This window comes from Spermophilus citellus, assembly GCF_964194105.1.
Source record: "Spermophilus citellus genome assembly, chromosome: 3".
Taxonomy (NCBI): Eukaryota; Metazoa; Chordata; class Mammalia; order Rodentia; family Sciuridae; genus Spermophilus; species Spermophilus citellus.
In genome coordinates this window covers 134,813,960-135,057,752 of record NC_138184.1, presented here as the reverse complement: position 1 = coordinate 135,057,752, position 243,793 = coordinate 134,813,960, and the positions used below count along the sequence as shown (strand labels likewise).

General features: G+C 36.8%; 3 protein-coding genes and 1 pseudogene across 4 annotated transcripts; 3 read left to right on the top strand and 1 right to left on the bottom strand.

The window, feature by feature from the left end:
• Positions 1 to 14,787: 14,787 nt before the first annotated feature.
• On the top strand, positions 14,788 to 82,505 carry NME8 (NME/NM23 family member 8; the record flags this gene model as incomplete). The annotated part of the gene is made up of 15 exons (XM_081283281.1): positions 14,788 to 14,820; positions 14,904 to 14,961; positions 15,142 to 15,248; positions 18,731 to 18,802; positions 24,207 to 24,323; positions 24,692 to 24,758; positions 25,844 to 25,917; positions 28,624 to 28,716; positions 29,956 to 30,197; positions 40,763 to 40,938; positions 66,178 to 66,322; positions 67,346 to 67,453; positions 71,955 to 72,106; positions 80,748 to 80,892; positions 82,274 to 82,505. 15 exons carry the CDS (start codon positions 14,788 to 14,790, stop codon positions 82,503 to 82,505), a joined length of 1,821 nt encoding a protein of 606 aa, XP_081139407.1.
• A 14,099-nt stretch (positions 82,506 to 96,604) lies between these two features.
• Positions 96,605 to 108,009, bottom strand: SFRP4 (secreted frizzled related protein 4). Its single transcript, XM_081287119.1, has 6 exons — positions 105,636 to 108,009; positions 104,282 to 104,362; positions 104,122 to 104,187; positions 102,132 to 102,330; positions 99,220 to 99,283; positions 96,605 to 97,339 (listed from the first exon to the last, which is right to left on the bottom strand). Exons 1-6 carry the CDS (start codon positions 106,078 to 106,080, stop codon positions 97,154 to 97,156), a joined length of 1,041 nt encoding a protein of 346 aa, XP_081143245.1. The 5' UTR covers positions 106,081 to 108,009; the 3' UTR covers positions 96,605 to 97,153.
• Positions 108,010 to 109,299: 1,290 nt separating this feature from the next.
• On the top strand, positions 109,300 to 135,927 carry EPDR1 (ependymin related 1). Its single transcript, XM_081287120.1, has 3 exons — positions 109,300 to 110,153; positions 133,659 to 133,867; positions 134,931 to 135,927. The coding sequence occupies exons 1-3, from the start codon at positions 109,879 to 109,881 to the stop codon at positions 135,125 to 135,127; spliced, it is 681 nt and encodes a 226-aa protein (XP_081143246.1). The 5' UTR covers positions 109,300 to 109,878; the 3' UTR covers positions 135,128 to 135,927.
• Positions 135,928 to 234,595: 98,668 nt separating this feature from the next.
• Positions 234,596 to 235,529, top strand: LOC308644967 (nucleophosmin-like; annotated as a pseudogene). The gene has a single exon. The product of its transcript is annotated as a nucleophosmin-like (transcript).
• The last annotated feature ends 8,264 nt before the right edge of the window (positions 235,530 to 243,793 follow it).

Below are 243,793 nucleotides of genomic sequence, written 5' to 3'. Positions count from 1 at the left end.
GTTTTCATTGTATAAATCTTTCACCTCTTTTGTTAGGTTGATTCCCAAGTATCTTATTTTCTTTGAGGATATTGTGAATGGAGTGGTTTTCCTTATTTCCATTTCAGAGGTTTTGTTGCTGATATACAGGAATGCCTTTGATTTATGCGTGTTGATTTTATAACCTGCCACTTTGCTGAATTCATTTATTAACTCTAGCAGCTTCTTTGTAGACTCTTTTGGGTCTGTTAAGTATATTATCATGTCATCCGCAAATAGCGATAGTTTAATTTCTTCTTTTCCTATTTTTATGCCTTTAATTTCTTTTGTCTGTCTAATTGCTCTGGCTAGTACTTCGAGAACTAAATTGAATAGAAGTGGTTATAGAGGGCATCCCTGTCTTATTCCAGATTTTAGAGGAAATGCCTTCAGTTTTTCTCTGTTTAGGATGATGCTAGCCTGAGGTTTAGCATATATAGCTTTTACAATGTTGAGGTAAGTTCCTGTTATCCCTAGTTTTTCTAGTGTTTTGAACATAAAGGATGCTGTACTTTGTCAAATGCTTTTTCTGCATCCATCGAGATGATCATGTGGTTCTTGTCTTTAAGTCTATTGATGTGGTGAATAGCATTTATTGATTTCCATATATTGAACCATCCTTGCATCCCAGGAATGAATCTTACTTGATCATGGTGCACATGTTTTCTGATATGTTTTTGTATTTGATTCGCCAGAATTTTATTGAGAATTTTTGCATCCAAGTTCATTAGAGATATTGGTCTGTAGTTTTCTTCCTTTGAAGTATCTTTGTCTGGTTTTGGGATCAAAGTGATGTTGGCCTCATAGAATGAATTTGGAAGAGCTCCTTCTTTTTCTATTTCTTGAAATAGCTTGAAAAGTATTGGTATTAATTCTTCTTTGAAGGTTTTGTAGAACTCCGCTGTATACTCATCCGGTCCAGGGCTTTTCTTGGTTGGTAGTCTTTTGATGGCTTCTTCTATTTCTTCTTTTGTTATTGGTCTGTTTAAATTGTGTGTGTCTTCCTGTCTCAATCTGGGCAAATCATATGCCTTAAGAAATTTATCGATATCTTCATTATCTTCTATTTTATTGGAATATAGGGTTTCAAAATACTTTCTAATTATCTTCTGTATTTCTGTAGTGTCTGTTGTGATATTGCCTTTTTCATCCCGTATGTTAGTAATTTGAGTTCTCTCTCTTCTTCTTTTCGTTAGCATGGCTAAGGGCTTGTCTATCTTATTTATTTTTTCAAAGAACCAACTTTTAGTTTTATCAATTTTTTCAATGGTTTCTTTTGTTTCAATTTCATTGATTTCTGCTCTAATTTTAATTATTTCTTGTCTTCTACTACATTTGCTGTTGTTTTGCTCTTCCTTTTCTAGGTTTTTGAGGTGTTGCGTGAGTTCATTTATTTGTTGGTTTTTTCTTTTTTTGAGGTAAGAACTCCAAGAAATGAATTTCCCTCTTAAAACTGCTTTCATTGTGTCCCATAGATTCCGGTATGTTGTGTCTGTGTTATCATTTGATTCTAAGAATTTTTTCATCTCCTCCTTTATGTCTTCTATAACCCATTGATCATTCAATAACATATTGTTCATTTTCCATGTGATGTAGGATTTTTCCTTCCTTCTTTTATCATTGATTTCCAATTTCATTCCATTATGATCAGATATGGTGCATGGTATTATCTCCACGCCTTTATATTTACTAAGAGTTGCCTTATGGCATAATATATGGTCTATCTTTGAGTAGGATCCATGTGCTGCTGAGAAGAACGTGTATCCACTTGATGATGGTTGATATATTCTATATATGTCGGTTAAGTCTAGGTTATTGATTGTGCTGTTGAGTTCTATAGTTTCTTTATTCAGCTTTTGTCTAGAGGATCTGTCTAATGGCGAGAGCGGTGTGTTGAAGTCACCCATAATTATTGTGTTGTGGTCTATTTGACTCTTGAACTTGAGGAGAGTTTGTTTTATGAATGTTGCAGCTCCATTGTTTGGTGCATACAAATTGATGATTGTTATGTCTTGTTGGTGGATGGTTCCTTTTAACAGTATATAGTGACCTTATTTATCCTTCTTGATTAACTTAGGTTTGAAGTTGATTTTATTCGATATGAGTATGGCCACTCCTGCTTGCTTCCGAGGGCCATGTGAGTGGTATGATTTTTCCCAACCTTTTACCTTCAGCCTGTGTATGTCTTTTCCTATCATATGAGTCTCCTGAAGGCAGCATATTGTTGGATTTGTTTTTTTGATCCAGGTTACTAGCCTATGTCTCTTGATTGGTGAGTTTAGGCCATTAACATTTAAGGTTACAATTGAGATATGATTTGTACTTCCAGTCATGCTTCTTTATTTATTTATTTTAGTTTGGCTAGTTTTGCTTTTTGGTTATTTTCCTCCCCCTTTACTGAGATACCTCCTGCTGTTAGTTTTGGGCACTATTTTTCAATTCCTCTTCTTGTAGTGTTTTGTTCAAAATGCTTTGCAGAGCTGGTTTTCTTGCTGCAAATTCTTTTAGCTTTTGTTTATCGTGGAAGATTTTAATTTCATTGTCAAATTTGAAGCTCAGTTTTGCTGTATATAGTATTCTTGGTTGGAATCCATTATTTTTCAGTGTTTGAAATACATTATTCCAGGATCTTCTCGCTTTCAAAGTTTGTGATAAGAAATCGGTCGTTAACCTAATTGGTTTACCCCTGAATGTAATCTGCCTCTTTTCTCTCGTAGCTTTTAATATTCTCTCCTTGTTCTGTACGTTGGCTATCTTCATAATTATATGTCTTGGAGTTGGTTTATTATGGTTTTGAATGTTTGGGGTCCTGTAGGCTTCCAGGATTTGGCAATCCATTCCATCTTTCATCTCTGGGAAGTTTTCTAGGATTATTTCATTTAATATGCTGTCCATTCCTTTGGTTTGAATCTCTGTGCCTTCTTCTATCCCTATGACTCTCATATTTGGTTTTTTTATGACATCCCATATCTCTTGAATAGATTGCTCGTGGGATTTAAGCATCTTTTCTGTGTTGACTATATTCTTTTCAAGATGATAAACCTTGTCTTCATTATCTGATGTTCTGACTTCTACTTGATCAAGTCTATTTGTAATATTCTCGTTTGAGTTTTTAATTTGGTTTATAGTTTCCTGCAATTCTAGGATTATTGTTTGATTTTTTTTAAGATCTCTATCTCCTGGTAGAGCTCGTTTTTTGCCATTTGAATTTGTTTGTTTAATTCATTTTCAAAATATACTTTTATTTCGTGGACTTGCTGTCTCATGTCTTCTCTAATATTCCTTTCCATTCGAGTTAGGTATGCCTTGAGTTCTTTCCCTATCCCTGTTTCTGATGTTTCTATGTCCTCCTGTAGAATTGAGTTGTCTTGCATTGTTTGTAATCATTTTTTCCCTTGTTTTCTCATGTTGTCCACGTTACTTTCCAGCTCTTTTTGATTGTCGTGTTTCTGCTCTCTTCTATAGATTTGTTTTGTTTCTGTATTACTCTGATGTCTCTCCTTTGTGTTGTTAAACTATGCCTGCTAACGTGGATTCCGCTGGGAAGGAATTCCGACGTCCGAGCTCCAGTGACGACACTACTCTGCTATGACGGGCCCCAGTCTCCTTGCCGGGGTGCCCTAAGGGGGGGGTGTGACTGGACTGTCTCTGTTTGGTTTCAGCTCCCGGTCGCGGCAGGCGGGCAGTCTCCAGCCGCCCAGTATCACAGGCCGCGGGCAGGTGATCAGTCGCCAGCGGGTGGGCGTTCTCCTACCGCCCAGTTACGCGGGCAGTGGGTGAACTGTCGCCGGCGGGCCTGCAGTTTACAGCTGCCCAGTCGCGAGGGCCTTGCCTCTAGTCTCCTGGGTTCTCCTGCTAGTCTTGGTTTCTCCTGTTTTGTTGTTGCAATCTGTCGGAGAGTGGCGGTGGATACTTCAGCTCTCCAAGATGGTGGCCGCTGGTTGCCTTAGTGGAGTGTCCCTTGTGGGGGATGGGACTGTACCGCTTCCTTCCCCATCTGCAATCCCAAACTCAGCCCGGGGGTCAGTGCGGGCTTGGCTGGTGGGATACCACCGTGTCGCAGCCACTTATCTCCCTGCTTACTAGTTAATCCCTTCTCTGTGGTGCCACGCCTTCTGTAGCTGCGGGGCAGGCTGCGGGCATCAGACAGCCTGGATCTCCGGGGTCACACCGTTGGCTTTTGGGATCCCCGGCACTCTATGGTTTTGATTTTTTCTGCTTGCCCCTCCCCCAGCGCTGGCTAGACAGGTTTTGTTTTGGCTGCTGATGGGAGGGGGGGGTTGAAGGTCAGGTGCCTCTATTTTCCCCTTAGTCTTTATGCAGGCTCACTCTGATACTCCCTCCCCCAGAAAGTCTAGGAGAGATTTTATGCGAAATCCCCCTATGTATGGGGGCTGAACTGAGTGACACACACCTGTTTTGTTGTTGCAATCTGTCGGAGAGTGGCGGTGGATACTTCAGCTCTCCAAGATGGTGGCCGCTGGTTGCCTTAGTGGAGTGTCCCTTGTGGGGAATGGGGCTGTACCGCTTCCTTCCCCGTTTGCAATCCTGAACTCAGCCCGGGGGTCAGTGCGGGCTTGGCTGTTCCAAAATAAATTTTTAAATCAGATTTTTAGTTATTTGATCCTCTTTTAATGATCCTAATGTATTTAATGATATGAATTTATAGGGAAAATACAACTATTGAGTCTTCATACCTACTATGAGCATGGTAGATTTTCTTTTTATTCAAGTTTTTGATGGTGTCTGCTAATAAAATTTTATTATTTTAACTATGGAGATCCTAACTCTTTCTTGTTAGTTTATTCTTATACACCTTCCAGCTTGCAAATATTTTATGTTATTGTGTTTTCTAGAAGTATATAAGGATATTATATCCTTGGTTCTAAGGAGAAGAAAAAAAAGTTTATTTATTTATTTAGTTTGGTACCAGGGATTGAACTCGGGGGCACTTGGTCACTGATCCACATCCCCAGCTCTATTTTGTATTTTATTTAGAGACAGGGTCTCACAGAGTTGCTTAGCACCTCGTGTTTGCTAAGGCTGGCTTTGCACTTGAGATCCTCCTGCCTCAGCCTCCTGAAGGCTGGATTAGAAGAAGCCTCATAGCATCAGCTTGAAAGACTGTGTGTGTGTGGGGGGGGGTGGTGTGTTTAAATGTACTTTCTTTAAAAGTGTACATTCAATAGTTTATTTTAAAAAAAATTGCAGTGAGAGCACTACCATTTAACACACTTTTAAGAGTACAGCACAGTATCATTGACTATAGGTACAATTTTGAATAGGGGGGTCTCTAGACCTTATTCACCTTGCTTTGCTTAAATGAGCATTCCTCCCGTTGCATAGCAGCTCTCATTTCCCCCTCCTCTCCACCTCTAAAGAACCACTCTTCCTCTCTTTGCTTCTGTGAGTTTATTATTTTAGATCCCTCATATAAGAGGAACCATGTAGGATTTGTATTTCTGTGATGGCTAATTTCATCTAGCATCATGTTCTCCAGGTTCTTCCATGTTGTCACATACAGCAGAATTTTCTCCTTTCCAGCTGTATGGTATTCAGCTCTATGTATGTACCATATTTTCTCTAGGCTTTCGTCCACCTATGGACAGTTAGGTTGTTTCCACATCTTCGGTAATGTAGATAATGCTGCAAAGAACACAAGAGTTCAAATAACTATTCAGGATAATAATTTTATTTCTTTTGAATAAAGGCTAAGAAATGGGATTGCTGGTAGTTTGTTTTTTAAGATATTGAACTTTTTTTTATATATTTGTTGACCATTTGTATTTCTTCTTCTGTGAATTATCTGTTCACTTCCTTTGCCCATTTATTGATTGGGTTATTTGTTTTGTTTTGGTTTGGTTTTTTTTGGTGTTAAGTTTTTGAGTTCTATGTATATCCTAGAGGTGCAGGTGGCAAAGGTTTTCGCCCATTTTGTAGATTCCCTTTTCACATTCTTGATAGTTTCCTTTGCTATGAAGAAGCTTTTTAGTTTGATACCAACCCATTTGTTGATTCTTGACTTTATTTCTTGCACTTGAATGGTCTTGTTAAGGCAGTCAGTTCCTAAGATTACATGATGGAGAGTTGGGTCTACATTTTCTTCTAGTAGGTGCAGGGTCACTGGTCTAATGTGTAGGTCCTTGATCCACTTTGAGTTTTGTTTAGGGCGAGAGATAGGGGTTGAATTTCATTCTACTACATATGAATTTCCTGTTTTCCCAGCACCATTTGTTGTAGAGACTATATGTATGTGGGTGTGTCTCTGTGTCTTCTATTCCATTGGTCTTCATGACTGTTTTTGTTTAATACCATGTTTTTGTTATTATAGCTCTGTAGTATAATTTAAGGTTCAGTATTGTGATGCCTCCTGCTTCACTTTTCTCACTAAGGATTGCTTTGGCTATTCTGGCCTCTTATTTTTCCAAATGAATTTTATGTCTACTTTTCCTATTTCTATGAAGAATGTCATTGGAATTTTAATAGGAATTGCATTAAATTGGTATAGCAAAACCTTCCTAGTAGTGTTCATAAAGAGTGTACCATATTAAATTCTTACCAATAATGTGCAAAACTCCCCAAATATTCACATTCTTGGCAATATTTCTTTTTATCATTATTTACTTAATTTTTGATAATAGCTATCCTAACAGGAGTAAGGTGATACCTTGCTGTGGTTTTGACTTGCTTCTTCCTGATAATCAATTATATTGAACATATTTCCACTTACACATTGACCATTCACTTGCCTTCTTTGGAGAAAATTCAATTTCTTTGTTCATTTAAAACATCTGGCTTTTGTTGTAGCTTTTTGATGTAAGATTTCTTAATATACTATAGGGCTTGATCTCTTATCAGATATATAGTTGGTAAATAGTTTCTTCCATTCCGTAGTCTGCCTGTCCATTCTGTGGATATTTTTTCCTTTGCTTTGCCGAAGATTTCTAGTTTTATGCAGTTTTGCATTTTCATTTTTGCTTTTCTTGCCTCTGCTTTTGGTATCATGTTCAAGAAATCATTGCCAAGACCAATGTCATAAGACTTTCCCCCTTTAATTTCTCCTTGGAGTTTTACAGTTTGAGGTCTTCCATTTAAGTTTTTGTCTATTTTCTGTTGATTTTTTGTGTAAGGATCAAATTTCATTCTTTTATAAGCGACAATTTCATTTTCCAAAACTTATTTGTTGAAGAGATTACTGAGTATTCAAGGTATACTTCTTGAAGATATATTTGTGGTTATTTCTGGGCTTCCTCGTTTGTTCCTTGGGTTCATATGTCTGTCTTTATGATAGTGCCATTCTATTTTAATTATTGTACCTGTATCATATAGTCTAAAACCAGTAAGTATGATGCCTCCGGCTTTTTCTTTTCCCTCCAGATTGTTTTGGTTATTTTTGATCTATAGTGGTTCCATACGAATTTTAGGATTTTTAAAAAAATTCTGTACAATGTCAATGGGGGTCACCACTTTAAGAGTCTTGTTACGTCTCAGTGATAGAACATTTGCCTAGCATATATGAGATCCAGGGTTCAATCTCCAGCACCACCCCCCCCAAAAAAAATCACTGATATTTTGAAAGAAATTGCCTTTAATCTGTAGATTTGTTTGGACAGTATGAAGTGTTTTAACAATATAGTCTTCCAGCTCATGAGCATGGAAAGTAATGAACATTCTTGATTTGTTTCAGCCCTGTTGAGAATATTTCTAACTTAAAATATCATAGTCACCAAGTTTTACATGTAATTATTTCTTGATTCTTAGTTTGATCAGTTTCTTTAAAAAATATGAATGAAAGTGAATAAGGTTGTGCATATATATAGTTTTAAATTTTAATGAAGTCCAATTTATTAATTTTTATTTTATGGTCACCCTTTCTGTTCTTCCTAAAAATGATTCCAAGATTTAAAAAAAATTTTCTATATTTTTTGAAGCATTCAAGTTTGAACTTTTATGTAAATCTATTATCCATCTTAAACTAATATGCATTTTAAAAGCAGGGCAATCAATGGTCAGTGTACATTTTTTAATACATGAGTTTTAAATTTTTCAATATCATATTTAAAAATACTTGTTTTTCTTGTTGAAAATGCATTGAAGTCTTTGCGAAAGTAAATTGAATTATGCTTGTGCCTCTTATTATTGCATGCTCTTTCTCTTTCTGTCTCCATGAAGGACTTGGTGTGAGATTATTATACCATGATATCTTGGAACTAGGTTATTCCAGCTCAAGAAAACCTACTGTTCATATTTTTTCACGAATTATGTGAGCTAGTTGTTAATATCAGCCATTATAAATTGAATAAACTAACAAATTATATTAAAGTAAATGTAAAAAATACCCCAAAATAATCAGTCCCTCGCTACTTTATCACATTTAGTATTTTTAATGATACATGTATATTTATATATTGGAAATATCTATATTTAGGTTTATATGTTTACATATATTTATACAGCCTATATTTAGGTGAATATACCATATAATTATGTGCTAGTGCACATCTTTTTTGTTCATGTTAGTAACTTGAAATTGGCCATCATGGAAGTACTTAGACTATGAAAGTCAGCAAATGATACAAACTAGGGGCTTGATTTATTGTTTTATTAATTGTTATTGCAGATAATAAGAAAAAAATGTTGTATATGTTTGGTTGCATTCTAAATAGCACCCACCACCATCAAAAAATAAATAGCACCCCAAAATTGAGAAATATTCTTCCTGTATTTGTAAATTGTTAGTTGATTCAGCAAGAAGTCACTAATGTCATAAATGTATGTGTGAAATTCTAACATATGTCTTTATCACTTTGCTAAGCTTATTAACATAAATGAAATTATCAACCAATATTTCTATTGGAGCTATACACATTCATGATGACACAAGCAATTTGTTTGCTGAACAAGATCATAAGCAAGCATTTATTCATATGCTAAATCTGGCAAGTTTTAATTGAATTGCACCTATAACTTGGCTATGGATGGAAGAGTTAGGCAAAAATAATGAAAACATTCTGTAAAAATCAATTGGCTATATGGAATTTTCTATAAAGAGTATTGTATATTCTATGGGTGTTACTTTTGTGTGACATTATTTAGATCAATTAAATTTATACATTTTCTCAGGAGCGTTGGCTGTTAACATTTATCAGCACATCACTGATTCTGACTCTAAGGATGTCTCAAGCTAGTTCTTCTATTCTCCCATACCTGCCTTTCTTATTTTGCAAGAATTGTGATGTTCAATAAATACATCAAGCAAAATAGTGATGGGAGGAAAACAATACTCCAACTGTCTCACAAGTCAATACATTGTCTACAGAGAGATGGCCACTATTTTGTTTTATTGCAAGTCTCTATGAATCTCTCAGACAGGAGGCAGACAAGAATGTTCAAAGCCTCTTCCCGATTAATTGCAAGTCAGCAGGTTTGCTCAGGTTTAGGAACTGTCCAGAATTATTTCCCAACCCAGACCCATTAGTTTTTCAGTGCCCAATAAGATGCAGTAGTAATAGTTTCTTTCTGTCAGAGATTTTAATATTGTGACTTTTCATTATTATTAGCATCTTCATTTTTTATTTGATGGAAAAAGATAGTATATAGTTTAGTATTACTATCTATGTGATTTTGAGTATTAGACTCAGAATATGGCATATTTATGTACAGGATAGGAGAAATTAACAAAAAGTTGTATACACTTCTTCCAGACAGCAATTGTTTTGCTTCTATCTCTTGCAGAATTAATAAACTTTAAGTCTCTATTCTGAATCACTTATTTTCATTGCAATCTACTTAATTCCTTGGACAAGATTGCTTGACTTTAAAATAGAAGTTTTGTTTATTCTAATTAAAGAGTTCAAAAGTGTGTCAAGGATATCTGCTAATTCCAAATGCACTAATATGCTAACTAATTTTTTAGTGTTTATTTACAATGGTGATGGTAAGTGCCAGAGAGTAGAATGAGGTAAACATTTCTGCAGGCCACTTCCTCTTGTATGGGACTTCACATATATTTAGAGGTCCTGAGAAAATGCAAATGTCAGTAGACAGAGGAAGATAAAAAGGATTTTTTTTTTTGGTGAAGTGATTGCATATCTGTTGGCAATGGCAGGGAGTGAATGACAGAGCAAACTACTTACCTCATAGGCAGAAAGCAAAAGAGAAAGAGGTAGAAGCTGGGACCCCACAATCCTTCAAAGGAAAAAGGTAGTATATAGTTTAATATTATTATCTATGTGATTTTGAAAATTGGACTCAGAATATGGCACCTCCCAACAATACCACTCTGGAGATCAGGCTTTAACACATGGACCTTTGAGGAGTCATGCACTATTCAACCAATAGCAATTAATATTTGTTCTTGTTTTATAATAGATTGAAATATTTTTGTGTGTGTCAGTGCAGTTTTCCCTTAAAATTGAAAAGAATCATGTGAAAAATTTGCCTGGAATAATTGCATGAATCTTTGTGGCATTGGCCAAACTCTTCTTATAAGTGCCTATAATCTTTGTGGATTAACAAGAAAAAATTTATTAAAAACATTTTCAGATACTGCACATGAGTTAAGATACAGAAAACAAGCCAGGCACAGTGGTGTACTCTGCAATCCCAGTGGATTAGGAGGCTGAGATAAGAGTATCACAAGTTCAAAGCCAGCCTCAGCAATTTAGTGAGGCCCCGAACAACTTGGTGAGACTCTGTCTCAAAATAATAAATACAAAAGGGCTGAGGGTGTGACTCACTCAGTTGTTAAGTGCTCCTGGGTTCAATACCTGGTACAAAAAAAAAAAAAAAAAGAAAAGAAAAAGAAAAAGAAACAGGAAATGACCATAAGTGCTGAGAGCCATTGCCAAGTAGGAATGACGCATGGCAATTTCCTTGTCAGCCTACCCCATGTTGCTTAGAGGAAGGACTCTCCAGTGTGGAAATGGGCTTGTCTTAGACTCAGGTCATTTGCAGTGACATTGCATGTAAGGTGACCTTGCTCAAGGACCAGGGTGGATCCAGGTTTAGGGTGTATCCTGCTGGGATTAGGGAGTATCCTGCTCCTTAGGTTTAGGGAGGTTCCAGGTTTAAGGTGTACCCTGCTGGGAATAGGGCATATCCTGCTGCCTCAGGCGCCTTGAATTCCCGTTGAGTTCTCCTGGGATCCATAGAGTATTTGGAATTCAGAGCCTGGTGGAATACGTGGTTTTTGCCCAGAATGTGGATTTCCCAAGAACGTGGGTAGAGTGCCGGTGTGAGTTCGGGAATAAAGAATTGCTGTTTGAATCTACAAGGCTGTGAGTGGCTCGTGATTTTGTGCCCAGCCAGACTGCGGCACATAAGGTAAAGGAACACAACAAACCTTTATAGACAAGATCCCCATCTTTAGAGTGAGCAGAATTACCTTTAAAAGGATATTTGATGAGAGTCTCATCATATCAATAAAGTGTATGCATTACCTCTTCACTTTGCCATCTGTTGTTTTATTTTACTTATCATAATTATTATTTCATATTAATTGTACAAAGTAATATGATTCATTGTGATAATTTCACATATGAATATAACGTACTTGATGGTATCCATCCTTCCTAATCCCCTTTCCTTTCCTTAGTTGACCCCTTTATATTTCCCTCCCCTAGATTCCAAATAAGAGAACATATGATAATTATCTTTCTGGGTCTAACTAATTTCACTTAATATGATGATCTCCAGTTCCATGGTCTTGTTCTTTATAGCTGAATTTTGTGTGTGTGTGTGTGTGTGTGTGTGAGAGAGAGAGAGAGAGACATTTTCTGACTTTGTATATATCCAACAATGGTATATGGGTAGTTCTATTTTTAGGTTTTTGAGGAATCTCCATACTTATTCCCATAGTGGTTGCACTAATTCATATACCCACCAGCAGTGTGCAAGTGTTCATTTCTTCCTGCTTCTTTTCCAGTATTTGCTATGTTTTATTTTCTTGGTGATAGCCATTCTGACAGGGGGTGAGATGGAATCTTAATGTAGTTTTGATTTGCTTTTCCATGATGGCTAAAGATACTGAGCAGCTTTTCATGTATTTATTGGCCATTTGTACTCTCTTTGAGAAGTGTCTGCTGAGCTCTTTTGCCCAGTTATTAATTGAAATATTTGGGATTTTGTTGTTGAACTTTTTGAGTTCTTTATGAATTCTGGATATTAATGCTCCATCCAATGAATAGAGGCCAAAAATTTCTCCCTTTATCCTTTCTGTTAATTTAAACTTTCTCTCCTGTATGTTGTTATTGTCAGATCTTTTGGTCATACTGACAAAAACTCTGACTAAAACAGCATTTATGTACCAGGAGCATGACACACCCAAATTCCACAGGAACAGAAGCTCCCGTCCTAGGGATTTTTCATTTTTATCCTTTATCATATCTAAGTGGTCCGGCACCCTAACATTGATGGAGCCAGGCAAATGTACAGAACATAGATAGGTCTCCACAGACCTGTTGCAGGAACTCACACAAAAACAAACCCTGCTATAGAGTAGCTCATAGTTCAAATTTACCAACATCCAAAGGGAAAGTAATAGCCATGAAGGAGAGTCTGCTGACACAGTAAATGCAAGGACTTGCATCCCAGGAATGAGAGAAAATAGAGCAAGTGGAATGACATGTCCATGTCAGTGTAAAGGGTAGAATTCATATGGCATGTTACTTCATAGAAAATGAAGGTCTATTGGTGATTGCCAGGGTCCAGGTACAGGAGAAATAGGGACCTGTGTTTTAATAAGTACAGTTTCAATCAGGGGAGAGGAAAACATTATGGAGATTGTTAGCATGACAATACGAACATACTTAACACTAATAAACTGTACACTTAGAAATGGTTAAAATTGTTAATGTTTTGTTGTGCGTGTGTGTGTTTTAGCACAACTAAAACATGCTTTAACAGTTGCCTTAAAAATATTCTTGGCAGGAGGATCTCAAGTTCAAAGCAGCCTCAGCAAAAGCGAGGTGTTAAGCAACTCGGTGAGACCCTGTCTCTAAATAAAATACAAAATAGGGCTACGGATGTGGCTCTGTGATCATGTGCCTCTCTGAGTTCAATTCCTGGTACCAAAAAAAAAAAACAAAAAACAAAAAACTTGGTGCAAATTCTACAAATGACATAATGATTGAACTTTAAAATAACAACAACAACAACAGCAACAAAACATTCCTGTGAAAATTACAAAAACAAAGACTGACTTAGCTCCTTGGAACTAAATGCAAGGAGGACTTGACAGGATCCTGGACCAGCTAAGGTTATTGGTGGGAAAACTGCAAATTTGTATAAGATCTGTAGAGTAGTTAAGTGTGTACCAATTTATCTTGGTTTCCATGATGATTGTATTACGGTTAGGAAGTATGCTAACGTTAGGGGAAACAGAGGGAAGGGCACATGTACCATTTTGCAACATATTTGAAAGTCTAAAACTCTAAAGTTAAAAAGGAAGAGGTACTGGAGTCCATCTCCTAGGGGAGAGGAGAGTGGGCTGGGGGGGGGGGGGGTTGGGAAGCACCACTACCAGGGTAGATGCAGTCAGGCTCCAGAGTCAGGCCAAGGCTGGAATTCAGAGTACCTTCTGTTCTGGTCTGAGGAGTATGTATTCTATTTACTGTAAAGCTTGGGTAGTTCGGAGAGCTTCAAAGCCAAGGTGAGATCATCCATCTGCATTTGGGAAGTATATACTAGAAGCCAGAATAGCTGAAGGAAGGAACCAACTGGTGGGTAGTGTTAGGAGGTCGCAGTTGAAGGAGGGGCGAGCTTTGTGAAAGTGCTAACACTCCATTGTCGCTTCAGTAGCCACAGAAAAGGTGGAAGAATTTAGGGGCCAGCTGTTCTTGGACAGCGACCCAGGTATACCAATGGGGTAGCAGTTGGGGAAGAGGCGGAGCCTCGAGACACTGCCCACGGGAAGGGCGGGCCTGACCTCGAGGGCGGAAACGTTGGCGCCCTTGGCAGTGGGGGTCTAAACCTTCATCCATGTCCATGTTCTTTAACTGGACCAGACTGGGAAGAAAACGCAGCAGGTAGCCTGGCCACCTTAAGAGCCCCCGCTCTGCCCAGCATCCCAGGTACTTGGACTTTGTCTAGCTTGCTCTAAAAATGGTCACAGTACTCAGCAAGGGAGCTGATTTAAATACTTTCTTTTCTTTGATTATCCTGGTCTGTCTTAAAGGAGGATCCATTTTGTCAGAGCATCTAACACTTTTGTTCAGAAGTTTTCTTGTTTGTGGCCATTCCAAACCACCCTAATAATGTTGAATAGGGAATTTTTGCTCCATTGATTTAACACCCTTGAAATGTTATGCTATGGATCAGAGAGCACTAGTGATTTTGCTCTAAAAATTAAATATCCTTGGAGTGGGAAGAGCTGGAGAAGGACCCATGAAAATGTTCATAGAAAACTTGCATGCAAATAAAAACATAGAAAATCTTCCATAATACTTCAAAACAAAGCAAAACAAAACCCTGTGAAAACTAATTTCAAGTAATTCATTACTGCTAACCTCATTCTTATTTTGTTTCAGAATTTGGGGAAGGATAAGATAGTATGGCAGCTTTAAGTATGTCTCATAGAGTCCAGACTGTAGTAGTCCATCTGTGAGATTAGCTCCTTTCTCTCGAAACAGATATCTCGATAATCTGATATCGGGTATAGGGAACATTGTATGTATGCTAAGATGCTGTATGAATGTATATAGAGCACAGTATTTAAATTTTCCCTTAATGTTTTGTATTTTTCTTCCTTTGCCATGTGAAAGTAGATCAATGGCCAGCAAAAAGCGAGAAGTCCAGTTACAGGTGGGTATGATGCGTCAGCAGCCCATTTCCCTGATGCCCTGACAGTCATTCAGAGACTTTTGACAGTGCCTTGCTTTTTGCAGACAGTCATCAATAGTCAAAGCCAGTGGGATGAGATGTTGCAGAACAAAGGCTTAACAGGTACAGGGTTACCCGGTTCTCTGGCCATCAGGGTTTGTCCCAGTGCACTTCATAGCAGGGTGCAGAGTCCTTTCTCCACTGAAGTTCTGCCATCTTTGCCCTGGCGGGGGATCCAGCATGGGGATATGCTAATTCTAGTTTCTTTGACTCTGTTCTTTCATAACTATTATCATCTTCTAGTAATTGATGTTTACCAAGCCTGGTGTGGACCTTGCAAAGCAGTGCAAGCTTTATTCAGGAAACTGAAAAATGAGCTCAACGAAGACGAAATTCTGCATTTTGTTGTTGTAAGGACTTCTTGTTCACTGAACTATTGTTCTCTTGTTATCGTGAGTGTTTTAAGTACCCTCTAATCGTTTAAATGTAGTCTTAATTTAAAAACCTGTCCATTTTTCAAAATAGACAATGTTTACTTTGCAGTTTTCCAATTTGGTTCTACCATATCTGAAAATGAATGTGGTTTTTATCTGATTCCTATAATGTTGAGGTTACATGCCATGACTGTAAACACTGGAAAAGTGCAACAATGGATACCTCATGTTCAGTGTGTGCCCTTAGAACAAGGCCTACAAAAGCTGTTTGTTGGGTATCATGGAATAGTATGATAATTGTCATTTTTTCTTTCATTAAAACAATTTAAATTTATTATTTTGCAGCAGTTTTTGGTTCACAGAAAAATTGGCAGAAAGTACACACTTCCCTTATTTCTACACACCCACAGCCTCCCCCACTATCAAAATCTGGTACCAGAGTGGTACATTTATTACAATCAGCAAACCTACCTTAAAACAACATTATCTGCCAAAGTCCATGGTTTGCATTAGGGTTCCCTCTTGGTGTTGATTCATCTGTGGGACTTAGCAGATGGATCATGACAGGTGTCCATCATTACAGTATCATACAGAACAGCTTCACTGGTCCAACAGTACTCAGGCTCTAACTATTCAGTCCTCTTTTTCACCAAGTCCCTGGAAACCCCTGATTTCTCTTTTCCAGAATATCATATAGTTGCAATCATGCAGTTAGGAGGCCTTTTCAGATGGGCATTCTTCACTTTGTAATATGCAGTGAATCTTTTTCCATGTCTTCCTGATTTGATATCATTTCTTCCTAGTATTGGAAAACCTTCCATTGACTGGATATACTTTAGTTTATCTATTCACCTTCAGAAGAATGTCTTGGCTTTTTCCAAGTTTTGGCCTTTTTGAATTAAGTTGCTATAAACTTCATGTTTTTTGTGTTGACATGTTTTTAACCTAATTTGGGTAAATCCCAAAGAGAGTGATTGCTGGACAATATGATAAAACTATATTTCGTTTTATAAGAAACTACCAAACTGTCCTCCCGAGGGACTGAATTGTTTATATTCCCACCAGCAATGAGCAGTGGGTCTTCCTGCTCCACATCCTCGTCAGCATTTGGTGATATCAGGGTTCCAGATTTGGGGCATTCTAATAAGTATGTGGTGATCTAGCTCTCTGTGTCTCTCTGTCTCCCTGTCTGTCTGTCTCTCTCTCATACTGGGATTAAACCCAGGAGTGCTTTGTCCACTGACTAAATCCCAGCCCTTTTATTTATTTATTTATTTTGAGACAGAGTCCCACTAAGCTGTCAACGCTTGCCTGGAACTTGAAATCCTCCTGTTTCAGCCTGCTGAATCCCTGGTATTATTGGCATATGACACCCTGCCTGGCTCCTTGTTGTTTTAACTCTCACTTCTCTGAAGACATGATTTGGAACATCTTTTCATATGCTTATTTGACACCTGCATATTCTTTTTTCTTAAAACAGGTGTCTGATAATGTCTTTGGCTCATTTTTTTCTTCATCCATTTTTTTTGTTTGTTTTCTTACTATTAACATTTAAACTTCCTTTGTGCATTTTGATGAACAGTCCTTTGTTAAACATGTCTCTTGCAAATATTTTCTTATAGGCTGTGGCTTGTGTTTTCATTCTCTGGGCTTTGCAGGTTTTTTTAAAAGGCAAGCTTTTTTAACAACCTGCTTCACTCTTCACTCAAAAATCAGGCCACGTTCTTTTAAAAAGCTAGGATGTGATTTGTTTAGGTTTGAAATCTAAATCTAGATTTGACTCAAATCTAGATCTGATTCTTGGCAAAGAGGAGAAACAAAGTTCAGAGAGCAGAAAACAGAGACTGAAGTGGATTTTACATGTGATTCAGCAGGGTGGGCATAAATTAAGGTCAATATTGGAAGAGTCCAGCAGTTGGCAGATGGAATCACAGAGAACTGAGGAGCAGAAAATTCTTTAGGGCGCCTAACATTCCCATGTCTTTATTATGTAATAAATATTCTGTGTTTTCCCCCCTGTCTTTAAAATAAAAAACTCTTGGGCATCCTGGGGGTTGGAATGAGGGATGTCTGTCTGAAAGAAGTAGGAGTGTAAGTTCACAGGCTAAAAGTTGAGGGAAACTTCAGTGTCCAGGGGGAAATTGAGTGCAATGGGGAGAGGCTGACAACAGGCAGGTTCCCTGCTCCCCTGCCAGTCCATCTGGAAGCCCACCTGTTAAAAGTTATCTGGAAAGAAACCTTGAGCATAAAAATTTAGGAATCTTTAGATAAGCAGGAAGCAGAATTTGATGCTGTGGTCAAAGAGGTTAGAGTTATTAAATTCCTGCTGTTTATAGAGTCTGAATAGGAACAGAGCAGGGGTGTGTAGGTACACTGCACACTATGTGAAGGCTGAGGTGGTATGTGTGGAAGAACAGTTAGACCATTTAGGCTTCCATTTCAGCACAGTTCAACATCTTCAGGAGAGGAGGGCTGATAATAGAGATCATAATAGAGACAGTGCTTCCTGAAGGCCTCAGGCTGTGTCTACCCATTAGCACCTGGGAACACAGACTCCCTCAGCTTGCTCCATAGAAGTCAATATATCCATTAACATAGCTACCCAAGTGTAGACCTTCCTAGAATAAAGTCCTTCACCAGAAATCTGACCATCTGGCACTCTGGTCTTGGATTTCCAGCTTCTAGAACTGTGAGAAATACTTGCTTGTTTTTAAGCCATTTAGTCCACGGCAGTTTGATATAGCAGTCTGAAATGTCTAACATGCCCTCACTGTGGTGGCTGGACCAGCAGGTGCTGTTAGTATGGAGGAAGACAGTTACTTAATATAGAGTTGTACAGCTTAGGACAACTTGAAGTTTGCGAGAAAATTGCAAACATAAAAATGAAAGACTTCACAATTTGACTGCCAGTTCATTCAAGATGCATTTGGTGAGTTCCTTGTGGTATGGTCCTGCGACTGATAGCAGGGGAGAGCTGAGATAACATTGTGGATATGGAATACGCTCTATCCACACACAGGGCTTTCCTTACTCAGTGGGTGAGAGAGGACTGCATCCATAGTACACCATGGAAAAGGACAATAGGTGCCCAGCAGAGGGGAATCAAGTGCAGTGTGGAGTGAGAAGTGATTTGTAGCAGGAAGAGTAAGACAGACCCATTGGAGGAAGTAAACTTGAACTGGGTTGAAAATTAAGGAGGAAGGAAAAGACCAAGAAATGAGTTTGACTGAAGGCTGGGTACCATAAAGGGGAACAGTGAGAGTGACTTTGATAACAAATGATGCAGGGTTTGAATTGCTAGTATATGCAATTTGATCCTTAATGCAACTATAACATACCCAGAAAATGTCACAGTAAACATAAAAATTGTAAGTATCTCTACATTGTTTTACCAGAGTGTAGCAAATGACTTGGATATAGTTTTTCATTATGTAAAACATTTACTTTTTTTTTTCCAGGCAGAAGCTGACAGCATTGTAACTTTGCATTCGTTTAAGGATAAATGTGAACCTGTTTTTCTCTTTAGTCTTGTGAGTATAACATTTATTTTCTCAATTTTCCAGTTTGCAGTGTAGGAGCAACAGGCGTAGTGAAATTGCCCTGGAAATATTTGCTGATGATAGTAATTGCACCATGTTTGCCTTATCTCTGCTTGTCTAGTAATACATTTTATAATTTGACCTCTGGGAGCTGTAATGGATTGAAGAGCTTAGACAATGCCACACTGATCAGAGAAAAGAAAAACAAAATGATGTTAACCTTCACTAAATAAATCATCAGATTTGTATGATGAAGTATTTACAGAAATGAAAACTAGAAATTACTCAGATAACCTAGTAGGAGAAAATTGGCTATAAATATTCATGCGTACCCATCCTAGAAAGTATTGTATAATACTATTTTGTAACACATATTACTTTTATCTCTGTATTTACAAATACATAGAAAGGAGACAGGAGAAAATGTCATAGTAATTTTCTATGTTTGGAGAGAGAATGAATATTTTTCCTTCTTTAATTTTTTTCTGCATTTTCCAAATATTCTGTGATGAACACACATCTTTTACCATCAGAAAAACATAATCACTATTTTATAAAAGTGGAATCTGTAGGTGCTAAGTTGTGTATCATTGGTACAGTCAAAGAACCCATATTGTTGTCTTCTAAAGGAGATGGATGGGATCTGGGATAGTGTGGGATAGTTACTTTCCATATTAAAATAATTATTAAAAATATTTCTCAGATGTACTTTTTGATTTTTTTAAACAATGCTTTTGCAACTTTCTAGGAAGGGAATTACTAGGTTGATTGAATGAAAAAAAAATGTAACTGAGCTATCTGCCCAGACCCTTCTAAGTTGAATATGTAGGAGATGACTTAGATAACAAATCAATCACCTTTCCTGTAAAAGACTGTATTTCAGAAATATAGTCTTTGTTCTGAGTCATAGTTTGCAGGCCCCTGGCCTAGATGTAGTTGAGGGGCCTGCAAACAGAATGAGTGACTACACAAAGAAAGGGATGAACTTGGTGGCTCCTGGTTACATGAGGAGACTCTAGCAGCAGGTAGCAGTTAGAAGCCTGGTACCAAGCAAGAAAAACAGGGAAGGTAGGTCCCAAGTAGAGTTTAGAGCTCTGGGGTGACCATCACTTGGCCATCTGAATCAGGTCTGATCAGTACACCCTATACCCTCTCCCGAAATAGATGGTCGGGCCATATTCTCTACTGCCTGTAATCAGTGCCCAAAGTGTAAGCATGTGTTCTCTCTCAGCCACATGTAGCTCACCCTCCCCACACTCATGCTTCTCCTGACCAAGGTCTCCAGTTCTACCCCTGAGATAAAACGGTTCCACTGCAGGGCATCTGGAATCGATTTATGCAATTAGCAAACTTCCCAAGATCTTTGTCTCCAACCTTTTGTTTTGATTCCTTGAATTACCTTAAACTTAGCTCCTTCCTTAGGACATGTTACCTGAAGCTCACAGGCTGTCAAATATAGTAGTGAAATGTTTCTGTTGCTTCCACTCACTTCTTCAATTACTTTCTTTTCTTTCTTATTATGTTTAACTAGTTCTCCTTTCTCTCCATCTGACTCCTTTCAGTTTCTGACCTTCAATCATTTTTTATTTTTGGTACCAGGGACTGAACCCACCGGTGCTTAACCCTTGAGCCACATCTCCAGCCATTTATTTATTTATTTATTTATTTATTTATTTATTTATTTATTTATTTATGAGAGAGAGAGAGAATTTTTTAATATTTATTTATTTTTTTTTTTAAAGTTTTCGGCGGACACAACATCTTGGTTTGTATGTGGTGCTGAGGATCAAACCCCGGGCTGCACGCATGCCAGGCGAGCGCGCTACCGCTTGAGCCACATCCCCAGCCCCTATTTATTTATTTTTATTTTGAGACAAGGTCTTGCTAAGTTGCTTAGAGCCTCACTAAGGTGCTGAGGCTGGCTTTGAACTCACAATCTTTCTGCCTCGGCCTCCTGAGTAGCTGGGATTATAGGTGTGCACCTCTGCCGTGACTTTTTCCTACATTTTCATTGGTACATTATAGTTGTACTTGTTGATGGGATTTGTTGCTGTATATTTGTAAATGCATGCAATGTAATGATATAATTTGGCCAATATCACTCCACCTTTCTTCCTTCCTCCTACCCCTTGGTCCCTTTCCTTTACTGATCAATCTTTGGTTTTTAGGAGATCCACCCCTGCCTTTGTTTTCCCTTTTCCTCTCCAGCTTCCGCATATGAGAAAACATACAACTCTTAACCTTCTAAGTTTGACTTATTTCACTTAACATGATGGTCTCTACTTACATCCATTTTCTTGCAGATGCCGTAATTTCATTTTTTTTCCTTTGGAACCTGCTACTTTGCAAAATTTGTTTATTAGCCCCAGCAGCCTTCTGGTGAGTTTTTGGATCTTCTGTAAATAGGATCATATCATCATCTGTGTACAGTAATAATTTGACTTCTTTCTTTCCTATTTTCATCCCTTTTATTTCCTTTTCTTGCCTAATTATTCTGGCTAGAATTTCTAGCACTATATTAAGTAGGAGTAGTGAGAATGGACATCTTTGTCTTCTTCCAGATTCAAACAATTTTTGCTGTTGATGGAAGACTTCGGCATGTGGCTCCGAGTCTTATTCTCAAACCCAAATCCTTTCAGCATCCTGGTGACCTCAGTGTCTGCACTGGCAACCCAAGCTTACACCCTGGCCTTTCCATTCTTGACCTCCTTTCTACCCATGGACATTCCTCCTGAAAGTTCATTTTCATGTACTCATTTCTGTATTCATTTCTCTGACATCTTTATCACTCTTCTTCCACATCCATAGCCACTAATCTAAAAATCTCATTTTCTGGTCACAAAACTGTCATCAGGCATATTGCTTGTTTATTCAAATATTCTCACAAGGACCCTTAATATTGGTCAGCTTTCCTAGCTGACAGTAAATTCACTCCAGCAAGTTGGAGCAGGAAAAGTTTTTCCCAACAGAACTGTTGAAAGGTGTCTTTTAATGGGGCATGGTAATTAGAGTTTCAGCTTGCCTTTAAGCATTTCTCAACTGGATCTTTCTCACTGACTTTTCAGTATGATTGCATCTTTTCAGTTGAAGATAATAGCCCTTTTGGATGCCATGCCATACATTTTTCCACCTACCACCCATTTTATGCCGTACCTAAATTTCTCCCAAAATTTAAATGTTTATATTTAATTTATTTCTTCTGTCCCCATTAAATCTTCAGTTCATTCATTCTGACTTCTGTCTGGTTATTCCACCAAATGACTGTTGCTGATGGATCCAGTCACTGGCCTGTGGCTAAATAAAATGGGCACACTTAGGTGTTCCTCACTGTACCTCTCAAATGTCTTTCCATGGTGATCATGCCCTCCTTTTTAATACAAGTACTTCTTTTTTTATTTATTTGTTTTAATTAGTTACACATGACAGTACAATGACCTTGACGTATCATACATTTGAATCAGATGGGATATAATATCTCATTTTTCTGAGTGTACAGGTTGCAGAATCACATTGGTCATGCATTCACATATATACACCCAGTAATAATAATGTCTGTTTCAGTCTACTATCCTTCCTATCTCTCCAACACCTCCCCTCCCCTCCCATCACTTCTCTCTACCTAATCTAGGGTAACCCTATTCTTTTTTTTTCTCACATCTTCATACATGTATTTTGTATAACAATGAGGGTCTCCTCCCACCATCCATGCAATTCCCTTTCTCCCTCCCTTTCCCTCCCATCCCTCTTCCCTATGTAGAGATAATCTTCTTCCCATGCTCTTCCTCTCTTCCCCATTTTGAGTCACCCCCCTAATATCAGAGAAGACATTCGGCATTTGTTGTTTTTTTTTTTTTTTTGGTGGGGGGATTGGCTAATTCACTCAGCAAAATCTGCTTTAATGCCATCCATTTTCCTGCAAATGCCATAGGTACTTCTTTTTATTGGTGTGACTTGATTTTTCTTTCACTTTCCTGGATGCTGTTCTCCTCCTTCTCTTTTGCAGGTTTACCCTTCCTTATTCAGCTATTAGATATTGATACTCAGAAAAATTCCCTCTGTACACACTTGCAGTTATCATTATCTATCAATAACTCAAGTTTTCATCCTCAGATAAATGCTGTACTGTGAATTCTTGACTTGAGGACCCAACCAGTGCCTTGACATCTCTTCTTGGCTTTCTCAAAGTCATCTTACAATGAAATTATCTAACACCAGGTCTTCATCCCTGCAAATGTGTTCTTCTCCCAGGCTCTCCTCACTTGGAAAATGACATTATAATTCATAATTTATCAATTTTTAAAAGATTCTCTTTATATTCCACCCAATCCAAACTATACCTTGGACCTGTCCATTTCACTGATCAAGTCTCCCACACCCATTTACCTCTTTCCACTGTTTGCATCTCCACCACTCTGCCATAAGCTGAGCAATCTCTAGAGTAGTTCCTAAAATGTATACACACATCTTCTCTTGCTCTGCTTCTTCCCTTTCTCCATACGATGGATAACATAATCTTTACAAAAAACAATTCTACTTGTGGTCACAGTCTGCTTAAATACATGCTCCAGTAGTTTCCACCTGTATTTAGGATGAAGGCTGCAGCCTTCTGAGGATCCAAGGCTCTTCATGTCTGGCTCCTCATAAGTGCTGGGCTTCACCTTTGGCAGGTCTTTCCTTCAAGCTTACATCCTTGCATCTGCTATTTCTTCTTCATATCATGCTATTCCTTCTTCTTTTTTACCTTGTTGTCTCTTACCTGTCATATTTTAAACCAAGAATCACTTCTTGAGATTGAGAGGTACTTTTCCAGATCTGCTTGACCCGGACATATTCTGGTAGGTGCTCTGAAGTGCTTTGCAACCCTCAGTGGCACCCATCATGGTTGCTATTCCACATGTTGTGGTTTTATGGGTTGCATTTGTTTTGTTTTGCAATTAATTTATGAGGCCTCTTATTCCATGCCATCATGCCTGCTACCATGCCAGGAAATAGATGTTTAGTATCTATGAGTTGAAAGACAGACAAAAGGGGAAATAACTTGGGAGGGTAATGTTGGGAGGCTTGTCCAGGATCTTTCATATTTAAAGCAAGGGTTCCCCAGGAGAGAGTGCAAGTGAGTTCTCCTCTTGAGTGATGGCACAGTGCAGGAGGGTACTGGCATGCCCTGGGTGGTGGAAGGACAGGCAAATTGGAGGCAGAACCCAAAGAGTTTTGTTTGTCAAATTAATAAAGCCTTCACATCATTGATATCTTACTCTAAAAAATGGCTGATTATGATCACTGAAAGATTAATGAGGATGAGGGGCAGGGAGGGGTGACCTGGTTCAGATTATAAGTTAATTCTTGATGTATTTTGAAAATGAGAGTGTCTTCCATGTTTTCTTTTCCCTTATAGAATGGAAAAATCATTGCAAAAATTGAGGGTGCAAATGCACCTCTTATTAATAGAAAGGTAACTAACTTGATCAATGAAGAGAGGAAGATTATAGCAGGGGAAATGGAACGCCCTGAGGTAACACTATGAATGAATGTCTAATTTAATTTTTAAAATGCATTACCTTTCTCTTGTTTTCCTAACTTCATGTGTTAGTTAACTGCCCATCACCAACTTTTAAAGGACAAGGGCTGGGGACCAAGCCCTGAACACATGGGCCTTTGGGAGTCACTATCCAAACTGTAGTGCTTTATAACTATCTAGGTGCCTAAATGTTACAGCCTTTCTGGGAAGCATTTGGGCAATGTGAATCAAGGCATCTTTTCACTCTACCTTTTTCTCATTAGCAAAATATTTGTTAGAAACAACAACAAAAAATAATTTCTAAACACTCTTTCACCCTCAGATCAAAAGAACTGTGTCTTACTTGCATTTCTCCTTCACAGTATAATGAAATTTTGCTCATGGATTTAGATTCAGAAGAGAATGAGGAAGCACATGGTGATAATGTAGGTAAGTAAATTTACTTTAAATAATGGGAAGGGTTTTCCGTACCGGGGTGCTTATTTTGTAGCAACGATATTTGGTACCAACATCAATGTTACTCAGTAAGGGCAGATAAATAATGATGAATGCCTTGAAAGACTTAGTTGTTAAAAGTCACCCTCTTCTGTTTCACTTGCCTCAAAGGTTCTGCAGGACAATTAGATTCTATCTCCTTTAACTAATGTGGACAGCAGTGTACTATTTCTTTTTTTTTTTTTTAATTGTTATTTTGAGACAGGGTCTCATTCAGTTTCTGAGATAGGGTCTCATTCAGTTTCTGAGGGCCTTGCTAAGTTGCTGAGACTAGCCTCAAACTTAGCGACCCTGATCCTCCTGTCTCAGCCTTCCTAGTTGCCGGGATTACAGGTGTGTGTCACTACATCTGGCTCTATACTTCATCCTTCATCATCTTCCAAAAACTTGCAGAAATAACTTATTCCTTGATGACAATGCCTTGGTTTCCTTTGCATTTAACCATTCTATGCCTTCCCTGAATTCCATGCATATGTGTGTGTGTGTGTGTGTGTGTGTGTGTGTGTGTGTGTGTATCCATTCTCTGGAGGCAGCAAGAGCAAATTGCTACCCTCATTGAGTGGGTTTGCAGTAAAAGTCATAAGAATACAGATAAATTCATGGGTGGTGATTCTGTCCACTTTCTACTGCATAGTGCATGGTTGAATCTTTACTCACTGGTGATACTGAACTAGATAGATTGTAGATGTGTTTTTAATACATGTGAATTACATTAAAACCACTAGATTCCACTCAATCGATTTTTGCCTCCTTCTTGAGAACTCTCATGAATGTTTTCCTTGCATGTAAAGATAAGATCTGTGCTTAGATTCCAAGTGTCCCTCAATAAGATATCAACTATCTTATTAGTTGAAGCACCATCAAAATTACTGATGGGAGTTGAAGTGCCAAAATAAGATGCAAAGCTATCAATGGTCAGAAATTCACAGGGCATTAGGAATTTGCATTTCTAATTGCCCGATGCTTCATTATCCTGATTTGGTGCCAAGAAAATTAAATTCTATTTTTTTCATTTCTAGAGGAACATTACTCTATTATTCTTATCAGACCTGATGCTGTGGTTAATAATAAACCTTTGGAAATTAAAAAAAAAGTAAGTGCTATTTGGAAAAGTAAGTAGTATTTACCAACAACCATTTAAATTAATTGCACAATAATAATATATTAGTTGTCAATTTGGAGAGAAGCTTGTCATTTAGAATAAAACCCAATGAACTGCTTCCTGGTATTAGTTTCCTCTAAAGGTTTTGAGCATTCTGTCATAACAAAGTCTCCATTTAATCATGCATCCTCCTTTTAAAAAGGCTACTCTATTATTAAATTGTAAAAATTGTCTTTCTTATATTGGATTGTAACAAATACTCTTGTTATTTAATTATCAGCAGTGCAGTTCTGTTATAAATTTGCATTAACTTGCTTTATTCCTTGTAGGTTGTTACCAATATATGATTCTTTTCAATAAACAATAACTTAAGAAATGATTAATGTTTTGTTTTAGAGCCAAAATAAATCTTTCATAAAATATATAAATAGCTGGACACAGTGACACATACCTATAATCCCAGGAGCTTGGGAGGCTGAGGCAGGATTGCAAGTTAAGACCTAGCCTAAGCATCTTAGTAAGGCACTAAAGAACTCATTGAGACCTTGTCTCAAAAAGTATAAAAAAGGGCTTGGGATGTGGCTCGGTGGTTAGGCACCCCTAGTTTAATCCCTGGTCCTCATTAATGACAATGCCTTGGTTTCCTTTGCATTTAATCATTCTATGCCTTCCCTGAATTCCATGCATATATATAAAATATATATATATATATATAAAATATATGTACACATATTAATATGTAAATACAATTATGCAAATAATTATATTAATATATAATATCATATAATGTAATAATATATATGAATGTATACCCATATGTTATATGTGTGTATGTATATGTGTATATATATGAAAATTATACTATAATTCTGAGGTCAGCAAACTGTTTCTATAATGGATCAAATAGTAACTATTTTCATTTTGGGCTGCATAATGTCTCCAATAACAGCAATAAATAATATGTAAGTGAATGGGTATGGCTATGTTGTAAACTATATTTACAAAAAAGGGCAATGGGCTATATTTTGACAGCAGCCTGTGGTTTCCTGAGCCCTGAATAAGGACATGGTGTCGAGACAACAAAATTATATTGCAATTTGAAGGAAAGTTGCATGTGCAATAGAAGAGGTCACATGGGGAGTTATGTAAGGTGGGATTGGACATTTATTGATGAACTTCCTATCATGCAGGTGACAGGACATATACTATTTGTTCCATTTTTATATCAATTTAATTAATAGCACTCTCTAAGGTGAGCACTTTTTCTCCAGATTTTGGTATGTATGTGGGGGACTGGAGTGGCACCTAATTACCCTATTTCTTTATACATTAGCTGTTCTTCATCAAGTGTTTCAAAAATAGTATCTCACATCAATGGTTTACTGTTCCTTATGTTTTAATAGCCACAATTGTGAAGATTTCCAAAACTGCCTGGTTCTTTCAGTTAAGGCAGTCTTATTAGTCATTATTATATCTGAATTTTTTGTTTCTGGCATGATGAACATATTTCAGAGATGTAATAAATGTCTGCTAAAAACCCCTCCTCTCTTCAGTACAGTGAAAGCTATGTAACAGGACAGAAAAAAATGTAAGGAATATTGTGAATAAAAGCAAATGAACATGCAACAGTTTAAAACTGTAGTAAGGGACGTTTTATCAAGCCTAAATGTTGCTTGGATTCAATTTTCTGTTGTCAGTTACTATGTGACTTGACAAAACATTATTTCAGTTTTTAAATGGAGGTCAACGAAGAGGGGGTCACTAAGATGTAAGTAACGTTCTACAGTGTCAACTAAGATAATGGAACCAGTAGAATTTTTATGTCCATAACTGAAGCAGGATGCACCTGGTCCTGGATGTTCCCAAATAAAATTGAGGTGACATTATTGGTAACAATTAATGCAATTTTATTTGATCACATAGGACTCATTGGGCTTGTCATATTTGCCTCGAAGCTTTTCTTTGTTACATTTTATCACATGTGAATGACAATGAAAACCGAATTTTGTCATCAAATAAAATTTTTACTCAAACAAGTAAAACATGGTAATTCTTAATTCCTAATATCATAGATATTTTTTTGCCAAAGAGTATGTTGTCTAAAAACAGATTAGGAGTTATGACCTTCAAAAATTAAGATATAAAGTTCAAACAACTTTGAATATGCTCAAGAAGTGCTTGTAAGTATGTTTTTATGAGTGATCCAGAAAGCTGTAATGTTGTCACTTGAAATTAAGTCGTTTTTTGTTTTTTTGTTTTTTTTGCATTTTGAGGCAGTTCTCTCCCTCCCCTCCCCCATTTTCATACTAGAGATTGAACTCAGGGGTACTTAACCAACATCCCCAGCATCCTTCCCCTTTTTTAAATTTATTAAGAGACATAGTCTTACTAAATTGCTTAGAACCTCACTAAATTGATGAGGCTGGCTTTGAACTCATGATCCTTTGAGCCAGTTTCATTTTAATGGAAATATTTTGCAGCCCTGGTTCAGGCTTTGAAAACTTAGATATCTAGGAGGCAAAAAGAACCTTCTCACATATTTCAGAGCCACTTCAAACCTAGAGCCCTATGGATGTTGCTAAGGTCTTTACATGAAATGCATTAAAATCTGGGTGCTTCAAACCCAGGAAGTAAATGTCCTTAACTTGATTTACCTTTAATCTGCATCATGCCTTGTTCTTCTCTATTTCATTGAAGATTATCAAGGAGGGATATGTCATAGAAGTAGAGGAAGCAATGATGCTCACTGAAGGACAAGTGAGGGACTTCTACGGTCAAATAGAAGACGAGGTAAGAAATTTTTAAAAAGCCACTGTGTATTTAAATACATTCAAATACAGTGATTCCTATGAACTTCATTACAGAAAAGCAAATGGGTAGGTCTAGTCAACTAAGCTGCAGGTGTCCTTGATAGTGTCCATATCTTGGTCAGGCCAAAGACAGTGGGGAAATCTCTCCAAAGATAGAAATAGTTATACTCCAGCAAAGCAGAATGGTCTGGTTGTTTCCTTGGAATGAATATCTCTTTTTTATTATTTCCTCTAGACATGTACCTCCAGTGAAGTCTCTCCTTATCTTCAGCTCCACAGGAATGGTTTTAAACCATTCTTTACATAAAGTTCTTTCTTGCAGGTTGTGTTCATTTAGATTATATTTTGCCTAGACAAATATGATGAAAACTGTGCTGGAAAATATTGGAAAGTGCACTGGCTTAAAAGTCAGGAGACCTATCTTCTAGAAACCCACTGTCCAATATGGTGGGTGCTAGACAACTGTGGTCATTTGAATTTAAATTCATTAAAAGTAAATAATGTTAAAAATTCAGAGACTCAGTTGCACTAATCACATGTCAAGTGCTCAGTAGCCACATGCAGCTACTCTGTTGGAGAGTGCAGAAGAACATGTTCCTCATCACAGAAAGTTCCATCTGATAGCAACTTGCAGAACTGGCTGCAATTTGAAGAACCACCCCTCCTGGTTCCACATGTATAAAGATTTATAAAATGAAAGGGTTGAAGCAGCTGTATCAGTAGCAACTGTGAACTACTGAGTAAATTCAATTCATGAATTTCACCAGCAGGCTACTGAATCAAAACCAATGGGATTGAGTTCCAGAATGTTGTGCTTTAATAATCCCTGCACATGACATGGAAACATCCTAAAGTTTGAAAATAAATGTTAGACAGCCTTTATAGTCAATTCCTGCTAGCTGTGGATTTTTATCCTTCAAAAATGTCTTTACATTTTTAATCCCAAGAACTCGGGAGACTGAGGCAGGAGAATGGAAAGTTTGAGATCAACCTGGGAAATTTAATGAGACCCTACCTCAAAACAAAATATAGCTTAGTGGAAATTACCTCTGGGCTTAATTTCCTGTGTTGGAAAAAAAAAAGTCATTGCAAACAGGAGGTTTAATTCCCATGCTCAGTGATCATGAAGGAGAAGATTCCATTGGTCTTCATGGCTGCCATTTTACTCTACCTATTTCAGGAGGCTGAATTATTTTATTTTTATCATTTTATTTTGTAGCCTGACTTTGAAGATTTTGTGTCTTTAATGACAACTGGATTAAGCTATGTGCTAGTTGTATCTCCAGGAAATGAAAAACCAGATTCCCTAGAAGAAGCTCAGCTGGATATAGAATCTAACGAACCACCTGAAGATCTACCCGAGGCTGAAGTTAATGACACATTAGCCACAATGAAGAAGCTACCTGAGGCTGAAGTTAATAACACATTGGACACATTGACCACAATGAAGAAGCAGGACAGGTAGCAAAGACAATTAAATTATCATTTATTTTTGTCATTAAATAATAAAAGTGTAATGTCCAAAATCTCAAAACTTAAGGGCAAATGTTTTTATTTTGAAGCCACAGGCTTTCTTCCAGTCAGCCTAAAATGTTTAATGTTTACGCCAAGAACATTAGAAAAGGAAGAATTATTCCAGCTTGTTTTTCTAAACCTGGGAAACATCAGCCTGACGTCGTGTATAATCCTTCCCAACCCAGTATTCTTTCCATCTCTCCACATTCTGCTTCCACCTTCCCTGAGCCCTGAAGACATCAGGCATGCTGTTTTATTTAAGGCTGGTTATAAATTGCTGACAACAAAATGGTTGTACATTTTTGTCAGTGAATTTAAAAATTTTTGAAAGTGAATATAAAAGGTTTTCAGAATACTGGTTTTATATGCTGTATGTGTACCTTTTGCTCTTGTGAAGACTCAAGAGAATCTAGCATTTAACAGTTGTGAAAGCTATGCCTAAAAGAAAGTGGGGTGAACAGGAATGTATATAGAGTATCTGATTCTTGAAGCTTCATGGGGTGTGTCTCCCTGCTGCTCAGCAGCCCACTTAATTGCATTTTCTGCTCGAGAATCTCCAGATTGTTGTCTTGTTGTCTTAATAGTGATCTGTGGTGGCTTTTCTTGAGTAGCTACATCAGCTGGTTCCCATCAATGTTATACTTTTTAGATAGGGGACAATTCTAATATCATTACTTCTAAGTTTTTAGCAGGATAGAGGAGCTGATAAGATAAATCAACAGCTGACAAAGGACTTTGTAAATGGTAGTGGTTATTTTCTATTTTTTTTTTATTTTTCAGGGTAAATAAGGGAAGATTTTGGTTGGGAGTAATAGGCTTAAAAATACACCAGATTTTATACCAGAATTTTTGAGCCATTCAAAAACTAGCGTCTTGAAAAATGCTCCATGCACTTGGTACAAGTCCACATTCCATTGGTACTCTTCCCCTGTAATAAGTTTCCATTACATCAAACTTGGAGAAACAATTGTCTCCAATTGTTCAACCCCCACATAATAGCACAAAGTCAGCATTTTAATTGGCAGGATGGGAGTGGAATGAGGTTTGTATAACCTTGCTTCAGAAAAGTCTGCAGTATTTTCTTACTAAACTTAGGGATCCTATTTGCCTTTGAATAATCGCCACAAGTAGGGAGCATGGGATGGTGTGGAGCATGCTTGTCTCGTACTTATTCTGGTTTCCATAGCTTATTCTGGAGGAAGGGCCTAATAGGTGCTGTCACTTCCTTCTTATACCACTTTTTTTTTTTTTTTAATACTTGAGCCCAGGAGCACTTTACCACTGAAATACATCACCAGCCCTTTTTATTTTTTATGGTGAGACAGACTCTTGATAAGTTGCTGAGGAGACCCCCAACTTGCTATCCCCCTGCCTCAGCCCTCCTGAGTCAAAGGAATTACAGGTGTGGTCACTTTGCCAAGCTCCCATCTGACATCTTTTAAATAGACCCAGAATCTAAAAGATTAAGGACAAATACCTCTCATGAGTAATTTGCACATTTGTTCATTTTTACTTTTTACTGCTCTTTTCCCCATCTAAGAGCCTCCTCATGCTCCTCTTTGAATAGTGGGGGTGCAGGGGGAGGCAGAAGGGAAGTTAGAAGCAGCACAATCAGACTGGGAATGATTGATGATCCCCTCCATGAACATGAGCTATGTCCAGGACAGCCAGGGCAGCAGAGGCCAAGGGCTATGCCAGGTTGGTTATTCCTGCATAGACAAACACAGCTTGTGACACCATATGTTATGGGAAAACATCCTCCATGCCAGTGATGTAGTGCCTGCTATAATGGCTGGCTGAAAGGGGAGGGAAGGAGAACGGGAAGCACACAGCATGGGCACCCACATTTCAGATTCCCACTGGAGGGCTTTTTATACATGATTTACACTACCTATGTACATGTCTGTCTCCTTAATCTGCCATGTATTAAGAAGTCAGAGGACAATGTCATTTACTTGTTTTCCAGTCTTCCTATAGGTGAGGAAGATGTGGTTCTGTTAGTCACACTTCCCGGAGTCACTCAAGTAGTTACTGGCAGAGTTTTCACGCATCCATTCATTTATCTGATATTTATTAACATCCTACTATATGTTATGTCCTGGAGGTAAAAAATGGAGAATAATTAGATGACCCCTGAGGTCCCTTTCATCTTTAAATCTTTAAATCGAGTGTAGGTGACATTTCCTATCTATGATAATATGAAGATGTTCTTTGATGTACTGTCCAGTTGTATCCCAATAAACTCATCATCAGTTGAAAGTATCATAAGTAGAAATGCATTTAACACACCTAAGCTACTCATAGTCACAGGATAAGCCATGCAGCCCACTGTAGAGGATCAGTATTTCTTGGTGATCTTAGAGCTCACTGCTGCTGCTCAGCTTCAAGAGCGATCCTACTACACATTGCTAGCTGGGAAAAGATCACAATTCAAAATGAAAAATGTTGTTTCTATGAAATGTATATCAGTTTCTTTTATAAAGTCAGAAAAAAATCATAAATTGAATCATCCTTTGTCAGGAACCAACTCCATTATATTTCTCTCTCCATAGAAGGTGTCTCTTCTATTCTTGGTGAGTTCTCTATTTGTTATTATACATGTTATAGCTATAGAGAGCTTGATTTTTTTTCTTTAGTGAAATTCTCATTTTAATTAAGGTAATAGACACCTTTCCTAAAACAATCTCTAACATGTTTCTGGGATGAGGGCATTCCACACTCTGTACCCTGACTCTCCACTCCCATTGCCACAACTTTCTTCAGTCTCTGGAATCAAATGGAATTGCACTAATGAGCAGCTGGCTGCTGGTGAGGCCTGGAATTCTGCTTAGGCTCTCAATTAGAGAGAAAGTGAGGATGGTGTGGTGGTCTCCAGTGAGGGCTTGCGCAATGCCTGAGCTAAGACTCAGGAAGCAGGAACCTGGAGACAGCATCAGGCCTTGAGAAAAATAAACAGACTCAAGGAAGGGTGATATTGGACTTCACAGGCTCTTCCTGAGCCCCGAAAGGACACATGATGGAGCTGTTAGAATTATTGAATTCCCTGCCCTTGAAATCCAAGGGGATTCTCTTCTCTAATTGTTTTTACAGGAGCATGACAGCCTTCTGGCTTCTATAGCACAGGCTTGTGGCCTAGAGACTCCTTTGCTGTAAATCCTCCACCACTCTAACACACCACAAACCAGACCTATGTCGCAGTGATCCAATCAAGAAAAACGACAGCAACCTACGGAAGCCCAGCAGCCAGAGAAAGGAAGAGCTACATACAACTCATACCTGAAACTCAGGGAAAGGACCTACTAGAGGCAGAAAAGTCATTAAAAAATATAGAATAATAATAATAGTGCTTGAGATCTAAAAAAGACTTCACATTTGAATGATAAAAATCCTGAGTTTAACTATAAATTCAGTGGAGAATCAGAAGGTGTGATAGTTATCTGAGACTTGAATTCATGACATGGGAGTCAGATACAAGAAATAGCTCAAAGTACAAAGAGAAAGAAGAAATACTAAACTGAAAACATGAGAGCAGAAATAAGCAATCTGGAGAATATCCTGAGGAACCAATATGCTAATAAGAGAAATTTTATGCAGAGAAGAAAGAGCAGATGGACACAAATAATAGAAAAAATAATAGAAAAAAACATGCCCTGCAATGAATAAACACAAATACCGGAATATCCTGGGAAGAAACTGTGCATGCTATTTTGAGACAGAATAAAGCACCCGGTAGTATATTTTATGTTTAAAATCGGGAGCAGGTCATTTTCTTCACATTCCCCTCCTATGTATGATAAAAATACTTTTAACTACTAATTATTGAATAAGTCATCAGCAATGCTAGAAAATAAACATAGACATTAAAATGGCTTTTTATGGAATATGTATAGATGAGCATATAAATAAAAAATAAAAATCAATATTACAGTGTCTAAAGTGAAAAAAGTGATGGATTAATGCTGCTTAGATTTATTTAATGATGTTTTTAAAATAAAATACATATATATCTACCACAGGAATGAGTTTTTGTTTTTAAAAAGCATCACATCAGTTTTTGAAGATGTGTTAATGATATTATCAATATTGAACTTTGTCCTGTAGTCATATTTAATAGAAAGAGACATATAAAAGTCCCACTTTGGAATAATTCCAGAAATGGAAATACGGCCCACAGGTTTGTTGCTGAAGTTGATATTTCCATGTGGAATACAATGTACAAGATTTTATTTTTTTCAGTGCTGCCTTCTAACCCAGGGCCTCATGCATGAGATAACTGCTGAGTTATAACTCCTGGCCCCATTAGAGGACCTGTTTTTAATTAAAAGATAGTCATAAAAAAGTGCAAACTTGAAGGGTAAATATATATTATTAAAATTCAACACAAACTATAGGAATTATTGAGGATACAGATAAAGAAAAGATTTTTCTTTTGTTTGGAGTATTTTATCACTAACATGGTTAGAATTAAGGTGCATGGTGTGATAAAAGAAGCCTGGTTTTTAGCCTGTTTTATTATTGGCTTGCATTTTCCCTTGGACTTTCAGAGGCTTCCTTCCACCAATTCCACATTTGGCAGCAACTGAGAAGAAGCTACTTATAAGGGAGAAATATCTGACTGACATGGAACCTTTCATCAGAATACTAAGAGAAAGACTATAACCTCTTCATTCAACAAGTTGCCTGTACAGCAAAGTTACATACTGCTCTCATGGAAGATATTTGGAGACTTAGTCAAACAAAAACTATAGGGAAAAAGAAGCAAAACAGTTGTTAGTAAACCCTGGAATCTATATGCACACACACTGTATACACACATTGCATAACTCTCAATTATATAAGCGCTAATAAAGGACTCTTGAGGTAGATGTGTGCTGACAGATTCTAAATTATCTCAACAAAACCTAGAAAGTTGCTGGGTGGCCAGATGGTTCAAAGGTCTCAGAGGGCAGAGGAAGGAGGAGATAAAGAAGGCAGCTGAGCATGTTGTAAGGGCATGTTGCAGAAATGGGCATGAATGGAGTGTGAAAGGTGGGAAATGGTGTGCCAGAGGCAAGACATATTCAGAATGTGTGTATCTGATGTTGGGAACAGGAAAAAAATGGCTGGCATTAGTGCTTTGGATAACTACACAACTTCCATGTTAACAAGGGAAAGACTTGAATAGCAGAATGAATAGCAGCTTGATCAGACCAGCAAAATAAGGGAAAGAAAAACAAACCAATATTCAAAATTAACAGTGCATATAAAGTAATATGGAAGGAGTGAAGTCCAGACTAGAGCTATTATACTAAATATGAAAAGGTTAATTCTTCCATTTAGTACAGAGATAACCAGGCTAAGGTAAATAGACAAGAGATAAATTAAAAACCACCCTGATAATGATATAGATAAGAATCATCAGTGGGTATTAAGCAGTTGTAAAAAACTATATGCATAGTTTCATATATTATCCTCATAGATTACTTATTAATTAAAAGAGGAAATTGTAGCTTGGGTTGGTGGAACCATATTAACCATGCAAATATCACCAATGATGGTAAAAACTAACATCATGTAATACCTATTGTGATGCACAAGGAAGGTCACAGGATCACTTGGGTTGCACCCCTGCCAGATACTCATAACCTGAATATAATTGCAAACTACTGGGTCATCCTATAGTTTGAAGCCATACAAAAGGAAGGACAGGCCTGGACTCTTCAAAATGTCAATATCATGAAACAAAAAAAGGCTGAGGCATTGTTCAAGATTAAAGGAGAAGAAGGAGATAGGATAGCTACATACAATGCATGATTCTGGAATAGAAAAGCCATTATTATCATTAAGGCAGTAAATTAGGGAATTAATGAAACTTGAATATGGACTGTTTTTGAGATAATGGATTTATATCAGTGATAAATTCCCTGAAGTATTTGGTTAGAGACCCTGCAGCTTGCTCTCAAAGGCTCTGCAAACCTCACAGTCACAACCATTCCCTGGCCTGCAGATACACACAGCTGGCTGGGATGGGGGAAGGAAAGAGAGAACAGATGTGGCAAAGGTTAACAGTTGGTGAATAAGACACTGAGTATAAATGCAAGTTCATTGTTCTATACTTGCAACTTTTTGGTCAATTTGATTTTTTTCAAAATTAAAAATGTAAACAACCTCACTCATCTATCTATGTTCTATTTAGAAGAAACATACAAAGGAAAATGAACATAAAAGGATGTAATAAAATAGCCAGGAATAATTTTAAAGTTGATCATTAAAAGTGCTTCAACTTGTTTAAAAAAATAACATGATGGAGAAGACAACATTGGTGAAGATATAGTAATCAAAACAATTTAGCTCAGCCAACATAAATACTAAGTATATAAGAAAAAAAGTAGCAGAAAAGTAAGGAGAACTTGATAAAAACACCTGCTAGTAGCTGGAAAGAGGTAATGACAGAGAAGAACAAATAACACACATTCTACAAACAATATACAATAGAGGATCTTTAGTATATGGAATGTGAAATAGAATAACCTTACCTACCTCAAATAAATTTTCTCTGTTCACAAAGAAAATTTTAAGAAAAAAAAACTTATTTTTAATTTCTACCACACATTCTTACTGATCATAACCTATTGAAATTGGAAATAAACAATGGGAAAATGAGAAAAAATGTCTATTTGAAAGTATAAATCTTGTTTCTAAATAACCCTTGTTTGGGGGCTGGGGTTGTGGTTCAGTGGTAGAGTGCTTGCCTAGCATGCAGGAGGCACTGGGTTCTATCCTTAGCACCACATAAATGTAAAATAAAGATATTAGGTCCACCTAAAACTTAAGAATAAATATTTTTTAAAAACCCCTGTTTCAAAGACAAACTTAAAAGGAAAAGTAGAAACTATCTGGAAAGCTCTTCATAAAAAATAATTTTTAAATGTTTTTTATATAATTTTTTTCTTAACATTTTATCTTGGGCCATGCTTATCATCTCATAAAGTCAAAGACAGACAATGTTGTTATAACTGCTTTTTGGAGTAATTCAATCCAAAGTTGAAAAAATACCATATTTTTGGATATAGGGAAAGACAACTTATCTTGACCGAAATTCAATTTTTGTTTTATTTAATTTCGTTTAGTTTTGGCAAAGTTTTTGAACTTTAATTTTTTAAGTTTAAAAGTAATTTCTAACCAATAGTTTTAAATGGTTTGATTAGGGCATTAGAGTTATAAATAATAGTGGGGCTCATTTTGACATATTCATGGAATATAATTTGCTCCACATCAGTCCCTAGTACTTCCTTTTCCCCTCTCCTGCTCTACTTCCTCTATTCTACTGGTTTTCCCTCTATTTATTTATTTTTAAATTGGTGCTTTATAGATAAATATAAATACAGATTTGCTGTGGTATACTCATATATGTACATAGCATTATTTGGGCATTTTCATTCCACAGTTCTTCCCTTTTCCTGTCAACAGTTTCACTCAATTTGAGCTTGCTACTATGTCTGGTCTCTAATACCACATTGAGAAAAGATTAATCCCAGTAATTACAGCCACTTCAGAACAATGCCTTATACTAATAAATATTTTTTTTCAAAAGCTCATTAACAATGTTCTTCAGTAGTCCACTAATCTGAGGTCAATTGGAGTGATTTTCTTGAATTGGTTAAGCAATTCGATAATATGGAAAGGAAAAAAAATTGTTTTTAAACTATATTTGGTTCTTTGGTCAGCTCATTTCCCACTTCTTCCATTCTGGGCTGTGGAACAGTGCGGACTATTTTTTCCCCCCACCATTTTCTGGGAGTTGATTTATGTATGTATGAATGTACGTTTCTTGGTCAGGTTCTTAAAATGAGGTGTTTTATTTTGGGGGTGTCAATTACTATGCCATTTGTTTATTCATAGATCTGACCTTAAGCAGTCAAAATTGTTGGAGAAGTGTAAGCAGAGTTTCACTGAAGGGTTTCATTCCCTTCTTGGCTGGAGGGCTCTGATGCCCTCCTGTTTCTGGGAGTCACAAAGCAAGTTCGGAGGAGAGGAGACTGGAATGGACTGGAAGGTGTCAGCCTAGCCTCCAGTGCTTTTTAGACTTGTAAGAGATGACTCAGGGCTCAGAAAAGTTGGTCTGCTTTTAATTGGTCTCAGTTCTTATCCCCCAACCTGAAGGATATGGAAAATTACAACCTTGGGACAGGGAAATGACACCCCCCCCCCAAAAAAAAAAAAAAAACAACAAAACTGTTTGTCCTGGAAGAAGAGGGAGGAAGAAGTCAATCCCAGTAAATCCTTTCCCAGTAACAATGCCCCCCACTAGGGTGGGAGGTGGGAGGTGAAGCAAACATTCATCCCTTCCTGAGCATCTCTACCAAAAGCAAACATTCATCCTTTCCCAACCACAATGGGTCCTGAAGGGAGGAGGGGGATACTGAAATGCCCTTTCTCATGGCTGATGAGTTCTGGAAGGAGAAAAGCAAATAGTGAAGCTCTGGGTAACAGTGGGTCCCAGAGGAAGAAGATAAACAGTTCAGAGCTTTCATCCATTTCCAGTAACAATACGTTTTGGACTTTTTACAGTTTTTTTTCCCCTGATTATCCAAACTAACATATTCTGCTTCAATCTTCAATGATTAATTCACTCTCATTGTAACCTATAAAATTCAGAGCCCCTGTATAACTGGCTGTCATTTTCTATCTAGAAAGTGTATCTCTCCAGAACGTGACTGATTGACTCCCACTGTGGAATAAAGGAAAGCTTGCTGATCCATGTGAGGTCTGCTTCCAACCCCAATATCTGTGCTTCCATAATGGTGCTGAAACCATTTTAGTTATTTTTGCTTATACAACCTGCATCTCCCAAGGGTCAACCAGGAGACAGGCTCCTCATCCCAGAACTTAGATCACAGGTTTCGAGTGAAAGAGTTCTTTGCTCTTCTCCGCTTTGTGGATTCAATTTGCTGGTTCTGTTTTTATTCACTCTTGGGAAGCTGCTGTGATAGGAAAAAAACATGTGGCTTCCTCTGAAGATGTTATTCCATTTTCCAAAGGGATAAATCATATGGATTTAAAGGATGTTTGCTTTAGTCATCTTTTTTGCTGCTGTGACTAAAAGACCTGACAAGAAAATTTTAGTTTATTTTGGGACTCACGGTTTCAAAGTTCCCAGTCCATAGACGGCTGGCTCCATTCCTTGGGGCTTATGGTGAGGTAGAACATCATTCATGGTGGAAGAGTGTGGCAGAGGGGAGCAGCTCACATGATAATTAGGAAGCAGAGAGTCTAAGCTCAGCTCACCAAATGCATATCCCAAAGGCATGCTTCCAGTGACCCACCTCCTCCAGCCACAACCCTACCTGCCTTTGGTTACTACTCAGTTATTCCCATATGGAGATCAAATCACTGATTGGGGTAAGGCTCTTACAACCCAATCATTTCACCTCTGAACATTCCTACATTGTCTCACACATTAGTGTAGGGAATACTTGACACCCAAACCATAACAATGTTAAAAATATAGTTCACTAGGAATAAAGAAGTTGGGAAATGAAGTCAACTAGAAGGTTGAAATATTCAAAGGGTGGGAGGAAAGGAAGTGGAAGCAAGGGAGTGCCTGAGGCCATAAAAGGGAAGAAGTGAGAAATAGTAGAGAGAGAAGTTATATTGCTATTAGAGGGAGAGGTGAGGAGAAGAGGCATAATAAAGCAAAGAAACGAGAAGAGCAGAAGAACGTCATTGCCCCCCCCCCATTTCAACCCAAATTACCTCAAAACAAAACACCAAATATAATGAAATAGCAAAAGATTAATAAAAGGAAAAGAAATGATAAAATAGAAAAAGGGAAAATAAAAAAGTATACACATGTATATTGTATATACTTGAATCTATCAGCAAATACAGTCAGAACAATCAAAATATTAATAATGATAATTAATAATAAAAGGAAAAGATTAAAGAAAAATTCTTAATTAAAAATGTGTAAACTTTTCCGCTAAAGTAGCTGAAGTTGAGTATCTACATCCTATTCCAGACTGTCTGTCTTCCAGTCCTTTATTTCTTGGGCTGTGTGCCTCTTTGTGAGAGCCAATACTGGATGATGTTAAACCCAACCTCTTTTTTTGATCTTAGTCTCTCCTCTTGCTGGAGAAGTTTGGAAGTATAGCTGGTTGAGATGGCTCTCAGCTTCTCTGTTCTCCAGGGCAGGGGGATGGAACTGGAACCTTTTATTGGGATTTTGGCTAGACATCTCAGATCACTGCTCTTCCTGGTTGGAAGTGGTGCAAGGATCTATTTGGGAAGTTCTGGGTGCTGGGTTCGAGCTCTAAATGGAACTTTGGACTTTTATTTGGAGTAGGTATTTTCGAGTGATTAAATCCTTGCACATTTAGGGCTGGGTTGATATTGATCTCAGCTGGGAATCTGGGTTTCTATAATACCCAAAGAGTTCTACTTTTAGGGTGGGGTGACAGACCTTTCTATATTCTACCATCTTCCTTCGTTTAGTTTATAATAATCTTAAATAATGTTTTGTATTTCAACAGTTTACAAGCACTTCTGGATCGACAACACATATCTCAGTATTGTGATATTGAAGATGATGCAACTAATGTTGCGAGGCTCCTTGATGTTTTCTTTCCTGATTTTAAATTAATGAAAAGCAGGAAGGAAGGAAAGACAATGGCACTGCTGCGACCAGATCTTGTTCATGAAAGGAAAGGTAGGAAATAAAGCATAAACTGTTTAAGTACTTTTTAGAGGGATGGATATTAACTTGCTAATTTCTTAGTGATAATGAATAAAACATTTTTAAAAGAGTTTATGAACAATTTTTTTAAACTATGACTTGTCGGTTGATGTTACCATTGCAGTAATTATTATATAGGTGAGATAAGAAGCTTTCATGTTTGAAATGCCTCAATTCAGTTTGGGTCAACCCTAATTAAGTGTGACTGGAGGGCTGGGAATGTAGCTCAGTGGGAGAATGCTCTCCAAGCATGTGGGAAGCTTAGGATTCCATCCCTAGTGCACGCTCACATGTACACACACACACCCCAAAGTTTGAACAGCATGACTTGAAGAAAATGTTTCACCAAGTCTTTTTCTTTATTTGTAAAATTCAGAAGATTAAAGTGCAAACGCATAAATGAAGTACCCAGCATTTTAAGTACAAGTTATTTTTAACCACATTTTACAATCCCATAGCAGAGTAAATACCACAGGATAAGAAGAGGAAGTATAAATTAAAAATTCATTTGTAACTTTTTTCTTTTTTATTCTAATTTGTTACATATGACTGCAGAACGCATTACAATTTATATTACACATGTAGAGCATGATTTTTCATATCTCTGGTTGTATACAAAGTATGTAACTAGTGTACAGAAACACCATTGATATTGATCTTTTATTCCCTGACTTGCTGAATTCAGTTCTAGGAGCTTTGATGGTGTCGTCTTTATGCAGAATGGGATTTCTTCCCCTCAGGTCCACTTACATTTTTGAGTATTTCTGGTGGGGTGGGAACTGAAACATGGGTACTGTGAAGTGCTCCCTGGCATCCTTAGCCTCCTGATATCAGATGCCAGGAACAGTCCTCAAAGCCCCAGATATGACAACAAAATGTCTCCAGACAATGTCGAATGCTCTTTGGGGGACAGATCCTCTCTGACGGAGAACCATTGCTGTGGACAGCTGTGTCAGTGGCAATTCCATATACTTCTCCCCTTGCTGTTCTGTAGGGCTTTTATTCCCTCTGCTTGCCTCACTGGCCTTGCCTCAACTTGCCTCAACTTCCTGTGTGCTGCTGGATGGAAGCCACCTGGTCCTTAAGGAGTCAGCTCTTACATTATGCATCAACTGCCCTCATCAGACTATGGAAATTTCAACCTTTCCCTCCTTTGGGGAGAAATTTTTTTTTTTTTAAATCTTGAATGGATGTTGTATTTGCTCAAGTATTTTTTTTCTGTTTATTGATGTAATTGTGTGCTTTTTCTTAGGTTTAACACATTAATTTTTGAGTGTTGAACAGCCTTACATTCTCCAGATAAATGCCACTTGGTTGTTGGGTAGAGTCAGTTTTACATATGCTAATCATATCCCTAACTGAGGGCTTTAGTGTCCCCATTCATAAGATAGATATGTGGTTCTCTTTAATGTCTTTATCTGGTTTTGGTGTCAGAGTAATGCAAGCCTCATAAAATGAGATAAGAAGTAGTCACGCCTCTTCACTTACTGGAAGAAATAGTGTGGCATCAGCATTTTAATCTTCCTTAAATGTTTATTAAAATATACCAGTAAAATTATCTGGGCCTGGAGTTGTCTTTGTTTTGAAGGCTTGGTTTTGTTTTCATTTTTGCCTTTCTGCCCTTTTAAATTTTTTTTTTAATTATGTGTATATTATTTTTAGTAGACTTTATTTTTTAGAACAGTTTTAGATTTGTAGGAAAATTAACATCATGCAGTTCCCATAAGTGTGCCCATCCCCAGTGTCTCCTGTTAACAACTTATATTCTTGTTATACATTGTTACATTGAATCAACCCATGTGGTTACAATTTATTAACTTAAGTTTCAAAATTTACATTAAGCTTCCCTTTTTGTTGTGTACTTTTTAAGGTGACACAAGGTCATGTGTCCCCACTACAGACTCATACAGAAGAAATTACTGCCTTAGAACTCATATGTTCACCTACTGATCCCTTCTCCCTCTCAACCCCTGGCAACCACTGATCTATTTTCTATCTCAACAGTTTGTACTTTCCAGAATGTGAATACCTTTGGAATCATACAGTGTGTAGGCTCTTCAGATGGATTTCTTTCACTTAGCAACGTGTAGTTAGAGTTCCTTCAGGTCTTTTTGACAGCTTGATAGCCCGCTTATTTATTTATTTATTTATTGATTGATTGATTGATTGATTGATTGTGTGTGTGTTGTATCTACCATTTCTTTGTATGTCTGTAACAAAGTGTGTTTATAAAATTACTTATTAAGGGACAACTTGCCTGTTTCCACTTTTTGATGATCGTGAACAAAAGTGCCTTAGACATTCCTGTGTGGGTTTTTGTGTAGAATAAGCTTTCAACTTCATTGGGTAAATAGCTAGGAGCATGATTATTGCATCATATATAAAACTATGTTTAGCTTTGTAAGAAACTGCCAGAATGTGTTTTGCAGTAATTGTTCCATTTCCTTCCCCCTCATCAATGAGCAAAAGTTCCTATTGTTCTGCATCTTTGTCAGCATTTGATTTTGTCAGTTTTTGGAGTTTATCTATATCATTAGGAACATAATAATATCTTATTGTTGTTTTTATTTACAATTCCCTAATATGAGGGAGCATCTTGACATATGAGGCCAAGCATCTTTTCATATGCTTACTGGTCATATCTGTATCTTCGACAAAGAAGATAAAGATCTTTTTTTCTTTTTTTGATCAGGGCTTGAATAAAGGAACACTTATCCACCGAGCCATATTCCCAGCCCTTTTTTGTGTTATATTTAGAGACAGGGTCTCACTGAGTTGCTTAGTGTCTTGCTAAGTTTCTGAGGCTGGCTTTGAACTTGTGATCCTGCCTCAGCCTCCCAAGCTGCTGGGATTATGAAATACCTAGAAAAGAGGACATTGAGTGTTTGACCACAAAGAAATGATGAATGTGATGGACATGATAATTACCATATTTATTTTACAGGACCTTTTGTCCATATCCTAATTGTGATGTTTGTTTTGTTACTGAGTGGTAACTTTATTTTTATATTTTGAATACTAGTTCTTTATTATATATGTGGTTTACAAATATGTTCTGTGTTTTTGATTTTGTGACTTTTTGCTGTCTTGGCAGTTTTTATCTTCTAAAATGTCATATCATTGGAATCCTACAGTGTCTTTCACAGGAAAGTTTGTGTTTTTAATATAGTCCAACTTACTCTTTTTGGAACTTTGTGTGTGTGTGTGTGTGTGTGTGTGTGTGTGTGTGTGTGTGGGTGTTGTATCTAAAAACTCATCGCCAAATCCAAAATCCCCTAGATTTTCTTCTATGCTGTCTTCAACAAAATCCATAACTTTTGTTTACCTTTCAGTCTGTCATTCTTTTTGAGTTAATTTTTGAATAGAGTAAGATCTACCTCCAGGTTGGATGTCTTAAATGTGGATATCGAATAGTCCCAGCTCTATTTATAGACAGACTACCCTTTTTACATTTTTCACCTTTGGTCCTTTGTCACAAGTCAGGTAAGTATATAGTGTGGGTCTTTTTTCTGTACTTTCTATTCTGTTTCATTGATCTATGATTTCCATTTTAATTAATCTGTGGACTAAAAATGTACTTTGTATACTTTCTAGTCCTAAATTGTTAAGTGTATTTTATCACCAAGTATGCAGGGTATCTTGGTGAGTGTGTCATGTGAACTTAAGAAGAACATGTAGTTTTGCTGTTGTAGGATGAAGTGTTTTATAAATGTCAGTTGCATCAAGTTGACTGATGACTATCTCCTCACACATTTTTTCCCTTGTTCTATGATCATTTACTGATAGAGGAGCATTGAAGTCTCCAATCATAATATTGGGTTTATCTATTAATCTTGTAGTTTATCAGTTTGGGCCTCTTATGCTGTTTTGTGAGGTATATATACATTATGGATGGTTATGCCTTAGGTAATTGACCCTTTTATTATCTCTAATAATTTTCTTTCGTCTGATTCATATAGCTGCTCAGCTTTTTAGAAAATTAGTGTTAGTATGTATATATTGTTCTTTATCCCTTTACTTTTAAAATTATCTTTATATCTTTAAAATTATCTTTATATTTAAAGAGTTTCTTGTGAACCCATTTAAATATATATTTATTACCTTATTACCTTCTGAAAATCTCCTGTAAGTGACATATTAAGACCATTCACACTTAAAGTGAATATAAATAGAGTTGTATTAATATATGCCATGTTTTTAGTTGTTTTCTATTCACTGCAATTATTTTTTGTTTCTTTCTCTTCTAAAAATCTTCTATTTCTCTGCCTTCTCTGATTTTAATTGAGCATTTTAAAATTCTGGTTCTCTCTTCTCTCAGCATGTTGCTGTGAACTGAATTGGGCATCCCTAATACCAAGTTCACATGTTTAAGTCTTGATCCCTTCTCCATGTGATGTATTTGAATTGATTAATTGAGGCTGTAAAAAAAAGGGTCTTTATAGAAAAGGAATAGATCAGCACTGTCTCCATAGCAAATTTTGTCATTTTAAGGAGAGACATTGGAATTCTTGTATTTTTTACTGCTCACCCTCACTCCCTGCAAAATACCAGGATGCAGGTAAGAGGTAGCTCTCTCCATGCCAGGGAGGGAGGCCTCACCAGAAACCTGATTTTCTGATACCGTTATCTTGGATTCCAGGTTCTAGAACTGTTCAAAAACAAATTTCTATTGTGGAATTAACCCAGGCTGTGGTATTTTATTAGAAAAACCCAAGCTGAATAATATACATATCAAATATACTTAATTAAAAATCTTGGTTGCCTTGTAGTTTTCAATATATATTTACAATTAGTCTAAGTCCACTTTCAAATTACATGTACTTTCTGGATAATGCGGTTGCCTTATCACAGACAATTATCATAGAGTGTTCCCAATTCTTTCATACTGTCCCTTTGATCCTGGAGATGATTCATTTCATATATCCATAAGCCATTATTGCCCGATATAGGACATTAATGCTAATATTACTTTCAGCAAGTAGCTATCTATTAACTAAGAGTGTGAAACACAAAATCTGTAATTTTCCCTTTACCTTTTCTTTCTTTGAAACTCATCCTTTCTAGTTTTTTTAAGGAAATTTTTATTTTTTTTTTAATTTATATATGACAGCGAAATGCATTACAATTCTTATTATTCATATAGAGCACAATTTTTCATCTTTAATTTATTTATTTATTCTAATTTGTTATACATGACAGCAGAATGCATATCAATTAATAGTAAACATTTACAGCACAATTTTTCATTTCTCTAGTTGTACACAAAGTAGAGCCACACTATTCCATTCGTGTCTTCATACATGTATTTAATGATGTCCATCTCATTCTACCATCTTTCCTACTCCCATCCCCCTTCCCTTTCATGACCTTCCCTTTGCCCTATCTAAAATTCCTCCATTCCTCCCATGCTCCCCACCCCATCCCCATTATGGATCCGCATCCACATATCAAAGAAAACATTTGGTCTTTGTTTTTTTGGGATTGGCTTACTTCAAGTAGCATAATATTCTCCAACTCCATCCATTTACCTGCAATTGCCATGTTTTTATTCTCTTTTAATGCTGAGTAATATTTCATTGTGTATATATACCACAGATTCTTTATCCATTCATCTACTGAAGGGCATCTAGGTTGGTTTCACAATTTAGCTATTGTGAATTGAGCTGCTATAAACATTGATGTTACTGTTTCCCTGTAGTATGCTGTTTTAAGTCCTTTGGGTATAAACCAAGGAGTGAGATAGCTGGATCAAATGGTGTTTCCATTCTAAGTTTTCCAAGGAATCTCCATACTGCTTTCCATATTGGTTGCACCAATTTGTAGTCCCACCAGCAATGTATTAGTATGCCTTTTCCCTGACATTCTCGCCAACACTTATTGTTGTATTCTTTAAAAAAAAAAAAAAAAAAAATATATATATATATTTAGTTGTCATTGGACCTTTATTTTATTTATTTACATGTGGTTTTGATAATCAAACCCAGTGCCTCACACATGTTAATCAAGTGGTCTACCACTGAGCTACAACCCCAACCCTTGTTTGTATTCTTAATAGCTGCCATTCTAACTGGAGTAAGATGAAATCATAGTGTAGTTTTGAGTTGCATTTCTCTAATTGCTAGAGATGTTGAACATTTTTTCATATATTTGATGATTGATTGTATATCATCTTCTGAAAAGTGTCTGTTCAGTTCCTTGCCCCATTTCTTGATTGGGTCATTTTTTGGGGGGTGTTAAAATTTTTGAATTCTTTATATATCCTAGAGATTAGTACTCAATATGATGTGCATGTGGTAAAATTTGCTCCCATTCTGTAGGCTTTCTATTTACCTCACTGATTGTTTCTTTTGCTGAGAAGAAGCTTTTTAGTTTGAATCCATTCCATTTATTGATTCTTGATTTTATTTCTTGTGCTATAGGAGTCTGGTTTAAGAAGTTGAGGCCTAATATGACATGATGAAGACTTGGGCCTATTTTCTTTTTTTATTAGGCACGGGGTCTTTGGTTTAATCACTAGGTCCTTGATCCACTTTGAGTTGAGTTTTGTGCATGGTGAAAGATAGGGGCTTAATTTCATTTTGCTGCATGTGGATTTCCAGTTTTCCCAGCACCATTTGTTGAAGAGACTATCTATTCTCCAATATGTTTTTGGCACCTTTATCTAATATGAGATAACTGTATTTATGTGGGTTTGTCTCTGTGTCTTCTATTCTTTACCATTGGTCTACATATCTATTTTGGTGCCAATACCATACCATTTTTGTTACTTGAGCTCTGTCGTATAATTTAAGGTCTGTTATTGTGATGCCTCCTGCTTCACTTTTCTTGCTAAGGATTGCTTTTGCTATTCTGAGTCTCTTATTTTCCCAAATGAATTTCATGACTGCTTTTTTGTTTCTATGAAAGATGTCATTGGAACCTCAATAAGAATTGCATAAAATGTATATAGTGCTTTTGGTAGTATGGCCATTTTGACAATATTATATCTGCCTATCCTAGAACATGGGAGAAGATCTTTATCTTTCCATCTTCTAAGGTCTTTTTTTTTTTTTTTTAGTGTTCTGTAGTTTTCACTGTAGAGGTCTTTCACCTCTTTTGTTTTGTTGATTCCTAAATATTTTATTTTCTTTAAGGCTATTGTAAATGGAGCAGTTTTCCTAATTTCTCTTTCAGTTGATTCATCACTGGTGTACACTGGAACACAATTGATACATGTGTGTTAATTTTGTATCTTGCTACTACTTTGCTGAATTCATGTATGAGTTCTAGGAGTTTTCTGGTGAAATTTTTGGGTCTTCTAAATATAGAATCATGTTGTCAGCAAATAGAGATGGTTTGATTATTTTCTTATTTGTATACCTTTCATTGTTTCTTCTTAGTTTTGAAAGATACTTTCATGGGATAAAGAATTCTAGGTTGGTGGATTTTGGGTTTCAGGACTTTAAATACCTCATTCCACTGTGCTCTTACTTGTATTATCTCTGATGTGAAGTTCAGTGTAATTATTACTCTGCTTTACTTACCTAACCTACGAGTAAGGTTTTTTTTTTTTTAATGTTTCCTTCAGGATTTTCTTTTTCTTTTTCTTAAGTTTGAAAAAATTGTTCATAAATACAAATGTTTTGATTTTTTTTATCATGCTCAGTGTTCTATGAGCTCCCTGAATATATGGTTTGGTGTCTTTCATTCATTTTGAAAAATTCTCAGTCATTATAATTTCAACGATTTCTTCTGTTTTTTTCTTCTTTTTCCTGGAATTGCCATTATGTGTTTGCTACATCTTCAGAATTGCCCTTAGATAGTCTTCTCTTCTTTTTTTGTTTTATTTTTCCCCCATTCTTTTTTTCTCTTTTGCATTTCTGTTTGGCAAGTTTTCATTAATATATCCTCATTCTCACTGATTTATTTCCTTGGTTGTATCAGAAATTACTGGTGAGTCCTATAAAAACATTCTTCATTTCTATTATAGTGTTCTTTGTTTTATAGCATTTCCTTTTGATTCTTAGGGTTTCCATCTCTTTGCTTACATTGCTCATCTATGTGCATGTTTGCTTTTTCTTCTATAGTCCTAAACATACAAATCAGTAATTTTGAATTCTCTGTCTGGCATTTCCAAAGTCTCTATTGCATCAGAGTTTGTTTTTTTCTCTTCATACTAAGCTTTTTAACAAATTTTTCTTTCTTTCCTTCTTTTCTTTTCCTTTTTTGTTGCATATTTTGAATTTTTGTTGTTGTTTTTGAAAGTCAGACATGATGGAACAGATAATGGGAACTGAGGCAATTAGGTTTTTATCGTGAGGTTTTCTGTTAATCTGTTTAGGAGCTGGCCTGTGTTTAATGTTTTCTGTTGCTGTAGTTGCCAGAGGCTTCAGCTTCTTTTAGTTTAATATCTATTTTTTTTGACAGTACATGTACTTGCACTTTTTTGCTTTTTATTTTTATTTATTTATTTTTTATTCATATATGACAGTGGAATGCATTACAATTCTTATTACACATAGAGAGCACAATTTTTCATATCTCTGGTGGTATACAAAGTATATCCACACCAATTCATATCTTTATACATGTACTTTGGATAATAATGTTTATTACATTCCATCATCATTTATAACCCCATGCCCCCTCCTTTCCCTACCTACCCCTGTGCCCTATCTAAAGTTCGTCTATTCCTCCCATGCTCCCTCTCCCTATCCCACTATGAATCAGCCTCCTTATATCAAATAAAACATTCAGCATTTGGTTTTTTGGTTTGGCTAACTTCACTTCGCATTATCTTCTCTAACTCCATCCATTTACCTGCAAATGCCATGATTTTATTCTCTTTTGTTGCTGAGTAATATTCCGTTGTGTGTATATATGCCACATTTTTTTATCCATTCATTTACTGACCGGCATCTAGGTTGATTCCATAGTTTAGCTATTGTGAATTGTGCTGCTATAAACATGGAAGTGGCTGTTAGTTTAATATCTTGTCCCCAAACTCCATGTCATGTTTGGGTTTCTTGAAAGGACTCTTCTTTAGATAGAGTTTGTTTCTTATAACCCTCTCCATTGCAATACACGTTATTTTACTGGTTTCCTGTTGATGTTCTGGTAAGGTGTTAGATGGAGAAGCACAGTATAATCTTATGATTAAATCTAAGGTGGTGGCAGGCCTGAATACCTGGGCTGAGAAATTCAGAAGCAATACTTAGCCCTTGTAATTTTCCCCCTCATGTGACACAGGAAGCCTGGAGAGGGCTGCAGTAGTCTGGTTACCCTTTCCTTAGATCACATCAGGCTTTGGCTAAGTAATTTTCTGTAAAAACTTATTCTGAAGAAGTCTATGAATGTATTTCATAGTCGTTATCCTTCCCCTGGGCATGTTTTAAGATGTTTACTTTTTCCTTTGTCCAGAGTACCTACATGTACTACTCACCAGTTAGTCACTTTGCAGCCATTTCAGCTATCAGATCAACATTGTAGTGAGTACAGCACAGTAAGATACTTTACTAGTATATTTACTAGGATTGCTGTATGTATATACGTGGCTGTATAACCAATGTGATCCTGCGATCTGTACACGTGGAAAAATGAGAATTCATACCCCATTTGAATCAAATGTATGATATGTCAAGATCATCGTATTGTCATGAGCAACTAATAAAAAATAAATAAAAAATATTACAGAAACAAAAAAAGAGCAAAATAGTCAACATTCACATAACTTTTATAATTATATATTGTTATAATCATACAATTTTCATTAGTTATTGTTTATCTCTCACTGTGCCTAGTTTATTAATTAAGCTTTATCATATGTATTGAAAACAACATGGTACATATATGATTCAGTCCTATACAAGATTTCAGGCATCCACTGAGAGTGTCAAAACCTATCTTCCAAGGATAAATGGGGACTAGTGTATTAACAAAAATATAAAAATCCCCATGTCTTTGTCATTGTTTTTATCTCCTCTGGGACTACAGAAGCGCTTCTCTCCATTTTGAGCCTAGCTTTTCAGGATAATTGCCATTATAATTTAAAATCTCTTTTCTTCTAGTCAAAGAACCTAGAATGTAGCCTTTAAAAATATATTGCAACAATCTCTTAAATGCCGTGTTTTATGCCACTTACATAAATGTCATTTTTGATAACTTTTGTTATTTTATTCTGTTTTTTTTCTGACTTCTTTAGGAATTTAATTACATTTTTTAGCAACCCATTGTAATCTACCTATTGGCTTTTTATAAATATCTACACTTTGAATATTTGTTTTAGTGATTGTTCTATGGATTACATATAATACAACTTTAAAACTACTTGGGGATAATATCTTACCACTTCAAATGAAATGTAGTAAATTTAAAACCATATATGTCATTTGACCTTTTTCCATCTATGGTAGTTGCCATGAGTATCACATCTACATATATTGAATATTCTACCAAACTATGTTGCAATTTTTGCTTTTTTAGCAGTGGAAATATTTTATAGAACTTAACACAGGGACATTTTTTATGTTCACCCAGATACTTACCTTTTCTTTCTTTCCCTCCTTTTCTCCTTCCTTGTTTTGTATTGCTTGATGTCATTTCTCTTCTACCTGAAGAACTTGAGCATTTCTTTTCAAGAAGATCTGCTGACAACAGTTCTCTTTCACCTAAGAATGTCTTTATTTTACCTTCCCTCCTTAAGGATATTTGTACTGACATAGCATTCTAGGTTGACAATTTCTTCTCTCCCAGCATGCTAAAAATTCTGTGCTATTGCCTCTGATCTCACTGGTTCTACTGAGAAATCCACAATTATTCGAAGCATGTAATGTGCTCCATCTTTTTGTTGTTTTTTTAAGTTGGCCAAGATTGGCTGCTTTTAAGATCTTTTTCTTTGTTTCTGCTTTTCAGTAACTATACTACCATGCATCTGAGCATACTTTGCTTTGAGTTTGGGGTTCACTGAGCTTCTTGAATCTATAAATTATGTCTTTTGCAAAATTTGTTTTTTCCTCCTGCCATTGCTTATTCAAAAATTTTTTTTCTGTTTCAAACTTTTCTTCACTCCATCTATGTTTCAAAAGATACATAACTTAGATATTTTTTTTTGATGTCTCATAAGTTCCTGAGGCTTTGGTCACTTTTAATGTTTTTTTTCTACATAGTTCTAATTGGATAATTCTTATTTAAAGTTCAAGTTCCATCATCTCCTTTTAGACATTTAGACCATACAGTGAAATTCTTATTTAGTTGTTTTATGTTTAGTTTTCTTCATTTTGTTTGGCTCATTTCTACAGCTTTGATTTCTCTGCTGAGAACTTATATTTCAATCACTTTGAACTCACTTCATGGAACATGGCTGTAAGGGCTGCTTGAAGTTCTTAATCTGTGAATTCCAGCACATGTGTTCCCTGGGAACTGCTGTCTGTTGATTGAATTTTCACTGTAGAGTTGTTAAGATTTGTTTAATTCTTTATAGATGGCTTAATTTTGAATTGTATCCTGGTCCCTAGACATTTTGGATGTTATGTAATTTGGACTGAGCCTTGCTAAGATCTTCTGGAGAATTTCGATTTCTTGTTTGTGTGGGTGTTTGTTTTGGCACTAAACTAGCCAGGTTAGGTTCATAACTGCATATTCCAGCCTATTCTCTGTGGACTGTTGGCAGTGTCAGTTCTGTTCTCAAGTTTTTGCAATGCTTTATGGATCACTACAGTTATTGTGCAAACTGTAGTGATCAGGACCCACCTCCCCCCCCCCCCCCACATGGGAGTCTACTCTGCAGTTCACTTCTCAAGTTTTATTATGCACAGCTCAGAGATGGACCCACTACCTCAATAACAGATTTCTGGAATGATTTCCTCCAGCCCTGTTTTTTTTCTGGATCTTTATTGTGGGTCCCCTGGCTGGAAATCTGGGCTTCAGTCTCCCTGTGCTGCTGTCTCATTTGGGCCAGTGTCCAGCAAAGTGGACAGAATAAGATTTCTCCCATACTCTTAGGCCTTTTAGTATGGGACCTCTGGAGCAGGGTTCTGGCTGAGGTCTGCCTCGGGGCAGGGCCAAGAGAGTAAAAAATAAGACCACCCTCAAAGTCTCCAATGCAGGCCCCACTTTCTGGTCTTTAGTCAAAAGAAAGGACTTTTGCATCTTCTTTTGTCCATAGCCTCTGCATAGATTTAGAATTTGATCTTCCCTAGGTGTAGTCTCGGAAATATGGGAGAAAAGATCCCAGAAAACTCACCTTGCATTGAATTTTCTTTGCTTTTTATTTCTCTCCCCAGTCTACCTGCAATTATTCAATTTTCAGTGATCTTAGATAGTTTCTATATGCATTCAGTTCATATTTTTTAGTTATAATTAGTAGGACACATTTATTATCTTAGATGGACTTTCTATACACTCTTGTTTGAAATAATAAAGATTGGGGCTTGTTTTCTGATTTGAACAGTAAATAGTATGCGAAAAATCACAAGTGCTGACAAGGACATGGAGAAAAAGGAACCCTGGCAGACTGTTGTTGGGAATGTATATTAGTATAACTGTTACTGAAAACAGTATGGAAATTCCTCAGAAACTGAAATCCCACTTCTGGGTATATATTCAGAGGAAGTGAAATCAGTATATGACAAAGACATCTGTAACTCCAAGTTTTTTTGTAGCACTATTCACAATAACCACGAAATGGAAACAATGTAAATGCCCATCAGTTGATGAATGGCTAAATAAAATGTGGTACATAACAGAATGGAATACTGTTCAAACATAAAAAATAATTAAATCCTATCATTTGCAACAGCATGAATGGAACTGATGATGATTATGTAAAGTGTTAACAGGCCAGGCATGCAAAGACAAGTACTGCAGGATCTCACTCATATATGGAATCAGAAAAAGATAATCTCATAAGAATTGAAAGAAGAATGGTAGTTTCCAAAGATTAGGGAGAATTGGGCAGAGGGGTTGGATGAGGAAAGGTTGATTTATGGATACGAAGTAAGTTATGGTTGAATAGAAATAAGAAGTTTTAGTGTGTGATTGCACAGTAAACTGTGGATAGATGTTATGTATTGTACATTTCAAAAGCTAGAAGAGAGAATTTTGATTGTTTGCACCATAAAGAAGTGATAAATGGAAGAGTTAGACAGGTTTGATATGAGGACACAATGTATACACATATTGAAATATCACATGGTACCCCAGAAATATGTACAATTTTTGTGTTTTTATGTATATGCTAAAATATTTAAGATGGATATTATTAATAAAGTGAATTAATTGAATTAAAAAAGAAAAATAAAAAAGTCTCATTACAGTTTTTATACACCTCCCAGAAAATAATATATATAAAAATAAAATATAAATAGTAATATTTTATGTACTTTAAACATAAATGTTTAAATGTTACATATAATATGATTATTATAGTCTTAATAGATTAGAAAAACTTTGCTTATACAATTTGCATCATGCTTTAGTCACTTAATAAAATTAAAAGGACATTTTCTGTATTATTAAGAAACCTTTATAGACTTTTTTTGAGAACTCATTTAAATGACCTTTTATTAACAATACTAAAATATCATATTGAATAATGTTGGAAAAATAAATTTAAGAACAACCACAGTTTTCATTCTGCTTCCCTGCCATTTTGACATTTCATTATTTCCTTTTAGGTTTTACATATTTTTATAGATACAGAGTTTAATATACTGCTTTTCTCAGTCTAGCATATCTTTAACATTTATTCATGTCTTTATTCTTTTAAAATAAGATCTAATCTTTGCATTGTTATAAGATTCTATGTATTTCAAGTTCTTTAATAACCATTTCCTATTACTTGCCATTTAAGTTTTGTTTTCACATTTTTACTTTTAGAATTAATTCTACAATGACTGTATCTGCAAATGTTTTTGCACTATTATGGTTTGGATATGAGGTGTCCCCAAAGGCTCCCATGTTCATGCAGAATGCTCAGAGGTGAAATGATTAGATTGTTAGAGCTGTTACCTAAACATTCCATCCCAGTTTGAATGGACTGGGTGGTACCTGTAGGCCAGTGGGGGTTGGGGGGAGGAAGTAAGTCACTGGGAGTATGCCTGGGAGGGTACATCTCACTGTGGTCCCCTCTATTCCCCCCGCCACCCTCTCTGCTTTCTGGCTATCATGAGCACAGCAGCTTCTCTCCTCCTTGCTATTCTACCATGATGTTCTGCCTCATCTTGGGCCCAGAGCAATAGACTTGGCCAAGTATGGACTGAACCTCTGAAACCATGAGCTAAAATATACTCATCTTTTTCTAAGTTGTTCTTGCCAGGTATTTTGGACACAGGAACACTGTCTCTAATCTACTCCCAGAGGGAGATTTCTGGGTGAATACAACCATTTATGAAAGCCTTTATATATTATATTACCTTACTTTCTGAAAGTGTGTTGCTCGTTTACTATTCTTTCCTCAAAGATACTGAGAGTATCTATCTTATCATGATCTTGTTAACATTATGCAATTTTATTTTCAAAATTATTAAAAATTTAATTAGAAAATTGAATTGCCTTGCTTAAATATGTGTGTCTTGATTAAAAATGAAATCAGACATCTTTCCATGCAATTTAAAATCATTTTTATGTGTTTGCTAATAATGTCCTACTATTCACAATATGTTTCTCATAGTTTTGAACAAGTTTTTTTTAAAAAATATATATATTTTAAGTGTACTTATCTTGCTATTTTTAGTATGTTTAATATTTCACTAGGTGAAAGACCTATACAATGGAAACTACAGAACCCTAAAGAAAGAAATTGAAGAGGAGCTTAGAAGATGGAAAAATATACCCTGTTCATGGATAGGCAGAACTAACATCATCAAAATGGCGATATTACCAAAAGGTCTCTATAGGTTCAATGCAATGCCAATCAAAATCCCAATGGCATTTCTTGTAGAAATAGATAAAGCAATCATGAAATTCATATGGAAAAATAAAAGACCCAGAATAGCAAAAACAATTCTAAGCAGGAAGCGTGAATCAGGTGGTATAGCGATACCAGATTTCAAACTATATTACAGAGCAATAGTAATAAAAACAGCATGGTACTGGTACCAGAACAGGTGGGTGGACCAATGGTACAGAATAGAGGACACAGAGACTAAACCACAAAGCTACAACTATCTTATATTTGATAAAGGAGCTAAAAACATGCAATGGAGAAAGGATAGCATCTTCAACAAATGGTGTTGGGAAAACTGGAAATCCATATGCAACAAAATGAAACTGAATTCCCTCCTCTCGCCATGCACAAAAGTCAACTCAAAGTGGATAAAGGAGCTAGATATCAAATCAGAGACTCTCCGTCTGATAGAAGAAAAAGTTGGCTCCGATCTACAGATTGTGGGGATGGGCTCAAAATTCCTTAATAGGACACCCATAGCACAAGAGTTAATAACAAGAATCAACAAATGGGACTTTCTTAAACTGAAAAGTTTTTTCTCAGCAAGAGAAACAATAAGAGAGGTAAATAGGGAGCCTACATCCTGGGAACAAATTTTTACTCCTCACACTTCAGATAGAGCCCTAATATCCAGAGTATACAAAGAACTCAAAAAATTAGACAACAAGAAAACAAATAACCCAATTAACAAATGGGCCAAGGACCTGAACAGACACTTCTCAGAGGAGGACATACAATCAATCAACAAGTACATGAAAAAATGCTCACCATCGCTAGCAGTCAGAGAAATGCAAATCAAAACCACCCTAAGATACCACCTCAGCCCAGTAAGATTGGCAGCCATGATGAAGTCAAACAACAACAAGTGCTGGCGAGGATGTGGGGAAAAGGGTACTCTTGTACACTGCTGGTGGGACTGCAAACGGGTGCGGCCAATTTGGAAAGCAGTATGGAGATTCCTGGGAAAGCTGGGAATGGAACCACCATTTGACCCAGCTATTGCCCTTCTTGGACTATTTCCTGAAGACCTTAAAAGAGCACACTACAGGGATACTGCCACATCGATGTTCATAGCAGCACAATTCACAATTGCTAGACTGTGGAATCAACCCAGATGCCCTTCAATAGATGAATGGATAAAAAAAATGTGGCATTTATACACCATGGAGTATTACGCAGCACTAAAAAATGACAAAATCACGGAATTTGCAGGGAAATGGATGGCACTAGAGCAGATTATGCTTAGTGAAGCTAGCCAATCCCTAAAAAACAAATACCAAATGTCTTCCTTGATATAATGAGAGCAACTAAGAACAGAACAGGGAGGATGAGCAGGAAGAAAAGATTAGCATTAAACAGAGACATGAGGCGGGAGGGAAAGGGAGAAAAAAAAGGGAAATCACATGGAAATGGAGGGAGACCCTCATTGTTATACAAAATTACATTTAAGAGTTTACGAGGGGAATGGGATAACAAACATGGAGGGAAATGAATTACAGTAGATTGGGTAGAGAGAGAAGATGGGAGGGGAGGGGAGGGGGGATAGTAGAGGATAGGAAAAGTAGCAGAATACAACGGTCACTAATATGGCAGTATGTAAAAATGTGATGTGTAACCGATGTGATTCTGCAATCTGTATTTGGGAAAAAATGGGAGTTCATAACCCAATTGATTCTAATTTATGAAATATGATTTGTCATGAGCTTTGTAAAGTTGTGAACATCCAATAAAAAAAATATTTCACTTTAATTTTTCATTTAAATTTAAAATTTATTTCCTTAAATTTGTCTAGTCTTCATTGTTCTATTTTTATAATTATTTTTATAATATATGTTTTGAAATACAATTTACATTTCACACAGTTCATCCATTTCAAAATCTAATTATTTTTGTTTGCTTGCTTAATTTTTATTTAGGCAGCATCTTACTGTATTGTTTAGGCTGGGACCTCAAGCTCTCTATCCTTTCACTTAGTACTCCCATGTAGTGGAGATCACAGGTGTGTGATCTACACCCAGTTCCTAAAGTTCTAATTTTTTATGCTTACAAAATCTTTGCTCATTCATTTGTTAATATATGTCAAATATAGTTGTCTGTTGTTATCTTGAGGGGATTGACTTCAGGACTTCCCGTAGATATCAACACCCATGGGTACTTGAGTTCATTATATAAAATGGTATATTTGCACATAACCTAAGCACACCCTCTCCTATACTTTAAAATATCTGTAGATGACTTCTAATACCTAACACAACATAAATGCTAGGTAAATAGTTGTTATATTGTATTGTTTAAGGAATAATGACAAGAAAAAAATGTGTATACGTATTCAGTACAGACTCAGCCATCATAGACCTAGATACTTTTTGGACTTGTGGTTGGTTAAATCCACAGATATGAAATCTGTGGCGATGGGGCCAACTATACTTGCCATTTGGCCAAAAGTGCTGACTTAGGTATTAGAAATATGCTAATAAGGGGCTGGGGATGTGGCTCAAGTGGTAGCGTGCTAGCCTGGCATGCGTGAGGCACTGGGTTCAATCCTCAGCACCACATACAAATAAAATAAAGATATGTCAAGGAACCCAGCATTAAAAAAAGAAAGAAATGTGCTAATAAAAGTTGCTATACATGGTGAGATCATTGCTGTGGTAGTCATTACCAGTATTCTCCCCACCCCACCTCCTGCAGTCTGGGGAAATGGAAGATTGCATTCTTCAGTCCTTTACATTTGAATAGTGACACGTGATTAGTTTTAGCCAATTAACTATAAGAGGAAGTGCTAATTGTCACTTGTGGGCTAAGGCTATAAAACATCTATATTACAAGTAATATTGCATCTCTCTCTCTGGTGGTTACCAAGAAAGACTTGCATTCCCATTGATGACAGTGTAAATGATGAGTAAATGATGAGCACAGCCCCTCTGCAGCATTAATATGGATGTGGAACATAGGGAGTAAGTATTGTATTACATCATTAGGATTTTAGGTTTAATTTGCATAAAGTTTATCCTAACTAATACAAAAGTCTGCTATAAAAGACCCTAGGTAAACAGGCTGTCACAGAAGAATGTGGCAAGGACTATAAGACATGGCACTTAGTGTGAGTATAGGATGAGTATGGCTTAGCCAAGGAAAGTAAAGGGGTCATGCAGCTTTTTAGAGGAAGCATTGCTCATGCTAAGATTGAAAAGCCCAATCAGAGTTAGGTAGAAAGAGGAAAACCTAGAGCAGTTTCAATGGGGTACTTGCAAAAGAAGTTAGACTACAGACTGAGGTGAGAGATTATAGTCAATGAAATAAGAACAGTCTGTAGATAAAGAAGTGATATTTGACAGATTCAGTGTACTTTATTTGATGTTGGAAAGATCTGATCATAGACAAAAGCTTATAGGAAAGAACCAACTAGTAGAAATGGGACAGTTAAAGATATAAGAAACAAAGGGAAAGCAAGGACAGACCTAGACCAATGAGAGCCAGGCAGAAGCATTTTTTATAGCTGACATGCAGGGTTGACCTTAGAGAGGAAAGACACTGACCTTTTATATAGCAAGAGGAAAGGAGGGCCAGAGAGACACAGATTTGATTTGTGCGTTTGGTGTCAGGAATATGGAGTTTTAATCTACCTATACCTTGTTTCTCTATAAAGGAAGAAGCACTGTGATTGAGGGAGGGGAAGACACCCGTTATATATATTATCTACTAAAGGCCAGGCCCATTGTCTTGTTCTATCTGTGATTCCCACTTTGCCAAGGACTCTACACCAGCAAATGCCCCTCTTTCTATTGCAACATTGCTTTCACCTTCAAGTCTGAGTTTTTCCTCTTAGTACATTGACATGCTCTGATATGTTAATAAACAAGTTAAATGAAATAAAAATAAAACCAGAAAACTTCATCATATTCCAATGCACCCTAGATGATATCTTGTTTCTCTGCCCCCCCCCCCAAGGGTCAGCTTTTCAAGGGATTATCTAAACTCATGGAATTGACTCATGCTCTTCTGTACCTCCTCCAATTTTGCTTATGCTACACTAGCCTAGTCAAGCTCACCAGTGACCTCCAGATTGCCAAATCCAAGTTTCAAATGGTCCTTTATTCTCTGCTCTCCAGGGTATAGAGCAGTTTCTGTGCCCAATGTGGTCTCCTGGGTTTGTATGGCCATAGACCTCCTGAGGCCTGTTCTGGACAACAAACACATCTTTCCATCCTCCTAAACAAATGAATTCACCCTCTGCCAAGTACATCAAATCTCGCCTTATGCTCTTAATAGTTTTCCAAAGAATTTTTGCTCAAACAAATAGAATTTTCTTTTATGAAGAAGTTTGATGACCTAATATTAATAACATCGTAACCATGATACACAAATCTTACTGACGCTTAAAGATATTGTGAAGATAAGAAAGAGGGGGGAACAAAACTTAAAACTGATTATTAGATATCAATCTCCCACTGATCCATTGCTTGATTGTAGCCCCCATTTTTATAATTTCTGGTTTACATATGTTTCCCATTTGGTAATAAGAGACAATTCATTATTCTTTTTCAATAATGTTTTAGTTATTATTGATAATTTATGGTTTTGATTCACTTCAAGAAATTCCAAAACCAAGTCCATGTGGATTATTTAACTTAGGCAAAACAAATATTTTCATCATATTCTTATTTTAAAAAATGTAATATACTTCTATTTGGTTCACTCAGTATATTTTTATTTGAATACGATAGTTTTCTTTTTATAGTTCTTATCTTCTTTTTATTGGAATACAGTACTAAATTAGATGCAAATTACTTTGCTTCAAAATATGTGGTCAGTCATTTGTAGTTTTTTATGCACAGATATTTTTTTAAGGGTCATTCCTCATTTTTTTCCTGACATTAAGAATTAAGCCTGAGACCAAGGCCAAAAAAAAAGTGCATCCTGACATATGTTACTCCTTCCTGCTAGACTGAAAATAAAGTTTAAAGAAAAATCCTAGAACTAACCAAACAATTGTAAGAAAAGAGTAAAACAGGCAAAGTACCAGGCACATTAAAGTAGTTTAAGTCATAATTTGCTTCAGAACTATAGATAAGAAAAATATGAATGTTTATATAATTCTTAAAATTCGAAAAGATGGAATTATATTAATTCTTGGAGGAGATTGTTGTGTTTTTTTCCATTACTGTGTTTTAAAAAAGATTTCTCATGTGAGGGTACCCCATGTCAACTGTTTAAAATGTGACAACTAATCTGCAAGCAGTTAGTATATTGTGGCTTCTTATAATGACTTGTGATAAAGGCTAAGGGAAAGCATTTAAGGAAGGTAAATCTTTTTTAAAAATTTTATTTTGTTATATATATATATATATATATACGCAAGAGTATATTTTGACACATACTTGGAGTATAACTTATTCTAATTAGAATTCTATTTTTGTGGTTTTACATGATGTGGAGCTTCATGGGTCATATATTCAGATATGAACATAGAGAAGTTATGTCCAATTCATTCTGATCCAGGAAGGTAAATCCTGATAAGGCTAATGAAACTAGAGAATGGCAGAGCCAGTGGATTGACTGTCCTTCAGATGCTTTCCCTACTTTATACTCTCTGAACTGGATGATCCTAAAACAATTACAAGCCAGGCACCATGCTTTCTGGGCTCTGAGTCCACCTTTGTACTTTCTACATCTTTGCTGCAAGAAGGTCTCCATAGTTCCAAGCATCACGTCCTCAAATATAGAAAAGCAGGCAGCAGAAGGTAGAGTAAGGCAGAGAGGTTTCCCCTGGGTGCCCTCTCAGAAGCATCCCAGCACATTCTCTGATATGTGATTGATCATGTATGGATCACATTGCCATAGGGAAATGAATATTTTAGTGGAAGCAGGCAAGAGAGGAGTTTGATAAATCCATTTGGCTATTTAGCAAACTTGTTTATCCTCAAGTGAACAAATAAAAGTAAGAGCTACTCAATACAAAAATTTTAAAAAAACTAAAAACAAAACTATTTAACTGTTTAGAAAATTGAGTTGGTTTGAGTATTTGGGTAGTAACCCAAATACTGTACACACACATACACACACACACACACACACACACACACACAAATGTGCATGTACAGCATAAGAAAATAGGAAGATACCTCTGTGTATGTGTGTATATATATAAATCCTATGTGGTGAAGAAGTTGGAAACAATATTATAATTTGGAATGTTAAGAAGTATCATTCAGGAGCCCAGGCAGGCCCAGGTTAGCCATGTATCTTTGCAGAGCCCAGACAGGCCCATTACAGACTTGTTTTTTATGCACAGATATGTTTTTAAGGGTCATTCCTCATTTCTTTCCTGACATTAAGAATTAAGCCTGAGACCAAGGCCAAAAAAAAAAGTGCATCCTGACATATGTTACTCCTTCCTGCTAGACTGAAAATAAGGCAAAGGACTTCAGGCAAAGGACTTCCCACCATGCCAAGGACCATGCCCACACACCACAGCGCTACATCTCCAAACAGGCCACCTAAAGCCATCGTTTGGTCTCCCATTTCAGCCCCATCTTTAAAAGTGTTCATTGACATCTTGGGACACCTTCTACACCATCTCCGGTTACCCCCACTGCTGCAACCACCATCTTTAGTTGTAGCAGCTCCTATCTTCAGACACTGGCAGGGGACTGGAAGCCCAACACCAAGGGACTCACAGGTTTGATGCTACCCTGCCACCAAGAACGAGAATGGCCGCTTCCATCTAGGGACAACAGCCAGGACCCAGAAGATCATCATCAAGGTCGCTGCAGGCTTGATTATACTAGAGATATCCCTGCTAGGTGTGCTAATAGCCACCATCTTGTTACAGAGGCAGGAGAGAACCTTGCAGTGGGTCACTTTTTTCTCACTTTTCTCCTGTTAACAGCTAACTTCTTTCGATTCATTTTTACTCTTCCTATGATCTAATACCTCTATATTTTTACCTTCTACTTTCATAAACTATCCACACTATTACAAACATCATATCCTACACCCACCCCTGTTTCTCTCTTTGTCCACCATTGGAATCTGTAGATGCTTTTTTTAAACCTACTGTTTATATTGCATATAAAAATTGAACGCATTCCTGTTTATTGTGACAAAAATATAATTGTCTAAATAGGAACTCTTTGGTTTAAGGCTGTATATTGTTTGCATTGGGTGCTGTTAATATGGATCTCACTCTTAGTGGTGAAACATTGCTAACCTGCAGGGACACTATAAGATTATAGGGTAGAAACTATAATACCTAGGATCTGCACTGCTAGAAGGGAAGACTCACAGAAAGAATGAAAAGACAAAAGAAGAAAGTTCCTCAAACAAACCAAGATGATACAATAATAGAATCCATTAACAGTACAGTAGATGAAATGTCAGAGTCAGAGAAGGAATTCAGAATGTACATAATTAAAATAATCTGCAAATCAAACAATGACATAAGAGAGCAAATATAGGCAACAATTGATCACTCAAACAAAGGGATAAAAGAGAACATACAGGTAGCAAAAGATTACTTCAAGAAAGAGACAGAGATTCTGAAAAATTAAAATTAAAATAAAAAAACAGAAATAATTGAAACAAAGGAAACAAACAAAAAACTCAATAGAAAACATCAAGAACTGGGCTGGGGTTGTGGCTCAGTGGTAGAGCGCTTGCCTAGCACACGTGAGGCATTGGGTTCCATCCCCAGCACCACATAAAAGTAAATAAAAGTATAAAAAATATTAAAAAAAAGAAAACATCAACAACAGACTAGATCACTTGGAAGATAGAACCTCAGACAATGAAGATAAAATATACACTCTTGAAAATATAGTTGACCACACAGTGAAGATGGTAAGAAACCATGAACAGAATCTCCAAGAACTATGGGATAACACCAAAATACCAAATCTAAGATTTTTCAGGAAAGAGGAATGCAAAGATATACAAATGAAAGGAATGCACAATCTCTTCAATGAAATAATATCAGAAAGTTTCCCAAATATGAAGAATGATTGGAAACCCAAAGACAAGAGACCTACAGGACACCAAATGTATAAAATTACAACAGCTCTACACCAATGCACATTATAATGAAAATGCCTAGCATACAGAATAAGGATAGAATTTTAAATACTGCAAGAGAAAAGTTTCAGATTACATATAGGGGGAGGGGAAATCAATCCAGGTCTCAGGAGATTTCTCAATCTAGACCCTCAAACCTAGGAGATCCTGGAACAACACATACCAAGCTCTAAAAGAAAATGGATGCCAACCAAGAATCTTATATACAGCAAAATTAAGCTTCAGATTTGATGACTAATAGAAACCTTCCATAATAAACAAATTTCAAATGCATCAGTGATGAACCCTCAGAAAGAGAAATTAGAAAAACTACCCCATTCACAATAGCCTAAAAAAAAAATAAAGTACTTGAGAATCAATCTAACAAAAGAGGTAAGAGACTTACACAATGAAAACCACAGAACTCTAAAAAAGATGGAAAGTTCTCCCATGTTCTTGGATAGGCAGAATTAATATTGTCAAAATGGCCATACTACCAAAAACATTATACAGATTTAATGCAATTCCAATTAAAATTCCAACAAAATTCCTCATAGAAATAGAAAAAGCAATTATGAAATTCATTTGAGAAAATAAGAAGCCCAGAATAGCCAAAACAATCCTTAGCAAGAAGAGTAAAGCAGGAGGCATCACAATACTAGAACTTAAACTGTCGTACAGAGCTATGGTAACAAAAATGGCATGGTATTGGCACCAAAATAGACATGAAGATCCACGATACAGAATAGAACACACTGAGACAAACTCACATAAATACAGTTATATTATACTAGACAAAGACACCAAAAACACACAGTGGCAAATGGTGCTGGGAAAACTGGAAATTCATATGCAGCAGAATGAAATTGAACCCCTATATCTCACCTTGCACAAAACTCCACTCAAAGTGGATCCAGGACCTAGGAATTAGACCAGACACCCTCTTCATCATGTTGAATTAGGTTCTGACTTCCTTAGCCAGACTCCTAAAGTGCAAGAAATAAAATCAAGAATTAATAAATGTGGTGGATTCAAACTAAATAGCTTCTTCTCAGCAAAAGAAACAATTAATGAAGTGAAGAGAGAGCCTAAAGAATGGGAGCACATTTTTACCACACACACATCAGATAGATCACTAATCTCAGGATATATAAAGAACTCAAAAACTTAACACCAAAAAAAAAAAAAACCCAACCAATAAATGGGCTAAGGAATTGAACAGATACTTCTCAGAAGAAGATATACAATCATTCAACAAATATATGAAAAAAGTTCAACTTCTCTAATAATTAGAGAAATGCAAATCAAAACTAAGATTTCATCTCACTCCAGTAAGAACGTCAATTATCAAGAATAATTGGTGAGGATGTGAAGAAAAAGGTACATTCATACATTGCTGGTGGGACTGCTAATTGGTGTAACCTATATGGAAAAAGAGTATGGAGATTCCTTGGAAAACTTAAAATATAACCACCTTTTGACCCAGCTATCCCACTCCTAGGTCTGTACTCAAAGGACTTAAAATCAGCATACTATACTGACATAATCACATCAATGTTCAATAGAAGCTCAGTTCATAATAGCTAAAATGTGGAACCAACCTCAATGTCCTTCAACAGATGAATGGATAAAGAAACCATATACACAATGGAATATTACTCAGCATTAAAAGAGAATAAAATTATGGCATTTGCAGGTAAATGGATGGATTTGGAGAATATCATTCTAAGCTAAGTAAGCCAATTCCAAAAAACCAAAGGCCAAATATTCTCTCTGATAAGTGAATGCTAATCTATAATGGAGTGTGTGTGTGTGTGTGTGTGTGTGTGTGTGTGTGTGGAGAATGAAGGAACTTTGATTACACAAAGATGAGGGAGGGAAAGGGAGGGGGAATGGGGGCAGGAAAGATGGTGGAATGAGATGAACATCATTGCCCTTGGTACATGTATGACTGCACGTGTGGTGCGACTCTACATCATGTACAACCAGAGAAATGAAAAGTTGTGTTCCATTTGTGTACAATGAATCAAAATGCTACCATGTATAACTAATTAGAACAAATAAAATTCTTTTAGAAAAGAAGCATCATTCACCTGAAATTGAAACCTAAGAAGTTATTTTTGTGAACTTTTATATTTCCTTTGAGAAAGAAATGCATTATTTGCCCTCATGATATTCTATTATGTGTTGTTCCTACGACGCAGGTTGAAACTTATTATGTGATTACTTTTATTTAGATGAGGTCTTGGATGTTATTGAAGCTGAAGGCTTTAAAATACTGTTTCAAAGACAAACAGAATTGTCCAAAGAAGAAGCTCAAATGCTGTGTGAGGAATATGAAAATGAAGACTACTATGACAAACTTATAGAAAATATGATGAGGTAAAGTAGAATCCATGTTTATAAAAATATGTGACTTGTTTTTAAGTCATTTAAGCCTTCTCTTAACCCTGCTTTCTATTCTTTTTGCAAACATGCTCTGAGTCTACTTTTTTTGAAAATACTTACACTATCCCAGTTTTCTGCTCAGCTCCTTGTCTTCTCTGGTTTTCCTGGGATTTTACTAGAGCATTGAGATGTTACTGGCATCTAGTTGAACTGACGCCAGAAATTCAGGTACAAACAAAGCACTGGCTCTTGGGTTAGTCTGAATGGACTGTTGATCTGGGCTTTCTTAGTCCTACAGATCAGCAGTCCTAGGAAATGAATTGTATGCTATAAAATTTTGAGATACCTAGAAGAGTAACTGAAATAGCATCAGAAGCAGATATACAGCAAGGGTACATAAGCCAGCAGGAGCACAGGAGCCTCAAAAGAACTGCTCCCAAAGAACCAAAGGTCTTCTCTTCATTTTCTTTCTCTGCTTACCTTTTAAAAAAATACTCTTGAAAGGCTATCAATAGGGCTGGGGTTGTGGCTCAGCAGCAGAGCGCTTGCTTTGCATGTGCTGGGTTCTATCCTCAGCACCACATAAAAAAAAAATAAACAAAATAAAGGTATTGTGTCCAACTACAACTAAAAAAAAATAAATATTTGGGAAAAAAAGAAAGGCTATCAATAGAAATTCAGACACTTCAAGATGGGAGGCGAGGGGAGGGAGGATAGTAGAGGATAGGAAAGGTAGCAGAATACAACAGTTACTAATAGGGCATTATGTAAAAATGTGGATGTGTAACTGATGTGATTCTGCAATCTGTATTTGGGGTAAAAATGGGAGTTCATAACCCACTTGAATCTAATGTATGAAATATGATATGTCAAGAGCTTTGTAATGTTTTGAACAACCAATAAAAAAAGAATTATTTTGACTTGTTTTTAGTCTGTTTAACAACATATATTTGTATTATGTACATGTCATTGGACACTGAACCACACTTTATTTAATTGTTGTTTCTTTTCTAACAGTGGTCCATCTCTTCTCCTTGTTTTATTGAGAGAAAATGGTTTACAATACTGGAAAAAGCTACTGGGACCAACAAATGTTAATGCAGTCAATGAAGATTTTCCAGAGAGGTAGGATTCATATCATGGGTTCCTTAGATTTTTTTTTCATGGGTCCATTTGATTTCACTTTAGTGTAGGGTAAAGGAACAGATTTGGTGAAAAGAAGCTTCTCAGAAAACCTTCGATTCCTTAAGAAGTAGTAAACAGATTATGATGAATGTCCTGTCCAAAACCAGCTCTGTTTTTGACAGCTGTTTTAGCTGCTGTGACCCAAAGACCTGACAAGAACAATTAGAGGAATAAAAGTTTATTTTGGGGGTGACAGTTTCAGACATCTTAGTTCATAGATGGCTGACTCAATTTTTCAGGGCTTGAGGAAGTGAGGTAGAGCATCATGGCCGAAGGGTGTGGAGGAGAAAAGTCCCTGGGAACATGGCACCAGGAAAAAGGGGCGGGGTGAGTTCTCCTCAAGAGGACAAAATATAAACCCCAAACGCATGTCCCCAGTGACCTACCTCCAGTCACACCCTACCTGCCTACAGTGACCAGTCAGTTAATTCCTATCATGAGATTAATGTACTGATTAGACTGAAGATCTCATAATCCAAGTATTTTGCCTCTAAACCTCCTTGAATTGTCATACGCATGAGCTTTTGTGGAACACCTAATATCAAAATAATAACATATTATCCCTGACTCCTCAAAGCTCATGATCATCACACAATGCAAAATTTATTTAGTCAATTTTCAAGGTTCCCCATATTCTCAACTGTTCCAGGATCACTCAAAAGTACAAGTCCAGAGTCTTCTCTGAGACGCAAACTCTTAGCATGAGCCCCTGTAAAAATTAAAAACAAGTTATATCTATATCCGATATATAAAGGCACAGAGTCAATATTTCCATTACAAAATGGAGAAATATGTGCATTGAAAGAAGAGATGGGACCAAAGCAATGCCAAAATCTAACTGGGCAAACAAGTCCTGAAGCTCCATGCCCAGCACCTAGGGCACATGGCATCCTAATGTTTTCTGCAAAGGGTATTTGTAGCTCTGCCCCTTTTGAGAAAACATTAGGCTTTGCTGGTTGCAGTCCACATGGCCTCTCTGTTGGCTTGTCTCTGTTCAATTTCTGCACCTTTGCTAGGACAATGTCCCCTGTTAGAGGCATATCTTAATCATAGGGATATCTACTGCAGCTTCAGCTTCCTCCTCACAACTTGTTAGCCTCAATTTGACTCCAAATTTTCTGGCCAAACTGCAAGCTTTTCAAATCTTTCTGCTTTTGATTATCATGGTAAACTTCACTAAGCACTGCCAACAACATCCATAACAGCCCCCACACCAAAGGCTGTGCTGCCTAGAAATTTCCTTCATCAGCCCATCATCTTTAAATGAAGCCTCACAGAAAGTCTTAGGACACAGCCAAAACATAGGCGACTTCTTAGCCAGAACTTAACATGAATAACTTTGGTCCAACTTCCAATAGATTCCTCCTCTGAAACCTCATGAGCCCCATCTTTATTGTCCACACTCCTGTTGGCATTATGGTCTTCTGAATTTCCATCATAATCACCATCACCCATTAATCTCCACTAGCAACATTCTAAAGCTTTTTCATTTTGCATCATTAAACTTTCCAAAAATCCTCTCACAAATTTAAAAAAGCTCCAAAATCCTCTAAACTATATGGTCAGGTTAATCATAGCAGCAGCTATGACTTCTTGGTACCAATGTCTGTTTTAGTCAGTTTTTTTTTTTTCTCTTCTGACCAAAGGACCTGACAAGAAAAATTTTAGAGGAGGAAAATTTCATTTTGAGGCTCATGGTTTCACAAATCTAAATTCATAGATGGCTGATTTATTCCTTGGGGCCCAAGATGAGGAAAAACACAGAGGACATACATGGCAGAGAAAAGCAGGTGGGGACATGGCACCAGAAAGCAGAAAGAGTCAACTCTCCTCACCAGGACAAATGCAAACTTCAAGGCACACCCCCAATGACCCACCTCTTTCAGCCTACAATTACTACCTGCCTACAATTACTACTCAGTTAATTCCTATCAGGGTATTAATGCACTGATTAAGTTAAGGCTTTCACAACCCAAACATTTCACTTCCAGACCTTCTTGCATTGTCTCACACATGAACTTTTGGGGGACACCTAAAATCTATACCACAAGAAGCTTGAAGTTGGACAATGTTTTGCAAGAGAAGGTTGTGAGATGCTTGACTTGAGACTGGGAACTAATAGGTGAAAACCTAACCAACAGGTCATCTTTTAGAAGAAATATCCATCTCACTTGCTATTTAGAATAAAGTTCTTCTGAGAAAGGGATATGATGGCAACTGCAGCCTCTTTACATGATCACAGAGTTTCAAGATAATGATGACTAACTGAATATGTACTCTAATTTACTGAGTTAGTTTACTGATGAATCTTAGAAATCAACTAAACTCTGTTATCAGGTTGACATATGGCATGGTATCTGGCACAGAGCAGCAAGCAGTATTTCAATATTAATTGATCGTAGCTATTGGGCTTGGTAAAATCTGGAAGATAGGAATAGTATCTCTTGCCACTTCATACTTGGTGTATAATTTGGGGAAACAAAGAGAATTACAATTCACTTGAATTTTTCATGCTGATTTCAAGCTAGGATTTAACTGAGGAGAAGAAAGGCTCTTCTTTCCAGTGTACATGAGAAAGGATGCTTCATAAGGCACAGCAAACTTGACCTATGTGCTGACATATTAAATAAAGGTACATATGAAGCATCACTTAAAAGTGAAATGATTTATATGGGGTAAGATATAATTGAATCTTACTTTTCCTACACGACACATTTTTTACCACCCTCAGTGCCAGTTACTGCAAAGATAATACAGATTGATCTCTCTGCAAATGGTGTGAGCTGAGGGCCATAGAACCTCTCAATCACCTGTACCATAGAATGCAAGGCATGGTGCCACAGAGAAACTCCTGTTGTCACAGGCTTATGCCCACAGGCAAACTGGTCTAGACATGTGGTTCTAAAGATGGAGGTTGCACATCAATACAGAGACCTTTATGCTAAGCACAGATGCTCAGTGACTGCCCCCTCTCAAGGTTTTGACTAATATTATGTGAGAATACCCTAAGTTCATGGCCATTATTTTTCTTTGATATCTCCATTTCCAGTTTCCTTGGCTCTATTTAGCTCTCATGGACTACTTTAGAAATAACTCTTTGAGAGAGCTCTGCCCCTTTCCTTCACTTGGTCATCAGATTCTTTTCTGTGTACTGATTTATCTGAAAGATGTCACTTGCAACCACTCATTCTCAACCTTTCTTCCCTGTAGCCTATCCTTCAGTAACTTTTACCTCTACGGACTCTTTTGCCAGCGATCATGGTTAATGGCTGAACAGTGGGGCTGGTTGTGGAATGGCTTACAGTGTTTTTGTCATTCACTGTGAAAAATTCCCCATTCCCATCAATCACAGGCTTCAGAGGACTTGGAAAATAATTATCTTCAAACCAGAGGTGTGGGAATAGCCAAGGGCCACGTGGAATGGTCAAGTGGATATGGCAAAAAGGAAATATGACTGGGTTACTGAAACAAAAAAGACAAAAAGTTCTTAAAGAAAGCCAATTTTCATCAATATAAAGAAGACATACATCATTCTGAGCAGGAAAGGATATTATTCAGCAGAGTTGGATTTTGTTGAGTTGGCTGCTCAGGACTGATTTTTTAAGGGCAGAAATTTAGATGGGCAGAAAGAGTCTCCTTTGCTGAACTAAGCATCAATAGAGAGACAGATAACGAAGACAACTGACAGAACTCAGGAACAATAATTGATTTCTGAGACCCATAATCTTGCTTAGGAATGGAAGCAAAAGCAGAATAAATGCTGCAACCCAACATGGATTCTCCAGTGTAGTTGACATCACTCAGCCTCTTTCTACAAAGCTGTACCATATGCTCCTCTTTTAATGCTGTGCTTACTTACCTGGAGGATTCTATTGTAGTATCTCCTGGATTCAATGTTAATAATTTGTTATCCTTTGGCATAAAGTCAGATGCCATCTAATTCTTAATAATATTTCCTGGAGAGCAGGGGAAGAAATATTAAGAATTCACGCACCATATGCATGAATGTATGCACCATATGTTTCAAATCACCATTTGACTGCATCCCCAAAACCACCTTCTAAAAGTTTTGAGACAATGAAGCACAGAGTAGTTTACTCACTGCCCAGTATCACACAGTTAAAAAATAATGCAACCAGGATTCTATAGGATCTGGGCTTTTTCACTAGGCAGAGTATCCATTCCTTCTTTCATATTTATCTAGCAATATCCATTACCATGATGATTTAAATGATTACCTCCTTTATTCCTAATGATTGTTCTATATTTGAAAGGAAATAGCATGGCCCATGCCACTATATAATGACTTCCTGTGTCAGAGTACCTAGATCCAGATGTGTTGCAGTTTCTTGATAGCTTTTGAACAACTTACATAAATGGTGTTAAATCATGTGGCACTATTATATTAGTTTTTTTTTTAACTTGACTTCTTTTTTCAAAGTTTATGTGCTCGGTTTGCAATGGATGGACTGCCTTTCAACCAGTTGTATGGAAGCAATTCCAGCGAAATTGCTCAAAGGGATATAGAGTATTTCTTTCCTCTTCAGAGCACTTTAGCATTGATTAAGCCTCATGTAACACATGAACAAAGAGGTAAGCATTTTAAAATAAAAGTGAATGCATGAATTTTTCTTCCAAAATTTGTGAAAATTTTGTAACTATAGAAAAGTTATAAGAATAATGCAATTACTATACAAATCCCTCCATCTAGGTTCAGCAATTGACTTTGTCATGTTTGCATGTGCACTTTATCATAACCTCAGCTCTGTATTTCTCTCATTTTCTGTTTTTCTTTGTCTCTTCTGCCCCCCCCACCCCATTCTTCTATGTCTCTCTTGTAGTCAAAAATTACACTGGACTGGAGGTATAGTTCAGTGGTAGAGCATGTGTTTAGAATATGTGAGATCCTGGATTTGATTCTCAGCACCAAAAGAACAAACGAACAAACAAAAACAACAAGAAATTTTTTTGAATTTCATTGCAGAGTTGACCTAAATGATGATATTCCTCTCCATATGTATATTCACACTGAAGATGATAGCAAGGGTATTCCTAATATTGAGCTATCTTTTCATTCCTTATAAATCTCACCTAAGTCATGATGCATTTTCAGATATGCTTTTCTGTTATATTTGCTTACAATTCATTTGGTATTTTTTTTTGCACTAAAACTTAAAAGTGAGCTTGGTATTTCTTTTAAATTTTTTTGTGCAAGTTTTATCAAATTTAGGTAATAGTGGAATACTTCATAAAATGAACATATTTTCAGTATTCTGAAAGAGTTTAAGCAGCACTGGAATTGACATTTGAAGGGTTGTTAGAATTTTCCTGTGGACATTTTGACCTGTTGTTTTTCTCCATTTTATGGAAATTGATCTATTTAAACTTTCTATCTCCCCTGGAATTAATTTCACAAAATTAAATTTTCCTAGGAAATTATCTATTCCATCCTTATCAAGTTTGCTGAGTAATTTCTTCTTCTCCTATTTCCTCTGTTTAAAAGACTGTTACCTTGCCATTTCTTACTTTGTTGTCTTTCAAACAAGAATTTGATTTATTTATGAGTTCTCTTTTTATCTTATCTTCATTATTTCCTTTCTTTTATTTCTTAGTATTATTTAAAATTTTATGTTCTTCTAGTTTTTTAAAGTTAAATATATAATTCATTCACTTTTATCCCTTTATTTTTATTGATTTTTTAAATAATTTTTTAAGAGAGAGAATTTTTTAATGTTTATTTTTTAGTTTTGAGTGGACACAACATCTTTATTTTATTTTTATGTGGTGCTGAGGATTGAACCCAGTGCCCCGTGCCTGCCAGGTGAGCCCGCTACCGCTTGAGCCACATCCCCAGCCCAATATAAGTTTTTAAGGTTATACATTTTCCTGTTACTTTTACTGAATCAAAGCCACAGTTTCTGTTGCATAGTATTTTCATTATTATTAGATTTTAGAAATTTTTCAATTTTGGCTTGAGTTTTCCTTTGGATCTTCAAGTCATTCAATAAATCAGTTTACTTTTTGAAAATAGATGTTTTTAACCAAATTATTCTAATGAAAGAGAAATTCTATCTTTTATTGATGTCTTACTTCAGTGTGTTGTGATTAGAGAATTTTCCCCCTTATTTCTTTACTGAAATTGTTGTGGTTTCATTTAATTGCCATCTGGTAAATGCTTGTGAATCTTCTGTATGTGTGAGAGGGGATGTTCTCTATTTTCATGGTGCAAAGTTTGAATATAATCCCTACTTTACTGGTTGTTTGATTCATGCTTGATACCCTTACTTTATTTTTCCTCACCTTTATCTCTCTAGATCTGTTGGCAATACATTAATTACTTATTTTTTAATATTTATTTTTAGTTGTAGTTGGACACAATACCTTTATTTTATTTGTTCATTTATTTATTTATTTTATGTGATGCTGAGGATAGAACCCAGGACCTTGCACTTGCTAGCTGTATGCTCTACCACTGAGCCACTACCCCAGCCCCTAGTTACCTATTTTTAGTATGTTTTTATTTCTCTTGTAGTTCTGATTCATAATGGTGACTGCTAATATTGAGCATTTTTATATATATTTATTGGCCATTTGTATTTCTTCTTTTGAATGTTTAATTTTTTGTCCATTTTTTAAATTGAGATACTTGATATAACATTTTTTTTAGTTCCTTATGTATTCTACATATTAACCCTCTGTCAGAAGAGTAGCTAGCAAAGATTTTCTCCCATTCTGTAGGTTCTCTCTTTACATTTCTAATAATTTCTTTTGCTCTGCAGAAGCTTTTAAATTTGATGCCATCCCATTTTTAACTCTAGGCATTATTTCCTGAGCTTTGGGGGTCCTATTGAGAAATCATTGCCTGTGCCATTATGTTGGAGTGTTGACCTTATGTTTTCTTCTAGGAGTTGCAAAGTTCATGTCTAAAAACTAGGTCTTTTCTTCATTTTAAGTTTATTTTTGTGCAGGATGAGAAATGAGAGTCTAGTTTCATTATTCTACATATGGATAACCAGTTTTCTCAGTACCATTTGTCATTTCTCCAATGTATGTTTGGGGCACTTTTTTCAAGGATCAGATGAGTGTAGATGTGTGGGTTTGTCTCTATGTCTGTTTTTATACCAGTATCATGAACTTTTTGATATTATAGCTTTGTAGTATGGTGTGAAGACAGGTATTGTGATGCTTCCAGCATTGCCTTTTGGGTTTAGAATTGCTTTGGCTATTCTGAGTCTTTTATTCTTCCAAATGAATTTTAGGACTATATTTTCTAGTTCTGTGAATAATTTCATTGGTATTTTGATGGGAATTGTATTTGAACCTGTATATTGCTTTTTTGTTTTATGGACATTTTAATAATTTAATTCTGCCTATCAATGAACATGGGAGGTCTTTCCATCTTCTGAGGTCTTTTTAAATTTCTTTCTTCAATTTTCTATAGTTTTTTATTGTAGAGATCTTTCAGCTTCTTGGTTATATTTCTTCCTGTGTAATTTTTTGAGGCTATTGTGAATGGAATTGTATTATTTATCTGATCTCTTTCTCAAAAGATTTGTTCTTGGTATATAGGAATGCTACTGATTTTTGTATGCTGATTTTGTAACCTGCTACTTTGCCAAATGGTTTATTAGCTCTATGTAGTCTTTTGATGGAGTCTTTTTTTTTATCATCAAGGTATAGGATTATATCACCTGTAATCGTGATAATTTGACTTTTTCCTTTCATATTTGTATCCTTTTTATTGCCTTTTCATGCCTAATTCTTCTGGCTAGAATTTCTAGTGTAATATTAAATGGAAGTATTTAATATGGACATCTTTGTCTTGTCCCAGATTTTAAAGGAAATGCTTTTGAGTTTTTACCCATTTGCTATGAGGCTGGCTTTAGGTTTTTCATATATGTCCTTTATGATATTGAGGTTAAGTTCCTTTTTTCCATCATTTCTTCAGTATTTTATCATGAATAGGTGCTGAATTTGGTCAAAGACCTTTTTTTTTGCATCTACCAAAATAACTAATTGCTTTTTGTCCTAGTTCTATTTATGTGATGAATTACATTTCTTGATTTGTGTATGTTAAACCATCCTTGCATCTCAGGAATAAAACCAACATGGTCATAGCACACAATCTTCTTAACATTTTGTTGAACATAACTTGCTAATATTTTATTATCTATTTTTTTGCATGTAAGTTAATAAGGGATATTCTTCTGTAGTTTTTTTTTCCTTAATGTGTTCTTATGTAGTTTTGGTATGAGTGTGATATTGGCTTCATAGAATGAATTTGGAAGTGTTTCATCCCTTTCAGTTTTATGGAATAATTTGAGGTGCATTGGCATTCATTCTTCTTTAAAGATTTGATAGAATGTATCCATTTCCTCTAGGTTTTCCAATTTTTGAAGTATAATTTTTCAAAATTGTCCCTCATACTCCTCTTGATTTCTGTGATGTCTGTGGTGATGTCTCCATTTTCATCTCTAACTTTATTACTTTGGACTTTCTCTCTTTTTCTGTTGACTAGTTTGGTTAAGGGCTTATCAATCTTATTTATATTTTCAAAGAATCAACTCTGTTTCATTTTGATCCTTCATATTGTTTTTTTATTCTCAATTTCATTGATTTCAGCTCAGATCTTAATTATTTCCTTCTTTCTACGGCTTTTGGAATTGGTTTGTTCTTTCCTTTTGAGGGTCTTGAGATGTATCATTAGGTTTTTTATATGGAATCTTTCTGATTTTCTATGTAGGAACTCATAGCTATAAACTTTCCTCTTAGAACTGCCTTTTTATTGTTTCAATGATTCTGATATATTGTATCATTATTCTTATTAGAGTCTAAGAATTTTTAAACTTCTCCCTTGATTTATGCTTCCATCTATTCATCATTCCAAAGTGTTCAATCTCCATGTGTTTACATAGTTTCTGCAGGGTATTGTTTTGATTTCTAATTTTATTCCATTATGATCTGATAATATACAAGGAATTATATCAGTTTTTCTTGTATTTGCTCAGAGTTCTTTGAGACTTGAAATATGATCTATTTTGAAGAAGGTTTCATGAGTTTCTGAGAAAAAAACGTATTCATTTGTTGTTGGATGAAAAAATCTACAGATATTTGTTCAGTCCATTTGAGTTATAATATTTTTCATGTCCAAAGAGTCTTTACTGAGGTTTACATCAGGATGATCTATCTAATGTGAGAGAGGTATGTTGAAATCACCAGTATTATTGTACTGGAGTCTCTGTGGGGCTTCAGTTTGAGTAATGTCTGCTGTGTAATTAGCTACATATTTTTTGATTTCTCCATTCACCTGTCTGAAGTGACTTTCTTTATCTCTTCTGATTAATTTTGGTTTGTAGTCTGCTTTGTCAGATTTGAGAGTTGCTACTTCTGTTTTTTTGTTGTTGTTGTTTGTTTGTTTGTTTTTTAGGTTCTACTCCCCTTGTATATCCATTTCCACCTTTTCACTTTTAGCCTGTGATTGTATTTGCCCCTAAAGTGTATCTCTTTAAAATAGCATACAGTTGGGTCTTGTTTCTTTAATCCATTCTGATAGCCTGTGTCTTTCAATTGGAGAGTTGAGACTATTTATGTTCAATGTTATTACAGAGCTATTCATTAATTACTGCCATTTTGATTTATTTGTAATGTTTAATTTGGTCTTATTTCTCATTTGCTTTGCTACTCCTCAATATGATTTCTTCATTTTTACACTCTGGGGTTTGTTTTTGATTTCTTCTGTGTGAAGCATTTTGTTATATAAGTTTGGTAGTGCAAGTTTAGGTGTCATAAATTCTAGTTTCTGCTTATCTTGGAAGGTTTTTATTTCCATTTTGATCTTGAAGGATAGCTTTGCTAGATGTGGCAGTCTTGGTTGACAGTTATTTTCTTTCAGGAGTTGGAGCATATCATTTCAAGCCCTTCTGGCTTCTAGAGTTTGTGCAGAGAAATTGGAAGTGATACTGATAGGCTTGCCTCTAAATGTAACCTGACATTTTTGTCTTGGGGATTTAAAAATTCTATCCTTGTTTTGTATGCTAGGCATTTTAATTACAATATGTTGTGGAGAGGTTCTTTAGTGATCTTGCCTATTTGGGATTCTGAATGCCTCCAGTATCTGGATTTCCATCTCATTCTCAAGTTTTTGGAGAATTCTCTGTCATTATTTACCTGAAGAGGTTATCAGTTCCCTTAGTTTGAATCTCAGAACACTTCTCAAGTCCAGTGGCTCTTAAATTTGATCTCTCAATGTAGACTCAAAGTTCTTGTAAATTCTGATCATGATTACTCATTTTCTTTAATAGTATCTGAATATTCAAGGCTGATTACTTTTTCTTACAGCTCTGAGATTCTGCCTTCAGCATGGTCTACTCAATTAGAGAGATTTTCAGCCGAACTTTTTATTTATAGTGTGTTTCATTTCCAGGATTTCTGACCTTTTTCAATATTTCTATCTCCCGATAGGATTTCTCCTTCATGTTCTGTATTGACTTCTTAATTCATTCAGTTGTTTTTCAATATTCTCTTGGAATTCATTGGTCATCTTTGTAATGATTCTTTTGAATTCCTTATTTGATGTTTCATCTACTTCAATCAATATCTTTGGGGTCAGTTACTGGTGAAATATGAGCTTTACTGGATGTTGTGTTAGCTTGCTTTTCCATATTTCTTGTATTCCTATGTTGGGTTTTATGCATCTGTTGTGAGGTATTTGTCTTCTGCTCTTATGTGTAGGCTTTTTTAGGGCACAATCTGCCCTTGCCAAAGTCCTACAGTGATCTAGGGTTAGAACCCTTGATATCCATAGTCTTTGCATTAATTCTCTGTTTTTGTTGTAGCAGTAGATGTCCATAGTGGGACCTGGGGGCCCACCCCTGTCTGCCTCCACTTGGGGCCTGGTCATTTGTTTATGTTTTTATCTCTTCTATTTGTATTAACACATAGCTGAGGATTGAGTATCATTAATTTGTGTATGAAAATTGGTTTAGTTCAACAGCAGAGTCTCTACCTGGTGAATTTGTAGTGTCCCTGTAGGTTCCCAGTACCTAGAAAAGGGCAAGACAAACTATATGGTGCAAACACCATATAGCATTAAAATAAATATCCAGATTCTACCATGACATCTACAACACTAATTACCACACACACAAAAAAAAAAAGAAAGAAAAAAAAACAGGAATGATGGGATTAACTATTTTTCAATAGTTAAAAAAAAAACTAGATCTGGCTTTAAAGCAACCAGCAGGTATCAAGTAGGTCATCCACCACAGTAATAATTTCATTAATATTAATAGTAGAGGCAGGAGTTATATAAACCAATTCTAAAAGATGATAAAATACAGCTAATTAGAAGAAGAGAAAATGTGGTAGGAAGGTAGAAAAGAGTTTAGATTTTCAAAAAAGTGAACAGAGAATTCAGAGGAGATATAGAAGGTGATAGTTATAAGGAAGGAAGAGAAAAAAATAGGAAGAACAAGGTAAAGCAAGAGAGAAAGAGATAATGATAGAATTTGGTTGTTAGAAGGAGAAGAAAGAGTCTGAGTCTGAGTCTCTAAGACATTCTGACTGTCTAATATAGATTTTAATAAAATCCATCTTTACCCACCTCACTGAGGAGTAGTACTTCTGATGGTTGAATTGTTATCAATGGAGCAACTAGGAATTCAGCCTTCCTCTAAACTGCTGTCCTAAATCTACCATGACTTACAGTTTCAAATGTCAACTTTCTTTCTTTCTTCTGATTTTTTTTTCCTTAAGGACTTCACTGGAAATAACAGGAGATTCCCTGTCATAACTTGCATTTTCTTTTCTTTTGGTATGACAAGATAAAATTTTAAAAATAAATACATAATATTTAATTTTGTACACACACATACACATACATGCACATATGTACACACACACACACACACACACACACACACACACAAGTATATAAGCTTATTTTTGCCTAACCTCTAACCTCTATATCCATTACTTTCCCTTTTATCATCTTTTCATTCTTTATTCGATTTTCCCTCTTTTAACTAATTTTATTCCTGTTCTCTCTGTCACATATTCACTAGCCCTCATTTAATTTGGTCTCTATTTCCATGATGTTTTTATCTTTTCCTTTGATTTCTTTCTTGAATGCAGTTAGCTTTTATTTTACATCTACTTTTTGATTAACTGTTTCAAATTTTTGATTCATGGTGTTTTCATGTGCAAACGTCTCGATTCACATTAGAGTGTTGTGTTATGATGTCTTTTGTTTTGTTGACCTTTCGCTGCTACCTGCTATCTACTGGTACTTCCTTCTTCCTTCCTTTGCTGGGGGAAGAAAAATACTGTTAATCACAAAATTGATTTTAATTTGATCTCTTTGGGGAGTTTAGGTAGCATTTATTATTGCATGTTGGACCTGCCTGCACAATCTCCTTTATGTGGTTCACTAAGAGTTAAAGAGACTTTGGGTTTACCTTTCTCAGCTTCTCAGTTCAGAATGTTCTGTCAGATTTGTATGATGAGTAGTTTTTGTATCAGGTAGGCCTTGGCAGAGGGTGGATCTATGTCTCTTTCAATATTCCCTTCTATCTAGGACCTCAGCCACTTTCTTCCTTTCTGCTTATTACCAAGTATAGAAATCAACTTTTATTTTCCAACATGCTGCTTTTTTTTTTTCAGAGAACGGATGCCTTGAACACACAAGGCCACATCCACCTCTGCCACCCTAATTCATCCTCCATACTGCAAAGAAAATTGACTTCCTGGAGAATAAATCAGAACTTAGTCCTGCTTAGAATACTTTAACTGTGCCTTTCTGTCCTTTGTCTCCAGAATGCAGTCCTCAATATTAAGGCCATTGTGAAATTTTAATAAGATTCACTTTACTTCCTACACTGACCACCTAACTTTTCAGGAGACATCACTTCAACACAATTCCAGGAAGAAATTCATGGGCATTTATACCACGGAGATGAAAACACATCTTTATTCTTAGCAGTCTGGCAGGGTTCCTTCTTCTCCTTTTTGTTAGTTCTCTAGGGCCCCAGGTGGTTTCTGGATTAAACATATACATTCATGTCTTAACACTCTCCTGAGTAACAATTTGGTGACTTTAAAATCTAATTTAATTTGGCTCAGATTTGACTTCTTAAACCACAATATGCAAGTGAAACTATTATTTTCCTCTATTATTTCGATCTATGGAGCAATAGTGGAACAATCTGCAATATAACCAAATATTTGCTTCCCCTAGAGATCATCCTGAAGATCATCAAGGATTCAGGATTTGAACTGACTCAGTTGAAGGAAATAGTCCTAACTCCAGAAGAGGCAAAAAAAGTTTATTTCCGAATAGAAAAAAAAGAGTTTTATAAAGATGTGTTGGCAACATTAGCTGAGTAAGTTTATGATATGTAGTGTGTGTGTGTGTATATATATATATATATATATATATATATATAATTATATGTAATATTATATATAATATTATATAATTAATAATGTTATATATATGTAAATATTATAAGAATAAATATGTTGCTTTGTAATATCCTTCTTCCACGTGGTGGATCTGTTTCTGGCAACACACAGCTTCATTAGGCATTCCACAAGAATTAAAGGTTAACATTTTTTGAATGTTCACTTAATTCCAGGCCTACTTCTAACCTACTTATACTTAATATCTCATTAGATTCTATGACAACTCTATGTCATAATTTTACTAGAATTTCAACTTTGATTATGAGAGAACAGAGGCCCAGGGCTGGGTTTGTTCACAATCACAAAACTAGAGTTTGGATAGGCCCCAGGGAATCTCTACTCCAGAATGATGTTCCACAGAATTCCCTTTTACACAGAGCTCATAATTATCCGAAAAACCATGTCCATTCACCTTGAGTTAAAAAAAAATTGGAGAAACACCTACACACATGCACACATATGCACATACTTATTAGGCTTCAAAGTTCAGAATGCTTTCTCAGTTTTAAATGAGTTATCTCCCCTTTGCAGTCCCTGAACATTTGTCAGTGACTGTCATTTTGTTGATAGAGAAAGACAAAATTTACAGAGTTCCAACAAAATGTTGGCCAATATGTAAGTTGTCATTAGATACAAATAATAAAAAGAAACCTAGAGACTTTGAGTACCTATACCATCACAGTTTAGAAAACAAAACTAACTTTGAATTCTGTTGCAGGTTCTATTCCCTGGAAGCATCAGAGTTCAGGTTGTTTATTAAGGGCACCGTGTAGGTGGGGCTAGAAAGAAACAGGATGCAAAAGAAAGAAAAGTCAAGGTACAGTGCAGACTGACACAGCCTCTGTTGACAGGATAGAGGCCCAGCTGTTCTGTGTTGTGAAGGAGATGACCAGGCCTTTGTACTCTCACATTGACTGAGTCACTGGATATAGTCTACTCTGGGAATGAGGGTACCTGAGCAATGTGGCTTTCTGGAGTATTAGCAATCCTTGGAAGAGCTAAAAGCTTAAGGACAACCACAAAGCAACAAATTCTGGGTCAGTGAGAGTGTCTCTAGAGTAGCAAAAATAATGAATCTATTGACAGGTATTCTCTAGAATTAAAGTACAACACTCATCTAGCACAAAAACCTGTTGGATGAGGGAAACATGAAAAAAGGAAAACCCAAAGTCATACTTATTAGGGCAAAGGATAAAGAATAGCTCTGTGGATGGGCCTGTGACATTTAGACTTTAGCCATGTATGTCATCTGCTCTGTTGCAAGCAGCACATATCTTCCTAAAGTGTTGTTATTTGCAGGGGCCCATCTTTGATCATGGTTCTGACAAGGTGGAATGCTATTGCAGAATGGAGAAGATTGATAGGTACAGTTGACCCAGAGGAAGCAAGATTACTGTCCCCAGAATCCATCCGAGCCAGATTTGGAATAAATATTTTGAAAAATGCTGTCCATGGAGCATCAAATACCCTCGAGGCATCAGAGGCCATTAGTAGAGTGTTTGGAGAAGATGAGAATCCAGAGAACAATTAAAGTAAGTACTATGAAGTATATACCACTTTAATTTTGATTTTCTTCCCTCTGCTGCTGGGACTAAGTCTAAGACAAGACTGTCCTAGGAAGATCAGAACCATTCCCATATTTCTGAAACAAAGTATATTTACTACCAGACATACTAGGCTGTTTCACAGCAGCCTCACAGTTCCAAGCTTCATAATGCCAGTGACTTGGGAAGTTCAGTTGCATGTAGCCAGGCTGGGGCATCTACAGTCAAGGGACAAGATGGAGACAGTGGGATGAGACACCCCTGAGTTTGCAAGCCTTGGGAGTCTCATGAAGTCCCTGTACTTCACTTTCCTTTACTTTGACTATCCTGAGTCTCATTCAGCAGCCGGAGCTCTGTTCTCTTAAGTATTTTGAAATGCAGAACCTACTAACTAACTGTGGGTGACATATGATGATGTAACAGAAGAGTAAAATCATAAGTACTTGTTGGGTGGAGGTAGCTACCTAATAGGTATGTGCATTAAGTCCCCTTCTTTACTAAGCAGCGTAGGCCACATGGGAGATAGAGTGTGAGATGGATGACTTCTTTCATCAAAGCTTCTTTATTTTTAGAGGCCAAGTTCATAAGTTTCCACCATAATGGCTCTGGCTGCTGACTCATATGTGGCTGGCAGCCTTTTCTTGAGTGTAGTGCTCCCCTGCATGGGCCAAACTGAGGTGAATCCAAAGCAAAACAAGAAGCACTATTGTTTGAGTCAGCTTTTTCATTGCTGTGAACAAAAGACCCCAATCCTTAGAAGGCGAGCTCCATTGCTCTGGGCCCAAGGTGAGGAAAGACATCCTGACAGAGGGGTGTGGTAGAGGGAAACAGCTCAGGATATCCCACCAAGAAGCAGATATAAACCCCAAAGGCACATTCCCAATGAGCCACCTCCTCCAGCCACACCCTACCTACCTTACAGTTACCACCCAATTAATCCCTCTCAGGGGATTAATGCAATGATTAAGCTAAAACTCTCATAACCCAATCATTTCGCTCTAAAATTTCATGCATTTTTTCACATATGAGCTTTTGGAAGATACCTTATCTCTAAACTGTAACAACTATGAAATGGAGAAACCCTTTCATATTCAACAAGATTCCTCGGGAGAGAAGAGCCTATTGTTTCCTTAGTATTGTAATTTAAGCTATGATTTATCCAGATATTAGAATAGTGAAACAAAGTATTTTTATATAAAATATATATAACATAACAAGGTATAGCTTCTTCCATAACTATCACTCTAATAAAGACCAAGGCATGATCACACCATCAGTGAACATTAAAATTGATAAGATATGTGCCCTATTATCTGGCTTGAACTGTGTGTTCAGTTAATATACAAAATCAGTTGAGTAAAGGTTGTTTCCTCCATGGAAATGCAAACTTGATGGGATGACAAGTGACAAATGATTGACAGCTGTGGGAGCTTTCGGTAGAGCTGCATTTTGTTTATAGCTTCTGTTAGCAGTGTCTTTCGGCTAACATCTTTATTTTTTTTTTGATGCTTTGTGTGTGTGTGTGTGTGTGTGTGTGTGTATCTTGATGCTGGTTTGTCTTAATATGCATCCTCTACTCTGTCATATCACTCAGAGGGTTAGGATTTTGGTCAGTGTTCAGTGTTGCTGTCTGCAGGATACAGTTGCAGGACTGAATATACACAGTCCTTTTGCTAAACAAGCTAGGATATTCAAGAGCAAGAGATAGAAAATAAGTGTGTGTTCTAGGGCTGCTAGGGATAAGCATGAGTGCTTGGTTCAGATGCATATAAGATACAGAAAGGAGAATGAGATCACACTAAGCAAGCAGGATGCATGGCAATGTCAATGGGAAAGATTACAGAAGATTGAATCAATATAGAAACAAGAGAGGTGGGCTGATCAGATAATTCTTAGAAACCTGCACTGTAGAGAGGACTTGAACTGGGGGAAAAAAGGATGAAGCTTCCCAATTTAAGTAACTGAGAAAATAATCTAATCCATCCCAGAGAAAGGATTCAGAAGAGAGGGTCAGATTAGAAGGGACTACCTTGAGTTGTGATTTGGTCATGTTTGGTAGAGGATATCTGAATTGATCTGTTGGAGTGGTTGACACCAAAATGGTAGAAAGGCAGCTCCAAGCTTCCCTCCTTCTAGGAACACTGAAGAAATAAAAAGCTTTTAGAAACAACTTTTTTTTCAGGACTCCAGATACTAAAGATCTCCAGAAACCAAGAGAGTGGGTAGTCAATGTAAAGGCAACTTAAAATGACACGAATGCTCTGTGGCCTTTGTACTTGACCTGTCTCACCGTGTCACCAGCTGACAGTCCTAAAGATGGCGGCCTGAATTCCCAGGGAAACCCTCTACTTTCTGGTTCCAAAGAGAAGATCTCACTCACCAACAATTGTGGCATTTCTGTACCCTTTCCAGAAACTGTGTGAACAAGGCACTCCTCTTGACTTCAATCAGAAATCAGTTCACTGGAAAATCACTCAGGTGGAAAAGCAAGTGGGCACTGCCTGAAAACACTGTCGAGACTGAAAACCCCACAACTACCTAGGGCCAAAGATGACTGAGGCATTAAGTGACCACCTACCTTCAGGGAAGAAAAGCTGGGGAGAGAGTATTCTTGGGAATAGGGCATTCAGGAATACTAGGGCACACTGAAGAATTTGGAAGGCTATGCTCATACCCCAAACTAGATGTGTGCTCCGAAGAAGACCCTAAGTTTTCACTGCTGGTCCATGGACAGACTCTGTACAGGCAGGAAGTGAAGATGGAATTAGAATTGTCAATGGCCTAAGCATTAAAGAAGTGGGCCAGCAGAGGGACAGTCACAGAGACTCAGAGAGGTATTTGATGGTGGTGCTTTTCTAAGCTGGCTTTTAAGGAACTTTATCAAAGTTTGTTGAACACAAACTCAGTCTTCACACTTCAGCAAGAGCAAACCCTGATAAAGGGGAGGGGGATCTAATTTTGAAATTAAGTTGGTATTATTCAAACTAGATTAATATAGACTTAGGAATATGAGTGGTAATTCCCAAGGTGACCATGAAGAAAATAACTTTAAAATTTTACATAAAAGAGAAATAAAATGTTGTATGACAAAAATAAATCAACTAAACCCCAAATTGAGGCATTAAGAGAGGAATGGAGGAAGAAAAACCTTGTAGGACCCACAGAAAACAGAAATAAATCACTTTGATCAGGAGTTACTTCAAAGATAAGAGCAATGCATTCTCCACCTTAAAGGCAGAGATTTGAAGAATTAATTAAAGTTTATGATCCCTGTTTATGTTGCTACAGAAGAGTCACTTCAGGTACAAAGACAAACACAAAAATACCAGGAACAAGTGACATTTATCTCCATAATGCAAAGATGGTTCAACACTTGATAGTTATCTAGTGAAATATACCACATTCATAGAATGAAGACAGATATCACTTCAATTATGCAGAAAAAGGCACTCAACAAAAATCTAGCAACCAAAAACGAGAATGACCAATCAACTAGAAATAGAAAGAAATTCCTCAATATATGATTAATGCCATGTATGAAAATTATGCAGCTCATGTTACATTCAGATCTAAGAGGCTAAAATATTTTTCTTTAAGATAATGAACACAAGGATTTTCACTTTTGTTACTTCTATTTAACATAGTATTGGAAACTCTAAGGAGGACAATTAGACAAAAATAAAATAAAAAAATACATACAATAAATTGGAAAAGAAAAGCAAAATGGCAGAAAAATAAAATTGGCAGATAACAAGACCTTTTGTCTAGAAAATCTAAAATATCATGTATATTAATATATGAATGAAATGAAACAAAAAGAGAGAAACAGCAACTGTAGTGATAATGTGGATGAATGGGTGCCTTGGAACACAGCTGGCAGAAGTGTAAACCAGGTAGTTGCTGTGGAAAATAGTTGGCAGTTCCTCAAAAAATTAAGCATAATTATCATTTGACCTAGCAGTTCCACTAGTAGATGCCTACACAAGATTACTGAAAACAGGATTCAAATGTGTATTTATATGACAGTGTTCATAGAAAAATTATTCACAATAGCAAAAAGGCAGTAACAACCATGTCCATGAACAGGTGAATGAGTAAACAAAATGTGATACATCCATACAAGGAAACATTCAGCCACAAAAGAGAACGAACTGTTGATGCATAACATGAGGTGGATGAACCTTGAAAACATTTTTCTTGTATGTACATTCCTCAGAAAACTTGGAATGGAACCACCATTTGATTCAGTTATCCCCCTCCCTGACATATACCCAAAGGTCTTAAAATCAGCATACTACACTGATATAGATACATCCATGTTTATAGTAGCTAAATTCACAATAGCTAAGCTTTGGAACCAACCTAGGTACCCTTCAACAGATGAATGGATAAAGAAAATATGGTATATATATTCACAATGGAATATTATTCAGCCATAAAGAAGATTGAAAGTACAGTAAATGAACAGAGCTGGAGACTATCATGCTAAATGAAATAAGCCAATCCCAAAAAACCAAAGGCCAAATGTTCTCTCTGATATGTGGATGCTAACACACAACGGAGTGTGTGTGGGTGAGGAATAGAAGTTCACTAGATTAGACAAAAGGGAATAAAGAGAAGGGGTTGGGATTAGAAATTCATTAGGATGAATTGGACATAATTTTCCTATGTTCATATATGAATAAGTGACATGTGAAACTCCACATCATGTATAACCTAATTAGAATAAGTCATGTACTCCATGTGTGTATAATATGCCAAAATGCACTCTACTTTTATGTATATTTAAAAAGAACAAGTAAAAAATTTTTTAAAATGCAGATTACAAAAAAGAAAACATTTTGCTATATGAAATAAGCCATACACAAAAGGACAGAAACTGAATGATTTCAGCCTGTGAGTTACTTAGAAAAGGCAACCAGAGAGATAGGAAGTAGATTGTAGGTTACTTCCTGGAGCGAAGGAAAAAGAAATTTCTTGGTGAAAAGCAAAGTTTCTTTTTTGGGTGATGAAAAATTTTGGAAATAGATTATGGTAATAGTTACAAAAAATGTGAATGTAATTAACACCACTTATTTATACATATAAGTGGTTGCAATGGCAAACTTATTTCATACATAATGTACATACATGCATATATGTATATGATTAAAATAGTAAAAAATAAAGTAAAATAAAGAAGAATGGTGCCTTAGAGAAACACAAGAATCCCTTGCAATAGCACCTAAAAATGCTTCCCCAAATGATGGAAAATTAGGCTATTCTTATGATGGTTTTTAAAGAAAGATGCATGTGATTCCTATTTCATGACTCTTTTTTATTATGTGTTTTAATTAGTTACACATGACAGTACAATGATCTTGAAATATCATACATTTGAATCAGATGGGGTATAATTTCTTATTTTCTGCGTGTACAGGTTGCAGAATCATATTGGTCATGCAGTCATGTATATACATACAGCAATAATTATGTCTATTTTATTCTGCTGTCCTTCCCTTCCCCCCCTTCCCCTCCCCTCCCATCACTTCTCTCTTTCTAATGTAAGTTAACATTATTCTTTTTTTTTCCTCACACCTTCATACATGTATTTTGTTTAATGATGAGGGTCTCCTTCCACCATCCATGCAATTGCCCTTTTCTCTCCCTTTCCCTCCCACCTCTCTTCCCTATCTAGAGGTTATCTTCTTCTCACGCTCTTCCTCCCTACACCATTTTGAGTCACCCCCTTATATCAGAGAAGACATTTGGCATTTGTTTTTTAGGGATTGGCTAACTTCACGTAGCCATGACACTTAAGAGTAAGTTTTCAATAATGTTGTTCAAGAGATAAAAATAGAGCAAATTTTTCTTTCATATAAAATATAGCGACACTAACAATAAATCTGTCAGACTCTTCATGGGCTTCTTTGTTCTCAGAGTCCTTTGGACCCCCTGGAACTGGAGCTGCTTCCCCAGTCCATGCCCAATCCTTCCCACTCCAGCCTCTCCATGTGTCCAGTGAAGAGCCACATGGTCAGTGCTGTTGTCTTCCTCAGCTCCTTCCAATTCACTGCTGGACCTGTGGGTCAACCTCGAGTCCTTGAATTGATGGGGGTAGAATGCTGTGCTTACTGACAAGTTTATATTTTTTTAACCCTATTGCAGAAATTTGTTTACTACCTTACTACTTTCTATTTGTTTATTTTTCATATGGTAGCAGCTTTATTATGAACTTGACTTCACATACAAAGTTGCGATGGTAATGCCACTTCCAGTTAACTCATTTAAAATGTTTAAACATCCCATTTTAGAGATGTAGACTATCCAAAACTTCCAGAAGGGTTATTTTAAAAGAGAGCACATATTGGTACTCATCTTGGGAAGACAGAACAACAGTAATACCAAAACTGAATCCCAGATGAGGGTGCACCACTTGCTCCTAGAACTCAGGGAAGAAAGGAAGTCATTACACAGGCACTATTGGTCCAGGGATTCATGAATACTCGAACCTTATTGTAACTGCTAAAATTAGGTTAACATGCTTTGCTTGTCAAGGGGGCTGACAATGGTTGCCCTTCTTTTGTCACTTCAAAGCTATTACCCAACATATTTGGCATCATACCCATTCATTCCAAAAGGCATCAGAGATGAGAATTGAAGCCTATTCACAAAGCACAGCACCTGAAATGTATAGGTGATATTCAGTGTTGATCTGTGATTGACCTTAAATGATCTGAAGACATCATTCCCTTGGAACACAAATTTATTGATCCCACAGTAAATGATAGGATAAGAAAACTCAAAGTTGAATGAGAGCATCCTTGTTACTGGACAATCATCTTCCAGGCTAATGTCACCCATTTTAACTTCTGTGTCATTATGAAAGGGCCTTCTTTTCATTCTGTCAGTCAATCATCAGAACAGATCCAGGTCCCTGCTCGTTTGAGTCCAGAAGAATTCTAAAATATCAGAGAAAGGAGGAAGGACCCGCCTAAGAGCACAGAGGTCTTCATCATGGCAGATTCCAAGACACAGCAGCCAGGGGGAGCAGGAAATGGCCACTATTTGCTTTTTAAATCCTTGATGATGAACGGAATGATGTATAGGTTTAAAACAAAAAACAGCATGTTATGGGCACCAAAACAGACTGGTAGACCAATGGTACAGAATAGAGGACACAGAGACCAACCCACAAAATTACAATTGTCTTATATTAGACAAAGGTGCCAAAAACATGCACTGGAAAAAAGATAGCATCTTTTCTGGGAAAACTAGAAATCTATGTGCAACAAAATGAAATTAAACTTCTATCTCTCATCATGCACAAAACTTAACTCAAAATGGATCAAGGGCCTAGGTATTAAATCAGAGACTCTGCGTCTAATAGAGGAAAAAGTAGGCCCTAATCTTCATCATGTGGAATTAGGCCCCAACTTCCTTAATAAGACTCCTATAGCACAAGAATTAAAACCAAGAATCAATAAATGGGATGAAATCAAATTAAAAGTTTTTTTCTCAGAAAAAAAAAATCTGTGAGGTGAACAGAGAGCCTACATCCTGGGAGCAAATGTTTGCCCCTCACACATCAGATAGAGCACTAATCTCTATATAAAGAACTAAAAAAGCTAAGCACCAAAAAAACCAAATAACCCAATCAACAAATGGGCCAAGGACCTAAACAGACACTTCAGAGAAGAGGATATACAACCAATCAACAAATATATGAGAAAATGCTCATCATCTCTAGCAATTGGAGAAATGCAAATCAAAACTACTGTATCATCTCACTCCAGTCAGAATGGCAACTATTATGAAGACAACAATAAGTGTTGGTGAGGATGTGGGGGAAAAAGACACTCATACACTGCTGATGGTACTGCAAATTGGTGCAGCCAATATGGAAAGCAGTATGGAGATTCCTTGGAAATCTGAGAATGGTACCACCATTTGACCCAGCTAGCCCTCTCCTCAGACTATATCCAAAAAAACTTAAAAACAGCATACTACAGGGACACAGCCACATCAATGTTTATAGCAGCACAATTCACAATAGCTAAACTGTGGAGCCAACCTAGATGCCCTTCAGTGGATGAATGGATAAAAAAATGTAGCATATATACATAATGGAATATTACACAGCAATAAAAGAGAATAAAATCATGGCATTTGCAGGTAAATGGACGGCATTGGAGAAGGTAATGTTAAGTGAAGTTGGACAATACCAAAAAAACAAATGCCGAATGTTTTCTCTGATATAAGGAGGCTGACTCATAGTGGAGTAGGGAGGGGGAGTATGGGAGGAATAGATGAATTCTAGATAGGGCAGAGGGGTAGGATGGAAAGGGAAGAGGCAGGGGATTAGTAAGGATGGTGGAATGTGATGGATATCATTATCCAAAGTACATGTATGAAGATGCAAATTGGGTGTCAACATACTTTATATACAGAGGTATGAAAAATTGTGATATATATGTAATAAGAATTGTAATACATTCTGCTGTAATTTTTTAAATCAATAAATAAAATAAAAGGACCCACTTCCTAAGTTCTGTGATTATACCACATGTCAGGGAATTTTTGTTCAAGACTTCAGTATGGAAACTCTAGCTGCTTTACAATTATCATAAAGCGTTGACATTGACTTTATTAAATGTATTCTTTCTTTTTGTAGAACTGTAAGAAGATAATGCCTAGGTTCACATCATCATATAATTGTGTGTCACAGCTTCCTGGGAGGAATAATAAGAAAGCCCTTGTTTGGAGGAAATCCTCATCTCAAGATGAAAAAATGCATGGTTATGAACAATAAAACTTTAGCCTCCCCAAACAAATCTGGATGTTTATTTTTATCTTATCTTCCAGAATGGATAAGGTAGCTTATAATATATAAATGCTCATGACATAATATCTTGAGAGGAGTATGGAATACGGGGTAAAAGAGTATAGCATAGATAAAATGAAGGCTAGGGAGGAATAACATGCAAAATGCATAACACAAAGCCCTAGGATAGATTTAGCAGTTGGTCAGAATTTGGCTCTAGACTTTCCAGCATGAAATTCTGAGAAGATGACTTATAGATAGAGATTTACGTAATTTGTGATCTCACTACAGGGTCGTGATGGTAAGATGATGAAAATATCTACAGGAATAGAAAATATTAAAAAATCAAAGTTTTTATTAATCTTGATTTTCCCCCATCTGGGGATGTAGTCTGGATGTTTGCTGCAGTGGTCCACTCTTAAGCTTATGTACAGTGTTGTGTGCACTTCCCAGTATGCTAGCTAGGACTGCTGGGACAGCCTCCTTTTCATTCCACTCAAGAGAGCATAGTGGACATCAAGTGAATTAAGGTCACATTGTATGATTAACATTCCATCCTACCTTCTAAATCCTAATATTAACAAAATCTAAATACAATCTTTGACCATCTAATATTAGTTATAGATTACGCACTTCATGCATTTTTTTAAAAAGTCAAATCAATCATTGGCTTCCTTTAAATTATGCAGAGAAATAAGCATAGTAAGAAATCTCTACCACATGGGCTGGAGATGTGGCTCAAGTGGTAGCACGCTTGCCTGGCATGCGCAGGGCTCTGGGTTCAATCCTCAGCACCACATAAAAATAAAAAAAATAAAGATGTTGTGTCCACCAAAAACTAAAAAAAATAAATATTAAAAATTCTCTCTCTTAGAGAACTGTGTCATAGTAGATTGGGTAGAGAGAGGTGATGGGAGGGGAGGGGAGGGGAAGGGAGGATAGGGAGGGCAGCAGAATACAACAGACACTAGTATGGCTGTATGTATATACCTGGCTGTATAACCAATGTGATCCTGCAACCTGTACACGTGAAAAAATGATAATTCATACCCCATTTGAATCAAATGTATGATATGTCAAGATCATTGTATTGCCTCGAGCAACTAATAAAAAATAAAAATTAAAAAAAAAATTCTCTCTCTCAAAAAAAAAAAGAAATCTCCACCTTCTTAATTTTCTTCACCTCTCTGCCTCCTTCAAATTGAGTACTGTCATCTGCTGTTTCACATGGCCTGACACTGTTACTTCATCAAGGATGGTGCAGAATTCTGAAAACTTCTATAACAGTAATATTAAACTTCACCAGCAGATGGCACTCTACACTCAGTTGTGTACATGGGTGACTCCTTCAGAATGAAGATTTTATATACAAGACAGAGAAAGGTCACTTCTTTTGGATAGAGGTGAATAATCAGAAATCCAATAATGCCCAAAGAGACTTGTTCAATTCAGCCTTAACTCGTGTTATTCTGAATCTTGAGGGGATTGAATTTAGTGAGTGGGATATGGTGCTGTGAGGCAGACCTATGGGGATGGGATTTGCAGTACTTGTAAATATCTTCTGTTTGCAATGCCTATAAATATGCCCCTATGAGAAAAATGTTAGAAAAGGCTGAAAAGTTCTCAGAGCCACCACTCAGCAGCCTGGTCTTGAATTTTAGCTGGTCTTTAGGCAGAAAATGCAACAAAGAAGTTGTTGTGGCTGAAGAAGTGAGGACTGCAAAATAGGTGGGAACATGTGGGAGCTCTGAACTGACACTTGTCAGCATGAGGAAGTACACAGGATAGTGAGGATCGGAAGTGGATTCAAATGCAGGGACAGACTGAGAAAGGAAAGGGGGTGCCTATGCAGGAAGTACCTCTATCCCAACTGCCAAACATAGTTGGGTTCTGGAATCTTATAAATTCCTTTAGGTAAAATGATCCCCATCCTTGAGTCTTTGCTTAGCCATGTACCTTGATACTGAATCCAAAGTCCCTTTGATGACTGTACTAAATCCCTGGGGTAGTCAGATTTCTATTACTATAACAAAATACTAAAGATAATCAACTTTAAAAGAGAAAAGGTTTATTTTGGTTCAGGGTTTCAGAGGTATCAGTCCTTGATCTATTGGCCCCATTGCTTAAGCTTGTGGCAAGGGAGCAAATTATGATGGGGAGCACATGGAGGAACAAGGCTGCTTAAATAAATAAATAAACAAACAGGTGGGAATCCTAACACACACTTAGAGGGAACATTCCCAACAATCTAAGTTTATTCCAGTAGGCCCCACCTCCTGAAGACTCCACCACTTCCCAATAACACCATGGACTAGAGACCAGGGACCGGGCCTTTAACACATGGGCCCTTGAGGGACATTTAAGATCCCCCAAAATTGTAGTCTCTCCAACCCCTTTCCAAGACAGAATACATGAAGCATTCTTGGTTGGAACTTAACTCTGGACTTCCTTGGATCCAGTTCCCTGTAAGGAGGCACCCTGCATAAAATCGACATATTTGTAAAATATACTATCCTAAATTTGAAGGCACTTAGGCTGGGTCTCCTGGTGCCTTTTCTGCCCACTGGGTTGGATTCGCTGACACTGATGCCTGCCTGAACTGTTTAAACTTGCTCATTCATTAGAAGTGTATTGTTTAATGAATATGTGTTCAGATTTTTATGCTTTTAGAGGCTGAGGTTATAGCTTGCACAAGGCCTTGGGTTCAATTCCCCACCCAGTACCACCAAAAAAAAAAAAAAAAATTATGCTTTTAGTAAAGGCAGAAAATTGACTCAGCAATTATCCATGTGATTTTCAGCTGCGGAGATACTTCAATGACATAATAAATATTCAAAATTATTAGAAGCTTAAGTATATTAATGAATTTTTAAAATCCACCAGTTTGCTTCATCAATGGTATTTTACATTTCCTTTGGAACCACGATGGGATTTTATTAATAATTCCATTTCTTGTTTAACCTCAGTTCTTTACACCTCGTTATGTTATTCAAGTTCTTAACTGTTTTGTAAGATTTGGTAACTGCCCTCTGGGTTTGAGGCTTTTCTTTTAGCTAAATTTAATTGCTAATATAATATGAGCTTTTCTCTTTTCAAAGTGTGTCACCAAAGAGACCTGAGATTGCTGTTATAAAATAATTTTCATCTACGTGTCACTGTAGTGTATTTTAGAATTATCTAATTGTAAAACTGTTCTCTCGTGTAAATATCACCACTAAAGATATTAGGCTCACGCTTGTGCTGTCTGAATCTATAAAGGCAAAACTGCACATTTCATGGACTTTGTTACTGCCTTTAGTTGCCTCTTAAAAATATTTCCTTACATTCCAGTAGAAAGAGAAATCTCTTAGGTAGAAGAGCAAATAAGTACTGGGAGCTCCATAGTTTTGATCAGTCTGTTCACTCTTCAAAAAACTTGAACCAAAAATACATTAAAAAGCTTAAAGACATGCATCTTTAACATCTAAGGTTTCAAATAGTGTAGAAGTCAATTACTCACATCAACAGGGACATTTTGTTGACACCACTGCTTTATACATTATGATGGAAAACATGGTGGTAAACTTTTAAGATTTTTATGATTATCATATTGTGATGATCATGAGAATCGGAATCACAGGACCATCCACATGGGCCATAGCCCAAGTGTCCAACTGCAGCATTCTGAAATCCTGGATTGTAGTACTATACTTTGTTCCCTCAATGATGACATAACAGGAGGCTGCCTAGGAAGAGCTGTCCCAGGAAGATGAGGGACTCCTTAATGGGTGACTTTGATTCAAGAATAGCCTTGCCAAACTGTCCTTGGAGACGACTGCAATCTGGAATGTTTCCACCCAAAGTTTCCCATCTCATTTAGTCAAGGTGGCCATGCATTGTGCTCCCAGCCCTATCTGGTTCCCTTCCCTTTCTCTGCCTCAGGCATTTCCTCTACTAGAATTCTTTTGCATTTAATTCTGTTTTGGCACCTGCTTCTCCAAGGACCCAGACTAACACACATGATCAATATAATAGTTTTCAGGTTTGCATGTCTGCGTGACTTTAAACCATACTACATTCTGCATCTTTGATGTTATTTTTGAGGCATCCTGTAATTATAAAATTAACACATGGTCAGACACAGCGGTGCATTCCTGTAATCCCAGTGGCTCTTGAGGCTGAGATAGGAAGATTGCAATTTAGTGAGGCCCTAGGCAACTTAGCAAGACCTTGTCTCAAAATAAAATGTAAAATGGGCTGGGGATGTGGCTCAGTGGTTAAGTGCTCCAGGGTTCAAAAAAAAATTTAAAAAGTAACACATGTTCATTAAACAATACACTTATTTTAGACCATTTTGAACAATCAATGTGTATAGCCTTGAAATATGCTTTCTTAGAATATATTTCATTATCAACAATGTACTGTTAATATATTAATAAAAGTATGGATAGTAGAATAGTTGAATTAAAGTGAAACCGTATTATGAATAGAGCTGATGATATTCCTTCAAGTGGTCAGAGGTCAGGACTGACTCTGTAGTAGGCATTAGTCTGGTGAATAATTAAGTACTATCATGTAGGTCAAGGATATTTAGAAGTGTGAAGTCACCCTCAGTGAGTGCTATGCTTATGTTCAACCTTTTCATAAAAACCACACAGTGGTCTGGTTAATCTTTAGGGGTTAATCAAACACACAGAGTAGAGAGATTAAGTCATCTCATTAAAGATCTTGTAAAAACTCATTTAATTACCCCTCTCCTAAGAAGTAAGGACCATGGCCAATCTAAAGGAGAAATCAGTCTTAAGATTTCAGATGTTTTCCACTAATTCCATACATAGTAGAACAAGTGGGCAAGTGGCCTCTGTCCTCTTCCCCAAACACAGAGCTGTGGTGGCCATGCCATAGCAGGCTGAGAATCAGCAGGTTGAGAACCCACAGGCCCTGCAGTGAGCACCAGCAATTGCAGGGAGAACATTTTCCCTGGTTTGGCAATCCTGATCCATGGATGTATTGGGAAGGGGGATGAGCATTATATCTCTGGTGGGTGTAAAATATTTGAGGGTTGACCCACTCATTGGGACCTAAATCGTAATGGGACAAACCAACTCACTGTTTCTGGTGCTGCTTGGAGAGTACTGACAAGAAGTATCATGACTCTGAGATCAGAGCATCTTCAACACAGCAGGTAACCAGAAAACAAGAATCCAGGCATTGTCTCTCTGCTTCTCCTTTTTATTTATTTGTTTGTTATTATTTTAGATTTTTTAAAGAGCTTTTACCTAAAAAACAAAGCTGGAAGTCTTCCTTCTCTAGGTATTTCAAAAATCTGCCTTCATCACAAAAATCTTTGTGCAGACATTAAACACATAAAGATCTTTTAAACATCCATTTCTCTTGCTTTCCTCAGAAGCATTGTGTTTTCCATCACATTTTCAAATATTGTTAACATTTTAGCAGAAACCAAATATTTTGTCCAAAAAATCAGCACTTCATTTGAAATACGGCATTAGTTTTACAACACTCATATTAGGTCAGATTCTAAGAACAAAAGCATATTTCCTCCACATGGAAATCACATAGAATATGCACACAGACTACTCTGAATGCAAAACGCTTTCAACCAACTTTATTTATTACACCTTCCATACCAAAGGGCAAACCTATCAGTATGGCTTGTGGTGCCTTAGAAATAGAAATTGAAGCCTATCATTAAGAAAAAAATGCTGCAAGATGTGTCTATGTAGAGCACTGCAGTGAGTCGTTAAGGCAAGGGGCACGTGGCCTTACACAGGCTGTCCCAGGCAAGGCCTGGCCTCATCAGTAAGGAAGTCTCCATTTAGGACATCAGTCAGCTCACACTCTTTTGGGGTTTGTTTTCTTCTGGGCACTTCTAGCTTTAATATTCTTCTTAGGGCTGGCTGGTTTGGGAGCGGGTGGTTTTCCCTTTGGTTTGGGTGGATTACTACGACTGGTGCGTCCGGCAGTTCGCTTCTTATCCTGAAGTGTTCTCTGCTGTTCCTGCAGCCTCTCTTCCCACTGCTGGGAGGCAAAATTTGCAAAGATGACTGTGAAATACATCGCACCTCTTTTTTTTTTTTTTTTTTTTTTTTTGGTACAGGGGATTGAACTCAGGGTCACTTAACTACTGAGCCACATCCCCAGGCCTATTTTGTATTTTATTTAGAGACAGGATCTCACTGAGTTGCTTAGCACCTCACTCTTGCTGAACCTGGCTTTTAACTCGAGATCCTCCTGCGTCAGCCTCCTGAGCTGTTAGGATTAAAGGCATGCGCCACTGCACTGTGCCCAAAATCATACCTCTTTTGATGTTAAACTAGTATTAGCATTTACAAGTGCAATTTTTTTTTTGGTCAGTGCAAAGGTTTCACTATAATATCATGACAATGACAATTATAATAGCCACTGGATTTAAGTGTTAAACACTTGTCAAATACCAGGTGAATTGGAAAGTGCCCAATATATGGAGAAGTCAACATGTGTTCATTTCTTTGAAACTCACAAAGTCGGCAACACTGTCATGAACAGAAAATAAGCACACAGAGACTATCTGCAGAAGGCCATATAGTTGGTAAATACTTGAACCAAGATTTAAGTTCACCCACTGTCTCCAGGGACCCAGACCCGCACCCACAGGTTTTGACCACCAGCCCTATAATGCAACATTTCTACACAGTAACAACTGAAAATCAATCCACTTGAATAGACACTGCTTTATATTATAATACATATTTTCCTGTTCCTTTCTTGTTAGAGTATATTTCATTCAGCAAAAATTTGAGCAGGCACTAGAAATGTAATGAAAAGGAAAACAGTCTCCTAGGACATAATTCTAGTATGTTCTAGAATACCAAACTCATTATTGCATGTTGCTTTCACATGGGAAAGTATATTGGAACATTTGCCGCCCAAACTGTGATTCTTGAAAGCTTTTTTTTTTTTTTTCTCTCTCTCAGCAACATTAGGTCCTTTGGCCAACTTGCCTTTTCCATTGATGTCTTTAGATTACTGTTGTCTTGGAAGTCAGGAAACCAATTCTGCTAATAGAGCAATTTCTTTCTAGTAGCACTGAGCATGCTCTTATTCAGACATGTTCTGAGTAGGGGATGCTGTGTTGTAACTACATTCTCCATAAGTCAATTAATATATATTTTTGCCTTGCCTGAGAATTCTTATTCATTCAAATTAAAAGAATATGGGCAGGAGCAGTCCCTTCTGTGAATTGGAAAACATGAATTCTCCTAAATATGTCTAAACTTACCTTCAAGAGAGGAGATGCTTTGAAAGTTTCAAACCAATTACCTGATTTCTCATCTTGAGGCAAAAAAACTATGCTTATTCCTTTAACTGAACTATTGGTATCTCTATGGTGTTACCGCTAAAATCATGGATTTGGTTATCTGTGTTTTTTTTATAATAACCTTACAATATTTTAAATAGAGAAAGATTTTGCTATGTATAATTATTTAGAGACAGGGTCTCACTGAGTTGCTTAGTGATGGTATAAACAGTGTAGTATAGTGATGGTATAAATTTTTGAACTAGATGATTGCATCCCTATATGTTGGTTTTAATCCCAGTAGGTATTATTAACTCTACTCAATATCTTATTTGATAAAACAATTATATTGTAATACAATAAGAAAACCAAAGAATAATTTAATTTAGAAATAAAAGTACATTATAATTGAACACAAAAACCAACTCTGAAGCTGAATGATAGATTTCTGATAAAAATTCCAAATATTAATACCTATACTTAATTACTTATTCAAAAGACAGATACTATTACCAGTTCCCATGAGAGCTTGGACATAAAGAATGTGAAGAATTCTCAAATTGTATTGATTTAAGTTACATGCATTTTCATACATATTCAGAGTATTGCTAATTATACTTACTATGGATCTTTTACTAAGTTGATCTCTCCATTTTTCAACTAAGCAATTTTCAAGAAGCATCATCCTGAAAGAAATAAATTTATCTTAGTACTTTATAAAAGTAAAAAGCTTAAAGTGCAGAAAATTATTTAAAATTCGTTTCAATAACCTTATCCCTATAATCCATTCTTTTCAAATACACACACACACAGAATATACATGTACATATATATACATATGTATATGTATTTTAGAGCACATTGTATTTCACAACCAACTGTATATTTCCTTTCATCATTATATTCATTTTCTGATATAATTAGAAAAGTTCAAAGATTAATTTTAAATAATATAATATTACAACTTTGGTTATTCATTTAGCCATGTCTTTATTCTTGAATTTTTCCTTTTGTTTAGCTATTATTACCAGGGTTGTGTTGAATATCCTTATATATAGTAGTGTGCTCTGGATTATTATTTCCTTAAGACAGATTTCTGAAAGTAGAATAACTAGGTTAAAGGATTTTGACTTTATATTTAAAGATTTACACACATAGTACCAAACTGTTTTCAAAATGTTTGTACTTCCATCCAACTCACTAACATTAAGAATTAGGTAACAATGAATCTGCTGGACTTATGGCTCAGTGATAGAGCACTTGCCTAGCATGTGTGAGGCACTGGGTTTGATTCTCAGCATCATATATAAATAAAATAAAGGTCCACTGACAGCTAGGAAAAACTATTTTAAAAACGTATTTATTTAATCAATGCATTATAATTATACACAATATTGGATTCATTGTGACATGTTGTCCATGCAATTAACATAATTTTCTCAGTTTCACTCCTTAGTACTTTCCCTTTTCTTTCCCTCCTCCCACCCCCTTCCATCCTCTTCCTGTACTCTGTTGTTCTCCCTTCTATTTTCATGAGCCCCCTTTTTAATTCCCTTTTTCTCCCTAGCTTCCACATGGGAGAGAAAACATCCCACCCCAATCTTTATTTACTATTTGCATTTCTTCAAGGTCTTGGCTGTATGGATTTATGTATGCATATTTCTACATTGTGTTCTCAACATTTTAAATGTTGTGTGAACTTTTTATAAAGCAAGGTCACAAAACTTGTCATATCCTCCTCAAGAATTTTTCTCAACTTTTACCAGTCTATTTTTGTTATTTTGAGTATACAGTGTTATGTAGTCCATTATGTGCATTGATATTTTTCCCTGCAATTTCTTATATAACTTTTTGTTTACAAAGTCCTTACCTTTCAGATCTCACATATTTAGTCACCTAATTTCATCATCTTTGATTAAGTTTGTGAAATATTTATCAATTGAATCTATTTGAAATTTATAGTACAGTATAAAGTGAAAACACTAATTTTGCAAATAAGCTTATTTGCAGCATTTACTAAATAACATTTGTTTTCTACCAATTTACCACATTTCTTTCATAATAGAAAGTCATTTTATGCCTTGAAATCTCTTGAGATTTTTTAAAAACTTATCTATACATCTACTCTAGCAACCACATGGGTTTCAACAAGTGTAGCTTTATACTAGTTTTGTAAGTTTTTAAGACAGATCTCCTCTCATCACTTTTATTTCCAAAATCCCCTTTACATGCCCTTACTAGATTCTTTTTTCCAAAAGATCATGAATACCATTTGTGAAGACATACATCCCAACCATCCAAAAAATTTGGAATGAAATGGGGTAATAAACCCCTTTGTCTGTTCAAATAGAATTTAATGACTAGCATCTAGCAATAGCAGGTGCAAACAGACACAAACCCAGAAACACAGCTGACTTCCTATCAGAGACAACATGTAAGTGGAAGGACAGCCTGAAAGCCAAGAATGTAAGGCAGCGTGTGAGGAGGTACACTGGTATTGATAGAATATGGAATGAGAAATCATTCAAGTGAACTTTTAAAGGAAATGTTTATTTCCTGTTTGGAGGAATGGAATCTTGGGCTACACCAAGAAGAAACAGAGAATCATGGATGGTAGAGAATCAAAGGGATTGCTTATTATATACAAATGAGTGATTTTGCTAGAAAGTATTTGTAGGATGTTATGGGGCACACCTTGGAAACTGGGCTGTAACATATTTATTTATTTATACTTTGCCTTGTGATGACTTGAGTTGGCAATCATGTATTCCTAGATTCAGAAGTCACCTTAAAAACTTGGGTGCAGTGGAGTATAGGAGCATGTGTGTAATCCCAGAAAGTCAGGAGGCTGAGACAGGAGGATCACAGATTTGAGGCCAGCCTAATCAATTTAGCAAGGCCCTAAGCAACTTAGTGAGACCTTGTCTCAAAATAAAACTAAAAAAGGGCTGAGGATGTAGCTCAGTGGCAAATTACCCCTAGATTAAATCCCCAGTATCCATTAAAAAAAAGAGTCCTTTTAAAATCTGTGCATATATATTCAATATTCTATAAAACAAATATTGTGAAGTGTACATAAAAAAATTTATGAAGTCATAGTCCCAGAGTTGACTTTTAAGTTATTAAATAAACCAAAATCAGTATTTTTCATACTAAGATTGAATGGTTTAGAGAAGAATTGTTCTTCCTCAAAGTAACTAAATTGCTTATATGATTTTGAAATCACTTAATGAATTCTGAAATTGATTTTCCAAAATTTTATTTAAATACATTTCTACTTTCTTTCATTCTCTAAGGATTTAATTCACACACACACACACACACACACACACACACACACACACACATATATATATATGTATATAAAATGCCAAGAAAGAAATGAAATGAAATGGGGTAATAAACCCCTTCTTCTGTTCAAAACTACTTTTTCAAGAACTACTAGTGCTGTCCTGTTGTTTTTAAAGCCATGACTGCTAAGAGCATTTCATATGTCTGTGCGCAGTGTGCATATTCTTCAGCTGTTGAGCTTACCTTGAGCGCCACTCGTAACACATGATAAGAACATCTTGGTGGGGCAGGATGTGTGGACACTGGCAGGAGGAATTTGTAATGAGCGGGACTTGTGTTCGAGGGATGGGTGACAAGGACTTGAAGATCTCTTTTACATCTACCACTGTTGTTACTTCATTGCAGCCACTCCTCTGCACGGCTTTTATTTTGGCATGAATAACTACAATTTAAAAATTGAAAAAGAGTCATTGAAGCCTTGGGTTAAAACTAGGGATGGTGCCTTCATGCCAACTCCTGAGCCTCTCTTAAATAATCACTCCTATAATTATGGTCAGGTCCAAGCAGCCCTGATGCAGGCAAAAGCCCATATGCTAAATGCAAGGCATCCCATGCTGTCAACATTGTCTACAAAGTTCTGAATCATGCTGCCAGATGGAAAAGCAAGCCAAAGGCAGTCTTTAGTTTGGGTTCTGCCTTAGGTCAGCAAAAAATTTCACAGAAACATATTTATGTGTTTTTATTCCCCTGTGATGATTTGAAGTGAGTATCATACATTCTCAGGCTCCGAAGTCACTTTTAAAGTCTGTATTCCTTCCATCACCCATCTGATGCTTCAACTTCTTCTGTTTTACAGAGAGAATTTATTAGAGTCATAACAACTGCAAGGAATCTCTGAGGACTGTTGTTCTCAATCCTTTAATTTCACAGATCGACAAAGTAAGGCCCAGGGTGAGTAGAGGTAGAATTGTTATTACAGATGGCTGCTAATGTCACTGTCTTTGATCAAGTTTTAAATTCTGACTTCTTTGGTTCCTTACTATTATCACTGCCTCCTATGGAGTTGTAATCAACCTAATATGGGTCATTCTTGGATTCCATCCTAGAAAGCTGGCTTAGATGGAGCCAAAAGTAGTTGAAAAGAAAATGTTCCATCATCAAGGTAGTTCCAAGGCTGTGACACCCCAGAGAACAGCTTGGCAGAGAAACTGATTAGCACCTGGATTTTGACAGATGAGGGACTAAGTAGGTCAGAGTCAGACAACATCTACACATAACAGGTTTCAAGAAAAAATTCTAGTGGAAAGAAATAATGTATTTTTGTTGTTGTTGTGTATGAATGTTGAATTACCCATGTTGGTTATGTATAATCTCAAATCTGATACCTAAAGTTCTGATTATTTTTTCAGCATTCTAAACAGTCATGATTTTCCTACCTTTGTGAATGCTATATAATCTAAGCTTGATATAAAATTTAAATTTGAAATATGAAGACTAAATTAGAGAGTAACTTGAATATCTTTCCCTAGTTTCCTCTTACTTCAGTAAAAATAACTTAAGATATGCAACAAAGTATAAAATAGCCCAAGTAGGCATTTTGAAAAAAAAATGTTTTAGTTAAATTTACTTTCAAATTATGCTAGTAGAGTTAGTTACTTGAAACACTTAAAATATTATGACTGACTTTTTTTTTCCTTTGAAGAGACTGCTGAATGGTACTTTCAAATAAGAAAGAGGAGGGCATTTAAAGTATTTCAATGCTGTAGTCATAGAGTTTCGTCTAATAATATTCTATAACATATTTCTCCACAATTTTTTAAGATTTTAAATATTTGTTACTATAGGTAAAAAGATAGATGGGCTAGTCTTAATTATCTTGCCTCTGGACCTCAATTTTCTGGACCTCAGTCAAATCCATGGACCACATCTCCATCCTTCCTGTAGCAATAAAATCTTAGGACGAGAATAAGGGAACAGGTCATTTGCTGAGCAGCATTTCTCACCAAGATCAATGTATGATTTAAACAATGTTCTCACCTGGGCAATTTATTTTGTTTGTTTTGATCTACCCAGAAAGGCAAGAGGTTTTACAACAATTATCTTGCTGTTCTGAACCGACATAATCATCTAGAAGAATCATCAAGCCTCCTTTTACTTTGTGACTAACAAATCGGGCCTTTTCAATTTTGTAGTTTGCCAAGTCTCAAGTAACTGGCTTTAGCAGATGACTTACCATAGCTGTAGTTTTTGCTCAGATATGTTGCCAAAGTTGGCTTCACCTTTTTGCACTTGCACCGATCTAAAAAAGGCAAAAAAGAGAACTTTAAAAAGTTGGATAAGGGATACAGAAATCACTCTGAGAAGGAGAGGGAGCCAATGGGGAAAGAACTTACCAGGGCTTAGGTGTTTACAGTCCACATCAAGGGGCCGTTCCTGCACCATCATGTCTGGTGTGATGTCTATCCACTTCATGTCTGAAACATAAACAGGGCCATGAAAGGTGGTCAGTGACTGAGTCTGTTCCCCCTACTGGAATACAAGAGGATTTGAAAAGATAAACTAATACAGTAGTGCAAAAGATTACTACTAGTAATAAAAATGGCAGGTGTCAGCTACTTCTCACTAATGACATCCCCAGGCTTAGGTAAGAAGTCTCTCAGGTGAGACTTTGCCTATCCAAGCACAAATAGATGTGAATGAACACCTATGTAACCAACAAGGAAAAAAAATGAGTTCACTTCCTCTGAAAGTAATAGTAAAACATTTATTTTACAAGCTAACACTTTAATCAAAATAATCAGAATATTTTCAAATCCTCACTGCACATTTTGCAGTGCAGCAACAGTGCAGAGTTGCACAACCAAAAACAAGCATTGCTATCATTTATAAAATGCAAACAATACAAGTTTTTTCTCTAAAACTCTAAATTAGAGAGGACTTTTAATTTATCCCTCCACTTAACCACGCCTCCTTTGTGTTCAGAGCAATCCACTAAAGTATAACTTCAGAGGTGACTCTAAAGTGACACCATGATCTCTTTTAATGTGGTGTAACCTAGCTTAGGGGAAGCCTGGATACAAGAAGGCAAAGTTATTCTTAGGTTTCCTTTTAAGAAGTGAATTTAGACCTTCTCCTTCCAAAAATAAAAAATAAAAAAAAGAAAGAAAAGCAGCAAGCAAGCAGCAAATTGAGAAAAGAAGCTGAAAAGGGATTAACTAAATTGATGCCACACTAGGTAGCATCTTTAATATGAAACAAAGGTCAGTATCTGGCAAGGAACAGCCTACATTGCAAACCCTACTCCTGATGGGGAGTAAAGACCATTATTGCTCTTTCAGAAAGAAGTTTTAAAAAGTAGCACCAAATGCCCAGTGGGACTTGTAAAAGCATTAAACTAGCTACATGCGCTGTGTTTAACACTGATTCACACTCTCAGAAATATCTGTTTGCTACTATTATTATTTCTGCTATTACTGTAAATAAAAACATTATCAATGTTTCCCTTGTAAGCAAAATCTTCCCCTCGCCCTCCCTTCATGGAGCGCCAAATATTCTTGCCAGTCTTGTTAAGTAAAGTCTTCTGCCATTCCTTCCCACCTCTTCCAAGCCTGGGAAGTGAGGCTGGTGCTGCAAGGGAGGGTGCTATGAACACCCCCTGGCAGCTGTAGATGTGGTCCGCCTAGTTCTCAAGTGGCGGTGACGCCCCAGGCACTTCCTGGCCTCCCTCCATCTTTCCCAATGCCTCACCATCCGGGAGGTCGGTGACTATGGCCTCTGGCGAGATGCACACCCCACGGTCATAGACTGGTAACTCGTCGCAAGCCAGGCTCTCGGGCCAGCTGTGGTTATACATCTTCATGAGGGGTTCACAGTCGTCGCGCGCGCGCTGGCACACGGACTTGCAAGGCTTGATAGGGTCATGCAGGAACTCCAGGGTGCAGATGGGCGCATACATGGCACAGAGGAAGAAGCGCAGCACAGCGCTGCAGTTCACATCCACCAGCTCCTCGTATTGCTCGATGGCCAGGATGGCATTCTCCTGCGTGCTGTGGTGCAGGTGGTTGGGCATCCGCGTGATGTTCCAGGGCATGTGCCTACACATGGGGATGCGCACCGCTTCGCAGGGCGCGCCGCGCACGCCCAGCGCCAGGCGCAGCCACAGGCACAACGCCACGAGGATGGAGAGGAGCATGGCACTGCCCTCCTGCGCTGCGATCCAGATAGGCAGAAAGTGCCCTTTTCTTCCTGCTAGTCTTTCGTTGTTGCTTCTCCGAAGAGGAAATCCTTCGGGTTACTGAAGAGTTTTCCTCCCCAAACTCCAGTCAGCAGCAACAGGCGGCCCTGGGGTCTGGCTGCGAATCTCGACCGTCCAGCTAAAAAAGCACCAGCAGGGCCAGCGCTCAGCCTCCAAGACACAAACTCGCTCAGGCTGCTCCAGTCCCGGACCCCACAGCTCCCAGCGCAGCCAGCCATGGCCATTTCGGCACCCTATTTATCTCGACACCTCCCCTGACGTGGGCTCAGAACGCTCCCTTGGCAGCTGGAGGAGCGGCGCGGGCTCTCTCTCTCTCTGCAGCCCCACCCCCGTCCCCTCCGAGCAGAAGCGGTGACATCACCTCCCCAGGCTGAAGCCAAGGGCTGGAATCCTGCATTTCCTTCAAAGTCCCTCATTTTCAGTCTGGCCTAATCCTTTTCCTTCGGATCAAGAGCATCTGGCAGTCCTTTTGGACACCGCATAGAGGAGGCTACAGGAGAGAAATTCAAGAGAAAGAAAAGGCTCTTTGCTCCTTCTGCCTTACGGTTTTCCGGACTGATAGGAGTTGGAGGGAAATGGGAAGTTTGGTTACCTTCAAATTCTGAAGCGCATTTGCTTTCTCCAGCAGGGGGCATGAGAAGCGCTGAGTAGTGAGTGGTGTTGGACCAAGGGATGGTACAGTAAATGTGGAAACAGGATGTGCACACTTTATATAAACCACCCCACCCCAGTCCTAACTGTGTGAAGTTTGTTGTTGTTGTTATTGTTGTTGTTATTGTGGCTACTGGACATTATCTCTGGCTCAAGTTTTCCCAGGGGAGTACTTGGCTTGTGCCTTCTCCAGGAAATAAACAAGACTGCCCAGAAGTATAAGAGCATCTTCTAGTTTGAGAAATGTCTAGTCACTATCAACATTCCCTCTTCCTTCTTCTAAATGGTTAGTCCCCTTTCGAGCATGAATGGAATCCGGGAGAAAACAAAGAAACTTCTGGACACCACAATCTGATTTTCCCCCCCTTTCCATTCCAGCAGCCTAAAATCTTGATCTTTGATGTACTTCAAGACTGTTACTTAAGTTCAATAAGAAGCTGTTTCTCTGGGAAGCAAGTAGGTATGCTTTATTTTCTCTTTTCTCTTACTTGATTAGGAAGAGGCAGCAAAACCAACTACTGGCCCCATTACTCACAGGAAAGGGAGGCTTTATTGTTGTGAGTGTACCTCAGTTTTTAGGCAGTACAGCCTCTAGAATATGTTTTCCTATAGCCTTAGTAAAATGCAAACATGTTCTGGCAGCTCTAGGAGTGGTGCGGGCTCTCTCTTTAATCTTTAATCTTTAAAAACGTAATTTAATTTGAAATCTAAATTTAAGGCAGTTATTTTTGTTTTCTTTCCTAATCTTAGACCCACAAAGTTAGTTTAGTTTTGACCCTGACCAAGACTGAGGATTAAAATTGCTGACTAAACAAGTAACAACTGACATTTATTGGGCCTCTATAGTGGGCCCAATATGAAGTAAAAGCTTTAAATTCATTTTCTTATTTCTCTAGGAACATGAATTAAACATGGTAAGTTAAAAGGATAAATGAGACAGATACATTTCAATATTCACCAGAGGAGTCAAGTCCTATTTAGTCTTTTTAGGTACAGGTCAGGGTGTCCTAAAACAGCAAAGCCAACCTTGACATGTAGATAGACCTCAAGCTCCAAAGATGCCACACTAGATCAGTAAAACATAAAGCAAAAGAGATAACTACATAATATTTCAAGCCATTTCCAGCAGTGAAATTCTGAATCTAAACCACTCCCTGAGTGAAAAAAAAAAATAGCTTCAGTTTCTATTGGAGGAGCAAGAGAAAGAGCAGAATGACCTACCATTTTCCTATCAGTTGTTTGAGGAGGGGGAACTTGAAGAGGGCTCGAACTTCTGCAGTGAGTTTGAACCTGCTGTTTTTCTAAAATATATAAGGACCATGTCCCAACATTTCATGGGTTTCCTTGATGTTCTTGGAATTCATGTCCTTTAAGAAAAGGTGAGTAGAGGTGAAAAGTCCCTTTTCATAAAGTTCTTTGCTTATCCCATCAGCCCATCAAACTCTGTCTCTTATGTTTCTACAGCAGAGGAGGGATTCATCAGGAGAACTGGTCAACTTCCTTTCCTCATCATGTCCCCCCAAAGAGCCTGTGATTCTAGAATCTGTATTTCAGCACTCAATCCAATATTCCTAAGCTGAGAAAGTTCCCCTAGACCATGGCTTCTCTCCAGGTGATTCCATTTCAGGATCCTGAAGTGCCTGCTTTTCTGCTCATCCTCTAAGTGGCTGGAGTTCTCTAGGATTTCATCCTCAGTTCTCTTCTCATTCTCAACACTCCCCTCTGCTCCAGGGGTTGCCACTTTTGGCACTTTTGATATCTGGGGCTGGAGAATTCCTTGCCAAATGTCCCCTGGTATGGCAGGGGAAGAAGATCTAACTGAAATTTATCTTCTCTCCCTGCTCAGAGCTAAACTCCCAGTGACTCAAGCCAGAAAGCTCTTCCTTTTAATCTAATTTTTTCTCTATAATTCCCAAAACCATTTCACCCTTTCCATTCCCACGACCACCATGTTAGCTCAGCTAAGATCTCTTGCCTGAATAATAAGAGTTTCCTGCTTGGTCCTCCTGCCTTTTCTCTGACCCTACTCATTCTTCACAACACTGACATCTGAATGAGCTTTCTAAGGAACATACCAGATGATGCCCCTCTAGCTTTAAATGAATTAAAGGCTCCCAAGTTCCCCCAATTATTACTAACAAAATTCTTAAAATAACTTTTAAGGCCCTCAGTGATCTGGCTCCAGATTGTCCTTCAGTTTAGTGCTTGAAACTCAATGCTATACCTATTTTCACTTGCTTCTGTGTCCTTCATTCAGGAATGTTCTCTCCCACTCTCACTTGGCTCACTCTTCCTCATCCTTGATATCAAATGAGAAGAAGGTATAAACTTGGAAAGTAAGGGTTATTTCTTAGTTTCTTTTTCTTTTTTTTTTTTTTTCCTTGATGTCATATGACAGATCCTAACAGTGCTTAAACATAACCCTATGAACTTTGTTCTTGAGGGGATCAGTCTCAGTGCAAATGTGACCTTGAGGAAAGTCCTTGAGCCCAAGGCTTTACTATGAGGGCCTGGGAGTGGAGGCTGGGAAGTGGCCCTAATGAGTAAACTGGTATCATTTCTTCAGGAAGGGACCTGTCTTTTCACTTTTAATTTGTAGAGGAAGGGTTACAATTTGCCAAGAGGCATGATAAATCAGAGAACAGCAAATGTAGCAGTTCTACTCTCCCATTTGACCTTGAAATTGCCCCCAGTGTGTGATTACTTGTTAAACACTGCAGCTAGTGGAGAAGCATATTCCTTCCCAGTCAAGTCTCATTCTCCTCCCCAACCCCCTTAAATTGCGATGCCCTTCAGGGTGCTAGTGGCACCGCTGCCTCTGCATTTCCTGTTGGCAGCAGTGAGCAGTGAAAACAGAAGCTGCAGTAGGCAGTGGCCAAGGCAGAAATAGCTCGCGCGCGATTCACCCAAGCCTTCCCAGGCCCAAAGTCTAGTTCCTGATCTCAACAGCTGATAAAGGCCACAGCTAGGGCAAGAAGCACCTCCGCCGGCCCAGTGCCGAGAGAACCCTTGGAAACCACTCTTCGCCTGGAGCCCTCAGCGGCCCCTGGGTTCGGGCTTACTCCCGGGGGGCGGCAGACAGCGATGTCAGGACGCGTTCCTCTCTGCGCGGCCACCCCCCTGGGCGCCTGGCTGCTGGGCGGCCTCTGGGTTTGGGCGCTGGGCGGCCTGTGCGGCCTGGGGACAGCGGGCTCCCCGGGGTCGCCGCACCCGTGCCAGGCGCCGCAGCAGTGGGAGGGACGCCAGGTTCTTTATCAACAGAGCAGTGGGCGCAACAGTCGTGCGGTGGTGTCCTACGATGGGCTCAACCAGCGCATCAGGGTGCTGGACGAGAGGAAGGCGCTGATCCCTTGCAAGAGGTACGGGACGTGGGGTCGGCAGTCGGACGGGCTGGGGAGGGCGAGGTCGCGGGGCCCAGCGCTCAAGCCTGCCGGGTTTCCAGCCCCCCGTGGCTCCTCCCTTCCCTAAAAAAAAAAAAAAAAAAAAAAAAAAAAAAACTTTCGCAAGGAGGGTCGCATCGGGACAGCATAGTCTGGGGCTGGGCTCACCAAGTGCGTCCCGCCCGCAGGCTCTCAATATTGCTTCGCACTAGGATGTTAGGAAAATAAAAGCCCTAGCAAGATCGAACCGCCAGGGGCCCCAGACCCAAGTTCCCTCCAGTCTCCAACTTGCTGAGTCAGACCCCAGGCGACCATAGCCCCCTGTAACCTAGGGCGTGGCTTCTGCACTAGCTCATTTCTTTCAGAAGCTAGCTGCTAGGGACACATTCACATACGTACACACATACATATATAATACCTTCAAGATTTTTCTTTCTTTCTTTGTTTTCTTCTTTTCATTCTTTTTTCTATTTTTCTCTTCTTCTTCTTTTTTTTTCATCTTAAAGGAATATAATAACACTAAAATGTGCAGGATTCTGATAAATCATCACCTTGTTACAACTGTTAAAACTCTAGTTCACTCCCATAAAGTGTTTTGTTGCTTGCTTTTTAAAGCTAGTTTTCTGTACTACCATCAGAAATTGTATACTATTATCTGTATCCTTTTTTCTTAACATTGTCTCTTACATGTTTTTTGCCATTTTATTGCTTGGCCTCTATCTAGTTTTCATGGGTACACAATACTCCATAAAGGAAGGATTCAATATAAAAAATATAACTGGCCTAATAATTCACCTTTCCACAGTTATGACAGAAGGTGCTCTCCTGAGTGGTCACCTTGCCTCTGGCCCCTTTAAGACCTGATTTCTAATTTGGGATTACCACCTGTCTTCTTACCACAGCCTTCCTGTTCTTCCAAGGGTCACTTTGGCCTCTCTTGCATCATTAGGAGGTGTGATATAAATGTCCATCATTTAAGGCTTCAGTGAGCAGTAAGAACAGTGACCAAGGGGTACTTTTTGTTCCCTTATTTGTTTCTGGGACAAAACAAATCTTGATAATAATATCGTTTTCCCTTAAAACATTTGTTGAAGTGTTGGGCTTTTTGAGGAAACTAGGGGAAGTGTTACCGCTGTTGACCGGTGACGAGTCCTTGCTTCCCCGATGTTGAAGAATAACACCAAAGAAGCACGCCGAGGCAAGGTCAGAGTAGAAAGTAGAAGTTTATTAAAGGACAGCAGAAAAGACTTCTCCCGGAGGAAGAAGGGGACCCAATAGGTGGAATCCAGTTGGCGGGCAAATGTGTTCCCCTTTTTATAGTTTTGGTGATGGAATGTAGGTTGGAGAGCCCGAGGGGTGGGACACAGGTGGACCAAAAGGACAGGGAGGACTTTTGGGATGGGCTATCTTTAAGTTTGCTGGGGGCTGTTTATTAACACTTCTTTGTGATGGGCTATCTTCAAATCTGTTGGGGGCTGTTTCCTGGGCTCCATTAACATTCCATTGTCCTGTGTTTTTTCTGAGTCATTCCCAGCATGGCCTCCATTTTAGATTTCACTCGGTATTAGACCCGATTTACCTAACTACACTGACTACCTAACTTTAAATCTGGCTTCAGAAGGACTGACCATTTCAAGTGATCTATTCAGAGGAAGATAATACATTAGAAAACATAGTAGGCCTTCTGTATTTTTTGGTTCTGCATTTGAGGATTCAAACAACCATACATCAAAATTGTTTGAAACAAATTGCATCTGAATTGGACCATGCAGATTTTGTCTTGTCCTTATTCCCTAAATGATGAGGTGTGATACCTATTTACATAGCATTTAAACTGCGTTAGGTTTTATAAGTTATCCACAGATGACTTAATGTGTATGGGAAGATATCCATAGGTTATTTGAGAGTACTACGCCATTTTGTACTAGGGTCTCTGGCAGCCACAAAGTTTGGTATCCACAGGGGCCCTGGAACCAATCCTCCTTGGAGACCTAGGAACCACTGTATATGAATTCTGTGGAAGCATGGAACAGAAGAATCTTTATGGTATATATGTGCAAAACCTTTCAAAACATGGATGTTTTGGGTTGGGTCTTGAAAGAAGTGGTAATAACAATCACCAATATTTGAGCGCTTATTATATGCCAGCCATGTTGCTGCCAACTTTGCACATATTATATGATTTAGTTTAAATCTCACAACAATTCACAGTGCAGGTTTTATGACCTCCATTTTATAGAAAGACTCTGAGGTCTAGGAAGATTTAAAAGAACTTTCTCACTACCACAGAACCAAGACTCAAGAAAGCCAGGTAATGGTGAACCATTACTCATTGTGCACATTTATGTGAAGTCTGGTATAATAGAAGTGTATTGATGAGTGGTCTTCTTGAAGATGGATTAGAGTGACTTGAAACTCCCTGCTGATGCAGAGGAGTGTGGCCATCAGAAGGATAAAGCTTTATGCCCCCCATCCTGCAATATAGCAATTTTTGCAATTTAAGAAATTCAGGTATAAAGTCAGACAAACCTAGTTTTGAATCCACTTTCTGAAGGTGGGTCTTTGGATAAGTTACTGTCATTTGCTGAGCCTCAGATTCTTCATTTAAAACATAAAAATATTTATGACAAATTTGTTAGAACATTGTGGGGATTGAGTTTAGGTATGTGGAACATAGTACAGCATCTGATAGCACTCTAAAGATCAACACAAAGCTGTGGATGATCCCATCACCACTACCATCATCATCCTGGTGTATTTCCCATCTGCCAGAAACATGCTTCCAGCTGTGGACTCAGATATTTGACTCAGCAGCACACCTAGGGTTCCTTCCTTTAGGGATTAGACTCAGCGTATGCAAAGTCAAATGTTAAACCGTATGTTTCAATGAGTTTTATTGCTGGCCTGGAGGCTGGAATTCTCAAATTCTAAGACTAGGTCATTATCTTCCTGTACTCAAAACTAGGTGTGTGTGTGTGTGTGTGTGTGTGTGTGTGTATGTATGTGTGTTGCCAATTATAATCAAGATGTTGTGAGCACAGAATTGGAACAAATACATTGGACAAACATGATTGATTGCCTGTGCTAGCCTAGGCCTAATACTCAACATTTGGTTTTCCATCATGAATAAAAGAGGCCAGCCCAGAGTAGGTTTTCATGGTAATCAGGTGAAGATGAAGCGATACATTCATTTTCACAGTTGAGATGCCTTGTCTCTACTCTGCTGGGCTAGACTCTACCTAGTCTGAATAGGGTGTAAGTGGATAATGCTGAAATCTATATTAATAGCTCTCCTTTTGTGACTCCATGATTAATTAGTATAGTCTTCAGATTTTTGTGTTTTACCTTTAGTGCAATCATGGCCAAATCTCACTCTTCTTTTTGTGTGTGTGTGTTCCCTAATGGTAATTCCCAATTTCTTTGCCCTTATTAGTTAAGTATTGGTTTTATAGTTTAACTTTTAAAGGACAACTGTATTCCTTTTCTTTCCAGAGTTCTTGGCAAGATTCTGTCTTATAGTCCCATTGCTGGCTGTAAGTCAGATGTAGAGGAGAAGATTTGGTGCATAAATACATTTTGAACTATTTAAATGTAGACTTGTTGAAATGAACTCAAAAACTTTTTTTTCCAGGTATCAGTAGTCTGGCCAAGAGAGCAGATGTTATTTGAAGAAAAGTGGATAGGTTGTCTCTTTGTATTTATTAGTAAGTTGAGAAGTAAGTTTTAGAATTGGATCAACTTCTTAAGATTTTCATTTTTCATCCAGATAGTTATGGAAAATCCCACTGATAGTTAATGTGGAATGATCAGGATTTTCCAGACTCTCTATTCCCTGAGATGAGGGAAGAGATTAAACAACTTTACAAGCTTTAGATAAGACAAGTCTGAATAGAGAATGGGAAATATTAGTAATTGATACTATTTGGTTTTCTGGTTCCAATGGTCTGTCTTCACTCCTTGATTAAACTCACAAGAATTATGTTTGGAAGACTGATAGAAAAGCAAAACGTTCATTTTTGTATTTCAGTCAATATGTTGAACTTTATGGGAAAAACAGTGTTGATATTGAATGAATGCTGAGGGACCTGGAGTGATTTACTGCTACTTACAAAATGGTGGCTTGGGTGTTGGGTTTAATAAAGCTATGAATGTTAGTGGGTGCAGAGGCATTGGATGAATATGCATAGAGGCAAAATCTTAGACTATTCAGTTACCAATCTAATATGTTCCATTGGTGGTGATTTTTATTTGTAAATGATGAAAAACATGTCAAAAATGGAGGGGCTAGTCATTCTCATTCAAGTTCTGACTAATTCTGTCCCAATTTTCCCAGGGAACTTTATTTCCTGAAGAACAAAATAGAATATTTTTTCTATTTTTAAAGTAAACAAGTCATCTGTACTGCAGAGAGCATAAGCATCCATTTTAGACCCATGAAATATCAATCATGGCTTCTAATCCTGACTTTTCCACAATAAGGTCCTTAACTTCTCAGGACCTTGGTATTTTTTATCTTTTAATTTCAATGATGCCTACAATGTTGATACTAAATACCAGGCCCTTATTCTTAAAAGCTAGGAAGAGATAGGATTAATGGATATCATGAAAGCACCAAATTGTGCTTTATCTTATCAAGCTGATTGGCTGTTGCTACCAGGATGCAATGAACTTGGCACCGATTTTCAGTTTTTCTCAACTTGTCTCTTTGTGTCAATAAAGTCAAGTTTCCTTTTATTCATGTGTTCATTTATGTATTTACTTATTTTGCAGTTCTAGGGATTGAACCCAGGGCCTCAAATGCATGCAGGTCAAGCTCTGTGCCCCTGAGCCACATCTCCAGTTTCCGTGTGCTTTCTCTTTCTTCTTCTTTTCACTTACACTTGTGCTTGTGGGCAAAGAATAAGATGTTGTCTTTCAATGCTTTGGTCTTAAACTCACAGAGCTGTTATCTCTCCTGAGCATCCCTTTATACTAAGAATCAAATAGGATCCTACAGGAAGTTTCATCCAAGTGTCTGCTATAGAAGATTAGTTCCAGCATATGCAATTATGTTAAGTAACTTCAATGATCTAATGTGTTTGTGAATGAAGATAAGGATCCTTTTCCTGTGTTTTTTTTTTTTTTTTTCTTTTTTATTTTCCTTTCTATGGCACTAGAAATTGAACCCAGGGTTGCTTTACCACTGAATTATATCACCAGCCCTTTTTAATTTTTTTTTTTTTTTTTTTTTTGAGAGAGAGTTTCTCACTAGGTTGCCCAGGCTGGCCTCATACTTGTGATCCTTTCTGCCTCAACCTCCTGAGTAGCTGGGATTACAGGAATGCACCACCATACCTGGCTAAGATTCTTTTCAAATGTGTGATTTTATTTTGTTTTGAAAAACTATCTCACACTTATAGAAAAGTTGCAAATATAATGCAAAGGGCTTCTTTCTCCCTTAAATCTTTGAACCATTTGAGAGGGAGTTTCCAACTTCATATACCCATGATCCCCAAATACCTCAGGGTGTATTTCCAACAAGAAAGGGCATTCTCCTATATAACTTCAATACAAACTTAAAAATCAGGAAGTTAACAATGTTTTATTTCTCTCATCTGAAATTCAGTTGTCATTCAGGTTTTACCAGTTTTCCTTTATGTGTTCTTCGTAGGAAAGGGACACAGTTTAAATTCCAGCATAACATTTAGGGGTTGTGTCTCTGTAGTCTCTCATGGTCTCAAATAGTTCCTAAGATCTTTCTTGCACTTTAGTACTTTTAAAGATTGCAAACAAGTTGTTTTGTAGATTGTCCCTCCACCTGGGTTTGTCTTGTGTTTCCTCATATTAGATTCAAGTTGCTTACCTTTGGCAGGAATAGCTCAGAGGTAATACTCTGTATTTTTGGCATCCTGATGTTCACTCGGATCATTTGGTTGACTGTTCTCTTCCAGGTTTCTTCTTCACTGCAAAGTGATAATTCTTTCCTTTGCAATTAATACCTATTTTGTAGGGAGGTATTTTTAAACCGTGTACATATCTCCTTCTTCATTAAACTTTCAACCCGTTCATGTATTTGTCTCGATATGGACTCAAGGATCTCCTTTTATTCCACTGCTCTCATTGTGTATTTGGCTTTCTTGGATTTGGCCTGTGGGAGCCTCTTTTTTTTTTTTTTTCTCTCCCCCCCCCCCACTATGGCACTAGAGATTGAACCCAGGGTTGCTCTACCACACTGAATTATATCACCAGCTCTTTTTTTTTTTTTTTTTTTTTTTTTTGAGAGAGAGTTTCTCACTAGGTTGCCCAGAGATCACTCACTCTTCTTGATCTCTGATGGCAGAAAATAATATTTTCTTTTATTAGCTCCAATTGGCTTCAGTGTCCTTTAGACATATCTTCTTATTCTTTGAGCATTCCCTTTCTTTTTGGCAAAACAAGATATTTCAAGATCACCTGTATTTCCCTTGTTTCCACCTTGAGAAGCCATTTCTCAAGAAGCCTGCTAGAGAAGAATACTTGGAAGTCAAACTCTGTTTGTGGTCATTGCTACTGTGTAGCCCTGTTCCCAGTCCTTCATGGAGGATTAAACAAGGGTGTGTAGTTTTAAATTCACACACACACTTACATACACTCATAAGTAGATTACACACAGGTAAGCCTGTATTTATCTGTAGGCCTCCAATTCTAATGCATAGAGCTATTTACACCAATACCTCCTATTCTAATACTTCATGGTTCTTTCTAGTTTTCTGTGTATCACTTTTTTTTTTTTTTTTTTTTTTTTTTGGTAACGGGAATTAAACTCAGGGACACTCGACCACTGAGCCACATCCCCGGCCTAGTTTTTTATTTTATTTAGAGACAGGGTCCCACTAAATTGCTTAGCACCTCACTTTTTCTGAGGCTGGCTTTGAACTCACAATCTTCCTGCCTCAGTCTCCTGGCCACTGGGATTACAGGCATGCAGCACTGAACCCAGCTTCTCAATATCACTTTTGAGGTTACCTTCTCAGTGAGAAAAGTGTACCCTATATTTAGTTGAAGTATAACCAATCATGCATTCTTAGGATAGGTCCTCCACACATGAACACCCACCTCACCCTGCATGGACTCTGCACCCCCAGCCAGTCCCTGTAGAAACCTACTTTGCTTGGTCTTACCTAATGGTTTTATTTAGTCTAAATTGTTCAACAACAAGAAGGGGAAGGTTAGGTTACTTGTTTTAAATGTATGTTTGTTTTCTTTTGTGTTTCTCAGCATATCATATCACCATTGCAAATCCTCAGAGGGTGTCTGTGTGTCTGGAAGAGGTAGATTAGTATAAAGTGTTCAACAAATTTATTTGATCATGAACTCTGTTTTGCATGGACTGGACTTTGAGTTTTAAGAAGTTATGACTTTGAGAATTTCAGAATAATGACTTCTCTTTTGGCTGTTACTCTCTCCTCTTGATCTCTGATGGCAGGAGACAATATTTTCTTTTATTAGCTCAGGGAGTCTGACTGTTCATGGCCTCTTGCTCCTCAAAGAATAAACTGTGCTATTTGCAATACCAAGTTTTTTCTTCAGAAGAGATTTCTTTCTCCAAAGAGATTTTCATGGAAGAACACAAAATTTGCTTTAAGGGGCTTAATTCAGCAGGGCTGTTTCCCATTGGCTTTCAGGATAAGGAGGGAGGACTGGGCAGTGAGGGAAGGAGGGAGGAAAAACTACTGCCAAAAAAGATAAGAAAGCTGGTAGAAGATAAGACTATCTTATAAATGGAAGCCAGAGGTGGTAACCATACTGTTCTGGAAAGATCTTTTTTTTTTCTCTCCCATAACTTTGAGCTATTTCTTCCTGATTCTGACCTTAAAGAAGGTGGTCAGAGGCAGAGTGCCCAAAGATCTGAAAATATTCCACCAATTAGTGGTTTATTTTTCCTGGAAAAAATGTGATAGTCTTATATTCCCTATTCCAGTAAAAATCTTCTATTTTCCCCCTTTAAAATTTCTTTTATTTTACCCGTCTTTTACAGTTAAAAAAAAAAAAAAAACTTTTCTTGAAGGCTACTAGCTGAAACCTCATTCTTCCCTTCTGTTTAAAGCAAATCTCAGGCTAACTCCAATTTCTGTCCTCCCAGGCTCTCTTGAACCCCCTCCAATAAAACTTTCATCACCACAACTCTGTTGAGAATGCTCTGGGCAAGGGCACTAAGCAGCACATTACTAATCAGCTCATCTTTTATCAGTCCTGGTTTTACTTTGCTCTTCTCCATCTTGACACATTTTCTCCTTTGATTTTCCACATGTCACTCTCTCCTTTCCTTCCTTCTGCCTCTTTTCCTTTTCTTCTTAGTCTCCTTTGCCCTTCCTCCTCTTCTCAGGGCTGTTGGTGATGGACCGTCCAAGGGCTCAGACTTTCCATTTCTTTACTTTTTGTCTAAACCTGCTGTCTTGATGATCTCATCTAGGTCATGGCTCGGAGTGCCCTCTCCCCAGTGGAAGACTCTGGCCTGTCCCTCTCCAAGCCATAGATCTCCCCTGACTTTTGCACTCATGGATCCAGCTGCTTAGTTGATATCTTCATTTTGGAATCCAGTAGTCACGTGGAACTCAGCATGACCAAAATATTTCCCCTGCATATAAACAAACAACAAATAAAAGCCAGAATCTAACCAAACTAACCAAACTTACTCCTCATGCAGTTTTCTTTTTCTTTGCCACTAGCAAATCCACTTGCTCAGCGTGAAACTCTTAGATTCATCCTTGATTTCTTTTTCTCCCATTTGCCAAAAAATATTCTATAAACCAATCCAGTTGATTCTAATTTTGAATAGATACCCAGAATCTGATCATGCTTCCAATATTATTCTGGTCCCACCTTCACCATCTCTTGGCCTGGAGTTTTGTAACAGTCTGCTATCATCTATTTCTTTGCCCCCCTGTCCTCTACTTCTGCCCTGGCCTCCTTTAGTCTATTCTCAACAGAGTAGCCCAGGTAATTCTGTCAAAAAACATTGTATCATGTTATTCCTTGGCTCAAAATACTCCAGTGCTTTCTATCTATCTTGGAGTAAATGTCCTTCCTTGTAAAATGTCCTTACAAGAGCCTACTGAACCTATGGGATCTGCTCCCTCCCCTCTTCATATCTTATTTTCCCAACCTCATCACCAACCCACAGCCTTAGCTGTGGTTCTCTTTATCTACAAAGCCTTTCCCCTGAGAAACTGTATGGCCACTGTCAAATTGTGCTAGATCTCCTCTCAGCACTCTCACATGCCCATCTCAAATGCTTTGTATGTTCCAGGCTCCTACTACTATCTAACATATGATTTAATAATCCTAAATTTGTTTCCTCATCTGTCCTGTCTTCCTTCACCCAAATTAAGGCAATCAGAGTCCTCTTCTAGTGTGAGTACCTCTAATGTTTCCCAGTTACCTTTCACAGGTTGCTGGCTTAACACAATACTCTTTCAGGTCTAGTAAATATATCTCTGATCTCATTTTATAAAGAATGTATTTTAATTAAGATGGATGAAACTTCATCAGCCTAGCAAATTGTACTAATAGACTGCCAAGTGTTAAGTCATCTTTGCATCTTTTTCTATCCTTTTTTTTCTCACGATTATGTTTTCTAAAACAGCAAACTCACAGATTTATGCAAAGGTTTTTATAGCTTATTATTCATTGTATTTTATACCATATATCTGCTTGATTAAAGAAAGATAATTTTTATATCAAATTGCATTGTCTACCTTACCTATGTTTTTAAAAGTTTTTTACATAGGTCTGTAGTGGAACCCGAACAGAAGGGCATATCCCAATCTTTGGGGAATGGATTTCCTCATTTTCATTTCATCCATGAGCCACTCCCAAGCTCATCTCTCATCAAACACTGTTCTCAATGTCTCTTTTCTTCCTTCACCTCAATTTTTGGAGACTTTCCATCCATATGGATGTGGAGGTTTCCCAGGCACCATTGGTTTTCTTCAAAGGCAATGCATCTTTGAACTGAGAAGCTTTCCAAAGAAGCACTAGTCCCCTACCAGGGTACTTATGTCACCCTCATACCGCCAAAGAAAGAGAAAATCTTGTGACAGATGGCCCCCAAAAGAAGAAGGCAGCTGCCCTGGAGGAAAAAAAAAAACAAGTTGGATGAGCCCTGCCCCTTCACAGAAGGCCGCTTTTGTTGTGGCTAAAGTGAGGTCTACTGTGAGCATTCCAGAATGTGGGCTTTGCTGATGAGTAAGAGCCTAAAACTTTGCATCATAAAAGACAAAAAAAAAAAAAAAAATTAACCTTCTAAACTCTCCCAGAGAACACTGTGCTTTGGAGAATATCAGAAGCTACCAGGGAAAATGATGACAGATGGGAAGGAGGAGGCTCAGGGCCAAGGCACATGCCAGTTTCTTGTTCTGGATGTAGTATTGCAAGTTATAGGAATACTATAACTTACGAAGAATATACATGTAGCATCATGGACCCCAAACTAAGTGGCATAGTGAATGCAAGGTCCTCCATAGTTGTTTGAAAATATTTGGAGTAGGAGTTTGGATGAGTAGGGAAATTTTTACCCAGCATGCTGGAGGCCCTGGGTTTAATTCCTAGCACCCAAACCAAACCAAAACAAAAACATTTGCAGGCAAGACTGCAATGAGGCAAGTTATCTTCATTGACTCCACAGCTTCCAAAACATTCCCTTTAAGCCCCTTACTGAAACCCCTCCAGATCCTCTGGAGTCTTAAGGCCCATTAGGGAGAGTGCGTCACCAAGATGCTGATGAATCAGGATGTTCAGACTGAGAAAGGCAGATATGTGCCTCTGAAGAAGTTGTCCAGGTCACACTGAAGCTATCAGAGTCCCTAGGACAACTTTTTGCACAGGGTTCCTACTTGAAGTGTTGAGGCAGAGGCAGCAAAAGTAGAGAAAGCATGAGAAGATGGAATATCCCACTTCAGGAGAAAGAGAGCAATGGACCAGTGGACATTGCACCAGTCCACACCCTTGGTAGCAAAGGATTCTGGGAAAAGACTTATTATCCACTAGAGTGCCACAGCAGGACCTGGGAGTTCCTCCATCTCAGTATCAAGCCTTTTACCTGTCCCCTTTGTCACACACTCAGTATTTATGGACACTGATGATTCTCCCAGCCCAACTCCAAGTATGTTTTGGTTGAAGCTTGAGACCCCAGAAAAGACACCCTGATGAGAGAGATCTCGACTCTCCTTAAGGTGTTCAAGAGTAAAGCCCAGTAATCTACTTTCCTGACCTCAAAACCTTTTGCACACAAGTGTTTATTTAGGTCTTACATAGCATGTTGAAAAGAATTTCAAGTGTTTTGGTGGTTTATAGTCTTTCCTCTTTCTATTATCCTGACTCAAACCCTTGAAAGGTCAGCTCCTTCACTTGGTATAACACAGGAATTTTTATAATGTGTGTGTTTGCACAAACTTCTGAGGAACTTTGCCACACAGTCTGCTATTTAAAAAAAAATCAAAACATAAGCCATTTTCCTCCTTTCACTAAAATTTCTTTTTTAGACCAATTTTCCTCACTTGCCTAAATTCTTTCTTTTGATTCATGTTCTAGTCAGCTAAAGAACTTATGCATCACTCTTCATCAGAAAAGATACCTGAGTTGTATACTTTCAAAGATTTTTAATGTCTGCGGATACCTACTTATTATTGTTTTACCTAATAATAGTTTATTTTTGGGGGGGGGGATGTGTACAATTCAGTGGGTATAAAAAGTCCTTTTGCTTAAACATTTTTATATCTTTCAGACCTGTAGAACAGAGGTCTGATACTCAGCTAAGTTTGGTTTACTTTTTATGTGTGTGTGTGTGTGTGTGTGTATAAATGCAAGTTTTTGTAGGTCATTTCTATTGTCCTTGAACTTTATTAGGGTATGTCTACCTCTAAAGAAATTTCATCTACTGTTTGTTTTTCTGTTGGTGTCAGGATCAAACACAGAGCCTTGAATATGCTAGGCAATCACTTTACCACTGAGTGACATCCCCAACCCTTCATCTACTGTTTCTGGAATTTTTTTACTTTCTTTCTTTGTGGATCTCTTTCTACTTACACATTTGGTTCTCTTACATCTGTCCTTCAAGGTTTTTTTGTCTCTCTCTTTTTTTTTTTCATGTTGAAAAATTCTTTAATGTTAGGTTAACCCATTATAGACAGGAAAGTAAATCTTCTATCCAATTTCAGTAAAATAATCATATTGGGGCAGGGGCTGGTCAGGTTCACCTACACACTGCCAAAGCACCAATATTGAGTTCTAGAATAATACCTCTCAAGTCACCAGCATCTGGGTTTCATTTATTAATTTATTTATTTACTTTTGGTTTATTTTATTCTGCCTCTACTGCATTTCTTATTTTGATTCTCATGTTTTTTTCCATCAGAAAACTACTCTTGTGTTCACCATTATTCCTTCTATCATGAACAATGTCTATCCTAAATCCCAGGGAAAGTAGAAAGATCAGATTTCTATGTTAGAGTTTCATTAGCTGGAAGGGTGTGACAGTTTATATTTCAGCATGGTGGGAATTGAAGCATTTCTACTGAAAAGCATAGTGCTGACTATGTACTCCTTGACTCACTCTCCTTAATGCCCCTTGATGTGTAGTCTAGAAACCATTGTGCACCATGGCAACCTCCTGGGTATCTCAGTACTGATGAGGCTGTTCCTTTTAGTAATGGGGAAAATTAAGTCAGAAAATTAAGACAGTTTGAGTTACTGTCTCATGAAATATGTTTTTTATTATTATCTTTCATCAGTTGAAAGAAGATATACCTACACATTGCCAATATTCATCCAGATATTTTTTTTAGGTGGGGGGAGGGACTTCTTTAATTTCTTGAGCACTCTTTTCAAGTTTTGAAGTAGAATCCAAGTATTGGAGGTCCATCACCTTACAGCTTCTTAAATTGCACACGTAATTTTTCCTTTTCCTTAGGCTACATTCTTAGGTAATTTAATTTTCCTTTAGTTATGTATGATTGGCATGAAAATGCACAATGAGTTTGTGTCTAGCATCACAATTCTGAAAGTGTTTTTCTTTTTTATGTCTCATAATTACTGTAGGGTGTAACTCAAACTTAGCAGTTGCCAGAAATGGCAAGTAGCTGCAGCTCAATTTTTCCTCCTGAGAGTCAGAGGACCAGCATGCATTACTAATCTATTATATTGCATATTAAACAAATCCAAAATTTGGCCAGTATCTTCCATTAAAGCTAAAGTCCTTTTGTAATCACAATATAATATTTGTCCACTCCCTTTTCTGTAATTTAGTATATATTGGAGAGCCAAATGTTCTACATAGATGGGAAGAATCATTCCTTCCCTATGTGGAGGCATCGAATAGGATGGTATTAGAGAATTAGAGTGATTCTGGTAAGAGATCAGACCTTGGGTCCAATCCCAACCTCATCATTTACAACTGAGTTATGCTCAAAGCCTTACAGTCATCTGTTTTAAAAAAAATGCTGGTAACATGTCATCCAGCTGAATTTGCCTTCAGCAAACTCTTAGATTTTTTTATTTCTTTTTTTTCCCTGACTGTCCCAATTTAGGAGAGTAAAACAAGTGCTTGTTGACTATTGGGGTCATCTACACCCTGCCAAAGCACCAATATTTGGAATTCCAAGATTAGCCAAGTTCTTGGGTCCTGCCCATTCTGGAAGAGAAGGTCCTCATTGTGTGGTTGTAAGGAATCAGGTAGATGATACCTGTAAAGAAGTAGTTTTTACTTATTTCATTAAGGATACTTATATGTACAGATGCAAAAATACCTCACTAACTGTTGTTTAGGATGTGTGTTGTTTATTACAGAACTGTCATGATATGTATTTCCAGGTTTCATCCAACAGTTTCATCAAGGCTCCAGGCTTTTCTCTACCCTTTGTCCTGCCATTCTTAGGATGCTGTCTCACGGTTGCAGATGGTGTGTTGACTTGTTGCCTCATGGCTTCAAGATGGCTGTCTCTGCTCCAGGCATTCTATCCTTACCCAACAACATTCAAAGGCAGCAACTGAAGGAAGCAGAATGGGACAAAAGACAAGCTCTTCTTTTTGATAAAGGAGAAATCTCCAGAGGATTCCTTCTCCCTGCAGACCACCCTTTAGATTTCCAAGGAGAGAACCAATTATAATCCTGCTTCTAAGGGAGATGAATAAAATGAGTTATATGACTTTTTTTTCAGCTACATATTGAGAGGCATTCAAGGAGGAAGGGGCAAAAATGCCTTTGGGTCTTTTATGAAAGTATCCACCACAGTAATCAGTAATAGGCTCTTTTTCCTCTCTCCATCCCACTTGGATGAAGTAATGCTTCTTAGTTATATATCAGATTAAGTCTTTTGTGTACAAGTTAAATGATTAGTTTCTTTGGTAAATGAAAAGGGTCAAATTTTTCTATCATAGTAAAGGATGCATTGCATTTTTATAAAAATTTTATTTCTATTTTCTTCAAAAAATTCTCTGAGCTTCAGAATTTTGGTCCCTCTTTATTTGGAGAAATTGGAACATCAAAATTATAAGCATACAGACTATAAGCAATAAACCATGACCTTTGACCTAAGACTTCCTTATGATGCTTTTCACAGTATTTGTAAACCTTATGCTGAAGTTTGAAAATGAGACAGAAAAGTTGTATCCCTGTCTCCTAAGAGAGCAATCTTTCAGTACTTTTTCTAAGGCAAAGATATTAATGAAGCTCCAAGTCCAGTTTAAAATTCTAGTGTCCCTTTATGAGAAACAGTAATATTTTATATTAAATGAGAATTTCTTTAATCTAACAATCCAGTCTATAAATATTTCATAGGATAATAAACACAGGAAGGTAAAAAGTTTAATCTCCAAATTATAGTCAGCATTAACATTAACAAAAATGGGAATAATCTAAGCAGTCATGAATAGGGAACTAATGAGTGAATTGCAAATCGTGGTATTTGGGTACAATATGGAAATTTGTTAGGATTATTGTAAAGCAATCTCACTTAGGAATTTTGATACTCCCAACCAGCAAACTGAAAATAAATAAATAAAAATAATAATACATTATGATCAAGGAAAGTCTATTTCAGAAATGCAAGGATAGTTTGATTTTAGGAAATCCAAAACATCTAGAGAAATAATCACATGATTATGTCCTTAGTCTGCTGGAAAGGCAGTTTACAAAATTCAACAAACATTACTGATACAAGGACTTAATAGGAACCGATAGGTGCTACTTAACATGATGCAAACTTTATAGGTTTATATTGAAATCAGAATCCTCTTCCTGTTAAACTCAGGAAAAGAGAAGGATATCCATTACCTCTACTGTACTTAATATTGTATTGTATTTTTAGCAATCACTGTCTTTTTCAATGGTGTGGATGTAGTGAGCCTTGAAGACACAAAACACCCCCAAATCAAACAAAATTAAAACAAAAGAATTAGGTAAGATAGTTGAACATAAAATTGACATGAAAAACCTATAGTCTTTACATATTGCTAGACATTACGGTGGAAGGAACCTTCCATTTAACAAGAAACTGTAATGGAAAGGAAACTTCCATTAAAAATACTAATAGCAACAAAAACATAAACTACTCAAGAGTAAATTTAAAGAACTGTGCAAAACTGTACAGAAAATATTTTAAATATTCCTAAAATATACAAAATGACACCAAAAAAAAAAAAATGGGCAGATTTTGGGAGGAAGGGCAGGATGATCACTCACCATAATGCAGGTATTCTATCAACCTTAGAAAAGATGAAAACAATCAGAGTCCCAGTAAATTTGGCCTGATATTGAAGCACACTATTAAGTTTCTCTAAATAAAGCAATATGATACTGGTGCATGAAGTGCCAATCCAATAGAATAAAATAGAGTCCTGGAAGAGATCCACATACATCTGGAAATTCAGTATCTGATAAGGGTGGAATCTCAAATCACTGGAGAGAGATGGAATTCTTAATAAATGGTGTTGGAACAACTGGAAAAAAAGATAAAATTGGCTCCATGTCTCACATCATGCATAATAATAAACTCTAAATGAGTTAAAGATCAAAATGTAAACAAAACAAAGCCACACAGACATAACAGAAAATATGGGTACATGTCTTTATAACTCAAGAGTAAGAATTTTTTTCTAAGTATGACAAAATTCAGAAGTAATATAAGAAGAGTGTAAAATTCTTTGCATTGTAGAAAATTTTTAGTAGTCAGAAAATGACAGAGGAAAAAAAAACTTGCAACTTTTATCAGACACAAAAGACTCATTTACAAGGTATAGAAAATTGGGAAGAAAAAAAAAACCCTAAGGTACAGAGAATAAAGAGTCAGTTCATAGAAAAATGAGGCCATATCAATGCCTCAACATATGAAAATTTGCTCAACCAACTATCATGAGTGAAGGAGAATTAAAACTAGTCAAGCCAGGTGCAGTGGAGCATATCTATAATCCCAGTGGTTTGGGAGGCTAAGGCAGGAGAATTGCAGGTTCAAAACCAGCCACAGCAATTTACTGAGACTGTAAGCAACCTACTGAGACCCTGTTTCAAAACAAATAAACAAACAAAAAACAAAACAAACAAACAAAAAAAAAAAACCCTAGTCTTCTCTTTGGAAGGATAGTGATTGGGAGATATCAGGAGGAAGGCCTCTAGGATGCCTTATTTTGATCTAAGTAGGGGATCCACAGGTTGTGCACTTTGCAAAAATTTTCAAGCTCCGAACTTTATATTTGTGCAGTCTATTATAAGGATGTTATACATATTTTTAAAAGTTCCAAAAAACACATAAAAACCTTGATAGTCAAATTCCAGGTCCTCCTTATCAGATGGGCTGAAATCCAAGTTTGACTACATGCTCTATTGGCAGTATTATAAAGAAAATAGGCACTCTCATATATTTTGATAGGAGTGCCAAATAGTCCTGTCCTAAGGACAGAAATTTGGTAATATTCAACACAATCACAAATGTTTCACCTTTTGACCTAGCAGTTCCATTTAGGATTACCTTAAATATATTCTTCCAAAATAAAACAGCATATAGGCATTCATTGTGGTGTTTTGTTAATATCAGAAGTATGGAAACAACCCACTGTTCATTAGCAGGATTCTGCCTAAATAATCAATGGTATTTACATAAATAACCTATTACACAGTGATAAAGAAGAAAGAAATCTATAATAGAGGGCAGAAAAATATACAGCATGCCAACTTTTCCATGAAAAAGGAAGATATGTACACCGGTAATCCCAGTGGCTTGTATGGCTGAGGCAGGAGGATCTCAAGTTCAACACCAGCCTCAGCAATTTAGTGAGGCCCTAAACAATTTAGTGAGACCTCAAAATAAAAAATAATAAAGGTGTGGGGATATGACTCAGCTCCCCCAGGTTCAATGCCCAGTACCACCCGGCCCCCTCCCAGAAAGGAGGATAAACAATAATCCACGCATGCATTTGTTTATTTTTTTTTATTTTGGTAAAAAGACATGCAGGAGAAGTTCAATTAACACTGATGAATAGTATTATATATAGGGCATGTGGGGATGGGAGAGGATTGGGATGGGAGGGAGACTTCTCTCAATGTGTCTTTTGATATTATTTTGCATTTGAAATGTGAAAAATGTTCCATATGCAGATAATAAAATTAAGTCAAAGAGGGGAGGTGTAAATCACTAAACTGAGGGAAAAAACTGAAACAAATGAACCTAACATTCTACCTATGAGCATAACCACACACCAAATAGGCTTATTCCAAGTGAACTTTTAGCACAGTACTGACTCTAAATCTGAGTTATACTTTGAGGATTATAAGAGCTACCATGAAATCTCTAAAGTCATTTAGCAACTCAACTTTTTTGTAGTAGATTTGACTTAATATAAAGCAAATAAGGAAATTTTATTGATGTTTTTGGAAGCATCACTTTTATTTTAAGAGAAAAGTTATTTAAGTATGAAAAATAATGGTGGAAAACCTATAATGTTAAATTTTGTTGGAAATATCAATATGAATTCATGATTTTATAACCATTCAGTAATTGCTGACCACTGAGTGGACCTCAAAGCAGTGGTGTCCCAATGTATATGTTCATACACAGACAGAGTCAGCATGATATTTGTACAACCATGTTCATAGTGACATTCATTAATCATAGCCAAAGGGTGAGTACAACCCCAGTATCTATCAAATATGAATGAATAAACAAAATGCAGTATATATGTGCAAAGGGCTACTGTTCAGCCATAAAGAGGAATGAGATTCTGACATATGTTGTTATGGTTTAGATATAAGGTGTCCCCCAGTAAGCTCATGTGATAGATAATGCAGGCATGTTCAGAGTTGAAATTATTAGATTAGGAGAGCTGTAACCTAATCAGTAAACTAGTCCACTTAATAGGTTAATTATTGACTGGTTTACTGGGTAATAACTGTAAGCTGGTGGGATGCATAGCTGGAAGAAATAGTTTCCAGGGGGTGTGCCCTTGGGGATTATATACCTTATATTTTCCCTGGCTTCTCCCATATCCTCTGCTTCTCAGCTGCCTTGAGCTGAGTAGCTTTCCTCTGCCACTCTCTTCTGCTATGATGTTCGGCCATCCCTGGAGCCAGGGCAATGGAGTTGAATAGCCTGACCATTGTCTGAACCTCTGAAACCATGAGCTAAAATAAAGTTTTACTCTTTTCAGTTGTTCTTAGAAAGCATTTTGGTTACAGCAATGAAAAGCTGATGGATGCATGCTACCACATGGAAGAACTTAGAGGACTATATGCCAAGTGAACTATACCAGTCAACAAAACATAGATACTGCCTGAATTCACTTATGGGAGGGTACTTAGAGTAGACAGATTCATAGAGACAGAAAGTAGAACAGTAGTTGCCAGAGTCAGAGGAGAATAGGAAATTGGAAAAAAATTTTTAATGGGAATATAGTGTCAACTTTGCAATTTGGAGGCTGGTTACACAACAAAGTGAATGTGCTTAACACTATTTAACCATTCACTTAAAAACAGTTGAGGTGATAAATCTTGCATATATAGGTATTTTATAACAACTAAATATTTATAATTTAAAGAATAGATATAAGTATAAAAATGTATCTAGAAGAACATATATTTAGGCACATGCACAGAGTTACTGTGTCTATAAGTTCAAGTTTCTAGGCAACTTTTACTTTTTATTTATTATTGTTTGAAATTTTTTATACATGAACATGAATCAGTTTTACAAAAACCATAAACCAGTTTCCAGAAGAAATAAAACTTGTGAATATTATCAGTATTTTGGAAGTTTGAGAGTAGAGGTCTAATATTTAGGAAAATGAACTTTTAGGAAATGGAAGTTACTGTTAGTGAGCCTGAGAGTTTTGTTAAAGGAACATAAATCTTTTGTTCCATATGGTGAGAGGCAAAACAGGCGGCAGGCCACTCCTCTGCATTGTGGCTGCCTTGGAAAGCTTGGCCTTCTCACTCACTCCTTGGCCGGGCCTGACCAGCTATGACCTTGCTTACAGCTAAGGCCCAGCAGCGGGTGGCTGGCCTCTGTGGGAACTCTCACAGTTGCTCCCAGAGAACCATGGTTTGCTTGGTGTCTGGCCAGCAAGGAGGTAAAGTCTGCCTGCTGTTGTTGACCCAGGGCTGTCTGCCTGTCTGTCCTCCATGCCGATTCCAGCACCTTACCTTCCTGGACTGTATCCTGGAGGTGCAGTTGATGACTCCCATCCTCACAACGGCCTCCCTGTCAGAGCCAGGCTTTGATCCTGCCTCCAGGGATGCAATTTCTGTTGAAGTCTGACAGTCCTTCCGGTCTGTGGGTTACAACCCGCACAGTGTCCCCACAGTGATGACTCATTTTCACCTGAGCTGATGGCTGTGTTTGATCTTCTATCCCTTCCTATCAAACTTCAGGCCCTGGGTCTGAAGGAGAAACTTACATCTGACCTGTTAATGCATTCACATAAACGTGGGAGCATTGTTAAAATGCTCTTTCCTAAAATTTATCATGGAACAGTATTATTATTTATAGTCACGTGGGATTTTGAAAAATACAATGAATTATACAGTTCTACTTTGTTTCCCATTATGTGATTATTTTCAGTTTTACTTAAAGCACAGTCAACATAACAAAGTCACATTCACTCTTGATGGTGCCCTCTGTTTAAAAAAAACTTAAATATTTCAAAAACAGAAAATTACAGAGAACACCATAACACCTGTGTGTGGATTACCTAGATTTAACACATTAATATTTTGTAATGATAGTTTCATGCCCAGAATTTTCAGTTTAAAGTTAAATTATACTTCTGTGTATGGGCAGAACTGGCCTGGGGGAAAGGGAAATTTGCTGATAACTTTTCTTGCCGTCCCTGTCCTTTCTGTTACATGTGACTGATTACATGCTGGTGGCCCTTGATTCTACATAAGGCCTTGCATGCCTCTCACAGAATAGCTGTCTGATGGCTTGCTATGGTTTGGGTCATGGATGTCCCCCAAAGGTTCATGTAATAAAGTCTTGGTTTCCAGACCACACCACCATTGGGAGGTGGTGGAACGTTTAAGACACAGGGTCTAGTTGGTAGAAGTTAGGGATATTGGAACCTCACCCTCTTCTTCTCTCATTTTGTTTTCTGGCTGCAATGAGGTGAGCAGTCCACTTAAACTTGTGCTCATGCCCTGATGTGCTGTCTTGCCTCAGGCCCTATTATGGTTTGGTTGTAAGATGTCCCTGAGTAAACTCATGTGATATATAATGCAGAAATGTTCAAAGGTGAAAAGATTGGATTAGGAGAACTGTAATCTAATCAGCAGACTAATTCATTTGATGGGTTAATCCTTTTGATGGATTTGAATAGATTACTGGGTGGTAACTGGAGGCAGGTTGGGCATGGCTAGAGGAAATAGATCACTGGGGGTATGTCATTGGGGATTATACATCTCCTCCTTGGCTCCTCTGCTCTCTCTGCAGATGACTGTGAATTGAACCGCTGATACCATGAGCCTGAAATAAATTTTTCTTCTTCTAAGTTGTTCTTGTCAGTTATTTTGGTCACAGAGATGAAATTCTGACAAACACAGGCCCCAGAGAAACAGGTCAAATGACCATGGGCTGAAATCTCTGAAACCATTAGCCAAAATAAAGCTTTCTCCTTATGAATTATTTATCTCAAGTATTTTGTCCAAGTGGCAGAAACTGACTAACGTAGAGGTCTTACTTGGGGCTCTTCTTCTTGGAGCCCTGGAGTCCTCAACTCTTTCTGACATGAATCCTGGTTATGAGTAGGACCCAAAGTTGCAAGCTGGAAAGGAAGTTTTATGAGAACAATAGGAGGTTTTTATAACTCTGCAGGAGTATCTCAGAAAATAAAACACATCCAAGAAAGGAATAGTTGTTGGAATAGCAGTTTGCTAGTGTTTCCTGCTGCCTTCTTCTTTACTTTTAGTTCACATGTTGGAAAATAGCCACCAATAGCTCCTGAGTTTACATATGACATGCCCATTTGCCTAAAGAGGTTGAATAGTAGGCTCTGGTTACAATTCCACATGTCCAGGTGTGGGGGGATCTGATTGTGTTGCCCTGGGTCACAGGTCCACCCCAGGTTCTGTAAGCTGTGATGAGAATGGAAAGGTCATATGTGACCAATGTGCTGCTCAGGTGGGTACTTCTGACATCCTGTGCCTTTAGGGCATGAGAACAGTAGTTTCAAGAACACTCTTTCTTGCATAATGCTACACATCCTTTAGGGGCAATTGTCAGAATTTGAGAAACACAAGACTAGCAGCAAAAACTAGGAATGACTTTCAGCCTGTACTGGGGATAACACAGGATGGAGATGCTAATGGTGAGGAGAAAAACAACAAAGGCAGCTTTATGCCCCTGTGGGTGGTGCACTGGTCATTAAAAGTGTCTGAGTACCGGATTGTATCTGGACAGAGGTTCACATATTTAGAAATGGATTATGCTCTGAAAGTTGATATTAATATTTTATATGAATGTTTATGGTGCTTAATTGGTTGTGAGGCAATAGTTACTTTTTAACCCCCAGCTCTTCAAAGAGGTAATGGTTTTGTGTGGACACTAAATGCATATTATAAGAGATTACTTCATTTTGGAGCATTATCTCACAAAAATCCACATTTTTCTATATTTACTCCCACTTCTAAAGATATGTGAATATACTTTGTATACAACCAGAGATATGAAAAATTGTGCTCTATATGTGTACTATGACTCATAATGCATTCTGCTCTTGTTTATAACAAAGTAGAATAAAAAAAATTTAAAAATTTGTTATTTTTTTTGTCTTATTCGGGCAAGCCATTTTATATCTTCTCTGGAATAAGCAGGTTATATCTAAATGTTTAGAATGAGATTATGTTCATATTTCCATACTAGCTCAAAGCATTATTTTGACCACATAGGCAGTTATTGTTTGCATTTATTTTTAATAAAGAAAGTAATCTTTGAGCTCAGACTTTGGAAGAGAACATATATCCTCCATGAGGGTTCTTCTAGTAGTGTGAGTCACACAAAGCACAGATCCATTCTTGGATCTGTGTCCTTTATTTTTTTTATTTTTGCTTTTTTGCAGTGCTGGGATTAAAACTAGGGCCTGTGCATGTTTAAGCAAATGCTTTACCACTGAGCTACATCTCTGCCAACTTCATTTACTCCTGAAAAGCACCTAGTCCTTCTGCACTCAAATGTGAATTTCAGTTTCTCAGATGAAGGCGGCAGTGAGTGCCACTCTGCCCCACTAGCTGCAGTGGCCAAAGTTTTGGATTGATACTGAAATATATGGAAACATGGTGGCCTTTACAGATCACCAAGATTGCTTAAATTTAAGGGAGATACAACATAGCATGCACGTAACTTCTGGCACCACTTGGGAATACTTCCCTCTCTCTTACCACAAAGAGTCATGAGAGAAGGTCAAGAGCATGTAGAAGACAGTTTAGGGAACCCTATCTGGCTGGGGACCCCTCAGTTTTTGTCCTTCCTGTCTTAGTGTATGTGGGAGTGCTGAAGTTTGATGCAACTCTGTTCAATTAAATCTTTTATTTGTGACAAATAGGCAGTGAGATATGGGTATTTGGTCCATCTGGTCCTCAGCAGGTTCTTGTTTTACATTCAGTATACTCCTGTAATTGCTTGGCTTAGTGTTGTAAGAATCCAGCTAATCCAAGGGTCCAACCCTCCTGGGGCTAAAATCACAAACTAGCTGTAAGCTAGGGTCATATCTTCTCTGTGTTTGTAGGATCAGGGTCAGGTATATAAGAAGTCATTGATAAGAATTTGTTCAGTGAATATTCAATTTTGACCTGAAATTTTAGTGATTTAATATTCAGGCTGATTGGTGTAAAGTGTTTATAAATAAGGAAATGATGGCTTAGCAAGCAAAAAAAAAATTTTTTTTCTATGTTGAAAGTACTTTATATCAAAGAAGGCCTTTGGACGTTATACTCATAAAATATGATGATTGTAGCATAAAAGTTCTATTTTCTTTTCATTTATATTTCAGATTATTTGAATATATTTTGCTCTATAAGGATGGAGTCATGTTTCAGATTGAACAAGCCACTAAGCAGTGCTCAAAAATCACCCTGACAGAACCCTGGGATCCTCTTGACATTCCTCAGAACTCCACCTTTGAAGACCAGTACTCCATTGGGGGGCCTCAGGAGCAGATCACCGTCCAGGAGTGGTCCAACAGAAAGTCAGCTCGATCCTGTAAGAATTAAAAGGGTCCCTTAATAAAGGTAGCTGTTAGGGAAACGTATGGCAAATTATGTTGTTTAAAGCCTATGTAAGTCCCCATATGTACTTTGCAAATTATGGGACACTAGGTTCTAAGCATGTCATTTGAAACATGTTGGCCTTCTAGAGCCACATGCACTTTTCTTCCACTTTGGCTCTTATGGACTACATTGGTTTTTAATGTTTTGGGATCACCCAGAGGTATGTGACATGGAGGTGCTTTTCTAAAGCACACACTCGAATCACGTGCCTCCTTTTCCTTTCCTCTCATCACTTCTTAAAGTTGCCTGGCCAGACCTACTTCAGTATTCTGAGTGTTAAGTGGCCTGCTTTTATTTGAAGCTATTCACTGTAATTCCAAGTTTGTTTTAAACACTGAGGGCATTCATGCCATAGGGACCAATGTGGTAGTTCCTCAAAGTAAACACAGACTCATCATGTGATTCAACTATTCCAGTTCTCAATACATTCGTAAAAGAAATAAAGGCATGAACTACACGTACCTGTGTATGCCCACGTCTAGAGCAGCATGATTGCCAATAGTCAAAAGGTAGAACTAACCCAGAAGTCCATCAGCAGATAAATGGATAAACAAAATAGGGCGTTCATACAGCAGAACATTAGTTCGCCCTAAAAAGGAAAGAATATCTGCTACCACATGAATAATCCTTGAGGATATTATATTAAGAGAAATAAACCAGTTAAAAGGGGCAAACATTGCATGACTCCACTTATGTTAGGTACCCAAATCCCTGCAGGCAACCAGCAGCCTGGATGTTGGCAGGGACTATGGAGAAAAAGAAAATGGGAAGTTATTGTTTAACAGGTCAGAGTTTTCAGTTGGGGAGGATGAAAACATAGAGATGGATGGTGATGATGGTTGTGCTGATGATGTGAATGTACTGAATGCTTGCAACTGTGTGCTTCATCATGGCTAAAAACACCTTTTATCTTGTGTGCATTTTACCACAATAAGGAAAAAGTGTAGCATTTTGCTTGTCTCCTCTATTAAAAGTCAACTTTTTTCTTCCTATAGACGAAACCTGGATCGGCATTTATACAGCCAAGGATTGTTATCCTGTCCAGGAAACCTTCATTAGAAATTATAGTGTAATACTGTCCACGCGATTTTTTGATGTACAGCTAGGCATTAAAGACCCCTCTGTGTTTACCCCTCCGAGCACGTGCCAGACGGCTCAGCCTGAGAAGATGAGTGAGGACTGCACCTGGTGAGCCTCTGAATGCAGAAGTGACTGCCTCGAACATCAGCTGGAAACAGATTGGAGACTGGTGGGGATGAGAATCTACACTGGGGATAGTTTTAGGATGCTAAACACTGATATAAATTTTTCCCTGTGTCTGACTTTGACTGCTCAGCTATGAATACAGAAGGAAATTGAATGGAGAACATGTGGCCTTCTGAGATGACCACTAGCATGGCCACTTCAGTTATTGCTAACGCATACTTGGTTTTCTGTGTGCATAGGTGTCTATTCAGAGTCATGGCATATGAAGGGGTGAAAGGTTAGCAGGAGCAGTTTGCCTTGGCAGGGATGAATATTTTAAGAACTGATGGTGATAATAAAATGCAGGGTGATTTTGGTCAGTGTTTATTGTTAAGTTCCCTACAAGGGAAACCCCCTGCGTCACTGTACCAGGAGGTATCTGTTCCCACTGATGCTCACCCCCACCCTGCGGCTACAATGCACAAAATGACCTCCTAAATTTCTTCCAGACATAAGAGCTCTATGACATGACCCATGGACAGAAATATTTGGAAGGAAGTGGAAGGCTATTATTATGAAGTATTAATTCTTTGAAAGGGAAAAGAAAAAGAGAAACAGAAAGAAGTTTGAAAGCAAGAGGGTTTGGACAATCATAATGTTTATACTTAATGAAGCACAAGCCATGTATGCTTCCTGTTTTCTATGCAAGAGTATTGATTTATGTGCGGAATGTTCACATTCTTCTCAATGGACAGCTGGTGTTCTAAAGTAGTGCTGCACCCCTTATCAGGAGACTGATACCTCTAATCCTCCAAATGCAGGATTAGAACTTCTTTGTACTCCAGCTCCTTTGGTTATTAACTAAACTAGACTTGCCCATGCCTTGGCCTTCCTAGGACTGTTTCACAGTCTCTGTTGTCTATCTGACATCTGCTCATCCTTCCCAGGTCAGTTCACACATGACCTTCTCTGAGAGCTGCTCCCAAGCCTGGATTAGTTGCATCTTGCAGGTTGAGCATGCTTTTCTGACAATACTTATGCTGTGTGACAATTTCCTGCCTCCTGGATGCTATGTCCCACTGTCCTGGCTAAGAGTCCCTTGAGTACGGGTATTACTGTTCTGTTTACTTTTTTAAATCCCAGTACCAAGCAAGTGCCTGGCACATGATCAGTGCCCTCAACATTTGTAGAGTTAAGAATACTAGCTTCTGGTTCTCAGTTTCCTCATCTTTTAAGTGGGGTTGGGTTTGCTGATCGCTGGGTAGAACTTCAGTAATACAATTCATTATTCTATATAATTTTCCTCTTGTATTTCATTTGGCCATCAATTTTAGTTACCAAAATAAATGTGTGATACCCATGTTATGTTCATAAACAATCTGTATTACTCACAGTTTATCTATATTAATAAACTAATCAGATCTCAAAGCACTCTTTGATATATTTGCTTTTCTAATAAATATGGGTGAATGTGATTATAAAAAAGTTAAAACTCTTCTCTAATAAACAGTTTAATATGATCAAAACCAAATTGCTTATCCTCTTGCAAAAGCCTGCAAGTCCTCTCAAGTCTAGTTTGAAGTGGCTTAGGTCAGAAGCTTCAGGGTCAATTTTGACCCATGTCTGCTTCAGTTCCCACTACCAATCAATACCCGAGTCCCCATCAAAACAGTTTTTATTTTTATTTTTTTTTAATTTTTTTATTATTAGTTGTTCAAAACATTACAAAGCTCTTGACATATCATATTTCATACATTTGATTCAAGCGGATTATGAACTCCCATTTTTACCCCTTATACATATTGCAGATTCACATCGGTTACACATCCACTTTTTTACATACTGCCATACTAGTGTATGTTGTATTCTGCTGCCTTTTTAAAGCGACTGTTTTTATCCATCTCTTCAGCTACCACCAGGTCTTGGATCTCACCATCCTTGGCCTTTGGGGGATCCTTGCACCCTCTGTCCTCATCCTGGTCTTTTCTTCTAGAAACTATCCTATGCTCATTCACACTTCATTCATCCATCCACATCAGCCAATACTGAGCATCTGCTCTCTCCAGTGCCCATGTTGTTTCCTGGAGTCACAAAAAATGGCAAAGCTCAGTTGAGGCAGTTATCCAGATGGCACAGACCAGGAAGAATGTCACAGCTGTGTTCCATGGGTCAGCCTATAAAGCCTTTGTGTTTGCCCCACTTCCCATCTCCCCACCCACAGAATGGCCCTTTCCTCTCCAAACCACACATTTTCACTTATCCCTGAGCCTCTGCCTTTGCCCACCGAGGCCACATCCCTATTCAAAAGGGAAAGGAAGAAGACCCCTTTTGTTTTATTCAGGAGCACATGAAGTGGGTGACTCCTTTTTATCCAATTGTTCTATCTTAGTAGTTAAGCCACTTTACAGAAATTAATAAAAAAGTCCAGAAGGATTTTAGATCTGCTGAGAAGCTCAATATGGATCTGATAATGCCCTGTCCCTTGATTTTCTGCTGCCTTCAAGTAAAACAGAACCCCCTGAGCACAGTGGGCAAGTCCTTTTGATCAGACCTGTGGTTCTCCAATACTGGTACAGTTCCTTCTTTGAGAAACAATGGCTGGGTTACCCCTGAGTGCAGGAGAATTTCCATAGTCAGAAATCTTGTGTAAAACCTTGCTAGTAGCCATCATAGTGGAAATGAAGAGGGCTATTAAATATAATAGGGACTGGCATCTAATAATGAAGAGGAGCATCCCAGGGTTAGACACATCTGCTAATGTGGCATTACTGACAATGGGCATGAACTTGGGTTACTTACCATGTGATGGATACTTTGCCTCCTATGTCTCTGACTCCATATGCTACATTGGAAAAATTTGCTTCCACCTCTCCGAGGCAGCCTTGTTGCTTCCAAACTGCCAGGAGCCATGCAAGCACTGGGGAGTGCTCACCCCCTTCTCCTATTTTCAGTCTGCCAGGCTGACGAAGGCCCAGCTCTAGGGCATGGCTTTCACTGCCTCTCCCACTTGGCCATATAGAGTCAAGGAGGCCTGGCCTTTCTGCCTTCATTTCCTCTCTTGCAGGATGAATTTCCTATCAAGAGATTTTCTAATTGAGCTTTCTGAAAACTGGAACATATTTTAAAGATATCTAAATATTTAAAGAAGGTTAAAAAGTTCGTCTGAGAAGGCTGTTCACGAAAAATACATAATTCCTTACCAAGCTAAATTCTACATCACTTGAAAGATGAGTAATCACCTGTTGCTATACCTCCCCTGCTAGCCCCACCTTCAATGTTCTTTCTGTTGCTGTCAATTATTGTGCCCACATATTGGCTTGAACCCCATTAGGGTGTTTTCCAGCTTTTCCAGATACATAGATTCCGCCTTTTCTCTCTACAGAAAGCACCTTAAATGCAGGAATGCTGTTATTGTCATTCTTACTGCGTCAAAAGAACTTGATGACTTAAAACTCATCGAATTGGAGCAAATGGGACTCCTCAGCCAACAACTTGGGAGTAATTTATGACCACTTCTTATAGAAGACAAATTTAACAGTATGGATAGCCTAGTATTCATAATCATCTCTTTCCAGGGCAGTAACAACAGAAATAGATTTTTTATTTGTTTTAAAGTTGAATTATTAGCTCCATTACATGGGTGGAAAAAGTTTGACGTAGAATTTACTGTGTATTTTATTCAGGGAGAATGATGTTTACTCTTATGACATTCCAGTTTTAAAATACATATTGTTTTCATCAGAACAAAAATTAACACAATATTTTCGATATCTATATCATATTTAAAGTTGGAAAAGATAACCCCAGTAATTAAGGAGAACCATAATTATCCTATAACTTAGGAGTAATTTTCATTGAATACAACATACACGGTACTTAAGTAATCTGAGTTATGTATGTATGTGCCATGCTGTGGTTTTAGTTATATCATTCCCAAAGGTATGTTACATATTTAACATATCATTATTCAAATCACATTGCTAAGTGTTCTTTTTCTCCATCAAGATAATATTTAATGACAAAGTACTTACTCTTCTTAGTAAAATTTGATAGCTATCATGGCAATTTTCATTTAAGCTCATAGTTTCAATAAAGAGAATTATCACAAAAACAAATAATAAATCAAGGGTTATCTGTTATCGTGTGAAATGTTTTTCAAACCTAATGTGCTATTTAATAACTTCTCAGGCATAGTTGGTGTACTAGTACCTTTTGTTACTATAACAAAATACCTGAGGCAAGCTTCTTATAAAAAAAAGAGACTTAGTTTGGTTTACAGTTCTGGAGATATGAGGACAAAGGTCCACATCTGCTGATGGTCTTCTTGCTAACAGAGTCCCCAGATGGTATCATGATGCAAGAGACAGAGAGTATAAGTATAGCGTGTATCTGTTTGGTCTCTGCCCCTCTAAAGTCACCAGGCTTCAATCATGAGGCTCTATCTAATACTAATACTAATCACTTCTCAAAATTACCACCTCTAAGCATCAGAGTTTCCTCCCTTGTACTATCTCTCAGTGGAGATTAAATTTTAATGCATAAAGCCTTGGAACACTCAAACCTACTCATACTATAGCAGTGAATTAATTTTCTCAGTTAGTCTGGAGGAAGGTGGTTATTGGAAAACACTGGCATGAGCTTCTTAACAAAAAGTCAACTACCAAAACTCTTGGAAAGCTCCCAGCTAGGTACATACACAAAGATGCTTAATTAACAGTGAAGTAATGGGCTGGACAAGTGAGTGATTATGTACATATCAGTAATTTAGGATCTCTTGGTTTTGTTTCACTTCCAGTGCTATAATACACACACACACACACACACACACACTTATATGTGTGTGTGTGTGTGTGTGTGTGTGGTGTGTGTATGTATGTATACACACAAATATATGGTTTGCTCAGCGTATCTTTATCCGATCTTATGGAATAAATACAACCTTACAAAGAACATGGTCCCAGTAAATTCCATGACAAACTGAGAAGACTGATTTTTAGAAAAAAATTTTAAAAATGTAAACATGAAGGCAAGGATAAAGGTGATTTTCTTTCTTTTTTTTTTATTGGATGTTCACAACTTTACAAAGCTCATGACAAATCATATTTCATAAATTAGAATCAATTGGGTTATGAACTCCCATTTTTTCCCAAATACAGATTGCAGAATCACATCGGTTACACATCACATTTATACATACTGCCATATTAGTGACTGTTGTATTCTGCTACTTTTCCTATCCTCTACTATCCCCCCTCCCCTCCCCTCCCATCTTCTCTCTCTACCCCATCTACTGTAATTCATTTCCCTCCATGTTTGTTATCCCATTCCCCTTGTAAACTCTTAAATGTAATTTTGTATAACAATGAGGGTCTCCCTCCATTTCCATGTGATTTCCCTTTTTTTTCTCCCTTTCCCTCCTGCCTCATGTCTCTGTTTAATGCTAATCTTTTCTTCCTGCTCATCCTCCCTGTTCTGTTCTTAGTTGCTCTCATTATATCAAGGAAGACATTTGGTATTTGTTTTTTAGGGATTGGCTAGCTTCACTAAGCATAATCTGCTCTAGTGCCATCCATTTCCCTGCAAATTCCGTGATTTTGTCATTTTTTAGTGCTGCGTAATACTCCATGGTGTATAAATGCCACATTTTTTTATCCATTCATCTATTGAAGGGCATCTGGGTTGATTCCACAGTCTAGCAATTGTGTATTGTGCTGCTATGAACATCGATGTGGCAGTATCCCTGTAGTGTGCTCTTTTAAGGTCTTCAGGAAATAGTCCGAGTAGGGCAATAGCTGGATCAAATGGTGGTTCCATTCCCAGCTTTCCCAGGAATCTCCATACTGCTTTCCAAATTGGCCGCACCCGTTTGCAGTCCCACCAGCAGTGTACAAGAGTACCCTTTTCCCCACATCCTCGCCAGCACTTGTTGTTGTTTGACTTCATCATGGCTGCCAATCTTACTGGGGTGAGGTGGTATCTTAGGGTGCTTTTGATTTGCATTTCCTTGACTGCTAGAGATGGTGAGCATTTTTTCATGTACTTGTTGATTGATTGTATGTCCTCCTCTGAGAAGTGTCTGTTCAGGTCCTTGGCCCATTTGTTAATTGGGTTATTTGTTTTCTTATTGTCTAATTTTTTGAGTTCTTTGTATACTCTGGATATTAGGGCTCTATCTGAAGTGTGTGTGATCACCGTAGTTGATGGCATTCATTAAATTCCATATGGAATTAAATTTCCTCTTTCAAAGCACTTTGCTTTTGCAGAACTTTCTTTGATTTGAAAGCATTAAGTGTTCACTTTTCAATAGTTCTGGCCTCCATGAGGATTTGGGGATAATAAAGTGAAGACATAACCTGGTCTGTCTTGCATGATCTTAGGAGATTTTAGTGATTTTTATGATGCACATTTACATCATGCGGGTTAAGAATGATGACCAAGCCCAGGAAAGGCATATACTTCATGAAGTTTCTTATAGGTTAAAACTTTCTTCATTTAACATAATTTTCTCTCAGTTCAGCAACCACATGCATGATTCCATCACTATAACTCATACCACATAAAAAGCAACCAGTAGCACTGCAAAGGTTTCCAAATGGATCCCAACACTTCTGATGTCTTGGCCCTAAATATTTGACTAAGATCTTTATGTATCCTACCTCAATAATATCAATAAATGCCATGGTTATAGTCCTCCCATGAATTCTGGCTCAAACTGTATCCCAAACAGCTAAGAGAGGTGAGGGATTAGAATGAGGAAGTAGAGGGGAGGAAGACAGGGAGCAGGAGGAGGCATTTGGATTAACACCATAACTTCTCAGGTCAAAGGGGTTGCTGCTTATTGATGAATAAGCCTGAGATTAGCAAAAGCCACACTGGAACAGGACTCAGAGATGTTCAATTTACATATTTCTCTCTTAAATTACCCTAACAAAGAGCATTTCCAAACTGATCATCATCCCCATGACCCATAGGCCTCTTCTATTAGAAATTCAGACTTGGTGCTATATCTGTATGTCTGTGTAACTCATAGTAGATGTAGCCATTTAATAAGGAAGAAAAATCGCCTCCAAGAACAATGATATTGGCTTCAGGCATAGTGTTCCTGCTTTTGTTAGTTCAATAATTTAAAAGTGATTTTTATTTTGACTACTGCCAACAATTAAAGTTCAGTGTTATGGGGTGTTCAAGTGTGAAAAATTGAATCTTAAAGGATGCTTTTTAGTTTAACTGAAAATTTTATTATTATGTACTTAGTCCTTGGACAATAATGGGTTTCCATGTGATTTTTTAGAACTTCCTAGACCACCTCATTATTCCTAGACACATTGCTTCTTCTGTATAGGCATGTGAACTCTGTATTTCCTGGGTTTAGGACTAGAAATAGAGGGAAACAGATTTATTCTGATAATTCAAATAGTTCAGCTAAGGAACAAATGATCAAGTGTATTATGGTGTTTGCCATTGATGCTCCTGGAATGGAGATGAGCAAACTACCCCCACCCTCAGATTCTTGCCATAAATTATCATTCAGTTTAATGAAGCCATTTAAAAATAAGTTTGCTCATGTATTTTTTATTTAGATGAATCTATATATATCTTGAAGAGTGGTCAGTGTATATTTACTTAACAAAGCCACCCATAAATAGGATGAACTTAGATGTTCCAAACTTGGAAATAAGATTACGCTCCATGATTGAAAGCAGAGGTCTAATGCCTAACGAATGGTTGGACTAGCTATTTAGAGATGAAAATCATGGAAAGTGTAGATCTGAAAGTTGGAGAAATCATGATGTCCAATTAAAGATGATTGCCACTGGAATGCAGTCTCATCAAGGCTCAGTCAGAATTGGGCTGATGTGAAAGAACCCTGAGACATTATCATCTTTTTTTTCTGAAGACAAAGTGTTTTAGCAGAAGGAGATTGGTTTACATGGCGTTTAGTTAGGGAATCTAAAACCAAGGATTTGGCAGTGTTTATCTCACTGTATCCAGGAGAGAAAAATACAGAATCTGGCAGACACAGACAGAACGTTGGGGACAATTATGAGATTAAAGTCATGTGTTGTTAGTTTGGATATGATTCAGGAATATTCAGATTTTACTTCACTCTCCTTGTCAAAGATCCATAGAGGAGTAAGCTCAGAAGGCAGGGCCAAGCTAAGAGTCCCTGTTACTTAGCTGGAGTTTTGGCTCCAGGTGCTTCTGTACATGCTGGTGAATAAGACTAGACCAGGTGGAGGAAGGAAAGATTAAAGCAGCCATTGCCCAAATCAGGCTAAACTATCAGGTTTGTCCATACCAAGAGTTCCAACCAAGTGGGCCTTTCCATTCCCAGTTCAACAAAAGGACATGGAGTGTAGACTCACTGCAACAAAGAAAGATGAATAAGGACAAGAAAAAAGTGTCTTCCTCACTGCCTAATTCTGCCTTCCTCATACCCTGGCTGCTCAGAGCAATAGCCCACGTGCATGAAAAGAAAGACCCAAAACAGATCTGGCCAGGTTTAGGGATGAGACAGAACTCGATAAACTCAGAATGATTCCTCTAGCCTTGGTGGATTCCCTTCTGATTAGGAATTTTAAGTAATTTTAAAATCACAATTGGATATCCAAAATGGTAGATTTAAGTTAGGAAAGTTGAAAACACAATTATAAAATAACAAGATGCTGTCTTAGTTTATATATCGATCTTTTAACTAAATTTCTTAGTATATGTCACTGACTGAGGGAGACTGTGCAGAGAAAAGAAAGACAAGGATATGAAATCACACATGCCTGAGCTCCAATGCTGATTCACTTATTCCCTCTGTGTGACTGGGAACAATTTTTTTTAAACTCTCTATGAACTCTCCACTGCCTACAAACACACTTTTATTTTTTTGGTTATGATTAAATGAGATAACATTCACAAAATGTGTAGTGCCTGGCTTTGCAAATAATAGGCACTCAAAATGTTAGACACCTCCCTGACTTCTTTCCCCTGAGAGTTTGACTTATCCTCCATGAACCAATAATATCAAACCTCTACAACTGTAAAAATTCTAAGGAGTAGATCTGGGTTATAGAGTTCCACACAGACAGTGCCCTCCATGGGCTCACCTTCACTTATCAGCTGGCCTCTCCCTAGGTATCTCTGAGTATCTCTCTCCTTCATTGCTTCACACTCCCATGCAAAAATGTGCGCCAACCCCTAGCCACACTCAAGCATCATCACATAGAATAAATATCCAGTTTAAAAAGTAACAGCAACTTTCTACTAACAAATGTGTCTCTCATGAGCATATGATGTAATAAAAACAGAAAAATAAATTATTATCAACTTCAATCCTGGATAAAAACAATGAGCACTTGTTTTGTGTCAGCTCTCAAGAGTTTCATAACAAATATTTCACTTAAACTCTTCAAACACTTTTAGATGCTAATATTATTAAGTTTATCTCATAGACTAGAAGAATGCAGGCTTTATCAAATGCCTTTGACTTGGGCATCCATTATTTAATGGATTATTTTCAGGTATGATTTTATTTACTAAATGCTATTAATGCATTACTTAGAGAAGTCATATTTATTAAGTGAAAAAAAAGACTGAACAGATACATTCAAACACAATTCTATGCAGATGATTTTGAATATTATCTAAAAAGAAAACCAGGTATTTCTAAATCAGCTTTGATTGCCAGAAGTTATGGACTTCTGGGTTGTAGTGACACTTTCTTATCTTTTCCCAGACTTTATAGTCAAATATATGTTTGAACATACAGTGAAAAGTCCCAAGTCACAGTGGCACTGGAAACAAGCAGTATTCATTAGCCATTTGCCAACCTGTGTGAGAGTCATCACAAACTAGGCATCAGAGCTCCCTGCTCAGCAAAGATCATGGCCATTCCATTCCTAGGCTTGAAAAGTGACAGGGCAGCAGAAATAAAGTAGGAAGATATTTCCATCCACTCTTACCACTTCTTCCAAAAGTCTGGTCCAGTCAGAAAGCCAACAGCCATCTCCCTTACTAGGACAGAGCTATATCAGTGCTAATGGAAACTATCCTTTCATCCTTTATTACATTCGACTCTTCCCCAATAGAATATTTTTTCATGAATTAATTCTAGGTAATATGATGTCTAGCAACAAACAAGAAATAAGGTTAGGTAATGGGCCATTATTAGTAGCACATGAACTACCCCAAAGAGAGAAAAGATCTTGGGGATTGTAGTTTTCTATTGCTTGTTCTACTCATTAAGCGTTACTGAACCCTCTGATTTAGGTCATTTTGTGTCACTGTAACAAAATACCTGAAGATATATACTTTATAAAGAAAAAAAGCATTATTTTGTTCACAGTTCTTGAGGTTCAATAATACAGTGCCAGAATACTGACAACTGCCATCCCCCATATGTATCACAAGATGATAGAAACATAAAGGGAGATGGCTATGTGCAGAAGAGGCCAAGAAAATGGGGTAGGATTGTTTTATAACACTCCAATCTCATGAGAAATAATTCACTCCATGCAAACAGCATTAATACTTTCCATATGTTGCACCCCCATGACCTATTACCCTGCAGACGATCCCATCTCTTAAAGATTTCATTATCTCATCACTGCCACACTGGGGGACCAAGCTTCCAGCAATGTGAACCTTGGGGAACACAAGCCATATCCAAAATATGGTACCCTTCTCTGTATTGGACTTTCATCTAGGCAGTGAGGTTACAGTCAAGGACAAGATCCTGACCTCAGGGGCATTCTGGTGAAGGAGATGTCGACAATACATGGACAGTTTTAAAAGCCAGAGAATGAGAAGAACTACACAGAGATTGGAAAGAAGATGATAGAATAGAGTGAATAAATAGCTTCTTTATATGAGGATGATCAGAGAAGTTTCCTTTTAACTAGAAACTCCAACATCAAGAAGTGGAGCAGGAGAAGATCCCAGGGTAGCACTCTAGATAGAGAGAACAATTAAATCAAAGGCCTCAGCTCAGTGAATCCCTTTTGGTGGAAAAAACATGCAGGCCTGTAGAGATGGAGCTTTGTGAGTGAGGTCTTCCCTAAGAATCAGTCTAGATGAGGCTGAAGAGGTAGGTGAGGCAGATCCTAATGCTGGAGTGGCAGAGCAAGGAGGCTGGAGCTCAGAATAAGGCCCAGGGGAAGTAGGAGTATTTTCAGCAGATGAGTCACAAAATCTTATTTCTATTATCAAGATCCTTCTGTCTGCTGCCTAGAAATGGGTGGGGCGGAAGTGAGAAGCAAGCAAGGAGACCAGGGAGGAGGCTGTTATGGTAGCCCAGGGCAGAGATGATGGTGGCTTGCATGAGGTGGCTGCCGTGGAGTGAGGAGAAGCGGATAGGGTCAGAGTTGGTTTGGAAGTAGTCAGTGGGATGTGTTGATGGATTCTCTTTGTAAGGTGAGGGAGGAAGGAGGAATCAAAGAAATTCAGTCAAGGGTTAGTCACTATTAAATTTACCTCATATTCAGAGAATTAGCTAATGGTAGCAGGGGGAAATCTTTCCTCAGTCTATTACCTAGTAGAACAACTCGTGTGTGTGTGTGTGTGTGTGTGTGTGTGTGAGAGAGAGAGAGAGAGAGACAGAAAGAGAGAGAGAGAGATAGAGAGAGAGAGAGAGAGAGAGAGAGAGAGAGAACGTGTAATGAGATATCAATAGAGTTTTTCTTGTTCTCAGAGAACTATGTTGAGGTTCAAAGATGAAGACAAAGTTTAGAGAGTCCAGCCATCTCCTTCTTTGAGACATACTAATGAACAGTGGGGCCCCATATTAATTCCTCCTCCTCAATCTAAACCAAGGACTGTGGAGGGAGGAGCCCACTTGAAAGCCTGCCTTTCTGAATGACAACTGTGTCTTGCTATCTCTACTCTTCTCCCCAAGCTGAACATCTCTGCCTCCTGGGGAGACTAGCATCTTGTCACTCAGTTGTACATCTGTTTAAGCAGAAGAGAATTTGAAGATAACTATTTAACAAATCAATAGTTACAAACTACTAGAAATAATCAGAAATAAAATGAAAGAACATTATTATGTTAAGCATTAGAAAAACTGGAACTTCTAGAAAGAATCTTTGTAAAAAATTTTGTGGAATCTCTGGTTTTTTTTTAAAAAAAATAGATGCATAGCTTCTGTAAATGATTAGCAGTATACCATTATTTTCATCAATTTCTGAATTTAGCTAGTAGATCTTTTATAGAGATTTGTTTTCAAGTTAATGTAAGGATTAGAATAATTCCAAAATAAATAAATAAATAAATAAATAAATATCTAATTCCAATCCCAAAAGGATTTCCTTTGAAATTTAACAAAATAATGTCCTTCTTGGAAAATAACCAGTTAGGATGAAAGAAGAAAAGAAAACGATAGCTATGGATTTTATCTGTAAAATGTGTAAAATGAAGTGTTGAATAAAAAATTGGACAGACCCTGGAATTCGATTCACAAATAAGCCATGGAGTACAATAGTCTTGAAACACAGACACACAAATTTAGCATTTCATAATGAAGCATCAGGAAATAAAAGAATAGAAGAAAGGTCGGTGGAGTAGACAAAAAGGAATGAAGGAGAGGAGGAGGGATGCGATAGGGAAAGACATTGGAATAAATCTGATCTAACATTCCTAGGTACCTATCTGAATGTACCACAGTGCATCTCACCATCATGTACATCCAAAAGACACTAATTAAGAAAAAAGTGTATGCAAGGGATGAGATTTCTTATCAAAAAGTACTGAGGAAATCAGCCATTTCGGTTACAGGCAAAGCCTCATTGGTATTTCACCCATATTATGCACTGGAATAAATTGTAGTACACAATGAAAGGAACTTAAAAACAGTATGAAACCTCTCTAGGATTTTTTTAAAGGTTATAAAAATAAAACATAAGCAAGCATCGTGATCTTGGTTTAAACATTTCAGAAAAACAAAATCACTGAAAGAAACCACACAGGAAAAGAGAGCTGATTATATAAAGCTGATTATATACATATTATCATGTAGGTAATAAAGAAGACTAAAAGACAAAGGACAAGTGGAGAAAACTGTGTTACAGTGTATTTCCTATGACATCTTACTAATCAAAAATTTCTACAGCTCATTAAAAATAAAGGACGTGAGTAGACATTCATAAAATTAGATGAAGGGCATTTTTTAAATCGTCAAGTTCAGTAATAATTTTAAAAATGCAGGCTGAACAATAATATAATGCCATTTTCACTTCTGGTATTTATAAATATTAGAAAGTGTACAATCCCCAGAGTGTGAAAGGTTTGATAAATCTTCTCATGAATAACTTGCAGCCTATACTTAGGAAGAGTCCTGGAAAGCATTGATGATATGAAACTGAGAGTCATAAAATTTTTTATGCCACCATCCCTCCATTGTCATCAAATTATTGAAATGGGCATTTGGCATCATCACCTCTAAACATATTTCCACCTAAATACTTTCAGCCTGACTGTATGTGTGAAAATTTTGTTTTAATGAATCATTTGGCCATTTTTTTGGGGGGGGGGAGGGTACCAGGGATTGAACTCAGGGGCAATTGACCACTGAGCCACATTCACAGCCTTATTTTGTTTTTTATTTACATATAGGGCCTCACTGAGTTGCTTAGAGGCTCGCTTTTGCTGAGCTGGCTTTGAACTCCATATCCTCTTGCCTCAGCCTCTGGAGCCACCGAGATTACAGATGGGGGTGCGCCACTACATCCGACCTCATTTGACTGTTTCTCAAACTCAATTCCATATAACTTTTAAAGAATTTCCTGGTCCTTCCTTGGTTCATCTTTGAGAATTAGGGAAATCTTCTCTCCAACAGTTTTTAATCTTTCATCAAAGCTGTTAATTCAACCTGATGAGCTAATAAAATCTTGAGAATTTCTTTTTAATCTCCATGGAATTTTGGATTCCCTTTTCTTCGAGATGTACATAGGTAAAAGCTCAAGCTTTGAACCCCATTTGAGGTGGATGTTAGAGTAAAATTCGTAGAGCATCTTGAACTGTAGCATAAACTAGAATCACATGAAAGAGTTGTTAAGAGACTGGTCCCTTTCCCCGGAGTAGCAGATTCAGTAGAGATGGGGTCAGCCTGAGCATCTCATTTTAAACAAGCTCCTAGATGATACGGATGCTGTTGGAAAACCTTTACCTGGAAGAAATTATGTCAAGGTGAGCAGGATAAGTAGTCATTTGAGATTTGCGGGAAGAGGGCAAAACCTTGAGTTTAAAAAAAAAAATGAGAATACTATAGTATGATTTTGATCAGATTTCAACCAGTGTGGGAGGGCGAGAGATTTGGGGACAACTTAATATCACAGCCAGATTCCAACAATCACCTACCACTTGTTAATGTGAGACTAGATCATGATTTCCCAAATAGAATTTGTTTTCCTCAGGGGCAAGTCCCCACCTTAAACCTTTCTTATATTCCCCATGGTTATCTGCACAAGTAAGTGATCAGCGTAGTTTTGCTAGTTAAACTGAATTCATAAGACAAACATAGTCTGAGAAGAGGGAGCCTATAGAAAGTTCTGGGCCCATATGCACAGCTAAAATTTGGGAATTTAGTACTCAGCTTGGTTGAGGAATATCATGAAATCCATATCTTTCCATTATCCCAGTTGTAGCCAAGGATAAGCTGAATAAACTTTGAGGTTGAAGATTTTAATGACTACAAAGCTCAGTCTCTGGATGGGATCTGTGTCAGGATTCCAGTAATGATGGTAGGTAATCATGGGACAAAGACACATTATTCTTCAGTCTATCCAGGTCCTTAATGATATTATGGAGATATAGGAGGGGTGTTAGAGACAAAAATAAAGGAATTAGTTCTTACTGGAAAACGTTTTTTTTTTTTTAAAAACCAACATATCTCATGTATCTGCCTCAGTAGTTTATTTCTTTTCTATCTTTCCTTTTTTCATTTTATTTTATTTATTTTATGTTTTGCTTTGCTCTTTTAAAAATTATTTACTTGGTTATAAACATATCTCCTTTTATACCAGAGACCCTAGACAATGTCCTATATTCCCCTGATGAAATTGGGACTTTACTCTTCTTTCAAATTATAATAATAAAGGCTAACTTGTTTATAGCACTTACACTTGCCATGTCTGAAGTGTTTTACAAGTACATTCTTTTAATTCATAACAGTATTATCAGGCAAATACTCTTAGTGTCCATTTTATAGTTAAGGAATCTGGATCAAGATTAAGTAGCTTGTCCAAGGTCACAGAACTGGGAAGTGGTCTAGAGATTCACACAGGTTGTAATCATTATACTGAGTGGAGGGGCAAATCAATGGAGCTGAATAGCAAGGATGTCCCAAGAAACCAGAGCTTTGAGTCAAAGCTCACCTGTGATATCTTGGTCCCACCTTTAGACCTAAGTCCCATTTTTCATAGCTAGATAAAAGAAAATCTCACTAATTACTTCACTGGTCTTTTTAAGGAAAATGTCAGCACATGAACTAACAACTACAATAGTTCCCTGAGCATGGTGCTTAACTAGCACACATGGGTTTCTATACTTAATGGAAGAAATCCTCACAACAAAAAGAGCATGTTTTCTCTGGGACTGAACATCTGTAGACTCATCTCCATTCTTAGAGACACAGTGGCTGGTGATGAGAACATCTCCCAGGTCCCAGGGCATTTCAAGTGTGGAACAGCTGTCACTCATACTCACAGGCATGGGGAATAATCTGTGAGATTTCACCTGAAGGATACAAGAGGGAAGCCCTCAACCAAGCTGAATTTTCTGTGGGTTTTCTATGGCAGATGAGACAGTGCCTTGTTTTGAAGTATTATCTTTGCTAGGCCTCACTGAGGAAAAACCAAAATATCATAAGCTTATTAAAATCTGCAAAAACAAGAGGTATGTGGTGTCGAGATCCAGATGCATGTCTCTAGACTGAGTCTCTACCAGTCCACCACCACCTGCAAGTGAGACAAGCCTTGGTGAGGGCTCCAAGCTCACACAGTAGGTGGGTCTGCAAGGACTACTGGCCGGTAGCTAGTAGAATGCCCAGTGACCTGGACTCTGCCACTACCTCTCCCCAATGCATTGCCTAAGAACAACTTGCCTTCACACACTGGAGACTTGTGGACCTCACCTGAAGATGATGGAAAGAAAACCCAAGTGCACTAGGATCAATGTGCCGACACTTCTGTATGATCCAGGAGAGCTGTGAGCAGTATAACACCACTTCACTTGTCACTGGGAACAGTTCTAGGGAGCAGGTGGAATGAAGGTAAGACTTAGAATCCCATGCATGTCAGAGGTAGGCCTTCAGTAGGTCTTGCTGTGTGTTCCTGTGGTAACAGAAGCCCTGATGCTTCCTGGGGCACTGTTCTGATAGTACTGCCTTGAAGGACTCCTTTATTCTTCACAGTGGGCCTTTTTATCCCTTATTACAGAGGCAACTGAGACTCAGAAAGATTGATCGACTTGCTTCACTCCCACAGCCAGTAATCCTCTCTCCAGTACTCATTCCTTGTTTTCAAATTTTTAATGCCTTCCCCGCTCTTGGAGGGAAATCCAGTCTCCATCACAGCTGCTGACAACGCTCTTCACAATCCAGCTCCTGCATAGCTCTCCAGTGTCATTATTGTTATTATTATTTTGCTCCCTGCCATTCTACATTCAGGTCTTCAAATGCATTATACTCTTTGTCATCTCAGAAACATTGCATGTTCTCTCTCTGCCTGGGGCCTCCTTTTTCCCACCTTCCAGCCCAGCATAATCACTACTCAGATTTCAGGGTAAACTTAAGCCCTACTTTCTTCCTGACTAGAAGTGTGTCGTGACCCCTTATTGGCTGTATAGTACACTATTCTTTACTTATCACATGACATTTTAATTTATTATCTTGGCTGATGAAATCATTGGTCCCCTCTGAACCCCATAAGCTAGAAATTCAAGGCTGCCAACCTGTCCACAGAGCATGGAACCTGCCTCCAAGCTGGTAATCAACAAATACTTTTGAATCAAAGACAGATTGAATGTTCTTTAATTTGTTGTTGCATTCTTACTGCTCTGCAACCCCTAATCCCCAAAGTCCAAATTTAAAATTCCTTTTGGAAATCAATATTATCAAGTCTTAGTTTGACCTAATATATTTCTGTCTCTATCCTGCCTAGCAAGAACAAAATTCTTTGTATAGTAAAATCCTTAGAGAATTCAAAGGAAATTAGGATAATGCCAAAGAGTGAAAGCAAAAGCAGAATAGTCAAAAGAAATGGTCTTCTTTTTTCTCCTTGATTTTTAAAAAACTGTTCTCCCGTTTCCCCTGAAGCCACTGACATATCCATAACCCTTGTCTCTCTGTAACCTCATAGGCTCGGAAGCCACACATCATATGCTCTGAATCTGACAGATCATTCATGTTCAGTGCCAGAGCAAGAATGAAAGAAGAATTGGATTCAGGGTAAAACATGTTGGCTCTGTTCCCAGCATGCCTATTCTTTAGATGTATGAATTTATGCATGATGCTAAATCTCTCAGGGTCCCTATTTCCCACTTTCTGAAATGAGGCTATAACATTTATTTCATGGAGTTTTCATGAGGGTTCAATGAAGTAATTATGTCAAGTATCTAACCAAGGGCCAAGCAAGTAGAAAACATCTACTGAGGCCAATTTCCTTCTTTTCTTTGCCTTAATTCTGAAGATTTTGGCCTAGGAATTTTATATAATCTGTGATACTGTAAAGTGACTAAGTGGGGCTTTATAGATCTGAGAACACCTGGAAATCACATGTAATGCCCTGGAGGGCATTTTATTTCTAGAGAAAATATCTGTGTAAATTTGCTGGAGTGGTCTTAACAAAGTACCACAATCTAGATGGCTTAAAGAACAGAAATATATTGCTTTCTAGATTTGGGGGCTAGACATCTGAAATTAAGGGGTAAGCAGGGTTGGTTTCTTTAAAGGGTTGTGACAGTGACTGACTGCAGACCATTCTACTGGCTTCTGATAGCACCAGGCATCCTTGGCTTATAGAAAACATTCTCCCGGTGTCTTCCGTCTACATGTCTGTCTCTAAGTTTTCCCTTTACATGAAAACAGTTTTATTAAATTAGGGCCAATCCCAATGAATTTGTATTAATTTAATAATCCACAAAGACCCTTTCTGCAGGTCCTGGCATTAGAAATTTAACATATTGTTTTGGTGGAAACAGATTCAACCCACAGCACTATCCACAAGTTTCACTGGATTCTTAAAGGTGTCTGTGGTCCTTTCAAAGATTAGGATGCAATGTCTACAGAATCTTCATTATAGCTTTTCTTATACCAATCTGAGTAGAAAACCAATAGACTTGAGATGGGACAAGTGTGAAGTCATGGAGACGCACCAAAGTGCTTCTGATGGGGTTTGTTCAGGCATAGGCTACATCCCTTTTCCAAAATCTTTGAGACCAGAACAATTTTGGATTTCAGATAGTTTTTGGATTTTGGAATATTTGCATAAATATAGTGAGGTATCTTGGGGGTGGTACTCAAGTCTAAACATCAAATTCATTTATATTTCATATAAACCTTATACATATAGGCTAAAGATAATATTTTACAATGTTTTCAGTGAGCCTTTCTTTTGACAGCAATCTGTCACATGAGATTAAGTTTTGAATTTTCCACTTGTACTAATGTGTCCGTGCTCAATACTTTTCAGATTTTAGAGATTTCAGATTTTGTATTTTTAGATTAAGGATGCTCACTCTGTACATGGGAAGAGATTATAGAAAGTCTCTTTCTGCACCAGACCTGATCCAATTGCAATCCATTACTGCTTTGTGGCTGTGATAAGAATTTCTTAAGTCCGATTCTCAGAAAGCTTATAATCCAGTTTATGATACATTTTTCAAACAAATAAATTGAATACATAATTATAAATTGAGTTAGGGCTAGGATAGAAATAAACATGATTCTAAAAAAAACATATAATTAAGGAATTTGATTTGGTCTAGATTAGTCAGGGAAGAAGAAATGATGCTTCATCTGAGCTAGAAAGATGAACCAAAGTGCAATTAACAGGAAGAGTACTCCAGGCAGAAGAATGTGGGTACAAAGGCCTTGTGGTAGGAAGGACCATGGTCACTAGAAGAACTTAAAGAAAGCCAGAGAAGTGGAAGTGGGAGAATGAGAGAATGGTGTGGGATGAGACTGCAGGGTATTTGGGTAGCATGAAGAATTTAGGAGAAATGGAAAAAAACACATAAAGGCTTCTCCATCTTATTCAACCTGTACATGGGTCCACACTCTGAAACCTCTACTCCTCTAACTTTGTGAAATTCTTAGCCTTGATTCTTTGGAGATGCTACTTCCTTCAGTATATTCCAGCTGTGCTTTTCAATTTCATTTTTTCCCTAACTACTCCTTCCTTACATGTTATTGTCTTCTTTGCCTGAGTGATGTTCTCAGAAAATTGTTTAGAGTTTGTATTATTAGATTCACAAACTAATGTTTTGTTTAAATTCATTCTGTTGCATTGTGTCGGCTACTATCCTTATTTAGATAACTCCAAAATCTTTTTTTTTTTTTTCTGGGCTGCACTTGCTTTTATTCATCTGTTTATAAAACAAATGCTACACAGTTTGGGGTCTTGTGAGTATCTACTTGGTCTGCTTAAGTTCTATTCTGTAATCCTAGGGATGATGACTTTGCAGAGGATATTATCAAATCCATATCTTGGTTATTGATACAGATTTGATACATGGCAAAGGGAAATGAGTCATCCTTCCAAGGACTTGAACAGTGATTGGCAGGGTGTTCTCAGCAAGGACCTCCAGGCATCTGTGGAAAAAGTTGACAGATTGTTTGCCCTGTGATCTCCCCTGTTATGTAAAACACATGCTTTGAGTTTTCTGAGGTTTCCACTCATCTTCCCTGAGGGACCCTGACTCAGGGTTACAATCACACTCTGCTTACGTCTGTGTGGGCATAGAGCATCACCCTAGCTGAGATAGTGTGGGAGGAAGCCAGCAGATTAATGCATTTGCAGGTCACTGTGGCAAGGTCAACGTGAGTTTCAAAATCCGACTTTATTGAAAGCCTTGGTGAGTCTGATTCTTTGCTTCCTACGTAGTTATGTGGAACATGAAGTGAAGGGGCAGAGGAATAAGGAAGCAGAGGTAGGAAGAGAGAGGGGCAAAGACCCAGACTGATATATACTGAATACTGCATGATGTACGTTCACAGATGTGGAGTATTTGGCCCTCATACCCAGCCTTGAAAAGTAGGTATTTTTAATCTGAATTTGTATAGGCTCAGAACACAGAGTGAAACAAAAATCTGGCAATTTCTCTGACAAATTGAGAATCAGTCATTTTCTTTCTTTTGTAACTGACGTTCTTTCAACTCTGCCACAAGGCCTCTATCATAACCAGAACTTTTGAGTCACACTAGGTTCTTATTATTCTAATGGACTCAGCTATCATTGAGCTTTCTGGGCTCTTTCTTAAGACACCTTTGTGCTGAACCTGTATATTTAAGTTGAACAAACTCAGTCAGAAACTCAAACCCCCATGGCTGACAGCAAATACTTGTAAGCTCAAGACTCATCAGTTAATTAAGTCAATACCCTCTGTCCTGGCCTCTCAGTTCTTCCTTCTTTGCCATTCTTCCTGAATTCTAGTTGAGACTTTCCCTCCCAATTTGGCTCAACTCATGTTCTTTGCCATTTAAAATTGTGTTTTACTGACTTTAACTCAGTATCAATTAGGGATCAACCTCTTGGGCCGCCATTTGACCTTACTGGATTTATACAAGTTTCTTGAAAGCTTGGTGACTCTACCTGAAAAGGAAGTTCTCACTCCAGTCTTCCAGACTATCCTCTGAAGTTTCTCCAGGCTGCAGCCTTTCAAGGCAGGAGGGACTTTAGAGAGGGATCTGTGGGTGAAAAATCTGATGAGAAGAATGACCTTTGGGCACTTCCAACAATGGCTCCTGAAGGTAGGTTGTACTTATCCTACAGCACAATTTATCATTTGTGGATTATATTGGGCAAGTACTCATTTATCAAAATCCTGGTATTTGTGCTATCTTCCTTTCTGTTAAAATCAATTAATCATTCTATCATTGGGACCTCCAGAAATTTCATGCAAACCTCCATTAATATATATAGCTATTATCCCCCAACTTCATAGGTAATTACAATGTATATATCTCTACTTATGAAATTTTCCATCTCAATGCTCAGAATTTCACCTCTATCACCTGCGTACTGTGAATTCCTAAAGGTGTTTACATTCTTAAATTTGACTCCAACCATGGCTCCAGACACTGAAAATCATTCTTTGCTCTATACTTGCTATTAGTCCTTAATATCCACATCTTGAGCTGGTTGGAACATGGATCCAACCCCTTCCCATTATTTCTGAATAAAAAAGTAAGTAAACAAATTATTCAATGTCTTTATTGCGTTTAAGGCAAAAAGAGGAGTTTACAGACAACCAAGAATGTACCCTAAGATTGACATGAAAACTTCTTCAGAGTCTCTTGGACTCAATACTCACTCATTTCTCTTCAGCTTCTCCAGTTTTCATATTCCTGTGCTTTTCTAAGTAAGAGAAGTTGAGCTCTTCCTTTTACTTCCTGTCTTTTTATCCTAAACAATGTTCTTAGTGACTCAGCTGCTACTCCAAATGATTTGTTTAGGCATTTTGCTAAATTAAGGCAGTTGTTTCCACAAGGGTTGGCGACTAAAAATAATGCTTTTTTAACAGAACATAAATACACAAAAGCATTGATTATTACTAGGGGAATTGTACATCCAGATGGATGTAAACATGAATCTTCTTTTTAACCCAACTCTGTAAGCATTTTTGCATTTTTTAAAGAGCTGCACTTTAGTCTGAGCAGTCACTGTCATCTTAGCAGAAGATTGTGTAAGTAACTCAATATCTGCCCCCAGCCAACAGGAGAAGGAGCAGCACTGAGCAAATGAGCAGACCCAGAATCCAGCCCTGGTCAATCTATGGGTACTCTTTGCATGAGAGTGTCACATCTCCTAGGGCTTCAGCAATAGAGCCCACCTGTCAAAACTTCAAATGTCCCTTTGTACCCTAAAAACTGGGCAAGGAGGCATATGAATTTCTTTGCTTTACAAGCAAAAGCAAGTGAATCAGTCTTTAAGAGGGTTTTCGTAAAACCCTCTACAACAACATTCAAGCCACTCTCAACTCTGGAAACTCAATGGGATCCACTCAAGAGGTAGTAATAAATCTGGAGTCTAAAAATAGGAAAAGCAATAGACATTTTATTTTGGACTTTGTGTAAGTAATAAAATATGTAAGCTTTGAAAGCCTACATGTTACTTCAGATATCTATCTGAATTATGACTTCCAGTGCTTAATTTTCTCCCTTGAACATTTTGAAGAAACTGACCTTGATTGGTAAATGGCTGGCATATCTTTCTGAATCATGATTATTTACCTCCTAGTTGACCCCACTCAATACTCTGAAATCCTGTACGTGTTGATAAGTATAGATTAAATGAATGAATAAAGGGAAAAAAAGAGGACAGAGAGTAAAGGTGACAGATAAAGAGACACAGAGAGAGAGGGAGAGAATTGATGTGGGTCTTTTATTCAAACCAACATTCTCTAGAATAACCAGTATCACCCAATAAAAATGTGTCATTTAAAGGGAAAAGTCAATGCATCAGTATGAAAAGTAGTTGTTACACTCAATGGTGATACTATATACCATAAACTAGCTCAGTAATTTTATTAAGATTATTTGATCTTAATCTGATAATAGAAGTAGATTTCTTGGTTAAATCTAGAGGAAAAAATGTGAAACAAATATCCATTTGTGCTCATATGTCATATATATATATATATATATATATATATTTTTGGGGGGGAAGGCAAAAAATGAGTGTGGATCATGCTATTTCCCATTTCCATAACAAACCCCCACAAAGGTCTTACAGTATACACATATTATTTATTTTATTTTATTTTTTTATAATTTTTTAAAGAGAGTGAGAGAGGGAGGGAGGGAGAGAGAGAGAGAGAAAGAGAGAGAATTTTAATATTTTAATTTTTTAGTTATCGGCGGACACAACATCTTTGTTTGTATGTGGTGCTGAGGATCGAACCCGGGCCGCACGCATGCCAGGCGAGTGCGCTACCGCTTGAGCCACATCCCCAGCCCTACTCATATTATTTTAAATATTCATCAATAAAATATTGGTTTATCAGAAAGTAAATAAGAAAACATTTAAAAAGAAAAAGGCAACTGGTGGTTTTATCCTCATCATTTTCTTTTCCTTGGTCCCTTACTTTATTTAAAACCCTACCAATCAGCGTAAGTACAGAAAAGCCACTGCCTAACCACAGGGTTTAATTTAAGGAAGACAGAAATTTCATTTCCCAAATTATCCCGCAAATTGTGAAGCCTCTGATTCAATAAAGGAAGGAAAAATAGCATTTGCAAGGGGAAAAGTTACCTACCAATGCAAACCCAGTTTTCAACTTAAGCTGTTCCTTAACCTTAATAGTGGCCAGGGGCTTGCAGAAATGGAGCCAGACACTTTTCTTTCTTTGCCACTCCATTTTTATCTGTGGTGGTTCCCACTGAAATCAGGCCTACAGTTGATTGTAAACTATTTGATCTTAACCTTGTTTGAGTTGAGTCAGAAACTGAAAAGACATGGCTGTGAGATCTCCATTTAGTTCATATCAGTAACTGGATTGTCATTCTCTTTTAGTTGTGTCTTAGGTACATTTTAAGAAGCAATATCTATATCAATTATTTTCTTCAAATAATATCTTGAGACAAAACTTTACATTTTCATCTCTCCCAACATACCCTGAATCCCATCCTTAACTTTCCTAGGCAATAGAGCTGTAGTGATTAGACTTAAATGTTTTAGATTATGAAGTTAATTCATTGCTCAGCTAGATTAGTGGATCATGTCTCCTCAGCTACAGGGAGGGAGACTGAACACCAGGTGCTATTTCCATACACACCCATGTCATTGTGCCCTTCTTTGTCAAATACAATATATGTTCTGGCTTTTGAACTAGCTGCCCCAGGTCCATCTGCCATGATGGCAATGTGCCCAACCAAAGAACACTCCGCCAGGCTTAGCTGGACCAAAGTACCAGCCAAAGACAGGTTAAAGAGAAAATTTGTTTCCTGTACAAATAAGCATATTAAGGTAAAAAATAAAAAAATAAAAAACAACTCCTGATTGTTGAAGACCCAGTTAAACTGTGAATACTGAAAACACATCACACCATTTGATTAGTATGAGCCAAGTCTTTAAAAAAGCTTCAAGATCCAGTTTGTTCCCAGTTGTGTTAATCACAGGTCTCTCTGATTAAAACTGCAGGAACTAACTGCTGACCCTAAAGTATCACTTTAAATTTTAAGAGCAGTGAGCCCTACATTTACAATGTCTGTCTGAGTACAACTAAGGGGTATGAGTGGTCAAATCTCCACAAAGGTGTAGGACTGAGTTTTATTTTCCAATCAGTGTTGATAACACAATTTTTATGAAGTATCATTTCTGGAGCTTTTACTTTTGACTTTGATATTTTGCCAAGAGTTTTACATGCATCCTCTCTCCACTGATCTCACTGTGTGAGGATGCTTATCCTCATTAAATAGAAGAGGCAAATGAAGCTTACACAGGCTAAACAATGTAATTAAGTTGAAGGACTACGAGCCATATAGATCAGGCTGTCTATTCAGTATGCCTGAATTATGAACTTCTATGCAATATTACATATTTATATAAGTATTTTTAAACAGATAGAAACATATAAATTTATGATTCATAAAATCTAAAGTTTTTGCTCCTTGGCTGAGAGTCCTGAACCCTGTCTGCCAAGGAGCACCCTCCAGCTACTTGTCCATCTTCTTGGTAGCCATTGCCCCACCTTTTGCCCTACCACCCTCACCTGTATTCCCAGAATACATTTGTGACTTTGTTTCAACTGCACCATCAGTCTTAAATGTCTTTCTTCTTTTTCACCAGCCAAAATCCTGCCTGTTCCTAAAAATTTCAGTGTCACCCTCACTTAGTAATGAAGAAATAGCAGCAAACTGAATTTTGATTAGTGAATTGTGAACCTAGCGTGTGTTTTGGTGAACTTGAACCTGGTGTGAGTGATGTCACGCTGCTTTGGGGAGTCCTTATGTTCGCCAAGTGAGGGCAGACAGTTCTGATTCTTAACATCCAGTGTGATTCTCTTAAGAACAGAATAGGATTTCCCCTTCAACCTGGGAAAGACAGAGCTGAAAAAAACTGCCAATCCAGTCCAAAAATTGCAATCACTTCATATCTAAGAGAAAATTGAAGCATGAAGGAAGCCTCCATGTTTTTGTACATAAATGGGAAATGTAGTAAAAAAAGTATTCCAGGAGGTCAAATCCCTCATGATAGCTCATGATGCTTACCCCTCCCAGTGGAGGCACTGCCTGTCAAGTTGTAGAGGTTGGGGACATAAAAACCTCCAAGAAGAGGGGTAAGAGAGTAGTTAACGGTCATGTGGTCTGGCATATAGTCTACTCCTCTGTTTGCAATTTGGGTTTATAAGAATTATCTTGTTGGTGGAATACTGGGTTTCTATCTTTTGTAAGAAAAAGTAACAAGTATATGCATGCATTTGTTGGTGTTAGCTTCCATGTAGTAATAAAGAATTCCTCCAAATCCCAGTGACTTAAAAAAAGTACTGTCACTTAAATTTACACATTAGAGCTCTGCCCAACCAGCCTCATTCCGGGCAGTAGGCTGAAGGGCAGCCCTTATTTGAGATGCACACTCCCCATAGGGCAGAGGGAAAAGAGCAAGAAGTTTGCTGAGAACAGGTCTTAACACTGCTGCCAGGAGGTGGGCTGCACACACACACAGCTGAGCCCAATGGCAGTGGAGCAAGAAGAGGGATGAGCAGTCTACCATGGCTACTTATTTATGTTACTTATAATGTATGTGAATTCTACTGCTGATACTTAAGTACTGAATTGTGACTCCTCCCCAAATTCATGCTTCATGTTCTGACTCTCAGTACCTATGAAAGGGACTAAATTTAAAGATGGGATCTTTAAAGTGGTAACTAACAATGAGTTCAATGGAGGTGGGCCTTAGTCCACTATAAATGATGGCCTTATAAGAAGGGGAGTTCAGACCTAGGCACAGAAGAAAGATCACATGTAGATACAGAAAGAAGACTAACACTAAGAGTCCCTTGATCCTGGAGACCTAACCCCCAGGATTGTGAATAATATTATAAATTGTGAATAAATAATATTAAAATAAACATTTGAGTAATCCAGACTGTGGTACTGTCTTGTGGCAGCCCTAGCAAACTACAGACTGATAAATAAATTAGCAGATTTGATGGCATCAATATTTTCCCTCTTTATTCAGCTAGCACATGTAAAGTAATAACCCCTCACAAATCGTAAGTATTTACTCTGTGGTAAGTACAGTATCAAGCAGTCTACATATGTCATCTGTTTTATTCTCTCAAGAAAATCCCACGATATAGGTACTATTATTTACAACATTTTGTATATGAGAAAAATGTTCTATGTGTGTGTTGGAGGGCTTAAAAATGTTGCCTAAATCCTAGATCCTAAAGAGGGTATCTGAAATATGATCCTAGGTCTTCTGATTCCAGAACTAGTTCTCTGCCATCACCATCAAGGGATAATAGAATATTTGCTGGCATTTATTAAACACAAGAACGTTAAGAGAATATAAAGAATGGGAGTGATCTGCGATGCCTGTCTTAAGGAATTCATGATCCTGTTGACAAAATAAGAGAAGAAATAACTGTAGGGAGGTTAAGATAAATGTCATATAAATAGCCCTGTCCAGAACTATTATTTATTACTTGGGTGAGGACATTCAAAGTGCAATAATAAATGCTGCTGAGGATGCAGCTGGAAGGGGCAATGTATCCTCTGGATAAAAGACTCAAAATGTTAAGAAGATGATAAAACCATTTTGTCAGGTCTGGATGATTGGCCAAATTTAAAGAAAGGATATGAAATGAATAAAATAAAATGAAATCTCTGAAGAAGAAAAAACAGCTGGATCACAACGACAGAGAATTTAGACTGTTGTGTGAACAAAGGCATTTCAGTTTTATTAGTCAGCTGTGTTCCTCGTTGTGGATGGAGTCATTCAGCAAACATTTACAGGGTGCCTCCTCTGCAGCAGTTCTGTGCTTGGAGCCCCAGATAGAAAAAGAAGCAAGTGGAAGGAAGTTCCCCGCTTTCAAGGTGCTCTGAAAGAGGCGACCAAGGCATGATAAAAGGCTCTAAAAAAGGCTTCTCTGTGGGTCTGAATGAAGGATCTGGATAAATGGAAGAGAAAGCAAGTAACTTTTTGTAGGATCATAAGAGTAGGCTGCCATGGGAAGGAGCATGATAGAAAAGCCAGGTCTCAGTGTTGCTTGACTTCATGTCCTCTTGACTGCCCTTGGATTGGCCTGATGGGCTTCTTTTGGGCACAAACTGGGTCTTTTTTTTTTTTTTTTTTTTTTTTAAAGAGAGAGTGAGAGAGGAGAGAGAGTGAGAGAGAGAATTAGAGAGAATTTTTTTTTAATATTTATTTTTTAGTTCTCGGCGGACACAACATCTTTGTTGGTATGTGGTGCTGAGGATCGAACCCGGGCCGCATGCATGCAAGGCGAGCGCGCTACTGCTTGAGCCACATCCCCAGCCCCACAGACTGGGTCTTTTCTAAGTAAAATCTCTGCTCTTCTGTGTGTGATCCTTCCTGGTCATCCAATCCAGAAGTTCACTCTGACCTTGGTCCTTGTCAGAGTCACTGTGGATTACTTGAAAAAATATATTCTCCAGTTTTAAAATCTGTAGGCTGATTTTATACCTGTGACTTTCAAATATTTGCCCTTTAATTTTCAAGAATTATTCTCTCAAAAATCTTGGTTCTTATAAATCAACCGCTTTCAAGACCATCATCTTTTATGCAGACTTCAAAAAGTTGACCTTTTTTAATGTTATGTACCCACTAAATAAATGTTAATTTTGTTTTCCCATTTCATTTAAACTAAAGGATATCTCTAATGGTTTACATCCCTGTATAGGGGCAAATAGAATCAGACAGATGAGAAAAAGAAAAGCACAAGAATTAACTTTCAAAAGTAATTTTATTAAGATTGTTGTTTTGAAATATAAATGAAATATATAATATCCTATGAGAACAATGATTATTAAAATTGATGTGAGAGGGAACAGAACAAAGAGTAGGCTAACTAAAATCAGAGGGGGGATATGAAAAGGGTGTTACAATACTAAACTATCTCACAATAAATGTCCATTTAAAAATTTTTTTTAGTTGTAGTTGGACACAATATATTTATTTATTTATTTATTTATTTATTTATTTATTTATTTATTTATTTTTATGTGGTGCTGAGGATCCAACCCAGGACCTCGCACATGGTGGGCGAGCACTCTACTACTAAGCCACAATCACAGCCCAAGGTGTCCATTTTTTATGTGTGAAGATTTCAAAAATCATATGCAATGCCTATAGTTTAAAAAATGTTTTGAAGAATTGGTTATCAAAATATCTATGCACAAATATCACTTGGGGAGTTTTCCAAAGATACTGACTCCTTTCTCCTTCCCCATCTTCCCTTTGAGGTTAGTAGTTCTGGATGGGATTCAGGAATCTGAATTTTAAATGAGCAGATGCTTGAAGAACTGAGCTGCTCTTTGAAGAACATGTTCTACAGCTATGGCCTTTTAAAATAAGGAGTTTTCATGAGAAATCCAATAGGATGTAGAGAGAAAGAGAACTTTTATTTATAGGGGGTTTTATAGGAAAGAACTTTCACTTTAATGGTATTTGTTCTGCTCAATGGCTTTGCCCCTTTCTCAGTCTGTGCAGATGGTCAAGCCACATATGTGATCTTGCAGATATCCCGGGAGTACAGTATAGGTGGCACATGGTATGTTTGCCTCATACACTAATTGCAAGGCCATGGCTGACATATTTCATTATCACTAAATGAATCCCCACAAAATGGACAAGTGCATTATTATATTCCTGAATAGAAGCCACAGCTTGAGGAAAGTACTACTAATATGATGAATGACACTTTTCCTATCTGTTGGTTCAAAGAAAACCTTCATTAATCACATTATGAGTCAAACCAAGGATGATCTCATCAGATGTGAAAAAATTTGGCCTGCAGAATTTTAAATAATCATTTATGTTAGTAAAAAACAGAAATTGATACACAATACCAGTAACAACAAAACTTAAGTGCATTTTGTGTCTTGTGTACTAATTAATAAAAGAATGAGATGAGGATGAAGGGCATTTATAATCTAAGCATCCAGAATATTTATAGAATAAGTTTGATGATAGATAAAATTTATAAATAAATCAGGCTACAGATATGGAGATTTTACTACAATGACTTTTTTTTGTTTTTGTTTTGTTTTGTTTTGTTTTGTTCCTTATTGGTGTGCATCATCAAAATCATTAGACCTTTACTCTCAAGCAGGGCTATTCAAAGTATAGTCAATGGGCTGGACATGGCCATGAACTACTTGTTACTAGTTCAAGATAAACATGGTCACTGGGAGCTAGCATTCAGAAACTAACATCAATTTGACAGAATGACTTTGTGTCTGTTGAATCCAATAATAAAGAAAATAAACTTATGTCTTGATTATTTGGTTTCTTATTTTATTTTTTTCTAGTAATTTATTTTAGCACAAATAGTAGTAAATCATTGGAAATTGATAAAACAAAGATCTCTCACCATGGATAATTTGAAAAATACTGCTTTCAAAACATAGAAAAACATGTGAATTTAACCTAATTTATTTTACAAAATTAGCAGTGTCCTGATATAAAAACTTAACTATCCCACAAAAGAAATCTACAAACAAATGCTAGTTGTGTTATAAGTAAAATATTTAAATTCACTAATATTTTAACATACTAATAATTTCTAAATGTCTGCTTAAACAATTTAGTTGGGTAGTACCTTTACTTTCACGTATATTTACAATAGAATCCTCAAAGAAATTATTTTCTTCTAGAAAATATTTACTCAAATAAAAGTAAAACCAAATGCAATTTTGTAAAATTCAGTGTAAAGAACAAGATGAGAAATTGTGAGGGCTGGGGTTGTGGCTCAGTGGTAGAGTACTCGCCTTGCACATATCTGGTTATGATCCTCAGCACCACATAAAAATAAATAAATAAAATAAAGGGAAAAAAAGGAGGAATTGTGAATAGAGTATTGCATTTTCATTTATTCTTTCAAAAATATTTAAGTACCTATTATGTCATGACGTTACATGTATGTATACATACATATATGAGTACATATACATAAATACACTATAGGACATCAATGCACAGTGAAAAGAACAGAGGGAGAAGACAGAGAGTATACTGGGTGTGGTGGCGTACACCTGTAATCCCAGTAGCTTCAGAGACTAAGGCAGGAAGATCACGAGTTCAAAGCCAGCCTCGGCAAAAGCAAGGTACTAAGCAACTCGGTGGCACCCTGCCTCTAAATAAAATACAAAATAGGGGTGAGGGAGTGGCTCACTGGTCAGTGATTGTAAATGGATAACTCTCCTGCTCTACAGGGATATATCATTGGGCCTTATAAGCCTGACCAGGAAGACAAATTCCATTTTCTCTTGTGTAGCACTTCATATAGGTTCAGACGTAAGTGGAGATTTGGAAATTGTAGGACTTTTTCAATTTCCTGCTAGTTCTGGGAGTTCAATAAAGATGGCGATGGTGTGGCATAATCCAGGTTCAGTAGGTGGATGTCGTCTTTGGAACACATGAAATAGTAAAGGGAATTGGAGGAGATATGCAAAAGATATGCAGAGTTTACATTCAATACAGAAGGCTCTCTGAGGAGGTGCCATGCAAATCAAAGTCTGATTGAATTAAGAGAATAAATCATTCAAATATCCAGCGAGGGGCTGGGGTGGGGGCTCAACGGTAATGCACTTGCCTGACATGTGTAAGGCACTGGGTTCAATTCTCAGCACCACATAAAAATAAATAAGATAAAGGCCTATCAACAACAAAACAAAACAAAACTCCAGTGAAGAGTTTTCTGGGAAGAGGAACCCACAAGAGCAAAGAAAAACTTGAGAAACAGCAAGAAAACTAATGTGGTGATGATAACAATGGGAGGTGAGGTTGAAGAGGTGGCTAGAAGCAGACTGCCTTAGAACCTCTTAAGCCATTTCTAGAGATTCTAAAAAAAACGGGGTTCCAAATTTGCCACTTTGAACCAGCAAGCCATGACTTGTATTTTAAAAGAATACAAGTCCTGGCTTGTAGTTGGGTGGGGAACAAACTCAAGGAGGAATACAAGAGATCCCTATAAGAGTAGAAGAGTTGGACAGAAACTTGCATCAGAGTTGCAAGGGGTTGAAAGTATTGATGGGTTAGGTTTGGAAAATATTTTGATTAGGACTTGATGGATTGAATGTGGGAGGTGAGAGAAAATGTAAATTTAGGTTGATGCTATAGTTTCTATATGATTTGTTCACTTCAAAACTCATGTTAAAATTTGATCGCTATTGTGGCAATGTTAGGAAATGAAGTTCCTAAAGAGTTATTTGATTGTTAAACAGAAGCAATGCCTTTCCTACAACAGTGGGTTAGTCACTACTCCAAGAGCAGATCATTATAAGGCAGGCCTGCCCCTCATATTTTTTTCTTTTCTGGGGGCTCTTTCTTGTCTTCTACCTTTTGCCATGTAATGATGCAACACAAAGCCATCTCCAGATGCTAGCACTATGCTCTTGCACTTCTTAGCCTCAAAAAGTTTGAGTGAAATAAATTTATTTCCTTTATAAAATTACCCAATCTATGGTATTAATGCAGCAGAATGTAGACTAAGATAGATGACTATAACGTCTTATTTCAGTCCAAAGAACTGGAAAAACGGAGTTGGTTTTACTGAAATGAGGAATACTTTGGGACAGATTTTACTGGGAAATGAGAGCTCCGTTTTGCACATGTTAAGTTTGAGTACTTTTTTTATATTTCCAATGCACATGGATAACAGGCATTTGAATGGCTGAATTTGGAATGTTTAATGGAGAGTTGATGATAAAATATGGGTCTTATACTGTGTGTGATTGCCGCAGTCTGGCTGGGCACAAAATCACAAGCCACTCAAGCAGGAACAAACTTTATTTCCAAAACTCCCATGAAAGCCACGCATGTGGCCTTCTCCCGGGACACACCACACCAACAGGAAATCCCTCCTCCGGAAATCCCTCCTACCTCACTTCCCCAACCAATGGGAACTCTCCAGGAGTCCCAGGGAGAGCTCCAAAGTAGCAGGCTGGTGATGGACTTCAGGGGTCTAATATCCAATTGAATGCACATCTTAACATAATCATTATCATCTCAATGGCTTGCTGGTGTCACTTTTCAACCAAAAATGCCATGCATCATTCCTACTTGGCTATGGCTCTTAGCATGTGATAATAAAAGTTGATTGGATTAGATGAGATCATTTATAAATGAGCATTTTACAGGCACAACAGCATTGGAAGGATGAGAGGAGGGCCCATTCATAGGCATATGATGTATGTAGCACCGGAGGCCTCATGCTAAGAAGCACCCCATGCTTTCTTGAATGCTTTGCTCTTACCATCTTGAAATTCTGAATACTTTTTGAGCAAGGGCACTTCATTTTCATTTTGCACTGTGCTCTGTCAAGTATTGTGCTCCCAACCAAGATTCTGGTTTGGAACACAAGCCTCCAGCAAAAGCAAGAGCCAGTGAAGTAGACTGGAAGTTAAGCTAGTGCATGGTGGTCTCATACAAGCCAAGTAAAGAAATATACAAAGATGAACAGAGTGCTCCACAGTCTCAAAAGCTGTTGTGAATTCAAGTTATATCCGGACCAAATAGTGATCACTGGAGTTAGCAACATGGGTGTACTTGTTGCCCAGATTGGACTGGGTTGAAGAGGGAAAAAGAGGAAAGAATAATAATGAACATTGAGTGTGGACAATTATTGCTAACCCTTTTCTTCTGAATGTGAACCTTAAAATTGGGCAGGAGCCAGGAGAGTTACAGGGGTTAGAGAGGTTTTTTCCTTAGATGCAGCTATGTGATATAAATGGGGTAGTAAGTCATCCTTGTGGGGTCTTTAAGAATCATTCCAAAAAGGTTGTGGAAGTTAGACTTGGAGTGACATACAAAATTAAAGGATTTATTATACCCACAGGTTCTGGAGAGGGAGGCATATCATCTTGCAAGGGGCTACATGGTGTGAGCACCAAGGGAGCAGGATCTTCACTAAGCTAATCAGGATCTGAGAGATAACAAAGACCTGAGTGAGGGCAGGTGCTTCTGTTGAGGGATCAGGGTATATTACACAAGCAAAGGAGTGAGGAACTATCACTGGTGTGTTTGAAGATCACAAGGTCACAGTCAGGGGGACTTGGGAAAGGGACCAGCCTTATCATTAAAGGTTCACTGGTTCACCTTGGCAGGGTGGTCACAGGCAGTTTGTAGGGATGTTGAGGTTTTGGGAAACTATGAGGTTTTAAAACAATTATAGTACAAGATATTATGGCCTTTCATATCTCTTGACAGTGACCTACCAAATAAGGAAAAGAAAAATTAAGCGGTATGAAGAGAAATAATTATAGGAACAAAGATTTTGAAGAGGAGCAGGACATGAGATCCAATGCAAAATGGAGGGTCCATCCTGGAGCTGGAGGAGGGTAAAACACATGAGGACAGATGTCTGTCTGTACCAGGGATGTTTACAGAAAGATTTCTCCTATATAAAAAGCAAAGTGTGAATGCACCAATAAAAATGTGGAGGGAAAAAAGATGACATGTTCAGCTGAGATTAAAAAGAAGAGACATGGTGTCAAGATTCGAAGGAAAAAAAGAGAATGTGAAATGGTTCCTAGAATTGATTGGTAGTGCCCAGAGTCCACCACAGGGCTTGGCCAGACAATGATACCCATAGGCTGAAAAGTGTACTAAATGATTAAGCATCTGATATCTATGGTGATTATTTCTTTTTTCTGTTTTCTGACTTTCCAAAGTACACCAAATGATATATATTACTGCTATCATTTGCCATATTTTAAAAATATGGAGGGAAAGAAAAGACAGACATACCTCATCTGAGAGAAAGGCTTGTGATTTGGGAGAGGTAAGTGGGAATTAGGAAAAGAAAGGAGATGTCATTCTTTTTGCCTGTAAAAGCAATGCCTAGCATCAGATGCAGACTCATTTCTCATGCCATCAAATTTATTCCATTTCTATTTTTGAGCTACTGCGTGTGTTTCCTAATTGGGTTTGAGAGTTTGAGAGACTGAATAATGGGCTGTGAAACCAGCTGGTTTGCAGTTCTTGGCTTTGCACTGGTGAGGTACACTCTCAACCTGACCTGTTTTCATGGGTGTTTTAGTGGGATGCCTGCTGAGGTTCCATCAGGAACTTTCCAGACATAGCTTGAACTAGAACCTCATTAATATTTTAAAATTCGCCAACTTACTAAGTTGGTTAAAAGTAAATGTCAGAAGTTGAGGTCCTTGATCTCTGCTTTCTGAATGTCTCAGTCACTTCCTTGTTATGTCCAATTAATAGATTTGCCTGATACTTTTTTTAAATTTAAAATTAAGATCATTGTTTCAAAAGGGAACTTCAGAGATAGTACATTGTTACGAAGGAATCACTGCTAATTCCAAAGCATGTTCACCCTATTAGACCCTGCAAAAGTAACTCATATGCACATTTATTTTGATCCATGATCAGTAGGGTGATAAGTAGGGAATTTCAGAGCAACCTTTTAAACTGAGTTGCTCTGAGCTATTTACCCTCAGCTCTCTGCTGAAATCTTTATTGGGATCATAAATCTCAGCTACTCAGGAAACGTTGTGGGAATTAGATCCTGTGATTATTAAAATACCACATGGAGCTCAGCTGTGTGGACACAGGGACAGTATCTGTGTGGGGTGAGATATTGGGTGTGCGTTTAAAACCCTGAGGGTGGCGAGTGGAAGCTTTCAGAGCCAAAGGCAGCAACAGAAGCCAAGTCCAGAGATTTACCACATGAGAAAGAGAGATGGATTTTTCTCTTGTGTTGGAAATAATATTTAACTTAACAATAAGAATTTGGATTCAGTTATGGTTACTTCATGAAACGCACAAACCCACAGATAAGTTTCTTTCTTCTTTAAACTTTCATGATGAATTTGTTATGCCTTCCATCTCTTCAATAAATTGTCTTCATACATAAATCTAAATACTGAAAAAAAAAAAACAGCGTGGTTATTTCAATGTTAGTTTAAATGTTATTACTAATGAGAACAAAAACACAAAGGGTGAAGAGTCCAGTATGAGCCCTGGATCTGACCTGAAAACATAACCTTGGAACTTGGGTGATGTTAGTGGAACTATCTTCAAGTCAGTCGAAGGGAATTATTTTCATCCAGGCATTTCCTTTCCCGCAGGAATGTCAATGACTTCTCAGTAGATGGGCCAAGGCAGTGGGGTAGGAAGCTCAGTTATTATGGGTGAGAAGCTCAGCATATGCTTAGAAGCAGACGTTGTGTGGAGGGTATCCCAAAAGGAAGGATTCAAAGAACAGTGCGATCAGTAACCACCTAGAAATGAGTAAAGCAGGGCTGCAGTAGATGATGAGTTTCCCAGAAGGAAACTGAATCTCACTTCCTATAACTCTTGATTGTTAGGAAAGCGTAAATTGGTTGTCTTTGAGAAAATTGTGAAATTTCATCTATCATCTCTGAGCAATGACAACATGTATAAGTTTGTGGTATTTAAATAAGAATATATGTGCATATCTATATTTATATCTCCTGAATATAGTACAAGTTAAAATATTGCATCTTGTGATCAGTTTTCTGAGAGATGGCATCAATGGCAAAAGGATCACTTTAAAATTATGGCTGGGGCCTGGTGCAGTGACATATGCCTGTAATCCCAGCAGCTCCGGAGGCCAAGGCAGGAAGATCATGAGTTCAAAGACAGCCTCAGCAAAAGCAAGGTACTAAGCAACTCAGTGAGACCCTGTCTCTAAATAAAATACAAAATAAAGCTGAGGGAGTGGTTCAATGGTCAAGTGCCCTGAGTTCAATCCTTGGTCACACCCCGCCACCCCCCCCCAAAAAAAAAAAACATGTCTGGGAATGTAGCTCAGTGGTAGAACACTTACCTAACATGCATGAGGCCCTTGGTTTGACTCTCAGTACTACAAAAGGAAAAAAAAATAGAGGACAATCCTAACTTCCTGTATAATCTGTGAATCCAAACACACAAAGCATCTGTCAACCTGCCCTCTCTCCATTCTTCAAGGACATAAAGGGAATTCTGTTGAAGGACCTTCTATCCATGGCTCCCTGGCTGAGTTTCTAGATGCTTTGGGATACCAGCACAAAAGTTACATTTTTCAAATACTGATGGGATAAGACAGCAGTTACTTCTTTTTCAAAGCTGGTATGGAAGACTGACCATCAGGCTTTGGGGGGGGCGGGTACCAGGAATGGTAGTAATCCTTATCAGAAGGTGAGCCTACATAAGTTGTGGAAAACCTTGCCAATCTAGGTGGAAAATGACTGCAGGCCTTATGTGACCTTTCAGGTTGTTGGACTCTGACTCAGTTCTGTCAGTTGAAGAGGACCACAATGTAAGCAGATGGAGAGATGCAGAAGGGAAGAGTCAAGGTTACCTCTTTCAGATTCATTACAATCCCCTAAAACATTAATGACCTTTTTGCCTAATAGTGATACAGGGAAATTTTTACTTTATTGACCTTCAGATAATTACAGCTCTTTGGAAAGCTTTCAGTCATAGGAACTGGCAGCTCTTTCAAACGTTTTAATGTTTATTATCTTAGTAACACCTGTCTTTTGCCCTGTGCACACATTCCAAAAAAGAAAAAAAGTTAACTAAAAGAGAGGATGATTAATTTTATATCCTGATGTTTTCTTATGACCACAGCTGGGGCAACTTCAGTGTCCAGCAACAAATGTCTTTGGCGAGTGATTTAGGGAGGGGTGGAAAGTGGAATGGAAGAGGTCTCTGGAAAGTCTTTAACACTGGGGCGTATTCTCTCCCTAGCTGACTCCAAGGAATTCCTGCTCATGGAATCTGGCCTATCATAAAGAACTTTTCCTTTCTGTATTTGACTCAACTTAATAAATCATGTCAATCAACTATGGTGGATGACTAGAGTTCTTCATACTACAGAACAATAGCTCTCATAATTGAAGCTCCAAAAGGGCAGGAATCTATCACTTCAAATCTCCTCCTGTTGAGTACAGTCTTCTAGTATAGCTGGAATGTCTTCATAATTCCTCTCTGAGACCAAATTCTTCTTTCTTCCCGACCCCTAGGATACCTGAAATGCATTCCTCTTCTGACTGCCTTTGTTGGCCAATATTCTGAAATAACAATATTGAAATAACATCCCCTTCAGATGAAGAAAGATGACATTTGTCATAAAGGAGGCAAATCCTTCATGAAGACAACTTGTCTATTTTTTTAAAAATCACATCTAAACTAGCAAGATTTAAAGATGCAGAGCTTGCTGCATTTTCAAAGGTAGATTTAACAAAATTAATCTGTTTAAGTTAGTGGTACTGGCTTGTCAATAGTGTGAGAATAAGATATATTCCTTGAGAATACTATGTATACAACCAGAGATATGAAAAATTGAGCTTTATATATGTAATAAGAATTGTAATGCATTCTGCTATTATATATAAATATTTTTTTTTAAAAAAAGATACACCCATAATAGTTTGTGTGCTTGTCCTTCCAACATATCACAAATTATCAGATTGTGGTACATGGCTGCATCTAACACTTCACATATCTAAATCTCTCTTATATATCATTCTGTTTGTAAAACCTACAACTCTCTTTTCCTAAGCAATGTCTCTCCTGGAGTTGATCTTCTTTCAAGGGCTTTTCCAATTTTCTTCTTCTAATCGCTGTGCTAGTTTTCACTTCCTGAAAGCCACAGGATTATTGTCTCTAGCCTTGTTCTTCAAAACTACCCAGTCTGGTTCCTTTTGGCCTTGCTTCACTTTGTATTAACTATTTCATTTCTTTTTACCCTGCTATGACCCTTACTCTGATTATAGGTAGTCCCTAAAGGAGTGCAAACAGAATCTGCAAAGCAATTATTAATTAATGAAGAAAAATTATGACTCTTCTGTGACCTTTAAACATTTTTTGGTCAAAACATGACAATTTTTTTACTATAGACTATAAATGTATAGGGAATTTTTTAAAACAATAAAAGTAATATTTATTTGATATACTATAATTTAACATTAAAAATTTGAAACAATTAAGGGTTTTACTTCTTTACATGTATCTACTTGACTATAGTTTGAATGATGTTCACTGTCTTCTCATTGTATTATTTACAATACACAGTGAAAGTTTTTTTTTTTTTTATCATGCCTTGGCAAACTATTACTTTCCAAATTTGGATCATCTTCCAGCTAGTTATGTTTTGGGTTTTCAATGTCATGTAATACCTTTGAGAGTTCCTTTAAATTTATTTTTTTCATTGTCACTTTTCTAGGACAACTTCATCATTTTCATTGCAAACATTTTTCCTTATTTATGTCTCCATGTCTGCTTTCACTATGTTTCTCTGGCTGCCCATCTGTAATCTCTCAAATAGTGTTAATATACTCCCCAATAGCTATTTCTTCCATAACTACATTAATATTCAATTTGAATTTTACTTACAACGTATACTAGTTAGAGTTCTTCAGAGAAGTAGAAGGAACAGACTATAGACATACAGTTGTGCTTCAAGGATAGGGAACCAGGTTTGTTCCTTTTTTCCACTTCCATCCAGAGGCCTGGGAACCAATGGAGCCTGTATTCAAGTCTCCATCCAGTTCCAAAGGTCTGTGCGCCATGAGTGTCAGTATCCAAGGGCATTAGATAGAGAGAGAGAATTCCCCTGTCTCCACTTACTCATCCCAATGCCCACCTTGGTGAGGGTGAGCTGATTTTTACTCAGTCTCCTGGCTCAAAGTGATCTCTTCCGGAAACATAAAATTAACCACTGGCACAGAGTTCTCAATTTTTGTTTCTTTTATGAATCTCATATTTGTGACACTTCATCTATTAGCCAACTTCCTCTTTTCATTGCCCATTTTGGAAAATGTTATATAGGTTCATCCCTGGAAAAGAAGGAAGCAACACAATGATATACTTTTCTGTCAGTATATAAACTGAATAACAAATATGTAGTGACTAATCGCTGATAGACTTTGAAAGAAGTGACATGATTGGTCACTGATTATGATTTGCACCTGTTGTATCTATAGTGATTTGTGTAATGAAGATCTAGCAGTGAGATTTTGTTTTATGAAATGAGTTACAGTTAGTTAACATACCATGGTAACTTTAATCTGAACTATGTCATTGGGGAACTACTGTTATTTAATGAAACTATGATAACTGAAACTTGCATATTACTGGAACTATGCTAACCAAATATGGCCCTGATTATTACCAGGAAAATTTCAATTTTAACTTTAGTGCTTTTAGTTCATCTGACATTTACTGGTCTAGATTTTCCTCTAGGATGACTACTGCCTTATTCATCATTTAATCACTCAAGGACCTCTTACATGTAGTTTTCACCAAACCTAGGCAAAACATAATTATAAACCTTCCTGGTTATCCTATATCCTTGTACTTATATCCCAACACTTTGTCTCTATTAAGCCCCCAGAGGGTTCTATGAGTTCCTGAACCTTATCACAGAACTGGAGTATTAAGGCTGTCTTGCTGTTGTACATGGTAACTTTTATAGGAAGCAAATTTGAAAATCCTGGATCTTTGTTAAGCCTAAAACTTCTTGGTGTTTTGTCTTGAGTGATGTCCCTAGTAAAGTGGTTCTCAAGAGTTTTCCTTTGTGTCCACTTGGCCTCTACAAAACTTGCTCTCTAAATAAGCCCAAGTGTGGGAGTTGACTGCTGAGCTTCCAAGTTGGTACACCTGTTCAGATTTCTCCAACTTGCTTTTATATGATGCATTAGGTGAGCATCAGACAGTTCCTGATGTGCTATTTTCTATCTCCAAAGTCAGAGTCTTAGAGAAGAAATTTGGTCTTGGTTGTTTACTCAAGGACACCACTTTTCTTGGTATTGCCATGGTGACCTGTCAGTGCTGCCTCTTCACAATTTCAATAAATGTAATAAGTATATTATCAAACTTCCTTAAATAATAATAAATAATTAGAGGCTTTTCTGTCTTTTATCCTAAACTTCCAAAAGAAAAAAACCTATGGTATTAAGCTGGGCAGAACTCTTGACTCTCTGGCAATAAAGTGTAATGGAAGCAATGCCAGGTGCTTTCTAAGGCAATAAGAACACCTTGCATTTTTGCCTTTTATTTACTCAGTTGTTATGTATCATGTGAACAAGGAAAACTAGCCAACATAGAGAGACCATGCACTGGTTACATGGTCAATAGCCCATCTGAAATCCTAGCCACTACCAGACATGTAAACACAGATATACCCAGTTGATTCCTGATTCCAGGATCCAAATGATTCTTGACCCCCATATCTTTGCTTCTTCCCAGATAATTCCTAAGATGTGGTGTAGCAGACATAGGCAATCCACCATGTGGCTAGATTAAATTTCGCACTCATGAAATATGTAAATGCAAATGTTATTTTAAATATAATTTTATACTACTGAGATTGGGATGTTATTCAGCAACAGGAACAGGAAGAGAAACACTTGAATTAGTAAGATACTTAGCAGTTATATGAGATGTGAGATAAGTTAATTATCTATTTAACTTTTTATGACATTTTCACAGTAGATACCGGTAGTTTGTGTAGTCAGTAAGGACATAATGAAGGCTGCTTAAATGTGGATGGAAGATGGAAGACTTCAGGATGCTGCCTGAGTTTCATGTCCTTGGATGCTAGTGAGAAAAGGCTGTTACACATTGTTTCCTTCCTCTTATCCATAGAAAGGATACTGATTGCACTTTACCTATCCTTGTTAAAAATGTCAAATTAACAATGGAATGGGAATGGGAAAAAAAACAAGGAGAGAAATGAATTACAGTAGATGGGGTAGAGAGAGAAGATGGGAGGGGAGGGGAGGGGGGATAGTAGAGGATAGGAAAGGTAGCAGAATACAACAGTTACTAATAGGGCATTATGTAAAAATGTGGATGTGTAACCGATGTGATTCTGCAATCTGTATTTGGGGTAAAAATGGGAGTTCATAACCCACTTGAATCTAATGTATGAAATATGATATGTCAAGAGCTTTATAATGTTTTGAACAACCAATAAAAAATAAAGAAAAATATCAAGAGATAAAAAAATGTTGAATTAACAATTTATTTTGAAGTAGTCCCCAAACTTTGTTAAAATATGATGCAATAATTTTCTATTTTCACTTAATACTGCCAAGATGTAGAAATATCTTATCCTATGTAGTCCAATGGTTAATTTTGGGAGGTTCCTATTGGAATTCCATATAACCCACTAGGTGGACTCAACTGTCGACCCTCCTTTATTTTCCCATCTCCTGCCCTGATTCCATGCTTTAGATGATGTACTTTCTAATCCAAATAAAATGAGCCAGTCAGATGGTTCTGGACCTCAGAAGAATAGGAGGCAGTAGTAAGGCTCAATTAATTCACCAGTTCACTACATGAAACCAAAACATTGGCATCAAGTAATAAGCCAATTGATAGAACAAGTGCATGTGCCAGAAGTTGCTTGTTTCAAATAATTGACTTAAACACATCATCACAACTAGGCAATTCTAAGTACTTAATTTATCCTGAGCAAGTGAGTTCACTTAATCTTTAATTAAATTCAAAGGATGGCAAATGCTCCCTCACCAGAAGATAGATTGGGGTTACCCTGTGAAAGAGTTAGGAGGGTCCCTCCACAGCATCAGTAGATAGCAAATTATGTAGACAAATTCCTCAACCTTACAATTTTATGTTCTTGTAGTGTTTCTTAGAAATAAGAAGTTACTGCAGGATAAATTGGAAGCCAACATTTTATTTCCCACCTTCCTATAATCTTAAAGTTGATAATTTCTGAAAATGTAAAAGATTTTTTTTGTCTAGATCATTTTGAGCTGAAATAGCTGGAGATTTAAGGGAGGAATGACAAAGCCCTTAGAGGGATAAAAAATGAGAATAACCAAAATTACATCTTTGTTGCATGAATGGCCCAAAACAGAAAGCTTCATACAAAGTCTTGTGTTTTGGCAGGAAGTATTACCCTTACACCATTGAATGTCATTGCAATCATATGGTACCAATAACAAGTGAATTGTGGCCAGAAAGTCTAAGGTCTGTTTGTGTAGACTTTAGATCTGAGTTCTCCTCACAAATCTCAAATGCATGTTCATTCTGAACTCTGGCCAGTTTTTTGACCTTTTTACTGACCTGAAAGGGTTGTGTAGCTAGCATAAGACTCAAACTGGTGCCTGGAACATCCCTCAGAGTAGCCAAAATATTTTCTTTATGACTGTGAGGCAATTTCCAAATCACGTTGCTTTCTGTAATGGTTTTTCAGACTATTGAATTTTACAGTATTTCCCAACATAATCATTTCCAATTTCTGTCTTAACATTTGAGGTATGTTTTTTTCAATAGGATCTAAACATATTGCCAATTGATAGCATTGTGGCTAGGCCTATTGAATTAGATTTGGGCCCCAGAGCCCAAATAGGAAACTGTCTATTATTTATACTACTTCTAGTGTTTATTTTTAGGACAGTATTGTTTAAGGACTTAAAGACGTTAACTAAAATAGTAGGAAGGAAAATAGCAAGTGTACTTTATGACCCTCTGAATGTGGGTTGTAGAAGAAAAGGAATCAAAGTGAGTCAGTCATCACAGTAACTGGATTAATAAGATGCCTAATTAAGGTGATGAGGATGACTGAGTTTTGGGTGGTCATATGCTAAACTAAAAAAGTAATCTTCTAAAGCAAGACAAATATTTTCAAACCTCATATTAGTTTGATTTTAAAATTTATTAAAATTCTACTTTATATGTTATACTTTATGCTGAATTAATAAAGGAGTTCCCATTGGTAAGAAAAAAACACAACTATTATCACTAATGCTATTCAGTATTATTCTAATCGAATTCCCAATGCAATATGACAAGAAAAAGAAGATGTATTTATTAAAATTGAATATAAATTATTTGCTACTGATGTAAGTTTCAGAAAATGAATTTTAAAATTACTAAAAACAATGAGTCTACTGAGCATATTAAAGATAAAACAAAACTAAAAAAAGAATTCATATGAGCCAAACTTAACCAAACTAAAATTGTAAAGGCAAAAATTTCCTATGCACCTGACCATTTCCTATGCATCTTGACATACACTTAAAAAAAAACTGAGTATAACATATATTGATCAATATACAAAACTTAGACAATAAGAATTAATTAATGGAGATCAATTATCAGAATGGATGAAAATATCCATTATAATTTATATGTTCATTATATATTCCTACCCCCAAATAAATATGTTTAATAAAGTTTTAGTCAAATTTTCAGTTTTGTGTTTTTTGAACTTAAGTGCTTGACTCCAAATTTATTCTAGAGGAAGATGTAAAACAACCAGCTAATTTACAAAATTGAAGAAATATTTAGCTACAGTGTATCAAAAAATGTATAAAGCAAGTTGAAACAAAATGAAAAGACAAACTACACTATAAATATGTTTTAGAATAATTATACAATGGGAAAGGGGATACAGCATTTAAACAGATATGTCACAAAATATCAAAAATAGTCTTTTCAAATGAAAATTTGCTCAACTTCCCTCAGAAAAGACTTGAAGCCTCAACATCTTAGCAAGGCCCTAGGCTTTGAAATACAGAAGTGGAAATAGTTATATAGCATGATAAGGTTACTCTAGGCTAAACAATTAAATATACATTTAGTAGATTACTTTTTTAGTTTAGGAATTCAAAGGTTCTCAAAACAGAGAAATGATAGATTTGAGATAGAAATTCTAATTACCCTGATTTGATCATTCTTCATTGTATGCATGTATCAAATTATAGCACCATCCATCAGAAATAAGTATAAATATTATGTGTTAATTAAAAATGAAAACATTTAAATTTTTTTAAAAATAGTGCCTGAGAAATGCCTGCATATGTCTAGAAAAGACGTGAAAATGTCCATTTCTGCATATTTACAATGGCTCCAAACTGAAAACGCCAGAAATGTTTCTCAGCAGTACAGTGGATAAGTAAAATATGACATATATTTTCTAGTGAACTATGATAGGCATTAAAGTGTTTCCATACACAACAATATGAATGATTCTTAAGGTGATATGTGGAGCAAAAGAAGACAGGCTCAGAATGTAGGCTTAATTCTGCTTATACAAAGTTAAAAGTCAGACAAAACTAACATATAGTATTCTTATGATAAGGTCACATTTATGAAATGGTAGTGGCAGAAATGGGAAATGAGGAATCTTTTGAATAGCTGGTAATGTTCTATTTTTTTAACAGTGTTGGTGATGTTAATTTTATGAAACTCCATCAAATTATATACAATTGTGACTGTGTTATTTTTAGTGTGCATGTTATTTTCAGTAAGGTTTTTAAAAAATCACTTGTGTATTTTTACATATGCATATAAAATGAGATGTATATGTCATAATAATGTAGAGTCAGTAAACCATTTCTATAAAGGACCACATAGTAAATATTTTAGGCTTTGCTGATGGTTATGGTTTCAATGTGAGGTGTCCCCAAAAGCTCATGTGTGAGACAATGGAAGATGGTTTAGAGGTGAAATGACTGAATTATGAGAGTCTTAACCTAATCAGTGTGTTAAACCCCTGATAGGGATTAACTGAGTAGTAACTGCAGACTGGTAGGATGTGGCTAGAAGAGGTGGGTCATTGGGGGACGTGCCATTGGGTATATATTTTATCCGTATTTTTTCAGAGTTTCTCTCTCTCTCTCTCTCTCTCTCTCTCTCTCTCTCTCTCTCTCTCTCCCTTTGCTTTGCTTCTTAGTACCATGTCGTATGTTTCCAGAGCTTTCCTCCACCACACACTTCTGCCCCGATGTTCTGCTTTGACTCAGGAGGAATGGAGTCAGCCATCCATGGACTGAGACCTCTAAAACTGTAAGCCCCCAAATACACTTTCCCTCCTTAAAATTGTTCTTGTCAGTTCTTTTGGTCACAGCATTGAAAGAGCTGACTAAAACACTGATTATACAGTTTCCGACACAACTAGTCAACTTCACTGTTATAATATAAAAGAAGATATAGATAATACATAAATTAAAGAATGTGACTGTGTTGCAATAAAATTTAGTTGCAAAAAGTGACTAATAAGCTATAGTTTTCTAACCCCTGTACTAAACTGTTCACAGTTGTTACCTCTGGGCGAGGCTAGGGTTGAGGGATGGATGCCTTTTATTTTTTACATGATTCTCTGATGTTTGATATTTTACAATTATCATTTTAAAGTACCTACTTTTATTAAATGCTCATTATTACAAATATTTCCCTGAAAAAAAAAGAACCTCAATGTAACAATACCAGTTTGATGCAAGTTAGGCAATGAAGTATTGAGTCACTCAAAATACCTTAAAGAGTACAGAAAATTTTATAAGAAATTACTAAGAGGAAATTAATACTTGTCAAGATAAAAATATGTTTACAAAGCTTTTATCTATAATAGATATTTTCCCTTTAAATTCAGATATTAGCAAACATTCAAATAGTCATTGTTTTTACTTTGTACATGGAATGGGTCGTGATCAAAATATAAGCAAGGCAGTATCATAAATGTGCCTAAACAAAGAAAACTATGATTCATGCATTATATGTATTCATGAATATGCTGATACTTAGTTTTGAACTTTTTTAGGATGAAAGTTCAACTGTTTTGCCTTAGTAATAGGAAAACAGATGTAAGCCAGATCCTCAGGGTCCAAAATCTGCTTGTAGATCCAAGATACACACAGACAATAGATACCTAACCTTTGACAGTCCGTACCTCTTGTTTTGGCAAGTATATGCAAGTGTTATAAAATAATGAGAAGAAAAAAAATATTGTGACCCATATAGAGGAGATCTTTTCAAAGAAGTAGGATGAATAAGATTTGGGAGAAGGGAAGAGAAAAACTGGACTCTTGGGTCTGGGGTAACAGCAGGAGAAACAGAACAAAGTTCCAAATAAGTATGAGCTGCCGGAAGGACAGCAAAATCAGTTTGCTTTGGGAGGAAGCCAGTTTAAAGAGCATAGGATTTCTTCTGAGTTCAGTGAAAAGACAGTGGGAGATTGAGCAAGTAATTAATGAGTTATAGAGACCATTAATTATGAGACTATGTGTACAGTTCATGACCTTTCCCCTGACTCCTTTACAAATAGCAAGGCCTACTATTGCAAAACCTCAGGTCAGGATCTGAAATGTGTAGTAGTCTGGAAACTTCCATCAAGTTAATGACATTACAAAGAAATAGAAAAAGCAGGTAGTTTACATTTCCCATCTGAATGACTAATGCTTATAGCAAGCTGTGGTTAGAAAAAGCAATAGTCCACGTTAATGCTGTTTTTGATCATTGTTTTGATGTTGGTCTTTTACCTATAGGATGTTGCCCAACATATCTGACAAAATTAAAATTTCATTCAAACTGAAACAATAGGAACTACTGAAAGAAGTTCAAATGTTTAGCAAAACATGAGATTCCACAAGTTCTTGCTTAGTGGCCCATTTTATCATCAATTAACCCTCTGTCTGCAGACTTCTGGACCTGTGCACCATTGGATTAATTCTTTCTGAGGGTTTTCTCTTCATCTTGTGTTTTGTTTTTTAAAGATCTTCAAAATTAGTTGTCCTATGAGAGTGAGAGAAGGTTAATCCAGATGATAATACATTGATCAACTACCCCAAACGACTTAATTTGCCTATCATTTGCAATATCTTGAATAAGGAAAGACATAGGTGAAGACATTTTTGTAGGAAGAAAAATCTGAGAAAATTTTGTTTTATCGCATTATCATATTCTTTCTCCTTGGAAGATAAGGGTGTAAGTATGAGAGTAAAACTAGGATACTGATCCATACTGAGGGAAGGCTGCTTAAGCAAAATAACTACGAACTTTAGGAAAGAGGAAATCTCTGTAGAGGCAGATGGTTCTGAAAGGAATTTCCTGGCCAAACAGAAATGATAGGCTCCAATGTAGCTAGGATAAAGAAGGCTGGGTTCTGCAGCATTTTCTTCCCATAAGCATAGTAGTTTTTCAAATGTTTAACAAAAAGTTGTTTTAATACTCAAGAAGGATCTCCTTTGGAAAAATGAGATGGTAAGAATCAATCTGAATTGATTTACTCTATTGGGAGATATGTCTAAATAATACACCTTATTCAGCTTCAAGTCTCAGGTGACCATGTTGTACTAGTCAGTTTTTGATCACTCTGACCAAAATACCTGATAAGAACAACTTAGAGGAGGAGGGATTTATTTTGGATCACAGTTTCAAAGGATTCAGTCTATAATTGGCTCCAAAGTACACATGTCTTGGAAGAAGGATGTGATAGAAGAAAGTTGTTCTGCTCTTAATAGCCAGAAACAAGTGAGAAGTCAGGGAGGAGATAAAGTCCCCAAGGATATGCCCCCAATAACCTACTTTCTTCTGCCATGCCTCTCCTGCCTATAGTTATCACTCACTAGTCCATGCAAATCATTAATCCATCAAATTAATCCACTGATGAGATTATATCTCTCACAATACATTTTTTTTACCTATGAATATTGCTGCATTACGAACACATGAGTTTGTTGGGAAGGCATTCCAGATCAAAACCATAATATATGTATTTGTAGCATAAAGCTATGTATGGTTCATAATTAAAGGATAATTTATGGGATTCCTGCTTCCACCATGGCCCTCCTCACTAACCATTCAACCTCTGGAGCTCCTGTTGTATCTATCTTATCCCCAGGCTTTTTTTTCCTTCTTGTGGTGCTGGGGATTGAACCCAGGGCTTATACCAACTAAGCTATATCCCCAGCCCATTTCCAGGCTTTTGGAAGGCCTTTGTTCACTAGAACATCTTAACATTGAAGTTAGAATTGTTTGTATGATATGTTGTTTAGTCTTTTTAATTTTAATGCTATAATTGTATTTGCAGTGTTTTTTTTTCTTTCTTGTTTTTTTTTTTTTTTGTAGACAATATATACTTGGTCAGATGTTTGTCTACTCTGAAAATCTCTGTCATTTAATTGATGTGTATAGATCATTTACACTTAATATAATATTGATTTTTAAAAAATATAGTTCTATTTTTTTATTAGTTACCTCTGATTTTTTTCTGGATTTGCATTGTTTTTCTTTCTTTAGGGTTATAAGAATTTTTAAAATATTTTATTTTATGTAATATTTCTAACATGTCTTTATATAGGCTTTTTATTAGCTAATCTAAGGGTTACAAATATGCATATTTCATGTTTTGCTGTCTACTTAGAATCAATGTTTTATTGCCCCCCCACTGGATACACAAATAATACCTATAATTAGGGTTTTATTCTCCCCCTTTATATTGTAGTTGTTTTATATATTACATCTACATACATTAGATACTTCATCAGACTACATTATGATTTTTGCTTTCATCCTTCAAATGTATTTTAAAGAGCTCAGGAGAAGAGAAGTAGTCTGTCAGAGTTGGCAATATATTCACTATTTATGTTGCTATTTCTTATTAAATTTCATTGTTGAAATTTCAATCTCCTCATATCATTTTCTTAAGCAGTTATTTTAGTGCAAATCTACTGGCAAGAAACATACAGTTTTCTTTCAGCAGAGAATATCTTTATTTAATATTCTTTACTGAAAGATATTTTGTTACATATGAGATTATGGAGTTATAGTTCTTTTAGAATTTGAAAATTGTTGTGCCCTTTTCTTCTATAGTTGCTCTACAAATCCAGTTACTCAAATTGCTGTTTCTCTAAATATGATGCATAGTGTCTGGCTACTTTCTAAGTATTTCCTTTGACTTTATATCACAGAATGTAAATTATATTACGCCTGCTTATGGATTTTGAGGTTTATCCTCTTTGGAGTTTGTTTAGTTTCTTAGATAGGTTTATGTTTTTTTTTTGTTTGTTTTTTTTTACCAAACTGGCAACTTTTCTTCAAATATATTTTCTTCAAAATATACATCTTTCCCCCCACTTTCTGGCTCTTCAGTGATGTGAATTTTAGGCCTTTTGGGTATTTTCACTTAGGTCTCTGAGGCTCTAACTTTCTTTTAATTTTTTTTTTAATCTCTGTTATTTAATCTGGGTAATTCTTTGATCTCTCTTTGATTTAAATTTTTCTTCCACCATCTCCATTTGATTAATGAATTCATCCAGTGAATTTTCTCAATTTAGTTTTCATATTTTTAGTTCTAAAATTCCAATTTGGTTCTTTATATCTTCCATTTATTTTCTGAGACTCTTTCTTTCTTTTCATCTCAAGAGTGTTCCACCTCTCTTTCTGGAGCTTTAAAAGATTTGTCAGAAAATTCTAACATCTGTGTCATGTCATCACTAGCATCTGCTGATTTTCTTTTTTCATGTAAGTTGAGAATTTCCTGTTTCTTCATATGCTGAGAAATTTTGGATTGTATCCTGAACATTTTGAAAATTATAAAACTGTGGGCCTTGCTTAAATCCTATGGAGAATTGCTGCTATTTTGTCTTATTAAGCAGTCGCTGCGGTTAGATTCATGTTGGAAGGTCCAACAAGCCTTCAATAAGTGGTGATTTCAATTGTCAGTTTCAGTGTTGAAGCCTTTGTAGTGTCATTTGAATCTATCTTGAATGGGCGCCACCCCATGGCTACTTCAGGACCAAGAAAATGGTCTATCCCTTAGTTCACCTCTTAAAGTTGTTGGCATGCTATTTAGGACCTGGTCCATGCATGTGCAGATGAAAAGTGAGCTCAGGAGTTCATAAAATTATAGGGCTCACTTTCCCCAAGTTCCCCTCTCCCCCTGCTCTACCTCTTAATTTCTGTCTTCCTGTGGCTCCCCTTTCAGTCCTCCCTTGATGAGGCCAGGGCTCTCCGTTCCATGCCATGCCTCACGCTTCCCACAACTGTTCTCATGTTTGGGCTAAGAAGCAGGACAGAGAGAATAAAGCAATGAGAGTACCTCTACTTCCTTGAGACCCCAAATACCCTGATAGGAGAGAAAACTTGTCTCCTCTCTGTGCCAGCCACTGCCATGGGATTGGGATACAAGATAACACCAACAAAATAAAATGACAAAAAGATAGAAAAAAGGAGTTTTCTCCACTCTGAGTACTTAAGCCACACAGTGAGTCATAACTACAGAACATCTCACCTCTGGATCTCAGGCTACCTTGAACCCAGACTGGGGGATACTAGGTTCTCTATCTATTCAAATTCTATTCTTCTTATTCGATCTATCTGCTGTTATCTACTTTTAGAATCTTCAAACAATTGCTCCAGATATTCTTTACAGGTTCTATGTTTGTAAAAGTATATGTTCTGTGTCGTACCCTAATATTTCTAACTAAGTAACCATTACAGAGCATAGAAACAAGAATGAAGTGAGTGATTTTGCTTGTTAGACTTTCTTGCAAGTAAGAATGTATTTGTTAGTTTTAGGTGCTTAAAATTATTGCAGTGCATTCTTCTGCATGGCAAATGGTTGAAGAGGGTCAGATCTGCATTCCCTACTTTCCTAAGGCAGTAAGGTTTTCAGTAAAGGTCACAATTTATTATTCAGGGTAACTTATTGCTTCTTTGAGCAGTTTAGTCTCGTTTTGGGTGTGCTGTCTGCTGGAAACTTTCATTTCCTAAAAATCACTTAACCACAGCTTCTTGATTAGGAGATGGAAATTATTTTCAGATTAAGCCACTCTCTTGGTGGTTGCCAGAAACTGCTAGATGGACATGAGGCTGTGAGCAGCCTACTGAGTGGAAATCAGCTGGGAGCTAACACAAGTAGAAGAGTAACAAAGCATTTTCTTATTCACTGAATGAAATGACATTTACTTGTTGGCCTTTATTTTCAGTAGTCATAGAATGCTCGTATGCTACCAGCAGTATAAATGGGGAGAGAACCTATCACCTTTCCTTAGATGAGAATTCACTGATCTTGCTCACAGTCCCACCTTTCCCCAGGCCTTCTGGACTCGGAACTCACCCTTCTGCTAGCTTCTCTTCAGCTTAACTCAGTTTGCCCTCCCAGATGTTCTACTTCTATGGCACTAAATCTTACTCAGTACTTAGTAATTTTCCACAGTTATTTGATATTGGGGGAAAAAACAGCACTCTCAGAATTATGGACTTCTGAAATGATTGAAAGCCTGAAGTGGCAAAAGTCACTAATATTAGGTTTAACACTACAGAGATAAAAATAAAGCCGCCCCGCATCTGCCATCTGCATAGATTTTATATCAAGGTAGCCAGGAAAAAGAACGGGAGTGGAATGCTACAAAACTTATGCCTGGAAAATCCACACTTCCACCCACTGTCGTTGAGATGACTTCTACTTTTTCTGCCTTCCAAATCCTTGGAGAGTGCATCTGTCATTAAACGAATCTAGATATTTTCTCATCTACTTAAGTAGAACATTACTTCATTTGCTGTCCTATAAGTGTGCGGCAGATGGTGGCTATTACTATTACAAAAGGCTATTACTAAATACTTTTCGTTACTGGAGGGTGCGTGAATCAGGAGGGGGCTGCCACGTGTGTGAGTGGTCATGGCGCAGCAAGGACTTTCCAAGTGGCAGCCAGCTGGGCTCTTCCACTGCCGTGAGCCCAAATCTAGACCTGACCTGGAGGCACAGTCTTGCAGGCTCTTGCCCTGTGCCCAGTGGCAGTTTGAGTCCGGGACTCTCCCCAGAGTCATCTGGGGCTGGCCGGGATGCTGCAGGCAGAAGATGGCCAAGTCCCTGAAGTTTGATCATTTCCAAGACCAGTAATGAGCGCCATTAAGGCCTATTTCAAATGTAAAAAACCTTGAGATAATGTACTAAATTGTTCAGAAGGTTGTTTTCTTAGTGGAATACTACAGGATTTTCTTTAGCATCATTGCTGGAGTTCCTGCCTTCATCCCAGTGCCGGTGAAGACGAAGGTGGAAGAATTTCCAGTGTTGCTGAAAACCAGACGAGACTTCGGCTGAGAACGGGACGAGACTTCGGATCAAGCTAGCTGCCTGCAGAACTTACCTGGACTGTGATTTAAGCTAGCTGCCTGCAGAACTTACCTGGACTGTGATTTAAGCTAGCTGCCTGCAGAACTTACCTGGACTGTGATTTACCTAGACTGTGAGTTAATCTATTGAGACATTGCTTTACCTGGACTGAGACAACAAACTGTAATCTACAACAAATTGTAACTAGGTATTTTTGCTAACAGTGTCATTGCTGGTATAATTTTTCCAAGGGCTTCTTGCATGGAGCCATCAAGTGGCTTGGTATTGTGACATTTTGTATCCTCCCCTTCTGCTTGTAGCAGATTATTTATGGTGTTTGTGTAAAAAGCACTATGGTCGTTATTTAAATTAAACAAAAGGGGGAAATGTTAGAGTCTGTAAACAAGTCAGGATGGCGCCTGGCATTTTGCTAGAGGGAGTGGTTTGTGAAGTAACGCCAGCGAGCCATTAAGTGTGGAGATTTCTTATTGGTTGACTGCTGTATCTAGTTTATGCTAATTAAGATAAGCTGTGTGGAATGTATAAATACCTCTGTTGTCCTACATTAAACGGCTCCCTCGCCTGCTATATCAACGTACACAAGTTGTTCATCACCCCCCCCCCCCGTTATTTTGCTGCAGCCGGACTGCCGCATAAGTGAATGGCTGCAACATTTAGTATGGAATGAAAAACATTTTCTGTTTTAAAACAAGGAAGCCACACAATTCAGGTGAAGTATTCTTAAATTAAAATAAAGCAACTCTTATAAGAACATTAATACTGAAAATAAAAAGGAGTAATTTCACTCACTTCATCAGAACAGTATAACAAAAGGTATATACTATACCAGTCAGTTTATATATACATGGGTTTAAAAAATTATAGCAAAATAAAATAGAATTAATGTCTATAGAACAAAGAAAATAAATGGCCAAACGTGTAAAAAATTTCATTTTGATGCAAATATATTCCCAGAGTTTAATTTTCACAAAACTATAAAAAGCTCAATATTAATTATTATATGGCAACTCATCGATCTTGACAGTTTGTTATTTAACATATTCTTCATATATATTGCTATATATCTTGCAGTTCTTTTATAGTGCTTGCCTCAGTCACTCGGTACAATGATCATTTTCTACTCTGAATTATTAAGAGATCACATACACTCTATCAGATGATAATGGCAAATAAACAGAAAAAGAAGCCAAAGAATCCAGTCTATTTTTAAAAGTTTCTTATGTTGGCATGCCATATTTCACTTTTTATGCATCCTATATCTTGGTACTATGCTTTTAGCTGAGAAATGAGGTTGATGTGGTTGCTAGAATGGTATGAAAAAAAATTAATATATTAATGTATGGATATAGATTCATTCAGAGTATGTCCTATTGGATGAACTTAACTGGAACTAGTTCTAATCTTTATACTCTTTAGTTTTCCCTGGAAAGAGTTCTACTAATGTCCTACTCATATAACTTGTGTTCTGCCTCCACACTTTGATTTCAATGTATGGTAAGAAATTATCAGGGATTCAGGACATCAAATTCAGAGTTAAAGTGGCTGGATCCTAAATCTGAAATGTCTTATATAGCACAAAAATAAATGATGATATATATGTGTGTGTGTGTTTGTGTGTGTGTTTGTATATATATACATATATATTCATCATTTTTGTTACTTTTTAAGAATGGTTGGATCGTCAACAAATTTATGAAAAAATGTTCAATATCTCTAGGAATTAGAGAGAGGAAAATCAAAACTAAGATTTCATCTCACTCCAGTTATAATCACAATTATCAAGAATACAAGCAACAATGAATATTTGTGTGAATGTGGAGAAAAAGGTACCCTCAATACATTGCTGGTGGAAATGCAAATTGGTGCAACCATTATGAAAAGCAGTATGGAGATTCCTCTGAAAATTCAAAATGGAACCACCATTTAATCATGCTCTCCCACTCCTTGGTTTACACCCAAAGGACTTAAAATCAGCACATTATAGTGCTGCAGTCACATCATTGTTTATAGCAACTCACTTCACAATAGCCAAACTAGATACCCTTTAACAGATAAATGGATAAAGAAAATGTGTATGTGTGTGTGTGTGTGTGTGTGTGTGTGTATGTATATGTATATATATATATATATACATATATATATATATATATACATGTATATATATATATATGTGTATATATATATATATACATATACATACACACACACACAAAATGGAATGTTACTCAGCCTTAAAGAAGGATGAAATTATGGCATTTGCTGGTAAATGGATGGAGCTGGAGAATATTACGCTAAGTGAAATAAGCCAATCCCAAAGAATCAAAGGCCAAATGTTTTCTCTGATATGCTAATTTACAATAAGGGTGGGGGCAGCTAGGGAAAAATAGAGGTACTTTGGATTAGGCAGAGGGGAGTGAAAGGAGGAGTGGACATATGAGGGTAGGAAGGATAGTAGAATGAATCAGACATTATTTCCCTAAGTACATATATGATTACATGACAGGTGTGATTCTACATCATATACAACCAAAATAATGAGAAATTATACTCCATTTATGGATGATGTGTCAAAATGCATTCTACTGCCATGCATAATTAATTAGAACAATTTAAAAAAAGAACAAAGATGGGCTGGGGATGTGGCTCAAGCGGTAGCGCGCTCGCCTGGTATGCGTGCGGCCCGGGTTGGATCCTCAGCACCACATACCAACAAAGATGTTGTGTCCGCCGAGAACTAAAAAATAAATATTAAAAAAAAATTCTCTCTCTCTCTCTCTCTCTCTCTCTCTCTCTCTCTCTCTCTCTCTCTCCTCTCTCACTCTCTCTTTAAAAAAAAAAAAAAGAACAAAGCTATATAAATCTAGAGTATCCTCCCCCCAAAAAATGGTTGTATGTTATGGGGGAAAAAAATAGAAGCATAACTTAATCTGTGAACTATGGTTTCATGGGTTCAGTCCATACAAAATCCTCTGGAATTATGGTTAAACATAAAACTCACCTGCCACTCTATAATTTGTAGATCCTAGTCCACTCAGGTGAGTGGAACCAAACAATAGACTTTGGTAGCTCCACATTCCCAACCATTATCACACCAGACACTTAAAACCCCTGTTAACACTTGTGGAAACAAAAGACAAATTTTATCAATGAAAGTCTTCTGGATTTTCAGAAATATTATATTTCACTGTGAAGACACTTTTCTTCCCATTTGATCCTAGGAGATTTGTGAGGCAGATGTTACCCTAACAACTTTTCTGAGAGAACACTTTACTTATCCAACAATAGATACCAAATAATGGATAATCTTGAAGAATCTAGAGCTCAAAACTCAAAGAGCTCAAGTCTTGTTTCCACTCAGTAGATAACTCATTTTTTAAATCCATAAAAAGAGGCATTGGGACTTCTCAAATCTACTCTCAGGGTTTCTCCAAAGACATTTGTACAAGCATTCATGAAAACTACCCACACCTAGTCACAACTCCAATGAGGAATGCCTTGCTGTAATATGGGAATTCTGCTCATGCTCCACATAGGGCCTGGGTAGAGCCTGGAATGCATGTAATGTCAACCATCATCATGGAATTATTGTGGCAAGTCTCTTGGTCTCAGCACATGAAGACCTCCCACTCAACTCTGTAAAAGACACTTGGCTAAATTTCTGATTGGCCTGACTACTACCTCACCACTTTCCCTTGTGCAATTAGAAAGCTCTGGATAGATTGTAAGATTTGCTTTTAATGAAAATAGAGCTCCTTCAGCAAGAATGCAATTATGTGATTAGAAGGTGGCACTTGTAGATGTTTATCTTACACTATTACCTTTACAGCAAAAAGGAATCCACAAACTTTCCATTTTTTTTATACCAAAATTAAGCTGTGGTCATGGGCTTTTCCCATACTTGTTTTAAGGAAATGCCTCAATTTCCTTTTCAAGAATGATACTGAATATTACCTAATGATGCTTTTTAATCATGTTCAGGAAATGGCTCTCTATTCTTAGCATATGAAGTTTTCAAAATGAATGGAAACACATGACTATCCTAATAAGTGCAGAAAAAACATTGACAAAATATAACATCCATTCATGCTTAGAACACTGAAAAAAACTAGGGATAGAGGGAACATACCTGAATATTGTAAAAGCTATGTATGACAAACCCAAGGCCAACATGATTCTAAACAGAGAAAAACTGAAAACATTCCCTTAAAAACAGGAACAAGACAAGAATGCCCACTTTTACCACTTCTATTCAATGTAGTCCTTGAAATCTAGCCAGAAAATTTAGGCAAAAGAAAGAAGTTAAAGGGATAAGAATAGAAAAAGAAGAGTTCAAACTATTTTTGTTTTTAAATGACATGATTCTATATTTAGAAAACCCAAAAACCTCTAAACTTCTAGAACTCATAAATGAATTCAGCAAAGTAGTGGGATATAAAATTAACACCCATACATCAATTGCATTCCTATACTCCAATGATGCATCAGCTGAAAGAGAAATTAGGAAAACCATCCATCCACAATAGCTTCCAAAAAATAAAATACTAAGGAATCAATATAACAGAAGAGGTGAAAGATCTCTAAAATGAATATTACAGAATATTAAAGAAAGACACGAGGAAGACATTAGAAGATGGAAAGACCTCCCACATTTGTGGATGGGCAGAATTAATATTGTCAAAATAGCCATACTATCAAAGGTACTATATAGATTCAATGCAATTTTCATCAAAATTTCCAATGAAATTATTCACAGATAGACAAAAAGCAATTATGAAATTTATTTCAAAAAGTAAGAGCCCAGAAAATCTAAAGCAATACTTAGTGAGAAATACAAAGCAGAAAGCATCACAATGCCAGACCTTAAATTATTCTACAGAGCTCTAGTAACAAAAACAGCATGGTACTGACACCAAAGTAAGCAAGAAGACCAATGGAACAAAATAGAAGACACAGAGACAAACCCACATGCATATAGTTACTGCATACTAGACAAAGGCACCAAAAATACACACTGGAGAAAAAATAGCCTCTTCAGCAAAAGATGCTAGGAAAACTGGAAATCTATAAGTAATAGAATGAAAGTTGTATCTTACCTCTTAACCTGCACAAAAATCAGCTCTAAGTGGATCAAAGACCTAGGACTTAGATCAGAAACCCTGCACCTGTTATGCAAGAAAATGTGGGTCCAATAATTCAACATATTTGCACAGGAACTGACTTCATGAATGAGAATCCTAAAGCACAAGAAATAAAATAAAAAATCAATAAATGGGATGGCATCAAATTTAAAAGCTTCTTCAGAGCAATAGAAACAATCAAGATTGTGAAGAGAGACCCAAAGAATAAGAGAAAATCTTTGCCACCTGTACCTCAGCTAGGGTGGTAATTTTTAAGGTATAAAAAGAACTCAAAATCTTAAATCCAAAAAGGGAAACAACCAATCAAAGGAGCTAAATAGACACTTAACTAAATAGACACTAGCAAAGGAACTGAATAAACACATCTCTAAAGAAGAAATATGAATGATCAACAAATATATGAAAAAGTATTCATGAAATTTACTTTATATATAATTAGATAAATGCAAATTAAAACTACACTGAAATTCCATCTCCCTCCCATCAGAATGGCAATTATCAAGAATTCAAGTACCAACAAATGTTGGTGAGGATACGGGGAAAGGGGTATATCATCATTGCTGGTGGGACTGAAAACTGGTGTAACCATTATGGAAAGGAGTATGGAGGTTCCTCAAGAAAAGGAATAGCTACACAAAGGGAAATGAAAGGAAGGAAGCAGAGATAGGAATCGAAATAGGGAAGAATTAATTTAACATAATTTTTCTATGTACATGTATGAAAATACCTAAGTGAAAATCTGTGATCATACCCACCCACAGGAATAGAATAAGATTAGAATAAGATCTATCCCATGCTTGTATAATCAAAATGGATTCTACTGTTGTGTACAACAATAATAACTAATATAAAAAGAGAAATGGAAGTTGTATCAACCACCTTGTTAGGATCTTTATTGACTGACACATTCTGCTAATTTCCTATTCTTAAAGCATCCTTGCATTATAGTTATAAATTTTTACTTGATGGTTGTGTCATTCCTTAAACATTGGTCTTTATATCATTTATACTAGCTTCATGAATAAGTAAGGCAATTGATATATTAGTTTGATTTTATCATTCTGCATTGTATACCAATATCAACACATCATATGATACCCAATATATGCATACAATTATGATTTGTCAATTAAAAATGATAATGGAGAAAGAGAGGCATGGAAACATGAAGTAAAACCAAAAGATGAAGGAAAATCAAAGAAAAGTGAAGAAGAATGAGCAAGGAAAAAGGGCGGGGACTAAAAGAGGAGAAACATTTAAGAGAGTGACACAATGAAGTGAGGAAGAAAATTTTACATATGCACATACACATGTAACTGTACATACTAGTAGGCTAAACATTTTATGTATTATTCTGTATTTATATAGAGAGAGTTGGAAGTTGAAGCTGAGAAAATATTCCAGAATATACAGCAAATAGATAATTTAAAAAAAATAAACGAGAACAATTAAGACTATAGGAGTAATCCATCATGTCAACATTTAAATAATGAGTTTCAGAAGAAAACATACAAAGAGGATAGGGAAATTAAAGTTTTAAAGAAATTATATGCTTTCCTCGAACACATGACATGAATGTCCTGGTCAAGATGGCTAAGTGATAATTGAAAAATGACTCACAACCAGTAATGGTTTGAATAGATTCTTAAATATCCTAGTAAGATAATGGAAGTCATGTGCAAAGACGTTGAACTTCTGAACTGCCGCAGTCTTGGCTGGGCACAGAATCACGAGCCACCCAAGCAGGAACAAAACTTTATTTTTGAAAAAGCCGCCAATACTCCGTAGGCGCCCGCAAGCCAGAATCGGTCCACCCACCTGCACGTCTACCGGAACCGGCAGGCCCCGGAACGCCCCCCCCCACCTCCCCCGGAATTCCCTCCTACTATCCTTCCCCAACCAATGGGAACTCTCCAGGAGTCCCGTAACATGAGTCCCGTAGCAGGCCAAGGTGAACAGCAGGAGTCCAATTTCCATATGAATGTAAATCTTAACATAATCATATCATCTCAGTGGCTAGCTGGCGTCTCTTTACAACCAAAGGTGCCATGCATCATATTATTTGCTTGTGGCTCCTAGCACTGAACAACCACCTTGGGAAAAAGAAAACAAAGGATGCACATTTGCAAAATTACAATTCACATCCTCCAACTGGCGTTGTACACTCAGCCACAGGACAGTCAAAGGTGAACAGAGACTAACGAAAGTTTGAACACTTTTTGAAACACTGACCTTCCATACCCCTTTTATTGGATAACGAGTGGACAATGAACTGCCAGGGTGAGGGAGTGAAGATACAAGGAATCCAACAGTGAATCCAACATAGGAAGTAGGCAAAAGGAACTTCCAGGAAGGGAAGGAAGGGAAGCCTATCTCCATGGGTTTTGGTGAAATCCTCCTCAATACATTTAACAATATATTTTTGTCTTTTAGAAAAGTTTTAGAGTTACAGAAAAAAAATCTGTAATTCTGTACAGAAGGGAATACAGTTTCCAAATAACTTGCATCCACTTTCCTCCATTATAATTACTGAAACAATACTGATACTTTCTTATTAGACAATGTCCATAGTTTATTTAGATTTTTTTTTCATTTATACCCAATGTTTTTTATCTAGTCTAGAATTCTATTCAGGACAGCGAATTACATTTCGTTGTTATGCCTCCTATGTCAGTTCTCAGACTTTCTTTGTTTTTGATGATGTTGAGAGTTTTCAGGCATACTGGCTAGGTATTTTGTAGGATGACCCAAATGAGGCCAGGGGTAGAGTTTGGGGGAGGAAGACATCAAAAGGGAAATGCCATTTTCATTATGTTGTTCTGACAATACATACTATCCATATGATTTAAGGATGCTGCTGGACCACCTGGATGAGCTAGTGCTTATTAAATCTCTTCACTTAAAAGTCCCAGTCCCCCTTCATGTAGCACTCTGGAAGGAAGTGACTGTGCGCTGCCCATAAGAAGGAAAGCTTTATATTCTCAAAGGTGAAGCATCTGCATGTATCATTTGGAATTCTTCTTCATGGGAAATTTCTCTCTTCTCCCATATCTTTTAGTATATTCAATCATACATTTATATCAGCTCAAACTATGAATATTTGATTGACACTTTAAAGTTATAATATAGTACAACCTTTTTTTCTTTCTTTTCTTTTCTTATCTTTCTTTTCTTTTCTTTTATTTTAATTAATTAATTTATTTTTTTGTTTAAATTGTTTCAGTTTCAACCACTAGGGCTCTTTTAGTTAGCTCCTCTGCACCTTTGGCAAAATCTCATCAAGGCACATGAAATTTGTGTGCACGTTTTTTAAAATTAACATTCCGTTACTATTTACCACCATGCTTCATACTCTTCTAATATATTTCCTGTCTTATACAATCAGTCATTTCTCAAAGGAGTCTTGGTTCCTTTTTGTGTGTTTGGTGGGGTGGGGGAGAAAATGGTATTAGCAAACAAGAGCTGGGCACTAGGTGTGCTTGCTGCCATGGTGTATCGTTTCTTCCAGGGCCCATTAGGTGATAGAGCACAGAAACATATGGTTTGTGTATATTCTCCCACACATGGACACATTTATATACATACATATATAAAGTATAAAAATTCCAGTGTGTAGCTATCTACATTTATACTAGGTTAAACAGGAGTCCAAACTGATGTTTCCAGTTCTGATCTGGGTCATTCTGGCTTCCTTCAGTTCATTGTCTATAAATTCTTCATTCCAGCCATAGTGGAATCTGCCTCCCACCACCTGCCATCCACTTACTCAGTTGTTTAATACTGGTGTAGATGTGTGGTAGTATCAGGATTGTTAACTCATAACCCAGTAGAAAAGAAGTCTACCAACTAGGACGTAGATTTTGTGTGTAGTTCCTTTTTTTCCTGGATTCTACTTCTTTCCCAAGTTATTTAAATCAGCACCTCTTACTTCCACCACCTGGGGGAAGTTGTTTCATACATTAGTAACACAGTTGGATGCTCTGGTCATTGGCTGAATTGCTTTCTTGGATCCCCTATCCTCCTAAATATAAAGAAGAAAGCATTATGTATATGAATGATCACACTTTGTGCTTATATAGGACTATGCATTTTGACAAAGGCATAAGGTTATGTTTCCACCATTACATTATTATCCAGAATGGTTTTACTGCCCTAAACACCCCATGTGCCTCACCCTGTCCTAGATTCCTGGGCAACTACTGATTATTGTGCCAACTATAACTTTGCCTCTTGCAGAATGTCATATAATTGGATTCTATAGTATGTGGCCTTTTCAGATAGGCTCTGTCATCTAACAATATGTATTTAGTGCTTCTACATGTGTTTTGTGGTTTGAAAGCTACTTTTGTTGTTGAATAATACTCCACTGTGTGAATATATCATAAATTTATTCATCCATATGCCTATTGTAAAACATGTTCCAGTTTTTGATTATGAGTAAGGCTGATAATAATATAAGCATGTAGGTTATGGGGTGGACAGGAGTCGCCAACTCCACTGAGTAATTTCCTAGTAGCATGACTGTGGGGCTGTGTTGTAATACCATGCATAACATTGTTAAGAACTGCCAAACTGCCTTCCAAAGTGTCAATGCCATTTTTACTCCCAGCAGTAGTGAATGAGAGTTGCTGTTGCTCTTCATTCTTCCTGGTATTTGGTATTGTCAGGTTTTCATTTGCTTTTAAATTTTAGCCATTATAATAGGAATGTACTGATACTTTCTTACTGTTGTAATTTGCAAACTTAGTAATATATAATACTGAGTATTTTCTTCATATATTTATCTGTTCTCTATGTCTTCTTTGACCAATTTCCTCACTGGGTGGTTTTGTTGTTTTACATTGAGTTAAAGAGTTCTTTATGTTTTAAACATGTCCTTTATAAAATGTGAGTTTTGCAAATGTTTTCTCCAAGTTTGTGACTTTTGATTCTCTTAACATCTCTTGTCTTTCACAGAGCTAAAGTGTAACATTTTTAGTAAAGACAATTTTCTTTTTCATAGATTGTGGTTTTGTGTTACATCTAAAAACTCATCATCAGGGGCTGGGGTTGTGGCTCAGTGATATAACACTTGCCTAGCATGTGTGAGTCACTGGGATCAATTCTGAGCACCACATATAAATAAGTAAATAAAATAAAGGCCCAACAACTAATAAAAATATATTTTAAAAAAATCTTCATCGTCAGACACAAAGTCTTCTAGATTTTCTGTTTTCTTCTAGAAGTCACAGAGTATTATGATGCAGATTTAGGTTTATTATCCATTTTAGATAATTTTTGTGAAAGATGTGAGGTCTGTGTCTAGATGAATTTATTTTTGTATATTGAGGTTTAATTGTTTCAGCACCTTTCATTGAAAAGACTACCCTTTTACATCAAATTGCCTTTTGTGCTTTAATCAAAGATTGGTTAACCAACTATATCTGTGTGGATCAATGTCTGGGCTCTTTATTCTCTACCATTTACTTATAAGTCTATTTTTCATTATTATAATATTTTAATTATTTTACCTTTACAGTACATCTTTAAATTGAGTAGTATTAGTCCTATAGTTTTGTTTTTTAGTATTTTGTTGGCTCTTTGGGGTATTTGACTTTCAATATCTATAAAACAGCTTGTTGGTATATTGATTATGATTGCATTGAATATATAGACTATGTGGTTAAGAATTGACATTTTAAAAATATCATCTTCCAGTGCTTGAAAATGGAATATTTCTCCATTTATTTAGATTTTTTGATCTTTCATTAGAGTTTTATAGTCTACATAGATATATGCACTTCCTTAGACATATATATATATATATATATATATATATATATAGATAGATAGATAGATAGATAGATATAAATATGTATCTGTATATCTAAGTGTTTATTTGTGCTGTTGTAAATGGTGTTGTGTTTTTAAATTTCAAACTCCACTTTTTGCTGCTGGTATATAGGAAAAACCAGTGACTTTTGAATATCTACTTGTGATAATCAGTTATTAGCTTCAGAGCTTACCTTCTTTTAAAAATTTTTTTCTATAGAGACAATTATTTTATCTATCTTTTTTTTTTTAAGAAGAAAGATAGTTTCAGGTCTTCCTTCTAGAAATATGCACTTTTGTTTCCTCTTTTCATCTTCTTACAGTGTCTGTTGGATTTCCAATACAATGTGGAAAAGAAGTGGTGAGGCAGAATAACTTTGTTTTCCTCCTCATTTATTTCCTCCCCATTAAGCGTGATGTTAGCTATACGATTTTCGAACATCTTTACTGAGTTGAGATTGTTCCTCTCTTTTCCTGAGAGGTTATTTTTTAAATTGTAAATGCTTGTTGGACTTTGTCAAATGCTTTTTCCATATTTATTACTATCATTGTTTGATTTTTCTTTTCTAACCCTAACATTGGACTCCCAGGAATTTTAATTCTCAAGTTAAACCACGTTTAGCCTCCAGAGAGAAATTCATTAAAATTAACATGTAAATATTCTTACCAAATACACATTCAGTGACTTCCGCTCCTTGTGAGCTGGTCTCATCTGTGGTTCTCTTTATGTATGTTTCTCTCCAGGCATGAGTGTGATGGTTTTCCCTGTGACATCAAATCTCTAATGAGTCTAATAAAAGTCTTTGAGTTTTTAATTTGTTCATATTTTTTTTCTTATTTGAGGATGAGAGTGGTGACTTTCCAGTTATTCACTGAAATTAGAAGTCAACTTGCATCTCCTTTTCATGTCGAAGCAGGGTAACACATTTTTTTCAAAACCTGGAGGCTGATTTCCCACTCTCTGGCAGTCTTTCAGACATGGCTATGAGTTTATATGTCTTCCTATTCCCACTTCCTCTCTCTGACACTCTCTGTGGGGTTCGTTGTTGTTGTTATTCTATCCTCTGGATTTTTTAACATGACCACCACATTATAGACTTGGGAGGACTCTTCAGAGGTTGGAGCCTGAGAAAACTTATGTTCCTCGGTTCTTGTTTTTTTTTTTTTTTTTTTTTCCTGACTGCTCATTTGCAACAGTGTAACTTTCTCTGTTCCATAGTCCAAGAAACATCTCAATAGCACCCCTAGATCATGATGATCAGCTGTAGTGATTGGGCTGGGGGAAAGTTGTGTTCTGTTATTTAATACTTCAACTATGTAGCCTCTTCTTGTCTATCTTGACTCTGCTTAATATAGAACTGTGGGGACTGTCTCTGGTTAGTGATTTAGCAGCAGTCACCCAGTATCACCATCACTGTTGATAGTTTCAGGGAAGTATAATGCGCAGAAAAAAGAAAAGAAATTAAATGTATAAAGACATAAGTTGGCATGAACATAATTTACATACAAAGATATGAAAAATTGTGCTCTATATGTGTAATAAGAATTGTAATGCATTCCACTGTTGTGTACTTAAAAATAAAATCAATTAAAAAAAGACAAATTAAAAAATATCCTTAAAAAACCCTTATTATCAGACCCAAAGTCTTCTAGATTTTCTGTTTTCTTCTAGAAACCAGAAACCTTGACTGGACTGGCATGGGAGAGAGTGGTAGAGCAGTTCTGATGAGATAAGCACTTGTGTCAAGTCAATGAGCAACTTGGTAGTTTCCTAACTATTTTCTAGAAGTTATATTCTTTCTCTCATGGCATATATTGATAAAACAAATCATGCTGTCTGTTTCCCATTACCCCTGTACAATCTCATTCCATCAGGTTTGAAATTGGTGAAAATTGGTTTCTCTTGTTTGGGAAATGGTTAGTAAGAACTTTTGTCTCTTTGGTAATTGATTGACTTTGTGTCCATGTAATTCCATTAAAGTACATGTGGTCACACACAGGAGCTTGGAGACACACTTAGGAGAAACATGAAGAAGGAGTTCCACTAGGATAATATGCCTTTAAACAAAATTTACAATGAAGGCACCGGGTAATGATATGAAATTGGAACTGAACAGAATTTGCCTTCATTGATTTCTGAAGCTGGCCCAGATCACTGGACTAAAGAAGAAACTCTCACTAATCCACAATACCTTTTTACTGAAAATATCATGATTTTTGATTAATTTACTAAGAACTTTCAGTTCTCTATAAGATTTTTCTGTTCATTTGTAGGGCTGGCATGTGTAAGCAAGTTAGGTTTCCAGATTTGCTCATTTTTTCAGTTTTTTTAAGAGTCTTTTCTAGCAATTGTCCCCTTCCTGGCTTACTAAGTACAGATTTCAGCCATCTGCATAACAGTTCTGTGATTCTTATCAGAACTATGTACCATTGATGTTATTTTCTATCTACTATTTTTACACATATAAGTTCTCTAAATTCATTATTATCATAATCATTTCTTTTTAATTTACATCCCACCTAAAATTATCTTGCCTCCTAGTATGCATGCCATGCTTTCAGAAAAACCATAGAATCTGAAGTGATTGTGCTTTTTGGGGACATTCAGAAAGAGGACCAACAGCAGTATAAAAGATGCATTAGACATTTCTAGTTCTGAAGGAAGTCTCATCAGTACCACAACTGGTTCTCTGTCTTCATTTCCAGCAGTCGACTGTAAGTAAAGAGATACTTTTCAGTGCCTTATAACTTTCCACATATGTCTCATAGTTGATCATGATCTGGGAATGGAAAGGGGATTTTTCTTGGACTAAAGAACAGTGAAAATTAACTCTGGGGGGCTGAGGATATAGCTCAGTTGGTAGAGGCCTTGTCTTGCATGCTCAAGGCCCTGGGTTGGATCCCCAGCACCCCCCCACACACACACACACATACACACACACAAATTAACTCTGTTGCTAATGAGCAGTCAGAAAACACACACACACACACACACACACACACACACACAGAGAGAGAGGGAGAGAGAGAGAGAGAGAGAGAGAGAGAGAACCAAGAAACATATTTTCTCAGGCCTAAACCTCTTGAGAATCTTTATGTGTCTATAATGTGGTCATCAGAGGAACATAGTTTACAGATCTTAATAAACTTCCTAGAAATCTCAACTTGTGGTAAACTCATTTAATTCATTGCAACATATTTTCCCACTATATATTTTATCTGAAATGTCATTGCTGTATTGCTCTAATTTCATATATTTACTGCATTTTTATCTTAGTATGAAGATATTTATGTTAAGCAAGCAAAGAAGCTAAAGTAAGTCCTTATATGTTGCCACTTATCTGAAATAAAACTCCCATTTAGATCTAGACAACGCCACTAAAACTTAATCTACCTGGTGCTAAATATCTATTAACTTATCCTATGACCCATTCATTCTCTCAAAGACCCTAATTTATATCATCCATTAATCGCTGAAGAATTGAACACAGGTGTTTCCCATTACAGGGTGACACTTTTATTTTGTTGTCTCATTTTGCAGCCTCCATACCTAATTTCAAAGATTCAACTCCAGAAGTTTGATGAAAAATAAATTTTAAAGAATCCCAAATACTATCTTGTCACATTCTTGCATTCTACCAAGACAAACATCTATTGTGACTTATCTTTAGTAAACAAGGTAGACTGCAAAGATGGTTTGATATTATTTCCAACCCATTTATCTTCTCTGTTCTCTTCTAAAGTACACCTAAGCTGCTTGTTCACATGCCCCTTTTCTTTTGCAAAACTTTACACCCTCATTTTGTTCTTTTCTAAAGTTTACCATACAGGTTGTGCTTTTAGGCACCTCAGCTCCAACATTCTGGTGACTGCAAATTCTTAGCTGTCAAAAATGGATCTGTTATCATACAGGGCAAAGCTCTGTACTAATGCTAAGTCTTACAGACCATTTTGCATTTCTTTCCACAGTGTTTGAAGTCCCATTGGCTGTCTGGCTCAGTACTTCAGATGCTTTGTCAGTGTCTCAAATTATGTTCGGAAAAGAACTGGTCCAAATTTTCCATTTCACGTCCATTTATTGCAAGTGATAGCATGGCAATCCTTTTCAAGGTAAACAGGAAGAAACAATAAGGAGATGATACCTGTACTTACCCTGCAGTTGGAGTAGTCACCTGGCTTTGACCAACTGTACACATCCGGGTGTTGATAGAAATCATTGGACAGGTTCTTTTTAAAAATAGGCAATGAGCCTTTAAAGGATGAAACTCCATTTCATAACATGCAATTTTGTTAACCACTCTGTTTAGAAAGCCGGGGCTCACTCTGGTTTCCCAGCGCCCATAGCTGGGCTTGACGCATGAGATTGGGGCTGCGTCGGTCATGCCACTTTAGATTACTGGATCTCACAGGATGCTACAAGGCAGACACACCCCAGGGTGACTCACTGAGTGGGAAGTTTAAAAAGACAGTTTTCCTCAGCCATCAATTAGATAAACCACATTTTCCAGGAGAAAAACAGCATCTTGAAAAAGTTCTTTACAAACAAAGTCTTCTTGCTCATACCACTTTGGGTCATGTTTTCTTGTGAAGGGAAATAGGACTTTAACCTTAATTGCACTTACAAATTAGCAAGTGAAATAATGCCATCCTTTCCCATTTCCTTCCTTCCTTTCTCTCTTTCTTCTTTTTTTTTCTCAAAAGGAGACACTTTCATGTTACCTCTGATAAAATTAGAGCACTCTTCCTCTTTGCCTCTTCCCTCAAAGTGTGGTTTTGACCAATCACCAATCACGTGGTGAATAAGTTATAGGTGTAGTCCAGACCTCTGCTCCCTCCACCCTGGCTACTCTTCTTTATGCTTTTTCTTTATACCTTTTATTACAACCACATTGAAAGCACACTTTTTGAAAATGGCAATTTGGATGCAAGATGTATGTCAGAAAGAAGCAGCGCCAAATAACACTTTCAACCTCCTTTCCTCGTGTTTATTTGCATGTTCTGAAAACACTGGATAATTTTTTTCTACTATACTGTAAGATTATCAAGGACAAAGGAAGTGTTTTCAGTTTCCACCCTCTGTTGCACAGTGCACCTAATACTCATTGGGTAGCATGTTCAAAAGCAGTCCTTCAGCATACATAAGAAAAAGTAAGAAAAAAGTATATAATTAAATATTCTATACAAAATCTCTCATTTTGTTGCTCACCCAAAACTTGAGGCCAACGTGACAATAGTTAGTGGTTCTGTTTTCAAAGAGTATCCTGAATCCAAAAATACCTTGTGCATATTTTGCACATAGACATCTCCTGAATTATGGATGGGTACTTGATTATCACCCTCCCTTTCCTGTACTCCAATTGTGATGGAAAGGTGCTTTCAAGAATGTGAATAATGAGGATCTAGAAACACTCTTAAAATTTTGCCTCCAAATGTAGCAATTTACAGCAACCAAAGGTAATATATGCTCTATAAAGTTAGATCAAAATATTGCTATGGAAGAAAACCAATGTAACCACAACAATGTTTATTGTGTTGTTACATACATAGGTCTCTATATCATATATATGCATGCACTATATGAATATATACGTGATATTTTTATTGGGTCTCATTTTCATTTGGCTGTGGTTGTGGCTCAACGGTAGAGTGCTCACCTAGCACGTGTGTGGTACATGGTTTGATCCTCAGCACCACATGAAAATAAAATAAAGGTATTGTGTCCAACTACAACTGAAACAAAATTTTTATTTTACAAATGAGAAAACACAGGTTCAAAAATTTGCTTACAGTCAGGAACCTAGAAAGTTGTTGATCCTGGCTTCAAGATGTGTGCTCTTAAATCTTAAATAATGCTGCTTCTTCAAAGTTGCATTTCCTCTCTGGTACTGGATATTATTTCACTTATTTCCGCTTTAATTTTGGTAACTATTTTTTTAGAGTGAATTCACAGCACAATAGTGGTAAAATAGGTACCAGAGAGATAAAAGAAAGTCTGCTTTTCAACACAGTATTGGGATTAATTTGCATGGCTATTCACTTCATCATTGCCTCTTCTGGAGGCTGAAAGTGGGGAAGGTAAAGGTATAATATGAATCTTTTAGATTAATCTGAACAAATCACCCCACATTTTCTATATCATCACTGCTTCCATGGTTATTCTGGACCATCCTGTTTCAATTAACTTAGGAGTACAGTACGCTGGGTCTACAGGTTAGTAAAGTACATAGAGAAATTTAGTCAAACCAATTAGTCTTAGGACATAGTAGTCACTTTCCTGCTAGTCAGTCAGTGGATGACACAGTTACCAGCAGCAGGTGCTCACCTGTGTGCAAGAGATGGTCCATGGGCATCCTTAGTCTAACTCACAAAAGGCTCCTTACTGTTTCATGAAGCTGACTGAGCAAAGACTGAGCAGACTCTGAATACTGATTCTGGTCCGTTTCTCACAGATCTCCATCCTACCTACTTATATCACTTATCCCAGCCAGGGTATTCTATTTAGTATTCTATCTATATTTAAGCTTTACCTTCTTTCAGGCATCTTTAGGAGCCTACTTTTGAAGTCAAAGCTGAGCAGTGTTCTCTGAATGTTTCATTAGCATCATCCAGATATTTTCCTGTATAATAGATGAATTGGGAGAAGTTCATGAACAAGAAAAAGTAAGGTAAAAAAAGAAAACCACATAATACTTTTCAACACATGATGTTACACTTAAGACTACAGAGGATTTGGGGCTGTGGTTGTAGCTCAACAGTAGAGTGCTTACCTAGCATGTGTGGGGTGCAGGGTTCGATCCTCAGCACCACATGAAAATAAAATAAAGGTATTGTGTCAAACTACAACTAAAACAAAAATTTTTAAAAAAAGATTACAGAGGATTTACACCAATTTTTTAAAGGAATTCAAAGTATTTTGAATATCATCATTTACCATAATTTTAAAAAATGACGACCTGACCTAAGAGTCTCTCCTAACATTTGTGTAAACATGTATATTTAGGGAAGACATCCCCTGAAGTAGCAGGCAGGTTATATCAAAGTAATTAAGGCCATTTATTAATGGCAGCATTATTGAATCATTCACCCTAAAACATGTTAGACTGACCTATCACTCAATATTTTTATCAAGAAAACATGGATCCCTGATGGATAACTTAGGAGTTTTGAACAACTAAGTCCACTGGCTGAATAACTTTTCTTACCAGATAGATAGTGTTTAACTTTTCTTCCTAGAGAATTGTTATTCTGGGCTGTAGTCCACTTTTGGTTGTTTATAGTATATATTTTTTTCTTTTCACAATTAAATTCTGGGCAATTATGAAAGGCAATACTGGGTAGTACAAAAGGAAGACTGAAACAGCTCCCCTTTTTCTCCTGGGAGTTTCCTCTTACAGACCCTCACCCATGCCCATTCTGCTATTCCAACTCTCGGTTCTATACAGTTGTAAGCTCCTAGAAAAAAATTCTATACAAGACATTCTCTCCCAAGATGTTAATGTTAGCTGTACACTTGTAGCTAAATTCTGGATAGTTTTAGAAGTGATGTCCTCCTCTGAGCTTAGAGTCCTCCTTAACTGTGCTATTTGGTTATCGAATTTTTTCTTTCAGAAATATGCCTCACACTATGACATCTCCATTCTTATATGAAAATTGATAGAATTAACACAATTATACACTTGCTTTATTCTAATATTATCATCCCAACAATGCTTGGGGTAGGAACTATTATTATGTACATCTCACCGACATGTACATAATAACTAAGAGGAACTAAGTAGTTTCTCAGAGTCACTAGTAAAGACTGCTGGGAACAGCAGAGTAGCCACACCATCATCTATGGTAGATGCTCTCCAGAACCCAGGCTCTAAAACATCTGTAACGCCCACCATACATAACTTTTATTCCTTTCTGGAAAAAATAATGTATCTCCTTAAAAGCCTGTATTTGTTATATATTTTTATGTTTATGTTTGTTAACAGAATCCTGTTTTCTAATTTTTTTTTTCTAATTTTATCCTGTATCACAAAGAGCTCTGTATCAAAAAGTGGATTTATTTTTTACTCATTAATAATGGGAAACATGATTTGATCTGAGAGAAATTAAAGTTTGTGAAAGCAAAAATCAGCACATTTTTGTCACATTAACATCATTTTCTATATGGTTATTTGCTAACTGTACATTCTTCCTACACTGTCACAATACATCTAAACTTCAGCAAGCTTTTTGCAGAGTATCTTGAGTCTTTCTTATAAAAAAATGTTGTCAAAAAATATGTGAAAAAAATTGTTCAGCAACTCTAGTAATTAGGGTAATAGAAATAAAAACTACACTAAGAGTTCATCTCACTCTATTCAGAATGGCAATCAGCAAGAGCATGAGTACTGACAAAGATGTAGGGGAAATCGTCTTGTACACTGTTGGTGGGACTACAAATTAGTGCAACCATTGTGGAAAGCACTGTAGATATTCCTCAAAAATCTAAGAATGGGACCACCATATGACCCAGCTATGCAACTCCTCAGTATTTATCCAAAAGATCTAAAATCAGCACACCACAGTGACACAGCCACTACAATGTTTATAGCAGCACAATTCACTATAGCCAAATTATGGAATCAATCCAGATGCTCACCAATAGATGGCTGGATTGGACAATGTAATACATATACACCCTAGAATTTTGCTCAGATATAAAGAATGAAATAATCGCATTTTCTGATAAATGGATAGAGGTGGAGAAAATCATGCTAAGTCAAATAAACTAGACTCAGAAAATTAAAGATTGAATGTTTTCTCTTATATGTGGAAGCTAGAGCAAAATAAGGGAACAGAGGCAGTGGGGGGGGGATCAGATATCATAATGATATAGGGAAGATCAGCAGAATTAAAGAAGGAGGACCAGAGAGAGAGGAAGGAAGGGAATGGAGAAAATAAATAGAACATATTGAACAAAGTCATTTTGTATTTATATATAAAGATACCAAAGGGCATTTCACTTTTATGTATACGTAGAAGAAAAAAAGTTTAATACAGTAGAGGAGAGAAAATAGGGGGAGGGAGGAGAGCAGGAAAAGAGGAGACTTATGGGGTTTGAAATCACATTTCTTCATGTATGATTCTGTCATAATGAATCCAGTTACCATGTATAAATATGGTGCTCGAATGAAAAAATATATATAAAGAATGCTTTATAGAAGGTCTTATCATTGACCAAGTATAGCTACAGATGAGTATATGAGAGAACTATTGATGGATTTAATTCAGGTTAGAAGGAAGTTTCAGGATGATTAACAAATACCAAAACCTGAAAAGTGAATAAGGGTATGTTTATTTAATGTGGACACTATAAAACTGGAATGGACAATGATGATGCATTTCTGTGAAATGAACAATATCAAGGTGGGATTGAGAAGTTTTTAAGTGTGACTGTTCACTAAGCAGAGCTAAATATAAGTTCCTGTACCTGGATTGAAAAATAATTTTATAAAATGTGGGATGTAGCTTAACAGAACTACATTATAAAAACAAACAGCAAAAGCAATATCAGAAACTGCTGCTTTGAATCAACATTAGAGTGAATGCACAACAGTCAGGCTAATGTTTTATGTTTGCTATAGATGTAGGTGTTAGATGCTAAAATTACCTAAGTGTCCTTCTTTTCATTTCCTTTCTTGTCTTTGGGTTTCCCTAGGGACTCCTTCATGAATAGACCTGAGCTCTACTCTTCTTTTAGCTGCAATGTACAATTTTTATGCAGAGGCACAGTGTGGAAGGAAAGGAACAATTCTGTAATCTTATAATTAGTTGTTAGTTTTAGAGTGACGTTGTGCCTTACACTGAATTTCACAAGTTCTTTTAAGATTTTTTCCCCCATCCTTACAGAGACAGAAAGGCTACTGGATGCTATAAGTGGGTATTTCCCTTCCCTCAGGTTGGTTAGCTTCTGGTAAAATCATTTCCTTTGAGGGCAGGCCTTTGTTAAAAAAAAAAAAAAAAAAAAAAAAAAAAAAAAAGGTAGAGTGCCCTGGGTGTATTTCCACATGATTCCTTTTGCCTTCCTCCTGTCAGAGTGCTAGGGAATTTTTCTTTAAGCTTCACCATCAGTAACTGGTAGTACTCTTAGAGATAAAGTTCACAAAAACAACAACAACAACAAAAAAGAAGGCCTACTTAACACTAGGCCCTTAGAGCTTTAACTTTCAAGTTTATTCACTCTAAGCCTTGGGAAATATATCAAAATCTATCAGTTATAGTTTAAAAGTTTTATTTATTTATTTATTTTAATAGAATAGGTTTTAACCATCAGTTTCTGCTCCTGGGCTTTGGCTCCCATAACTATGATTCTCAATATCTGCCTTTTGCACTCAATTTTGAAGAATCAAATCTTTTTGCTCTGTAACCTCAAATATCTGATAGATCTAAAAAGAGTGGTTGGTTTTCAATTTGTTCCGTTTTTATCTTGTTATGAGAATAAGATTCACAACTTCTAAGTTCTTTATGTGTCAGATTAGAAACCAAAGTTAGAATGATCCATTTATACCTGAATATAGAAAGGTGACAGGAGACCTGAGAGAGTCTAATACATCCAGGGAATGAAGCTCAGTCAGTTACTCCACTTAGAAGAATATATTCAGAAAATTATATAAGGAAAATAAAGCCATTCACGAAAAAAAATGATTGAAAAATATGAAAATTGGTCTAATGAAAATTAAAGCCATGCCAGTTTTGCCACTGAGGAAATTTATTTTCTGTCTTAATGTCACTAATCTGCAAATCAATTTATTTTTTGTTAGTTGCCTATAAGTCATAAAGTGATTTCTAAAGAAATGACAGTAATTCTGGCATAAAAATAGAAATAGTCAGTACTTTATAGCCACTTTTTGTAGAAATTCACTAAGTATATTCTTTCTCATAGATAATAATGTTGGTATCATTTGGTGAAGAAATAGCACTATGATTCACCTGCCAGTGTCTCAAAAAATACCAAGAAATATAAGTTTTCTTGAGTAGAGATGATTCAAAGTCAATAGAAAATTCCCCACAAGGAAAACATCAGACTCAGACAACTTTACAGAGTAGTTCTACCACATAGTCAAGGAAAACATAATTCAAGTTTTTATGTAAATATTTTCCAGAGAATAAAGATAGAGGGAACACATCTACCTCATTTTATGAGTCTAGCACTTTGATGCCCAAATATGACCAATAATGGTCAAATACATAAAAGTTTATAACAACCACACTCTTAAACAAAAATGCAAAATATTAGTAATTAAATAAAATTTGAGTAATCTATATACAATAATACATAAAATTTAATGCATAACAAATATGTTGATCCCAAGAATGTAATGTTTTTAACCATACAAAACAAATTAATTTATTATGTTATTAAAGAAAGGTTAATGATTATCTTAATAGATGTGGAACATTTAAAACTTCATAATCCATATATGATTTAAAAAATATTTTAGCCACTTAAGAATAGTTAAATTTTAAAAATTAAAAACTGTTAATTTTTTTAAAAGGTGAATTTAAAAAACAGACAAAAGATATATAACAAGCATCAAACTAAACATACAATATTTTATTTGAAATCAAGGAAAAGAAGGATACCACTTCTACTCAACCATTGAATACACGATCTGCTAGTTCAAAGGAGCAAGAAAAAAATTTAAAAAGAAATAAGAAGGAAAAACATCAAGTCTCAGATTTTTGCAGAAAACACAATTTTCTATGTAAAAAATATTAAAGAATTAATTTAAAATAAGAAATTTAATAGAAAACATTTATACATTTCTATATACAATAATTGATTTGTAAGTTATAATTCTGCATCAGGAGCAGGCAGTTACAAAGTAGTTTAAAAACATTGTTAGTGGAAACTAAAAATGCAAAACTATCTAGGAATAATTGGGTAAAAAAACAATTATTAGAGCTTATCATTGATTATTGATTATTTTTATCAAAATTTCATAATTTGTTCCATTAAATATTGCATACTTTTCAATAGAATTATTTACCACAAGACATAAGCACATTTTAACAGAAGGTACATTGAGTACATGTATTCAGGCAGTGGCCACTCTTGAATTTAAAATTGGAACAGTATACTGAGGAGTTGGGAAAACTTTCACATTTATTTCTTGATCTGAAGAGTAGCACCTATTCCAGAATGCAAGAAATGCTAACTAACTGAACAGTGGTCTCATCGATTGACCTCAGCGGTTCTCTACTTTTGGCTCCCTTGGTGCTCATGCAATGGCTTCAAGAATGAAGTAGTCCTCATAGAAGGGATGCAGGCTATGCATGGGTCCAATCACAGGTGTTTCTCATTGCCAGGGCTGATGTAGCTCCTGCTACTACAAGATAGCAACACTTCCAGCAAAAGAAACCAACCCCAAGTCCTCCAATTCTTCTCCTCCAAGGAGAGCAATCACAGACTTTGTTTAAGTTGATTACACTGGAACTGTTGTGGGTTGAATTGTCTCTCCAAAACATGTGGAAGTCTTAATACTTGGTATCTGCAAATGTGATCTTGTTTGGAAATGGGTTCTTTGCAGATATAATTAAAAGTGGTCTAAGATGATGCCATACTGAAGTAAGACTTGCCCTTAATCTGATTGGTATTCTTATAAAAGGAGAAGAGACACAGAGGCACATGCAAAGAGAGGAAAAATCTATGTGAAAACACAGACAATATGGGTGAAGATGAAGCAGAGAGTGAAATTATGCAGCTGTATTCTAAGAAGCCCAAAAGATTGTTGGCAAATACCAGAAGCTAGGAGAAAGAGCACAGCTCTGACGACCCCTTGATCCTAGAGTTTTGGCTTGCAAAATTATGAAAAAGTATGTTTCTGTTGTTTTAGACCATCTAGTTTGTTTCTGAACTCTTGAGAAACTAATACAGGAGAGCTACTACCTTAGGTAGGGGCAAAAATTGATCTCATCTAGAATTGACACATGCTGTGAGTATGGATATTGTTTTCCTTTTCTGCCTATAGGTTGAGACAGAAAAATTGAAGTTTTATATAATGATTCACAAGCACAGAGTATTACCTAACATTATCTTGAACCAAGGGCTTCACTTTGTAGCATAGATGGTACCACAGTAGACACATGTCCATGGGCTCTATCAAAGAATACATTATCCAGAACATATTGGTCTAAAGGTACAGGTGGGGCATCAACTTGAAGATGGCACATGGAATGTCATTCTCCAGAATCTCTCTTTAGCCTCTAGGTCTAGAATTCCTATTTCCAGAGGGGAGTTGCTTCCATGAGAAAAACCAGCTAGAGTTTGGTAGAACTGCAACCTATGATTATGGCAAAGGCCCTGAAGACCCATTACTTAGAGAACAGCTGACAACAAAGGGAGGATGGTCCTCTTTGATCATCATCAGAAGGAAGCAGGCTGCTCTTTTATGATGCTGATGAACAAGAATCAGTTCAGTACATATATGTCCTAATGGATTCTCTCTTGAAATTTGTTTGCTCAATTTTGATAGTAAACAGACAAGTTCAGGAGCCATTTCCTGAGTAGGGCATGGTAATTCAGAGTCTCAGACACTTCTGTAAGCCACATAGATCAGCAAAGATACTTGTGAAGGGGAGAGAATATAGATATGGTAGTAGAGAAGGAGTATAAGTTATACTTGTGAGTAACTTGAATAATCAGTTATTTGAGTAATCATGTGGAATTTATAGTTAATCCCATTAGTCTTCCTCAACCAGAATCCTGGAGGAGCTCAGTTGTAATGGATGCATTAATGTTCCAATCACCATATCTAGAATGGACTGATGATAGTTTATATCCTTCCTAAAATTCACATGTTGAAATCCTAATCCCCAGTTTGATAGCATTATGATGTGACATCTTTGAGAAGTAATTATATCATGAAGGTGGGATCCTCACATAAGGTCATTTCCCTTAAAAAAGGAGGAGATCTTGCTTTCTCTCTCCACTGTCTACCGTATTAGGATACAATGAAGACACAGCCATCTACAAACCATCTACAAACCAGCAAGTAGGCTCCAATCAGACCCCAGATCTTCCAGAAATTTGAACTTGAACTTCCCAACCTCCACAAATGTGAGAAATAAAATTCTGTTGTTTAAATCATCCCAGTGTATGGTACTTTTTGTTACAATAACTCAAAGACATCTACTCAGGCACTCATTGCCCAATATGCTTTCAGTTTACAGTTGACTTTTTCTATAAGAATTGCTTTTGAGTAAAGAAAGGTGCTTTACCCCCATGATGTTTCCTTTACAGAAGCAGTATACATTCAATAATTGGTAGATGGAGAATTAAAGTACCTGACTCCTTTAACTCAGTTTAGGACATCTCTGAAGGACCCTTCGCAGCTCCACAGTCCACCATGGTACTTGACACCTCTTGTGCATTTGCACCACAATTCAGCGTCTTCATCTTCACACGCCTGTTTCACTTCTTGTCTGCTGTTGATGGCAAAGGCAAACACTTCTATATGTACATCCCCATGTCAGAGTCCATTTCCGGGGAGAACTAAATCAAGACAAGTATATAATGTGGCTGTTGAGTAACTGATCCTAAAATGTATATTAAAATGTATATGGAAGTGTAAAATCGAGGAATAACCAAGAAACTCCTAAAGAAGAATAAATTGGGAAATTAATGCTAGTGTTGGGAGGACCCAATATATCAGATAGCAAGACTTATTATAAAACTGTCAAAAATAAAACAATATAATTTTACTACCAAAATGGATAAAAGGCTGATGGAGAAGAACAGGGAAATGGACCAGAAACTTAGATCATGGGTTTCACAAACCTGTGCTTCAGAGATGAGTAAAACATGTATAGTTTAGGAGCTGTGTCATGAAAATTCACTAAGAGCACCTATGAGAGTACCTTTATGATATCAGAGCAAGGAAGGGTTTCCTAAAGAAGACTCAACAAAGCCTACATCATAAAGAAAAAAATGAAGAAGTTTGACTATGTTAAAATTAAGAAATTTCTGTCATCAAGTCACTGTGAACAAAATCAGTAAGTAATCCACAAACTGGAAAAGCATATTGGAAATTCATATAACTACAAAGTATTTGCTTTCAGAATAAATAAAGAAAACCTACAGACCAATAAGGAAAGCTAGAGTCTCTATTTTCAAACTAAAAGACATGCAGGCATCTTTTTGTGACATGAATATAAATCTTTTAAAAACATTTTTTAGTGAAATGGGAAAAGTCTAAAGAATTATGCACATTTAGGTAGGAAAGGTGCCTGTGGGTTTCAGACTGAATGCAGTCCATTACTTGGGTATATAACTGACCTCTGTACATGTCATACTGATTTCAGTACTCACTAAAATACATTAAAAATATTCTTAATGTGTCTTTTATCAACTGAGCAAAAATTGGTTTACTCTCAACTAAATTTTCAAGCACAATTCTTAAAATATTATAATTAAAATTGTCTTGCTTAAAAAGCAAAAAATACATACACAAATACACACACACATGCACACACACACATATATCATATAAACATAAACATGATGCATGGACACACATATGTGTAATAACTGTGAATGTGCATTTTATATGCTTATACATTATACAATGAAAATTTATTTTTTCCAGTAGTCCACAGGAGATTTCTGTTTTAGCAGATTTGAGATATGATATGAACTGCCCAGGGGTTACCAATTAGGAAAGTATATTTTGATTACACCCCTCTTGATTCCCATGACTCCAGGTATATTAAAGAGTTACAGATCTCCTCTTTTCCCAGCACCTGCAATCCTCAGTAGCTATTTTTTTCTATAAGAGTACCAAGTCACTACTCAATGCTCCAGGGAAAACTACCAATTCTTCAAAGCTTGGGATTCCACCTCTTGGGTCCCCTTCTTCCTCCGGGAGAAGTCTTTTCTGCTGTCCTTTAATAAACTTCTAATTTCTACTCTGAAAAAAAAAAATTCTTCAAAGCTGGAAAAAAAATGAAATTCTGCACTTGACCAGGTAAGATGTTAAAATTAACATTTTTTTTTCATTTGATCTTACATGAATATTATATAACTGCAAATAACAAAAGTGTTTTTGCTTTTTCATGGGCACTCATTTTGCAATCTTAAGTACCCAAACCTGGAGTCAATAGGACTTTGACACACTGGAGTGCACTGCCATCTCCTAACATTGGAAGCTTTGTTTTTGTAAAAGTCAGTCTTATTTTAATCCTAGTCCCTTTAGTCATTGCAACCAGAATTATGTAAACTTTCTAAATAGACTAAATATTCTAAAAATAGAGTAAAACACCAGCCTCCACACCAACCAAGTCACAATATGGTGTCTGACCTAAACTCACAAATTGAGGATATGATGGAAAGCCATTTATCAAACTGGCAGTGACCATATCATGCTCCTATCACTGGGTCAAAGACAGGCAGCCAAGTAGCTGTCACTCAAAGTCATTCCATTATCTTAGAGAAAGCATTCCATTCACACATTCCTATGAATGTTTATCATATTTGTCTTCCAATTTAAAGTCAGTATGGGGATGTGTCTTTTTAATTTTTTTTTTATTTTTCATATTTTGGAAAACAATGGAACTATTTCCAACTTTGTAACTATGTTTTCAGAATCTTCCTTGAAGACATATGATTGTGGGCTGTGGAAAATAATTTGTTTCTCTAAGTTCATTATGACTTATAGTACAGCCTTGGGGATTTTAAATCTTAAGGAAACTTCTGTAACCATTGGGGAGCCCTGTGAAGACAGAGGAATTAGCACTATGGTAAAGGCATAGTTCATTTGTATTTGTTCCTCACTTGCAAATGCAGGATCTATAAGGCCTCATTTCCTCTCTCAGATGATACCTATGAGTTCACAAACTCAGCTGCCATGTTCTGACTGCCGTATCTTTCTTTGTCTTCTCCTCCTATAAGTTTGCCCATCAGAAGTGCTACTAATGATAACTTTAAATCACAAAAGCCTATTTAATGAACCAAAAGAAATGTGCTTTCTCCTTCGTTGTCACTTGCTTTTGGAAAAGTAACAAAGCCAAGCTACTGCCTTATACTACCTCACTGTCCATATTTAATTTAAAATATTCAGTATGATCAATAAGATAAGTATGAAAGTTACCTTCAATCTACAGTCTAGAATCTGAGGTTTCCTGACCCTCCATTCACATGCTACTGCAGGTTATTTAGATCTTGAGAGACTCTAGCAGGTGCCCACTCTCCACAAGAAAATACAAAAAAAAAAAAAAAAGCACTTTAAAGCATAAGGTATAAATCTCTACCACTAAATTTGCTGATTAGAAATAAGTTTTCATTAGGGAAAGACATAGTGATCAAAGTAGGTAATTGTCAAGGAAGATGGTGTGGACACCTCTATGCTTTAATAAACAGGTGTAAGAATCTGGTGAGCCCAACACCTGAATCTCTTGCAGTTAAAAAAAAAAAAAACTGTAAGACCAATACTCTAGATCCCACTAAAATCCTACCACTCAACCCTAATCAGTTAATGGAGGATTTTGTCACCTTTTCTGAATGAAAAATGTGTTCTTGTTATCTTTCTTGCCATTTCTCTTGTGATAAACTTTAAAGTCAGAGTAAAGACTACAGGCTGCTTAGAAGAAGAGGAGATGGTTTTTATTTGTTGTCTTGTTTTGTTTCCTTTGGACAGGATTTGCTAATAAATGCACAAATGAAAAACAGGGGTCTTTCTTTCATGGTAATAGGGCTGTGTGAGATTGGGATGAAGCAAGCATAATTTCCTCCTATCTCTAGTTGTTGAAAGATACTAGTATTTATCAAAAGATCCAACAATATTTTTTAAACAGTTCTCAACAATTACTATATGGCTAGAAAACATAAGGTGAGCAATAGTGCCTATGGATAGTATAGGTGTGGTAAAAAAAGTGAAAATATAAAGGTCTACAGTTTTTTTTTTTAGGAAAGCAACTAAGAATACCTATTAAAACTCAAAATTTGAATACACTTCAGACCAACAGTCTAATATGTAGGGCTCTATTCCACAGGTATGAGGATCAGAATACATAAAAGGAAATATATAAGTTATTAAAGCACTGTTTAAACTGGCCTAAAATAAAGTTTAAGCAAGATGAATGTTGACCCAATGAAAAGTTGCAAAATAAATTATGCATAGAATGTTATGCAACATTAGTAACTATTATCAAAGAATAGTTAAACCAGGCAAACTGACTGGGAACTTGAAGTTATTCCAAAACATGTTGACTAAAGAACGTGACCTGGGAGAATATTTAATATTCTATTTTTGTAAAACAAGCAATGACAAAAAAGTGTATGTGACATATATGGGTGCATCGACATAATATCACAATATGTACACAATGTGGGGAGTAAGAAGGGAAGAGAAGTGTAGGGTAAGGAGATAAGGCAAGCTCAAAATGAAGCTGCAAAATACTATTGTTAACAGTACTAATTACATGATATGATTTATATGAAATTGTGCACTTCACGTTTGCAGAAATTAAAAGAATACAGTATATCTCTGCCTATTAACTTTAAAGTGTGTTTGCTTTGGTTTGACAGGCCTCCAATGGCTAACGTGTTAAAATCTTGATCCCAAAAGTGGCAGTATCAGAAGATGGCAGAACTTTTTTTTTTATTAGTTACACATGACAGTACAATGATCTTAACATATTATACATTTGAATCAAATGGGGTATAATTTCTCATTTTTTCTGAGTGTACAGGTTAAGAGGCAGTGCTTAATGCTAAGTCCTTGGAAAGAGCAACTCTGCCCTTCAAAGGGATTAAGGTAGTTCTCTTGTGACCCTATATCTGTTCTCCTGAGGGGATGGTTATAAAAGGAGCGAGCCCAGCCCCTCTTTGTTTCTCTGGATTCCTGTATGTATTAAGATGCAATCCCTTGCTTCTACATGCACTGGAACCATTGCCATCTTCCCAAATTGGCAAAGCCAAGAGTGTCTTCACTGAAACTGAATTAATACAGTTATCATACCTTGAATCTCCAAAACTGTGCCCTAAATAAATCTCTTTTCTTCATAAGTTACCTGCCTCTGGTATTTAGTTACAATAATGGAAAATTAATAAAAATTCTCATAGTGTATTATGTGAAAAATAGTAAAAGTAATGCATACCTCACAATTCTATTTCTGGGTAAAGGGAATAAACTGCATCTACATAGGTGTATCCTTGGTGGCATATGTTTATATTAGTAAAAATTAGGGTGTGGAATTTTGTGAATATTTTCTCCCATAATTTAGTCTGTCTCTTCATTCAGTTGATTCTTTCCTTTGTTATGCAGAAATTTTTAGTTTTCTATGGTCCTGTTTTATTTTTGCTTTTGTTGCTTGTGATTTTGAGGTCCAATGCAAAGCCTCCTTACACAGTCCAATGTCATAAAGCATTTCCCCTATGTTTTCTTCTAGTAGTTTTATAGTTGTAGGTCCTGCATTTAAGTTATTAATTCATTCTGAGTTGATTTTTGTATATAGTGAGAAATTAGTGTAATTTTATTTTTCTACATGTATGGAAAGTATGTGTAAACTATATATTTAACAAGAGGTTAATATCCAAAGTATTTATGCAACTCAAACAACTATATAGCAAAAACATTAAAAAATCCATTTAAAAATGAGCAAGACATCTGAATAGACATATCTCAAAAGACAAAATGTGAATAACCAACAGATATGTGATAAAAATGCTCAACACCACTAATCATCAGGGAGATACAAGTCAATACCTCATAGAGTTACATCATCTTTCCCTAGGTGGAATGTCTGTTATAAAAAAAATAAAAGAGCTACAGTGTAGCTCAATGATAAAACACTTGACTAGCATGCACAAGGTCTTGGGTTGGACACCCAGCACTGCAAGAAAACAAAAAGGATAGATAACAAGTATTGATGAGATAAGGAGAAAAGAGAACTCTTATACACTGTTGGTAGGAAAGTCAATTAGTAGAGCCATTATGTAAAAAAGTAAGGAGTTTCCTCAAAACACTAAAAATAGAATTAACACATAATCTAGCAAGCCCACTACTGCAGAGGAAATGAAATCAGTATGCTAAATAGAGGTTTGTACTTCTACATTTATAGCAGCACTATTAACAATCACCCAAGTTATGGGGTCCCCCAAAGAGTCCACCAACAGATAAATAGATAAAGCACAGCTAAAAAAAAGGAATGGAATCCTACCATTCATGACAATATGGATAAACTTGGCAGACATTATATTGAGTGAAATAAGCCAGGTACAGAAAGACAAATACTGCATAATCTCACCTATATGTAGAATCTAAAAATGTTGATCTCAAGAAAGTATAATGTTGATTCCTAGAAATTGGAGTAGGTTAGAGAGGAGGGAGGAAATGCACAACAACACTAATATTTGGGGAAATGACGTAATCATAGTAAGATAGGAGGAATAAATTTCAAGAGATTTATTGAACAGACAGCTGACTATAGTTAATGATCACTGATGAACTGTATTCTTAAAAAACATAAAAAGTGGGCTGGGGATGTGGCTCAAGCGGTAGCGCGCTCGCCTGGCATGCGTGCGGCCCGGGTTCGATCCTCAGCACCACATACCAACAAAGATGTTGTGTCCGCCGAGAACTAAAAAATAAATATTAAAAAAAAAATTCTCTCTCTCTCTCTCTCTCCCCTCTCTCACTCTATCTTTAAAAAAAAACAAAAAACATAAAAAGTGGAAGCTATGTGCTCTCATCCCAAAAACAACTATGAGAAGTAATGCAATTGTTAACTAGATTCCATGATGTATATATATTCAGAGCATCATTTTCTAGATAATAAATACAGAATGTTATCAATTAAAAAGTAATAGCCAATAAAAAGTAATTAAAGATGTGGAAAGTTATACAGTAAGAAATCTGGGATCTGATCTTGGGATTGGGTAGGATCACAGGGTTTGGGGTGCAGGAGTGAGTGCTGCCCTTGTATATTTTTAATTGCATGTTGTTTCACATATTACAAGACAAATTTTCAAATTGAAGTTTGCAAAGCAAAACATGTAAATTATAGATTTTAGCTATTCAAATAATTTCTAATTAATTATTGAAGTGAAAAAGAGACGACTTTTAAAATGTTTGAATTAATTTTTATGTATAAATTTATTGTAAATCATTAATAATTCTATAAATATACTAAATCCTTATTGGATATCCTTAACTTAGCTCTTTCTTTTGGCCAGAAAGCTAAAAGTTAATCCAAATACAGAACTGAAATTCCTAAACAATTACTTAACTACAGCATCAAACTAAAATAATCATCATTTTTATTATATTTTTGCATAATATTTACATATTTTGATAAAAGAGTATATGAGCATTGGAGTGACACTCTGGCTTGAGAGAGCTATTTTGAGAGTGATCAAAAATAATATTTTACTGAATTATCACTATATGCCAGGCATTATCTTGTTTTTTTTTTTAATCTGTAAATTACACATAATAAAGTTTACCCTTTCAAGTGTATTGTTTTTATAGTCCTTTAAGAAGCAGATGCAAAGATGGGAATAAATAGGCATTATGTTAGCAAGTGTTTTGCATTTTAAATATTTTTTTTAATTTTAGCTATTGTAATAGTTCAGGTGTTTTACACAGAACTGTATAAATAACATCGATAGAGCAGACTGAATATGGAGAAAGACTATTTTGGATAGCCTGCCCAAGACAAATCAGAGCAGTTCTGGATCTTTAAGTGAAGCTTTCAAACACATATCATGTCCAGTCTCTAGGATTCAGAACTTTCCCTCAGTGACAATTGTGCACAAAGTCAATAGCAACGGAGTGTGGAATACATGTCCTGGTTATTCCCTCAGTTCAAGGAGGTGATCAATATCACAAAACCTTGAGATTTTTTTTTTGCAATGATTTTTTTAAGGTAGTGAAACTTCAAAAGGTGTGGAGGAGTAGAATAGAGATGAAAAGTGATCCCTGCTCTTTAGTAAGCACATAAGTTTAAATTGCAGTTGATGGAGGTTGAGGGAAAGAATCAATAAGATGATTGAGGCTCCTGCAAGTTAAATCTATTAAAGTCAGTTTTCACTGTTTTGATTCATATGCAGGGAATACATGAAAATTCTCATTTTTGTTTTTCAGGACTTTGGCATAAAATGCAGAGAAATCAAGAAGAAGGCGTGAGGAAAGCTCAATCTTCTATCTTTGTTATTAAAGATATTATTTATGATGATGATTTTTGTTAAATTAGTAGAATGATTTTACCGAAAACTAGCATTATTAATCATGATCTGACTTCTGAGGAATTCATTTAGTGGGAGGTGGAGTGGGAGGCAAGTTGAAATCTTTGTGTTGTGTTCTTTGATGTTGTTTTTGGTCTTTTGTTTCTGGCTGGAGTTAGAGTACAGTTAGGGAAAATATGAGACGGTAGAGAAATGGGATTGTGTGATTTACGGATAAAGAACAAGGGAAATTTTCCCACTGAGACTTTGAGGTGGGAGTTGGAGGGTGGGTGTGAGAGAACATGAACTGAAAGCTAACCCATTCTTGTTTTTTTAGTTTTGCTTTTCTAATCTTGTGTTGCGTTTGAATCTGTATTTATCTCTCTGGAAGATTATCAATAGAATAGAAAAACAAAGAACACAGAAACTAGCCCACAGTTCAGACTCCGTGTGTGTGTGTGTGTGTGTGCGCGCGCGCGCGCACGAGAGAGAGAGAGAGAGAGAGAGAGAGAGAGAGAGAGAGAGAGATATTGGCAAGCTACAAGCTCTAATGAGCTTAGATAAGGCATACCAGCTTCTATCTCTCTCTCCATAATTAAAATCAGATGTCTGACCACAAGCACTGGGGAGGGCCTTTGCTTACCTTAGTAACTGCTTATAACTGAACTCACTTGCCATTGACTCTTCCAAACAAATCAGCTTGAAGACAGAAAGGAGGGTCATTGTTAGGATTCACTTCCATCACTTAAGCTGACTCCACAATTCATTAAAAAACATTGACATAAACAAATTTCAACCTCAAAATTTTCTCTCCCCACCTCAGGTTCATCAAAGTACAGTTTAAGTACTAATTCTAGTCTATTGAATAACTCAATAGACAAAAAAATGTGTAATCATTTGCTTCAAGTGCAAATGATTCAGGAAATTCTACTTAGATTTTTTTTTCATTTGTGGCATGGAGAATTAGGTATATGAACACTATTCAACTTGTGATTATTAGCCACTTTCTAAACACTAAAAAAAATGTCAAGTCAAATCTAAATTCTCCAAATTAAAAAAAAAATTAGTTGTAGATAGACACAAGACCTTTATTTATTTTTATATGGTCACAAGACCTTTGTTTATTTTTATATGGTACTGAGGATCGAACCCAGTGCCTCATATATGCCATTGAGCCACAACCCCAGCCACCAAATTCTCCAAATTTTAAAGAGTTTAATTTCACAAAGATTATGAAGGAAGGAAGAAATGATTCAGAGCTAACTGCTTGGGCTATTGCAAGGACTACATAAATTACAACCATGTTTCTAATTGGTTCAAAATCAAGAAGTTATTTCTCAAGTAAACAAACTTTTAAAAAATGCCCATCTATTTTTCACAGAATTGCAAACTTGCTATATGCTAATAGCCAAGATGTATATACAACCACCAAATGCTGAAAGGACCAAAAAATTATTGTGTATATACAAATTATTATTCATCCATTCAAAAGTACAAACTCCTGTTATTTAGGCCAACATGGATGACATGAAGGACACTATACTATATAAAATATTTCAGACACAGGAAGATAAGTATTGCATGATATCACTCTTATGAGAAATCCAAAATACTTGAGCATAGAGATACAGAGTAGAATAGTTGTTACCAGAGGCTGGAGGGGAAAGGAAAAATGGAGAGACTTGGACAAAGGCACATGCTTTCAGTCATAAGGTCTAGAGATGTAATATATAATATGGTGACTGTAGCTAATAATATGTATTACATACTTGAAATTTTCTAAAAAAAGAGAGTACATGTTAAATGATTTCACTGAAAATGAAAGAAGGAAGGAAGGAAGGAAGGAAGGAAGGAAGGAAGGAAGGAAGGAAGGAAGGGAGGGAGGGAGGGAGGGAGGGAGGGAGGGAGGAAGGGGAAAATGTAATCATATCAAGCAATGGAAATTTTCTTAGCTTAATTGTAGAAGTCACTACACAAGATGTACTTACACCAAAATGCCATGTTACAGACTTAAATATATGTATGATTTTTAAGTTGCCAATATTTCTCAACAAAAAATAAAAATAAAAAGACTTAAAAGTAAATGACAACAAAGAGCCAAAAATAAATCACAGGGGACATAAAATGAGTGTATTTCATGGAAGTGATTCTGTTCAATGATACATTTAGTTGAGATACTCTCCATTCCCTAACAAGCTTAATTTTTATCAACCAAGTTGGTGCACTTTGATTTAGCAAGTGCAGTGTCCCACCCCTTTACTGATGTGTAGATAGAAAAAAATGATAGCTAGGTCAATAATAATAGCTAGCTAGCTGGCAAAATAGAGAGGATTATAATATTTGTTACAGTTCATTATAAGTATGTAAGGTCATTGCCTGTACACTCAACCTGCTGTCTACAAACAAACATTTAATCAGTGAGTTCTCAGGTTTCCAGCTTTTCTTCTCATTGACAATGAAGCTTGGTACACTATCAATCTAACTTCCAGATAATATGTTATTACTATTTCAGTTTGTCTTAGTGATATTATATTGTCTAAATAAGTCACCATATTAAAATATAAGTAGAATACAATACAAGGTTTTATGTATATTCATTATAAGAGGCAGATATATAAATTTGTTCTTAAGTCCTTTTATAAAATGCTCAATCTTGCAATGTCATTTGCCTTTAGCCATCGAACAAAGAATCTATTTGCAGATTCAAATTCTTGGTTAAGTGAATAGAAACATTCTCCAGAGGCATCTGATGCCTCATAATAAGTCCATAACTAATCTGATGAATGTTCACCAAAGACCACAAGACATTTACCCATGCCCAAGAAAACACAATGTGATGATAGGAAGAAAATAAGTTTGGAGAAGAAAAGAAATAAAACTAAATTGTGTAGAAATAATAAGTGACTTTATTGAGGCAGTTTGTATCTCAACTTATTTTAAGAAGAACACTATTTAGAATGACCACATATACTACTACCTTCTCTTTAAAGTTAGTGAGTTCAGTTGAATTTTCATCAGAGTCCTGCCTAATAATATTTATAGTAAAAGAGTTTAGTTTTGTTTTCTTATATCATATGGTCTAGGCTTGCAAATAGCATGATTTTCAGTGATTGAGATCTATGCTGTAAATTCATCAGTTCATTTAAACTATATTTTTTCAAGTTGAAAGATAGCAGTGTGGCTCAGAAAGTAAGCCATTTATTTTTATTAAATCATAGAAGGTTTCAAATGAAACTAGAATAGAAGCTTTTGTTTTGTGAATAAAATACAACATGAGTGTAAGAACAGTAATCTTGACATTTCTTTTGCATCAGAGTCCCACTTTTAAAAGCAGAGTCTGATGAAATGTCCAGGATTTGAACTCATGTTCAAACTCAATTCTGTATACAGATCACACACAAGATTAAAAATTAAAACCTTTGAACTGGATTGGGACCAAGTTAAAGATAGCAACTCAATTCACAATAGCCAAGCTATGGAACAAACTTAAGTGCCCTACAACAGATTAATGGATAAAGAACTTGTGATACACACACACACACACACACACACACACACACACACACATATACACACACACACACACAATGGAATATTACTCAGCCAAAAAAGAATAATGGAATTATGGCATTGCCAGTAAATGGATGGAGCTGGAGACTATCTTGCTAAGTGAAATAAACCAGTCCTAAAAAAAAAAAAAAGCTGAATATACTCTCTGATATGTGGATGCTACACACAATGTGTGTGGGGGGACATAAATAGAAGTTCAATGGACTAGACAAGGAGAATGAAGGGAAAGGAGGGGGATAGGAATAGGAAAGACAGTTGAATAAATTCTACATAACTTTCCTATATTCATATATGAATACACCACTAGCATAACTCCACATCAGCAACCACAAGAATGGGATGTTGTATTCCATGTATGTATAATATATCAAAATATAATCTACTGTCATAAAAATAAAAATATTTTAAAATGTGAATGCATGTAGGAAATAAAAATCTTTGCATGATTATGCTTATTAGTGCAAGACTAATCCACAATTTGATTCAGATTCCTAGTAGCCAGGATGAAAATGGAAAGCCTGGTTATGATGATGCTCATCAAGTAGAGGAAGCACAGCACTAAAGAAAAACAAAGTTTTGCATAGCAATGAAATATAAATAATTTCTCCTGGGACTGTGTAGTAAATTTCTATATATATATATCAGAATTCTACATAGCCTCAAATGTAATAGTAAATTTCATATTTTGACCACTTAAGAAAATAAGTGGATGTAAGATTACTAGGAGACAGATAGACCATTAATTTTCTATTTCATAGAAGATATTCGACTCACTGTCATGTCAATCACTCCTTTCCTTAAGCTAAATTTATTAAAATTTTACTTCTCACTCAAAGTTGGGCTTTTTATAGATATGATCCAGACATCAGCCCTGTGCAAATACCTGTTTCTATCTTACGGAAGATAATAAAAGAAGAAACAGCATATGTATAATATGAGTTCACAAAGAAGAAAACTAAATAAATAAAACTAAGGAGATACAAAAAAATTTCAATTAAAAATGAACTTCTGGGCTGGGGATGTGGCTCAAGCGGTAGCGCGCTGGCCTCGCATGCGTGGGGCCCGGGATCGATCCTCAGCACCACATACCAACAAAGATGTTGTGTCCGCCGAGAACTAAAAAATAAATATTAAAAATTCTCTCTCTCTCTCTCCTCTCTCACTCTCTCTTAAAAAAAAAAAAATTCTCTCTCTCCCCTCTCTCACTCTCTCTTAAAAAAAAATGAACTTCACAAAAAGTAAGGATATATATATATGTGTGTGTGTGTGTGTGTGTGTGTGTGTATGGATAAAAGGATATATATATATAATCTATATTATATACATATAAAATACATATTATATATGTATCAAAGTACATGTTGATAAAGCACACCAAGTAGCCAGGAAAATAGACTGAGAACAACAAAAAAAATTTTAAAAATGATCAATCTTTAAAGAAAGTGAAAAAATCATTTTGGCATTTAGACCAAATGTCTAAGTCACTTATAACTGAAAGAAAAATAAATAATCTAGAGTTTTTAATAGCAACATTTTATGTGTTTTGGAGTGAAGCAGGAAAAAAAAACAGATCCAAGTATTTTATATCTAGATAAACTGTTTTTCAAGTACAAAACCAAATGTTTGCAACATTCAACGACTTCTTCCTGAGATATCTACTAGAGAATAACAATTAAAATGAATGGTTGTATGTCAACTTAAGGTCTCAGGATGAGCAATAGCATACAATGGTAGCATTATGAGTAAGTAATGGCTATGAGGAAAAATATGTACATAGTAGACATATATGCCAATCCTAGTGTTTCTATCTTTCTGCAAGTGTGCAGAATGAGTGGTAGAAAGGAATATGGATAGGAGAGATACTCAGTGAATATATATCATTTTATAGGTTTGACCCTGAAACAGGTGTACATTCTTAATTGTACATCTCTAAGGACAAATGGCCTAAGAACAAACAATGGTACAAATAATTTGTAAACAGTGTTCAGCACTAATATCATATGTGATAGTGATGGTTTTATTTTTCAAAAGATTTATAAATAATATGTACTTCTATGATATTTTAGCTTCAGAATCTTATATCCTTCAGAAGCAACATTCTTGGCAAGAGAAAAAGTTGATGTGAGAAAGAAGAAATTCAGTGAAGACCTTTTAGTCCTGAATTTAAAATTTCAATATAAATAAATGATTTTTTAGCTTAAAATTTATAATATTTCATCTGAAGAAGAGTTTTCTAGAAATACTGACATAACCATTAGCAATAAATACCCTAAGTACTGAAACCTGGTTACCTAGAAATTGGCTAATTCTAGGTCAGGAAAGGAAATATACAAGATCATCTTATATATCCAGGAATCTCTTAAAAATTAATAGCTTATCTTAAAGGTTTGAAAGACAACTTTCAAAGACTGTCAAAGATGAAGCAATCATATGGAGAGAAAACTACAAAAGTCTCAAGCACATGAAATAAATTTAAATCCATAAGTTTATAATGATACTAAAAAAATGGTCAGCTATTAAAAAAATACTAGTGAACCCACTGATTATTTTGAAAACTCATCAACAATAGAACCAGTAGTTAACCAAATAGTAGATAAGAATAGGATTTTCTTTATTATGGCATTTTAGCAAATTAATGAAAAGGAAATGATAGAATTGGAAAGTCACCCTTTTGTAACCCCACGTGAATTATGGACTCAGGCCTTGAGCATCAATTTCTGCTAATATAATAAAGAGGAACATAATCAGATAATCAAATCCTCCTAAGGGAAGAGTATTGCACCTTCTATGAAGGAGTCAAAGAAATCAAACCTGAATCCAATTAATCCCCTAAAGCCAATTACTTTACTCATTCACAATTACTTTACTCATCCCTAGAAGAGAGCAGCATGTTAAACTACACTATGAGTAGGCAATCAGCAAAACCCTGCAGGATTAGCAATTGAGTCTCTTCGGAAAATAAATTACACAAAAGGAAGGAAAGATGGAAGGAAGAAAGCAATAGATGAAAAGAGACATTAAAGATATATATTAGGGGTTACATGTCAGCTTCAACTGGATCCTGATTCAAGCAAACCAGAAAAAAATTTCTGACATGAATAAGCAAATTGTAAATTTTAACACTGTATGACTATTTGATGATATTCAGGAACTATTTTTTAAGATAAAATGTGGTTTTATAAAACAGAGTCCTTTCTTTTGAGTTATTTACCCAAATATTTATTCATAAAATGTGTTTGGCCCTCTGTATCTATGGGTTGTATATCTGCAAATTTATCCAATTGCAGATCAAAACATATTTGGAAAAAAATGTCTGCAATGTACTGAACATGTACTGAGCTTTTTCCTGTCATTGTTCCCTATATAATACAATATAACAATTATTTACATAGTGTTTATATTGTCATAATTACTGTAAGTAATCTAGGGGTGACTTAAAGCATATGGGAGGATGTGGATAGGTTATATGTAAATACTGTGCCATTTCATATAAGAGTTTGAGCATCCAGAGATTTTGGTATCTGCAGAGCATTCCCAAAGGGTACCCATGGATGACTATAAAATGCTACCTGGAATTCGACACAAAATATTGAGAAAGGAAAATGGGTAAGAGTATATATGGTAAACTTTTGCTGAAGCTAGACAATAGCCTGTATGGGGTTATTATTCTATTCTCCCCCTTTCTTATATATTAAAGTTTTCTTTTCAAAAAAATAGAGCATTTAAAATAAAAAGATGCATTTGTTAGATTTTCCTGTATAGTATTTCCATGCACTGATCAAAAAAATGTTGCTCCTTTCTCTATTACAGGTATTTCTTTTTCCCTGGTGTGTCTGAATCCCTGGGATTCAGTTGAATCCCAAAGCACAGAAAAATATTATGATACAGAAAGATCAGGGCAGTTAACCCAAATGCAGAAATAGAGAAGGATAAAGTTGATATCAACACAAATGCAATGTAGCTGCATGTAAAGATCAGTAAGGGTTAAACAGGCCAGTGGCTGATACATCTGGGGAACATTAGCTATATTAAGGACAAGCCAGCATGAAAAGGTAACCGGAAGAAGCAGCTGAGTACTCTCTGGTCAGGCCTTGAGGTCATCTGAATTGAGGGATTGTGGTTTACAGTCTAGCAAGGGACATGTATCATTTCAGTGCTTTGCTTTAAACCCCAGCACAAGAATTCCTCTGGTTTGGAATTGGATCAAAACTAAGCAGAAGACTTCTTTATTTAATAAGCAATTTTAAATGTTTTGCATCACAACACCTTTCAGGAAATAATAAACATGATTTATATTTATAGTAATAAAAATGTAATGTATTTTGGATTATTTGTGTGTGTTGTGTTGCAGAAATTGTCATGGGCCATATATGTGAATATAATGGTAATCATTCATTTTAAGTGTCATATCAGTCAAAAATACCAGCAGCGTTTGTTATGGGGCAGCACAGTGAAAAGTGTAAGAATTACTGTAAAGGTCTGGTAGAAGTTTGGAGGTATTGCAGTTCCATGGAACATGAAACTTTGAAATCAAATAAAAATTGCCTGAAATCTTGATTCTGCCATTTCACAGTATAGAGTAATCTCTATACTTTTTTTGGTTCCTTGTCTGTAAAACCAGACTGTAGTGAGCTTTAAAAATCAGGCTGAAGAAATATGAGGAAAGATTGTCATTTGCACATTTGTTTTTTTAATCATCATCAACTTCTGCCACTTGCCTTTGAGTAAAGGACATCTTTGAGCATTAGAACTCTCTCTCTCTCTCTCTTTCTCTCTCTCTCTCTCTCTCTCTCTCTCTTCTCTCTCTCTCTCATTATGTAAATACCACTACCAGGTGCCCTTCTAGACTAACAACACAATGATTTTTAAAAAAAAGCTGAAACAATTGCAAATTAATTTTTCCCTTGAGGTAAAACTATTTTTAGAAAAGGTAAAAGGATGGTTATATAACAACATGTCATAAGCATTTATTAGTTTACTCTTATGATGCTCTGATAACTAATGCTTACAGGGGTACAAAAGTAAGTATGTAATCCATACATGGCTTATGCTATTAGAAAGTATAGGTCTGCCTTAGTCATAATGGACACAGTCTAGTAAGTATGCCACACTTCAGTCATTCAGAGTTTGAGCAAAGATATAGGAGGTGACCTCTCTTCTTCTTTTTTTTAAGAGAGAGAGATAGAGAATTTTTTTAATATTTATTTTTCAGTTTTCGGTGGACACAACATCTTTATTTTTATGTGGTGCTGAGGATCGAACCCAGCGCCCCGTGCATGCCAGGCGAGCGTGTTACCACTTGAGCCACATCCCCAGCCCCGTGACCTCTCTTCTTGACCTCTTGCATTTTACAGTTAATTAGCAGTGAATAATTAAAATAATTAAACATACTGAAAGAGTTTTAATGCACATAACTGCATGCTATGCTAGTAACCAGTCATTTTGGACAACTTGCGCTTGATTTTTTGTCATCTCTGTGTAATAAAGAATTTGTTTCGGAATGAGGTTTGAACTCTAGTCTTTTGTGGCTTACAACTTACAGCCAGATGATTTAGGCAAAAATATTCCCAACATTTGTTTTCTTGTTAAATGCACTTTCCTCTTAGAATTGTTCTGAATGCCCTGTATGACATTTAATAAATGCATGGCCTCTCTTGAAAACAAGTACACACCTGTAGAAGACTTTTTGTTTCTGAAATAGCTCCTGTTCCCATCCTGATTGTATTATAAGACACATATGTAGGAAAATAGCTCTTCTTATCTTTTTCTATGAAGATAGAAAGTACTTGTGGTAAGTATTTCTGTCCATCTCCAGAAGAAAGATGGTGAATGAAAAAGACAAACAGGAAGAGGTAAAACCTCACAGACAAATGGAATAAGTGAGACTGTATAATAAATGAAGAAATCATTCCATATCTGGATTATAAACTCCATCATGAGCCCATTTCACTTCTAACTACTGAGGCCAACTGGGATTTTCTTTCAGTCCATTGAATATTTAATATAGAACAGAAGTTTCCAAACATGAAAACTTTAGTTAACAGTTAGAAAGGCCATGAGGTCGCTGTACAACTCTATGAACCTACTTTCATTCAACAATGACGAGAACCCGGGGCAGTGAGAAATGTTATATTTTTTCCTGTACTCAGCATTTGTATTATATATGCAATCCAAGTGCATTACAGAAAAACTAAAAGTACTAAAGCAAAAAAGATAAAAATTAAAGTGTTGCCTAAAACCCTACCATTCAGAGATAATCATTCTTATATATTGATGTGCCTCTATTCAGATTTTGTATGAGCATATGAATAAATATATTTTACAAGGTTTTGCCAGCCATGTTTGTTACATTACTTATATTTTTCTACTTAATATTCTTGTGAATATTTCAATGACATTAAGAAGTGTGAAAATACATTATTCTGTCCTATGGAGGACTCTTTTACTTAACCAATTTTCTTTTTTATATTTACTTTTTGTTGCTTTCTTGAATGTAGATATTTATGCCGAGGAAACATGATGTGTGAAAATTACTAGAAATGGAATCTTGGTGTGTTTTAAATTCCCCTTCCTAACCTTGCTGCTTCTGCTTCTTAAAAGGAATATTTATTCACTTTCCGTGGCAGACTTTCTCATTCCCATGACAGACTTTTGTATATAAGTAACACAGTCTGTTAATGAGAAGACACAGTTGGGTGGAAATAGATTTTTTTTTAACCCACAATCCTGCTTGAACAGGATTTCTCTTCAAATGACAGAATATTTCATCAGGTCCGTTATCTGTGTCTTCCTGACTGAGCCAGGGAATAAGCAAGGACATTGAGAGGAGAGGGGGGGGGGTGTGTGTGATCAGGATCTGTGGCCCCAGACATGCACCTGGAACTTCCTTAGTGTTTGAATAATTGAATCCATATAACGAGATGTTTTAGAGTGCCTTTGCACTGCCAGGTGTAACTTGGATACGGCTTGATTCTTTTCAAGGTTAGTGCTACAAAAATCTAGCCATTTTAAATTTTAAGCATGAAATTTGATTTCTCAAGCATTGTAACAGGCACTTTGTTCATTATACATCTCTGGTTCTTCTTCATAAGCTTCTAACTTTCTATTTCTACTCTACCAAAGTAAGCCACTTCCCATGGGGGATAAAAGATAGAATAAAATGCCCTGTTTCAAATTCAGAATCGGGTTATGTTTCCAGTTGCAATGATTATGCATAAGAAATACAATTTGGTGACTAAAGCCCTGTAATTTTTTCTGAATAACTATAGGGAAAACATTTGCAGAGAAAAGTCTTAGTCAGTATCTATGTAGCTTGTGCACACTGATATCCCCCAGACTCCCTTCTATGCATGCTCTCATTTTTATAATGCATTGTTGGTACTACATACCTGAAGCACCTAATTTAAGAGAATTTCACACTCAAGAGGGGGCATCTTGTGTCCACAATGAGAGCAAGGTCAACATTCCCAGTAGGTCACACTCACAGGTGCATCTCCACACGTGGTATAGATTTGTTGACATTTGATAGAAGATGAACAAAACCAGCCCTGGCAAGTAGGGAAGTAGTTCAGTTGAATCCCAAAGCACAGAAAAATATTATGATACAGAAAGATCAGGGCAGTTAACCCAAATGCAGAAGTAGAGAAGGATAAAGTTGATATCAACACAAATGCAATCAAGGACAGCTGCCTAAGTAAAAAGCATCCTTTATAGAAAAGTGCTTTCCTAAGCTCTGCCCTGGCTTGTTCAACCATGCTCACACTGGGAAAAAAAATTGACAAACCTTTCATTGACCTTTTGTTAGGTGTATTGAGATTGGTTTTCACATGTCCCTCTGATCATTGCTGCTGGGTCATAGCAGAGAGTGAAAAGGGGAAAGCATAATTGAAACAAAAATAAACAAACAAAAATAAATAAACAGACAATAAATAAATAAACAAAAATAAATCACTACTCTTACAGAATCCAGCTCCTTTTTAGTCATGGTTTTAGCAATGCACTGGGGACATGGTCTACTTGGCTATGGGAGTCTCTGGGTCTCTGAAGCACAGCTTGTTTTATTGACCAAGGAGGATTTTCATGAAGTCAGGGTAGTACCTGAGCAGCCTTTGCAGCAGCGGAGAGTCCCTGGTCACACTGCTGATAGTCACAGCTTCACATGTAGCTTGGTAGGTAAGTAGCAACTCGGGTCAAGGAAAAGGTTAGAAGAGAGTTGATGTATGATCTGATAGGTGTGCTTGAAGAAAGGAACCTGCTCTGTTTAAATGCAGGCAGTGCCACCGGTCCCTGACTGAGGGTGCCAGGGGATAAATCAGTATCAAGCACATGTTGAACTCATTAGTGGCAGAGACCCACAGTGGGGGAAATCCAGCTAGCTATGGTACTGGAAACTGTAGCCCCTATAATTTGGTGGCTTAACATCATCCTAGAATTTGCTACTAGCGTAGAGAGTGCCAGTTTTGTAATTGGTACACAGTACCACATTGGCCCAAGAAAGGAAGTAAAGAGCCAAAGAGGCAAAAGTAGTAACCAGGTTAAAGCATGAATGAAAAAATTTGAAACTGATAAATGATCTATGACAATCCTCCAAAAATGTGTAGTGAAAAAAGTACTAAACCTAGTCAAGACCCTACTGTGCCCTGATGCCAATTTTGGATCTAGAAAATCTCCTGGCGCCTCCAGAGAGGGGAGCTGAGGTAATAATCTACCAGAAAGAAATGGCTTGAGATTTACTGGCAGTCAGTCTAGGAAGGCTCCAGAGGAGTGTGGAAGCACACCCAAACCAGGCCAAGATCAAGGCCACAACACAGGCTGGGATCAGACTTTACCAGCATCCCTGCAGCAGTGAGTGAGCCCTGAAACCCAGTCAGGATGGACTGCAAACAGCCCAGAGGTATCCACTGAAAGTGCAATCACTGGGGAGTCCCATGTGATTGCAAGAAAGCCAAAGTGGAGCCTAGCTACTAATTCCCAGCGATTCTATACATGGAAGAGTTAAACAAAGCCCAGATTTTGAAAAACATGAGGGTGATAAGCCATGGGAATTCTCCCCATCACAGTGGTTAGAGCTAGTGGGGCCGATAGAGCCATCCAGGGACAATCTGGAAATTTTAGGAAGCTTTGTTGTTTGGGTCACTGTGACTGGAGAATGCTGCTGGCACTCAGTTGGGGTCAGGGACATAGGATGTTCTCAGTTATAATTGTCCTGTGTCCAGATTCTCCCACTAAATACTTGTAGAGATGAACAATAAACCACCTTTATTTTCTGAGCCTAGAACCTAACATATTTTATAAATAAAGAAAATTGTACTGTTTTAACATACTTTGAATCTCTCAACAATAATTATAAATTGAGAGATGATTATATTTGGTTTGATTGAAATAATTTCATTATCTGTTCACCATCTCAGAAAATTATTTTAGTGGCAATTAAATCTGCTTTTGATATTTGGGTTGCCTACATAGCATGCCTGTATTGTCAGAGTTTATACCTATAATCTATCACATTCACAATGACTTTTTGAGAGTTTGTGTGCTGGGATTAAACTCAGGACTTTATACATGCTAGGCAAGTGCTCTACCATTGAGCTACAACACCAGCCACTCATTGTGATTTTATACACAGTTTCAAACATCTGTATGCCTAGCTAAAAAGTCTTATCTGGGTAATTTTAAATAAAAATTAATTAAATTAAACATAGACATTTAATATCCAAAAGTTGGTCATGAGAAAATATTAATAAAATTGGTAAACTTCTAGCAAGATCAATGAAAAATAAGGACAAAAGATTCAAATTGCCAGTATCAAAAATAAAGTTACTGCAAATCACATGGGCATGAAAATAATAATGAGATGATTATTTAGAAAGCTATGCTAATTAATTGGAAATTTTAATTTTTATAAAGGTCAAATTTCTAGAAAAACTCAAATTATTTCAAGGTCACATAAATAAAAAAATTATAAATAATTCCATATGTATTATGGATATAAAATTTGAAATTAAAGCCCTTTCCAGAATATAATATGTCATCAGTTTTACTCAAGGTCTTCTAGAAGATAAGGAATAGGAAATACTCCCAACTTATTTGATAAGTCAAACATGTCCTTAAACCCATAACCCAATGAGGACATTTTACTTTGCTATCAAGGAAAATTAAAGACTAAGCTCTTTCTTTAAGTAAAAATTATAAACAAAATTATTGCAAGCAATAACCAGCTATATATAAATGTGATACTATATCACAACCCAAAGAGACTTATTCTGAGACTACAATGTTGGTTTAACATTTGATAATCAAGCAGTATGATTTAGCAACTAACTGAAAAAATAGCTAACAATCAAATGGTGTTCTCAATAGATGAAGGAGTATCTGATAAAATTTAGCCCCCATTCATGAAAATAACAAATAGCATCCTAGGAATACAAAAACTTTATTTATCTGATAACAGGCATCTTCAAAAATTACAAATGCATTTTCTGTCTGCCTTCTCTCCCACCTAAGTGCATGTTACCACCCCATGGAAGATTCAATGGATATGGACATGAGCCCCCTGAGGCCACAGAACTACCTTTTTTGTTGTGAGGTAAAGGCTGACAAAGATTTTATCACTTTAAGGTGGATAATGATGAAAATGAGCACCAGTTATAGTTAAGAATGGTCAGTTTAGGGGATGGTGCAAAGGATGAATTGCACATTGTTGAAGCAGAGGCAATGAATTATGAAGGCAGTCCAAGTAAAGTAACACTGGCAACATTGAAAATGTCTGTACAGCCATCAGTTTCCCTTGGGGGCTTTGAAATCACACCACCTGTGGTCTTAAGGTTGAAGTGCGGTTCAGGGCCTGTGCATATTAGTGGCCAGCACTTAGTAGCTGTGCAGGAAGATGCAGAGTCAGAAGATGAAGAGGAGGAGGATGTGAAACTCTTAAGTGTATCTGGAAAGCGATCTGCCCCTGGAGGTGGTAGCAAGGTTCCCCAGAAAAAAAGTAAAACTTGCTGCTGATGAAGATGTTGATGATGATGAAGAAGAATGATGATGAAGATTATGATGATGATGATTTTGATGATGAGGAAACTGAAGAAAAAGCTCCAGTGAAGAAATCTATACGAGATACTCCAGCCAAAAATGCACAAAAATTGAACCAGAATGGAAAAGGCTCAAAACCATCAACACCAAGATCAAAAGGTCAAGAATCCTTCAAAAAACAGGAAAAAAATTCCTAAAACACCAAAAGGACTTAGTTCTGTAGAAGACATTAAAGCAAAAATGCAAGCAAGTATAGGAAAAGCACATTGAATAGCCCTGGGCACTACTGATAAATTAAGCCCAAAGATGGGGAGAAAGGAAAAGGAGAGACAAATATAGTCCATACTGAGTATCATCAACAATCCAGGCTGAAGTCTTCTATTTTAATCTCAATCCCCTTTCCTGATTTGCCACCCACACCCACTTGCAGGCTGGAAGCAATCTCTCTCTTGATTTCCTAAAGCACTTTTGACTGCTGTGAATTTAGTTGAACCTTATATATTGCTCTCTCTTACTTGTGCATATGCCTAATCATTTCTTAGACCATGTTTTAATCACCTTTGTATCTCCTTAGATGCTCAATAAATATTTGAATGAATCAAAAGATTACAAATGCAAAGAAAAAATAATCTCCCAAAATTTGAGGTAGAATATTGATAGCCTTTGTCATGAGATTGAAGCCCTGCTATCACCACTTACCATACAGGGCAGGATTCACCAACCTAAATGCCTACAAATTTCATGCAGGATACATAAATGCTTGAACCAAGGTGGGCTATAAGTCAATAGCAATCATGGGGCTATAGAATTTGAGAAAGCAATTTCTGTCAAAAGTTATTCAAATTGAATTAGAAGTCAAAACCAAGACAAAACAAAACAAAAATCACTGAGCCAGCCAAGCAAAATATTTGCAGGCCAGATTTAGTCTCAGTCTGCAAATTGGTGAGCTTGGTTTGTGTTATTTTGGTCCCAATCTTTGAAGATTCTTTCAGTCAATAGGTCACTAACATAACTCAAACTTTACATCATAAAGGAAAACTGTTACCAAGTCTATTACTGCCTGATGGAGACCTGTGTTTCAAATAGATGTCAAAGCCTTGATAAAGTTTTTGATATTTGGAAGAGAAAGCTGAAAGTAATCATAAAGAAAAAATATACTGTGGTTTAATATGAGAAGGGAGGCTTTAGACTGTGGACCCTTATGGATAATGATATAATAGCCAAGCCACTTGCTTCTAAGTTATTCCAATAAATCTTAAATCATCTTGTCAACTTAAGAAAAAAAAAAAAGAGGAGGAATTTTCAAGATGGTGGAATAGAGCAGGAGGTCGCTGTCTATTCTGCAGCATGAAACCGAGAAAGGAGACAGGCAGCTTCTCAGCAAGATGAGTGAATGACAAAAAAAAAAAAAAAAAAAAAAAAAAGGAGTGGGGAGGGAAGAGGGCTTTATTGGAATTTAATACTGGACACTCAAAGCAGATTGGGGACTCAGAATATTGGATATAATAAAATAAGGAAGAAATCTCTAACACCACAGCTGCTACCATGGCTGGAAGCACCAGCCAGGGGTCCCTCCACAAGCATTGTGGAGGGATAAGAGAATTAAAGGAACCCACATTTTTAGGAGCCTGAGGCGCGACTGGCTATGGAGAGTTTAGAGATCAAGGACCCTGGTCAACTAAACTGAAAGGCAAGCTGCACAATATCCTTGTATGGGAAAGAAACTGCATCTATCCCATTGGCCCACAGAGGACAGAGAAAGGAACCATTTTGCAGCCAGACCATGGAGGCCAGAAGCTGAGGGTGCCAATCCCTGGCAAAGTTGAGTCTGGCCTGAAATCCAGGCCTGGCAAACCCAAACTTCACAACATAGAGCGTGCCTAAGTGACCAGGAGATAATCAAACTGGAGAGAGGTTTACACAGGGAACAACTAGTCATGGAACCCCCCCTAACTCTTCCTTTCCCCCCTGCTTGCAGGACCAGCTGGGAGAAATGTGCCTGGATGGCTAGAAAGGGAGGGGGTGGGTGAGACTGAATTTGGAGACAGAACCTTAGACCAGGAAACTTGGGGTTTGCAGGTGACATAGTGGACTAAGAATTGGCTCCTCCACCACACCAGTGGAACCCAGGGTAGATTCCTGGGCTGTAGTCTTCCTCTGTCGACCCTGTCGACCAGCAATTGCTGGGCCCTGAAGGTTTGCTAGTTTAGAATCTCCACAACTGGCATTCAGTGAAGAGCCTGGAGCCTACCTAAACCTAAACCCCACCTCTAGGAATTCTGCCTATGGGAATTCTCACCCTAGCAACCCTACCCTAAGGGTAGCGCAAGCATCATACTACAGACAACCCTGCTGAGAAGGAAAGCTGAAAATCTTTTGAACTCCAACAGAAACAATTCTTTAACTTTTCATTGAGATCCCCCCCACACACTTTTTTCTTTTCTCTGCTTAATTGTGATCTTAAGGTTTCATGGACATTTATACATATTAATATTTGTTTTTTTTTTTCTTTTCTCACTTCTAGCATTTTTGAAACCAGTTATTTTTCATGGGTCAGTTTTTTGAGGACTAGGAAGTTTGATTAGTATATTTCAGTTTTGTTTTGTATTCTTTTGGTTAATTAATTTTAAAATTTTTACTTTGTATATTCTTTCTGTCACTTATCCGTTTCTCTTGAATCTCTTTCTCTCTTTTTCTGCTAACAGTGGATCTCTATTGTTCTCTGTTTCAATCGTCCTTTAATTTTTTACTTCAGTCTTCTCTTCTCCTCCCTCATAATCATAGCATCCTACATCACTTCTGTTCTCTCCCTGTCCACCATTCAAAACTGTAAACCATTTTGCAAACTTACTGTTTTTATTGTAGGCAATAACTGATCATATTATTTCTGTTTATTGTGACAATATTGTAGATGTCATAGCAGGAACCATATGGTTTAATGCTTTTGTTATATCATTTGTATCCCCCTAAAGGGTGAGATACTGGAAACATTCAGGGACACTATAAGTCCACAGGGTAGAAACTCTACTGCCTTATATCCATACTGTTACATGAATGTTACATGAAAAATCAAGGGAAAAAAATCACCCAAACAAACCAAGATACTTCAATAACAGAATCCATTGACATCACAGTGGAAGAAATGACAGAAGAGTGTGAAATGTACATAGTTAAATTAATCTGCAAGGTAAAGGATGATGTAAGGAGTGAAATCAGAGAGAAAATACAGGAAGTAAAAGATCACTTCAATAAAGAAAGATATTCTGAAAAAGTATTAAGCAGAAAAAAAAGAGCCTGTAAGAACTCACATTGTAGTATTGCATGGGAAAATGGTATAAGATCAAATGTTCAAATTCATCCATATTTTAATAACACACAATTTGAGTTTAAGTTGTCTTTAATTTATCTTAATGTTTATGGTTTTAAGTCAAGCACAACTTCAGGATGATTTATTCCTAAGTATAAAATATTATGATGGTATTATAAAAGTATTTGTTAAATTTTATTTTCTAGTAGTTTCTGATATATAGGAATTAACTGTTTAACATCCTTGCCTTATTCTAAATTTTCAAGGGGATAATACTACCTTCCTTCCTAAGAATAACATTTGCTGAAGTTTTGTTGGTTTTTAATATAGTTCTTATTTGAACATCAGAGTTCCATTCTAACCTATTTTGCTACAGGTATTTGGAATTTTAATTGTGAATGCTGAATTCCATTTTGTACATTCTCTGCATCTATCAAGAGCACCATGGTCTTGTCTTTTAGTCCCTCAGTGTGATACATGACTAGGTTCCAGATACCATGCAGGTGCTAAGGGTAACAAAAATGTAGTATGAAGGACAGGATCTCAATTCGCTGGAGGAGACATAACACTGTTTATATTAGTAGTGATTACAAATAAGTGCATTTAAATAAGAGCGATAAGTCACAAGACACTTGGAAACACAAAAGAACTGGATGTAGCTGTTGGAAGAAAGGGGTAAAAAGAGCAAAAGCAATGGCATTTAAAACATTTTATGAGAGGCTTAGAATTACTGAAACTCATTAAGCACTTACTACTTGCATTATCTCACTTACCCTCAAAACAACCCTGTTATTTGCACTTAAGAGAGAGGAAGCTGAAGCTCATAGTGGTTAAATAAAATGCCCAATGTTACACAGCTAATAAGTGCTGATGAAGGAATTCCAACTGGCTCCAAACCCAACCTCTCAAGTTTCTTTTGGAAGAGGCACCAAAACATAGTGGTAAGAAATTGTGCAGGGTTTAGTCTTGATAAACAAGGTTTTTAAAGTGATATCCTTATAGATGGGAATATAAGGGAAGAAGAAATTGCATTCTGAACTATTTTAGAGATTCTTCATCTTTAGAATTAGAAAGTTTGAAATTATTTCATTCTGGACATTGCCACATAAATTTCTTTAAATGAAAGAACTTATTTGTGTGCTTTTGGGACTGTGGGTAGAGCAAAGGACTGAATGCTTGTCTGTTTCAAAATAAATTCCTCAATTCCCCTCATTTCTTCCTACGTGAAAACTCTGAACTCACTCAGAATATTTTCTAAGACAGTGCCTGACCCTGTTGCACTGTCAGCTACTCCAACATTTTGATGATGCTCTATGACAACATCACATTTGTTCTGAATATTGTTGCTTCTGACTTCTCCACCTGCTGCTCCATCTAATTGTTAATGTTACACTAACTTTCTAGAAATCTCATATCTTGGCATTTCATATCTTATCTACCTAGTATTTTAAGCCAGAAAACAAAAGCAATACATGACTTAGAAGTCACTAGTCCATGTTTATAAAAATCAGTGTTATGACTGGTATTATTTTTTACATTCTTCATTGCATAGAATTCTAACATTGCTGACAACACAGAGATGAAAATTACATAGAAGTTAAAAATCATGGAAAATAATATGACACATATATTTAGTGATGATTAAACATAATTTCAAAGTATTGAAACATGTTAGGAAATTACATATGGTAAACAGAAGAATATTTAACTCTGAATAGGAAGAAAAAGAAGTAGAATCTGTGAGAAGTACTTGGGGCTGTAAAATTCAGATTGAAAAATTTTTACAGAAATGTGGCGAGAACTGATACCTGGAATGTAGGCTGTGTTCACTATTCTATGAGTTTAAATTATTTCATAGTTTAAAGTGAAAAAAATAGGAATTAGAATGGGTTCTAGTCTTTTAAATAGTTTTGATGTTGATGACTCCATTACTTGGTTCTGACCTTCTTATCTCAGGTTTCCATTTTTTTTTTCTTATTAGACCCTTTTCCATTCTGAAGTTTGGGGAATGCTTTTGTCATGTTCTGCGACACTGCTTTTCTTGGTACATTCTAATTCACAATATATGAAAATTTAAAAGCATCCCTTAGACAACATATCCGAATTAGTTATTTGACAGTGGAGATGAAAACACATTGCACAGAAACTGCTGCACTCACTTGAATTTGGACTCTTCTGTTAACTGAATTAATGGATTCTTAGTCATTGCCTTGAGTTAACATCATTGGTCTAAAGATAGAATATGTCACACCATATCCAGATTGGACCAACAACAAAATCCAGTGTGTGCTAATAATGAATTATCTATACTTCTCTTCGAAATTAACTCACAGGAGATCAGGGTTTCCCCTACACAGTGCATTTAATCTCAAGAGAAAAACTTATACACAATATTCCCCAAATGATTTCATCAATCATGACAGTTACTTTTCTAAATGGCCCTTGAAATTGACACAAATGAAAACACAGGCTTTAGGGCTTTTCCTTACTGAGGCTACCAGCCTGCTATACCCTTGGACAGTTACAGCCATGGAGGGGAGGGAATTTCCTCCCTCACACTGATGCAAACCCAAATCACCTACACAGATCAAGTCCTTTGGAAATATCCTCTAAAAGTGAACGATTCCATAATGAAGCTGTGTTTTGGAGCCCTCTCATGCGTCCCTGATCTGAGAAAGTGAAGACTTTTGACCTGTTCTGTTTCTCAAGGGACAAGTTGGTGTCAAGGCCTGTGACTATGTCAGTCATCGCTTTCTGCAGGCACACAAGTAAGAAACTTCGAGATTTCTAAGTGTCTACCTGAAGGAACACTTGAGGACACGGGCTGGTAAAATTGAGAGTAAAAGAAAAGTTGGTGTGATTTGAGAACTGCAATAAACGACGATGAAGTTACCTCATCTTTCAGCCTCATCGCCCCCTCCAACCCAGGTCTGATGGCCTTCATGTGTTGTGTTAATTTCTAATTCTGGTCATTAGTTACCTAAGCAGGAACAAGTCCTTTTCAAGTCTTTCTTTGTATTGTGTTTGTCCTCTCTTTCCTTGCAGTCTCCATTCCTTTGGTTCTCCAAGTCCTTACAGATCCAAGCTATTGACAGCTTGAAGTGCCATAGCAGTGGACCTGGAGGACCTAAACACTGGAGAGAACGCCTTATAGTTCCTTTGAATTGGGCTTGGAAATAAGAAAGGTCAAAACACATGACTCTAAGGAATCTACTCACAGAGGTAAAGACCAAAATGCTTGGATATGCTATAAAGCGGTCCTGGGCCCAGGAAATAAAATAGTTTATGTTGACTTATCCAACACTTGAAAACAACCCTGAAGAATTCGAATTTTAAACATATGGGATTTGATTGAACTTAACAAGGTATCTGGCCCCAGGAGTTATCTACTAGGGAGGATATGCCTAAACTTCTAACGGAAACTTAATTTTCTTGGGTTTCTGCTTAAGGGTGAAAGCCTCTAGTTCTCAGTAAACTATGTGACAAAGACCAAAACTGCATGACAAAGGAAGCACATGCTGTGACACATTCCATGAAGGGAATGTGAAAGTGGAGTTGGAGAATAGAAATGAGGATCTAGCACAGGGTGTCACCCAGCCAGCAAGCCTGACAAGTAGCATAGAAATTAATCAGTGCTTAAAAGAATATCGTCAAAGAAGACATTTGGCATTTGTTTTTTAAGGATTGGCTAGCTTCGCTTAGCATAATCTGCTCTAATGCCATCCATTTCCCTCCAAATTCTATGATTTTGTCATTTCTTAATGCAGAGTAATACTCCATTGTGTATAAATGCCACATTTTTTAATCCATTCATCTATTGAAGGGCTTCTAGGTTGGTTCCACAATCTTGCTATCGTGAATTGTGCTGCTATGAACATCGATGTAGCAGTGTCCCTGTAGCATGCTCTTGTGAGGTCTTTAGGGAATAGACCGAGAAGGGGAATAGCTGGGTCAAATGGTGGTTCCATTCCCAGCTTTCCAAGAAATCTCCATACTGCTTTCCAAATTGGCTGCACCATAAGGGGAGTAACCAAGGACAGGGTAGAGACAAAGAGCTGGAGAAGAAGATTAACATTAAACAGGGATGATAGGCGGGAGGGAAAGGGAGAGAGAAGGGAAATTGCATGGAATTGGAAGGTGAGCCTCAGGGTTATACACAATTACATATAAGAAGAAAGGAGGGGTAGGAGAAAAATTAGACAAGTGGAAGAAATGATTTATAGTAGAGGGGGTGGAGAAAGAGAAGGGGAGGGGAGGGGAGGGGGGATAGTGGAGAATGGGATAGTCAGCAGAATACATCAGTCACTAGAAAGGCAATATGTAAATTAATGGAAATGTAACTGATGTGATACAGCAATCTGTATACGGGGTAAAAATGGGAGTTCATAACCCACTTGAATCAAACTGTGAAATATGGTATATTAAGAACTATGTAATGTTTTGAACAACCAACAATAAAAAAAAATAAAAAAATAAAAAAGAATATCGTCAACACAGAGTTGGAGATTAAAAAGAACTAAGCCCTTTGGAATCAAGGATAGAGTTTATGACATTGATCATTGGGAAGGGGATTCAGTGACAAACATGATGACTATTTCCCCATAAGGGAAGTTGATGCTGGAATGAATAGGAGCATGACCTGGGAGGTCAGTGGAGCCCCAGGCAAGAGGACCAAGGACCAGAGTAAAGGAGTTGGGAGCTGGCCCAGCCTCTGCCAAAGACATCACTGCCCATCATGAGCCAAGCCCATAATTACCTAGTTCACTGAATTGGAGACAGCTCTATGGCCACCTCTTAAGGATACTTTAGTTATTCTCCTTGTTATTATACGGGGATAAATGCATACCTCTCACTTGTTAACCACTGAGAAGAGAGAAACTATCTGTGCTCCAAGACTGTCCCAGCCTTATCCAATCTGTCCCCAGTTGGAACTACCTTCTTTTCAAAGGACCAAGACAGTTTAGCCTTCTTCAAAACCAGATTAGGGGCTGGGGTTGTGGCTCAGTGGTAGAGCGCTTGCTTCGCATGTGTGAGGCACTGGGTTTGATTCTCAGCACCACATAAAATTAAAGGAATAAAATAAAGGTCTATCAACAAATAAAAACAATTTTAAAAAATAGGTTGGGACCTTGACATGGAGAAATGCAATAGCGTTTGAGAGGGAAATCCTCTGCATCTGCAGGTGGATGGTACTCTGCATCTGCAGAATGAGCTCTGGATGTCCACCTGAGCAATTAGAGGGATGAAAGTCAGTCCTGGGGCCACATGGAGTCTGTCATCCTGCCTTGAACACCCCACACCTCATCATGTTGCTAGACTCAGTCTCTTGGTACTTCTTGGGCTTCTAGACATGGATTGTTTGTCTATAATGGATTACTGTCT

What these genes read in the sequence shown, in the direction of transcription:
- SFRP4 (XM_081287119.1), bottom strand. Translation starts at nt 106,080, where the DNA reads ATGCTCCTCTCCATCCTCGTGGCGTTGTGCCTGTGGCTGCGCCTGGCG. An exon ending in AGTCACCGACCTCCCGGATG is followed by an intron (nt 104,363 to 105,635) that starts GTGAGGCATTGG and finishes TTTATGTTTCAG; the next exon opens with ACATGAAGTGGATAGACATC. An exon ending in CTGTAAACACCTAAGCCCTG is followed by an intron (nt 104,188 to 104,281) that starts GTAAGTTCTTTC and finishes TGCCTTTTTTAG; the next exon opens with ATCGGTGCAAGTGCAAAAAG.
- EPDR1 (XM_081287120.1), top strand. Translation starts at nt 109,879, where the DNA reads ATGTCAGGACGCGTTCCTCTCTGCGCGGCCACCCCCCTGGGCGCCTGG. An exon ending in GCGCTGATCCCTTGCAAGAG is followed by an intron (nt 110,154 to 133,658) that starts GTACGGGACGTG and finishes TTTATATTTCAG; the next exon opens with ATTATTTGAATATATTTTGC. An exon ending in CAGAAAGTCAGCTCGATCCT is followed by an intron (nt 133,868 to 134,930) that starts GTAAGAATTAAA and finishes TTCTTCCTATAG; the next exon opens with ACGAAACCTGGATCGGCATT.